Genomic DNA, 278,214 nt, shown 5'->3' with positions numbered 1-278,214 from the left:
ATATCTGAAGTGACCACAGACACCAGAGACAGCTTCTGCATGGCGAGCTCCCTGGGGAACCTGGATGAGTAGGAGATGGTTCTGCTTTGGGAGAACGAATTTAGAGAAGGCAGTGAGAGTATTAGTCTGCTCAGGCTGCGGGGACAAAATGCTACACATTGGGTGGCTGAAATAATAGAAATTTATTTCCTCAAAGTTCTGGAGGCTGGAAATTCACAATCAAGGTGTTGGCAGATTTGGTTTCTCCTGAGGCTTCTCTCCTTGGCTTGCAGTTCAATTGCTCAGTCATGTCCGACTCTTTGTGAACCCATGAATTGCAGCACGCCAGGCCTCCCTGTCCATCACCAACTCCTGGAGTTCACTCAGACTCACGTCCATCGAGTCCGTGATGCCATCCAACCATCTCATCCTTGGTCGTCCCCTTCTCCTCCTGCCCCCAATCCCTCCCAGCATCAGAGTCTTTTCCAATGAGTCAACTCTTCACATGAGGTGGCCAAAGTACTGGAGTTTCAGCTTTAGCATCATTCCTTCCAAAGAAATCCAGGGTTGATCTCCTTCAGAATGGACTGGTTGGATCTCCTTGCAGTCCAAGGGACTCTCAAGAGTCTTCTCCAACACCACAGTTCAAAAGCATCAATCCTTCGGCACTCAGCCTTCTTCACAGTCCAACTCTCACATCCATACATGACCACTGGAAAAACCATAGCCTTGACTAGACAGACCTTAGTCGGCAAAGTAATGTCTCTGCTTTTGAATATGCTATCTAGGTTGCTCATAACTTTCCTTCCAAGGAGTAAGTGTCTTTTAATTTCATGGCTGCAATCACCATCTGCAGTGATTTTGGAGTCCAAAAAAAATAAAGTCTGACACTGTTTCCACTGTTTCCCCAACTATTTCCCATGAAGTGATGGGACTGGATGCCACGATCTTTGTTTTCTGAATGTTGAGCTTTAAGCCAACTTTTTCACTCTCCTCTTTCACTTTCATCAAGAAGCTTTTTAGTTCCTCTTCACTTTCTGCCATAAGGGTGGTGTCATCTGCATATCTGAGGTTATTGATATTTCTCCCAGCAATCTTGATTCCAGCTTATGTTTCTTCCAGTCCAGCATTTCTCATGATGTACTCTGCATATAAATTTAATAAGCAGGATGACAATATACAGCCTTGACGTACTCCTTTTCCTATTTGGAACCAGTCTGTTGTTCCATGTCCAGTTCTAACTGTTCCTTCCTGACTTGCATACAGATTTCTCAAGAGGCAGGTTAGGTGGTCTGGTATTCCCATCTCTTGAAGAATTTTCCACAGTTTCTTGTGATCTACACAGTCAAAGGCTTTGGCATATGACTAGCAGAAATAGATGTTTTTCTGGAACTCTCTTGCTTTTTCCATGATCCAGTGGATGTTGGCAATTTGATCTCTGCTCCCTCTGCCTTTTCTAAAACCAGCTCGAACATCAGGAAGTTCACGGTTCACATATTGCTGAAGCCTGGCTTGGAGAATTTTGAGCATTACTTTACTAGCATGTGAGATGAGTGCAATTGTGCGGTAGTTTGAGCATTCTTTGGCATTGCCTTTCTTTGGGATTGGAATGAAAACGGACCTTTTCCAGTCGTGTGGCCACTGCTGAGTTTTCCAAATTTGCTGGCATATTGAGTGCAGCACTTTCACAGCATCATCTTTCAGGATTTGAAATGCTCAACTGGAATTCTATCACCTCCACTAGCTTTGTTCATAGTGATGCTTTCTAAGGCCCACTTTACTTCACATTCCAGGATGTCTGGCTCTAGATGAGTGATCACACCATCGTGATTATCTGGGTCATGAAGATCTTTCTTGTACAGTTGTTCTGTGTATTCTTGCCACCTCTTCTTTCATCTTTGCATGAAATGTTCCCTTGGTGTCTCTAATTTTCTCGAAGAGATCTCTAGTCTTTCCCATTCTGTCCTTTTCCTCTATTTCTTTGCATCGATCACTGAAGAAGTCTTTCTTATCTCTCGGGCAGCTGCGACCAGCACCCTAAGCATGGGCGAGAGGAGCTACCCCACCTCCGAAGTCAGGGGCAGAAGCCAGGAAGACCCTATGCCTGAAGGACGGCGGCCAAGAGGAGTTACCCATGTCCGAGATCAGGGACAGCGGCCAAGAGTGCCAGGCTGCGACGGTGCAGGAATGGCTGAGAGGAGCTACCCCATGCCCAGGGCCAGAGGCAGCAACCAGGAGAAGCAAACCCATGCCCGAAGCCAGGGGCAGTGGCTGGGAAGAGCAACCCCACGTCCAAGGAGCCGTAGCTGCGCAGGCGCAGGAGGGCCTAGAGAAGCTATCCCACGTTGAAGGTCAGGAAGGGTGGCGGTGAGGTGATACCATTCATCCAAGGTAAGGAGCAGAGGCTGCGCTTTGCTGGAGCAACTGTGAAGAGATACCCCACGCCCAAGGTAAGAGAAACCACAGTAAGATGGTAGGTGTTGCAAGAGGGCATCAGAGGGCAGACACACTGAAACCATACTCACAGAAAACTAGTCAATCTAATCACACTAGGACCACAGCCTTGTCTAACTCAATGAAACTAAGCCATGCCCGCAGGGCAACCCAAGACGGGTGGGTCATGGTGGAGAGGTCTGACAGAATGTGATCCACTGGAGAAGGGAATGGCAAACCACTTCAGTATTCTTGCCTTGAGAACCCCATGAACAGTATGAAAAGGCAAAATGATAGGATACTGAAAGAGGAACTCCCCAGGTCAGTAGGTGCCCAATATGCTACTAGAGATCAGTGGAGAAATAATTCCAGAAAGAATGAAGGGATGGAGCCAGAGCAAAAACAATACCCAGCTGTGGATGTGATTGGTGAGAGAAGCAAGGTCCGATGCTGTAAAGAGCAATATTGCATAGGAACCTGGAATGTCAGGTCCATGAATCAAGGCAAGTTGGAAGTGGTCAAACAAGAGATGGCAAGAGTGAACACTGACATTCTAGGAATCAGCGAACTAAAATGGACTGGAATGGGTGAATTTAACTCAGATGACCATTATATCTACTACTGCGGGCAGGAATCCCTCAGAAGAAATGGAGTAGCCATCATGCTCAACAAAAGAGTCCGAAATGCAGTACTTGGATGCAATCTCAAAAACGACAGAATGATCTCTGTTCGTCTCCAAGGCAAACCATTCAATATCACAGTAATCCAAGTCTATGCCCCAACCAGTAATACTGAAGAAGCTGAAGTTGAACGGTTCTATGAAGACCTACAAGACCTTTTAGAACTAACACCCAAAAAAGATGTCCTTTTCATTATAGGGGACTGGAATGTAAAAGTAGGAAGTCAAGAAACACCTGAGGTAACAGGCAAATTTGGCCTTGAATGCGGAATGAAGCAGGGCAAAGACTAATAGAGTTTTGCCAAGAAAATGCACTGGTCATAGCAAACACCCTCTTCCAACAACACAAGATAAGACTCTACACATGGACATCACCAGATGGTCAACACCAAAATCAGACTGATTATATTCTTTGCAGCCAAAGATGGAGAAGCTCTATACAGTCAACAAACACAAGACCAGGAGCAGACTGTGGCTCAGATCATGAACTCCTTATTACCAAATTCAGAGTTAAATTGAAGAAAATAGGGAAAACCGCTAGACCTTTCAGGTATGACCTAAATCATATCCCTTATGATTATACAGTGGAAGTGAGAAATAGATCTAAGGGCCTAGATCTAATAGATAGAGTGCCTGATGAACTATGGAATGAGGTTCATGTCATTGTACAAGAGACAGGGATCAAGACCATCCTCATGGAGAAGAAATGCAAAAAAAGCAAAATGGCTTGCAGATGTCTGCCTAATTACCTCTTCTTGTAAGGACACCAGTCAGACTGGATTACAGCCCACCTAAACAGCCTCATTTTATCTTAATCATTTCTTTAAAGGCCCTATCTCCAAATACAGTCAAATTCCAAGGTGCAGTGGTTAGGGCCTCAAGCTATAAATTTGGGGGTAGGTAAAATCAAAAGCAGAGACATTACTTTGCTGACTAAGGTCCGTCTAGTCAAGGCTATGGTTTTTCCAGTGGTCATGTATGGATGTGAGAGTTGGACTGTGAAGAAGGCTGAGCGCCGAAGAATTGATGCTTTTGAACTGTGGTGTTGGAGAAGACTCTTGAGAGTCCCTTGGACTGCAAGGAGATGCAACCAGTCCATTCTGAAGGAGGTCAAACCTGGGATTTCTTTGGAAGGAATGATGCTAAAGCTGAAGCTCCAGCACTTTGGCCACCTCATGTGAAGAGTTGACTCATTGGAAAAGACTCTGATGCTGGGAGGGATTGGGGGCAGGAGGAGAAGGGGACGACCAAGGATGAGATGGTTGGATGGCATCACGGACTCGATGGATGTGAGTCTGAGTGAACTCTGGGAGATGGTGATGGACAGGGAGGCCTGGCGTGCTGCGATTCATGGGGTCGCAGAGTCGGACACGACTGAGTGACTGACTGCCCTGAACTGAACTGAAAATCTTTCCTGGAGAAAGAAGTGGCAACCCACTCCAGTATTCTTGCCTGAGAAATCCCATGGACAGAGGAGCCTGGCAGGCTGAAGTCTACGGGTTTGCGAAGAGTCAGACACAACTAAGCAACTAACACACACAAAATCTTTCTTCTCATCTTTCTCCTTCCCTTTTCCTCTTCTCTCTCTCTCCAGCAGGTAAAACTGAATTTCCATGAGATCAATATACACACCATCAACATGAGATATTTCAGGTACTTGATCTATGCTGAGTTGATGGCAGGTACAATAAATATGTCAATTTCAGAGGATACTGAGCTCATAGAAAGCTGAGAAGCTCCACTGGTAGGCAACGGGGGGTAGGGTGGAGCTTCTGAGACCACCTTTGGACACATACCTGGAAAAGGAGTAGATATCTTAGAGCATGCAGGCCACACAGAAGCATGAATCCTGAAGTCGGTGAGATGTGCCCAGAGGTATGCTGAGCAGCGAGAGCGGGTGAAGGTAGCAGAGGGTTCACACCATGGAGGCAAGAGAGCAAGCAGGCTGAAAATGAAGTCAGATCCAGTCAGAGCTTAGAGGAGCAAGAACGCTAGAACAATGGATGTGGGCTCTCCCCTGTACATGCTACAAAACCATCCAAAACTGTAGAGTCTAGGAATGGCACAGTGAGGGAGGGAAGAGGCCTGCTTAATGCAAGAGATTAATCCAAAAGATAGCATAAAGTTGCAAACAGCCAGAGACTTAGGGGTGACATAAGACTTCCCGCAATACTCTGCTCAAAGTCAAGGTCAAAAAGGCTTGTTATGATCTCAGTCTGAATACCCTCCCCCAAAATATCAGAACCATCACATGACTCACCAGCTTCAAGCCACTAATCAAAGTACAAAGACCAACCTCATGCCAACAAAAATCAATTTCTGTTGTGCCCTTTGCTTTACAAATGATCTAGATTTTCCGAGTGCCGTGGATGTGATAAGGTAAATTTTCCAATAAGATTATTTCATGCAAGAAACAGTCTCCTTTTCAATAAATAGTTTTAAACCATTCTCCCTGGTTTCTGAATTACACTACACTCTGAAGATATATAAGTATCAGGTAGCAGTTTTATTTCCTGTGAGTGGGGAGCTTTGGTTTAATAAGGAGGAGAGAGGCGGGGTGATAGACTGTTGGAGAGGAAGCGAATCTATTAGAGCATCTCGGCCATCTCGCTGGGCCTGCCCGAGATTGCTCCCAGCTGCACTGGCATATTCACTGCGGCTCGGGCTAGTCCAGTTTTAAATGATTTAAGGGTAATATATTAAAGGCTCATGACCAGCTATAAAGAGGTGCTTCTTCCTGAGACACTAGCAAAGGCTTGGCTGTAATTTTAGATGGATGCTCATCCCACCAGAGGTCAGGGGGCACCTAGCTGTCCTTCAGGCTGTAACACATCAGAGCCACAGAGGTCACATCCATTTGGACTGTGGTCGCCATTCAAGAAAGAGTCCCAATGCCATGTGCATTTATCAAAACTCAAAAGCAACCTTGAGCTGTATGCATTCTTATTGTCCAAGGCACTCAGTACAGGTAGGTTTCAAAAGGAACAGACAGACATCACAGAAAGGTGCCAAGCAAATTATGGAACTGATAATATAACTGAAACCAAAAACTTACTAAAGGGTTTTAATCATAGATTTTTAGTAAAAAAAAGAAAAGAAAAGAAAGAAATCAGTGAGCTTGAACATAGGTAAACTGAAATTATCTAGTCTGAGGAGTAGGGGAAAAAGAATGAAGAAAAATGAACAGAGCCTAACAGATCTGTGGAAAACATAAGTGTAACAACATACACAGTCAAAACAGCATATTTTGGACACAGAAATGGAACTATGAATCAGTGGAAGAGAACAGACAGCTCTGAAATAACCCCACACACCTATAGTCAATCAGTCTCCAACAAAGGGGGCAAGAAAACACAATGGAGAAAAGACAAATCTCTTTAGCAAATGGTGTTGGAAAACTGCACAGTCACATGAAAAGCAATAAAATTAGAACACACCCTCTCACCATACACAGAAATAAAATAGCTAAAGACTTAAATATAAGACATGACATCATAAAACTCCTAGAAGAGATCATCGGCAAAACATTCTCTGATATAAATCAGAGCAATGTTCTCTTAGGTCAGTCTCCCAAGGCAAAAGGAAATAAAAGCAAAAAGAAACAAATACGGCCTAATCAAACTTAAAGGCTTCTGCACAGCAAACAAAACCATAAATGAAACAAAAAGACAACCTATGGCATGGGAGAAAATATTTGCAAATGATGAGACCAACAAGAGCTTAATCTCCAAACTATACAAACAGCTCAATTAAAAAAAAAAAAAACAATTAAAAAAAAAAAAGGACAGATGGCCAATAGGCACATAAAAAGATGCTCAACATTGCTAACTATTAGAGAAATGAAAATCAAAACTAAAATGAAGTACCACCACACACAAGTCAGAATCAGTTCAGTCGCTCAGTCATATCCAACTCTTTGTGACCTCATGGACCGCAGCACACCAGGCCTCCCTGTCTATCACCAACTCCTGGAGTTTACCCAAACTCATGCCCATTGAATCAGTAATGCCATCCAACCATCTCATCCTCTGCCATCCCCTTCTCCTCCTGCCCTCAATCTTTTCCAGCATCAGGGTATTTTCAAATGAGTCAGCTCTTCGCATCAGGTGGCCAAAGTATTGGAGTTTCAGCTTCAGCATCAGTCCTTCCAATGAACACTCAGGACTGATCTCTTTTAGGATGGACTGGTTGGATCTCCTTGCAGTCCAAAGGACCCTCAAGGGTCTTCTCCAACACCACAGTTCAAAAGCATTAATTCTTCAGCACTCAGCTTTCTTTACATAGTCCAACTCTCACATCCATACATGACCACTGGAAAAACCATAGCCTTGACTAGATGGACCTTTGTTGGAAAAGTAATGTCTCTGCTTTTTAATATGCTACCTAGTTTGGTCATAACTTTCCTTCCAAGGAGTAAGCATCTTTTAATTTCATGGCTGCAGTCACCATCTACAATGATTTTGGAGACCCCAAAAATAAAGTCTGTCACTGTTTCCACTGTTTCCCCATCTATTTGCCATGAAGTGATGGGACCAGACGCCATGATCTTAGTTTTCTGAATGTTGAGCTTTAGGCCCACTTTTTCACTCTCCTCTTTCATTTTCATCAAGAGGCTCTTCAGTTCTTCTTCACTTTCTGCCAAAAGGTGGCATTATCTGCATATCTGAGGTTATTGATATTTCTCCTGGCAATCTTGATTCCAGCTTGTGCTTCCTCCAGCCCAGTGTTTCTCATGATGTACTCTGCATAGAAGTTAAATAAGCAGGGTGACAATACACAGCCGTGACGTACTCCTTTTCCTATTTGGAACCAGTCTGTTGTTCCATGTCCAGTTCTAACTGTTGCTTCCTGACCTGCATACAGATTTCTCAAGAGGCAGGTCAGGTGGTTTGGTATTCCCATCTCTCTAAGAATTTTCCACAGTTTGTTGTGATCCACACAGTCAAAGGCTTTGTTACAGTCAATAAAGCAGAAATAGATGTTTTTCTGGAACTCTCTTGCTTTTTTGATGATCCAATAAATGTTGGCAATTTGATCTCTGGTTCCTCTGCCTTTTCTAAAACCAAGTCAGAATGGCCATCATCAAAAAAGTCTACAAATAATAAATGCTAGAAAGGATGTGGAGAAAAGGGAACCCTCCTACACTATTGGTGGGAATGTAAATTGATAAAGCTACTGTGAAGAACAATATGGAGGTTCCTTAAAAAAACTAAAAATTGAGCTACCATATGATACAACAAGCTCACTCCTGGGCATACACCTGGAAAAGATGAAAATTCTAATTCAAAAAGATACACGCACAACAACGTTCACAGCAGCACTACTTACAATACCGAAGTCATGGACGCAACCTAAGTGTTCATCAACAGATGAATGAATAAAGAAGACTGCCACATATATACATATATACATACACATTGGACTACTACACAGCAATGAAAATGAATGAGATAATTCCATTTGCAGCAACATGAATGACCTAGAGATTACCACATAAGCTAGGTCAGAAAGAGAAAGTCAAATACCATATGAAATTACCTATATGTGAAATCTAAAATACAACACAAATGAACATATCTACAAAAGAGAAATATATTCAGATGTAGAGAATAGATTTGTGGTTGCCAAGGGGGAACAGGGTTGGGAAGAGAAGGACTGGAAGTTTGAGATTAGCAAATGCAAACTATTATATATATTGTAGAATGGATAAATGAGGTCCTACTGTATAATACAGGGGACTATATTCAATACTTTGTGATAAATCACAAAAGAATACATATATATATATATTTAACTGAATCACTTTGCTATACAGAAGAAATTAACACAACATTGTAAATCAACTATATACTTCAATATATTTTTTAAATCATGCTGGGATAACTAGATATCCAAAGGCAAAAGAATGAGGTTGGGCCTCTGCCTCACATCATATACAAATATTATCAAAATGTATCAACAACTAAAATACTTAGAAGAAAATTTAGGGATAAATCTTAAAGACCCTGAATTTAGAACTAGATTCCTATATATGACAGTGAAAGCATGAACAAAAAAAGAAAAAATAGATTGGACTTCAAAATTTTACAACTCTGTGCCTCAAAGTACATCATCAGGAAAGTGAAAAGACAACCTACAGAACAGGAAAGAGTATTTGTAGATTACTTATCCAATAGCTTTCAAAGACAAACTTTTCAATTTAAAAGTGGGCAAAAGGCTTGAGTAGACATTTCTCTAAGAATATATAGAAATGAGCAGCAACAAACACATGAAGGGATGATCAACATCATTAGTCATTAAGCAATTATAAACAAAACCCACAATGAGATACTACTTCACACCCGCTAGGATAATTTAAAAAAAAAAAAAAACACCACACATACACACAAAATCACAAGTGTTGGTAAAGATATGGAAAAACTGGAACCCTTGTACATTGCTGGTAGGAATATAAAACACTCAGCTGCTGTGGAAAACAGTTTGGTGGTTACTCAAAAAGTTAATTAGAGCTACAATGTAAATAAGTAACTCCCTTCAAATTTGGATATGGATATTTGATATATATCCAAAATAATTGAAAACAAGTGCTGAAACAAATGTATGTATACCCATGTTCATAACAGCACCATTTCACAATGCCCAAAAGGTAGAACCCCAAATGTTCTTTACTGGATGAACGCATAAAAAATCGTGACATATGTAGACAATGAAATACTATTGAGCCGTATGGAGGAATGAAGTACTGATACATGCTACAACCGGGATGAACCCAGGGAACATTATACTGAGCCAAAGAAGCCAGACACAAACTATTACATCTTGTATGATTCCATTTATATGAAATACCCAGAATAGTTAAATCCAAAGAAATAGGAGGCAGATTCTTTGTTGTCAGGGGCTGGAGGGGACAGGGAAATGGAGGTTAACTGCCTTTTGGAGGTGATAAAAATATCGTAGAACTACAAAGAGGTGATAAAGGCACAACTTTGTAAATGTACTAAATTCCACTGAATCCTTCACTTTAAGATGGTTTGTTTTTATCTCATGTACGTTTCACCTCAGTTAAAAAGAAAAAGTAAACCAGATAAATCAATTTTTGAATTTTTAATAGTTTATTAAAAAACAAAGCTACTGGAAGGTAGAAATCGAATCTCACTCACCTTTATGTGCCCTCACCCCCTTGATATTTAGCACTATCTGCTGCATGAAGCGGAGAAGGCAATGGCACCCCACTCCAGTACTCTTGCCTGGAAAATCTCACGGATGGAGGAGCCTGATGGGCTGCAGTCCATGGGGTCACTAAGAGTCGGACACGACTGAGCGGCTTCACTTTCACTTTTCACTTTCATGCACTGGAGAAGGAAATGGCAACCCACTCCAATGTTCTTGCCTGGAGAATCCCAGGGATGGCAGAACCTGGTGGGCTGCCATCTGTGGGGTCGCACAGAGTCGGACACGACTGAAGTGACTTAGCAACAGCAGCAGCAGCAGCCTCATGAAGACAAGATGCAGTGTTTGCCTGAATGAATAAATAATCTGAAGAAAAGCTATACGTAAACTCAGGAGACTTAGAAATTCCCTAATATCTTCCTGACTTTCTTCATTTATTTAAGTGTTTCCTTAGATTTTCTTTTTCCAACCACAAAAGCAATACTCACTGGTTTCTACAAGTCAACCACCAAGGTATGCAAAGCCTTTCCACCACCTGCTCACCCCACACTTCAACACTGTGGCCTCCGCACTCTCACAAACACCGGGTATTAATAGACTAACAGTCTGGCGTGTATTTTACACTTACAAGTTTTCTTGCTTAATCAAATATCCCCGGAATGATGTGTGCAACTCATCTCTCAGTCACCATCTTGGTATTAGTACTCTGAGAGTGAATTATTCCTGTGCTCGTTCATTCATCCATCTCCTCCCCCGGATGCCGGGGACCAAGAGAGAATGATTAGGAGTCATCTTGCCAGGTCAAAGGTATGAATTTCAACAGCTCCATGCACTGCCTAATTACAGAAAGGAGGAGTCTGATTGGAAACTTTAAATGAGAACACTTAGGTAGTTGAGACATTTGGCAACACCCATTTTCCCTCCCCTAATATATGCTATTCGTTACTTTATAACCATCCCTGCCTATCAGCAGAGACTGTCTGCCTCCCAACATAAATTTTACCCAGGATTATTTTGACTTAATTTTTAATTCACAGGTAGCATTCCATCACCTCCAAACGTTTACTTATTTACAATCAACCCTCTCTATCTTCAGGTTTTGCATCTGCTGACTAAACCAACAACTGCTCTAAAGTATTTGGCGGGAAAAACGTCCAGAAAGTTCCAAAGAGCAAAGCTTTAATTTGCCATAACCTGGTAACTATGCACATTTTAAATGGTCTAAAATACACTGGAGGATGTGCATAGGTTATATGCAAACACTACACTATTTTATACAAGGGATTTGAGCATCCATGGATTTTGATATCTACCAGGGTCCTAGAATCAATCCCCAAGGATATCAAAGCATAGCTGTATTTACTTATTTTTCTTAGTGTCTGCCCCTTCTGCTTCCAGCATGTTACCTCCACAGGGCAGAAATTTTAGCCTGCTCTATTCATTGACATAAGTCCAGCATCTAGAATACTGCCTGGTTCATAATAGGTGATCATATGAGAATATATCGTATATAAAGTTCTACAAGATCTCCCCTTTTAGGACCTCTTGTAAAGGTCACCTCCCTCTAGAAAAAGTTAGGGGTATAAATTTGGTATATTTCCTTTTGTCTCCTCTCCTTCGTGGTTCTCCAGGAAGATTACAGCTAAATAAGCGAAAGTTGTTCCATCCCTGGGTCGGGAATATCCCCCGGAGAAGGGAATGGCAACCCACTCCAGTTTTCTTGCCTGGAGAATTCCATGGACAGAGGAGCCTGGTAAGCTACAGTCCATGGGGTCACAAAGAGTCAGACACAACTGAGCAACTAACATACAGACACACACAAGGGAAGAGTTGGGAGTTGACCAGTTGACAAGGTTCTAGACTGCCTGGAGCTACCAGTTTCTCACCTCTCTGTGTCCCCAGTGAAGTTTAGAAACAACAGTTCCTTCTTGTGAATCATCCCAAGAGAACTGATAAGCCCCTCTACATAATCTCACTGAGTCTTTAGCCCAACCTTTGGGAGAGTCAGAGGAGGTATCGCCATGTCTCAGAAAGGCATCTGGGAGGCTTCTGAGTGACACAAGGGAACTGACATCAGAATCCCCAGCTCCAACCGCTCAGGACTATTGCCAGAGCCACACAGAAGCACGCCCTCTCCCTCATGAGGTCATGTTTAAAATTCGAATTCAGTGTCCTATTTTTCTACCAGAGCAAGCAGTGGTCCCTATTTGGGGACCAACAGAGTACGAAACAGAGGCTCAAGGTTTTTTCAAGAAGTATTGGTTGGCCAGCATTTTGTTGACTGTCTTTCAGTTTGGGTTTGTCTGGTGTTTTCTCATGATCAGACTGAGGCTATGCATTTTTGACAAAAATGCACAAGTGGTATTTTTGTACAGACAAGAAGATGTGCCCTGAGCACAACACTCTTTGACAGTGTCAAGGTCTTAAGAGGCAAGGAAAGACTAAGGAATTGTTAGGGAGTACAGAAAATGAACATTCAGAAGACGAAGATCATGGCATCTGGTCCCATCACTTCATGGCAAATACATGGGGAAACAGTGGAAACTGCCAGACTATTTTTTGGGGCTCCAAAATCACTGCAGGTGGTGATTGCAGCCATGAAATTAAAAGACACTTACTCCTTGGAAGGAAAGTTATGACGAACCTAGATAGCATATTGAAAGGCAGAGACATTACCTTGCCAACAAAGGTCCATCTAGTCAAGGCTATAGTTTTTCCAGTGGTCATGTATGGATGTGAGAGTTGGACTGTGAAGAAAGCTGAGAGCCAAAGAACTGATGCTTTTGAACTGTGATGTTGGAGAAGACTCTTGAGAGTCCCTTGGACTGCAAGGAGATCCAACCAGTCCATTCTGAAGGAGATCAGCCCTGGGATTTCTTTGGAAGGAATGATGCTAAAGCTGAAACTCCAGTACTTTGGCCACCTCATGTGAAGAGTTGACTCACTGGAAAAGACTGATGCTGAGAGGGATTGGGGGCAGGAGGAGAAGGGGACGACAGAGGATGAGATGGCTGGATGGCATCACCTACTCGATGGATATGAGTCTGAGTGAACTCCGGGAGTTGGTGATGGACAGGGAGGCCTGGTGTGCTGTGATTCATGGGGTCACAAAGAGTCGGACACAACTGAGCGACTGAATTGAACTGAACAGAAAATGAAAAGGAAAACAACCAAATGCAATGTGGGGTCCTAGATAGGACTCTGGAACCCAAGAAGGATATCAGCAGAGATTGTTCTGTGCTAAGGTTAATGTCTTAGTCTCAATCATTGCACTGAGGTTATGGAAGTCATTAATGTCAGGGCATTTTCGGAAACTGGTACATGGAGACACTGTGTGTGTGTACTAAGTTGCTTCAGTCATGTCTGACTCTTTATGACCCCATGAACTGCAGCCTGTCAGGCTCCTCCATCCATGGGATTCTCCAGGCAAGAATTCTGGAGTGGGCTGCCATTTCCTTCTCCATGGACACACTGTACCATTTTGCAACCTCTTCTGTAAGCGTAAAATTCAATACAAAATATTTAAAAAGATGTTTACCTGTTCCTTATTCTCCTCACCTCTATTTATCTGGAAAGAGAGAGAGGGAAAGACACATCTTTCAAGCTCCTTTAGAGTCACAAAGGTAGGAACATCCAAGCCCAACCCAAAGGAAACCTGGATGGCTGCCAATAGCTTCTGGGCTCGGAGGTGGATGACCAGTGGAGGGCGGGCTCTTGCTGAAATTCCAAGATATTCCATCTTGGATGTGTGTGTGCAAGTCGCTTCAGTCATGTCTGACTCTGTGCAACCCTGTGGACTATAGCCCCCAGGCTCCTGTCCATGGGATTCTCCAGGCAAGGATACTGGAATGGGTTGCTGTGCCCTCCTCCAGGGGATCTTCCTGACCCAGGGATGGAATCTGTCTTTTATGTCTCCTGCATTGGCAGGCAGGTTCTTTACCACTAGCCCGTAGTTCTTTACCACCTGGGAAGCCCATAGTTTGCTGAAATTTTTGTTCCCATAGACTTAACTATGTCCTGACACAGAACCTGGAGGACTAGTCTCATTGGTCAAACCCTTATCCCACTTGGGAGGGCCTTACTCTCCCGCTAATCTGCCTAACCACCCACTTATCCTTTCTGTATGCTGGGGCCTCCACATGCAGGGGTAAGCATCTCAGAGGATTTATTCCCCCTTCCATGTCCTGACTCCAACTCTGACCCAACTTGTGCTTAACAATTTTTTCCATCACTTTAGATGGCAGTGGTGTGTTCCAAGTTGTGTGTGTATGAGTGTGTGCATGTGTATATGTGTGCATACACACACTCTAAAACACATGATTTTTCCACTTAAACTGTATAAATTTCACACCATCAAGCCATACTCAATATTTTTGTAGTATTAGTGAAGTTGAAATCTTGTCATTATCAATTGCAGATAGCAAAAAATAAAGGACTTCCCCCAAATCCCATCTATAAGCATCTCATTCATTCAGTAGATATGTATTGGAAACTCGAGCATCACACACTGTGGAACAATAAGGAGTGACTCGCTTCCAGTCTTCCTTCTACAACACAGAGTAAGTGAACCTTCTTTGAAGGGCCTGAACCCCCTCCCGTGACTCACTGGGAGGCCTTGCTTCTTCTCCATCCACGAGATGAGTATCCAGCCACAGAAGTGCAGAAAGCAAAGGTTAGGATCAACGTGACAGACACTGGAAAGGAATGGAAAAAGTCAGTCCATCAGAAATGGAAGTACCTAAAAGGAAAGGATCGTGGAGACCATCCTCTGCTCTCATTTCTAAGTACCAAGGCCAGCTTCTAACAAGAGCATTCGGTCTTACACAAAGGAGGCCTTTTTCACCAACTGTCAACCTATTCAGACAAATGGGTTATAACCACAACCTGCTATAACCAAACTAACACGGACGAAAAGTGTTAGTTGCTCAGTCCGGCTCAGCTCTTCGTAACCCATGGACTGTAGCCTGCCAGGCTCCTCTGCCCATGGGATTCACCAGGCAAGAATACTGGAGTGGGTTGGCATTCACTTCTCCAAGGGATCATCCTGACCCAGGGATCAAACTCCAGTTTCCTGCACTGCAGGCAGATTCTTTACTGTCTGAGGCACTAGGGAAGCCCCTGGACTAACATAGACTGAATGTCTTCTAAACAACAGAAATGTCTCTCACAGTTTTGGAGGCTGGAAGTCTGGTGTCAGGGTGCTGACATGGTCAGGTTCTATATCTGCCGAGGGCCTCCTTCCTGATACATAAACAGCCATCTTCCCCATGTAACCTCACTTGGCAGAGGGCGTAGGGGAGATGTCTCAGGCCTCTCCTATCAGGCCACAAATCCCATTCATCAGGGCTCTGCCCTCATGACCTAATCACCTCCTAAAGGCCCCACCCCCTAATACCATCACCTTGGGGTTAGGATTGCAACATAAAAATTTTGAAACAATCAGACCATGGTATTGACCCACCTCAATCCCCATTTCCTCTTCTAATAGATTAGGTCCTGGGCTCATCCTTACAGGTGGAAATGAAAAATAGGAAATGATTTGGGCCCAGCCTGACATGAACTTGACTGTTGAGGTTCCAGGCTGCTGTAGGGGAGTGGAGTAAGGAATACATCAGCCTTGGGAACAGACCCCAGGACCCAGAGAAAGTTTTCAGACCCTGTCTCTCTTTATGGATATAATGAGATAACCATGGTGTTTTTGAGATTACTGACCACAGTCCTGAGCCCCGGCTTCTCCTGGGGTCCACCCCACCCCAGCGGCAGGCTGCTGGGGAGGCTGTGCCGGAGAGGTACTGAGTCAGCAGTGCTCAGAGCCGCCTCCCCTGAATGCTCAGAGCAGCTGCTTTTCATTTAGTCCCTTAAATGTCTCTCAGCGTGAGTGAGAGGAGCCAGCTATCTTGTTGCCCGACACGTCAGGAGAGGCGGCCATCCCACATCTGCTCAGCCCTTATTTTTAATTGCTTAATAATAGTGAGTGGGCTTCCCTCCTCCCCCCACCAGGCAAAGCAGCGTGGGGGGCTTTGACATTCAGGGCCTGGCGTGTGGGCAGCAAACGCAGATGAGGCTGGGAAAATGTCAGCCTCCTACAGCTTCTCTCCCAATTAATCACAGCACCATATGACAGGGCATACCTCCGAGGAGGAACACTGGGCTGGCAGTGGGGAGAGCTCGCTCCAGCCCCAGCCTGGCTACCAAATTAGCCCTGTGACGTAGCTTGAGCAGCTCACCCTCTGGGAGCCTCGAGTTTCCACTCATTTGAAACTTTTTATTTAAAAGGAATGGGGATTGGAGGAAAGGATCTTTAAGGCAAAGGTCTCACAGGCGAGTGATTAAGAGCTTGTGATTCAGACCACCTGGGTCCACTTCCGGCTTCCACCACCTGTTGATGGTGGGATTCCAAGTCAGAGATCTGAGTTATCTGGGTCACAATTCCCCCAACTATTGATACAGAGATGAGCATCACAACAGGACCAGGCAGCAAGATGGCTGGAAGGACTTAGAATGAAGCATAGCATGGGGTGTGCACGTCATAAAAGTTGGTTGCTATTATTGTTCCAATTCTAGTCAACTAAGTCAAGTTCCAAGGGAGCTTCAACTAAGTCAAGTCAACTAAGTAAAGTTCCAAGGGAAGTATTTTCAAAGATGAATAACACATGGAATTTGCCCCCAGATACTCAGCCTCATGGGGAAGACAAGCATATGCATAAAACAGCAAGATGGAGGAGGTAGGCTGCCTGTAACAGAAAAGGTAGCACCATGTGCCGAGGATGGGCTGACCTGCACTGGGGGCTCAAGTAGCATGGCTGAGCCAGTTAAGTGGGCTCAACACAACCCACACAGCTATCCAAATGACATTGTTCCCATCAACCTCAGAGGGACGCAATCTCAGAGGAGTTATAAAATTTGCCTGAGATCACACTGCTTCTAAGTGTCCAAGATGGGGGATTCAAAGTCAAGCCTTAGGTCATTTCCCTTCAATTCTGCACCACTGGGGAACTGGTGGGAACTGGCAGATGCTTCACACAGGAAGTAGCATTAGAGAAGACTAAGCCCCCACATTCGTTATTACAGAAAGGCAGGATTTCTGGGACATGTCCCAAGAATGTTTCTTAGCTATAAAGGTAAGTTCTTTTTAACTTTTCTGAGCCCCAGTTTCTTCACTTTCTGAATAACAATAGTGCCTACCACAGAGCTCATGGGAGGAATTAAGTGAGTTTACACATGCAAAGCTCTTAATAGTTCTGTCACACGGAAAGCACTTGTGTGTGTTAGTCACTTAGTCGTGTCCGACTCTTTGCAACCCCATGGACTGTAGCTCGCCAGGTTCCTCTGTCGTTGGAATTCTCAAGAGAAGAATACTGGAGTGGGTTGCCATTCCCTTCTCCAGGGGATCTTCCCAACCCAGGGATCAAACCTGAGTTTCCTGCATTGCGGGAAGATTCTTAACCGTCTGAGCCCCCAGGGAAGCCAATGTGTCATCATCATTGTCATCATCTGTCCTCGGTGCCCCTTGAGCTGACAGGACCACCCTTGATAAGAAGGGAACCTCTGTTTTCACAAGGGCTCTCTCAAGACCCTTTCCTAGCAGGTGCCTAAAGTGGGTAATCAGTCACTTGTTCCTGAGGTTAAGAATCTGTCCTATGCCTGGGGTCTTCCTGAAAACAGAAAAGCCACCGAGAACGACTCACACATGCAACTCATGCTCTGAGAAAGCAGTCCATGGTTTAGGAAGGATGGGTGACTAGGAAACTGAGGCAGGGGCGGACAACAGAAGGGCTGCTACAGATGGGGACCACCAGAAATTAGAGGGGGTAGAGCTAACCGCCATCTCCTTCCCAACCCCAAGGGCTCCCTTTCTAATCTGCTAGGAGGCTGCACCCCCTCCCCACCCCCAGCCTCTGGCATGGATGGTATACGAGCTGGCCCTCATTAGCATGTGCCGCCAGAGCACAGGGGGTGAGTAATGGCTCCCCCAGAACAGAGGCGTGCTTGATGTCGGCTTGTCAGCCCCACCATCCTTCACAGAGACCTGGGGCCAAGATTCACATCCTCTGTCAGAGGCTCATCTAACACCCTGAGCTGGCCTCCACGGGGGTCCAAATTTGTATACCTTCTCCTTGAGAACAGCAGGCAATTTCTCAGGGGCTGGACATAGGGAAACTGCAGCAATGCTCGATTTTCCCTTGGGACTATCTTAGGGGCTGCAGTCAGGATAAAGTAAGAAGATGGAGAAAGGAGGGAAAGACCTGGAAGAAGTGCATGAACCACAGCCTTTAACCCTTGGAGCACCTGCCCGCCCTCCCCCAGCCACATCTCAGGTTTTCCAGGGAATGTCACTTGGAATAATTGTATATTATTCAGTTATCAATTCAAGACACTAGTCTGTTACAATAAGCAGTTGTTCGCCAAGAGAAAAGGATGCCAAAATCTGATTCCTAAGAGAAGGAACATCCTCAGATCAAGATGAAGCAGTCTCGCTATTTTAGTTGGAAGCCTTATTTTGCCTCTCTATTCTGTCCCTCACTTGGGTTGCCATGTCTTTAATTTGCTAAGTCCCTTTGATGTCCTGGGCAGAGGGCTGGGGGTCGGGAGACACGTACAGCTGACTGTGGCCAAGTCTCTGCTCTAGGAGCTCTGTGACCGGAGCCTGCAACTCTAAGCCTGCCAAGGACACAGACTAGGTCTGGGAGTGGCTCACTCTGCCCTGTAGCTTCACAGTGCCTGGCACACAGTATAGCCTCAATGGCACTTTTCAATACTCAATTTTAGTAGCATCTTTCCCACAAAAAATCACATAGAAGTCAACAGGAATGAAGTCTTATATTTTTTTCTCTCATCTAATTCATTCCAAGGGAAGAGCATTTTCCTCATTTACCGGTAAGATTCAACAGTAAAGATGCTACAAAAATTGACACCACACCACGCATTCTGTGTGAAAGTGATGGAAAGAATTCTGGGCTGGAGGCCACAAATTAATGCTGGCTTTGCCCAGAGGACCTGTGAAGGTCCCTGTGGTAACTGGGAACCCCCTGAACCACTCTGAGCCTGTTGCGTGTAGGGCCGGCTCTTCTGCCTGACCTCTAAGACTAGGACGCAGAGGGGGCCCAAAGATGCTTTAAAATGGTGGCTCTCAGCTGGGGTCTACAGGTTCTGCTCTTAAAACCTAAAGCTGAGAAATCAAAATGATGACCCCAGACATGGGGATTTGGTCACACAAGGTATTAAAGATACCCAAATTTCCAACATTGAAAAATTGAGAGATTTTACATTTTAAACTGGATTTCCAGCTGCTCTTGAAAATAGGAATTCTGACAACACCAGACCAGAAGCTCAGCATGAAAGCCGTCTTTTGCAGCTGAAGAATGGCTCCGGCCTTTAGACTGGGCCTGTGCTCTGCAGGGCATCCCAGTTCACACTGCAATCAGCTTTCCTGTTTTAAGCCAACCAGCCCTCTCCCCTCCAGACCCTGCAGCCGTCTGAATGGGTTAATAAGCCTAAGCAGGTTCACTTGTGGCTTATGACCGCACGTGCCCAACACCATCTAGGAATTCACACTTACAGGCACAAGTGGACTCCCAAGAATCCAGAGGAAAGGGAATTCAGAATGTTGGGGGAGGGGGATGGTGAAGGAAAGGTGGGAGACATGTGTGGTCCTACTTGGGGCCCATGTGTAACCGTTCTGGCCAGACTGGGGGCCTGTGCAGGGGGAGCTGGTGGGATGCAAGGCTGGAAATGGCAAGTTGAGCCAGTACTGTTGGAACAAAGAACCTGAATGCCAAGTACTATTATTCTCCGCCTTTCATGCCAAGAACTCCAGATACAACACAGAGTTTAGGGACTAAGGCTGCCAAGCTCGCCCTGCACACACTTCCACCCCCACCTTCATGATGAGAGTCGAGGTAGGAGTCTTGGCCTCGGGAAACACATGGCTAAGTACAAAGTTTTGAAAACCACCCTCCACCTTCACAAACTCCGCACTCTAGGCTTCCTCCACCAGCCACAAGCATCTCACCCAGACCCAGCGGCAGCAGTGGGCCAACTTCTAGGTTGAATCCTACAAAGCACCTCAGGGGAAAGAGAGAAGAGAAAAAACCTCCTTTCAGCTTCATTAGAGCTCTTGCTTAACTGAGTTAAAAATAAAACTAATTGCTTTTGCTATTCTAAAGTGAAAAATCAGTTTTTAAAGGATCAAGATTCTCTCCCTGACTGGAGAAATCATTGAATTAGGACTAGATGGGCTGCCAATGAATTATGAATGTAGTAATCAAGTCTTCTTGGAAGGCCAAAGTCTTGGTTACAAATGGGCACTAAAATTAGAAATATGCTGAAGCTGCCTAAAGCAGACACCCTTTTGTCTTTTTTTTTTTTTTAAGAGAGAAGAGACACAAACTGTTCCTCCTCAGGTATCTGGCTTGTTCTCAAGCAATGCCTCGTTCTCACCTTTGAAGGAAACATCTACACAGAAGAGTATAGGAATGCCATCCCCACCCCACCCCGAAAAGCCCCCCCATCTCCCCTAATGGTAGTTGTGAAAATGCTTCCCGTTCTCCTCATTCATGTATGATCTGGAATCCCACAAATTAAAAGCATTTTAGGACAGTGAGCAGACTCTTCAAATCCAAGAGAGTAGGGATCAGTCGTCTACATCTTAGTGGGTTAACACTGATTCAGTCTTTCATCAGAATAGTTGGCCGACAGGATTGGGAGATGGAGGAGACAGGGTGTGTGTGTCTGGAGGAAAGGGAGACGAGAAGGACTGCACTCAAGGGTGGGGTTCAAGGGAGGATGAGGATGACTAGGGCAGCCTTCTACCTCCCAGCCCTCAACCAGGAAGGAGAAGAGGTCCCCGCAGAAAGCTCAGAGGACAAGAAAAGCCAACCTGGAGCCAATAACAACAATAAGAGCAACATTCCCTCAAGAAAGTATGGCACCTGAGAAGGTGCTACCTTACCTCATTTTGTTGAGGATGGGTCCATTTTAAGCAAAAAAAGGTGGCTGGGAGGCATTACCTTTCCTCAAAGCCTTGACCTTTGGCGTGGCCTCTGGAGACAGGGTCAGTTCTAACCACAAGGCTCCCTGAACTGGAGCTGCTTCCATGAGCTTACTGGTCCCAGCCCTGGAGTGGTGAGTTAGGGGAGGGAGGTCAGGGCTCTGCTTCTCCTGGACCTCAGGATTGAAAGTGAGCCCAGCTCCTCAATCTCTTGCCACTTGCTGAGCAGGAACATATGGGCTTAATCAGTGGTTCTCAGCCCCAATTGCACATTAGATTCACCTGGGAGATGTTTCAATGTTGATGCCCAGGTCTTATCCCAGACCAGTTAAATGTAGTATCTAGGAGTGGCTCCAGGCATCTCTACTTGTTACAGCTTTCTCATGATTCTGTTACTAATATGCAGTCTCCGCTGAGAACCAGACTTGTTTTTATAATCATCTTTTAAAATTGAAGTATAGTTAATTTACAGTGTTGTGTTAGTTTCTGATATACAGCAAAGCAGTTCAGATATAGATAGACATGTATATTCTTTCTCAGATTCTTTCCCATTATAGGTTATTATAAGATATTGAATATAGTTCCCTGGGCTATACAGTAGGTCCTTGCTATCTGTTTTATATATATTAATGTGTCCATGTTAATTCCAAACTTGTGCCTATGTTAATTCCAGACTCCTAATTTATCTCTCTCCCTTCCTTCATCCCCTTTGTTAACAGTAAGTGTGTTTTCTGTCAGTGAGCCTACTTCTGTTTTGCAAATAAGTTCATTTGTATCATTTTTTTCTATCCCACTTAGACATGGAATCATATATTTGTCTTTCTCTGTCTAGCTTACTTAGTATAATAATTTCTAAGTCATACAAGCTGCTGCAAATGACATTCTTTCTTTTCTGTGGCTGAATAATATTCTATTGTATATATACCACATCTTCCTTATTCATTCCTGTGTTGATGGTTGCTTCCATGTCTTGGTTATTGCAAATAGAGCTGCTATGAACACTGGGGTGCATGTATCTTTTTTAATTAGAGTTTTGTCGAGGTATATGCCGAGGAGTGGAATTGCTGGATCATGTGGTAACTCTATTTTTAATTTTTAAAGGAAAATCTATACTGTTTTCCATGGAGATTGCACCAATTTACAATCCCACCAACAGTGTAAGAAGGGAGAACCATTGACTTCATCATTCCCATCCATCACCTCTTCTCCATCTTCCTGCCCCTCTTCTCACTTCCCAAACCCAGACTGTGGGGCTTCTCTAGCATGAGAGCCTCTGAAGGTAGCAAAGTCTTCATCTGCCAGAGTAGACTGGATTCTGGAGCATCTCTGTGTAGCACTCAGCTTCCCCACACATCCCAAATCTTTCCATTAGAAGACACCTTTAAGGCACATCTTAGCTAGGGTAGCAGGTAGGTTTCATCCTCCAGCCAGCTCTGTTGGGCCAGAAGTGAATCTTTAGGGCACTATATTGAGAAAATCCTTCTCAAGAGGACATTCCCAAGTTCAGTGGGAAAGAACACTGTCTTTAACTTCAATATCAGCTAAGGATACAGGAAAGGAATATGGGGTTACAGAAGCCTTAGTATCTGTCAAGCCTAAAAAAGTTCCTTTTCTGGATTATAGGTAAAAAGAGACCCAGAGAAAGGAAGCCCCCATTATAAAATGCCCCCATTAACCACTTCAATACATCAACAAGTTCACTTAAAAGGTACTGTCTGTGTCTAACACTATAGAAACTTGCTGCTCAAATCAGGGTCTATAGACCATTGGGTTCAGCATCTGACAAGCTGGGAACTTGTTAGAAATGCAGAATCCTGGTATCCACACAAGACTAACTGGATTCAAATCTGCATTTTAACAAGTTCTCTGGGGCTTCAGCTTCACAATGAATTTTTTTAAGTACTGTTAGGGAGTAGAGAAGATGGGAATAACAGTGGGCTCTGCCCCAGTCCAGATGAGGAATGCCAAAAAAAAAAGTCAAAAAAAGAACAATGCTAAGTCTTGTAAGAGAACAAAAAAGTGCTGTTGAGCCTACAGAAGGGAGAGATCTACATAACCACAAAAGCACAGAAGATTTCAGACAGAAGAGAGGCTTTGGGCTGAGCGACACAAGATGGATGGAGTTTGGATAAGCAGCTAGGGTCCTATCACTCTTGGGCAGCTCTCCCCTCACTTTTTTTTGAAACTTTTTATTTCATATCGGAGTATAGTTGATTAACGGTGTTGCATTAGTTTCAGACAAATAGCAAAGTAAATCAGTTATCCATGTACATGTATCTCTTCTTCAAATTCTTTTCCCATTTAGGTTGTTACCTAACACTGAGCAGAGTTCCCCGTGCTATATAGTAGCTCACCATGGGGAACCCTGTCCTCTCACCCTCTCCTTTTCCAAATCTCCAGATGTAGATCAACTGTTTCTGGTGGGAGCCTTCTCTTCTCAACAGACTTGGAAGCTTCTTGAAGCCAGAGATGGATCTTTCCCGTGCGCGATCTCCTGCATACATTCACACAGACCAGGCTCATAACGAACACTCCAACACTTAAAAAAAAAAAAAAAAATTTGACTGAATGAAAAAGGAAGGACTGAAGCCAGGTCTGTAACAACACAGACCCCAGCTCCATAATGGAGGTCCATAACCACCTCCCCAGATTGACCCAGTGAGACTAGGCTGGTGCCCCAAATTATCAGACTCAGTTCAGTTCAGTCATTCAGTCGGGTCCAACTCTTTGCAACCCCATGAATCGCAGCACGCCAGGCCTCCCTGTCCATCACCAACTCCTGGAGTTCACTCAGACTCACGTCCATCGAGTCCATGATGCCATCCAGCCATCTCATGCTCTATCGTCCCCTTCTCCTCCTGCCCCCAATCTCTCCCAGCATCAAAGTCTTTTCCAATGAGTCAACTCTTCACATGAGGTGGCCAAAGTACTGGAGCTTCAGCTTTAGCATCATTCCTTCCAAAGAAATCCCAGGGTTGATCTCCTTCGGAATGGACTGGTTGGATCTCCTTACAGTCCAAGGAACTCTCAAGAGTCTTCTCCAACACCACAGCTCAAAGGCATCAGTCCTTCAGTGCTCAGCCTTCTTCACAGTCCAACTCTCACATCCATACATGACCACAGGAAAAACCATAGCCTTGACTAGATGGATCTTAGTCGGCAAAGTAATGTCTCTGCTTTTGAATATACTATCTAGGTTGGTCATAACTTTTCTTCCAAGGAGTAAGCATCTTTTAATTTCATGGCTGCAGTCACCATCTGAAGTGATTTTGGAGCCCAAAAAAATAAAGTCTGACACTGTTTCCACTGTTTCCCCATCTATTTCCCATGAAGTGATGGGACCGGATGCCATGATCTTCGTTTTCTAAATATTGAGTTTTAAGCCAACTTTTTCACTCTTCTCTTTCACTTTCATCAAGAGGCGTTTTAGCTCCTCTCCACTTTCTGCCATAAGGGTGGTGTCATCTGCATATCTGAGGTTATTGATATTTCTCCCAGCAATCTTGATTCCAGCTTGTGTTTCTTCCAGTCCAGCATTTCTCATGATGTACTCTGCATATAAATTTAATAAGCAGGGTGACAATATACAGCCTTGACGTACTCCTTTTCCTATTAGGAACCAGTCTGTTGTTCCATGTCCAGTTCTAACTGTTGCTTCCTGACCTGCATACAGATTTCTCAAGAGACAGGTTAGGTGGTCTGGTATTCCCATCTCTTTCAGAATTTTCCACAGTTGATTGTGATCCACACAGTCAAAGGCTTTGGCATAGTCAATAAAGCAGAAATAGATGTTTTTCTGGAACTCTCTTGCTTTTCCCATGATCCAGCGGATGTTGGCAATTTGATCTCTGCTTCCTCTGCCTTTTCTAAAACCAGCTTGAACATCTGGAAGTTCACAGTTCATGTATTGCTGAAGCCTGGCTTGGAGAATTTTGAGCATTACTTTACTAGCATGTGAGATGAGTGCAATTGTGCAGTCATTTGAGCATTCTTTGGCATTGCCTTTCTTTGGGATTGGAATGAAAACGGACCTTTTCCAGTCCTGTGGCCACTGCTGAGTTTTCCAAATTTGCTGGCATATTGAGTGCAGCACTTTCACAGCATCATCTTTCAGGATTTGAAACAGCTCAACTGGAATTCCATCACCTCCACTAGCTTTGTTCGTAGTGATGCTTTCTAAGGCCCACTTGACTTCACATTCCAAGATGTCTGGCTCTAGATGAGTGATCACATCTTCATGATTATCTGGGTCGTGAAGATCTTTTTTGTACAGTTCTTCTGTGTATTCTTGCCACCTCTTCCTAATATCTTCTGCTTCTGTTAGGTCCATACCATTTCTGTCCTTTATCGAGCCCATCTTTGCATGAAATGTCCCCTTGGTATCTCCAATTTTCTTGAAGAGATCTCTAGTCTTTCCCATTCTGTTGTTTTCCTCCATTTCTTTGCATTGATTGCTGAAGAAGGCTTTCTTATCTCTTCTTGCTATTCTTTGAACTCTGCATTCAGATGCTTTTATCTTTCCTTTTCTCCTTTGCTTTTCGCCTCTCTTTTCACAGCTGTTTGTAAGGCCTCCCCAACAGCCATTTTGCTTTTTTGCATTTCTTTTCCATGGGGATGGTCTTGATCCCTGTCTCCTGCACAATGTCACGAACCTCTGTCCATAGTTCATCAGGCACTCTATCTATCAGATCTAGGCCCTTAAATCTATTTCTCACTTCCACTGTATAATCATAAGGGATTGATTTAGGTCATACCTGAATGGTCTAGCGGTTTTCCCTATTTTCTTCAATTTGAGTCTGAATTTGGTAATTAGGAGTTCATGATCTGAGCCACAGTCAGCTCCTGGTCTTGTTTTTGTTGACTGTATAGAGCTTCTCCATCTTTGGCTGCACAGAATACAATCAATCTGATTTTGGTGTTCACCATCAGGTGATGTCCATGTGTAGAGTCTTCTCTTGTGTTGTTGGAAGAGGGTGTTTGCTATGACCAGTGCATTTTCTTGGCAAAACTCTATTAGTCTTTGCCCTGCTTCATTCTGCATTCCAAGGCCAAATTTGCCTGTTACTCCAGGTGTTTCTTGACTTCCTACTTTTGCATTCCAGTCCCCTATAATGAAAAGGACATCTTTTTTGGGTGTCAGTTCTAAAAGGTCTTGTAGGTCTTCATAAAACCGTTCAACTTCAGTTTCTTCAGCATTACTGGTTGGGGCATAGACTTGGATAACTGTGATATTGAATGCTTTGCCTTGGAGATGAACAGAGATCATTCTGTCATTTTTGAGACTGCATCCAAGTACTGCATTTCAGACTCTTGTTGACCATGATGGCTACTCCATTTCTTCTGAGGGATTCCTGCCTGCAGTAGTAGATATAATGGTCATCTGAGTTAAATTCACCCATTCCAGTCCATTTTAGTTCGCTGATTCCTAGAATGTCGACGTTCACCCTTGCCATCTCTTGTTTGACCACTTCCAATTTGCCTTGATTTATGGACCTGACATTCCAGGTTCCTATGCAATATTGCTCTTTACAGCATCGGATCTTGCTTCTATCACCAGTCACATCCACAACTGGGTATTGTTTTTGCTCTGGCTCCATCCCTTCATTCTTTCTGGAGTTATTTCTCCACTGATCTTCAGTAGCATATTGGGCACCTAATGACCTGGGGGGGGAGAAAGTAATGGCACCCCACTCCAGTACTCTTGCCTGGAAAATCACATGGATGGAGGAGCCTGGTAGGCTGCAGTCCATGGGGTCGCTAAGAGTCGGACACAACTGAGTGACTTCACTTTCACTTTTCACTTTCATGCATTGGAGAAGGAAATGGCAGCCCACTCCAGTGTTCTTGCCTGGAGAATCCCAGGGACAGGGGAGCCTGGTGGGCTGCCATCTATGGGGTCGCACAGAGTTGGACACGACTGAAGCGACTTAGCAGCAGCAGCAGCAGCAATGACCTGGGGAGTTCCTCTTTCGGTATCCTATCATTTTGCCTTTCCATACTGTTCACGGGGTTCTCAAGGCAAGAACACTGAAGTGGCTTGCCATTCCCTTCTCCAGTGGATCACATTCTGTCAGATCTCTCCTCCATGACCCGCCCGTCTTGGGTTGCCCCGCAGGTATGACTTGGTTTCATTGAATTAGACAAGGCTGTGGTCCTAGTGTGATTAGATTGACTAGTTTTCTGTGAGTATGGTTTCAGTGTGTCTGCCCTCTGATGTCCTCTTGCAACACCTACCATCTTACTGTGGTTTCTCTTACCTTGGGCGTGGGGTATCTCTTCACAGCTGCTCCAGCAAAGCGCAGCCACAGCTCCTTACCTTGGATGAAGGGTATCTCCTTACCGCTGCCGTTCCTGACCTTCAACGTGGGATAGCTCCTCTAGGTCCTCCTGTTTCTGCTCAGCCAGCTCTCCTCAGGTTGACTAGGACTTTAGAAAACTTACTGTAGAAAGGTCTGGTTTGGCTGTGAATAGGTTGGGGCCCCTTTATTCTGGAAGAAAATTCTGTGGTCCCAACATTCAATGCTGAACCACAGAGGGAGAGAAGCAGAAAATAAAGCTTAAAGACATGGGGTGGGACCCCTGCCTGAAGCTTTATGGAGCAGGGCTAACACTCTGCAGGGTTGGTTTCCATAATCAAGATGTTCCCTCTCATATAGCACCCTCCAAAAGCCCTGGCCAGCCAACCCACAGACCCTATCCACCTCCAGCCCATCCAACAAAGTTAATATACTCTGCAGAAAGTAAAGAGATGTGCAATATAAAGTGTTATATCATCCTGTATGATGAGAAGACCTCAAATAGAGCTTTAGAGTCATGGATATTTTCCATATATTTATTATTTCACAGTCCTGCTTTTGTAAACTCTACAAAAAATAAAAAATAGAGAATGCAGGCTCTGGGGTGATACTACCTGTGTTTAGATCCTAACTCTGGCACTTTTCAGCTATTTAATTAAATAACTAAAGCAAGCTATTTAACTTCTCTATACTGTAAGATCCTTATCAATAAAAGGGAGATAGTAATAATAACGCCTATACCACAAGGGTGTCTTGGGATTAAAAGAGCTAATGCATAAGTGAGTTCTTGGTGAAAAAGTAAAAGTGTCAATCGCTCAGTCATGTCCAGCTACTTGAGACCCCCATAGACTGTAGCCCACCAGGCTCCTCTGTCCATGGAATTCTCCAGACAAAAATACTGGAATGGGTTGCCATTCCCTTCTCCAGGGGATCTTTTGACCCAGGGATTGAACCTGGGTCTCCTGCATTGCAGGCAACATCTAAGCCACCAGTACACACTACATATTCAATAAAAGTTAGTGATTAGTTTCTGCCTTTGGCTCCTGCCCTGCCCCTTCCTTCTAGATGCATCTCATTAGACATGTCTCCCCTGTGCCCACTCTATGAACATGACCCCTGCATGCCCAGATTGTCCCACGGACATCATCTAGGCCTGGCCTAAGGTAGCACCTCATGTTTCAAAGAAAGCAATACCCTCTGACACTTCTTTACACCGATTATTCCCTTAGGGTTCAGTTCAGCTCAATTCAGTTGCTCAGTCGTGTCTGACTCTTTGTGACCCCAGGGACCTCGGCAAGCCAGGCCTCCCTGTCCATCACTAACTCCTGGATTTACTCAAACTCATGTCCATTGAGTCAGTGATGCCATCCAACCATCTCATCCTCTGTCGTTCCCCTCTCCTCCCACCTTCAATCTTTCCCAGCATCAGGGTCTTTTCAAATGAGTCAGTTCTTTGCATCAGGTAGTCAAAGTATTGGAGTTTCAGCTTCAACATCAGTCCTTTCAATGACTATTCAGGATTGATCTCCTTTAGGATAGACTGGTTGGATCTCCTTGCAGTCCAAGGGACTTTCAAGAGTCTTCTCCAACACCACAGTTCAAAAGCATCCATTCTTCAGCACACAGCTTTCTTTATAGTCCAACTTTCACATCCATTCATGACTACTGGAAAAACCATAGCTTTAACTGGATGGACCTTTGTTGGCAAAGTAATGTCTCTGCTTTTTAATATGTTGTCTAGGTTGGTCATAGCTTTTCTTCCAAGGAGCAAGCGTCATTTAATTTCATGGCTGCAGTCATCATCTGCAGTGATTTTGGAGACCCCAAAAATAAAGTCTGTCACTGTTTCCACTGTTTCCCCATCTATTTCCCATGAAGTGATGGGACCAGATGCCATGATCTTCGTTTTCTAAATATTGAGTTTTAAACCAACCTTTTCACTTTCCTCTTTCACTTTCATCAAGAGTCTCTTTAGTTCTTCTTTGCTTTCTGCCATAAGGGTGGTGTCATCTGCATATCTGAGGTTATTGATATTTCTCCCAGCAATCTTGATTCCAGCTTGTGCTTCATCCAGCCCAACGTTTCTCATGATGTACTCTGCATATAAGTTAAATAAGCAGGCTGACAATATACAGCCTTGACATACTCCTTTCCCAATTTGGAACCAGTCCCTTGTTCCATGTCCAGTTCTAACTGTTGCTTCCTGACCTGCATACAGATTTCTCAAGAGGCAGGTTAGGTGGTCTGGTATTCCCATCTCTTTCAGAATTTTCCCACAGTTTGTTGTGATCCATACAGTCAAATGCTTTGGCATAGTCAATAAAGAAGAAATAGATGCTTTTCTGGAACTCTCTTGCTTTTTTGATGATCCAGCAGATGTTGGCAATTTGATCTCTGGTTCCTCTGCCTTTTCTAAAACCAGCTTGAACATCTGGAAGTTCATGGTTCACACATTGTTGAAGCCTGGCTCGGGGAATTTTGAGCATTACTTTACTAGCATGTGAATGAGTGCAGTTATGTGGTAGTTTGAGCATTCTTTGGCATTGCCTTTCTTTGGGATTGGAATGAAAACTGACCTTTTCCAGTCCTGTGGCCACTGGTGAGTCTGTGGTCTGTTAGGGTATATTCTCAATAAACTTGAAAGTATTTGATAATCTAATTTAATCTATAAAGAAAGAATGCATTTTAAAATCAGAATAAAATATACTGGATAACTAATAAGGACCTACTGTATAGCACAGGGAATTCTTCTCAATGCTCTGTGTAATGACCTATAAAGGAAAAGGATCTAAAAAGAGAGTGATCTATGTATATGTATAACTGACTTACTTTGCTATACAGCAAAAACTAATGCAACATTGTAAATCAATTATATTCAGATAAAAATTTTTTTTTAAAAATCAGAAAGACCTCAGTTTGAATTCCAGTTACTCCACTTACTTTCAAATATGAATCCTTGGACAAGTTTCTTAAACTGCATGACATTCAGTCTCCCCACTTAAAATGGGTTATAGCTTTTACCTCCTAGGAATATTATTAAGATTAAGTGAACCACTGAGCATCAAGTACATGGAACACAATAGACAGTCAATGGAAGCCAATTGTATAATGACTTTTCAGTTTTCTTTTAAGGATTTTCAATCTCCTCCAAGCAAAAGTCAGCATGTTTTGCTACCGTGACTTTCAAATCATTTTAAGGAGCAAAATACTCCCATTAAAATAAATCAAACAGATAAAATTGGTCCCATCACTCCTTTCCCTCCGGAAGGGTCTCCTGAGACACTGTCTCTGAACCCTTAGAAAACTACTTGCATAAGATGAATTGGAAGTCTTAAATTCTAATATCTGTTATGCCACTAACTCCCAGGAAGACCTTGGACAAGTTACTTCTGCTCTCAGAGCCTCAGCTCTCTCACTATTAAAATGGAGAGCTTAGGTATGTGATCACTAAAGACGCTCTCACTTCTTTAAAACTCAAGGAAAATTCTGGTTACTGGATCTGCTGATTGGTTTTCCTGTCTTCTCCCCACACCTACCTCAATCTGTTATGCTGAGTAACTGTTAGCACTCTCTGAGACAGCTGTAGCCCCATCACTAGGGTACAACTGGCTTTATTAAAGGAAGCAATATAATCATGTGTTGCCTTGCTCCACACCTGGGCACTTGCATGTGGCAGAATATCACAGGCAACTATCAAAAGAAGAATTAGTCAAGGGTCCTGGGAGTGAGGCTATGGCTTTGGCTAGATGGTGAACGAAGCAAAAATGGCATGCTTACCTTAGTCCAAAGACTCTGAACTATCTTTCAAAATGGAAAGTCAGGAGCTGAGTTCCACGGGACTTTAAAGACCACATTGTTTCTCTTCAAAATATCCTTAACCTCCCAACTATCTATTATAAAAGAAGATGAACATTTACAAATTACCTGGAGACTTTCATTAGTGTCTGGAGAGTATATTACCTAGAGGGCAAGTTGTCCAATGTTGAGCGAATGGCAAGAAGTTGAGCATGAGAAGGCAAATTCTCACAGGGATGGCAGACAAGGGGTGCCGGGAGCCAGCGTGAGGAACTCCGCCCATGGCAAAGGTCATGAGGAACGAGGCTTGGCATATGCAAAGGCGTGATCAAGCCTCAGGAAACCCCCTGTTCTAACCCCAAAACCAGAGTCTGTTTTACGCTCTCACCTACACCTCTGACTTTACGGGGGGCTCCCCCCCATAACCATTTCTCTCGGAGAAGGAGTTAACGTGCAGCTCCAAGGCGATAAAAATTCCTAGGCGTGACAAGAGTGTTTCAGCTTACGGACTGCTCTGAAGGTTATCTAGCCCGCCTGTATAGGTTCGTCCGGCCACATGTGATTGTTTACAGCCTCCAAATCTGAGAGGCACGAGATGTTTTAGACTTACTAAAGGCAAATTCTTTTGGGGAGTTAGAAATTATTAGTATAATGGGTTGGTTAGGAATTATATTGGTGAAGGGTTTTTCATTTGTTGTGTGCTAATCCCCTGCTCTGGGTGTGACAAGGATGTCTCAGGTCAAACCTCTCTGCTGACAGACTAGCTTGTGTGACAGGATTATCCATACTGCTGCCACATGATTGTTTACTACCTCTCAACCATAAACAGCACAGAGAGCTTTGGAGCATTTTGAGAGTCTTAATTAGCATAGGGCTTTTTCTTCTTGTTGAGTCAATGATTGCCGCCAGGCCTCCATATCCTTAGGCACCTGGGAATCTATTAATCAATGTATTTGGAATATAGAAAAGGAAATATAGTAGTTTTTGATATTAGCAATACTAGACTTTTTGAGTTAATGGATTTTCTCTTTTGTAATAGATCACTGTGCTTTGTTATAAATCACTGTGTCCTTGTTATGTAAAAATGTAACTTTATCATATCTTAAGACTAAATAGATCTTAAGGGGAACATTGGTGAAAGGATTTTCACTTGTTGGGCTGATGTTTGCTGCTAAATCTCCATGTTCCCTACCCTTATAATGAATATAACTAGCATATAGGAAGAAATAAGTATTAACTTTTAAGCATATAGGAGAAATAAGTATTAACCTTTAAGATTAATCATGTTAACCTTGGGTTAAATAAATTCCTTTCTTGATTGTAACTCACTACACCCTCACCCTATAGGAATGTAACTTTATTTGGAGGGTGGTGCCTGGTTTAAGAAAAAACACCCTTGGAAGAAATAAGTTTTTTGGTTATCAGAAAGAAAGGATCATAAAATGTCAGCAGGTCTCACTCATGGCCAGAAGATGATGTACCTTTTTTATACATTTATGTGAAGCACCTGATTTTGATAAAGGTCAGGACTGCTGACTCCCGCGTGACTCTATATTCATCCCTATGTGTAACAAAAGGTATATAAGCAAACCCAAAAACAAAGAAATCGGATCAGTTTCCGGAAAGACTGATTCCCCCATGTCGCTTCTTTCTTGCTCCCGTTTTTCTGGCTGAATTCCCATCTGGAGCATGGATGCTATTCCACGTAATCCAAGTTATTCAGCCTCTTTTTCTCCACTAATCTTCCTACTACACTATCCATTTCTAATCTCTCTATATCTGTGATTAAATATGTATTTTTCCAAAGACGCCGACTCCGTCCCCACCTTCTAATCACCCTGGATCCACCGGGGCTGGACCCCGGCCAAGGGGAAAGAAAGTAATGGAGGGCCTGGCCCCAAACTTAATGAGTTCGAATCAAGCGTAGATCTGGGCAAGATGAATGCCAGAATAAAGCCAAAAATCTTATCATTTCCTCAAAGGCTGTCTGTCCAGATCTGCATGCAAAGCAGAATGAGGCTTAATGAGAAGTTGAAAATAAGGCTGTAATTGTGAAAATACAGATAAATCATGGTGCGTAAAAAGAGTCCTGAAACACTTTCAGGTCTTGCCTTTAGCATATACAAAACAGAGTATACCTCTCAAAAATGGTAGTAGAATCAAGTGGAAAAAAAGCATATATACGTATATTAGAGTCCTATGAAGCAATGATTGTCATTGTTTTTCAGTAACTCAGTCATGTCTGGCCCTTTGCAACCCCGTAGACTGCAGCACGCTAGGCTCCTCTGTCCTTCACTATCTCCCAGAGTTTGCTCAAATTCATGTCCATTGAGTTAGTGATGTTATCTAACCATCTCATCCTCTGCTGCTCCCGTCTCCTTTTGCCGTCTATCTTTCCCAGCATCAGGGTCTTTTCCAATGAGTTGGCTCTTCGCATCAGGTGGCCAAAGTATTAGAGCTTCAGCTTCAGCTTTAGTCCTTCCAATGAGTATCCAGGGTTGATTTCCTTTAGGATTGACTGGTTTGATCTCTCTGCAGTTCAAGGGACTCTCAAGAGTCTTCTCCAGCACCAAAATTTGAAAGCATCAATTCTTTGGCACTCAGCCTTCTTTATGGTTCAACTCTCACATCTGTACATGACTACTGGAAAAACCATAGCTTTGACTATATGGACCTTTATTGAAACAGTTATATGTTTAACAAACATAAGATGCTATTTATTAAGGTATTGGACCCAAGCAGTGCTTGTGATCAGCATCAGGGACAGAGGACAGCTGAGTTAACTGCCTTTCAGATCTTTCTCAAGCTCCTAGGCACATCCAGGATTGGCCTTACCCTTGAAATAAATCTTAAGATTCATTTATCAGGATAGGCCCAAACTGCCTAAAATGCTTACTCAACATATGAGTCATGAAATATATATGCAACATTTCCTCATAAATGAGTAGCTCAGCAGGTGAGCTTACCTAATGGATGGCAGAGTTAATTCCTCAGTGCCCCCTTGAAGCTGAGGCAGAAGCCTTGGAACACATCAACAGAAGATGACCTAGAGCAGAGGTCAGCAAAATTCTGTGAGGGTCAGACAGTAAATATTCTAAGCTTTTCAGGCCATACAGTTTCTGTTGCAACTGCTCAGCTCTGTCGTGGTAATGCAAAGGCATGCTCAGTTGCTCAGTCACATCTGACTCTTTGTGACCCCATGGACTGTAGCCCGCCAGGTTCCTCTAACGGGATTCTCCAGGCAAGGATACTGGAGTGGGTTACCATTTCCTTCACCAGGGGATCTTCCCAACCCAGGGATCAAACCCACATTTCTTGCCTTGGTAGGCAGATTTTTTACCACTGAGCCACCTGGAAAGCCCATAATGCAAAAGCATCCATAGTCAATTTCTAAACAAATGAGTGTGACCATGTTCTAATAAAATTTTATTTACAAGAAAAGATAATGGGATAGATTTTTCCCATAGGCTGTGGTTTACTGACCTCTGATCTAGAGAGCCAGTCTGAATCATTTTAGGCAGGACTGGGTAATGCTTTACCATTATGCACCCAACTTTGTTGGATATAAGGGATATTTGAGACATGTGAATCATCCTTTCATTATCCTGAACCTCAACTTTGGCCCTTATTTCAGATAACCCTTTGGGAGACCTTGAGTAGTCCTAGCTAGAGAATGTAGAAAAGATCAAGAGAAGGCAAAAGGAAAAGAAAACAGTTGAACAGTTATGAAAAGTTAATAGAGAACTACGGACATATGGGGTCTTAGAGCTGGCCTTGCAAGAGACATAACACTTCAATTGATGGACATATTTCCATAGAAAACAGCAAGATTGGACCACTGAGAACTGAATGAGAGAGGGAAACCATGACTGCGGTAGAAGCAGCTTGAATCAAATACAAGGAGAGGCTCGGCATCAATCAGGCACTTGCTTTAAGCTAGGACCAGCCCTGGGAGTTTTGCAAATGTGACTGTGTTTAGTCCTCATCATTCCTCTCCAGTAGAATATTACTTGTACTGAAACATGAGAGGTCTCGGGGCAGAGAAATGATGTCACTTGCCCTGGGACCTGCAGCTGATGAGTGTGGACACCAAGATGACAACTGAGAATAATTCAAGATCAGAGCCCACACTTGCCCTTCCTCCACTTCCCATTTGCCTTAGATTCCAAAGCCTGAGTCACTTAGGGGGATCAAGGGCTGGTTCCTGTGAGGCTCCAAGTCCAGAGGGTGGACCCTTTCCTCTTCAACATCTTCACATTTCAACCGGGCCATCCTCGCCAGTCTTGGCTCTCTCCAGAGCCTTCTATGCAGCTACCCAAATGGGGGATGACTGAGAACCACTCTCCCCTCCTGAAGACCTTATGTGCAGGTAATTCTGTGACCTTCGTTAAGTCCCCTGGAGAGGGCAAGGCTCAGCAAAAGTGGACACAAAAAGGGGAATGGACCTGGGGGCAGAGGAGACTGTCTGAGGCCCTGGGGGCTCCCAGACTTACTCCCCACTGCCCTCCCTGCTCAAACAGGGCCTGAATGACAGTTGCAAATTTCATATGAAATCCATCCCTCAGTGCTGCCAAGTGTAAGGCGGGTGGGGGGAATGTTTTAAAGTCAAGCTATAATACGCTTGCAATAAAAGTTTACCAGCTTTCATATAGGCTCCCAATAATGAAGGGAGATATTTCAGCAGCTCGGAGAGTGCCAGCAGAGGAAAAGCAATTCCCAGCACCACTTCTTCAAGGTGAGAATCTGCCTCCCATATGGTTCATAACTGGGAGTTTCTCCCATTTAAAGGGGATAGTATCAAGTTGTGTGTCTCTTTCCTCCTCACTGGGGTTTGTAATGATTCCTCAAATCTTTTGAATGAAGAGTCTTAAAGCACTAAGCTTGCCCTGGAGATGAACAGTGAATAGTTATACCCCAAACCTTGGAAGAGTCCAAAGTTACAACAACAGAGAGGTAAAGGGATGAGGAATTACAGAGTGTTCAAGGAGTTCAGAGCTGGGGGCAGGGTTCTGACGGGAAACTTGTGTCCTCAAGTTATGAGCTCTGGGAAATGAATGGAGGCCAGATCAAAATGTGGCTGCCCTAGACAAGCACCTTAGGGGGGCCATGTCCCCATGAGGGGGCCAGAAACTTAAGAGAAAGTATAGAGAAGACTCTCCCGGGGTGCCTGGGGGAGGGACCCAACTGGGGAGCCAGAGAGAATGCTTGGCCACCTGGAAGCACAGGAGACGCCTTCAGAGATTCGGGAGAGGGGAGAGAAAGGAGGCGACGGCCAAGATAAGGGAATGGCACTTGAGGGAGGCAGGCACAAAGGCAAACGACCCTGGCGTGGGACCAGAAGGAGGGGAGCCTGCTCTTCCCAGCTGCCCTCCTACTCTGCCCAGAGAGTAGGGCCTCCTTCTCCCTCTGCAGGAAGCTTATGGCAACCTGGACCAAGAGGCCCTTGGGGTCTGACACAGAACCGCAGAGCCCCATGCTGTTCACTGGCTAACAGGCATCACGTCAAATCTTATTAACAGAAACATGCCCTATTTCAAACTCATGATCGTGCAGACACAGACAAGACTCGAACTGACATGCGAGATTTCAATAAGAAGAGTGTGTTCCACAAATCAAGAGTGTGAAAGAATTCTGGGCGAGGGAGATAATTAACCTATTTGGAGAAAAGCAACCAGATTTCAAGAACCTGGAATGGTACGAGCGCCTCTCTCTGTATCTCTCATGCACAATAGCTGTCTCCCTACTTCAGAGGGCCAGCAGACTCTCTGCCACATAACACTTCTGTCGGCCACTAATCGGTGGTGGTGGTGGTGGTGTTTAGTCGCTAAGTTGTATCCAACTCTTTCGTGACCCCATGGACTGTAGCCCCAGGTTCTTCTGTCCATGGGATTTTCCAGGTGAGAATACTGGAGTAGGTTGTCATTTCCCTCTCCAAGGCGTCTTTCTGACCCAGGGATTGAATTTGCGTCTCTTGCACCGGCAGGTGGATTCCTTACCACTGAGTCACCAGGGAAGACCCAATTGGTGTTGCCACCTGTGCTTACAATAGTGCTAGTGACTGTCTCCCTCTTTAAAGGCCAGCTCACATCACCCCTCTCCTGCTCCCGCGTGAGACCCTCAAGGACTTCTCAGTCCAACAACGTTCTCTAAAGTGTCCAGAGTCTAAGTCACCTAGGTGCCATTTATGGGTACTCTTGAAATATAAGTTCTGCCACATGCCCAGAAGTTACAGCCCTAACTAGACCAGGAGTATTAATACTTAGAGACCAAAAGACAATCTTTACAGTAATTTGACTTCATAGGTCACCAAAAATTCTGTGTTGGTTAATTGAAAGGGAAGTGTGATTTCCTCAAAAAAATCTTTATATAAGGATACCATGACATGCTAAGTCGCTTCAGTCGTGTCCGACCCTGTGTGACCCCATAGACGGCAGCCCACCAGGCTTCCCCATCCCTGGGATTCTCCAGGAAAGAACACTGGAGTGGGCTGCCATTTCCTCCTCCAATGCATGAAAGTTAAAAGTGAAAGTGAAGTTGTTCAGTCATGTCCGACTCTTCGTGACCCCACGGAGTGCAGCCTACAAGGCTCCTCTGTCCATGGGATTTTCCAGGCAAGAGTACTGTCAGTTCAGTTCAGTTCAGTCGCTCAGTCATGTCTGACTCTTTGAGACCCCATGAATTGCAGCATGCCAAGCCTCTCTGTCCATCACCAACTCCCGGAGTTCACTCAGACTCGCGTCCATCGAGGCAGTGGTGCCATCCAGCCATCTTATCCTCTGTCATCCCCTTCTCCTCAGGCCCCCAATCCCTCCCAGCATCAAAGTCTTTTCCAACGAGTCAACTCTTCACAAGAGTACTGTAGGAAGCAATTAAAAACAATGAGTTGGAGCCATGTATATTGATGGACCTAGGGTGATATTATACTTTCAGTGGAAAAAACTGTTGTAGGTTATGCACATCCTCTGATTTTTGAAGGAAAAAAATTCATATTTTATAAACATTTAAATATATTTTGAGTGAGCACAGAGAAAAGGAAGGAAGAACAGGCACCAAACTGCTAATGTTTGTTGTGGGGGGTGGGGGTGGGGGAGGGAGTCGGCTTTTCCTTTGCCGGTCTCTGTGTCCTTTGGCTGCAACAAACATGCATTACTTTTTACTCTGAGGGGCGTCTCTAAGTGTTACAAATAGAGCGAAGTCCAGCTATGTCAGACTTTGCTCTAATCCAGACAACAGCATCTCTTTCCCATGAGGCTTAAGGCCAAGCTTGGCACTAGGAAGGGCCTGGCAGATTATCTGTCTCCTGCCATCCCATGTGGCATCCATGCACAGACTCCCTGGGCATCTTAAACAGTGCCGTCCCTGCCCACTTCTCCTTGAAGGAACCATGGGTGGCTTTGTTCCTTCTGTCCCAGGGAGCCCCGCCTGAAACAGCAGATAGCACTTGAAGACTAGACAGTGCCCCCAGGAGACTGGCATCCAGGTACAGTGAATAAGACTCCCTTTCTAGCTGGGTTCAGCCAACAGAAGGATCAAGTCAGCAGAGGGTGGGAGGAGAGAGGGGTCAGGCCCCTCATAGCCCAGCCCCAGGCTGGTAATAGCTGTGTTCCTCTTCTGGAAAGCCACTGTTCTGCTGGGCGCCCCATCTTCAGCCTTCTTGGAGTGTGTAAGTGCTCCATGTCTTGGTTGGGGGCGAGTGTGGTAAGTTTCTTGCTGTTACTAATCCAGAGGTATTTCGCATCCTTGAATGGTTCCCTCAAACATGCCTACACTTGTGAACAGTCCCTTTATTAAACTCTCATCCCCCACCCCGTGAAGGTACCATCTGTTTCATGCCAGGACCCTGAGCTGCTTCCCTGGTTCTGCCACTGGCAAAGGGCTCCAGGGAGCTCCAGCAGACAGCAGGGCTGTATCAAGTATCACCCATGTTGGAAAAGCCCCGGATGCTGGGAAAGACTCAGGGCAGGAGAAGAAGGGGGTGACAGAGGATGGGGTGGTTGGATGGCATCATCAACTCAACGGACACGAGTCTGAGCAAACGCTGAGAGAGAGCAAAGGACAGGGAAGCCAGGCGTGCTGCAGTCCGTGGGGTCTCAAAGAGTCGGACACGACTGAGTGACTGAACAACAACAAGCATTTTGAGAAGCCACTCCAAGCCAGAGACAGGCACAGTCTGGAAACACCTCTCTCAGGCAGGCTGTCCAGGGGGGTACAGTAACGGGCACAGCTGAGCATCCTGGGTCTCTTATGCTCTAGCCATGGAGACGTGGTCCATAAGGCCAGCTCACCTCCTTGATGGTCATTTGAAAGAGGAATCAAGCAAGCTAAGAGAAATGCCTCTGTGTAGGCTAGACACAATCAGAGGGTGCCATGGTGCCAGCTGCTATAACCTGTAGCTCCCATGGCAAAACTATGCTCCTGTGACTCTCATCCAGGGGGTGTCAATCAAGCAAGGAACAGGGAGAGAACAGATGCAAACAAGCCAACTGAAAATATACCTGTTGCTGACTTCGTTAAGTGTGCAGGAACATTCTCAGTCCCTGGGGCAATGACGGGACCTCAGGATCTCACGGGGCACAAGTGAAATGGCAGCTAAAGTAAAATTCAATATGAAAACAACAACAGGAATGACAAATATAGATATCTGATACCAAAACAATCTGTTCATATTCAAATCCTAATTTGACCTACCACTAACACCTAATTATTAATCAAGCTGAGCAAGGGTGAGCTGTTACCTCTGTCCCAGTTCTCTCAGGCAGGCTGTCCAGCCTGAACCAGGCATTAGGGGGTACAGTAACAGGCACAGCTGAGCATCCTGGGTCTCTTATGCACTAGCCATGGAGACGTGGTCCATAAGGCCAGCTCACCTCCTTGATGGTCATTTGAAGAGAGGAATCAAGCAAGCTAAGAGAAATGCCTCTGTGCAGGCTAGACACAATCAGAGGGTGCCGTAGAGCCCAGTCATGTCCGTCTCTTTGCGACCCCGTGGACTGCAGACCACCAGGCTTCCCTGTCCATCACCAACTCCCGGATCTTGCTCAAACTCATGTCCATCGAGTTGGTGATGCCATCCAACCATCTCACCCTCTGTCATCCCCTTCTCTTCCTGCCTTCAATCTTTCCCAGCATCAGGGTCTTTTCCAATGAGAAAGACCCTGATGTAAGCATTCCTGTGGCTAAGAAAATGGAATGCTCAGACTGGCCAGGGCTGGGTCTTCGCATCAGGTGGCCAAAATATTCTTAAAGAAAGAATCTCAGGCTCATTTCTAGACAGAGCAGGAAGTTACAACCAAGTGGGGCCTGAAGGCCAGGCACAGATGGCGACAGGCAAGCCAACAACTCCTCTGCCATCACCCACCACCCACCTACCCACCCACCCACTTTATTGGCAGCAAGAAAGCAAAGACAGTCTAAACCCAAGTATAGAACAGCCAGGAAAACAAAGAACTGGTTCTCCTATCCATAAAGGCCCATGTTCTACCTTTAGTCTAGTGAGGACACTGGTTGAATGTTACGGAAGTCAAGATTAAACAGGCTTAATGAGAAAAGGGGACTGACTGACTGACCCATGTAACTGAAGTCCAGGGATGGGTCAGGCATGACTGATCTAGGTCCCCAGGAATCTCCAACTCTCTGCCTCTCAGATCTGCTTTCCTTGGTGGGACTTGCTTCTCACCATTCATGCGTGGTTCCCAGCAGCTCCAGGCTGATACCTGCTATTAGGCAACTCCAGAGGAAAGTACATGAAAGTTCCCAGAGGAGTCTTAGATCTGAGTCTCAGTGTATGACCTGTGCCACTTGCCCATCTGGAACCATTCCTGTGGCTAAGAAAAGGGAATGCTCAGACTGGCCAGGCCTGGGTCTTGCGCTCGTCCCTGGGTCTTGGAAGTAGAGCAGTCTGGCACAGAGTAGGCATTCAAAAAATACATGCTGAAAGGAAGAAGGCATGAATGAAAGAATCAGTGACTGGCCCAGCAGTGTGAAATTTCACAGTACATTGCGGGACAGTGAGTTGGCTACTGTAGGTGAAAGAATGTAATGGGAAAGTCAAGGATAAGTAGATAGGATCTGATGTGATAGCCATGGGCAAGGTACTCTGCCAAGCAGAGTACAAGCCACAGGACACATGGAGAAGCCCAGATGAACTGTGTGCCTCTGGAGCTTACAACCTGCCAGGGGTCATGTTCCAATGATCTATCTATTATAACAAGGAAAATATGCTGGGGCCTACAGGAGCAGGGGGATGTCTTCCCACCTGGGGAGGGAGGAGGGCTTCAGAGACCTTTCAGTGGAGGCATCTATTTTTTATTTGGAGTTGGTGAGTGGGCTAGTTTAGGCAAGTGGAAAAGAATGAATGTTTTAAGTAGGAAGGCTGATCAAGAATTATGGGGGCTGGGATTTAGGACAGGCCTGTGAGAAAGAGCACCTAGGAAGGGGCTATAAATGGGTTCAGGAGGCCCCAAGCAAAGGCTGAGTCTTCTGGCCAGAGGTTTAGAGCTTTACATTTTGGCCTTGGGGCACTGCAGCGGCTTCTTGAGCCAGTTTATCTCAGTCACCTTAGAAATAGCATCTATCTGCTCTCAGGGCATCTCAACTCAAATTCATGGTCTTAAGGAATTGACAGGATCTCTCGTTCCAGTGGGCTGCTGCTACAGGGGTGGGTGATTCTTCTCTGAGAGGCAGCATCTTCAGGCTGCAAATCGCCTCCCTGACTTTCAACCATTTCCAGCAGCAACGGCGTAGCTCATCTTAAAGAGCCACATTTCCTGGCATGAGTGATAAACTCAACTTTAAACTGATTATTGAAATCTACAAGCTGTTAATCCAGTGGCTGCAGCAAAGCCCCATTCTCTCCACTGTTTAATCTTCACTTACAATGACAGGATTCATGCGCTCTTTCAGCGATTCCCTGCAGTCCCTGCCATGCCTTCTCCAGACCTCTTCCACAGTCACTCCACACAGCAAATACACTCACATAATCTCCTCTCTTCAGCTCCCTCTTCTCATCTCCTATCTCTCTATCTCTGTCCCTGAATGAGGCATATCTGGAAATTTTCACATATTTGTCCCTGTGAGGCAAATCAAAGGGAAGAAAATCTGTGCAGATGGAATTAATGGATTCATAAGGATCTTTGCTCACCCTGCAGAGGAATGGTCCAGTAGGCTCAGATGTCCACTTGGTTTGATGAGCCATCTTAGCTGGCGGTCTGGATTGGGTCCCTCCACAGGTTACCCGGGAACATCACTGAAGTGAGTGTTACTCCCCTCCCCAATAAGCAGCTTTACTGCAGGGCTGAAGCTCACAGGTGCAGGGCTGGCACTCATTCGGCCAAGTCAGAGCTGCCCTCTGTCCCCCACACCAGACAAACCACAAGCACAGGGGCCCTTGTGTGATTTTCTAGAGCAGGGGCTCCAGAAAGGACCTAAGGAGGTTATTGCCTTCCTCGTATCCATCCTGCTGCCTAAGGCTTTGCCCTCTGGGGACAATACCAAATGGCCAAGACCAGTGTTACTACGTATATGGCACTTTCTTCTTCTTCTTCTCAGAAAAGAAATCCACACGGAATGGAATGAAGAGAACTGACATAGACAGGGAAACTGATCCCCGGGCACAGGGCTTCTTCGGGCAGTGGGGAGACGGGGGGCCCCCTGCTTATCTTCCTTTGTCAAATTTGGTTCATCTATTCCCTTCAGCACTAGGTTCTCTCCACTCAGATTGGTCCCCAGGATGAATTCTCAGTTAGGTTCAAAACATGTCACTAGGTGGTATCTGCTTACATCCAGCCAGCCATCAATCAACAGCTCGCGGAGCACTGCAGACTAATGACACCCAGAGCCCTGTGCTTGACCCTGGGCAAGATGCGTGGGCCGGGGGTGGGGGTACCATGACATGGAAGAAGTATTTCTTTCACTGAGAGCTTCTAACTCATTAGACAGACAGATGCAATCCCCACAAACCTCCCAGATGCAATTAAATTACAACCAAGGGCATGTGCCAGCTGTCTTAAGGAAGGCTCCCAGACACTGACATGTGACACTTCTACTTACGTCTCATCCACCCAATATGAATGCATCTGCCTTGAGTGGGGTCAGCCGGGCTGAAGCAGGCGGGTAGAGGTGAGGGGTTCAAGAGGGCTTCATGAGACACTCAGAGAAGGCAAATGTGTGCACGTGCTTGAGTGTGTGTGCATGTGCCTCTTCAGACTGGCCTTCGCCAGCCGTCTCAAGCCACAACCCTTCTCCCCCTTCCCTCAGCACTCTCTGCCTCCCCCTCCCCTTGCCTCCTCTTCTGCCCACCCACAACACACTCAAGAACCAAAGGCCTTTCCAGCCCCAGAGATAAGTAATTTATTGTGATTAAAGGTATGCCCCTTACCTAGGGCATCTGCCTCTGCATTTGAAAAGGGGCGATCAACGCTGAACCCCTAGGACTAGGTCTCTAACGGGAAGCACTCAATGATGGGGAGATGGGTTTTCTAACAGCTGTTATAAACCTCCTGTAACTCACACCCAGTGCTGGGTAAATCACATCCATTATCTCATTCAACCCTCATAACAATTCTGCAAAAGACATATTCCCAGCCTCACTTCTCAGAAAGGGAAACGGGGCGTGGAGGCAGGAACAGGGCTTGCCCGAGGTCATCCCGAGGTGGAGCAGCTCTGCCCCTTTTCAATACCCTGTACCTGGATGGGGACAAAATATTACAGGGAGGCTGGGGACAGGTGGGAAGACATGCTCCTCAGAGCTCCACCAGGCGCAGGCTCACAGAACCACTCCCTGGACCTGGCTGACCCCACATCTATCAGATCCTTCTAGAGCCTGCCTCTCAACCCTACTCCCTCTGTGGCCACCCGATGCAAACAGCCAACTCATTGGAGAAGACCCTGATGCTGGGAAAGACTGAGGGCAAAAAGAGAAGAAGATGGCAGAGGATGAGATGGCTGGATGGCATCACCGACTCACTGGACATGAATTTGAGCAAACTCCAGGAGATAGTGAAGGACAGGGAAGCCTGGCATGCTGCAGTCCATGGGGTCACAAAGAGTTGGACACGACTGAGCGACTGAACACTTTCTAGAGCCTGCCTTTCAACTCCACTCCCTCTTTTCCTCGTACCCTGCCCTCCCCTCTCCATCTCCCTCCCTTTCCTCCCTTTCACTTTGGGAGTAATCAACAAGGGGGGGATTATCCACCCTTGCATTCATACCTCCCCACATGAGCCGCTGGCTTGGGGCCATCCCTAAGCAGTTTTTAAGAAAGAAATCTAAGCTGAATCGAGTGTACCTCCTTGCCTCAGATTTTAGAAATGGAGTCATTTCTCTGGAAAATAATGATAATGAAAAATGGCCTCCAATTATTCAAAGCCTATTTCCATGAATAATTCAGACACAAAGGAGTGCCGTTACCTGCTTGCCACAGCACCCCTCCTCCAACCTCACCCCTTCCTCACTCTTGGGGTGCTTTTTAATTCTACTCCAAAGACTGTAACTCTCTGCACACTGAAGTGCTCAGAAATTTGGTCACCTGGAAATGAGTGCATGTGTGCTGAGTTGCTTCAGTCATGTCTGACTCTTTACAACCCTGTAGATTATAACCTGCCAGGCTCCTCTGTCCATGGGATTCTCCAGGCAAGAAAACTTGAGTGGGTTGCCATGTCCTTCTCCAGGGGATCTTCCCGACCCATGGTTTAAACCCATGTCTCCCATCCAAGTACTAACCAGGCCCAGCCCTGCTTAGCTTCCGAGATCAGACAAGATCCAGCGTGTTCAGGGTGGTATGGCCAAAGATGAACCTCTTACACCTCCTGCATTAGCAGATGGGTTCTTTACCACTAGCGTCACCTGGGAAGCCTCATCCTTATTTTAACTGGAAATACCAGTTAAAATAACCACCAGTCTGATCGTGTGCTAAGCATGTTGTGTGCATTCCCTCATGGAATTCCCTCTGAATCTGGTTCTATCTACTTATTACAGATGAAGAAGCAGAGACTTATAAAGTGAAAGAAATTAGCCCAAAGTCATATAACTAGAAAGTGATGGAGGAAGGGGTCAAGCCGAGGAGATGCCAGAGCCTACACCCCCACCAGCACTCCGATGCTGAGCACAGATGGCCAGCTATGGGGTGAGGGGCAGGGATAGAAGAGGGGTGGGAAGTGGTTCCTAGGCTGCAGTCCTGACCACCTCTCTCCTTGTACCCACTCTCAACTCCAAAGCAGAGCTCTTTTTCAGCTCGTTCCAGTTCTTTAGGATTTGCACTGAATCGTTCCTCTTCCTGGGACGTTTCTGGACTCAGTTTATAGCATTGGCTTCCTGCAAGATTCATTTGGTGAACAGAAATCTGGGAAAACTTTTCGAGCCCTCTGGCACCCGAGGGCAGGCTTTGCCTTATCTGGAGTCCAGCTCCTCAGAGGAAACTTTATGAAGTTTTATGTATAATTGGAAGCAGACGCTCCCTCATCTTGTCACCATAGCAACCTATGTCCCATGATAACTGAGAGATGGGAGGCACAAGCGTGCAAACCGGACTTATAGCTTCCTGGTCTAAAATGCTTGTACCTGGATCTGTTCTGGTTCTTTAATTTCTCCCTGGAGGCAGGGCACGTGGTACCTTCTCCACATGCAGCACAGAGAAGGGGCCCAAGTTGGCTAAGACTCTGCCAGCAGACAAAGCCTAGATACCCAACAGTGGGAGAGGAAAGAAGGCACATTTCTTCCTGTCCACCCCAGTCATGAGTGGGCTCTGGTCAGCTCCATGGCAGAGCCAGCCAGGGGACTCCAGTATCCATCCCTCTTTCTTCCTTAGAAACAGAATTCTAACATTTATTCCCACAAACTGTCTCTAGGAATAAAGCCTATATGCCCTGCTCTCCCCAGGAAGCTGGGTTCTGACCGTATGTAATGGAGCAGAAATATGTGAAAAACTTAGAGGAAACCTTCCTTTTCTTTCCTTCTTCCCATTTGCTGCTCATACGCAGATGTGATGGCAGTAAAGGACCAAAGTCGCTGCCACATGGGCAGGAAAGTCCCTGACCTCGTCGCCCTCTTGCTCTCCTCCCACCTGCTGGCCCTTCACACTGGCCAGACCCACCTGGGGAATGGAGGACTCCAGCTGAGTGGTCCTTGGTGGTCAGCCTCTGGGACTCAAGTAAGGAACCTCCAATCAAGGACACACGATGTCAGAAGACCCTTCACCCATTTCCCCCTTAGGCAGAATCCAAGGAGCTCATACATTCCTGCTGGAACCCCCACTCTTTAAACCCACCTCAGCATTCCCTGCCAAAAACGTCTGAGCCTGAAACCAGTTTGTATACAGACCATTATTTGTACATGCTAAATTTTTGTCGTTGCTCTTGTTTTCATTTTTTCATTGTGATAAAATACAGATTACATAAAATTTGCCATTTTAATTCGTTTTAAGTGCATCGTTCAGGAGCATTAAGTACCTTGACATGGTTGTACAACCACACCACTATCTATCACTAGAACTTGGTCATCACTCTAAACTGAACTCCATACCCATTAAACAATAACCCTTCCCTCTAGCTGCTGGTAACCACTATGCTACTTTCTGCTTCAATGAGCTTGATGGCTCTGCTGCTGCTGCTGCTGCTAAGTTGCTTCAGTCGTGTCCAACTCTGTGTGACCCCATAGACGGCAGCCCACTAGGCTCCTCTGTCCCTGGGATTCTCCAGGCAACAATATTGGAGTGGGTTGCCATTTCCTTCTCCAATGCATGAGAGTGAAAAGTGAAAGTGAAGTCACTCAGCCGTGTCTGACCCTCAGTGATTCCATGGACTGCAGTCTACCAGGCTCCTCTGTCCATGGGATTTTCCAGGCAAGAGTACTGGGGTGGGGTGCCATTGCCTTCTCCTTGATGAGTCTAGATACTTCATAAGTGGAATCATACAATATTTGTCCTTTTGTGACTGGCTTATTTCACTTAGCATAATGTCCTCAAGGTTCATACATCTGGTAGATGTATCAGAATTTCCTTCTTTTTAGAGACATATTTCATTGCATCTATAACCATATCTTGTTTATGCATTCATTCATAGATGGACACAGGTTGTTCCCACATTTTGACTACTGTGAATAATCTTGCTATGAACGTGGGTGTATAATACCTGTCTGATTTCCTGCTTTTGATGGTTTTGGATGTATACCCAGCAGTGGGATTCTGGGGCACACGATAATTCTGCGTTCCATTTTTTTGAGCAACCACCATATTGCTTTTCCACTATGACTGCACCATTTCGTGTCTGTATCACTGCTGATTGTTCTTCGTGGCATTTTGTGCGCCTGTCTGTGGTTTCTTCACCCAGACAAGCAGCACCTTCCGTATAAGAACCCCACCTTCTCTTGCCTATAGTTGGGACAGCAGCAACTACTTATGGGAGACCTCAGATAGAAAGACACTGCAAGACACCAAACTCAACCTAGAAAGAAAAACAGCCAAGAAAATAAGTGCAGAGACATGGACTGTAACACAGAAACAACGTGCTATCCCACAGATTATTTAAGGAAGTCTTCCCAATAAAGATAGTATTTGAGTTGGAATATGAAAGGTGAAAATGGTGCCTATAGCCGGCACTGAGAAAGGAAACTCTGGGTGAGCGAAGCAGTGAGAGAAAAGACACAGCAGTGTGAAAACTTCCGGGAGACCAGAGGGCACCCAGGGAGGCCAGTACCCAGAAGAACGGCTGTGCATTAGAAGCGGATGAGAAGCACGGCCATCACGATGCTCCAGAAGAGGAGACTGCACAGTGTGGAAACCCTGAAGTCACAGCCAAGCATGGAAACCCAATTAGGCTCCCTCACCTCCTGTGTCCCATCATCCCTTCTGCCGCTAGTAATGCAGTGAGCTGGCTGGGAAACCCCATGACAGAATCATGGAAAAGTCCAATTTTCTAAAAAGCACCGAAGTCAGACTTTATTGGAGATCCACACACTCTCACGTGCGCACACGCATTATCTTATGCTGCAGAGATGCTCACGGAAGTCAGGGATGGGAAACAACACCAATTGTAACTCTGGGGGAAATGTGCTGCTCTTCAAAGAGGCTCAGTTTCTTTCTTCCTCCCACAAAAGCTGTCATCATTCAGGTCTTAATAGCAACAGACTCAGTAAAGAGAGGAAGATGTTTGGGAAAATTTTTACACCTCCTCCACCTCCATTCAGTCTTACATTTGGGGAACAACCAACCACTTCAAGTCACTTCAATGTTTCATTCTTTCTAAAAGATTAAAAACAACTCACCTCAAAGCCTTCCATGTTTCTCAATCGATATTTTAGGTTAGCAGTTGTGTTAAACAACTGTTGCTGAGGAATGAACCACCCGCCCCCACCCCCCCGCCCTGCCACACCAGATCCCATGGGCACCAACAATAGGCACTTATGTGTCACTCAGCAGGTTGGCTGGGCAGGCTGCTTCACATGTTTCTCACTCTTATCCTGGGGCTGGGGTGAGTCGAGCGCTGGTCACAGCATAAGAGTGCAAGTCAGTTGCACCAGCACATCCCAAGGCTCTGCTTGCATGATTCCCCCTAGTATCCTTTTGGCCAAAGCAAGTCCAATGGCCAAGCCCAACACTGAAGAGCAGGGACATGTAATCCACCTTTGTGAGAGGGACTGCAAAGTGATACCACATGGGGAATAGATACAGAGAGGGCTAATCCCTTCCCCATAAGTAAAGTATCTGCTATTCACCAAGCCCCACATTTGCTGAGTTTCTACCATATGCAAGGCACCATGGAATACCAAGTTGAATTCCATTCAGCCTTCCCTCCAGAAATTTACAACCTAACAAAAAAAAGAGGTAAGTCCATAAAGAGGTTAACACTGAAATATGAAGCAAAGAACTTGGGGTGGCAGTGACATATTCTGTCTGTGAAAGTCAAGAAATACTTTGCAGGAGAGGGAATATCTTAGGTACAATAATGATTCTGATGGATTTTAAAAAAGGACTCTTAGCTCTCCAGTCAAGAACAAGAAATCCAAGATCAAAGACAATGCCTAATGTGTTCTTTTATACTGTAAACTGCTTTCATAGTACTGGATACTAAGGGTACAGGGGATGTTGGGTTCCCAACTTGATCAGGCTGAAGAGAATTCTAGAAGTCACCTAAACTAAGACCTGTATCTGGACCCCAGAACTCTACTAAGCCCTGGGGACCCAAAGATGAACAAGACACAGTTCCCTGCCTTAAAGATCAGGCAGTCTTTAAGACTCTCAGAATAGATAAGAGATGTTTGCACACGTGTGCAGGTGTGTGGCTTATGATTGTGGGAAATTAACAGAACCAGTTTGCAACACCAAAACCACATGAAACAAGGACAGCACTAATGTGACAGCTTCAAGGACAACAGAAATTTGCTGAGAGGCTTCAGGTCAAGGTCTACACTCTGTACTTTTCCCTGGGAAAGGATCTGAATTCTCTGTCTGTAGGTGCCTGGTGTGAAATTTCTTGTGAAGCCCCTGAGCTACAAAGAGTTTGAGTGAAACCTGATTGTCTTCCCAAAACTTGGAAATTAGGAGCGAGATTACCTCTTCAGATCCATCTGTTCTCAGTTACTTTGGGGAAACCAAGGCAGCATAGTAGACCCTTCTCTTGCTGATGATCCAAACTAACAAATGCTCAAGGTCATCTAGAGGTTAATGCAGCCAGGAATTCTCACTGTGAATTCTAAGGATAGTGATGAGTAAGTCTGTAAGCACCCTGAAATGACCAATAAAATGTGTGCTTTCATGATTACACTTTTGGAGTAAGAAGTCATAGCTTTCATCAATCTATATCCTCAGTACAATTATCCTCAGTAGAATCCTCAGTACAACTTCAAAAAAAAAGTCTAAAAAGTTGACCCACTCCTTCATTTATTCAACAAACACTGATGCTGACAATTCAGAGAGCAAGTACCCAGCCCAGGGAATACAAGCAAGATACAATGCCATGCCAGCCTTCAGGGAGGACAATGCATACATCCTCTTGCTCTTTCAAGAAACTTATTAGACAGGTCAGCAAAACTTGAAACCCTTTCAAAATATGGGCCCATCTGGTCACCCAACTTATTCCTTGGGATTCCTCAAATCCTGTCCCCTCACCCACACTACTCTGTCCCTGTCTCCCTCCCTGCCAGCTTGGAACAGATATTTAAGAAGCACCTCCTTTGTGCCCAGCTCTGGGGCTGCGTCTTTTTTTAATTGCTGGAACCATACATTGGACTGAGCCAATTTGAGGCAATTCATCTCTATTGCAAAAGAAAACAAAAAATCTAGGATGTCTCCTCTCCTCTCCTCCCCTCTGCCTGCCACCTTGCCCTGCCCCAGTCAGGGAAAGCTTTATTTTCTCCTTGAAGAAGCCATAATGAAGACTCCCCTATGTTTACGGTTTACGGAAGAAGAACATTAGAGAATTGCTATGGTTACAGGCCCCATTCTGCCTCCGTTTGAGGACCAGAGGGAGCTGGAGGAAAGCACCGAGCTGCAGCTCCTGGTGCCGCTCAGCCTGGAATCATCATCAAAAAAAAATGTTTACATCAGAGGAGAAATTGCTCCTCGAGTAGCAAAGGGAAAACGCCAGGCTTGATGAGATTGTTACACAGAATCTTGGCTAGGTTGTTTCTCCCTTGCTCCCCCTTCCCCCTGCCCCATTATTATTTAAGGTTGTATTAAATCAGGCAAAAGGAGCAGACGACAAAATGCAACTTAGTGTCAGCTGCTCTGGCAGGACGCCCAGGCTGGGGCTGGCCCCATAGCGTGTCCTCTTCATCTTCAGCCGCAGCAGCGGAGGCTGCCAGCATCAGCATCTCTCTGCAGACCCTGCAGGAGAACCAGACCAGAGCTTCCTGCCCCCAACCCACCCAACTCACCCGCCTCGGGGCACAGACCATCCTGATTCTGAAACAGAACCTGGGTAGGCTAGAACTAGGCAGCCAGCATCCTAACACAGCTCTGTTCGTCATCCTAACACAGCTCTGTGTGTCCTTGGGCAGGTGTCTTTGAGTCTCTGAACTATGATTTCCCTTCCTTTCAAATAGGGCTTAGGTAACTGTGGTGTTGGAGAAGACTCTTGAGAGTCCCTTGGACTGCAAGGAGATCCAACCAGCCCATTCTGAAGGAGATCAGCCCTGGGATTTCTTTGGAGGTTATGATGCTGAAGCTGAAACTCCAGTACTTTGGCCACCTCATGCGAAAAGTTGACTCATTGGAAAAGAGTCTGATGCTGGGAGGGATTGGGGGCAGGAGGAGAAGGGGACGACTGAGGATGAGATGGCTGGATGGCATCACTGACTCGATGGACATGCGTCTGAGTGAACTCCGGGAGTCGGTGATGGACGGGGAGGCCTGGCGTGCTGCAATTCATGGGGTCGCAAAGAGTCGGACATGACTGAGCGACTGAACTTAACTGAACTGCCCCATCCTGAAAGCAAGGCAGTGGAATGATGCTCTTAAGGGTCAGGTCCTCTCATGCCTTAGCTCTCTCACCTGAGGAACGGGAATGATGGCAGCACTCAGCCCTTGGAGTTGTGAGGATAAACACTGCCTCACTCAGAGGCGGGTGTAGCTATGAGGAGGCGCCATCAATGGGCCCCTCACCCCTATGGCTACAGCACACAGCGCATTGTTCTAGGCGCCTCTGTTCTTTCAAAAAGTCCATAGATTGATGCATTTCTGCAATAAAGGGTGTTGTTTGGGTTCCAGATAGCAGGAGAGACTGTTGACATTATAACAGAATGATTTTACACTCCTCTTTCTTCCTTCCTCTTCCTCACCTCAAGCCCTCCCCGACAAAGGAACACAGGGTTGGGATTACCGTGTGGCATTCATGAGGGCTTATCCTGAGGGGAACTGTGGGGGAGGCTGGGCTGGGGTAGGAGGTATGAGTGGCCCCTGGGGTTGGGGGAAGTCTTCTCTGGTATCAACCTGAGGCTGGGAAGCCTAGATTTCTTCAGTCCCAGCTCCTGAAGGCAGAGCTGTCTTGGAAAGGGGTTCTTGAAGAGGGAAAGCAGGAGCTGAGAGGTCCCAGTGGGGGAAGCCACAGCTGAAGGTGAGGAAACCAGATCTCGTTTGTTAATAACAAGGGACTGACTCATGAGCGTGCGCTGTCTGTGCTAAGCGAGTACCAAGCCTGCCTTGTCTCACTGTGGCCACAGGCCCACGCCCTCTGAGGCACACGCTGTGCTCTCCCCAATGTGCACGTGAAGAGACTGCACATCATAGCCTCCTGCCTGAGCTCATACAGCTCACACAGAGCCCAGCCCGGCTTTGACCCTGGAATGGTCTGGGTCCCTCCACCCAGTAGGGAAAGAGCTGGGGGCGGCGTACCAGTGCTGTGGGTATCAAACTCAAACCCTCTGCTGTTTTCCATCACTATTCAGTTCTCTTCATCTTGTTGACACCCCTGAGAACTTGGGAAGGCATTACTTGAAAATCTAGCCTTGCCTCAACTGTGCAGATGCCTGGAAGGAGAATTTGAGAGCCACAAGGTAGCTTCATGCCTATGAAGCCAGGAGTCTCACCTTTACACGGAGTTGCTTCACCCACAGGTGGCCCTGGAAGACCCAGACTTCAGTTCTTCCAACAGGAGGGACTCGTTCACACAGGCCTGTGAGTATATCAGTTGGTTTAACTAATCAGCTGAAGTAGAACTGTGCCACCCGGGAAGGTGTGCAGAGGAAGCTGCCAGGAGCTGTCCTAAGTACTTGACAGGCATTCTAGCACTTCATCCTCACAGCTATCTGATGAGATAATACTGAACTTGCCCCCCTTGTATGGATGGAGAAGGAGCCTCAGCATGGTTCAGTACCCTCTCCAAGTTCCTGAAGCGGAAAGTAACAGAACTCAGAGCTGCCCAGATCCAGACTCCAAATCTCATTCTCTGTGCCTAACGGGAGTCTGCCCCCACCTTACAAGGCAGAAAGTGAAGAGAACTGTCATAAAAGCACAAGACAGACCTGTCTAACCCCAGATCTAGTGGCTCTTGGGCATTAAGGCAAGTTCCCTGTCTTCAGGGAAGTCTGGCCTCATTGGAGGGACAGGACAGCTACCAAAACCAGCTGAGGAGCTCAGGGAGAAGGCCCACAGTGAGGGGTGAAGGCAAGTGTCTATGACTATAGAAGAGAGATCCCTGAGAGCTTCTGGGAGGAGGTGAGCTGAGATGAGAGACTCTTCAGAGCAGAAGGGAGCCAACCCAAGCAAAGACAGAAATGGGGACATGTATGGAAGAGTGGAAAAACCAGTAGGCCCTGAGTGGTGAGCTAGAGAAAGCCCCTGCAGGGGGCAGTAAGGAGTGGTAGGAAGTCTCAGAGTTAGTGTGTGACAGACTTCAGGGTCAAGAGTTACCAGGTGTGCTGAGCCTTTGACTCCCCACTTGTCCCAAGGAAGGGCTCTGGGAAGTGGGACAAAGTGACTTAGACAGGGAAGCTCAAGTCATACCCCACCCATCCCCAGCCCCCCTCTCAGAAGGAAAAGCAATTTTCCATCTTAATGTATCCGAGTCCCAAACCTGCTGACCTGTGAAAAACCCTTCCAAGTGATTTATTTGCCTCCTCTTGCTAAGACAACTGCCTCATTATTTTAAGTCACGAACACGGCAGAAGTACATGCTCCCTTCAGGGTCAGACTGGGCTTCTCATGGGAACCCAAGAAAGCCCAGGGAGGCCTTGCTTGGCAGGGCTGCTACAGCACTTTGGGGCCACAGGGAAGTCCTCAGAGACCCCAGTTCACAAGGGATTTGCCCCAGGAGGTGTCAGACCAAGAGAAGGTCTGGGCTCATGCAACAACCAGCGAAACAACCTCAGGAAGTCTCAGCTCATGTAAGGATGAAAGCAGGGCACCATGTCATGACAGACACCCTAGAGGCGCTCTCATGGAGTCTGCAGTGGGCTCAGCTGGAATTGAAGACAGTCTTTAAACAGTCACTGCTTATTCTCAGCAACAGAGATAACAACACCCCAAATACCCCCACCTCACCCCCATTTCCTCCTTTGCTGGAAAAGGATGAGTGTTATAGACGGGTCACTGAATATTTTCACATACCAACTGCACCTTCTGTTTTCAGAGTGGACGTGCTCTCTTCTCAATTACAGGGACAGTTTCTTCTGTAATTACAAGAATGGGACTGTCTTTAATCTTCTTGTGGATCCCTTCTGGGATCTGGCACTAGACTGGCACAGGGTGAAAACTCAAACAAGAGGTGTTTAACCGGCTCATCGTAGAGGCAGAAGGGGCCTGTGGGTGAGAAAACTCAACCTGCTGGACTGGCCAGGTAAAGACTGTCTCCCTGTGTGCTGAAATCATGGCCTGCCCATTGCCCGCACATACAGAGGAAGGATGGATGGAGGGAGGGATGGGTGGATACAGATAGAATTACCCAATCCTGAGATTTCTCTGGCCCCGTAGTCCCTTCAAACTAACCCTGAATCTTGACTTTCCTTCCTCCTCCACAAGCTCAGTTATTCCAGCCAAGCTGAACCCAAAGGCTGGAGGGGCAGGTTGATTAGTTTTCTCGCTTGCTTGTGTTATGTGGTTTAGTCACTAAGTCGTGTCCAACTCTTGAGACCCTATGGACTGTAGCCCGCCAGGCTCCTCTGTCCATAGGATTTTCCAGGCAAAATCACTAGAGTGGGTTGCCATTTCCTTCTCCAGGGGATCTTCCTGACCCAGGGATCAGACCCAGATCTCCTGCGCTGTAGGCAGATTCTTTACTGGCTGAGATACCAAAGTAAATAATGTAAAAACAACTAGCGCCACATCCCAAACATCAGGAGGCCACAGCCGTCAGCCTCCTAATTAATGCCATTGCCTGCAGGCCCTCAGCAACTTGTCCCTCTGAGCTTTCCCCCACAGGTCATGCCAAGCCCAGTGTAGCCTGCTTTGAGCCCCAACCAGTGACCTCCTGTCCTGCCCACCCTAGAGACACACACATTTCTAACAAGTTCAATGTCAAGCAATCCATTGCCATCACGTTCTCCAAAATGTGGTTACCAATGCCATATCAGAAAATAGGCTGTGTCTTTGAGGAAATGCCAGGATGGTCCCTCTAGTGCAGGGGTCCCCAACCCCCAGGCCACAGATCAGTACCAGTCTGTGGCCTGTTAGGAACAGGGCCACATGGCAGGAGGTGAGTGGCAGGCAAGTAAGCAAAATTTCATCATTATTTCCAGCTGTTCCCCATCACTTGCACCCCCTGGGCCCATGAAAAATTGTCTTCCATGAAATCTGTCCCTGGTGCCATAAAGGTTGGGGACCACCGGTCTAGAGTTTCCTTCCCAAACCTTAAGTCTACCCCACCCAAGTTTCATCCCTGATTCCGTAGCCCTCATCAGTCAACCCTCCTCCAACATCCACATCCTTCTGTCCACTATGTGAGAAGGAGAAACTTTCTTTCCGGCAGCCTCATATTTCAATCTCAGTCCATCAGAAAACGGTATCTTGTGTTAGTTTCTCCCCAAAGGACATTCTACAAAACATCTGTCCAGTTCTCCTTGAAACGGTCAAGGTCATCAGAACAACGAAAGTCTGAGAAACTGTCACAACCAAGAAGTGCCAAAGCAGACATGAGGACTAAATGAGGCACCTTGGATAGAATCCTGAATCAGAAAAAGGACGTTAGGCAAGAAACTAAGGAAATCTGAATAAAGTATGCACTTCGGTTAATAATAAATATTGTTTCATTGCATAGGGCAAACATACTGTACTAATGTAAGACTTCAATAATAGGTCCAACTGGGTGTGGAGTATTACTATCTTTGGAATTTTTCTGTAAGTCTAAAAGTGTTCTAAGAATTAAAAGTGTTTTTTTAAAAAGCTAATAGAAATACTTGGGTCCCAAACCCCATCCCACCCCTGAAACAGCAGCACATACCTCTCGCAGGGCAGAACACGTTCAGATATGTTGTGTGCTGCCATGCAGTGAATGTCCTCAGCAAGTTCAAGTTCCTTAAGGAAAGGACCAAGTCTTCTCTTTCTCTTGCTGCATGGATAGACTTGTAACCCAGAGCCAAGCACATTGTTGTTGTTGATCAAAAACCCAGTCGTGTCTGACTCTTTGCAACCCCGTGGACTGCAGCACTCCAGGCCTCCCTGTCCCTCACCACCTCCTGAAGTTTCGGTGATGGTGCTTAATAAACTACCCGATAATTGTTTAAAATATCTCACTACCTCAGAAAGCTTTGGAGGTAAGAGGCGATGGTGAATGCTGCCCAGTTTTGCATTTAACTATAATAAGTACTTTCCACAAAGAAATCAAATGACTCTGATCAGTTTCAATGAGGCAGATCACTGCAAATTCACAATTAGCTGACCCACACAAATGAGACGCTCGTCATACTTATTACTCAGTGCATCGTGTTCCTAATATGCCAGGTGTTGTTAAATGACTTCATTTAATCCTCACAACAATTCTAAGTAGCAGGTAGGTATAATTGTTAAAATCCCCAATTTATAGATGAGGAGACTGGAGTTCAGTAAGATTGTAGGTCAAAGGCATATGCTAGTAACGGGGAGTTTGATTTTAATCCTGGCAGATTAGTCTGACGCCGAATCTACTCCAGGCAAATGCATTCTCCTTGTGTTAACTATCTACAGGTCTATGTTACTGATTTCAACCTGTTTCTCAACAAGGTCTGTGGGTTCCATGTTCAAAAGACTGCAGATTCTCAGTAAGTAGGTCAAAATAAACAGGCGTGTCTAAAAGTCTGTCTCCAGACTAACAGAGACAGGGCTGCCCACAGCTTTCAGAAGTGCAGCCTCTCCCCAACAGATGGCCTGTCTTCCATCTGCCAGGACACTAGGTTTGGGTCCTGACTCTGCCATCTGGTGACTCTGGCCCCCCTCCACCTACCCACCCAACAGCACCCTCAGTTTCCCCCCTGCACAGTGAGAGGGTTGGACTAATCCATCTCTGGGGTCCTTTCCAGCTGGAGCACTCCAGGGCTCTTTAGACACATAAATGGAGCCCCCAAGGAAAAATACTACCTGGGTCAGAACCTGCGATGGGGGTACATGTGGATAGGTGTCTGAGGAGGGAGCCCAGCCTTCATCTTTTCACTCCCAATAACCCCAGCTAAAATCCTCAAAGCCTCACTTCCATCATCGCTGAGACTCCAGGGCCCAGATCTAAGCCCTGGCCTGGGGCTGATTTCAGGTCCCCCACAATCACCTGGAACAGGGACAGTCTAGTGTAGGAATTTCTTTGAATAAAACAGATGAGAACAGATGTCTTGAAGATCCTCCCTCAAGGACCCCTTGCTTGGGCCTCCACCCGTTTCTGCCAGTGAGCACCTTCATTGTAGGGCTTAGAAATACAGGTAGCAGGTGCCAGCTGGAGCAGTACTTGATCCCTTCTTGACATCTCCTGCAGACCCCTGCCCAGAGCCTCCTGTAGCTGCAGCTGGTGGTGGCTTTCCCACCAAGAAATGGAGTCAAGATAACCAGGCTCCCCATACAGACAGGCCAAGGGCTCTGCTTGCCTTCTAGCTGCATTTAATGCCTCTAGAAAAAGCCCAGGAAGGGACAGCCATACCTTGCCCTTCCCACAGACTCCTGAAACTTAAAAATAGTTTTAAAGGAATGTGGGCATGTAACTAGAACATCAGGCTTGAGTTCAGGAGACTTCTAGACTCCAGCCCCAGCTTAGACACTAACAAGATGTGGAGCTTTGGGCTTGTCAATCATCTTCACTGGGACTCAATTTCCTCATAGATTGAATTAGTTTTAATTCTACAATTAACTATATAATTAATTGTATCCATATCCAAAGTGCATACCCTGTAATGATGATTCAAGAACTCAGTTAGGTAGTAGACAACAGCCCTTTCTACTTAAAGAGAGCTGAACTTCATGCTAAATCCAGTCTCTTACTTTAATTGAAAACTAAGCATTTGGGGCATAACAAATTACTGCCACCTTACCTACTACAAGCAGTATCTGTTTGTTTGTTTTAGTTCTGCAGGTCTGAAGGCCGGGCCCAGGTGGCCAGGTTTCTCTGCTCTGAGAAACGCAGGTTGCAGTCGAGGTGTCAGCCATAACGCATTCCTTTCTGGTGTCTCTGAGAACAAATTCACTGTCAAATAGCTCCTTGAAGTTGCAGGACTCAAGTTAGGTTATTTTGCTGGCTATCAGTTACAGGCTGTTCTCGGCCCCCAGAGGTTGCCTTCATTCCTTGTCACATGGCTCCCTCCATCTTTAAGCCAACAGTGGAAAAACTCTCGTGTTTGAACCTCCTACCTCACATTTCAAATCTCTGATGTCTCCAGTCTCTGACTTCAAGATCCAAATTTAATGGGCTTGTGTGCTTCAGGCCGAGCCTGCACCTGATCATCTCCCTACCTTAAACTCAACTGATTTGAGACCTTCCTAACATTTGCAAAGTCACCTCACAGGCATAGCGAGATTAGTTCTTGAATAACTGGGGAAAAGCACCTATAGCCTAAGGGCCAGGAATCTTAGAATTCTTCCTACACAGAGTTTCTGACTATTCCAAATAAAGCTGCTATGAATATTGTTCAACCAACCAACAATGACAAAACCAAGCATTTTACATACATCCAAACCAGGTGGACCTGGGATAGATTCATTCTCATGTCCTAAACCTCAGTCACAGACACAGGCAATGAGGCTGAACCACCTGTCACACTGTTGAACCAACAGGCAGAAAAGGGGGCTCAAGCATGGGTGGGCTGGGGCGATTGAGCCAGGGAAGGGGACTGATCCAAAGGGAGATTGGGTGGCTGCTCCACCATGGCACTAGAGAAATTATGTCTGGAACTCCAGACAATCACTAGGCACCTTGGGCACTCTTCCGCTCTCCCAGTCAATAATCCTGGCTAATGGATTATTAATGGTTAAAGGCAGCAATCTAATAGACTTAGATCTCACGGGAATGAAGCTCACCCACCAGGAGAACCCCACACAATAGGAGCCTACCCTGCCAGCATCAGGCCTTTCTGAATTTCTTTCTTTTTCTGAGGGAAGAATCCACCCCTGGCAATCTCACCCAGATGCTCTTTTTCGTTTTGTTTTTAAATCACAGGGACATTGTACTACACAGACTTTTGAGCCTGAACCACAAAATCTCCAGGTTGGCAGCCACTTCAAAAATAATTCAGTTCAGCGGTGTCTAGAGCAGTCAAATTCATAAGGACAGAAAGCGCCATGGTGGTTGTCAGGAGCTGGGGGAGAACGGATGGGTTTTGTGAGATGAAGAGAGCTCTGGAAATTGGTTGTACAACAATGTGGATAAATTTAATGCCTCTGAACTTTAAAAAAGGCTAAAATGGTAAATTTTATGTTATGCGATTTTTTTTAAATTATGATCAAGTTTTAAAAATTTAATTAAAAATAACTCAAAAAATTTTTTGAAATGTAGTTCAAGCCCAGATGAACCCTATTCTACAGCATTCTTTCTAAGAGGACCAGTCCATAAACACCACTGACACCCCACCAGGTGTGCTGCGTTGCTGTTCCGTCTCTCAGTCATGTCCAGCTCTTTGCAACCCCATGGACTGCAGCACACCAGGCTTCCCTGTCCTTCACTGTCTCTCAGAGTTTGCTCAAACTCCTGTCCATTGAGTCAGTGATGCCATCCAATCATTTCATCTGTCGTCCCCTCCTCCTCTTGCCTTTCCCGGCATCAGGGTCTTTTCCAATGAGTTGGCTCTTCGCATCTGGTGGCCGAAGTATTGGAGCTTCAGCTTCACTGTCAGTCCTTCCAAAATGTGCTGTGAACCAGGGGAGGCGAAGACTGGGCAGGAAGCAGGGGAGTGGGTCTTGCCCCCCATAACTGTGCACTGGGGAAACAGTAGGGGCTCATATATTAAACACACTCACATAGACTCTGGGCCAGTCCTCAGCCCTCTCCTGCTCTGTCCTCTGTAACAGAAGACTTGGGGTAACTCCTGTGTCAATTGGCTTCCGACTGGGTTGCCCAATGGGAAACATTAGTAGGAGACTGAAGGGTGGGAGGAAGAAGACAGAACTTGATCCTCCAGCCTGATCGGGGGGTGTGTGTGGTGGGGGGTGAGGGTAACTACATCCTGTGGTTGCTAATCTCTGAGTTGCCTCACCATCCCTTTCAGCTTGAGGCTTTTCCATCACATTACACTGTCCAGTGTTGTAAAAATTCACAGAGTCTGTTTTCCTTGTTGGACCCTGTCTCCTGACACCGGCTCCCCTGGTTATGTCAGCATCTCAGGCCTAGGAGGCAAAGCATCTCTGGTCCATTGCTCCTTGTGCAGTTCATCAGTGGACCTGTGCTCCAGGAGAGGGACCAACAGACCCCAGGTGGCTAAGGAAGGAACTCAAGAGCCCTGTGGTCTCAGGACTTGAACTGACAGTCTAAGAGCTCCCCACCTATAGCTCAGGCTCTGCCACTGCTGTGGGACCTACCATCGCCCCTATGACCAGACGTACTCCAGGACCACTGAGAGCTGAGAGCAGTGGTGTGCTTAGTGGAAGAGGAGTCTGGAGCAGCTCAGGAAGCCAACCACCCTGCCGCTGACTCCCCTCAGGGGGGCATGTAAACCCTCGCCAGGCATTCAAGGTGGTCTGTAGAGCAGCACACGGTGGGGCAGGAGTCATTCCCTTCTAATCAAGAGTGATCTTGTTCATAGACCTGCACGTCCACAACAAAAGCCACATGTGGCTTTTTCTCATTTCAATGAATGAAGATTAAATAAAGTTGAAAATGGTTCTTCAGTTGCACAAGGCATATATTTCAAGTGCTCACCTTGTGGCCAGTGGCTGCATACTGGACACCAGGGATGCAGGACATTTCCATCCATGGGCAGTGCTATTGGTAGACAAAGCTGCCTTTGTCAACAGAGACAGGAATGGAACTCACATAATACAAATTAACCAATTACAAGTTAGCCACCGAACACTCTCAGCTATGTGTTTGACCAAAGGATGATGGCATTTTTATGCAGAAATGGCTTTTTAGCTAGACTAGCTGGGGCTCAGGCAGAGTGAAAAAGGCAGAGAGATTATTTTCTAATGCTTCTTCCAAAAATGCATGCATTAAGAGTTGATGGGATTCATGTAAGTACCAAAACCACTAGAGCAAAGAGACTTTTAGAAATGAAAAAGAGAGAGATTTACTTAAATGGGAAAGCAAAGAAACAACATGTTTTCTCTTTACTTGGCTCTTTTAAAAGAAAAGGAACAAAAGAGCTGCCACTAAAATGTATTTAACTACAGCGCAAGCTTAGCAGGCCAGGAGATGCTGGCAGAGGGCGAAGGAGATATGATATTTAACCTGTCTGTTCTGACAAGAAAATTAAAGACAATTGAGCACAGCATTAAGCCTGGAGAAACAGAGAAAGTTCTTTGGCATCATACCTTCTCTCACTGCAACTCCAAGCTAGAAGGAAATGGTTCTATTTCCAGCTCATCCAAAATCCACATGCTGCAAAGCCAAATAAATAAATAAAATTGTTAAAAAGATTATAAAAAACAGAAAATTAACATGTGATACAGTATTATTCAAATTCATTGTTTTATTACTATTCATTGGAATGACTGATGCTGAAGCTGAAGCTCCAATACTTTTTGGCCACCTGATGCAAACAGCCAACTCATCGGAAAAGGTCCTGATGTTAGAAAAGACTGAAGGCAGGAGGAGAAGGGAACGATAGAGGATGAGGTTGTTGGATGGCATCACTGACTCGATGGACATTAGTTTGAGCAAACTCTGGGAGACGGTGAAAGACAAGAAAACCTGGCATGCTGCAGTACATGGGGTCACAAAGAGTCAGACACGACTGAGCTACTGAACAACAATAGTAATAACTAAAGTACAGATTTTGCTCAAATTTCATAAAATCTTATACATGTCAGTTATTTGTTTTCATACCTTATTCAAGATTCCACATTGTATTTAGCTGCACTGAGCAGCTTCAGCTGCGTGCAACAAATTCTGGTAGATTCTCTGTCCGTTTTCATTCCATTAAAAATATTTACCTTGTTATGGCTTCTTAGATACACCCATCATTTAACAGTGGACATTTAATTTCCAAATACATGGGGCTTTTAAAGTATCTTTGATATTAATTTCTTATTTATTCTCTGCAGTCACCCTCTGTGTTTTTTCAGTCTTCTAACTTTACTGAGGCTTTCAATGGCTAAGTCAAAGATCTCTCTTGGTAAACATCACATTGCACCTGAAAATATGTGGGCTATTTTCAACCATCTTTTGATACTGATTACTAACATAATTCCATGGTGATAAGAGAACAGATTCTGTATGATTTCAGTACCTTTAGACCATGAAGTGCTTGCACCTCGTTTTATGTCCCTGGATTTGTTCCATTGTCTCCTAGTTTGTAGTCTATGGGAACTTGAATAGAATTTGCATCCTACTGTGTCTATGGGGTCGCACAGAGTCGGACACGACTGAAGCGACGCAGCAGCAGCAGCAGTAGTTATGTGAAAATTCTATGAATCTCAATTATATGAATTGTTAAAAATAAAAGAATGAGATCAATCTATAAATACTGACTTGGAAGGATGTCCATACTATCAAGATAAGAAAAAAGAAAACAAGTTACAAATTCTACACACTAACTAGTGTGGGAAGGGCGGGAGGTGTCCAAGAGGCCAGAAGGATAGAGGGAGTCATTTATAAATCCTTAGAAAATAGACATTTTCCCTACAAGCCAAAAGCATCAGAAGGCTACAGGGATGTTGACCTAATCTGGAGAGAAAAGGCCTCCTTCCCAACTCGTGAAAGTGGATCTCACAATTTCCTGGGCTCTACCTCCTGGTTCAGTAGACCCTGGGATGGGGCCCAGGAACTTTCTCAGGTGGTGCTGATGCTGCCCTTGGGTGCTACCCTGTAAGAACTACTTCTCTAGATAGAAGTGCCACACAGGGCAGCTCAAGAGAGGGTCGTGTTCCTCACTGTCCACTCAGGGCTGTCTAAATGAGCAGAATGAGATGCATTGGCTGGGTTCCCTCTATCTTTATTAAATGTATTAAGATGAATGAGGTGGAATTAGTCAAGCAGACCAAAGAGTTCAAAACTAGAAGGAGGATTCATTGATTTGTTCTTATTTAGTGTGTGCCATATGCCAGACATTGCTTGGTGCTGAGAGTGACGCAAAGCACTGAATAGTTAGAGAGACGTCCCCCTCCAGGTGGTTTATCAGAAGAAATATGTTACACACGATTCTCTTGCATAATGAGTAGGACTGATGAAATGAGGGAAGCACTGCCACAATGTTGTGGGTTTCAGACAAGAATCACCTGGCTTTGTGTCTCTGCTCTGCTCACCACACCACCTTTGTCAGATGAGTAAGGGACCACACAGCCTCTGGTGGAGTGCCACATTCGGAGATGGAAATTCTTTCCCCATTATTTGATGAGTTCAAACAAGAGTGTCTCTTCCCAGGTTAGGAGTTTTTTTTTTAATGTTACATTAAAATATTATTCATCTTGATTACTGAGATTTCGGTGCCCTTCCTGCTTAAATTTCGCACCCAAGGTACAAACCTGACTCTCCTTACTCTAATCCTGGCCCTGGTTGTAAGACTGGCACCGGGATGCTTATCTTCCCTCTGAGGCTCAGAAATGTAGAGTGATTTGCCCAAGATCACACAGTAAGTGCAAAACCATCACTCAAACACAGGACTTTTGACTCCCACATCTATGACTCTTTCTACCAAGTCCCATTTTCCCAGACTCACACCCTCTGGAACCCCTGTTTTCCCACCACTCAGATTCCTTCAGGCAGGTTGTCAGAGCCTATTCCCCACCATGAGAGCCTCCCACCATGCATGCACTGCCCTCTGTCTGCCAACACCCTCGGTCCACACCAGACAGCCTTTCTTTCGCCTGCTGGGTGTCCAGTCGGAAAATGACAATTCACCTATCGAATCAGAATGAACAACTCGTCAAACCAAGAAAAGGTCATCATCAACATTAATTTAACATTTACTGTGGACCAGGCACTCTACCCACATCATTTCATTCAATCTTTACGTCAAATCTTTGGAGCGAGGTACTCCTAGCCTTTCCATTTCAAGAAATGCCCAGTACAGAAAGCTATGTCTGTCCAAAGTCACAAAGGCAGTGAAGAGAAGAGACAGGATTCCAACCTGGACAGTCTGCTCCCAGAGGCTGTATCCTGCCCTGCTGCACCACCCATCAGAGGAGACAGGAAGGTCCTATGGTCCAGCAGATCCCCACAGTGTTTCTATTCACTTCTCTCAGCCAGTGACTGATTGTACACCTACTATGTGTGGGTGCCAAATGAGATTTAAAGGTTATGAGGTTCCAGCCCAGCAGGATTTTCAGGCACCAGAGAGCCTGGTCCTTCGTGGATAACACCCAGATCATTTTTCTTTCAAAGAAAAAAATAATGACAAATTTTTAGCAAGAAAAAAGATGCCAGAAGGTAATTGCTTTGCAAATTACTGTAAGTTATAAACGAATCAATGATTTTTCTCCGAAGTTGGAATCAACGGTAATTAGCAATATGCAAATCCCACCCCAAGCCCTTTGCTGCCCACAAAGAAGCGGGAGGCACCCTTAGCAGCCATTGACATTTTCGTTGCAAGGAGCCCCAGGGGACGCTCACCAAATGGGATTTGCAGGCTGAGGAATGAAGCAGGGTGGTCAGCGTCAGAGGAAGCCCGTCCCTGCTGGAGGTGGGGGACAAGGTGCTCTTCAGAACACTCCAGCAGCAGCCCTGCCTCTGCGCCCAGCTCGACCTGAGTGAGGACAGCGAAGGAAGAGCTGCTTCAGGCGCGAATTTCCTTCCACACCGCACAGTGAGATGGGAGGAGAGCAGGAAAATGGTCAGGGTTTAATTTCTAAATGAAACCAAAATGTCCGCTACCTGAAGGAAGAAGTCAGCTTGGGATGTGAAGAATGGAGCACTGGATGGGGACTCTGAAAACCTGGGTACCACTCCAAGCTGGCCTTGAGCCCTTGAGTTAGTCACCTTGCCTCTTAGGTACTCAAGTCTTCATTCATAGATGGAGTGGATTACACGAAGTAATCTCCAGTGCATGAAGTTCTTGGACTCCTTCCCAGGACCAACTGAACCAGGAGGTAGAGCCCAGGAAATTGCTAGTGAGACCCACTTTCATGAGTAGGGAAGGAGGCCTTTTCTTTACAGATTAGGACAAAGCCCCTGTAGCCTTCTAACACTTTTTGTTCCCACCAACAAGAGCTCTTGATATGCCAAGAGTAAAGGATGGGCCACCAGACCATCTCAAAGATGTGCACCAAGCACCCCAGTACCCATATGAGCAGGTTCATCTCAAGAAATTTGGGGAAGGCTTCTTGGAGAAGGTCACATTTGAGCTGGAGCTCAAAGAATGATTCTGTATGTCATTTCCAAGCAATTCACTTGTAACTCCATCTGTGGTCATGGAAGTTTAAAGCAGTGCTTCTTGAGCCTTTATGAACATGTGAATCATTGGCGAGGGGAGCTATCTATATAATGTGCAGTCCTAGGGTCTATCTCTCACAGATTCTGATCAATCCGTCTGAAATTGGGACTGAGAATTTGCATTTTAACAAGCTCACCAGGGATTCTGGGGCAGCTGGTCTGTGGATCATAGAGAAAAAACTGGTTCAATCCTTTCTGATTCTACCTGTACTATTACAAAACAAAAGAAAGAAAAAGCCCTAAGAGCTGTTTTCAGACACCTGTCAAGACACTTGACATTTGAAAACGATTCCCGAACCTTCCACAGAGGTCTCCCCTCCCAAGAAGCAAAGCAACAGCTGCTGCCACAAGACTGGTGCCTCCGAAAGAACGCAAAGAACTTCTTCAGAGCTGATGCCCCATATTCCATTCATCCCCTGCCAATGGCCAGCGGCTCAGCTTCTGTTCTAGAAGCACTCAGGAAGCCAGCTGGGAGGCTGTCCCCAGGCTGTTTCCTCAGTCCTATTCTCCTGGTCCCTCCCGGCTGACTCATGACCGGCTCCATGACTGTGAAGCACCTCATTTTCCTCCCTCCAGTTCCTTCCATCCATTTTGCCATCCCTGTCAATAAAGGGGGTCTTCACACAGCTCCATTTGGGGAGCAAAAGGTGAGGAGGCCACTTTTGTGGTAGAGAAAGTCATACTGTACTGACCAGAATGCTCATCCCTCAGAACTTTGCCTCAGTCCAAAGCTCACTTCTCCAGAGAGGGCTGCCCCCACCAGCCCGCCTACCACCCCCGTGTGCACCTCATCCATGTGACGCCCCCCACCATCTCATCTAGGTCTCTGGGATAGCCCTTTAAATGACAGTTCCCAGGCCACCAGGCTTCCAGGTACCTGTACCTTCTACAGTCATAGTCCCTGGAATCTAGGCTGGTCCTGTGACTTGTTTTAACCAAAGAATGTGGCAGAGGTGATGCTGTGCCTTAAGAGGGCCTGACAGCTTCTGCTTTTGTGCTCGTGGAAGGCTGGAGCCCCTGTGTAAGAAATCCAGGCCTCTTCCTAGATATCCTAGATGGAGAAGCCACAGGCAGAAGGAGATGTCCTGAAGCCACATGGTGAGCGGACAAGCGGGCAGCTGATCTAGCTAATGCCAGACGTGGCCAACCTATCAACCAAGTGCAGTCACACACAGGGACTATCAGTAAGCTACGCAAAAGAGCCGCCCTGATGAGTTCAGTCCTGATAGGGCTTCCCTAGTAGCTCAGACAGTAAAGAATCTGCCTGCAATGCAAAAGACCCAGGTCTGATCCTTGGGTTGGGAAGATCCCCTAGAAAAGCGAATAGCTAGCTACCCACTCCAGTATTCTGGCCTGGAGAATTCCATGGACAGAGGACCCTGATGGGCTATAGTCCATGGGGTCTCAAAGAGTCAGACATGACTGAGCAACTAACATGTTCACCTTGAATAAGCATTGCTCTAAACCAGAGTCTTAGGATGGTGCATCACACAGCAATAGACACATGATACCATATCTTTCTGTCTCGCTATCTTCATACTATCTATCACAAATAAACAAGGAAGTCTCTGCCTCTAGAAGGCAAGTTCCCTGAGGGGAGGATCCATCTGCGTGCTGTGTCCCTACCCGGTAGAACCTTACCCAGCCTAGAGCAGAAGCCCCTGAGTATTGGTGGGTGAGTTCATCCCTGCTCATCTGAACCTCAGGTTGGACCAGGAGAAAACGGAAGACAATAATCCAACACCCCGCAGCCTTGCTGCCAGACCCAGAGTCAGAAAGACACGTTGATTTTCCATTAGCAAACTTCATGCTAATCAAAGCAAACTTTAAAGTAATAAGAAAAACAGCTATTGAGGACTTTATGCTTGTTCAGAGGCATCCCAAACAGCTGGCTTACAAGCTGTGAGTGCAGCAGTTCCCTGGGGTCATAGGAAGCAGCAGCCCAGACCAAATGGCACCAATCTTTGCAGGTCCAGAGCCAACAGCTGGCCTCCTGTGCCCCCCTCACCCTGCCCTGAGTGATGACACTTCCCCGCCTCCTGCAGAGCACAGCCAGCTGCTGACGCCAAAGGAAGCCAAGGTTTCCCTCTGGAGCGGGCCAGCCGGCTAAATGCAGGACAAGGGAAATTGTATGCAAAGATGCTTCCTGGCTGCTTTTTGCACAGACAGCCCCCTGACACCAAGCCTTTTACTCCCATCTGCAAACTCTGCCCTCTTTGTCCTTTGTATTTGCAAAGGCCTGTGATCCTTTCTCTCTAGGTAGCAGTTGCTTGCTAGAAATGCAAGGAGCTGTAAGAGTACCCTTCCAAGGACCTCCAGAGTCTCCAGATCTGCTGGCATTGGGATTTTTGAGGGGATATAGTCAACCCTCTTATCTTTAGCCTTGCTAAGTTTCCTTGTTTTTTCTTGTGTGGAGGTTCTCTCTATGTTCTTGTGAGGGTTCAATTAGACAATGCATTTAAATCAGCAGAGCCTAGGTGACTCTCTTGCTGCTGGCCAGGGACCCCACTCTGAGAACCAGTGACTGAACAGAGTAGATACATAAGTATGAACATCTGTATCCATATGCGTATACTCAAGGAGCTCTGATTTTTCTAGAATTATCCCAAATTTTATTCAATAGAAATACCTAAGTCCTCTTAAGTTATCCCATACTACAGCTCTCCAGGGGCTGTGAAGAAGACAGCCTTGCAGCAAAGTGGTTGTAAAGGAGAGAGAGGAGAGGATAAATATTTCACAGCCTCAGAAGTTGACGTTCCTTATGTGTGCAGAAAGAAACCAAGGAGTGTCTAGAGAGAAGAGAGAAAAATCATAACCCTGGATCCCTTGCCCAGGAAGGGATTACTCACTAGTCAAGGAGGCGTGTTAGGTGGAAGGGGGCCCTTGGGGCGGTGGCGGGGGTGGTGTCAGTGGATGGACCAGGCTCCACTGAACATCCTCAGACTTTAAGATCCACAGGCCTCCTATATCAGAATCACAGGAACTCAGGTTCACAGATCTCCCTCTAGACCTGCAGGGTCAGAATCTATGAAGGGGAGCTCTAGGATTCTATTTAAATACCCTCCCAAGTCAGCTTTCTCTATACTTGAGATATTTCCTCAGGTATCTCAAATCCAATAAAAAATTGCAAAAGGATGGGGAAGGGGTAAACCAACAGTTAGCATGTCAAGGGTACAGAGTTTCAGCTGGGGAAAGTGAAAAAATTCTGGAGATGTATGATGGTAATGGCTACATAACAATGTGAATGTACTTAAAGTCACAGAACTGTACACTTCAGTTTAGTTCAGTTCAGTCACTCAGTCGTGTCTGACTCTGCGACCCCATGAATCGCAGCACACCAGGCCTCCCTGTCCATCACCAACTCCTGGAGTTCACTCAGACTCACATCCATCGAGTCTGTGATGCCATCCAGCCATCTCATCCTCTGTCATCCCCTTCTCCTCAGGCCCCCAATCCCTCCCAGCATCAGACTCTTTTCCAATGAGTCAACTCTTCACATGAGGTGACCAAAGTACTGGAGTTTCAGCTTCAGCATCATTCCTTCCAAAGAAATCACAGGGCTGATCTCCTTCAGAATGGACTGGTTGGATCTCCTTGCAGTCCAAGGGACTCTCAAGAGTCTTCTCCAACACCACAGTTCAAAAGCATCAATCCTTTGGTGCTCAGCTTTCTTCACAGTCCAACTCTCACATCCATACATGACCACAGGAAAAATCATAGCCTTGACTAGACGGACCTTTGTTGGCAGAGTAATGTCTCTGCTTTTGAATATGCTATCTAGGTTGGTCATAACTTTTCTTCCAAGGAGTAAGTGTCTTTTAATTTCATGGCTGCAGTCACCATCTGCAGTAATTTTGGAGCCCAGAAAAATAAAATCTGACACTGTTTCCACTGTTTCCCCATCTATTTCCCATGAAGTGATGGGACCAGATGCCATGATCTTTGTTTTCTGAATGTTGAGCTTTAAACCAACTTTTTCACTCTCCTCTTTCACTTTCATCAAGAGGCTTTTTAGTTCCTCTTCACTTTCTGCCATGAGGGTGGTGTCATCTGCATATCTGAGGTGATTGATATTTCTCCCGGCAATCTTGATTCCAGCTTGTGCTTCTTCCAGCCCAGCATTTCTCATGATGTACTCTGCATATAAGTTAAATAAGTAGGGTGACAATATGTAGCCTTGACATACTCCTTTTCCTATTTGGAACCAGTCTGTTGTTCCATGTCCAGTTCTAACTGTTGCTTCCTGACCTGCATATAGGCTTCTCAAGAGGCAGGTCAAGTGCTCTGGTATTCCCATCTTTCAGAATTTTCCACAGTTTGTTGTGATCCACACAGTCAAAGGCTTTGGCATAGTCAATAAAGCAGAAATAGATGTTTTTCTGGAACTCTCTTGCTTTTTCAATGATCCAGCAGATGTTGGCAATTTGATCTCTGGTTCCTCTACCTTTTCTAAAACCAGCTTGAACATCTGGAAGTTCACGGTTCACATATTGCTGAAGCCTGACTTGGAGAATTTTGAGTATTACTTTACTAGCATGTGAGATGAGTTGCAATTGTGTGGTACAATGGTTAAAATCGTAAATTGGTGTCAGGTTAATTTTGCCACAATAAAAATTAAAACCTACTAAGGAGCTTTAAAAAATGAAGGAGATAAGCTTCATTACACATGGCCTTGACTAAGCTGTCATAACGTATTGGATGAAGTTCAGAGGCAAAAGAAATCATGCTTTGAGGTATCCCTGCCCAGCTGAGTGCCTGGTCTCATTCTATCAATAGACACTTCTGAATGAAGCCAAAGTATCTTCAGGTTAAATAGGAGGCAATATTCCTGGTGAATATACAGCTCCCTTTGCTCCTCTTCTGGAGTCCCCAGGCAATATTCAGATCTATGATAGGGGCTTCCTCAAGCACTGCTCCCCACCCACCCCAGGAGGCAATGTCCCTTGCAGATGCATGAAGCTGGAGAGGCCCTCTGCCGTAAATATCCACATCAGCACTCCATGACAGGTCTCGAACCCACAGCAAATCCGTATTGCCTAGCCTCAGTGCCTGGCCAGTACAGAAAGTTCTAAACCTGCAAGAGTGAGGATGAAAACACCCCCCTAGAGGATCGCAAATTCGAGGAGGCCCGGCCTGGATAGTAAGTTGTCCACTCCCTCCACCATCTTCCCCACCTCACACACCTGTTTATAATGAAACATAAGAAAGACCTAGGAAATTGCTGTCACTGTGCTCAGGAACGAAAGAAGCATTATTTGCTTATGTTTTCCAAGTTCATCACAGGGATCTGTCAAGTCCTGCTTTAATCTCGCCTCCTCAGCAAAATTGTGGCTGAATTCTCCAAACTGTACTCATCTCCCCCTCTTCTTCTTCTAAATGAACCAGAATCAAGGATGTGGCATTTATTATACATGGCCTTGTGTCTTTTCCTGGTGTAAATAGCTTGAGAGGGTGCAAAACGTATGAGGTTTGTAGCCAGAGAGATTTAGGCTTGAGGCTATTCCTGCCACTCCCTGAGTGTCTAACTTTGATGCTGAGCCTCAGAATCTGCATCTGTGCTTAGAATTTAGGGAGTTCAGTCCAGATAAAGAACTAAGAAGGTGAAATAATAGCTGTAAGAGTGCCCAGCACTGCAGAGTACACAACAGAAACTCTCTGAATACCATTAAGCTTCCAGAAAGTGAGGAAAACACAGTCTCCTCTCTTTCCCCAGAGTCATGGTTCTCAACCCTGTCTGCATATCAGCAGAGTCTGGTGGGTAACCTTGGATGCTCAGAGACCCTGGGATGGAGCAAGCATCTATTCTTTTAGAGCTCCGCTAGTCACTTCCCTAGAGCAAACAGCTCACTACTGAGTTCAACAAGTGTTCAAGAAGGACTTAATCAATTGATTGATATGCAGTGTGAGTGATCAATATGATTGACAAGAAGGGACTATTCCTAGCAGCCATTGTTACTGTTAAGTTCCATTTTAACAGTGAGAATGCCCCACAGAATATTAGACATCTTCAGATGAGCATTAACTGAGCTGCCAAACACTTGCTTTTAAGGCCAAGGATCCCAACAATATTTTTATTAATTATTCACATTTGACAGCAGTGTCTCTTCACTTACAGAGACACCTGATTAGGAAAATAACCATCTACTCTGAGACATACTTTGTTTTCTGCAGCAGTGAAACATAAAGGGGTCATGGAGGGACTTTGGGAGGAAGAGCTGAGAAGCCCAGTGGTATATAAACAGAAAGCTGGATAGTTACTGAACTGACCCCAGAGTCATGTAATTAGAGCACAGGGGTGGAAATCTCATTAACTACAAAAATCATTAGTGGAGAAAGAAAAGAGAGGGAAGAGTAAAGATAGAGGTATTGAGCTGCCAAGAGGGGGCTGCTCAGAAGGAGGCAGGCACTGCCCCCGGAGTCAGTTCTGGGGGGTCTATGCAGGAGTTTGAGAAACATGACAGAAGACCCAAGAGCTGGCCGGCCCCAGTCCACCGGGGTCTCCATGAGAGTAGGCAAGAGGCTGAAAATCCTCAGAGCATTTAAATGGCCACCATCTCTGTCTTCCAAAACCTAGGCTCAGGGTTAAGTGACAGCCCCCCTGCAGGCACAGAGGTGGGCAGAGGTGACCCTGATCATGCATGGATGTAAACAGTCCTCTGTGATCTGAGAGTAGCCGATGGGGGAGCTGAGAATGAAGTCAAGGGCCCAAGTGAGCCCAGTCCTCTGCTGGCTAACCCTACCTGATACCTGCTCCCCAAACCCCAGCTCCCTCCTGGACACACCAAGCCTGATCCTCCCTTTGACCCAGGTAGATGGGTGCTAATTCATACCATGTCCCAAGACCTCAGGAGGAATTTGTTCCCTTTGACTACATTCATTCTGTTCACATATGCTGTTAGTCGGTGAACAGGGATGGACAGACACAGAGGACAATGTGTGATGAAGGAATGAATGGTAAATATTCATAACAGCAATAGTAACTAGCATTTATTAAACCCATGTCATATCCAACTGCTTATGATCCTATGGACTGTAGCCCACCAGGCTCCTCTGTCCATGAAATTCTCCAGGCAAGAATACTGGAGTGAGTCACCAATTTCTTCTCCAAGGGGTCTTACCAACCCAGGGATCAAATCTGCGTCTCTTACATCTCCTACATTGGGAGGTGGGTTCTTTACAACTAGCGCCACCTGGGAAGCCCTGTAATATGCCAGACACTGTGTTAAATGAATTATATTATCATTGTTTTCTTAAACAACCCATGAAGAAGATATTGGGTGGGCCCAAAAGTTCATCCAGGTTTTTCCATAGCAGCTTACAGAAAAACTTTAATGAAGTTTTTGGCCAACTCAATACTACATTCCAGTTTTACACATCAGGAGCCGGAAGTTCAGATTTCATAGCCAAGCCACATGGCCAGGAATCGGTGGAGATGAAATTTAAGTCCACATCTGCCCGCCCCAGCATTTGAAGAGCTCAAAGCCTAACTGAGCAGAGCAACTGTACTTCTGAAAGAATCAGAACCTTGCAAACATCTAGCTTTGGAGTAGAGGAGGGAGAGAACAGGGGAGAAGAGACCAGGGTGCTCAGCAGTAGGGCGAGGCAGGGACCTGAGAGCCTGGTGGCTTCCTGTTCAGAAGAACCCATCCATATGGGCCAGCAGGGTTTTTACCATTTGACTTTTACTGCCGTTAGATGTGCAGTGTGTACTCTTCTCCAATGTCTTATCACAGTCTGACTCACACAACAGTCCTCTCTACAGCTCCTGTGGACATTCAGACTGGGGCTCCCAGGAAAAGATCATGGGCCTCTAAAGGAAAGCACCCTCCATGGTGAAGTTATAGTACAACATTCTGCTGTAGTCAGGTGGATGCATGGCAGAAACCGTACATCGACATGAATTTATTTATGTTATTTAACTTATATGCAGAGTACATCAAGTGAAATGCCAGGCTGGATGAAGCACAAGCTGGAATCATAACCTCAGATATGCAGATGACACCACCCTTATGGCAGAAAGCAAAGAAGAACTAAAGAGCCTCCTGAGGAAAGTGAAAGAGGAGAGTGAAAAAGTTGGCTTAAAACTCAACATTCAGAAAACAAAGATCATGGCATCTGGTCCCATCGCTTCATGGCAAATAGATGGGGAAACAATGGAAACAGTGACAGACTTTATTTTGGGGGGCTCCAAAATCACTGCAGATGGTGACTGCAGCCATGAAATTAAAAGACACATGCTCCTTGGAAGAAAAACTACTACAAACCTAGATAGCATATTAAAAAGCAGAGACATTACTTTGCCAACAAAGGTCCGTCTAGTCAAAGCTATGGTTTTTCCCATAGTCATGTATGGATGTGAGAGTTGGACCATAAAGAAAGCTAAGCGCCGAAGAATTGATGCTTTTGAACTGTGGTGTTGGAGAAGACTCTTGAGAGTTCCTTGGACTGAAAGGAGATTAAACTAGTCAATCCTAAGCAAAGTCAGTCCTGAATATTCATTGGAAGGACTGATAATGAAGCTGAAGCTCCAATACTTGGGCCACCTGATGGGAAGAACTGACTCATTGGAAAAGACCTTGATGCTGGGAAAGATTGAAGGCAGAAGGAGAAGGGGACAACAGAGAATGAGACGGTTGGATGGTATAAGTGACTTGATAGAATGAGTTTGAGCAAGCTCTGGGAGTTGGTGATGGACAGGGAAGCCTGGTGTGCTGTAGTTCATGGGGTCGCAAAGGGTCAGACATGGCTGAGTGACTGAACTGAACTGATGGCAGAAACCAACACAATATTGTAAAGCAATTATCCTTCAATTAAAAATAAATTTAAAAATAAAATAATTGTTCACATCCATAAATAAAAGTAAAATAAAACAGTGAAAAAATTTTTAAAAATAAAATAAATAAAAGTACAAAGGGGCTACTTTTTCTTAATCTGTTTGAACATACGTGTATGTGAGCACATGTGCCCATATATGTGCATGTGTAAAATTTTGCTGAAACATGAAACCCAAGCATAGGGTGTGCATAGATTTTCCATTCTCCCTCAAAGCAGACAGGCATATAAATTTTAGGATGCGGTAGCCTCAGGTTACCTCGATAAGAACAGTGGTCATAATTTATCAGTATCCTCTGTGCCCTCTAGAGAGGAAAAACCCGTCACATGGCCATTGCCAGGGATTTAAATTCCTTTGTAGAATTTTCTCAAGAATTCTTCCGAACACCTACCCACATACTTCCTTGAATAAGAGAAAGGAATAGAATTGCATGTAAAACCAAAGGAAATGCATACACACCACGGCCTGTCTCATCTGGGATGCCTATCGGAGAGCGGCAAGCAGCCAGGCGGCGTCCGTCTGGTGTGGGGAAATGGGTTTAGAAGAACATGCATTCTCTGGACCATTCTCAACTCAGACCAGACTTCCGTCAGAACTGACAACCTCCACAAGTAGGTCAGCACCTGAGCTTCAGGCAAAGACAGTATAAAATGTAGGAAGAGACATAGGTCAGCTTTATATCCTATGACCTGGTCTCCTTAAGACTTCAAAACACCAGCAACCCCAGGATATACCAAAATCCCACACCCCAAACCAAAGTCCTGTCTTGTCTGGTTTGCTATTAACCTGAGCCAGTGAATTCCTTAAATTAACATCATAGGTCATTTAAACGGTATAAAGTTCTGCCATTTGGCAGAGGAACTGGGGGAGTAAACGGAATAAAACCGTGCTCATTGACAGGAAACTTGAAGCCAAAATGGGTCTGCTGGAGACTCCGGCTTTCAGGGAACATCAGTATATTTGCACTGGCTCTCACAGATTGTTCTGGAAAACCTCTCTCCTCCATGATGAACTAGGTTATGCTTTTATTCTCAGACTAGATCTTCTAAATCCATGTTCACTAAAGCCGCATTTAGATAAGTCTTCCTGAACCTGGGGAACCAAGCCCTTCACCGTATCTTCTCACAGAGTGTGCTACATAACTGCTCACAGGGGAGATTTTTAAACTACAGAGTTGAAGCACGCAGTAGCTGCAATTATATGTGTGTGTACATGTATGTTGGAATACACACACAAATATGTATGTATATATACATATATGGGGCCTTCTTGGTAGCTCAGCTGGTATAGAATCCACCGAAATGCAGGAGACTCCGGTTCGATTCCTGGGTCAGGAAGATCCCCGGGAGAAGGGATAGGCTACCCACTCCAGTATTCTTGGGTTTCCCTGGTAGCTCAGATGGTAAAGAATCTGCCTGCAACGTGGGAGACCTGGGTTCCACCCTTAGGTGGAAAGACCCCCTGGAGGAGAGAATGGCAACCCACTCCAGTATTCTTGCCTGGAGAAACCCCATGGACAGAGGAGCCTGGAGGACTACAATCCATGGGGTCGCAATGAGTTGGACATGACTGACAGACTAAGAACAGCACAGCACATATAGACATGTATATACAGCAAATAGCTCTACACACACACACACACACAGCAAATAGCTACTTAGAATATATATTTGCTTAGGTGCATAGATAGAGTGGTAAAGAACCCACCTGCCAGTGCAGGAAACATAAGAGATACAGGTTCAATCCCTGGGTTGGGAAGATCCCTGGAGAAAGAAATGACAACCCACTCCAGTATTCTTGCCTGGAGAATCCCATGAAGAGAGGAGCCTGGCAGGCTACCGTCCAAGGGGTCACAAAAGAGTTGGACACAACTGAGGATACACACACCGCATAAAAGACTGAGAAAGCTTCCTGGCAGCAAATTTCCTAAAGGAAAAGGGAGATAAGAAAAATAACCCCATATCAAATCCTCAAGATGAGAGCTGAGGCCTAATTCTGCTGATAATGTAGAATCTGTCTCTGGACCCTGTCCTTGCCTAACCCTTGTGTTGTATCCTTTGGGCCTATTAGCTAATTTATACCTGGAAAAGGTCAGTTTTCATTCCAATCCCAAAGAAAGGCAATGCCAAAGAATGTTCAACTACTGCACAATTGCACTCATCTCACACGCTAGTAAAGTAATGCTCAAAATTCTCCAAGCCAGGCTTCAACAGTACGTGAACCGTGAACTTCCAGATGTTCAAGCTGGTTTTATAAAAGGCAGAGGAACCAGAGATCAAATTGCCAACATCTTTTGGATTATCGAAAAAGCAAGAGGGTTCCAGAAAAACATCTATTTCTCCTTTATTGACTATGCCAAAGCCTTTGTTGTGTGTGGATCACAACAAACTGTGGAAAATTCTTAAAAAGATGGGAATACCAGACCACCTGACCTGCCTCTTGAGAAATCTATATGCAGGTCAAGAAGAAACAGTTAGAACAGGACACGGAATAACAGATTGGTTCCAAATCGGAAAAGGAGTACGTCAAGGCTGTATATTGTCACCCTGCTTATTTAACTTATATGCAGAGTACATCATGAGAAATGCTGGGCTGTATGAAGCACAAGCTGGAATCAAGGTTACCGGGAGAAATATCAATAACCTCAGATATGCAGATGATCCCCTTATGGCAGAAAGCAAAGAAAGAACTAAAGAGTCTCTTGAGGAAAGTGAAAGAGGAGCATGAAAAAGTTGGCTTAAAACTCAACATTCAGAAAACTAAGATCATGGCATCTGGTCTCATCACTTTATGGCAAATAGACGGAGAAACAACAGAAACAGTGACAGACTTTAAATTTGGGAGGTACAAAATCACTGCAGATGGAGACTGCAGCCATAAAATTAAAAGATGCTTACTCCTCAGAAGAAAAGTTATGACCAACCTAGAGAGCATATTAAAAAGCAGAGACATTACTTTGCCAACAAAAGTCCATCCAGTCAAAGCTATGTTTTTTTCAGTAGTCATGTATGGATGTGAGATTTGGACCATAAAGAAAGCTGAGAGCCAAAGAATGGATGCTTTTGAACTGTGGTGTTGGAGAAGACTCTTGAGAGTCCCTTGGACCACAAGGGGGTCCAACCAGTCCATCCTAAAGGAGATCAGTCCTGAATGTTCATTGGAAGGACTGATGTTGAAGCTGAAACTCCAATACTTCGGCCACCTGATGCGAAGGGCTGACTCATTTGAAAAGACCCTGATGCTGGGAAAGATTGAAGGCAGGAGGAAAAGGAGACGACAGAGGATGAGATGGTTGGATGGCATCACCGACTCAATGGACATGAGTTTGAGTAAACTCTGGGAGTTGGCAATGGACAGGAAGGCCTGGCGTGCTGCAGTCCATGGGGTCACAAAGAGTTGGAGACAACTGAGTGACTGAACTGAACTGATCTGCTAACATTACAAGCATCACTACATACACTGAATTCTGCATGCATTATCTTATTCAGCCTTTAAATAGTCCCAAGTCAGGTGCTGTGTGCCCAGTCACTCAGTCACACCTGACTCTTTTGTGACCCTATGGACTGTAGCCTGTAGGCTCCTCTGTCCATGCAATTTCCCAGGGAAGAATACAGGAGTGGGTTGCCATTTCCTCCTCCAGGAGATCCTCCAGACCCAAGGACTGAACCCAGGTGTCCCGCACTGCAGGCAGGTTTTCTGCTATCTGAGCCACCAGGTCTTGTTCTATTTCTGTTTCACACACGGAGGTGTTGAAGCTCAAAGAAGGAAAGAAATGTTTCTAGTAAGGACGGCTTCTGAACTGGAGAGTCAGGTTTTAAACTCCAGTCAGTCTGAACCCATTGCCCAGATTCTAACCTCACGCTATCCTGATTCCCTGGGAAGAGAGGACCTTAAATAAACATTGAAATGCTTGATGTCTGACCACTCTTTAAGCAGCGCCTGTGGGCAGGATGGTTTTGGGGAAGCACAGAGTGGAGACAGCAATTCCCTCCAGCTGTGCCCGCACCGCCAGGCAGGAGCACCTCCAAAGTTCCCTGCAGCCTTAGTGACACCGCAGGGGTGGGGACATGTGTTCGCAGAGGGACACAGAGGTGCTCCATGGGGAATGGGGCAGAGGTGGGGAGCAGGGTCAGCGCCCTGTGGACGTGGTGACATCCAGCAGAGACAAACACACACAGTTGGCCCAGAGGCAGCAGCGCGCAGCAGCAGCCTGCAGCAGCTGACCAACTCCCCGGTGAGCTCTCACAGGACACCCCCTGCACACACCAGGAACACCTGAGGGGCTTTAGGCAAGGATGGGGTTCTGCACTAGCAGGGGAGGGTGAGAGCTAGGAAAGCACAGAGGATTACTGATGACCTGACCCACTTTAAACCTTAGGCTACAATGGCCTGAGGAAACTCACATTAAATGCATGTGAAGAGAAAGAACCATCTGATATCCATCCTGACCTTTTTTTTTGAATGCTCATGACTTCTTTGAAACCAAAAGCCCAAGTTAGATGGCAAAAAAAGAATAATAATAAAATTTGCTGTTCGATGCAGGATACAGGATGCTTGGGGCTGATGCACGGGGATGATCCGGAGGGATGATGTGGGGTGGGAGGTGGGAGGGGGGTTCATGTTTGGGAGCTCATGTACACCCATGGCGGATTCATGTCAATGTATGCCAAAACCAATACAGTATTGTAAATATAAAAATTTACAGTATTCTAAAAAGTAAAAATAAAAATTTAAATTAAAAAAAAATTTTTTAAGTTAAATTTGCATCAAAATGAGGGTAATAGTTTCAGTTATCCAGTGCCAGCTTCACCCTAAATTATCCTCCATGTTGATGAGACTCATTGACTTCAAGTCTTTCCAAAAGTGCCAGTCAGCCCTGACTGTCCAGGGAAATATCTACTGGCTCCATGAGCAGAACTCACACCCCATAGCCCTCAAGCCATGGGAGTATATTCCCACATCCAGCAACACATACGTTCACAGGCACCCATGCAAAAGACCCACCGGTAGATGCAGAGTTGACAAGACCAGCCTAAGGGCTCGGCCGTGCCTGTCCTCAGCAGATGCCTTGTGGAAAAGTGCTGGCCTGTCTATGCCCTGTGGCTTCAGTCATCAGGAGGGGAAGGCTAATTAGTCAGTCTGAGCTCCACAGAGGAAATGCTGACAGACTCAATAAGCAGCCAGTGTTAGGCTCCAGGGGGAGTGGGAGACTGGCCATGTGAAGGAGCAGAGGGCAGCAGGTCCCCGGGCAGGAGTCGGGCAAGAGGGCTCTCTCCAAAGAGCCCTTAACCTGCTGATCTCTTCAGCCTGAATTCCAAAGGTTGTTTTCAAGCAACATTACAGAAGCCTTACCAAGCACCAGGCACTGTGCCTGTGCAGCCTCAGACACCCATGCCTTTGGAAGGGGAGTGGGTGGTGGGGACGGGCAGCTGATGGCAAACGTCACAGGGCTTTGCAGGGTGTGCACAACACACCATCATCCTGGAATGTCAGCTCTCTGTCTAAAGAAGTGTGGGGCAGAGAGGCTCAGTGGATAGCAAAAAAGGCATGAATAGACTAGAATACAGTGCAAACCCTGCAGAAATGTTTAAAATAAAGAGAAGATTTTAAAATTAGAGCTATACTCCCAGACCCTCCTGGGGTGAGTTGTCAGCGAGGGTATGTCAGTGGACTCGGCCCTCATAAAGCAACTCTGAAGGTTAGATTCCAGAATTTCTTCCTCAAATTAAAAAACAATAGCTGTGTGATCTTAACTATATACAAATGGATACTTAGTTGTGAAAATACACAAATGAGACCTAGAAAGACACATCAAACAGTAAACTGTGATTACAAATGACTTCATGTTTTGCTTCTTGTGGTTTTTTTTGTTTCCTATTATGCACATGATAACTTTTAAGAAATTTTTAAAATTCTAAATATTTTAAAAACCTTTAAAAACAATACTAATAATGGCTTAACGCCTTGCCCAAGCTCACCCAGCTCATGACTGAGCTAAAAGTATAAACTAAGTGTGTCTGATTCCACCATTCCATTCAAGAAGACAGCTGGGAGAACACAAGTCACTGTTCATACTAGTAGGAGAAAACAGGCTCCTTAGTTATTCCTTGGTTTTCCCAGGGAGCACCAAGGGAACCCAGGCAGGCAGAGAGAGATGGTGTCCAGAAAAAGACAGTGGACAGACTCAGAGAGGAGCAGGTCTAAACAGGATGGGGACATCTGTACAGCCAACCACAGAGCTTAAGGAAACCCTGAAACAAACAAAAATTGTCTGTTCCCCTAATGATCAGGTGTGATGGACACTGGGTTACACAAAGAATTAAAAGTTTCTTTTTCATTTCCTTCAATATATTTTTCTTAAGAAGTGTCGTGACTCAGGACATCATAGAAGCCTACTGATTGTGAAAAACTGATTTAGTTTTTTTTTTTTTTTCATTGATATCTTTGGTCATTCTGTTTATTTTTTTTTTATTAAATTTTTATTTTTACTTTATTTTACTTTACAATACTGTATTGGTTTTGCCATACATTGATGTGAATCCATCACAGGTGTACATGCGATCCCAAACATGAACCCCCCCTCCCGCCTCCCTCCCCACAACATCCCTCTGGGTCATCCCCGTGCACCAGCCCCAAGCATGCTGTATCCTTTTAATAAATATATTTGTACACTTTCTGAACCTTGTTGGAAACATTAAATTATAGTGGTTTCCAAGTATTTTTGAAGATGAAAATTCACAAAGCTTGGGTGAGCTTTTATTTCATTTGCATATCCTTATTTCCTTGCACGTCTTCCACATTGAAAGATATACTGCAGGCAAGGAAAGTCAGGTCTGGAACCTGCCCTAGGGAGAGTCTCACAGGGCACAGGGAACCTGGGGCAGACATGGGAGATGGCCCCCTGGAGGCTGCGCCACCTTCCTGCCTGGACAGCCCTGCCTAAAGGTTATAACTGAGCAGAAGAGCAGAAATTCACCCATCCAACAGACAATTAACTAGCCAGGCAACTGTTCTAGGCACCGGGAACACAACAGTGAACAGAACTGCCAGACACTTTCTGGAATAACCGAACTGATGCAAATTCAGACTCTTGGGTGAGTAAAATAAGCTGCAAGGATATATATTGTACAACGTAAGGAATATAGACAGCATCTTATAGCAACAGTAGAGCATAACCTTTAAAATGTGAATCGCTATAGTGTGCTCCTGTAACTTATAATAATATACATCAACTATACTTAATTTTTTTTAAATAAGTGAGAATTAAAAGGTACTTAGATTAGTGCCTGAAAGATAGAAGCAGTCTGTAAATACTAGCTTTTATTAAGAACAATAACACAAATAAGAAGATATAGAACTTATGGTTCACTGAATGGTATTTTCTAAGTGTTCAATATACGAAAGCTAGTTGCCTTTTCTCTGGCCTCCTCTCTTGGGCTCCAAACAGGTGACGGAAGGGGGCTAGGAACACACTGAATGTTAGTGAATATATGCATCAAAGTGACTTTACTACAAACTGAAGAAACCAATGATGTTGAACTCCCTTTGGTTCTTGCACCAGCTGTCCCTGAGAAGAGCTGAATGATGCCTGCATCCATTATCCAGGCACCTGAGGCCACATGCAGGGGTTTCATTAGCATTTCACTTTGTTCATCACCCTTGATAACCCAGATCATGGCCTTGATTTCCCCCTGGATGGGGCAGTAGGAGTCCCTCTCCTTACAGGATAAAAATAAACAAATAAAGTAGGGAGGAAAGCAGGGTAGGGGTGAGGAAGATGCTGTAAATTGTGTCCACTGGGTTCAGAGAAAATCAGTTCTGGACGTTGTTCACAAATAGAAATGGGACCGGCTCCACCAAAGGTCGATGTTAAGTAAAACGTAAAAGTAAAAAGTTCACAGCTCCTTGCTAACTGTCCTCACTCAGCCCCCAGTGCTGACCTTCAGCTGGGAGGAGGGGGCTCATCCTTACAAAGATGCAACACAAGAAAGCGAGTTGATGAGCTGTGGGGAACAGATGCCTTGATTTCCTCCCTGGGCTCCTCAATGCTACTTTCAGCTTAATTAGCCAACTGTGCTCTCCTCACACCTGGATGGGACTCTGGATGGGAATCTGGAGGGCTGAGCAAACACCCCCTCAGCTCCTAAAAAATGGCTCCTAAAAGGTGGCTCCATCCCTTCCCCACCTTCCAGGCTCTGTCTGAGCCGCAGGAATCTGCCTCCCAGCCACACCTCTCCCAGCATGCTTCTGCCAACGTCTGGAGACTTACTTCACCAAGTGTTCTTCTATCTATAACTAACATCTATCCTCACAATAGGGCCCGCTTCAAAGGGTTCTTGTGATAATTAATGGAAGTCACAGACTTTGGATACTCAGCAAGAGACTGGCCTGTGGTGAGGACTCTTCCTACTATTCATCTCATTTTCCTTTCTCAGTAAGAAATTAGAAACCCCAACATATTTCTGACTAGTAAGACAAACCAATTAGAAGATACCAACTTGTAAATCCCTATTTAGATAGTCTTCTTATAATACCTAGAAGTTTAGGAAAACCAGACCCTTGGAAGTTCATTGGTTTACACAAGGAAATCAATATAATCAAGGAAAATTAAAGCAAATTCAGATTTTTTTAAAGACCAGTGATGTTCTCCTCCCTGACTGTATTTTATAATCACTCAGCCAACATTTTTGAAAAAAGAATTCCCCAAGCTTATCCCTGAGATTCTTATGAATTAGTCAATGACAGTGTCCCTAATATTTCTTGTATTAAGACATTTATTTTTTAGAGCACTTTAAGGTTCTTGGCAGAATTGAAGGGAAGGTACAGATTCCCCACGGACCCCCTGAACCCACGCATGCGTAGCTCCTCTCAAGATGAACAGCTCCTGCTAGAGAGGTGTATCATTTGTTACAAAGGATGAACCTATATTGACACATCATAATCACCCAAAGTCCATAGTTTACACTATGGTCCATTCATAGTATTGTATATTCAATGGGTTTGGACAAATGTAGGATGACAAGTATCCACCATTATGATATCATAGAGTATTTTCACTGCCTGAAAAATTCTCTGTGTTCCACCTACGCACTCCTCCTATGTTCCTCCTGGCAGCCACTGAACTTTTTATAGTCTCCATAATTTTGCCTTTTCCAGAATGTCCTACACTTGGAATCATATAGGATGTAGCCTTTCCAGGTTGATCTCTTTCACTTAGTAACATGCTTGATAGCTGATTTCTGGATGTCCCACAGTATATTTATTCATTTACCTACAAAAGGTCATCTTGGTTGCTTGAAAGTTGGGCAATTATGAATAAAGATGCTATAAACAACTGTATGCAGAATTCTGTGTGAACGTAAATTTTTACCTCCTTTGGGTAAAATACCAAAAAGCATAGTTGTTGGATAATGTGCTAACAGTAAGTTCAGTTTTATAAGAAACTGTCAAACTGTCATCTAAAGTTGCTATATGATTTCACATTCCCACTATCAAAGAATGAGAATTCCTGTTGCTCTACATCCTTGCCAGCATTTGGTATTGTCAAATGTAAATTTTTGCCGTACTAATAGGTGTAGAGTGGTATTTCTTAGTTGTTTTATTTTGTATTTCTCTGATGACGTGCAGTGTGATATCTTTTCATAAGTTTATTTGCCATCTGTATATATCTTTTGGGTAAGGTGTCTGTTAAGATCTTTGAATTGCTTTAAAACCAGTTTATTTCTTTTCTTATTACTGAGTTTTAAGAGTTCTTTGCATATTTCAGATAAAGGTCCTTGGTCAGAGGAGTCTTTTGAAACTATTTTTTCCCACATGATCACAATGTATAATTCTTTTTAGACATTGTTGGATTCTCTTGGCTAATGTTTCATTGAAGGCATTTGCATCTATATTCATGAGAAATAATGGTCTGTAGTTTTCTTTTCCTGTAATGTCTTTGTCTAGCTTAGTAGTTAGGGCGATCACCATCTCACAGATTCAGGTATGACCTAAATCAAATCCCTTATGATTATACCGTGGAAGTGACAAATGGATTCAAGGATTAGATGTGATGGACAGAGTGCCTGAAGAACTATGGATGGAGGTTCGTAACACTGTACAGGAGGCAGTGATCAAAATCATTCCCAAGAAAAAGAAATGCAAAAAGGCAAAATGGTTGACTGAGGGGGCTTCACAAATAGCTGAGATAGAAAGAGAAACAAATGGCAAAAGAGAAAAGATATACCCACCTGAATGCAGAGATACAAAGAATAACAAGGAGAGAAAAGAAAGCTTTCCTAAGTGAACAATGCAAAGAAATAGAGGAAAACAATAGAATGGAAATGACTAGAGATATCTTCAAGAAAATCAGAGATACCAAGGGAATATTTCATGCAAAGATGGGCACAATAAAGGACAGAAATGGTATGGACCTAACAGAAGCAGAAGATATTAAGAAGAGGTGGCAAGAATACACAGAAGAACTATACAAAAAAGGTCATAATGACCTGATAACCACAATGGTGTGATCAGTCACCTCAAGCCTGACATCCTGCACTGAGAAGTCAAGTGGGCCTTAGGAAGCATCACTATGAACAAAGCTAGTGGAGGTGATGGAATTCCAGCTGAGCTATTTCAAATCCTGAAAGATGATGCTGTTAAAGTGCTGCACTCAGCATGCCAGCAAATTTTAAAAACTCAGCAGTGGCCATAGGACTGCAAAAGGTCAGTTTTCATTCCAATCCCAAAGAACGGAGCAGGCGATGGCACCCCCACTCTAGTACTCTTGCCTGGAAAATCCCATGGATAGAGGAGCCTGGTGGGCTGCAGTCCATGGGGTCGCGAAGAGTTGGACACGACTGAGCGACTTCACTTTCACTAAAGGCAATGCCAAAGAATGTTCAAACTACCACACAATTGCACTCATTTCACAAGCTAGCAAGGTCATGTTCAAAATCTTCCAACAGTACTTGAAACAAGAATTTCCAGATGTTCAAGTTATATTTAGAAAAGGCAGATGAACTAGAGATCAAATTGCCAACATCTATCAGATCATAGATAAAGCAAGAGAATTCCAGAAAAACATCTATTTCTGCCTCATTTGCTACACTAATGCCTTTGACTGTGTGAATGACAACAAACTGGGGAAAATTCTTAAAGAGATGGGAATACCAGACCACCTGACCTGGTCCTTGAGAAACGTGTGCAGGTCAAGAAGCAACATTTAGAACCAGACATGGAACAACATACTGGTTCCAAATTGGAAAAGGAGTACGTCTAGGCTGTATATGTCACCTTGCTTATTTAACTTCTGTGCAGAGTACATGTGAAATGTGTGTGAAATGCTGGGCTGGATGAACCACAAGCTGGAATCAAGATTGCCAGGAGAAATATCAATAACTTCAGATTACTGCAGATGTGCAGATGACACCCTTATGGCAAAAAGCGAAGAACTAAAGAGTCTCTTGATGAAAGTGAAAGAGGAGAGTGAAAACACTGGCTTAAAACTCAGTATTCCAAAAACTAAGATCATGACATCTGGTCCCATCACTTCATGGCAAATAGATGGGGAAACAATGGAAACAGTGACAGACTTTATTTTCTTGGGCTCCAAAATCACTGTGAATGGTGACTGTAGCCATGAAATTAAAAGACACTCGCTCCTTGTAAGAAAAGCTATGACAGTGTATTAAACCTATACAGTGTATTAAAAAGCAGAGACATTACTTGGTCAACAAAGGTCCATATAGTCAAAGCTATTCTTTTTCTGGTAGTCATGTATAGATGTGAGAGTTGGACCATAAAGGAAGCTGAATGCCACAGAATTGGTGCTTTTGAACCGTGGTGTTGGAGAACTCTTGAGAGTCCCTTGGACAGCAAGAAGATCAAAACAGTCAATCCTAAAATAAATCAACCCTGAATATTCATTGGAAGGACTGATGCTAAAACTGAAGCTCCAATACTCTGGCCACCTGATGCAAAAAGCTGACTCACTGGAAAAGACCCTGATGCTGGGAAAGACTGAAGGCAATAGGAGAAGGGGATGACAGGACAAGTTGGTTGGATGGCATCACCGACTCAATGGACATGAGTTTGAACAAACTCTGGGAGATAGTGAAGGACAGGGAAGCCTGGTGTGCTGCAGTCCATGGGTCGCAAAGAGTCGGACACAACTGAGCGATTGAACAACACCTCCCAGAATGAGTTGGAAGTGTCACCTCTGCTTCTCCTCTGACAGAGACTGTAGAGAAGCGGCATAATTCCATCCTTCAGTGAACCCATCTGAGCCCAGAGCTGCTGTTTTGGAAGGTTATTAATTATTGGTTCAAGTAATTCAATAGATGCAAGCCTGTTCAGATTGTCTATTTCTTCCTGTGTGAATTTTGGTAAATTGTACCTCCCTTGGAATTCGTTCATTTTATCTAAGTTATCAAATTTGGGGACACTGAATTGTCTATAGTATTGCTTTGCTATCCTTTTTAATGTCCTGGGATGTACAGTAATATTCCCTTTTTCATTTCTGATGTTGGTAATTTCTGTCCTCTTTTTTTCTTTGTTAGCCTGACTAGAGGTTTATCAATTTTATTGATTGTTTCAAAGAACCAGCTTTTGGTTTCATTGATTTTCTGCATTGATTTCCTGTTTTCCATTCCATTGACTTCTGCTCTAATTCTTATTCTTTCTTCTGCTTACTTTGGATTTAATTTTCTCTGCTTTTTCCAGTTTCTTAGAAATTCATGGGTTTCCTAGAATCACAAAGCTGATAGATTTTACTTTTTTGTCTTTTCTAATACATGCACTCAATTCTGTAAGTATCTCTCTAGGTACCTCTTTCATTGAATTTCACAAATTTTGTTAGGGCTGTGTTCTCATTTTCATTTGGCTGAAAAGATTTTTAAGTTTCTCTTTAGACTTCTACTATGACCCTGTGTTACTTAGAAGTTGTTATTTAGTCTCCACGTACTTCTGTTTATCTTTCTGTTATTGATTTCTAGTTTAAAGCCAGTGTGGTCTGAAAGCAGACATTATATGGTTTTTATTCTTTTAAATGTGTCAAGGTTTGTTTTATGGCCCAGAATATGGTCTGTCTGGTGAATGTTCTGTGTGAACTTGAAAAGAATCTGTATTCTGCTGTTGTTGGATGAAGTAGTATATATGTTTCCTCTCCAGCTGATTGAAAGTGCTGTTGAGATCAACTCTGTCCTTACTGGTTTTCTGCCTACTGGATCTGTCCATTTCTTATAGAGAAGTGTTGAAGTCTCTAGCTTTGATAGTGGAGTCATCTATTTCTCTTTACAATACTATTGGGTTAGGCCTCATGTGGGTTGATAACAGTTGTTAAGGAACAACAGTTGTTAAGGAATGCTATTTCTTTTTTGGAGAATCAACTTTTTAATTATTATATAATGTCCTTCTTCATCCCGACTAAGTTTCCTTAGTTTGAAATCTGCTCTGAGATTAAAATAACTACTCTTGCTTTCTTTAGCTTAGTGTTAGCCAGGTCTGTTTTTCTCCATCCATTTATTTTTAATATACATGTGTTTTTATATTAGTAGATTTTTTCAACAAGGACCTACTGTATAGCTCAGGGAATTCTACTCAATATTATGTGGCAACCTGGAATGGAGGGGCATTTGGGGGAGAATGGATACATGTATACGTATGGCTGAGTCCCTTTGCAGACCATCTGAAACTATCACAACATTGTTAACTGGCTATACTCCAACACAAAATTAAAAGTTTAATAAAGGAAAAGAAAGTAGGTTTCTTACAGACAACATGCAATTCACCTTTTTTGATCCACTCTGATGATCTCTGTCTTTTAATTGGTGCATTTAGACTATTGTCATTCAAAGTGATGATTGATACAATTGGATTAATATCTATCATATTTGCTACTGTTTTCTATTTGATACCCTAGTTCTTTGATTCTATCTCTCTTCTAGTCTTTTTTTTTTTTAATTTTGTGGGTTTTTTTTTTTTTTGCAAAGCATCTTATTTGATTTCATTTTCTCTTTTTTATTAACAAATTGGTTATACTCACTTGCATTTTTGAAAACCTACAGCAATCATTTTCTGCCAACTTCTTTTCTCCTATTTCAGGTTGTCTGTCTCTTCTTCCACTAAGTCCATTCCATGAAAGCCACTTTCTGCTCATGTCAGGCCATGCTGTGATCAGTTATTCAGTTAAATAACTGTATTTTGCACTTGGATTGAGGTGTGAATCTGGCCTTCAGGAGCTGATGATCACAGTCACCATTTACTGAGTATTTATTTTGTGATAATCACTGTCCCAGGTTCTCTTAATTACTTCAAGACAGAGGCATTACTATTTCAGCTTCATATAACCCTCATTCTACATTGTCAGCATCATTTTTTTTCCAGAAGAAATTAGGAGAGTCCAAGGTCAGAACTGGGATCTAAACTCTGATGTCCCCACTTCTTGGCAGGTTAGAAGCCTGGCTTTCTCCTTCCTCCAAAGTTCATTTTTTGACCCATGGAAGAAGGATCATTTATCCTCAGCACCAGCAAGAACACATTGTGATTTTTAATTAAATTACTTTTTTTTTTAATTTTAAAAATTTAAAGCAGAGGCATTTGGGGACAAGCATTGAAAAGGATGACCTCACCCCTTCTGGGCATTCTGATCTAATCTTAGCTGTAATGATAGTACAGCTAATGATAATACAGTAAAGTCATCAGGGGCACCAAGCATTCGGGGGCACCCTGCCCACAGCTGATTCAGTCCAAAATGACCATTTTGACCAAATGATGGCCTCTGATCGGCCACTGCTGGGAATTTGAAATGAAAAAGCTGAGATTCAGCCACAAATGGGAGCAGATCAGTAGAGGGGTTTAGCTGGATCACACTCATGGAGAAGCAAAAATGCAAGGTCAGGGAACTCTACTGCTGCTCTGGTCCGGGGGGTAGCCTGGTTCCCACCTGTCCTGTGGCCTAACTGACCTGATTTTACTTGGATTCCAGCAGGCCCATTGCCTTAGAATATTTTTCCCCTTAGTTAACTCCAGGGGACTTCCATTCCTAGCAAATATATGAGCTCTAAGATAAATTGATGTTACCTTAAAAAAAAAAAAAGAAATGTACCACCTTCATGAAAATACAAGATAGTCTCTATTGAGCTTCAGCTCATGCACTGACTATCACAAACAACCAGGCACCTGGGGGTGGAGCTCCCACCATGCACTTGACCCCATGCCAGGGCTTGGAGTGAAGGAGGGACAGGGTCTGCGGGGTGGCAGGCTTTTCCTAGTCATCACAGAGGCAGAAGACAGGAGTGAGGGCACAGAGCCTGGAGGGATCTGTGCCCCAGGGGTTCTTATGCCCAGAGGGGACAGGAAAGAAGGAAATGGAGCAAGTTTTGTTCCATGTTTGCTCCTCACTTGCTGCCAGCTCTCTGGCCGCCAGAGACGGGCTGGGCTGTCTCTCGGGCTGAGCACTTCTCTGAGAGCTGGGAGAGAGAATAAAGCTGCAGCCAAACTCGCTAACACCCTTGCCAAGCCAATAAACCACAGTCCGTGGGAAAGGTTAGCTCACCCAAGGACAGTTATCACTAATGAAAAACTGTACAAGATACGAAAAGACCTTTTTTAAAGGAGCCTTAGGCCCCGTGGACATCTGCAGCGTCTGGTCTAGCATCACATGCTTAGCTCCTCTCCCAGCCAAATCCTAACCCTCCATCGGCCCCTGATTCTGTAAGAATACAGAGAACATGGGTCCCGTGTCATATCGTGAAGTCCTTAAAACGAGAAGAGGGTGGGACAGTTTTGTCCTCCAGAGTCTGTTTCTCCCTCAATAGGCAAAGAGAATTGGTCTGGGTGGGATGCGGGGTGGGGCGGCGGGTAGTGTGTGAATTCCTCCTCCTCCAGGTCAACCTCCCTGGACTCCCATTTCTCCTCCTGTGAGGTGGGAAGACTGGAGGAGACAGACGCAGAGGTTCCCTGCGGCACTAACTCAGCATCGCATAGAGTCAGCAAGTATCTTGTTCAGCTGCGGAAACTGCTAGACAATGACCCCAGGGGCCTCCATCCTTGTTCAGAGTGAGTCCTGCCCTCCACGTCCTGTTAGAGACAGGCTGAGCTGAACACTCCCAGCTACTGGAGCCCCAGCACTTAACAAGAGGTAAGCCAGAAGCTTTTGTTTCCTGCTCTGATGGTTCACACACAACCCAAAGATGCATAGCAGATGGGTGTCAGAGAAAAGGGAGTCCCTGGTTAGACCTGGGAAAGCAGTAAAAACATGAAGTAGAAGAAAAACCAAAAATTAAGAGCAGGAGGGACAGGGGGAAATAAAAGGAGAAGAGAGAGAGGTGCCTTGTTAAAGAGCTGCATGATTCTGGACTAAAAAATATAAAATAAAATCCTAGGGGATAAGAGCACTAAAAAGGGTCATCAATTCACGTTGACTTATTCCGGAGCCACCAAACTTCATGAGGCATCTATAGCCCTGGCTCCCCCTGCGCCCCCAACCCCATCATCCAACAATGTGCTCTGTCTGCCTGCAGCTCTCCTTCCCCCGTCTCCTCCAAACCCTAGCTGCTTCCGAATAAGCCCTTGGTTCTGTTCTGTAAGCCGTTTTCTTAGATTGCATCTAACATAAAATGTTCCACTCGAATAATTGTGTTTTCATTTCACCGACCAAGAGAAAAAGATTTGAGATGCTTTGAAAAAGCAGTCAAGCCCAGGCAGCTTTAATAGGCTGGCAGGAAGAATAATAAGTGTACTTTAAGACAGATTTTAAACAAAGTAGAAGCTCCAGAGAGACCGAGAAAATGACAGAGGGGGAGAGAGAGTAACCACAGAGGAGCAGGTTTCAGAGCATCCCTCTCAAACTCTGGTACCTCACTTGAAATCCAAGACAGGATCTCGGAAAATGAGCTCCAACAACCAAAACCTCCTGTGTCAACAATGTCCATCCAGCAGCCCTGGCATGGATACTACGGCTACAGCTGGCAACTTAGATGGACAACTGATGACCAGCCCTCCGCCATGTGCTAGCTGGCCCATGGGTGACATATGGGGCCACCTATGTGTGCTTCCTCCAGACCAGGCAGGAAGTCCTTGGCCTTTCAGGGAATCTCACTAGGGCTCCCACCCATTCAGTTGCTGCATGCCACAAGGTCTCCTGGTGACGAGACACCAGGGCATCCTAAACCCAACCAAAGTTTCAACTGTATTATTTTGTTTAATTTATTTTTTTATTGATGGATTTATTAATTGCTTTACAGAATTTTGTTGTTTTCTGTCAAACGTCAACATGAATCAGCCATCAGTTCAGTTCAGTTCAGTCACTCAGTCGTGTCCGACTCTTTGCGACCCAATGAATCGCAGCACGCCAGGCCTCCCTGTCCATCACCATCTCCCGGAGTTCACTCAGACTCACGTCCATTGAGTCTGCGATGCCATCCAGCCATCTCATCCTGGGTCATCCCCTTCTCCTCCTGCCCCCAATCTCTCCCAGCATCAGAGTCTTTTCCAATGAGTCAACTCTTCGCATGAGGTGTCCAAAGTACTGGAGCTTCAGCTTTAGCATCATTCCTTCCAAAGAAATCCCAGGGTTGATCTCCTTCACCCTCCCTTTGAACTTCCCTCCCATCTCCCTTCCCATCCCAACCCCCTAGGTTGATGCAGAGCCCCTGTTTAAGTTTCCTGAGCCCCCTGTTTGAGTTTCCTGAGCCCATTGGCAAATGCCCATTGGCTATCTATTTTACATATGGTAATGTAAGTTTCCATCTTACTCTTTCCATACATCTCACCCTCTCCTCCCCTCTCCCCATGCCCATAAGTCTATTCTCTATGTCTGTTTCTCCATTGCTGCCCTGTAAATAAATTCTTCAGAACCATTTTTCTAGATTGTGTATAAGTGCATTAGAATATGATATTTATCTTTCTCTTTCTGACTCCCTTCACTCTGTGTAATAGGTTCTAGGTTCATCCACCTCATCAGAACTGACTCAAATGCATTCCTTTTATGGCTGAGTAATATCCCATTGTGTATATGTACCACAACTTCTTTCAAACATTCATCTGTCTATGGGCATCTAGGTTTCTTCCATGTTCTAGCTATTGTAAATAGTGCTGCAATGAACAGTGGGGTACATGTGTCTTTTTCAACCCTGGTTTCCTCAGGGTATATGCCTAGGAGTGGGATTGCTGGGTCATATGGTGGTTTTATTCCTAGTTTTTTAAGGAATCTCTATGCCATTTTTCATAGTGGCTGTATCAGTTTACATTCCCACCAACAGTGCACGAGCACTCCCTTTTCTCTGCTGCTGCTGCTGCTGCTGCTAAGTCGCTTCAGTCGTGTCCGACTCTGTGCGACCCCATAGACAGCAGCCCACCAGGCTCCCCCGTCCCTGGGATTCTCCAGGCAAGAACACTGGAGTGGGCTGCCGTTTCCTTCTCCAATGCATGAAAGTGAAAAGTGAAAGTGAAGTCGCTCAGTCGTGTCCGACTCTTAGCGACCCCATGGACTGCAGCCTACCAGGCTCCTCTGACCATGGGATTTTCCAGGCAAGAGTACTGGAGTGGGTTGCCATTCCCTTTTCTCTATAAATACTTTAATCTTGAGTTGGGAACTTTCTTGGAGTGGGCGTGAAGTGGGAGGGAGCAGTCCTCACCATTGGGAATGAAAGACCTCTTCACCCATCACTATAGAAACTGCCTCCTAACCGGCTTTCTGTCTGCAAACTTGGCCCCCATCACCAGTCTGCTCTCCTAGCGGCAGCCAGATAGTCATCTGAGAAACTTGAACCTGGTACTCTCAGGGGAGGATCTTGTCTGCTGAAAACACTATAGTGACTTACTATATTTCAGAATAAGAATGAAATCCTTAACACGACCTAAGGGGGTGACTATATACTCTGTTATCTGAACCATTTGGAGTAAGGGGAGACCCTGTTCCAAATTTTCTGCAGAAACTGAAGCAAACAAGAACTGTCTCCAGAAAACTAAGGTATATGGTCATCATCCATCCAGGACCTGCGTGTTCTGGCCCCAGTCACTCTCCTTTAGAGTAAGCTACCTTCCTGCTGGCCCTGCATCCTAGCCATGCCGACCTTCTTGCACTCTCTCATGCTCTTTCCTACCACAGAACATTTGCATGTGCTGAGCCTTCCACCTAGAATCCCTTTGGCCATCCCCTTTAACCAAGTAGCTTCAACTCATCACCCATATCTCAGTTTAAACAATTCTTGGAAGCGAGGCTTTCCCTGATCTCCTCCGTCAGCTCTCAGCCAGCTGGGATCAGATCCTTGTGTTATATGTTCCTGAAGATCATCTATCTCCCCTTGTGCTTGTTTGCTCATTTGCTTAATAAACTGATTTGCTTCATCAGACTCCATGAGGGCAGGGATTAGATGTTTCCAACTCACGTTATGCACTTTGAAGCCAGCACAGTGCCTGGAACAGAGTAGGTACTCAACAACTCCATGATGAATTAACAAGGAGGGGCTCAAATTCTTTCTAGAACATGCAGGGGAACTCACTTTGTGCCCAGCCCCCAAGCTCTGGATCAACTTCACATCGGGTCCTCATGTGCCCTCACCCTGCCTGTCCCAGAACACCCAGTCCCCTCCTTACTCCTCCATCCCCCCTGGTCTCACACAGTCTGGCCCTCCAGATGGAGCAACGGATTGTGTCCTGTTTTGGAATATTCTTGAATAGTGTTGTGAGTTGCAGCTGTGTCTCCCAACCAGTGTACGCTAAGAGCGCAATCTTCGTGATGAAGGGAATCTATGAGTTTGGAGCCACCTCTCCACCTGAGTGGCTCTCAGTCTTTTCACTAGGCTTTCGCTCAGTGTTTAAGAGCACATATCAGAAGACGAACTACCTGGGTTCCAGTCCTGGTTCCACCATTCATTAGCCGGGGACCTTGACAAATTGCTCTACCTTTTTGTGTCCCCTTCTGTGAAATGGGGATGATCATTTTGCCACCCTTATAGAGGATTGAAGAGGACGAGATGAGTTTTTGTGTGTAAAGTTTTTAGCAAAGGTGGCGTTCTAAATGACGTGTGGCAATGTGTAATAAGCAATGCTATTATGACCAGAAACCCCTTGGCAGTGATTCTGAGGGTGGGGATAAAATCACAATGAGACTTCAAGTTATTTAAGCACACATACCACGGGAGATGCCTCTCCCAACCTCCCCAGCGCCCCATCTCGGAAAACACTGCCCTGGTGACTGAAGCCTGGAAAGTGCAGAGGCCCCTCCAGTGTCACCCCTGACTTTGCCCCCATAGCCCCGGGCTCAGAGGAGTCGCCGCCTCCCTCCCGGGGCAGGCCGGTCTTATCAGACGCACCTCTAGTCCATCATCCGTTCCAGGGACATTCTGCACGGCTCTGAAACCTGCGGAAGCCCCTGAAGGGGAGCACCAAGTCCTTCCTGTCCACTACGATAAGCCCAGTGCCCAGCATGGTCCAGACATGTAGGGGGTTCCCGATCAATATTTTTTGACTGACTGACCACTTTTTGCCAGGCACAGATTCTAGGCAAAAGGCAACAGTGACTAACAGAGGCACAGCCTCTGCCCCATGGGGTTTATGATCTAGCTGAAAAGATACAGGTATTAAGAGGCCATTACATTACAGTATGCTAAGATAGGGGTGGAAGTTCAGGGTACTTTGAGAGCATGGAGGAGAAGCCACTAAACTAGACTCAGGGAGCCAGGGAAGGCTGCCTGGAGGAAGAGGCATTTTAACACTTAACCCTTGGATTTGAAGGATGAGAAAGTCATCCAAGAGAAGCTGAGGTAGGGGAAGGTTCCTACAGGCAAACGGAACAGCATCGTGAAGTCGCAAGGCAAGAGGAATGAAATATCCAAGGAACTGAAAGGCATCTGGGACAACTGGATGGTTGAAGACAAGGAAGAGAGTGTTTGAGGGAGTTTGGTGAAGGGGCCAGACTGCTTTACACAGCCTAGAAGCCATGCTAAGACACGTGGCTTTATCCTAAAGCAGCAGAAAGCATTCCTCAGATATTTATAAAACAGCTTCTGTGTATAAAGCCCAGATGAAGGGGACTTCCCTGGTGGTCCAGTAGCTAAGACTCTACGCTCCCAGTGCAAGGGCCCTGGCTTTGATCCCTGATTAGGGAACTAGATCCCACATGCTGCAGCTAAGATCAAAGATCTCACTTGGGGGAGGAGGTAGGAGGGAGGTTCAAGAGAGAGGGGACACCCAGAGTAATGGAAATAAAAGCAAAAATAAACAAATGGGACCTAATTAAACTTAAAAGCTTCTGCACAATGAAGGAAACTATAAGCAAGGTGAAAAGACAGCCTTTAGAATGAGAGAAAATAATAGCAAATGAAGCAACTGGTAAAGAATTAATCTCAAAAATATGCAAGCAACTCCTGCAGCTCAATTCCAGAAAAATAAGTGACCCAATCAAAAAATGGGCCAAAGAAATAAACAGACATTTCTCCAAAGAAGACATACAGATGGCTAACAAACACTTGAAAAGATTCTCAACATCACTCATTATCAGAGAAATGCAAATCAAAACCACAATGAGGTACCATCTCACGCAGGTCAGAATGGCTGCAATCGAAAAGTCTACAAGCAATGAATGCTGGAAAGGGTGTGGAGAAAAGGGAACCCTCTTACACTGTTGTTGGGAATGTAAACTAGTATAGCCACTATGGAGAACAGTGTGGAGATTCCTTAAAAAACTGGAACTAGAACTGCTATACGACCCAGCAATCCCACTGCTAGGCATATACATCGAGGAAACCAGAATTGAAAGAGACACGTGTAACCCAATGTTCATCGCAGCACTGTTTATAATAGCCAGGACTTGGAAGCAACCTAGATGTCCATCGGCAGATGAATGGATAAGAAAGCTGTAGTACATATACAAAATGGAATATTACTCAGCTATTAAAAAGAATGCATTTGAATCAGTTCTAATGAGGTGGATGAAACTGGAACCTACTATACAGAGAGAAGTAAGTCAGAAAGAAAACACTAATACAGTATACTAACACATATATATGGAATTTAGAAAGATGGTAATGATGACCCTGTATGCAAGACAGCAAAAGAGACACAGATGTAAAGAACAGACTTTTGGACTCGGTGGGAGAAGGCGAGGATGGGATGATTTGAGAGAATAGCATTGAAACATGTATAATATCATATGTGAAACAGATCGCCAGTCCAGGTTCGATGCATGAGACAGGGTGCTCAGGGCTGGTGCACTGGGATGACCCTGAGGGATGGGATGGGGAGGGAGGTGGGAGGGAGGGTCAGGACGGGGAATATATGTACAGTCATGGCTGATTCATGTGAATGTATGGCAAAAACCACCACAATATTGTAAAGTAATTAGCCTCCAATTAAAATAAATTTAAAAGAGAGACGGGACATACTTATACTTTTGGCTGATTCACGTTGTTGTATGGCAGAAGCCAACACAACATTGTAAAGCAATTATCCTCCAATTAAAAATAAATTTAAAAGATCCCACATGTTGCAGCTAAGATCTGGCACAGCAAAATAATAAATAAAACAAAATAAAATTTTTTAAAAAGCCGTCACGGCACTGGTGATCCAGAAGGGAAACGAGTCAGACGCAATACTTGCCCTCATGGACTTTACAGTTTCATGCAGAGAACAGACATGAATCCAATAATAACTGAACAAATAAATGTATCGTCATCAAGGGTGATGAGCCATCCAGAACAGCCTGCCCAGATCTTTCTGAGATGATGGATACATGTGGACACAGCACAGATGCTTACGGCTGGCATGCACTTAGAATGTGACTAATGTGACTGAAGAATCAAATGTTTAATTGTATTTAACTTTTATTATCTTAAATGCAAATTTAAATAGCCACAGGAGACTAGTACCTACTGCACTGGACAACATAGAAAAGAATAGACTCGGTTCTGAGAGCAGATAACAGAGGAACCTGGTCTCACTGGCAGGATCAGGGTAGGAGTCCCAAGAAAGAGACAAGAGTTAGGATCTCAATTATGAGGTGGCAAGATACTGTCCACTGGCTTATCCTCAAACTCCTAATATAGAGTGGGAAGAACACTAAAACTAGAACACAAGAGACTTGAGTTATAACCCTGGTTCAGGGACTTAAAAGCCAGGTATCACGTTACTTAAGCCCCTGATTTACTCAGGGCCTCAGTCTGCTCATCTGTCAAGTGGGACTCTCTGTTCTACCTAATCTGCAGAACTGTTCTAGGGATCAAACAAAACCAGGTGTACAAAAAACACTGAAAACTGTAAATACTATTTGAACATAGGATATGATTTTAATATCTCTTTCAGCCATTGCAAAAGAAATACACACACATTGTAAAAAACCTGGAAACTGTAGAAAGATTTAGAGGTCAAGAAAATCTGTAAATAACATATTTCAGCTGTCTCTTCAGTCGTTTTTTATTTTTATTTTTTGGCGTCTTTGTGCGTATATGTAGTTTTTTAAAATAAACACAGGGGCATACCTACATGCTGTTGTGTAGTCTGCTTTCTCCCCCTCGAGATACAGCATGAATTTCCCCCCAGATCATTAGGTAGTTTTCTGTGCTTCTTAGTCACTTAGTCCTGTCCGACTCTTTGAGATTCCATGGACTATAGTCCACCAGACTCCTCTGTCCATGGAGTCCTCCAGACAAGAATACTGGAGTGGGTTGCCACTCCCTTCACCAGGGGATCTTACCAGCCCAGGAACTGAACCTGAGTCCCTCACACTGCAGGCAGAATCTTTACCATCCGAGCCACCAGGGAAGCCCAGATCACTTTCTATGTGGTTTTTTATGTCTGCAAAGCGTTTCGTAAGCTGTTGTCTTCTTACCTTCAGAGCTCATTACTTCCTGCATCAGCAGGTTGACAGTGAGTGGGGGGCAGTCCCCAAGTGCTTCCTGCACTGTGCAGCTGGCTCTGGGCCCAAGGACACATTTAAACACCACAGCACCGGTTCATGAAATTTGTTGCCTTGATGCCCCCGAACCAACCAAATTACAAACAAGGAAGCCTCTCAAGCTCAGCTGATCCCACCCAGAGCTGTGCTCTCACTTCTCTGAGCCCTGGAATCAAGCCAAGCTTAGACAGCCAGATTCACTGGTAATTTCACATCAGCGCTTGGCATCCAGCACTGTGTGGGTAGAACGTCCCGGGGGTGATCATCAGGTTCCCTGGCCAGGCCACCCCAACACTGAGCTATTTGGGGAATAGCTTCCTTTTTTTATCACTGATGAGCTTCACTGGGCTTTAATGTGTTCAAAGTTCAGGTGGCCCTGGACCCCCTGGGCGGCACTCCTGCTGAATTGGTTTTCAGGCTGTGCCACTTTAAACATGATTCGAGAAAAATTACCGGAGCCTCCACTTCATCTGTCTCTGGAAATGGTCTTTGTGCTCAGATCATTTGCCAGCGACACTCCATCTCCACAATTACCTCTGCTATTTTATCTTTATCTGTCTGGAACACTGAAGGGGGAGCAGCAGATAACGCTGTTATTTAAGTGGCCCGTTCAGCTTAAACACTTTTGCACCTCAGAGTCCAAAACACCCCAACGCTGCCCTGGCCTCTCCAGGGGCCCCAGCCCCTGCGCTGTCTTTAGGTTCTGAACATGATGAAGGAGGGCCATCCATGACACAGTTTCATCATAGCAAGACTACATCCTTAGGAATGCAGGGACAAGCCTGAGCTCTGGCCACAACCAGAACCACCTCTTCACACGCCTTTGGATCCCCAGGAAGCCCTATGCTGGAAAGGTCAAGGAGAGCAAAGGCCAGCCAGGATGTTAGTCTACCTGGCCCCTACCCAGGGATCTTTTTACACACCTCCTTTATATACACACTGTACACACCATGAGGAAGAAAGATGCCACCGCGTGCCTCCTGCCTTCAGGGAGACAAAATATCAAAAGATAATGAACAAAACCAGGCAGTACATGCCAGGTTAATAATAACAGCCAGAGATACTGAGCTCTTACTACATGCCAGGCATTCCGCTAAGCACTTCATCACATTGTCTTATTTACTCCTCGAAACTATCCTATGAGGTGGACATGATGAGCCTCATTTTTCAGACAAAGACACTGAGCTATGGTGAGATTAAACAATTTGCCCCACATCACACAAGCAGAGCTTGCAGCCAGAGCTTTCTGCTTTATTAGCAAGACATTGCTGCTTCGAAAGGAGGATTTAATTGGTGGAAGAGAGTGGGGCCCAACCTCACTTTCTAATAAAGCCAGTCCATTGGTGGGTATGAGGGTCAGAACCAGAATCTGATCCAAAGAATGTAGGGCAGCCCCTGCGGGTGGTAGACACAGCTCCCTCAGGCTCTGCTCCTCCTCCAGAGACATGTGCGGTCCTGGCATTACCTTCTCTGCCCTGCCTTGAGAGGGAGGCACTCTCTTTCCTTCCTTCTTTCCTTCTTTCTATTTCTTTCTCCCTTTCTCCCTGTTCTTCCACTCAAGAACAGGGCCAAAACCAGAGGAACACTGGCCACATGGGCCTTGGGAGAGCTTAGGTCATTGTTCAGAGGACCTTGAAGTAGATATGCCCTGATACATCACAGGAGTTCAAGGTAAAGAAGGGAGCAAGAAGAGCCTAGAACAGCACAGGACAAGCCACCGCGGACCTTAGCCTCATGATGAAGGAGTCGAGGATGAAATAGGAAATGAAGACGTAATAGCAATGGCTGGAGAACTGAGACGGAAGAGGACGGAAGTGAATACCGGGCGTGTTAACAGGAAGTTTACCATTGGAGGCAAGTGGGGCCCAACTGCACAGGGACCTCCCGGCGACAACACACAGCAAACAGGAGCTGCCCCACTCTAGGGGCTAGGGGATTGGGGTCTTAGCCCATCAACACCTTCACAGGAACAGTTAAGGGCTGCTTCCATAGGAGATGACTCCCAGCCTGCCAGCCCACCCCACCTGCTCAGGCTAAGCAAGTTCCTCCTACCGGAGAGGGAGCCCAGGCAGACAGTCGCAGGGGCCTGCAGAAGAGAGCCCCGGCCGGGCGGGCCTGGGCCAGGTGAGCAGCACCAACAAGGTCAGAGCCCGAGGAAGCAGTAACTGGGAGGGGAGGAACGTAAGGGCGCAGTGCAAGTCCTAAAGCTGAAAGGGCACAGAGGACTGTGAGCTTCCGGTGAAGCTGCGCCAACAACCAGGTGACACTGGCTCAGGCAGGGTGGGGGTTTCTAGGGTCCAGGGTGGGCTGATGGGAAGGCAGCCCAGGGGCAAGTCACTCGGCTCTCTGCCCTACATGCACCCAGTCTGCAGCCCCTTCGGGGTCCTAGGGACGAGCTGACAGACGAGCCTGGGCCCAGACCCCAGGACACAGAAGGGCATCTTCTAGCTTCCCTCCCTCCCACACTCTGCTCAGCAGTGTGGGGCTGCAGGGCAGGACTCCCTGACCCCTTGACTCCTGACCTGGGGGCTGGATGCTTTTCCTGAGACGCTGCCTCCTCTGTTGCAGCCCAGACCTACTGCCTGACCCTGTGACGGTGGCCCCAGAACTGTCACTCTACAAATAACGGCGGTCAGGGTGTGACAGGTGCAGAGGCCAACATGAGATTCTGAGACAGACGTTTGTGATTTCACGTTCGGGAAAACCCAGACCTTCAAACACAAGTGCCATTTCAGTTTTCTCACTCCCATTCTTCTTTAACCTCAGGCTGAGGAAGGAATAAACCCTCTTTGATTTGTCGACTGAATTCTTTAAAGAGCCAGCTTGTCCTTTTTTTAATTTATATTTTTTCCTTTTGCTTGGGGTGGACACTAGGGGCACAAAATGGGAACGTGGTACCTTGGTCAGATGGCTTGAAATGCCAAAAGTTACTATAGGGAATATCAGGCTACCAATCCATCTTTCCTGCTAATCCAAAAGTCAAATAAGTCCATGGAGGGCTTTTTTTTCTAGAATTTCAGGCTCCCTGAGGACTAATTTCTCTGAAAGCTGCATTAAACTAATAGCACCATAAAAGGCCCATTGTGAGATGTAATTGGTTTGCAGGACTTTCCTATAAAAATAATAAAAGACTGCCAAAGGCAGTTTCCAAAGGTCAATTATCTTTGTGTTGCTTGAGTTGAATGGAGGTCAGTCCCAGAATTCCATTTTATAGGCGTATTAATCAAAACCAGACTGCCCTACCCATCTGACCCCATCAGCTGTCCGAGGAGTCGTGGGCTCTCCACCTTATGCTCATCTCCTAAAGGACACTGGGCTCCTTTTTTCCCAGAAGGATACAAGCCCATTGCCACAGAGAATGCAGAGCTGGGAGCTGAAGTTTTCAAGGCAGAATGAAAGGAAGAAAAGTTACACCCTGAGCACACATACACACACAAAAGAGAGAGAGAGTCAGGCCGTGTGTTTAGAGATTATATGAGACAGGGTCCCTGTCCCCAAGTTGCTAGAGATGTAGTTATGACTTCTGGCTTTTTTTGATCAAAACCAACTCAGACAGTAAAGAATCTGCCTGCAATGCAGGAGACCTGGGTTCCATCCCTGGGTTGGGAAGATCCCCTCAAGGAGGGCATGGCAACCCACTCCAGTATTCTTGCCTGGGGAATCCCCATGGACAGAGGTGCCTGGCGGGCTACAGTCCATGGGGTCGCAAGGAGCTGGATATGACTGAGTGACTAAGCATGGCACAATTTAAAGTAGCTTAAGGAAAAGTGACCCCATGGACTATAGCCAGGCTCCTCCATCCATGGGATTTTCCAGGAAAGAGTACTGGAGTGAGTTGCCATTTCCTTCTCCAGGGGATCCTCCTGACCCAGGAATCAAACCCGGGTTTCCCACATTGTAGGCAGACGCTTTACCGTCTGAGCCACCAGGGAAGTCCCAAGGAAAAGTGAAAAGTTCAGTTGGCTAACATAACTGGGAATTTTAAGGATGGCTGGATCCAAGGGCTTGAATGATGTCAACTCGTTGATGAGAGGGTGTTCTCACCTGCCCGTGTGTGTGTGTGTGTGTGTGTGTGTGTGTGTGTGTGTCTGTGTGAGTGTGTGTCCCTCTTCCTCCCCGTTAACTTCTCCTGCCCCCTCTTCCTCTCTTCCCAGGTCTATCTCTGCACTGCTGGCTCCAGCTCTCAGACAAGCTCTCTGCCACATGGCCAGCAAGATCAGGCTGCCCTTGTCCCCAGCTGAGCTATCTCAGTATAAAGAAATATTTTGACAATATGTTCATACATCAATTCCAGGAAAAAAAACTCTGATTATCACTGTTTGGATCACCTGCCCACTCCCTGGACCAATTGTTATATCCAAGGGGTTGCAATAAATTTGCTCAGACTGGGTCATCTGGGGCAATAATATCTGGGGAAAGAGGGAATATATACAGCATCTTTAATAATTAACTGTATCACGTTGAATAGGAGGAGAGGAGTTTCCCCCAAGGACAGGATGCTGGCAAACAAAACTCTGCCACCCAAAGAAAGTTATCCAAATTCAAAATTCACTCTACTGGTTAAATTAAGGTGTCTTCACTCCAAATAATCCATTCATCTATCCATCTCTCATTTTTCCACCCACCCACCCATCCATCCCCCCATTCATTCATCCAGCCACACATTCATCTGTTAAGGAAACATTGACAGGAACTGACCACCTAGGCCAGACGCAATGATAGCCACTTGTGTGAGTTGTCTCGCAATAAGAAGTCCTGGTAAGTAACATGGGGCTGCCGCCAAAAACTAACCAGGGGAATCCAGGAGGGGCCAAAAGGAGGGAAGAGACATTGGTGCATATGTCCTACCAACCTCCCTGAACCCTTCTCAGTGGAATCCATCTTGACTGAGAGATTCAATCACCACCAGGAAGAACCCTGAGTCACACCAAATACAGGCCAAGATGACTGCCAGAGACAATCTGGAAACTAAACCCATTACCGTAAAACCTGAGACTGTGAACCACAGGGCCAAGCAGTTCTCCCCGGTTCCCTTACCCTGCTGCTTTCTGCCCAGGCACCCCTTCCCAGTAAAGTCTCTTGCTTTGTCAGCATGTAGGTCTCCTCAGACAATTCATTTCTTAGTGTTAGACAAAAGCCCACTCTCAGGCCCTGGAGGGAGTCCCCTTTCCTGAAACACATCCATCCATTCATCCACCCACCCATCCATCTATCCATCCACGTATCTGGCAAAAGAGTTGGTTTTACAGGAACAAGATCTTCCCCTTCTTGTCCCTGCTCAAAATAAAATCTGAAAACAATTCCTCTTGCAGGACCTTAAGTCTCTAAAAGAATGAATTATCCCCAAGCCTTAGAGTCTGTAAGTCTCAAAAAGGAGAAATAAAAAAGTATGGAAGGTTATGCATCAAAATATTAAAAACGGTTATCTCCAAATGGTGTGTGTGGCTCCTTTTTTTTTTTTTTTTGTATCATGTTTTCTAATCTTCCTGTAATAAAAACATATTATTAGCATAATTTAAAAAAGAAAAAGAAATCATGTTGAAAACCTCTCAGTCTCATTACTCGGATTCTACACTCACCAAGCAACACTCTGGGGACTTAGACTGGTTTCCCAAGTCAACTTTGCTACTAAAGAGAGACCAGGCTGACCAACTCACTGAAAGACAATAGCTATGTCTTTTGATAAAAATAATGTTGCTCAACCATGCTAGTCTAGCAAGTCTTTTCAGAGTCTTGGACTACTCATGGGGTGCTGACCCAACAGCCAGTTTCTTCTTAGCAAAACCTGAAGGCAGCACCCAAGGCCTTGGAGGATAAAAGTGTCTTTGCCTTCTCACAATAGCCCTGCGGTGGCTGGCCACCTTAGCAGCCAGCCACAGGGCCATTACTCATTAGCAGCTAAGTAAAAGCCAGTGCATTTTCTATCATCGACATGACAGAGTAGTCTCTGGATGCAATCAGTGATTGTCCACCCTGAGCATGAAAGGGATGTGACCTTCCTGGGAACAGCAGTAGAAATGTTCCAGCTGGGGCCAGGGGCTGCATAAAGAGTTATTTCTATGTTAAGAATAAAAGTGGAAATTATTAGGCCTTTGAAATAGCTTAAACTTAGATCGTAATATTTCGAACAGGATCAAAGTGTCTCGGTATGGCACAGGACTTTTCATGGAGTCCTTTGTCACACAGGTATGGAAATACACATGGTAGTCAGTCAAAAGTATTTGAAACTTTTATATCTAGACTTATGTTGGAGGAGGTAGGATTACTGGTCAGATAAGGAATGCAAGTTTTAAGGGATGTTGGTGCTTCTTAGATAGGAAACCGTTAAATGATTGACCACCAAGTTTCATAATATTCACATGGACCCTGAATCTGATATATTTTCCAAGGAAAACAGCTATCACTCAGAAATAAGCTAACATTTCCTATTCATCTCCTGCAATTTATATCTGTTATTTCAAGTAGTCCCTTTACAACAACCCTGCACATATTAGAAAGTAGGAAATCAATGACTAAAACTAGTAACTGGAGGAACCGGACTTGAACCCAAGCCTGCCTTGACTCCATCCTATATCCCTTCCATGAACTCTGTGCGTCCTCTGTCAAGCCCCAAATATGTTTGCATGTAGCATGCACATTTCCAGGCATCGCACATGTGATAAGCTTGTGCAGTGCTCAGGAGCCACGTTTTCTGCATCAACTCTGTTAATACGCAGGCAATGGAAAGGGATGCCAAGCAAGAAAAAGTCAAATGAAAAAGGAGAATAGAAGGTAGAGTTAACTCCGAAAGAGTAAAATCAATTTACAAAATCCTTCCACCGCAGAGAGAGCAGCGGCTGAGCAGTGGGTTCAGGATGAATCTGGCCATTTCTGGTTTAAATACAACCTCTTCAGAGGAAATTTCCTGAGGTGTCAGGTAGGCATAATTCTAAAATGCAGTGCTAAACATCAGTAGGGAAATAAACCCTGAGGTTATAAATCCCATAAGGAAACAGTAAAAATGCCTCTGACTAGATAACAGCATGACACACCAATGTTCCAGAAAGACAAACATAAACATAAGTCGCTGCCTTCTTTAAAAAAAGAAGTGGTAACAAATTGACTCTCACTATTTCCCGAGTCCTTCCTATTAGTGCTCAGAAAGTTACAGGGCCCCGGGGCCTGTTCTCAGACGGAGATTTTCTGGGAGGGGTGCTGGCCAGACTCGGTTTATTTCTTCTAATTCTCAGACTGGGAAAAGTACAAATCTCTCTTTAGAGGTTTATAGAAAACAGAACTGGCTTATTGAGAGTGTGGCGTTTGTGTTGTTCTTTACAATAACAAGAGGATTTGGACACACACTTGGTTTATGAAGTATAAATCCTGTTTAGATCTATAGAAGTTAAAAAGACATGTGATGGTTCTTTGGAGAAGAAAGCAGTGCCGATGTCAAATTGTACTGAGCGGTGTTCCCTACTATTGTGAGATATTCATGAAGCTCCAGGTCTTCAGCAAGGAGAGCTGAGACTAGGAAACTCATTTCAAATCATATCTCAGGTACGTGTCTGAACCAAAATAAGATAAAAGTCATTAATTTTTTTTTTCTATTAAGCCAGCCAGCACAAGTGGAATAGTTCTCTCCTTTTCTTATTTGATCCTGAAGTCTGGTAAATACAAGAGTCAAGATTCCTGTTCTAAATCTTCAAAGAACTGCACAAAATTGTTCTTTTCCTTCTTCCCTAGGAAAAACAACAAGGTGTGAACAAAACTGTCATTCCACATGTTAATTAAAACAGGGAGATATAATTAGCTGCTACAAGCATGTATTTCTCATTGCAAACATTACTGATGCCAAGGAGATTAATGTCTCTATCACTGTTAGGCTAACAGCCCACCTGATGGATAGGTGTGTTCTACCTGTCTTGATTTGGTAACACAATGTCCCAAATAAATTTCTGAATGATTTCCCCAGGCTTTTTCACAGATGAAGAGAGTCACAGAGGCTAAGGACATTCTCAGGCAAATCTTCACATCTGTGATCATTAACGTCCTTAGACCAAACCACTTAACTTCCTGCTGCTGCTGGTGCTAAGTCGCTTCAGTCGTGTTCGACTCTGTGCGACCCCATAGACGGCAGCCCACCAGGCTCCCCCGTCCCTGGAATTCTCCAGGCAAGAACACTGGACTGGGTTGCCATTTCCTTCTCCTGAAATAACGTAAATGGGGGTAATGCTAGAAAGGCAGCCCACATTGACCCTGAAACTCAGGGCAAAACTGGAACAATCTCAGATTGTAACAAACTACACAGCTAGTACTCAAGGATATAACCATCTAAACTAAAAACCCCACTGCCTTCGGTCTGTATTTGACCCCATAACAAAATGTTGAAACTCTAGCAGATTTTGTTTGGACGAGGTTATACAAATTACTTGGGCTTTCTAGATGGCCCTAGTATTAAAGAGCTCATCTGCCAATGCAGGAGACATAAGAGACTCAGGTTCCATCCCTGGGTTGGGAAGATCCCCTGGAGGAGGAAATGGTGACCCACTCCAGTATTCTTGCCTGGAGAATCCCATGGACAGAAGAGCTGGTAGGCTACAGTCCATGGGGTCACACAGAGTCGGACACGACTGAGTGACTCACACTTCTACTTTCAATATTGGAGCTGGGAGGGCTTCTTCCAATGTGTCTGCCGGAGCTTTCTTCAGTGAACACATTCTCTGATAGCCTAATACATGATCTTCCCAGCTCTGCTTCAACACTTCAGATGTAAACAGTCACCATATTTGAGGTCAAGAGGGTCATATTTGAGGCAACCTGTTGCATTGACAGACTGCAAACATGTATAGGCCATTCTGTCTTCCGTTTGATGGAGGTTGTCTAACTTGTCATTGTTTGTGGTCGTGCGCTCAGGGACTCCACAAAATACATCAACTCCCCTTATAACTTAGCAACCCCTCACCTAGCTAGAGACAGCAGTATCATCCCTCCCAGCAAGAGTGTTGGGCTCAAAAAACTACAAAAGTCACAGTAGGTAGGCTATGTGGGACTCTGGGAAGACAGAGAGCAGCTCATCCAAACGGACGAGCAATGACTTGGCACCATGCCAATTTGTCATAACTAAATGAAGATCCAGTGCTGCCGGAGTTCCCAAATTTCCAAGTGAAGCATGAAATCTGGGTTTGTATTTCAAATTTCCCAGTTTCTGAAAGTTGACAACCAAATCAGAAAATAATTTTAAACATCACGTAGGCCAAATGAAACACATCTGCCAGCCAGATTGAAATCACAAGAACACAAGCTGGAATTCACTTCTCTAAAACCTTTTCTTCTGGGAGCCAGAGGCATGGTAGTTTAGATGACAATGGCAAACACTGTTTAGGGGTCTCTTTTTATTTGTATTGCCCTATACACTGGCCTGCAGAAATGGTTAAGTGTCTTGCTGAGAGCATATATTTGCATTTACCTGGAGGCTTTCTTTTTTAAATAATTTTAACCGAACTAATTCCTCATTCAAAACCCTGCTTGTGTGATCGGTTGCTTCCAATTCTTTGTGACAAGAATGGACCCAGACTCATGTCCACTGAGTCGGTGATATCTTCCTTGGTAAAATTTAATTACTACCATCCCTTCTCGGATTGAGTTTGCACCGGACTAGAATTAGTGATTCACTTTCAAAAAACAGAGTATGGAAAGGGAAAAATGTCACTTGACAGTGGAGAAACCTGGCAGACACTACCTTGCTGCTGCTGCTGCTGCTAAGTTGCTTCAGTTGTGTCTGACTCTGTGTGACCCCATAGATGGTAGCCCACCAGGCTCCCCCGTCCCTGGGATTCTCCAAGCAAGAACACTGGAGTGGGTTGCCATTTCTTTCTCCAGTGCATGAAAGTGAGAAGTGAAAGTGAAGTCGATCAGTTGTGTCCGACTCTTAGCGACCTATGGACTGCAACCCACCAGGCTCCTCAGTCCATGGGATTTTCCAGGCAAGAGTACTGGAGAGGGGTGCCATTGCCTTCTCCGAACACTACCTTAACCAAATGATTAGGGTGAATGTCATCGGTGATGTTACATACCTGCCATGTTCCTCTTGACATGAAGGGATTAGAAGGGCACTTCCCCTCTGTGGTATTCTCCACCCACCCACCCACCCCTAAAAAAAACTATAACCTCAATCCAATCATGAGGAAAATATTAGAAAAGTTCATATTAGAGGCATATCTACAAACTATTGTTTAAAGGAAGAGGAAGTAACTGGTTGGGTCAAATGTTGTTGAGAGATTGTATAAGATTAGGACCAGGAGGTTTCTACTGACTTGACTATTTCCACAGGGGTGGCTGAAAACTGAAGCTAGATTGGAAAGGGTAGAAAACTGGGTGGGACCAAGGATGGATAATGGGTTCAAGAAGATTTTCTGGAAAAAATACTGGGATATGAGTGGAAGGAGGATGTGAAATCAAGGAAGATGGTTGTTGGTTTCTAATGGGCCATGCTGGCAAATGTCTATAAGTGAATGAGGATGATCCTGTAGAGTAGGACTGACCAATGATGCAAAAGTTCAGTTCAGTTCAGTCGCTCAGTCGTGTCCGACTCCTTGGGACCCCATGGACCGCAGCACGCAGGCCTCCCTGTCCATCACCAACTCCTGGAGGTCACCCAAACCCATCTCCATCGAGTCAGTGATGCCATCCAACCATCTCATCCTCTGTCATCCCCTTCTCCTCCTGCCCTCAAGCTTTCCCAGCATCAGGGTCTTTTCCAATGTGTCTGCTCTTCGCATTAGGTGGCCAAAGTATTGGAGTTTCAGCTTCAACATCAGTCCTTCCAATGAACACCCACAACTGATCTCCTGTAGGATAGACTGGTTGGATCTCCTTGCAGTCCAAGGGACTCTCAAGAGTCTTCTCCAATACCACAGTTCAAAAGCATCAATTCTTTGGCGCTCAGCTTTCTTTATAGTCCAACTCTCACATCCATACACGACCACTGGAAAAACCATAGCCTTGGCTAGATGGACCTTTATTGGCAAAGTAATGTCTCTGCTTTTTAATATGCTATCTAGGTTGGTCATAACTTTCCTTCCAAGGAGTAAGCATCTCTGCAAAAGAGAGCTAATAAAACTTGCTGAAATAGCATGTTCTTGAGAAAGTGAGGAGATAAGACCCAGAATACAAGAAAAGAGGCTGACCTTCTAAAGAAGTGGGGACACTTTTCACCTCTTAATGGAAGGAAGTAAAGATAAACAAAGCTCTAAGTAAATTTCTAGATTGGCTGGTGGAGAGAGTATGGCTTCTACATCCTCAATTAGGTATGAAACAAGCCATGAGTTAAAATCGAAGGTAAGGGAAGAGGAAGCTGGTTTAAAAAAAAAGGAGCATACTCATGCTAGGAGTATTGCCAGTCCATTGTAGGTCATATGGAAGGAAAGGACGAAAAGAGATAAGTAATAACAAAGCAGTGGAGTCTAGGTTTTGAAGGGCTCAGTGATATAGGAAAACTGTGCATCAGTTATTCTGGAGCATATTTTTGGAAAAACAGGAAAAAGAATATTTAAAATCAAGACTTCAAGACTATAAATAATTGGAATAATTCATAGTAAGTGGAATAATTGGATGGTGACTTGAGGCAGAAGAGAGGAAAAGTTATTGGATGTGAGGATCTCAAGGAACTGAGAGTGCAGCACATTGCGTGGCTCATCCACACAGTTGTTGACGTCACCAGAAGCAATGAGAGAAATAGGCGTGAAAAAACCACAATGAGCCACTATCCAAGGCATGTATGTGCAGACTCAGAGGAGAGTGCCTAAGATGTGGGTGCGTAGATGAATGAACTTCAAAGGGCTGATGGAAGATACTGCAGGATGGTCCAACTTCATATACACTACTAGTCTGAAGGAGAAAAGAATAGAAATTAGAGTAGAAAGGCAGAGCAAAGATGACGCCTCCCCGCATCCTCAACCTGAAGTGGCGTATGGAGTACATGAGCTGTAAGAAGAAAAAGTCTCTACTCAAGAGAGATGCAAAGAAATGAGCCAAGGCTCCCTTAGGGCAAGGAGAGGAGGAAGGGGAAATCTACTCAGAATAAAAGGTTGAGAATGTTGGAAGTTGCTGACCAAAGGTCAGAGTTCAGAGGGCACAATGAGGATGAGGAGGGAGAGAAGGCTGGGTCAGTTTGGATAGTATGAGAATGGGATGGCCATGAGCTGGTGCTTCCATCAGGAGGAGAAGGGGCTTCCTTGGTGGCTCAGTGGTAAAGAATCCGCCTGCCAATGCAGGAGACATGGGCCTCAAGCTCTGGTCTGGGCAGATCCCATATGCCTTGCATCACAACTGCTGCCTGTGCTCTGGAGGCCAGGAGCCACAACTACTGAGCTCACGTGCTGCAAATACTGAAGCCTGTGAGCCCTAGAGCCCATGCTCGGCAACAAGAGAGGCCGCCACCATGCAACGAACAGGAGCCACTGCTCATCACAACTAGAGAAACGCCCGTGCAGCAGTAAAGACCCAGCACAGACAAAAATACACTTAAAAATTTTAATGGAGAAAAATCTCAACGTCCTGAGGAAGGGTATGATCAGACTAGGCAAAAAGGCATATCAGTTCAAGTCCTGCCTCTGAAATTCAACCTCCAGGACCCCAGAGGCTGTCTCCTCTCTCGCTGGTGAGGCCAAGTGTGTCTGAAGACAGACTTCTTTCAAGGAGGTGATACTGTATGTAAAGCAGTCATTCTCAAGCCTGGTTGTGCAGCAGAACCACATGGGAGCTTTAATAAATCCCGATGCCCCCATTGCACCTGGGCCAATAAAATCAGAGTCTCTAGAGGAGGGACCAGACATCAGCATTTTTGAAAGTTCCCCCAAATGATTCCAATAGCAACCAGGTTTGAGAATGTGGATTCCCCTCCCAAAGATTCTGAGGTGTGACCTAGGCATTAGGGTCATTGAAAACTTTGCGATGATAGCTATTACTGTGATTGTTATATTGTCCTTATTCAGTTCCCTTACACCATCACAATGAGAAGGAGGAAAAGGAATTATCTTAATTTAAATAGAAAAAACAAGGTTATTCTAGAACTAGAGGAAAGAATCCCTGGCATTCTGTCTCAGATTAACTGTAAGAAAAACTAATTGCTTATGTGAAAGAGATGAAATTGACACAATATACTTTAATAGGTGTTCGATTTTATAACACTCATTTAAACAGCAAAACAGAAGGCTTCACAATCTGAGGATTCTTGACTATATTCATTCAGACAACAGTTAAATAGTTTTCATAATGTTTATTACCCATTCAATTCACCACTTGGAACAATATTTTAAAATTTTCCAGACTATTACTGGGAGCAAGCAGATGATTTTTAGATAATAGTAATTAAAACTGACATTGATTAAATAAAAAAAATAAAAAGCTGACACTGACTGAGTACTTACAATGTGCCAGGCACTGTGCAAATATCACAAATGGTCTCCTGTAACCCTCATAACAACTCTATGAGATAGATATTGTTATTATCCCCAATTTGTAAATGAGAGTCCAAAGTCTGGAGAGGCTACTTAACTAGCCTGATCTCAAAGAGCTATAACTGGGAGGTTATGGACTCAAATTAAAAAGTCCATGTGGTCCCAAAACCTGTATGCTCTTAACCACTATGTAATCCTGTCTACCTACAAGATTCCATAAGCCATAAAAGGGAATTGAATTGTGGGCAGAGATGGAATTAGCCTTTGAGAAAAAGTAGAGACATTCTCTCTTACTTGATAGAATAAAAAAGGAAAAGGGTAGCCAGGAGAAAAAAATGTAAAGGAACTTGAAAGTGAAGAAGAAAAAAATGCAAAAATTCTAAAATTTATAAGGACATTGCTACATTTTCTAAGTGTTTAGTAGAAAAAATCATATACTGTATAAACTCAAACATACATACTAATGACTAAATACTCTTTCAATTATCATTGTATCATTAGACAAGAAATCTTAATGAAAATAATCACTTTGTCAAAGAGCTTAGGCACTGGAAGCCTTTTGTTCATTTTTAAATTGTTATATTTATTATAATCATAATGTGTGCATTAATATCTTTGAAAATATAAATATTAGGAGGAATAAGAGAGAGAAAGAAGGGAGGGAAGGAGGAAACAGTCTTTCTTCCAGTGAAAAGCCAGTTAATATATGGAGAAGGAATGATAAAATAAGAAAATCACCATTTAGCAAAATATTATAACTGCGATAGATTCAGGAAAGAATCATCAATAGTGCTAAAACTAATGGGTAAAATTTAAAGGAGGAAAGAATATTGACATAGTCCCAAATTATTTACCTATTTTATACATATATATATATATATATATATATATATATTAGTTGCAATGGGTTGGAGAGTAAATTTGCAGTGGAGAAACACAGTGATACCACCGTCAGCAAAACATTAAACTTAACATAATCAGAAGGGAAATGACTGTCCCCTGATGTGGTGCAATGAGAAGAACTCAGCATAACTTCTGTGATATTCTGCCAAAATTGTATACCTAAATTATGGGATAATATACAAAATATGAATAAAGTCTCTAAACTAGAAAATATTATTCACAGTGTTAATTTTTCTATGATTGATTTTATTGGAGTTATGTGACAGAGTTCCTTGTTTTTAGGAAATACATTCTGAAGCATTTGGGAGTAAAGAGGCATCTCTCTTAAATGCATTCAGAAAAAAAATAAATAAATGAATAAAGCTAAAGTAGTAAAATGATAGCAGTTGGTTAATCTGGGTGAAACACATCAATGAACACTTTGTACAATTCTTGCAGCTTTTCTGTAAGTCTAAAAGCAAATTTTATTTGAAAAAAAAATTTTGAATAAGACTCTAAGGTAATTCACAAGCAATTTAAATATCTACCAAAACAAAGTTGCATACTCTTTAAACCAACAATCTAGACACTCAACAGTGTAATAATCACAATATCTAACATCCAATATAAAATTACCAGATTTGCAAAGATGCAGGAAAATGTGACCCAAACCAGAAGAAAATTCAGTAGAAATAGCCCTAAATTCCATAGACAATGTAATTAGAAGACAGGGATTTAAAAACAGCTATGGTAAAAATAAAAATAGCTAATGTATCTAAAGAATGCATGAACATAAAGAGGAGAGAGATGAAAGATAAAAAAGTAACCAAATGAAACTTCTAAAGCTGAAAAAATCTGAAATAAGAAATTTACTGAATGAGGTTTCAGTTCAGTTCAGTCACTCAGTTGTGTCCAACTCTTTGAGACCCCATGGACTGCAGCACTCCAGGCCTCCCTGTCCATCACCAACTTCCAGAGTTTACTCAAACTCATGCCCATTGAGTCGGTGATGCCATCCAACCATCTCATCCTCTGTCGTCCCTTCTCCTCCCGCCTTCAGTCTTTCCCAGCATCAGGGTCTTTTCAAATAAATCAGCTCTTCGCATCAGGTGGCCAAAGTATTGGAGTTTCAGCTTCAACATCAGTCCTTCCAACGAATATTCAGGACTGATCTCCTTTAGAATGGACTGGTTGGATCTCCTTTCAGTCCAAGGGACTCTCAAGAGTCTTCTCCAACACCACAGTTCAAAAGCATCCATTCTTCGGAGCTCAGCTTTCTTTATAGTCCAACTCTCACATCCATACATGACTACTAGAAAAACCATAGCTTTGACTAGATGGACCTTTATTGGCAAAACAATGTCTCTGCTTTTTAATATGCTGTCTAGGTTGGTTGTAGCTTTTCTTCCAAGGAGCAAGCATCTTTTAATTTCATGGCTGCAATCACCATCTGTTTCCACTGTTTCCCCATCTATTTCCCATGAAGTGATGGGACCAGATGCCATGGTCTTAGTTTTCTGAATGTTGAGCTTTAAACCAACTTTTCATTCTCCTCTTTCACTTTCATCAAGAAGCTCTTTAGTTAGTCTTCACTTTCTGCCATAAAGGTGGTGTCATCTGCGTATCTGAGGTTACTGATATTTCTCCCAGCAATCTTGATTCCAGCTTGTGTTTCTCCAGCCCAGAGTTTCTCATGATGTACTCTCTGCATATAAATTAAATAAGCAGGGTGACAATATACAGCCTTGACATAGTCCTTCCCCTATTTGGAAACAGTTGTTGTTCCATGTCCAGTTCTGACTGTTGCTTCCTGACCTGCATACAGATTTCTCAAGAGGCAGGTCAGCTGGTCTGGTGTTCCCATCTTTTTAAGAATTTTCCACAGTTTGTTGTTATCCACACAGTCAAAGGCTTTGGCATAGTCAATAAAGCAGAAATAGATGTTTTTCTGGAACTCTTGTGCTTTTTCGATGATCCAATGGATGTTGGCAATTTGATCTCTGGTTCCTCTGCCTTTTCCAAAACCAGCTTGAGCATCTGGAAGTTCACGGTTCACGCTTGGAGAATTTTGAGCATTACTTTACTAGAGTGTGAGATGAGTGCAATTAAGATACACTATATCAGTTGAATAAAGATAAGGATATTTACAGACTCATAACTAGAAATATGTACCAGAAAACATATAACAATAAACAAAGGGAGAAGTTGGTAAAAGAGTATAAGCTTTCAGTTATAAGGGGAATAAGGTCCAAGAATTCAAGAATAACATGGTGACTATAGTTGCACTGTATTATGTAATTGAAATTCGCTGACAGTAAAACTTAAATGTTCTCACTACTCCTCCCAAATAAAGGTAAATACGTGAGATGATGAATAAGTTAATTAATTCAAAGGGGGGGGGGGGCGCTCTTTTACAATGAATATGTATACCAAACCATCCTGTCATACACTTTAAATATCTTACCATTTGTCAATTATACCTCAACAAAGCTAAAAAGAAACAGTGCAAAAGCAGACAGGTGAAGAGGAATGGATGAGACAAGTAGAAAACAAATGGAAATATGGTAGACCTAAACTAAACAATATTGATAACTGCTCTAAATGTAATTGGTCTAATCCCTCCAATTAAAAGGGCTAGATTGCCCTGCATACTGAACTTAAATGGGAACATAAGCAATAGCCCACCAGATGCTGTCTATTAGTATGGTGGGGATATTTCAATATAAGGATGTGTACAAGCTAAGTCACTTCAGTTGCGTCCAACTTTTCTCAACCCTATGGACTGTAGCCCGCCAGACTCCTCTGTCCATGGGATTCTCCAGGCAAAAACCTGGAGTGGGTTGCCATGCTCTCCTCCAGGGGAACTTCCCAACCCAGGGATAGAACCCGCATCTCTTATAGGAGTCTCTTGGATGGGCAAGCGGGTTTTTCACCAGTAGCACCACCTGGCAAGCCCAATATAAGGATACCAATAGCTTGCATATAATAGGATGTGAAAAACTATAATATAAAAACACCAATAATAATAAAACTAGAATGAATATATTAATATTAGACAAAGTAAACTTTGAGATACTCAGTATTACCAGGAATAAAAAGAGAAGACTTTTACAATAATAACAGGGTCAATTTACCAAGAAGATAAAATCCTAAATGTCTAATTTCAAAGCTTCAAAATAACAAGCATCAAAAAACTGACAACAGTGAAAGGCTAAACAGACAAAGCCACAGTCACCTTTAAGCTTTCTCGCTCCATTCTCGGCAATCAATAGAATAAGTAGAAAGAAAATCAGTAACAATTTAGAAGACAGGACTTGAACAACACTAGCAAGCTAACTTGACCCAATTGACAGTTACACAACATTCCACCCTACAAAAGCAAAATATACATTATTTTCAAGGGCATATAAAACTATTATCAAGATAGTCAATACTCCAGGGCAATGAAACAAATTGCAATCATTTTGGAATGGTTCAAAGCATACAGGACATGTTCTCTGATGATAACAGAATTAAATTAAAAATCAGTAACAGAAAGATACCTGAAGAAGCACCTAGGTGTTTGTGAAATTAAAAAATATGATTCTAAATAGTTCATGAGTCAGAGAAACAGTCACACAGGAAAGCAGAAACTAATCAGACTGAATAATAATGAAAACAGAACATATTAAAACATGGGCTGCATTGTAAGCAGAGCTTAGACAGAAATATATAGCTCTAATGCTAGATTTTAAATAAGGAAAGAGCTAAAACCAATTACCTTAAGAAGCTATAAAAGAATGAGAAAATAAGATAAAATCAAACCATCAAAGTAGAAGAAAGAAAATACTGTTAGAACAGAAATCAATTAAATAAAAAAATGGACAATAAAGAAAACTAAAACAAAAAGCAAGTTCTTCGAAAATATCAATAAAAGTTTGTTGATAAATTCCTAGATAGACTCTCATAAAGAAAAAAAGGAGAGATTTAAATTGCCAATATCTAGAATAAAAGAAGGAATATTTGTTCACATCCTAGCAACATTAAGGGTAGTAAAAGAATATTTTAAACAACTTTAAGTCAATAAAGTTAACAACCTATGTGAAATACACAAGCTCCTTGAAAGATACAATTTATCAAAAGCAACCAAGATGAAACAAAAAATCCAAATAACACTGTGCTGTGCTGAGTCACTTAGCGCTGTCTGCAACCCTATGGGCTCTAGCCCACCAGCCTCTTCCGTTCATGGGGATTCTCCAGGTAAGAATACTGGAGTGGGTTGCCATACCCTCTTCCAGGGATCTTCCCAACCCAGGGGTCAAACCCAGGTCTCCCACATTGCAGGCAGATTCTTTACCATCTTAGCCACCAGGGAAGCCCAAGAAGACTGGAGTGGGTAGCCTATCCCGTCTCCAGGGGATTTTCCCGACTCAGGAATTGAACCGTGGTCTCCTGCATTGCAGGCGGATTCTTTACCAGCTGAGCCACCAGGAAAGTCCCCAAATAACCCTATATATATTTAAAACCTTCCCACAAGAAAAATTGTGATTTCAGAGAACTTTAATGGAAAATTATATCAAGTATAATATTTAGGGAAGAAATAATACCATTCCTACACAAAGTATTTGAGGAAACAGTGGAGAAAGATCACTTCCCAATTTAGTTTGTGAGGCAAAGAAAACTTTGAAATCAAAACCAGACAGAGATAGTATAAGAAAATTACAGACCAATAACCCCGATGAACATAGCTATAAAAATCATTAACAAAATGTTATAAAATCTAATTCAACAACATATAAAGATGATGATACGTATAAAAATGACCAAGTGGGGTTTACACAAAGAATGCAAGTTGGCTTAACATTTGAAAGTCAAAGTAATTCACCATGTTAAGAAAATAAATGAGAAAAAAAGTATGATTAACACAATACATACAGAAAAAGCATTGATGAAATTCAGTATCCATGCATGATTAAAAACTTAGCTAACAAGCAATAGAGGGGATATTCCTCAACCTAAGAAAAGGCATCTATGAAAATCCTACAGCTAATATCACAATTCATGATGAAAGACTCAAACCTTCCTCCTAACATCAAGAACAAAGCAGAGATGCTGCTCACACCACTATAATCTAACAATTACTTGAAGTCCTAGCCATGCAAGTATGGTGGTTATGAACAAAGAAACAAATAATAAAAAGCATACTGATTGGAAACAGAGAAGAACTGTCTTTATTTTAGAAAACATGTTTACATCTATAGAAAATACTAAGTATTTCCAAAAAGTTGTAAAACAAATTAATTTAGCACTGTCCTCAGATACAAAAGGAATATACAAAAGTCAGTTGTATTTCCACATACTGATAACAAATGGAAAATAAGATTTAAAACATTACTTACAATAACATCAGAAATGGAAAAATACTTAAGCATAAATTTAACAAAACATGTGCAATTTCTGTACACTGAAGACTACAAAATGCTGCTGAGAAGAAAAGTTTAATCTAAATAAATGGGGATATGAGCCATGTTCGTGAATTGAAAATTTAAATAAGTGGGGACATGTGCCATGTTTGTGGATTGAAAGCCTCAATATTGTCAGAATGATCTCCCCAGACTGATCTCTAGATTCAATGCAATCTCAACCAAATTCCCAGCAGGTTCTTCTGTAGAAACTGCTAAGCTGATTCTAAGCTGTATATAGATATAGATAAATCCAAAAACAGTTAACAGATATCTATAGAAGAAAAAAGTTGAAGATCCTATACTGTTAAATTTCAAGACTTAAACCTACTGTCACCAAAATAGATACATATCGCACTATACAATAGAACAAAGTTCACATATAGAACTATTCAAATAAAGTCAACTGATTTTCTATTAATACAAATATGCCAAGGTAATTCAATGGAAAATGACACTTTTCAGCAAATGGTGCTGAACAACTGGATATCCATATGGAACAAAAATGAACCACTACTCTAACCTCACACCACACATAAAATTAACTCTAAATGGACCATAAATATAACATAAAAACTAAAACTGTAATAAAACTTCTAGACAAAAACATATAAAAATCATTCCTACCTTAGAGTCAGCAAAAATTACTTAGGACAAGAAAAGTACAAACTACATACGAAAAATCAGGATAAATTACACCTCAATAAAATACAAAAGGTCTGCTCTTCAAAATACACTATTAAGAAATGAAAAGGTATGCCACAGACTAAGTGAAAATATTTGCAATACATATATCTTATAAACATTTTGTATCCAGAAGATACAAAGAACTTTTACAACCTAATAAAAAGATTTTTTAAATGGTCAAAAGATTTGAAGACTCTTCACATACGAATGACCAAAACCACATGGAATAAAGTGCTTAACATTATTCGTCATTGGAAAATACTAATACAAATATTAAACACAATGAAATATCACTATATATCCAATAGAATGGCTTACATAAATACTGAAAATTCTTAATATCGACAAAGATTGGAATAATTGGAATTTACACACATTGTTGGTAGGAATGTAAAATGGCCCAGTCAGTTAGGGAAAGAGTTTGGCAGTTTCTTATTAGGCTAAATGCATGTGTACCCTTGAAAGACTGCAGGCAGGAGGAGAAGAGGGCGACAGAGGATGAGATGGTTGGATGGCATCACTTTATTAATGGACATGAGTTTGAGCAAACTGTGGGAGATAGTGAAGGACAGGGAAGCCTGGAAGGCTGTAATCATGAGGTCACAAAGAGTCAGACACAACTGAGCAACTGAACAATAACATCCCTTGAATTGATCCAGTATTTCCATTCCTTCTTCTTTACTAAGGGAAATGATAATATCTGTTCACATAAACACTTGAACATGAACATTCATGGAGACTTTATTCATAATAGCTAAACATTGGAAATAACCCGAATCCTCATCAACCGGTAAATCAATAGACAAATTGTGTTGTTGATATAATGGAATATTACTCAGCAATAAATATGAATTACTGACAGAAACAACGTGGGTGAGTCTCTCTCTCTCACACACACACAAACATTAAAGTACATGAAAAAAGGCAGGTGCAAAAGAGTGCCTACTGTACGATTCCATTTATATGAAATCTAAGAAAGACATAACTAGTATATGATGAAAAAACAGATCCATCATTGCTTAGGCTGTATGGGGCTAGGAATATTGACTGCCAAGGGACATAAGGGCATTCTTGGGGGGAAGGGCATCGATAATTGTGATACTTGTTACTTGGGCATATGCATTTCTCAAAACTTACCAAACTGTACACTTAAAATAGTGCTTTCACTATATGTATCTCAATTACATCTCTGATTTTTAAAAACAAAATATATCTGTATATACTTATTTTAAATGTCCAGAAAGACACATTCAAAATTCTAAAATAATAGTATTTCAAAGGTAACGTTCAAAACATTTAATACTTGAGAATTACAAGCACCAACCAGTCAGAACAGATGACGGGAAGAACAACGGGTACAATCAGTCTAGATGAATGAGACGTGTATTAGCCCAGGAAAACAATAGTCATCAATAGATGGTGTGATTATTGATGCCCTGTTTCTTCTTTTGCTTATTCTCTAATTTTCTATTCTGTATTTTAATCAGGTACTTTCAAGTCAAGGGAGGAAATCTATTTTTAATTATAAAAAAGAAAAATGGTATACCTGTTGATATCACATTTCATACTGTTATAAAATTCTAATGGGTCTCAAAACCTTAATGGAACTTTTAAATAATAGATATGAGAAATGGTATACTAAAACAGCATTGAATTAGGAGTTAAAAGTGGATAATGCCATAAAAATATTTCCTATCTACTACAAAGAAAATAGTGAGATATATTTTTAACTATTTTACCATTTTAATATTCTAAAATGCCCTCCCTTTGCTCCTATTAAACTAGGTCTCCATACAATTATGCGAGAGAATGTGCTGTGCTTAGCTGCTCAGTTGCGTCTGACTCTTTGCAACCCCATAGACTGTAGCCCACCGGGTTCCTCTGTCCAAGGGGATTCTCCAGGCAAGAATACTGGAGTGGGTTGCCATGCCCTCCTCCAGGGGATCTTCCCAACCCAGGGTTCGAACCCAGGTCTTCCGCATTGCAGGCAGATTCTTTACTGTCCAAGCCACCAAGGAAGCCCAAGAATACTGGAGTGAGTAGCCTATCTCTTCTCCAGGGGATCTTCCCGACCCAGGAATCAAACCGGGGTCTCCTGCATTGCAGGCGGATTCTTTACCAGCTGAGCTACCAGGGAAGCCCGTGAGAGAGAATATCTTTCCTCAAATTATCTAGGCTCTACAATGCCATTCTGCTCTAAAGTCGTGACATAGTATTTTCTGATGGGTATCTTGGCCTAGGTCAAACTTCAGAATCAGGTTGAGCAAACCAGGAAACCAAACAATAGTTATCAACCCTGGATAAATTTTTATAGCAAAATTATAGCCCATCACAAGGAGAGTTCCTGCCGTCTCCTCCTAGCATGGCCACTTCCATCTCTATGGCTTATCACAGCAACAAACCTTTGCTCTGAGCAATTTCTTCAGAGGTTAGCACAATAAAATCCTGGCTATAAGAGCAGTTGCTGAGAAGCTATGATCAGCAAATAATGACCAGGGAGTCCCCTTTATCATGTCTCTCTCCATCAACAGAGAAACCATACCAGCTCCCCATCAGCCCAGTGGAGAGTCAGTGACGGGTTTAGCTACAGGACTCCTTTCTGAAATGCTCAAAACCCCAGGATAAACATGATGCTACTGTATAATCTCCTAATGTTGCTTTACAGTGCAGCTCAAATTTGTGATTTTAAAAGCACCTTAGCCCACTGAGAGTTCACAGTTATCTTTAATGATCTGCAAATCTTAGTGTTTTTAATAGCTCATTTTCATACTGTGGCTACAGTGGCAACACCTGTACCTAAATAGTTATTGCTTAGAATACCCTGGGCTGTCAGGACGGACAGTAAATGAGAGGCAACAGCAGTATCTCCCACCTTTTGCTCGCCTTAATTTACTCGTCCTCCTCTTGAACATAAGCACAGTGAGCTTACAGAGCTGCTATGCCAGCTCCAAGAGCCTGTGTGATCTCGGCTGATGGGAGCAAGATCAGAGGTCATCAGCAGAGGCTGACCACCCTTCTCCATACATGGATAGAAACAGAAGATGGCAGCAAGAGGCCACCAGGGTCTTTCCTTCTGGAAGTTCTGACTTCTGAAAGTGAAGGATCTGTCCCCAGATCAAAACTACAAGGAAAATAAACGGATGTTTTCATGAAGTCCCCAATACGGCATTTCTGCAAGATACTAAACTATAAATTACATGAGCAAATATAACTTCCTCCAGACATTTTAATGCCATTCACCCTCTAAACAAAGAATCATCTTTATAACTGATATAATAAAGTATTATGTAATAACTGTTATTCTCAAATTTCAAAACTTAAGATATTTCTTATGTAAGAATAATGGTAGATACTTACTGAACAATTACTATGTGCCTGACATTGCTCCAAGCATTAACTCATTTCATCTTCAACTCTGTTGTTAAAATGAGCCAGGATTTGAACCTGGCTTCTGTCTCCAGAGTCTCTGCCACACTGCGATAGAACAAGGATCACAGACCGCATGACCATAGAGAAAGTGAAAGTCGCAGTTGTGTCCGACTCTCTGCGACCCCATGGATTATATATACAGGTCATGGAATTCACCAGGCCAGAATACTGGAGTGGGTAGCTATTCCCTTCTCCAGGGGATCTTCCCAATCTAAGGATCGAACCCAGGTCTCCTGCATTGCAGGTGGATTCTTTATCAGCTGAGCCACAAGGGAAGCCCCATCCCTAGAGAAGTGAACCTAATATAAAGCCACCCAAGGGCTCAGAAGGAAGTTGGTTACGGCTATACTTCAAAATGTCCCTGAATAGCTGGAAAACCCTCCAGTGCTGTACATGTCATAACCGCCTTGCCTCACCTTACCTGCAAAAGTCTTCTGTCTAAACAGAATACAGCAAATCCCCTACACATGAACAAGTTCTCTTCTGAGAGCACATATGTAAGTCCAATTTGTCCATAAGTCCAACAAAGTTAGCCTAGGTAGCCAACTAACACAATCGGCTATGTGATACTGTACTGTAGTAGGTTTATAGTACTTTTCACACAAATAATACATAAAAAACAAACACCAAAAATAAAGAAAACATTTTTAATCTTACAGTACAGTACCTTGATAAGTATAGTAGTACAGTATAACAGCTGGCATACAGGGGCTGGCATCAAGTGAACAGGCAAGAAGAGTTACTAACTGGAGATGGGAGATGGTAAAGCTGAAGGATTGTCAGCAATAGGAGATAGAGGACAAGCCGCAATTTCACTCATGTCTGATGCTGATGGAACACATGCTCACATCTTTGAAAGTTCACAACTTGAGGATGTGTACACAGGGGACTTAGCATACGGTTGGTTGGCTCTGAGGGAAGACAGCATCTGTGATTTTCAAAAATAGAAATGCCCCCATTGTGATTCTATAGGTTTAAGGTTTTCTAAGCAAATTCTCTCGTGTATGTAACCATCCTCATGCTCCCACGTGGTATACGAATTGCTGATGATCACAGCTCATCACAGGATCACCAGCTACCCTGGAGGTTGGTTTCCATCTGCAGATCTCAATTGGGACCATGTAGGAGAAGCAGCAGAGGATGCTGCTGCCTGACTCAGTTCCCTAGCACTTAACCGCTTCTGCTCCCAACAGTCAGCAACTGTTACCTCTTTGTCTAAGATCTGCTTTGCCTACCAGCAGGGAAGACCAAAAGAACCCCTCCAGAGCAGTCCTTGGTCAGTGACTGGAAGCCTGAGGGTATAAATATCCCAGCTCCCTCACCCTGATGGGACCAACTCTGAGATGTGATTACATTATTTTCAGAGGCCCCTGCAAGGTCCAGCGAAAGTCTGCAACTGCAGAACTTGACTTCGTGCCTTAGCCTGGTGTTCCACGTCCCCACTCTTAGGGTGTTTCCTGGGATCACTGCTGAATCAATCACTTTCATAGCCATCATTGCCTTGGATCTGCTTCTGGTGGTGAACCAAGAGGGACAGAAGAACATGATTTTAGATCCCTCTAAACTCCCACCTCTCTGGATAATCTAAACAAATATCTTGGGATCCTTAAGTCTCCTGCTCCTCATGATGAATGAAATGAAATTATCCACTTATACTATCCTTGCTTATCCATGAGCTACTTACCCCTCAAACATTTTTTAAAAAATTACAGAGGTCAAGGTATTGTGAGAAAGATGGCCAGGATGTCCCACACCACTGAACACTCTAAACAGGGGAACTTTGAACTGACACCCACCTAACTGTGGTTTCAAAATAAAGAAAATAACAATGGATTTAGTTACTCAGAATGCTGGCCTACAGCCTGGAAACCAAACAGATCTCTGGCCCTTCTAACTCTGCTCTCTAAATGTGAGGTCTAGAAAGGACAGATCTTCAGAGGATACCAGCCCAAACCCCTCATTTTACAGTCTTGGTCCTCTGAGTCACATCTTTGTGTTAAACATTTCTCATAGTAGTTTTAAACTTTACATATTCTACCAAAACAAAGATTGAGATCTCTACAAGGGTTCTTTTTATTTTTTATGATGAAGTGTTTATTAGTATGTCTTTTTGGAATAGGTTTTCATACGCCAGGCCTGAAAAGAAATTCCACATAGAAATTACTCTCAAAACACTTTTTAAATAGTTTAGAGTATGTCCACCTTTCTCATTGCTCATCAATGACTCGTTAATGAGGAATAATTAAAATAGATTCTTATTAATAACAATACACTGCATTTCAAAAAAAAAAAAAAAACATTTTTAAATGTAAAATCTATGCACCAGTGTCTGTGCAGAGAAATTAGGGTCCAAAGTTTCGTCCATACAGAGTATCTAGCTGTGGTGCGTTGCAAAATAAATCAGTGTGGTAGTAACAAAAGATCTGCGTCATGCAATGGTTGAATTGATATAATCCAACCTGATTGAATAGATTTAATTACACTCTATTAATACCCACGTGGATTAAATAGAAAGTCATCACTCTTCTATGTACAGGACTATAACAGTTCTGCTTTCCTTTCCATCCTGGAATCTGAGGACTGATTTCCCTAAATGTCTGTGATCCAAGAGATTTCAAAGAGATTCCTCCAAAATGTTTCAGAGTGAATTCCAATGAGTTGTTCAGAAGGACCCAGCCAGCAGCTTCAAGTTATGACTTCGCCTTGGATGACTTGCTGAGGGGAAATCCACCCCCAGTAAAACGAGGGCCACTTGGTTTGGCCATTGAGAAGGTGTCCTCCATGCTTATTCTGTCCTTGTTTCTGTAAGAGAGGAGGTGAGAATTAACTTTCTTACCATCTTTTTCCTCTTCTAAGTTTGGTGTTAAGTTTTTAGGGTGAGTTAACCACTAAAAACTGCTTTGATCAAACCTTCCAGTTTGAGACAAGGTGGTAGTTTAAATGTAATTAGGTGTTACTGATAACACATAGAATTAGGGAAAGACACAATTAAACATGCCTTCCTAATGTTAATCTAAATACAGACAGAAGGCCTCATTATAGCTCAAGCGCTGGGGCCTAGAGGCTCCTGACTTGTAATCATCTTCCTATTTTACAAAGCATTTGTTTAGTTCCAAAGATCAGTCAGAGGAATCTTTCTCTTGGCTCAATTATAATGACTAATTCATCATTTATCAACTTTCATATTCCAAAGTTTCAGTGGAAACTTATAAATCTTTATCATACACACACACATACATGCACAGGGCATTTTCATCAAACTTGGACATTAATAAAATACAAGTTTTCCTATAACTTTAGATGAGCAGCAGTTATTATTAGAAACAGTTTAAAACTAGGGAAAAGCTGGGAAATATAAATAAGATAGTACTTTTGGCAATAGATAAAGGAAGAAAGTCCCTAAAATCTACAATATATCTTCTATATAGCTCTTCTTTAAATGACCCCACACACACACACACACATATTCAAGTTTCCTGCAGAAGTATCTTAAATTTATATAGATTACCTATTATATAATTAGGGTCTTATAGAAAACATCTTTGGAGTCCCTTTTCAAAATAAAAATTGAGCAAACTACTAAGATTAAAACCAATTAGATTTGACTACTAGAAATGAGTTACTTCAGAGAAGAGAATTCTACTTTTTGCAAAATCATCTGACTTGTACTGCTGACTCCACGCCAGCCTGGGGTATAGAGTAGGGGAGTCAAGGATAGGTGGGTGGGGTATATAGGTCAGGATTGGAGCATGAAAAAATGGTATTTGAGAAAAATGAAAAAAAAAAAAGCAAAAAGGTAAAAATGATATGAGTTGCTATTTTATAAAGAGTATGTGTGAGGAGAATATCCACAGAGATTATTCTAAATTATTCCATTTGGAAAGAATCTGTAGAGGATTGGTTCATCAATTCAGCTGTCTCTTAGCAGAATTGATTTCATTATTATAAAAACCATCCTCCATAAATAGTACAAAACTTTAGCCTTGAGTGGATCCAGCAAAGGAGATGCCTTCAAGTACTCTGACAACTTGTCTACCTCCTGACTGTTGTTAGATGCAAGCAAGGCCCCCCTCCTCCTGCCCTCTCTTGCCTCAAATAACCTAAATTTTCCTCTCCAAAGGAACTAAAGCTTAATGCTTCTGGCCTGATCTAAGCCGACTAACGGGAATAATGTCTCCTTTACATGATCTTTTTAATGTATTTATAGACCATCCTAATGACTCCCTTCAGCCTTCTTCCTTTCAGTCTAAACCGTCTCAGCACTTTTGTTCTTGCCTGTTCATATTTCCCTTCAGCTCCTTAATCTTTTTCTTTTTCCTGCTGCTCTCCTCCTAAGAACACATATTTTCTGTCTCCCTCCAGTTTATGGATCCCAACTAAATGGAATCACCACTGATGCCCTCTGGAGAGGTCAGTCACAAGGAATAAGTATCAAGGCAAAACCAGAGAGTCAAGACCAGGGTACTAGAACTTTCCATGATGGTAGAAAAACTCTGTACCTTGCCTGCCAGATAGAGCATCCACTAGCCACATACAGCTACTAAGTAGGTGAAATGTGACTAGTGCAGTTAAGGAACTGAATTTCTAATTTGATTTAATTGTAACTCACTTTAACTTAAATAGCCACAAGTGGCATACTGCCTGGGGCAGTACAGTGCTAATGGATGGGCCACTGGGAGGGGCTGAGCTATCAGACTTTGTTTTTGCAGGCTCCAAAATCACTGCCGATGGTGACTGCAGCCATGAAAGTAAAAGATGCTTGCTCCTTGGAAGAAAAACTGTGACCAACCTAGACAGCATATTAAAAAGCAGAGACATTACTTTGCCAACAAAGGTTCATCTAGTCAAAGCTATGTCATGTATGCCAACAAAGGTTCATCTAGTCAAAGCTATGTCATGTCAGTAGTCATGTACGGATATGAGAGTTGGACTATAAAGAAAGCTGAGCACCAAAGAATTGATGCTTTTGAACAGTGGTATTGGAAAAGATTCTGAGAGTCCCTTGGACTGCAAGGAGACTCAACCAGTCCATCCTAAAGGAAATCAGTCTTGAATATTCATTGGAAGGACTTATATTGAAGCTGAAACTCCAATACTTTGGCCACCTGATGAGAAGAACTGACTCCTTGGAAAAGACCCTGATGCTGGGAAAGATTGAAGGCAGGAGGAAAAGGGGATGACAGAGGATTAGATTGTTGGATGGCATCACCAACTTGATGGACATGAGTTTGAGCAAGCTCTGGGAGGTGGTGATGGACAGGGAAGCCTGGCATGCTGCAGTCCATGGGGTCACAAAGAGTTGGACACGACTGTGGGACTGAACTGAACCAAGCTATCAGAGGGGCATCCTTCTGTCAGTCAGTATGTTCTCTTTGTCCAGAAAACTGTGTGTGTGTGTGTGTGTGTGTGTGTGTGGTGGGAGGATCGAAAGCCCAAAGGAAACTAGGAACTGTCATCTAAATGTGGAATGAGGGGATATTCTGATTTACAAAAAGGGTAGATTTTTACTGGCGAATGAATTTGCATCTTCTGCTGCTAAGTCACTTCAGTCGTGTCCGACTCTGTGCGACCCCATAGACAGCAGCCCGCCAGGCTCCCCATTCCTGGGATTCTCCAGGCAAGAACACTGGAGTGGGTTGCCATTTCCTTCTCCAATGCATGAAAGTGAAGTCGCTCAGTCGTGTCCAACTCTTAGCAACCCCATGGACTGCAGCCCACCAGGCTTCTCCGTCCATGAGATTTTCCAGGCAAGAGTACTTGAGTGGGGTGCCATTGGAATTTGCATCTAGCTACTTTAAATAGCTATTTGCCACTAATGAATCATAGGGGATGCATTCAGACCCTCTTTCACCCTGTCCTTGAAACTTCCATGTGGATGACACACCAAGCTTGACTTTCAACTCCCAGTGTGAGCTTCTGCAGAATGAACTCTATGACTTGGGCAATGCCATACAGCCAAGGTTCAAACCTACAGATTCAACTGGGTCCCCTCATTCAGCCCAGGATTAGGAAAACAATACCAAAGTGAAGAGAACATTTGTTCTTGGGCATATCAGTTCAGTTCAGTTCAGTTGCTCAGTCGTGTCCGACTCTGCGACCCCATGAATCGCAGCACCCCTGTCCATCACCATCTCCCGGAGTTCACTCAGACTCACGTCCATCGAGTCAGTGATACCATCCAGCCACCTCATCCTCTGTCGTTCCCCTTCTCCTTAGGCCCTTAATCCCTTCCAGCATCAGAGTCTTTTTCAATGAGTCAACTCTTCACATGAGGTGACCAAAGTACTGGAGTTTCAGCTTCAGCATCATTCCTTCCAAAGAAATCACAGGGCTGATCTCCTTCAGAATGGACTGGTTGGTTCTCCTTGCAGTCCAAGGGACTCTCAAGAGTCTTCTCCAACACCACAGTTCAAAAGCATCAATTCTTTGCCGCTCAGCTTTCTTCACAGTCCAACTCTTACATCCATACATGACCACTGGAAAAACCATAGCCTTGATTAGATGGACTTTTGTTGGCAGAGTAATGTCTCTGCTTTTGAATATGCTATCTAGGTTGGTCATAACTTTTCTTCCAAGGAGTAAGCGTCTTTTAATTTCATGGCTGCAGTCACCATCTGCAGTGATTTTGGAGCCCCAAAAATAAAGTCTGACACTGTTTCCACTGTTTCCCCATCTATTTCCCATGGAGTGATAGGACCGGATGCCATGATCTCCGTTTTCTGAATGTTGAGCTTTAAGCCAACTTTTTCACTCTCCTCTTTCACTTTCATCAAGAGGCTTTTTAGTTCCTCTTCACTTTCTGCCATAAGGGTGGTGTCATCTGCATATCTGAGGTTATTGATATTTCTCCCAGCAATCTTGATTCCAGCTTGTGATTCTTCCAGCCCAGCATTTCTCATGCTGTACTCTGCATAATAAGTTAAATAAGCAGGGTGACAATATACAGCCTTGAAGTACTCCTTTTCCTATTTGGAACCAGTCTGTTGTTCCATGTCCAGTTCTAACTGTTGCTTTCTGACCTGCATATAGGTTTCTCAAGAGGCAGGTCAGGTGGTCTGGTATTCCCAGCTCTCTCAGAATTTTCCACAGTTGATTGTGATCCACACAGTCAAAGGCTTTGGCATAGTCAATAAAGCAGAAATAGATGTTTTTCTGAAACTCTCTTGCTTTTTTGATGATCCAGCAGATGTTAGCAGTTTGATTTCTGGTTGCTCTGCCTTTTCTAAAACCAGCTTGAACATCTGGAAGTTCATGGTTCACATATTGCTGAAGCCTGGCTTGAAGAATTTTGAGCATTACTTTAGTAGCATGTGAGATGAGTGCAATTGTGTGGCAGGTTGAGCATTCTTTGGCATTGCCTTTCTTTGGGATTGGAATGAAACTGACCTTTTCCAGTTCTGTGGGCACTGCTGAGTTTTCCAAATTTGCTGGCACATTGATTGCAGCACTTTCACAGCATCATCTTTCAGGATTTGAAATAGTGCCACTGGAATGCCATCACCTCGTTCGTAGTGATGCTCTCTAAGGTCCACTTGACTTCACATTCCAGGATGTCTGGCTCTAGGTGAGTGATCACATCATCGTGATTATCTGGGTCATGAAGATCTTTTTGTATAGTTTTTCTGTGTATTCTTGCCACCTCTTCTTAAAATCTTCTGCCTCTCTTAGGTCCATACCATTTCTGTCCTTTATCGAGCCCATCTTTGCATGAAATGTTCCTTTGGTGTCTCTAGTTTTCTTGAAGAGATCTCTAGTCTTTCCCATTCTGTTGTTTTCCTCTATTTCTTTGCATCGATCACTAAGGAAGGCTTTCTTATCTCTTCTTGCTATTTTTTGGAACTCTGCATTCAGATGCTTGTATCTTCCCTTTTCTCCTTTGCTTTTCACTTCTCTTCTTTTCACAGATATTTGTAAGGCCTCCTCAGACAGCCATTTTGCTTTTTTACATTTCTTTTCCATGGGGATGGTCTTGATCCTTGTCTCCTGCACAATGTCACAAACCTCAGTCCATATCAGGCACTCTATCTATCAGATCTAGTCCCTTAAATCTATTTCTCACTTCCACTGTATAATCATAAGGGATTTGATTTAGGTCATACCTGAATGGTCTAGTGGTTTTCCCTACTTTTTTCAATTTAAGTCTGAATTTGGCAATAAGGAATTCATGATCTGAGCCACAGTCAGCTTCTGGTCTTGTTTTTGCTGACTGTATAGAGCTTCTCCATCTTTGGCTCCAAAGAGTATAATCAGATTTCGGTGTTGACCATCTGGTGATGTCCATGTGTAGAGTGTTCTTTTGTGTTGTTGGAAGAGGGTGTTTGCTATGACCAGTGCATTTTCTTGGCAAAACTCTATTAGTCTTTGCCCTGCTTCATTCCATACTCCAAGGCCAAATTTGCCTGTTACCTCAGGTGTTTCTTGACTTCCTACTTTGCATTCCAGTCCCCTATAATGAAAAGGACATCTTTTGTGGTGTTAGTTCTACAAGGTCTTGTAGGTCTTCATAGAACCATTCAACTTCAGCTTCTTCAGCGTTACTTGTTGGGGCATGGACTTGGATTACTGTAATACTGAATGGTTTGCCTTGGGCATATAGCCATCCTGAAACCCAAAGTGTTCACCTGACACGTGCAATATCATCTCCTAGAAGAAAGGCGTCCCACGCTGATACCCTACATCAGATATAGAAGTCAGGCACTAGACAGAGAAATGGTTCAGAAACGGCTTATCTAAAACACAGGTGAAAATAATGTGTTTGTGAACTGCTCATAATTACAGTGGTCCAGCTATGTTATTAGAAAGCACAGCTTTAGCAAACCCAGACCTCTTAAGAAAATTACCTGTGGTTTTAAATGTGAGTGTGCTTCAGCCCATGCCACGTTGACTGTGAACCTCCTTTGCAGGCACAGTCCTGGCATGATCAGCCCCAAACCATGAGAACAATGTGGGGGAAATATCACACTGGGTTTCCTCTGCTCCACAGGAGGTCCACCAGAGAGCTGATACTAATGGATCCCTGTTAGGGTCCTAAGGAGGGGTCAAGTCAGACAAGACACTCATCTTTCTCTGACCACAACCCACTGAGTGACCCTGCAGAAAGTCATTTGCTCACCCCTGACTTAGTTTATCCCAGTGAGGTCTGTGGCTCTGTAGCTGTCCATAATTATTTTCCTCATCAGCAGTTACAAGGCACAACAAAACTAGAACATTTGACTAATTCTTACTTCTGAATGTATTCTTTACGTTTCTGAGCAAGGTATTTCTTCTTTAAATTCAGCAGTTCATTGGTAAGTTTTTCAATCTCGTACTTGTATTCTTGGCTCTGTGATTCATACATATTCAATTCTGAAGACAAAACCTAGTATGACAAATAAAGCAGCATTAACAGAAGATACATGGTGAGACAATATCCTTTTCTGAAAAATCTTTTTAATCTGCTGCCACTTACCTTGCTGAGGCTAGAAATACAAAACCATGCCCAGATTTAATGGTTAATCTGCACACTTCTACCAGTTCAAGGTCTGTATCTGGGTAAAAATCTGATGAACGTTCTGAAGACTCATAATCCAATGACCAATTTAATGAAACCTCATTCCCCTGCTTAAAAGGAGAGCTATCAGGCACATCCAAACAGGCTCACATATGAATGGTGTAATGCACTCAAGAATATTGAGAGTCAAAAGAGAAAAACTCCCAGACATATACCATAAAATTGCTTCTTAAAGCCTTTTTAAAAATGTTCAGAAAAGTCATTACTAAGCAGTGTGATTCATCTGAGGATTTTTGTAAAACCTATTCAGAATCATCCTGCCACCAACATTAAGTAGGCATTCAATTTATGTGTTTTCCAAGGTTGTTGTTCTGCTGAATGTCAATCACCTCTTTACTGCACCCTTTGGGACTATTCACAGGTTCTCTCTTTATCAGAGCACTGGGATATTTACCTCTAAGATGCAGAGTGCTATGACATATGCATGGGAGAGGGTACTACATGTGAGGGGCTGTGTTAGGAAGCCTAATTACGTGCCTCTTGCTCTGTTGTGTTCAGTAGATGCTACTGGTTTCAGGCTGGACAAAAAAGGAAGACATTTACGCATCGAAACAGATGTGTAAAGGATGCTAAAGTGAGGGGTGCCCCCAACAAAAATCAAGGGGGAAAAAGGGAGGCTATCATTTTAAGGGACAGGCAATAGATGCAATTGTTTTTCCTCTAGCTTTCTATTTTTTAAAATTTACATAAAAGGCGACCTTTATCTTTTGAGTGTTCATCTGCTTCTGAACAGGTGTCTTAGCTGGCACTAGTGGTAAAGAACCCACCTGCCAATGCTAGGAGATGTAAGAGACACGGGTCAGGAAGATCCCCTGAAGAAGGGCATGGCAACCTGGCCCAGGATTCTTGCCTGGAGAATCCCATGGACAGAGGAGCCTAGCAGACTCTGGTGCATAGGGTTAAAAAGAGTCAGACACAACTGAAGCAACTTCACAAACTCATACACACTGCTTCTGAATTCCTTCCTCTTAACTGTTGTGATTCTATCTATCTATCCTATCTGACTAAGGATTCTGACCATGTTATCATAAGCTAGAGAAAATGATTTTCATGTTGGAAGAAAATTTGCCTTAATAGTTAAACTGTTGAAGCTGAAACTCCAATACTGTGGCCACCTGATGTGAAGAGCTGACTCATTTGAGAAGACCCTGATGCTGGGAAAGATTGAGGGCAGGAGGAGAAGGGGACGACAGAGGATGAGATGGTTAGATGGCATCACCGACTCAATGGGCATGGGTTTGGGTAGATTCTGGCAGTTGGTGATGGATAGGGAGGCCTGGCATGCTGCAGTTCATGGGGTTGCAAAGACTTGGACATGACTGAGCGACTGAACTGAACTGAACTTAGGAACAAAGATCTTGCTTCCAAATAATGAATGTGGAATTTCTTAACAGAGTCCAGATCATGAGGACAACTTGATGGGCAGGCTTGGTACTATGCACTGCTGAATCTTCCACTAGGGGTCACATGTCATTCAGAGAAAAACATCTGTATACCCTGAGATAAAGGGTTAAAGTGACAAAATCCTCCTATGAACCACTGAATGCAGCCCATTGCTAAGAGTGCCTTTCTGACAGTAATGTAAAGAGAGACATGTGCTTTTCTCATCTACACCCAACTTCTGAGAAAATAAGTTTTTATTTTGCTTGTTATATTCAATTGTTTAAATGGATGAAAATAATCAAAAGATTACGCCTCTTGCAAAACTCAAATTATGTCTCAGGATACTCATGTAAAACGAATGCTTAGAGTGGTGAGTTGAAAATTAATGCTTATACACTTCTGTTTCATCTGCCTTTTTAAAGTAAAAGGACGTGATTTTACAACACTCGCTTTGTGAAAGGATTAGTACCATATTAGTCTCACAGCACCTATTTTACCCCAGGCAGAAAGGCAATGACTATTACCATCGTTGCACAGGTAAATGCCAGAATTCAGCTAGCATATGCTACAGTCTGTGCCTGTGTGTATATAAGGCTTCCCTAGCATGCCAAGAATATCTAAGTACTTTTTTAGGAGGTAAAGCTGAAAATAGAGTGGGAACACACAGTTTTTGAGAAAACTTTAAAATGTGTAATTGTAACACATTCCATCGCCCCAGCTAAGGTTCTTGTGTCACTTAGAAGAGAACTTATGCTAACAGAATCCTAAAATGATTTGATTTCCCCTTCATGACTACTTATTTAGATAGTCCTGAAGTAAGGCCCTTGGGGACAGGGGAGGGGCCTGTGCTTAGTGCACATTTATTTCAGGTGGAAAAATAGTAAAAACCTGCTCTGACACAGTGGTCTGCTTTAGTGGGCCATAGTGTTAAAATATTTCTTCTGTTCTTCCCCACCATCCAAATCCTCCAAATCGTGTTGAGATAATCCACACAAACCCTATTCCCCAAATTTCCATTCCATTGCCATCATCCTCTCTCTAACTGTTTCTCCACTTGCTCGTCTACCTGTTTTGTGGGGGTCTATTAGTCTAGGAGCAGAGGGGTACCTTTGAGGCTTGCCTGGGACTGGAGTGCTAAAAAAGCTGATTTCAATAGACTGCAGCCTTTGAGAGACTGGCTCCTCGGGCCACGGCGGTAGACTTGTCCAGGGGTGCTCCCCAGAGTGTGGCCATCCTTCAGCTAGGAAGGCGCAGAGGCTACCACTTACTTTAAGCTGCTTGGTCTTCTCCCGCAGCGTGTGGCGATAGATCTGCAGCTGCTCCGCAGCCTCGGGCCCAGGCTGCCGAGCCAGGATGTGCTTTAGCTCCACATACAGTTTCTCCTTTTCCTGGTGGAGAGCATAACCAGAGATGGAGATAAACAGTCCCATCAAGACAAAGACAATGACTTTAATAGCATGTTCGGGATGCTTTGGGATCATCCTAAGGTCCTTCTCAGCTCCACACTGATTACACTCACTCGTAGACTCATCCCGTCAAGCATCAAGCCATAGAAGGTCTTGGCCCTGCCCATCAGCTGGTCGGCAGCAGCCTCGCGATCCCCAGGCTGTGCAGCCAACCACATGGAAAGCCTGCCCTCCAGGGGACTGGCAATCACCGCATGAGGAGTGCCCTCATAGCCAGCCTGGCCAGGGACCACCCTCATCTACCAGCATGCTCACAGCAGTCAGCCCTGTGAGGGCACACAGGAGGACAGGAGGACACGTAGGCCACACGGGTGTACCATTGGAGCATACAGCTCTGGTGACCAGAGGGGAATGTGTTGTTTCAAAGGAGATCTCCTACATAAGGCAATTTTCCCAAGACTGGAAAAGGTAACCAATGTACCTAACACATAGAAACAAACACAGAACTGAGAAAAAGGAGAAGACAGAGGAATATGTTCCAAATAGAAGAACAAGACATAACCTCAGAAACATGACTAAAGGAAGTGGAGCAATCTATTCAGCAAAGGGCTCAAGGTAATAATCATAAAGATGCTCACTGAACTTGATAGAAGAATGGATGAATGCAGTAAAAATTTCAACAAAGCATTAGAGACTATAAAGAACCAAACACAGATGAAGAATACAATGTTGCTGCTTCCACTGCTGCTGCTAAGTCGTTTCTGTCCTGTCCAACTCTGTGCGACCCCATAGATGGCAGCCCACCAGGCTCCTCTGTCCCTGGGATCCTCCAGGCAAGAATACTGGAGTGGGTTGCCATTTCCTTCTCCAAAGCATGAAAGTGAAACTGGGATGAAAAGAAACAAACAAACAAAAAAAAAAACACTATAAGGAATCAACAGCAGATTAGATGATACAAAGGAATGATAAACTGGAAGACAGAGTAGTAGAAATTACCAAAGCTAAAAAGAAAAAAATGAATTTTTTTAAAAACTGAGTACTAGTTTAAGAGAACTTTGGTATAACAACAAGAGTAATAACACTTGCCTTATAAGGGTCCCAAGAAGGAGAAGTGAGAAAGAGGCAGAGAAAATATTTGAAGAAATAATAGCTGAAAACTTCCCAACCTGGAACAGAAAACAGCCAGCCAGGTCCAGGAAGCACAGGGAGGAGTATCAAACAGAATCGATCTTAACAGGACCACAGCGAGATACACTATAAGTAAAATGGCAAAAAATAAAGATAATAGGAGTATATTAAAAGCAACAAGAAAAAAGCAACTAGTTATATACATGGGGACTTCCATAAGATTATCAGCTGACTTTTCAGAAGAAACTTTGCATGCCAAAAGGGAGTGTCACAATATATTCACAGTGATGAAAGGATAAAACTTACAATCAAGAATTACCTACCCAGAAAGGTTATCATTTAGAGTAGAAGGAGAGAGGATGATAAACCCATATTTGTATGGTCAATTAAACTATGACAAAGGAGGCAAGGATATACAATGGGGAAAAGACATCCTCTTCAATAAATGGTGCTGGAAAAACTGCACAGGGCGCATGCAAAAGAATCAAACTAAACTAGTTTTTCACACCATATACAAAAGTAAACTCGAAATGGATTAAAGACTTAGATGCAAGACTTAAAGCCATGAAAATTCCTGGAAGAAAACAGGCAGTAACCTCTTTGACATCAGTCTTTACAAACATTTTTTTTTTTTGGATCTATCTCCTCAGGCAAGGGATACAAAAATAAACAAACACAACTACATCAAACTAAAACGTTTTTGCACAGAAAAGTAAACTATCAACAAATGTGAAAAGGCAGTCTACTCAATGGGAAAAGATATTTGCAAATGATAAAGCTAACAAGGGGTTAATCTCCAAAATATACGAAGAACTCATACAACTCAACATCAAAAAATAAAAAACTAAGTGACTCAGCTAAAAAACAGTGGACCTGAATAAACATTTTTCCAAAGATGACATACAGATGGCCAACAGACACATGAAAAGATACTCAACATCACAAACCATTAAGTGAAAGGAAGAAAGTGAAGTCGCTCAGTCGTGTCCGACTCTTTGCGACCCCATGGACTGTAGCCCACCAGGCTTCTCCGTCCATGGGATTCTCCAGGCAAGAATACTGGAGTGGGTTGCCATTTCCTTCTCTGGGGGATCTTCCACACCCAGGGATTGAACCCAGGTCTCCCACACTGCAGGCAGACGCTTTAACCTCTGAGCCAAAACCACGATGAGATACCAACTCAGAATGGCTATCATCAGAAAAGACAATAAATAAAAAGTGTTGGTGAGGATGTGGAGAAAAGGGAGTATTTGTGCACTGTTAGTGGGACTATAAATTGGTGCAGCCAATTTGTAAATTAGAAAAGAGTGTGGAGGTTCCACAAAAAATTAAAAATAGAACTACCAGATGATTCAGCAATTTCATTTCTGAGTATTTACCTTAAGAAAACAAAAACGCTAATTTGAAAAGATATATGCATACCAACTTTCATTGCTGCATTATTTGTAATAGGCAAGCTTTGGGAGCAACCCAAGTGTCCACTGACAGATAAATGGATAAAGAAGACGCATTATATGTATCCAAAGTGTTATTACTAGCCATAAAAAAAATAAAATCTTGCAATTTACAACAACATGGATAGACCTAGAGGGCATTATGCTATGTGAAATGAGTCAGACAGAGAAAGACAAATACCATATGATCTCATTTAAAGGTAGAATCTGAAAAACAAAACAAGCAAAACAAAACATAGATAAAAAGAACAACTGGGTAGTTGCCAGCGGGGAGGGGGCTAGAGGGATCCTTAGCTGAAGAGAATTAAGAGTTAGGAGCCACCAGTTATAAAACAAATAAGCCATGGGTATATAATATACAGGACAAGGAAACTAGTTAATAATATTGTAACAACTTTGTGTGAGGACAGATCGTTACTAGACTTGGTGTCACGATCACTTCATAATATATGCAAATGTCAAATCACTATGTAGTACACCTGAAATACACATAATATGGTATATCAACCATATTTCAATTTTTGAAAATTGTGCATATCCCAACCCTGATCAAGGACCCAGGATGTGCGCAGCATTTGGATAAGAATAATAAGACAAATGAGCAAGAAAATATCTCTCTCTACCTAAACTTATGATCACATGACTGAGAGACAACGATGACAGAAAATTTTGACAAAGTATTATGGCCAATAAAAGCAGGGAGTGACTAACTCTTATTTGGAGGAGTTGGGGGAAATTTCATAAAAATGTCATTTGAACTCTCCCTTGAGGAATGAGTAGGATTTTTCCCCAAGTGGAGAGAGAAAAGAAGAGCTTTTTATGCCAAGGTTCAGTGATAGAACAGGGGAAAGGTAGTCCAAGGTACTTGGATGCAATTTCAAAAATGACAGAATATTCTCTCTTCATTCCCAAGGAAAACCATTCAATATCACAGGAATCCAAGTCTATGCCCTGACCAGTAATGCTGAAGAAGCTGAAGTTGAAGGGTTCTATGAAGACCAACAAGACTTTCTAGAACTAACACCCAAAAAAGATGTCCTTTTCATTATAGGGGACTGGAATGCAAAAGTAGGAAGTCAAGAAACACCTGAGGTAACAGGCAAATTTGGCCTTGGAGTATGGAATGAAGCAAGGCAAAGGCTAATACAGTTTAGCCAAGAGAATACACTGATCATAGCAAACACCCTCTTCCAACAACACAAAAGAACACTCTACACATGGACATCATCAGATGGTCAATACCGAAATCAGATTGATTATGTTCTTTGCAGCCAAAGATGGAGAAGCTCTATACAGTCAGCAAAAACAAGACCGGGAGCTGACTGTAGCTCATATCATGAACTCTTTATTGTCAAATTCAGACTAAAATTGAAGAAAGTAAGGAAAAGCATTAAACCATTCAGGTATGACCTAAATCGAATTGCTTATGATTATACAGTGGAAGTGAGAAATAGATTCAAGGGATTAGATCTGATAGACAGAGTGCCTGAATAACCAAAGACAGAGGTTCATGACATTGTACAGGAGGCAGTGATCAAGACCATCCCCAAGAAAAAGAAATGCAAAAAGACAAAATGGTTGTCTGAGGCAGCCTTTCAAACAGCTATGAAAAGAAGAGAAGCAAAAGGCAAAGGAGAAAAGGAAAAATATACCCATTTGAATGTAGAGTTCCAAAGAATAGCAAGGAGAAATAAGAAAGGCTTCCTCAGTGATCAATGCAAAGAAATAGAGGAAAACAACAGAATGAGAAAGACTAGACATCTCTTCAGGAAAATTAGAGATACCAAGGGAATATTTCATGCAAAGATGAGTACATAAAGGACAGAAATGGTCTGGACCTAACAGAAGCAAAAGATATTAGAAGACGTGGCAAGAACACAGAGCTATACAAAAAAGATCTTCACAACCCAGACAATCACGACGGTAGCCAGCGCACTAAGCACGGCCAAGAGGAGCTACCCCACGTCCGAGGTCAGGGGCAGCGGCCTAGAGTGTCAGGCTGCGACGGCGCAGAAACGGCCGAGAGGAGCTACCCCGCGTCCAAGGCCAGGGATGGCGGCCGGGAGGAGCTACCCGGCGTCCAAGGAGCGGTGGAGGAGCCATCCCATGTTGAAGGTCAGGAAGGGCGGCGGTGAGGAGACATCCCCCCTCCAAGGTAAGGAGCAGTGGCTGCGCTTTGCTGGAGCAGCTGTGAAGAGATACCCCACGTCTAAGGTAAGAGAAACCCAAGTAAGATGGTAGGTATTGCAAGAGGGCATCAGAGGGCAGACACACTGAAACCATACTCACAGAAAACTAGTCAATCTAATCAGACTAGAACCACAGCCTTGTCTAACTTAATGAAACTAAGCCATGCCCGTGGGGCAACCCAAAACAGGCGGGTCATGTTGGAGAGGTCTGACAGAATGCGGTCCAATGGAGAAAGGCAAACCACTGCAGTATTCTTGCCTTGAGAACGCCATGAACAGTATGAAAAGGCAAAATGATAGGATACTGAAAAAGGAATTCCCCAGGTCAGTAGGTGCCCAATATGCTACTGGAGATCAGTGGAGAAATAACTCCAGAAAGAATGAAGAGATGGAGCCAAAGAAAAAGCAATACCCACTTGTGGATGTGACTGGTGATAGAAGCAAGGTCCGATGCTGTAATGAGCAATATTGCATAGGAACCTGGAATGTCAGGTCCTTGAATCAAGGCAAATTGGAAGTGGTCAAACAAGAGATGGCAAGAGTGAACGTCGACATTCTAGGAATCAGCGAACTAAAATGGACTGGAATGGGTGAATTTAACTCAGATGACCATTGTATCTACTACTGCGGGCAGGAATCCCTTAGAAGAAATAGAGTGGCCATCACGGTCAACAAAAGAGTCCGAAATGCAGTACTTGGATGCAATCTCAAAAATGACAGAATGATCTCTGTTCGTTTCCAAGGCAAAGCATTCAATATCACAGTAATCCAAGTCTATGCCCCAACCAGTAATGCTGAAGAAGCTGAAGTTGAACGGTTCTATGAAGACCTACAAGACCTTGTAGAACTAACACCCAAAAAAGATGTCCTTTTCATTATAGGGGGCTGGAATGCAAAAGTAGGAAGTCAAGAAACACCGGAGGTAACAGACAAATTTGGCCTTGGAATGCGGAATGAAGCAGGGCAAAGACTAATAGAGTTTTGCCAAGAAAATGCACTGGTCATAGCAAACACCCTCTTCCAACAACACAGGAGAAGACTCTACACATGGATATCACCAGATGGTCAACATCAAAATCAGACTGATTATATTCTTTGCAGCCAAAGATGGAGAAGCTCTATACAGTCAGCAAAAACAAGACCAGGAGCTGACTGTGGCTCAGATCATGAATTCCTTATTGCCAAATTCAGACTTAAATTGAAGAAAGTAGGGAAAACCGCTAGACCATTCAGGTATGACCTAAATCAAATCCCTTTTGATTATACAGTGGAAGTGAGAAATAGATTTAAGGGCCTAGATCTGATAGAGTGCCTGATGAACTATGGACGGAGGTTTGTGACATTGTACAGGAGACAAGGATCAAGACCATCCCCATGGAAAAGAAATGCAAAAAAGCAAAATGGCTGTCTGGGGAGGCCTTACAAATAGCTGTGAAAAGAAGTGGGGAGAAAAGGAAAGTTATACCCATTTGAATGCAGAGTTCCAAAGAATAGCAGGGAGAGATAATAAAGCCTTCTTCAGCGATCAATGCAAAGAAACAGAGGAAAACAACAGAATGGGAAAGACTAGAGATCTCTTCAAGAAAATTAGAGATACCAAGGGAACATTTCATGCAAAGATGGGCTCGATAAAGGACAGAAATGGTATGGACCTAACAGAAGCAGAAGATATTAAGGAGAGGTAGCAAGAATACACAGAAGAACTGTACAAAAAAGATCTTCACAATCCGGATAATGACAATGGTGTGATCACTCATCTAGAGCCAGACATCCTGGAATGTGAAGTCAAGTGGGCCTTAGAAAGCATCACTACGAACAAAGCTAGTGGAGGTGATGGCATTCCAGTTGAGCTATTTAAAATCCTGAAAGATGATGCTGTGAAAGTGCTGCACTCAATATGCCAGCAAATTTCGAAAACTCAGCAGTGGCCACAGGACTGGAAAAGGTCAGTTTTCATTCCAATCCCAAAGAAAGGCAATGCCAAAGAATGCTCAAACTGCCGCATAATTGCACTCATCTCACATGCTAGTAAAGTAATGGTCAAAATTCTCCAAGCCAGGCTTTAGCAATATGTGAACCATGAACTTCCAGATGTCCAAGCTGGTTTTAAAAAAGGCAGAGGAACCAGAGATCAAATTGCCAACATCCACTGGATCATCAAAAAAGCAAGAGAGTTCCAGAAAAACATATATTTCTGCCTTATTGACTATGCCAAAGCCTTTGACTGTGTGGATCACAATAAACTGTGGAAAATTCTGAGAGAGCTGGGAATACCAGACCACCTAACCTGCCTCTTGAGAAATCTGTATGCAGGCCAGGAAGCAACAGTTAGAACTGGACATGGAACAACAGACTGGTTCCAAATAGGCAAAAGAGTACATCAAGGCTGTATATTGTCACCCTGCTTATTTAACTTATATGCAGAGTACATCATGAGAAAAGCTGAACTGGAAGAATCACAAGCTGGAATCAAGATTGCCAGGAGAAATATCAATAACCTCAGATATGCAGATGACACCACCCTTATGGCAGAAAGTGAAGAGGAACTAAAAAGGCTCTTGATGAAAGTGAAAGAGGAGAGTGAAAAAGTTGGCTTAAAGCTCAACATTCAGAAAACAAAGATCATGGCATCCGGTCTCATCACTTCATGGGAAATAGATGGGGAAACAGTGGAAACAGTGTCAGACTTTATTTTTGGGGCTCCAAAATCACTGCAGATGGTGATTGCAGCCATGAAATTAAAAGACGCTTGCTCCTTGGAAGAAAAGCTATGACCAACCTAGACAGAATAGTAAAAAGCAGAGACATTACTTTGCCAACAAAGGTCTGTCTAGTCAAAGCTATGGTTTTTCCTGTGGTCATGTAGAGATGTGACAGTTGGACTATAAAGAAAGCTGAAAACCAAAGAATTAATGCTTTTGAACTGTGGTGTTGGAGAAGACTCCTGAGAATCCCTTGGACTGCAAGGGGATCCAACCAGTCCATCCTAAAGGAAATCAGTCCTGAATATTCATTGCAAGGACCGATGTTGAAGTTGAAACCCCAGTACTTTGGCCACCTGATGTGAAGAACTGACTCATTTGAAAAGACCCTGATTCTGGGAAAGATTGGAGGTGAGAGGAGAAGGGGACACAGAGGATGATATGGTTGGATGGCATCACTGACCCTATGGACATGAGTCTGAGTAAACTCTGGGAGTTGGTGATGGACAGAGAGGCCTGGCATGCTGCAGCCCATGGGGTCACAAAGAGTCGGACATGACTGAGGGACTGAACTGCCCTGAAGTCCAATTCAGCAGGTGCACTGGGAAGGTGAGGGGAGAAGAGAGACCAAAGGCTGGGGGTGTAGCTTGGCAGTGTGGTTTGGGACCACATCCTTAGGCAACTGGGAGCCCAGGATGAGCCATATCTGGGTTTGTTTTCAGAGGAATAACTCCAGCAGGAAATCAGAGAACAGAATAAGCCCCAGTACAAGCAGAAGATGAAGAAAACTGGACCCAAGATCGCTAGAACAGGGAAGTGGGTAGATGTGAAGAGAGTTCTGAGGTAGGACCAGGGGGATTTGGTGAATGACCAGACAAGTGAGGAAAGAAGGAACAGGAGCCAAGAGGACCTCGGAGTCTTTAACACAGACACTTCGGAGTCTGGAGGGTGTTTGCAGTAGAGGCAAAGAGACTGGGACAGGGGAGGATAGGGAGAGAGGGCAGGGAACTGTTACCTCATTCTCTGCTGACCTTCAGTGGGTCCCTGAAATGTTAAGGTTGAAGCCCTGTGGGAATATCTAGAAGAGGAGTTGAAAGTAAGTTCTCAGACTTGAGAATTGTGGAGCATGTTGGATCTAGAGACGGGTCTTGTCCAGAGTCATGAAGGTGGATCCATCAACTGGGATGGCTTACAGGAAGGGCCAGGGCAACCAGAGTTTTGGGAAAACTAGCATAGAAGGGGTGGGTAAGTGAGAGAGACCCCGAGAAAGAGAATGAGGGAGAGTAAAATAGATGTCTAAAAAGGCAGGAATGCTTTGAATGGTTAGTGATATCAAAGAGAAGATACAAAGACAAGAAACAGAACAGAAGACTGAACACGGCCGCTGGGGTGGGCTGTGAGGACCAGGCAACCGTGGTCAGAAAGGCAGGAGTAACACACGGGGGGCAAACGTTACAGAGGCTGAAGACCAAGTCAGACGTTACAGAAAGTGAGTCTTTTAAGAAATATGACAGAGGAAGAAAAGAAATCTGGAACTGGCTTGAGGGAGTAGTAGAAATCCAGGAAAACTAGGATATGCAAATTTGTAGAACTAAAGGAAAAGACTTCCTAGGATTCCAAAGCAAATCAGAATTCTATGACTTAATTAAACCAATAAACAATACAGAATTCCCACTTGTGCTCTGAAGTTTAATTGCTTGTAACCTGTTTTCAAATCCTTGAACTAAGGATATTACATTGGAGCAAAGATTTATTTCTAAGGCATCTCAATTCTGGATTCCCATTTCTCTAAACTGCACTCATGTGAACAAACATTGATAAAGACTGGTGTGTCTGCTCATTTGTCTCTGTACTTACCACTCACTTCCTTAAGGTAATTAATTATGTTTAAGGAAAAAAATATAAGTAATAGCCATCTCATTAAATGAAACATTCAGTCAAATGGAAACTAATTTTTACCTAGAGCTAAGTAATCTTACATTGTCATCAAATGACTGGTTAGAGAATTTTCTTTTACCTATTATTTAGATGACATTTATTTTCTCTGGCCAAAAAACATTATTTGATGACAATGTAAGATTTGTTTTAATTTTTCCTTTTCCTGGCCAAATTATAGAAAAGTTATTACAAATAACATGACTCTACCTTCACAAGACTGTATTCAACTTAAAAATTAGTCAGACGGCAATAAGCTTCTAGAGAAACAAATATCAAAATAATACTTACCATTTAAGAAACAATTCCGTAAGTGACATGGAAACCCAAAAGCCAGCACAAAAAAGAAAACTTGGACAAATAGAATTACAAAGTGGCAATTTTCCTTTGCTGTACAACACCTCCTATCACACCTCACAATATAACCTTCCCAGTAAATGGATGCAGTCAGCAATGAGAAAGATATCAGGAGGTGAGTTTATTTTCTATAGCCACTTAACACCTGCTCTGCTGAAAAAATAACTCGTCTGACAAGACTTCAAAATTCAATTTGGAGAGGGTAATAAATATGTGGGGAAACCCATGAAACTGTTTTGCCCATTTCTTTAATCTCACTGTTCTCTATACCCAGAGTACAGGAAGACTTGAAAAGTAAAGAATCTCCCAGTGGTGAGGGGGAGCAATCTGGTTTGGGGTATAATAATGTCTTAAACAGAAAAAGGTCATCTTATTCCAAAAACCCTCAAACGTTTCACAGGCATAATTCTTTTCAATTGTTCCTGGTAGGGAAGGAGGAATGAGTCACAGAAAAGCCTTCAAGAAGCAAATATCTTTTCCTCACCTCACAGGTGAGAATCACGAGGTCAACAGGAATGAGTGGTATGTGTGATTCCTTCGACAAGTCAAAAACCTCGTCGTAATATACTGAAGGATGACTGTTCCCGTGCAACACCTCCTCTGGGGCTTGAAGACGTGTTACAGCCCTGAACATAACCAACCAGGGTCAGATTGAGTTACAGAATTCCTAAAGGCTACATGATTACACGGATGTGAATTTGAGGAAGCTCCAGGAGATAGGGAAGGACAGGGAAAACTGGGGTACTACAGTCCATGAAGTTGAGAAGAGTTGGACACAACTTAGCAACTGAACAACAACAACACAATAACACCAACAGGAGAATGGAGCCAGGTTCAAAGCCAGGTGGGAGGGAATTAGAGGTCAGGGTATGACTCGGCTCCCCCTTCTGTTGACCCAGCCCATCTGGACAGGCCTTGCCATGTCCTCTAACAGGACATGCAATCTTCATACACAGAGTGGATGATGTTGCCACTTGTCCTGTCTTCTGTAACTTCCTGGGGCTTTATTGTGGCTGTAAAATGAAATGAAATGGGTTTATTCTAAAGGATAACTGAGTGACTGAGTAGTGAGGGTTCACAAGTGTGGGGAAGAAATGAAGAAACGGAGTGAATTATCATGAAAATTGCCTGAGTATTCAAAGTCAAAAAAGTGCTGAGAGTGAAATAACCCAGCACAAGGGATGCACGTGCAGTCATGGTAGGTGGAAAGAATACCAAACGATACTTTAGGATGAAGACAGTAAAAGTGGGAATGGAGCTGAGTGGTGGAAATGGGAAGAGGGAATGGAGCTGAGTGGTGGAAATGAGCTGCCAGGCTTCAACGTGCGTGAACTTGGGTCTATGCTTACAACAGAAAACCTAGCTTTTGATAAAACCAACGTGAAGCCTGGTCAGCATTAACATTCTAGCCGTGTGTATCATGCAGATTTGCATTTGGGGAGAACGTGCTAGTAATTTAGATAAACATGGAGTGTTTGATGGATTGAAGGTCTTAAGTACTATTGTTTTCCAATTTATTTCTCTCCTAACCCTCTACAAGGGCCAACCAAGCTCTTCAAACATTGTGCAATGGTGTGTATAATAACCCCATTTAGAGACAAAGCATGCAATTCTATTATATAGAGAATCTATCTTATGCAACAGAGACTCATTAGCTGTCCAATGTATATTGTCTCCAAAAGCCAGCAGTGGAAGAACCAGCTGCCTTGTAATACATATCCTGTCCTTCCTCATTAAGCCACATCCATTTCTTTTTAAACCAAGTCAATTAATTTGTCACTGGGTTAGAAGCACCATATGCCAATGGAACATCATAAGAAGATCATAACTAGTTTATTATTTCCCCACCAACAAAATATCACATCTTTGGGTTGGCACTTCTTTATTTATTCAGAGTCTGTGCTTAATGCACATCAATATTACTTTGTAGCATGTTTCACACTTTAAATTATTTTATGAACAGTTATATTGGGGGGGGGGGAAAGCTCAGCTATTAATACCAAGAGACTAGCCCTCTCTTCGGCTGAGCATAACATTAACCATCCTACTTCCATCCTTGAAACGATGCTCTCTTCCTAGACGTCCCAGCCTCTCAGGTGGACAGACTGTAAGATATGTTTATGGATTCTTTTGCTGCAAGAATCACCGCCAAGTGATTCTGGATACCAGCACGGCTCATTGTCAATATTGGCTGAGTAAGAAATTAACTACAGGATTAGCTTCAAATAATGATGTCATTACATGGTGACAGTCTGAACCCCATATTGGAAACTCCAGATATGGAACCACTCAGACTTCAGGTGTTTGTATTTCATCTAATAATAAATTAAAAGTCTATGTTCTGAACAGTCTAGGCAAATAAGGGTCAATGCCATTCTGGCTATAATTCAGAGGAATAAATTGAGTTGTTCACAGCACTCCTTTCCCCACCGAGCTACGGTTTTATATGCACTGTCTGTTTCTTTCCCATGTCTTCTGCTTTGCCTCTTCAGCTGAAAACAGAAGTTAGTTCACATTCAGTGTGCAACTTAATGCTCTTCTTCCTCAGCTCACCTACTTGGGGCAACAACTAAGAGGAACTAATGTATTCTGTTTTAATCTGAACCTGAGCTTAGCAAATGCCGGTGCCTTGATTCTGTTCACCCTGGATTCATCAGTTTGCTTGGGCGAGCGTTGGGAATAATTACTGCACCCTTGGACTAACTCACTCGTGCACAACAAGCAACTCCTTTCCTGATCCAAATGCACACACTTATCTACGTCCGCCAGGGCGAAAACCACCCACTCAGATGTTTAGATGTCACACATTCCAAGGAAGAGACACCTATCTTGCCTTCACTCTTGCTCCCTCAATGGCTTCCAGACAAAGTTGATTTTTTTTTTAATCCCATAACCACTACTTCCGAGAAAGCCTACTTCACAGAGTATACAGAAAATCTCATTTCCAAAATGTCAACAGATGCCATTTGTGTTACTTCAATATTTAATCTTTATGAGTCCATTCTTTCTTTCCAATTGAGTTATGAGGCTTTAAGGTCAGAACCACAACCGACTGTTCTAAAGCTCCCTCTCAACCCTACTACTAATCTAAACACATTCGAGTTACTCAGTAATTTTGTTGCTTGCAATTTATATTGTCAGCAAACTATGCCCATCATATTTTAGTAGGACACATCAATAGAGGTAAGATATATTTATGTTGAGAACTTTTACTTGAATTAGGCCATTGGGTACCATCTTCCTGTTAACAGAGCTTGTATATAATTCAATACTGTGAGCCAATACTGTAAGTTTCATAGATTTGAGCTAAACTTTTCGTTGTGTATATTGTATGTAATTGAGGAAATCACTTGATCTTTTAGTTAAATGTTTATAGTGGTTTCCTGATAGTGCAAGTTGTTTCAAATACTTTTTTTAATTCTTAAGGCTTACAAATACATTCACTTAATTCTGAAAAATTGGCTTGTATGTGCACGTGCACACTGATACATGTAAGAATGGAAATGCAAGCATAATTCTTAACTGCAGTCCTCAACTAAATAATGTGCTGACATTTTTAGCAACCTCCTTAAACACAGAAATTCTAATTGCACACATCACTCTTTTCCATAATTAAAAATGCAATACACTTTTGCCTCTTTGCTTGGCTTCAGTCCTTTTCTATCTTCCCGCCCCCATCCACAATTTTTAACAAAAGACTAAAGCCAGATTTAAATTTTTAAACAAAATTGCTTCCCTCTCTCTATAAATGCACTCCAGAACACTGCCTAATTTATCTAGGAATGCCTGTTTTCATTAGTAGGAAAATAAATTAGAAGCTTTGTAAACATATTACATTTCTATCTAGCATTTGAAAAGGAGAAAATAATGGCTGATACCTTGGGGCTTTCTTGTTTATTAGGTTTATAACAAAAATGTCAGCTAAACTGAACTCTGGACCTATCTTGTTTATGATGTCATGAAGTAGTAAAGCTCCCTGGAGAGGATAGGAGATGCTAGATTTGGGGATGAAATAGAATTACACAGCTGACTTCCTTATGAGCATGGAACCACTTGGTTACACAGTGGTTCTTGGCTTCAGATGTAGATGATTAAGTGTTTTATGAGGCATGGGAGAAATTTGCATGCACTAACCTTCACCATTTTTGTAACAATAGAAAACACTTTCTATTGCTTTCTGATATAAGCAATGCAGACTTTCTTTTTTCTTCTTCTTTAACACAAACTTTCTTGAGAGACCTTTTCACAAGGGATTTTGTTTCCAAATGCAAGTATATGTTTAAGAAGACCTGTACAAAGCATATAATTGTCTAGAGCAGCCTTAACTTTATTTCCACGACTATTGGCTTGTTATACCTTTGTACCTTACCTAGCAATGTATGTGAAGAATTAGCACATGTTACATAATGACAGTGTTGTCTTTTCTTAAAGCTTGTAATGAAACAGGTATAGATAAATTCAAGCCAAATAAGTTTTTATTTAGTACCACTACCACTACATGTGATTAGTACTAATCACATGCATAAGATTATGCCAGTGTCATACATACAAAGACAAGTAAGGTCAAAAACTTCAAGGAGCTTACTATTCAGTTGAGGAAAAACAAATAATAAGCCACAAAGCAAGACAGTAATGCCAGGCCTACAGAGAGGTGGTAGGCGTGGTGTGTAGTTTGCGAGTAGGTTCAAAGGCAGAGATAAGATTCATTTGGTGGACCACAGAGAGGGACATATCAATAGTTCAGATTGGTCTTGGTCATAGTATTAGAAGCAGCAATATTTGTATTCATGAATTAGAGAAGGGCCTCACTATCAAAGGACAAATTTAATAGCTAAAGCCACTTGAAGTCTATCCACTTGAAATGTGAGCATTTTTCATAGAAAATAGTAAAGAAGAAAATTCAAATGAGATTTTTCTCCTTGAAAAACTCATCTAAAACTCATAAAAAGAAGTTTATCTTGTCTTATTTAATATTTTATATTTTAATTGTAATGATATACTACTTACTAGAACAAAAATCAATATAAATGATTGGATTTTTTAACATAACTAACATTTTTATAGCACAATTTGATTTAACTTCATATATCTAGCTTCTGCAATATACCATTTTCTTAAATTTTTATTATTTAACAACCATACAAAAGAATATCAATACCATATATAACTACAAATCATAATAACAAACTGAATGCTCAGGACTAATCAATCCCCAACTTTATGAAATAGAACATCATTAGTACCTAAATCAGTATATTCCTTTTTCTGTCCCATTCCTGTGACTGCACTGCTATTACCGTCAGTCAAGGTAAGCACCATTCTGAATCTCATTTTTATCCTTCCCTAGATTTTTTTCATAGAGTTTTATCATATACCTATTATTTTAATTTTGTTTTGCTTTGAGTTATATAAAAACATATCCAAGTCTACCCAGTTTCCTTTGACTTGCTTGTTTTATTCATCATGATGGTTCTAAGATTTGTTGATGTCATCAGATGTTTCTGTTCATGTAGTTCACCTGATGTTCTATTGAATGAGAATTCTACAATTTACTCCTCTTGGTGGGCATTCAGGCTGTTTCTAAGGTTTTCGTTTTAACCAACAATGTAGCTAGGAACATTCTCGTGCATATTCCCTAGCTCAGAAGTACAAGTGCTTCCAGAACATAGAACTAAAAGTGGAATTGCTGCATCTTCAAGACACACGAATGTTCAATTTTGTAAGACCATGTAAAATAATTTTCCAAAGCGTTGTGTCAAAATCCCCACTGATCTACATCCGTGCCATTACTTGATGTCATCAGGCATTCCTCAGCACAGTACTCAACGAAGCCATGCCCACACTCCTGGTCCACTGGGATTATAAAATAATCTATATTGCATTAAGCTGTGAAATAGGTGGTGATTTATAACAGAGCAATAGATAAACCTCTTTTATCCCTCTAGAAATTGCAAAATTGTATCTCAACGTAGTTGTGTATTTCATTTCTCTGCTTAGAAAATAAAGTTGAACATTTTTTTCATGTTTATTCATCATTCGTGTTTCCTCTTCTGAGAAATGCCTGTTCACATACATAATTTTCCTGTTTTTCTACTAAGTTGTCTTTCTCTTATTGACTTATGATTTTTAATATATTTTATATATAAAGATATACAGAGCTTGTGACTTGCTTTCTTTGACTTCTTTGAAGGAGCAGGCATTCTTAATTTTAATGTACTTAGTAAGATTTACCCATAATTTATTTCATGGTTAATGCTTTTTCTATCTTGGTTAAGTGCTCAAACCACTTACTTTTAAAAGATTTCCCTTAGCAGAAATATTCAAAGCCCTCATTAATTCCTCCCAAATCCCATTAATCCTTTGATACAAAACATTCTTTTGAGGTACCTATACTTTACTTGTTAAATTTTCTTTTTCTATCAGATGCTGATTCATCCTTTGTATGTGATAGCATCATTTTTCCTAGTAGCTCTTGCATTGACTTCATGAGACTTGACATCTTTTATAAAGTTTACAGTTTTACTTAACAACTGCTTTACATCGTATTTGCACTTTCTGTTGGGTACTAATAACATTGGACAATTCTACTGAAAAAGAGAGACGAGTGATGTCAAGATGGGTAGGAGTTAGTCACGTGATGCTGGTTAGGAGGTCTGAGTAATAACAGTCATATAAATTGCAAACTCATTAGTGAACATATTTACATTATGACAACATTCACTTTCCTGCACAATCTCACAATTTGGGAGAATCAGACAAAGAAAATTGGAAAAGCTATCGTAAGCCATAGCAGCAGCTCCCATTTATAGAACAGGTATTATGGATGTGCCAGGCATGATGCTAAGCTCAATATGTACGTTATTTCAATAACTCATCAAAACAAACCTGAGAACTGATTGTTATTATTCCTGTTTGCTAGATGAGAAAGTTGAGGCTCAAAAGCATCAGTGCCTTTGCAAAATGAAACAACTAGAAAGTGGCAGAACCAAGATCTGAACCTATATGAAACAGAATATTTCAAAGACTGAGATATATCCATTTTGCTCTTAAGTAATACATGTACTGCTTCTTACAGCAAGTGGAGAGTAAAAGAAGAGAAAAACATAAACAAAGGTATAAAGGTAAAGAGCAGGAACATGAAAGCCTGCAAACTTACTAGAGTAAAAAGAAGGATTGATGGGTCTTGAGTGACAGGCAGATGACTATATTTTCAACATAACAGGCAGAAATGATTCAGGGTTTCTTGGTGGGCAATATTAATATATTATTACTATAGTATTCATTATAATATTATTATATATATGTATGGCTCAAATTATTTACAAGATAAATATATATATATATAATAAAACATTTTAAAGACTGAGATTAAACTATGTATAAGTATATATGTATAAATTCTAATATTTTCTTCCAAAATTTAGTAGATTTTCTCAAGTGCTCCACTTTGAAGAACACAGGTCTAAGATAATAAAAATGAGGACCTAAGTCAAGGTGATGCCTAGGGGCAAAAATATAAGGTTAGGAACAGACGCAAGAGCATCTGAAGATGGAATTTACTGACATAGTAGGAGGAGAATGGAGGAATTAGACATGACTTTGGTATTTTAAGCCTCTTCATAGCTGGAAAAACTGCCACACCATGAAAATGTGCATGCAAGCCATGGGAAGAGCTGGATTCAGGAAGATGATGAGCTCAGTTTTAAAAATTGAATCAATAGGACATCCCCTTGACCAACAAGTATTAAGTAATATGAATCCAAAATGCAGCAAAGTCTAGATTAGCCTCTGGGACTATATCTATATAAAGGTGAAAATCAAAGCCTTGGTTAAGAACAAGATCCTCAGAGGAGAAGGCAGTAAAAACAATATTCACAGATATGCCTCAGAGAATGGTGACCATCTAGGGAAGCAGAAAAGAGGAAAAGGAGCCAAGAAAGAAGAGAGAGGGAACAGTCAGCAAAGGAGGAGAATCAGCAAACTTGTGAGCCCTGACATAACAGAAGAAGAAAGTGTAGAAAGTGTTTGATAGCATTAAATATGGTTGAAGTCAACAGGGACAAGTGATGAAACCACTGGAATTGTTTACTCATCTATTTAAACATAAATTCCAAGAGCTAAGACATGGAAGCAACCTAAATGTTCACTAACAGATGAATGGATAAAGATGTGGTATTTACACACACACAGACACATACACACACACACACACACAATGGAATATTACTCAGCCACAAAAAGGAATAAAATAATGTTATGCCATTTTCAGCAACATAGATAGACCTAGAGATCATAATACTTAAGTGAAGTAAATCAGAGAAAAACAAATATCATATGATATTGCTTATAATCTAAAAAAATAATACAAATGAATTTATATACAAATAGAAACAGACCTGTAGGCATAGAAAACAAACTTATGGTTACCAAAGGGGAAAGGAGGAAGAAGGTAAAATAGGAGTTTGATATTAACATATACAACTGTACACAAAATAAATGTCCAACAAGGACCTACTGCATAGCACAGAGAACTATATTCAATATTTTATAATTACCTATAAGGGAAAATAATCTGGAAAAAAATATATATATATATATAATTTCCCAAGCACTCAAGGGTTTCATCGGCAAAGGCCACCTGTCTGGGTCCATATGTTTCTTTCGCCTGGATCTCTCTCTCTCTCTGGGATCCTTGCATCTTAGTGATTTGTTCAGGTGACTGAATTAGGTTGCCTGAACCTTTGGTTTCTAAAGACAGTGTTCAGTTCAGTCGCTCAGTCATGTCCGATTCTTTGCAACCCCATGAATCGCAGCACACCAGGCCTCCCTGTCCATCACCAACTCCCAGAGTCCACCAAAACCCATGTCCATTGAGTCAGTGATGCCATCCAACCATCTCATCCTCTGTCATCCCCTTCTCCTCCTGCCCTCAATCTTTCCCAGCATCAGAATCTTTTCCAAAGTGTCAACTCTTCGCATCAGGTGGCCAAAGTATTGTAGTTTCAGCTTCAGCATCAGTCCTTCCAATGAATATTCAGGACTGATCTCCTTTAGAGTGGACTGGTTGGATCTTCTTGCAGGGGCATGCTTTAATCAAGCACATATCTAGGGCCTCCTAATCTCTTCTCCTTAAAGCCTGGGGCTGAAGGGTCAGGCCAGACAATGAAAGTCAAGCTTCCTCTCACCAAAGTGCCACTGAGGTAGGAAATAAAAAGGAAATCCTAGAACCATAAAAAAAATTAATTAGGCCTATCATATAAACAATCCCTTGGGGATTAATAGGAAAAGACAGGATGCTTCCAATTATTCACAAAATAGTTACTATAATACTAGCTAACACTTACTGAGCATGTTTCACAAGCTTTGAAAAATACAGACACTATGCATGTAATCCTCATACACAAGCTCCATTTCACAGATGAGGAAACTGATGCTCAGCAAGGCTAAGTAACTTGCACAAGCACACCTATGAATTACAGAGTCAGGATTCTAACCCAGGCCAGTGTGACTCCAAGCCTGGACCAACACACTCCTGGCTTCTTTCCAATCCACTGCCAAACAACCTCCCTCCACTACTCTTAGCCACCAGCCAAACCAGAGGAAGTGAGGGATCAGGGGAGAATAGAGCAGCTGTATATAGAGCTGCATAAAGCACCCTACACAACCAAGTCATTAAAGCATGCTATGTGTACAGTGAAAAGTAGCTCAGGGATATCTTGCTAACACGGAAAATTCTTCAGAAAGTACATAGTTCTGAGTAAGCCAGCTCAATATCAAAATAAGAAATACTCTAATGGAATTACATACTCGAGTTTGAAATAACTCCAAGTAACTTAGATTTTGTGATTAAATCCTAAACAGCTTCCAAGCAAAAATAGAACCATGACATCACAGGATGGGCTCAGAGCATGGAGGGCTCTGTCTGCTCCCCTTCATGTTCCCTGTGAGCCTTCTTCCCCAACCTCTAGGTACATAACCATGCTAAGTCATTGTCACTCCCTAATCCTCCAGATTCTTTTAAGCCTTCATGCCTTTGTTCTGGCCACTCCTGTCTCCAGAAAGTCTAGTCCCACCTCAGTCCCTGGTCAAACACCTTATCCTTTAAGACTCTGCTCAAAGTAACTTCCTTAGGAGGACTTTCTAATTTCCTCTAATTAACTGCATCTTCAGTGTTATCACAGTGTTCTTGGGTATTTTAGCCTTGGATTGATTTAGCCATATTCTTCAGTTCATGCTACATTATTCATCACTGGTCCATCTTTAACTTTATATATGGTATAAATAACACTGAAATATCTATATACACTACATCTTCAGTACAACATTTTATACAACTGACTTATTTTCCCTGAATTAATTTCTAAAAAAGTAGAAATTCTAAGTCTGACATACTACCAAATTCTCTTCTAGAACATTTACATCAATTCAAGCTCCACCCACAGTATACAGAAATACCTATTACCCCTACATTCTCAGTTCAGTTCAGTTCAGTTCAGTCGCTCAGTCATGTCCGAATCTTTGCGACCCCATGAATTGCAACAGGCCAGGCCTCCCTGTCCATCACCAACTCCCGGAGTTCACTCAAACTCATGTCCATCGAGTTGGTGATGCCACCCAGCCATCTCATCCTCGGTCATCCCCTTCTCCTCCTGCCCCCAATCCCTCCCAGCATCAGGGTCTTTTCCAATGAGTCAACTCTTCGCATGAGGTGGCCAAAGTACTGGAGTTTCAGCTTTAGCATCATTCCTTCCAAAGAACACCCAGGATCAATCTCCTTTAGAATGGACTGGTTGGATCTCCTTTCAGTCCAAGGGACTCTCAAGAGTCTTCTCCAAAACCACAGTTCAAAAGCATCAATTCTTCGGCGCTCAGCTTTCTTCACAGTCCAACTCTCACATCCATACATGTACTGGAAAAACCATAGCCTTGACTAGACGGACCTTTGTTGGCAAAGTAATGTCTCTGCTTTTGAATATGCTATCTAGGTTGGTCATAACTTTTCTTCCATGGAGTGTCTTTTAATTTCATGGCTCCAATCACCATCTGCAGTGATTTTGGAGCCCCAAAAAATAAAGTCTGACACAGTTTCCACTGTTTCCCCATCTATTTCCCATGAAGTGATGGGACCAGATGCCATGATCTTCGTTTTCTGAATGTTGAGCTTTAAGCCAACTTTTTCACATTCTCAGTAGCACTAAGTATATTCAACTTTTTATCATCTTTGCTCATGTGATAGGAAGAAAGGATAGCTATTCTTTTTTTTAATTTTCACTCTTTTGATTACTAATGTTAATCATATTGTTATATGTTTATTAACTTTTCATATTTTTTCCATTGTGAATTGCTTACTTATGATCTCTATTAAATTATTCACTGAGGTGATCACCTTTTCCCAATCGATTTACAAAAGTTCATTACATACTAAAGATATCGATGCATTTTCTGCCATATTTGCTGCAAATTTTTTTTCTTTTTTTTTGTCTTTTCATTTTTAAAGTGTTTTCTGCTATATTGATGTTTCACACTTTTCAGGTAGAGAAAACTATCACTTTTCTTTTGTGATTTCTTCCTTTGGTATTACACTAGAAAGTTCTTCCCCAACCTCTAGGTACATAACCTAGAGGGATGCTCATCTATGTGTACCAGGAGACTTGTATAAGAAAGCTCACTGAAATACATTCACAGTAGTGAACATTTGGGGGGAAAACTAAATGTGCCTTGTAAAAAAAATAAACACTGTAGAATATAAATATAGTAGATAAATAACAGTGAAATATACAACAGAATTACCTGGAGCATCTATGTGATTCATCATGGATATTTCTCAAAATACATGTTGAATGGGGAGGAAAGAAACAAAAATGAATAATAATACATGTCCTCTATTACCGTGTGTATATATGAAAGCAATTCTCAATGTTGGTTTGCAGATGCATCAATTTGTAGTAAAAGCATAAAAACATACTGAAGGAATAAACATCAAATTCATGATAGTTGTTGCCTCTAGGAAAGGCAGGGGAAAAAATGGAACTTTGAAAGGGTACAAAGGGGCATTCACTTCATGTGAAAAATCTACTCTATCTTCTAATCAAAAACAAATGTGCACCCCGGTCTCACCACAACCACCCTAAAAACCCCAACCAAGTTTCCTGCCACTGCTCTCTCACAAGCCATTTTTGGATGTGCTTGACAGCCACTCTGATCTCCCCCAAAAGCCTCATCGTGTGAGTAATAAACTTTTTATAATATGTTTGTATTAGGTTTATTAGGTATATTATATTATGTTAGGTTTATTATAATATAATAAACCTTTTATAATAACCCTTTCAAAAAATGTGACAAAACATTAATAGTTACCATTCTGGATGGGTAGTGAGTTATTTTCTTCTCTTACACTCTATTTTTCTGCATTAACATTTTTTCTCCAAATGAAAAAAGGGAGAGTATATCCCACCTACCAAGAATATATAGAAATTCACTTTTATTTTATTCTACATTTGCAATATTTCTTAAAATTTATGATATAAAATAGAACTCTAAACTAACGAATGAATGAATAAGTGAACCAACAAAAGCAAGTGAAAGAGTAAATGAATGAAAAGAATGAATGAGTGGCTAATTCATCTAAATGACTACATTATTCTCTCTCCCAAATTCAGATTATGTAAACATACTCAGTGAATCAGAAAGAATTTAGCAGCCATGCTGACATTCGAGTAACTGTGGCCATAAACCAGGTTGATGCCAATCCATACAGTAGCCACTTGCCATATGCGGCTTATCAAGCACTTGAAATGTGGGTTGTCTGAATTGCTATGTGTTGTAAAAATGCGAAATACATACTAAGATACTCTGAACTTAGTAGCCCCAAAATGTAAAATAACATATTAATAACAAAACTCATTTCATGCTAAAATGATATCTTGAATCAATTGGGTTGAAAGATGTATACTATTAAAATTAATTTCACCTGATTCTTTTTACCCTGTTATTGAAACTACTAGACAATTTACAGTTACAGATAAGGCTTACATTACATTTTTACTGGACAGCAATGAAATAGAAAAACAATGTTGTTTTAGATCTAAAATTGCAGAAGAAAAAACCATGTTCACTTTTCACATATGCCTAATCTGAATGCAAACCATCCACCTCTTTACACAAATAATGACATGAAACTAGATGAAAAAATATGAGGTCATTTTGCTGCACAGCCGACAACTCGGAAAATTAGGCCTTACGCAAATTGTTCTATGAAGCACTTAATAAAATTTTAAGGAAGTGGAAAATCTTTTATTAAGTTCTATAATACAAAGTAGATTCATTTCCAAAAGAAGATCATAACGTGAGAATGTAACATGGAAAACAGCAGCTGGAATGAAACGGCATTTTGTTGCCAGTCTTCCCATGTTTCTGTTGCCCCATGTGCTGAGTGCTGAGTGCTGAGTCCTGAGTCCTGAGTCCTGAGTCGCTCAGTCATGTCCAACTCTTTGCGGCCCCACGGACTGTCGCCCGCCAGGATCCTCCATCCATGGGGATTCTCCAGGCAAGAATACTGGAGTGGGTTACCATGCCCTCCTCCAGGGGATCTTCCCAGGTCTCCCTATTGCAGGCGGATTCTTTACCATCTGAGCCACCAGGAAAGCCCAAATGTAGTAAATACAGTTGTCCCATGGATCATCACTATATGAATTCATGGTATTTCAGTGGTCCTGGGGTTACTCTCTTTTTAATGTGGTCTATTTTTGACTGGAAAGTGATGGTGCTAATGAGGCCCTCTTAAGACCCGTGAGGTCCAGTCACAGAGCAGTACCATGGCCAAGAAAGTTACTAGTAATAAACAGTCATTTCAGACTAACTTCACAACTTCCTTGGTATCAGCTACTGCAAAGGGGATATATTATCTACATCAGTTCTTAAAATCCCCCTTCCCTCATAATCTGCAGCTATTCTCACATCCTTGACCCAACAATTCCTAGAAAAGCTTCATTCTTGTGCTGTCGGTTCTTCCCTCCTTCACTGAGATTATATGTGTCTCAAAAGCCAGGAGGAAACCAGTCAGACAAGGACAGATCCTTTCTTCCAAGTGCAGAGAAGGGGCTGACAGTGAGAGGGCAAAGCAGAACCCTCTCAAGCAGGCAGAAAACAGGAAAGGTTGTGAAAAAAAAAAAATTAAGTTTATACTTGATATGCTGTCCAAACCAGCCAAAGCTAGGCTAAGGGTCAACACAGGTGTGTGCTGTGCACTTAGTCGCTCAGCGATGTCTGACTCTCTGCGATCCTATGGACTGTAACCCACCAGACTCCTCTGTCTGCGGGATTCTCCAGGCAAGAACACTGGAGTGAGTTGCCATGCCCTCCTCCAGGGGATCTTCTCAACCCGGGGATCGAATCCAGGTCTCCCGTATTGCAGGAGGATTCTTTACCATCTCAGCCACCAGGGAACACAAGTAGCTAAACACATTAAAAGTCCACATTTTATAAAATAGAAGCAAGGCATGGTATAAAAATGAACCTTGTAGCCATCTTTTACTTAGACCTTGTAGAAATGGAAGGATTTCACAAGTCAGAGAGCATCTGTAATAGTCTGTATTAAAGAGAAATTGCACATATTCTCCAAATATGTGCCATTGGGAGACACAATAATTTTCAGAAATGACACTAAGGGATGCTTCAATAACAAGGAAAATTTCATAAACAAATTCAGGAAATAGAGTCTGATATACCACTATAGGCACTGGTGTTTTGTTTTTTGTTTTTTGTGGGGTTTTTTTTGCTTTGCTTTTATCCAGTTGGAATAGTATACCTGAAATTCCACAGCCAGTTTAATATGAATGTCATTACTCCAAGAGCAGGCTTTAAAATGCCCCAATTCCACATTCCCCTCTCTGAATGCAGGCTCCTCACTTATTATTTCTTTCACTCCTTCACTCTCTACCCTCCTGGGGACCTACTGTCACTCAACCTTCCTGCTCCACACTGCCCATTAGCCTCTTCCTGGCTGTATTGTCCTGCTTCCCCTACCTCTAACCAGAGTCAAATACTTGCCAATGCCCTCTGCACGCTTAATTCCCTGCTCCCTGATCTGCACACCCACTGTGCATACACCCAGTCTGACCTCTGCCCAACAGTCGGGTTTCTCAGCTCCCACGCTACCCAGTGCTGCCGGAGCCCACTACAGAATGAATGTACCCAGAGGACCATTACTAAGTCAAGCTGTGCATGGTGACTTGCTTCCTTCCTCTGCTTAGCAATTCTCACTTTCATTCTTGTGAACACCCAGATGTCACCTCCCCAGCAGCCTCTCCGGACCCCAGGACTCCAGTTTTACCTTAGTCACACTCTCTCTCAGCAGATGACTTGATCTGAACAGACAGAGGTGTCTTAAGAGACCCCAGTCTTCATCACAAGACATCAGTGCTAATAAATGTTCTCTTCCTTCCTGCCCATGACAAATGAAGAGCTGGATGCCTTCATCCTCTCCCCCAGTATGTGTGTATAAATAAATGCATGTAGAATCCACCCAGGGCTTCCCTGGGGGCTCAGATGGTAAAGAATCTGCCTGCAATGCAGGAGACCCAGGTTTGATCCCTGTGTCAGCAAGATCCCCTGGAGGAGGGCATGGCAACCCACTCCAGTATTCTTGCCTAGAGAATTCCAGAGACAGAGGAGCCTGGCAGACTATAGTTCATGGGGTCGCAAAGAGTCAGACATGACTGAACGACTAACGTCACACTAAATACACCCATGCACAAAAACCACACATATTACACACACACACCCAGCACACACACACACATACATCTTGCCTTCCTTGAATCTTCTCCTCTCCTTCTTCTGGGCTTACTCTCTGCTCTCATGGCCTGACATGCAAATGAATCTCACCCCCTCTCTCTGAAATGTTTACCAGTGATTGAAAGAGCATGTCATTCCATTATACTTGGAGAAGCAACAAAAAAGGTCAGAAGTGTTGCATGGTTTATTCTGTGTTTCTAAGCTCTTTGAATCTTTTATAGCAGTTTATATTAATGTTTTTAAATTTTTCATAACAATTTATATGCATATTTTTTAAAAATTTCCCCAAATCCTTCATAACTTAATGTTTTACACAAGAAACCCAAGTCTATTTCCTCCATTCTCACATCTCTTCCCTTCTGAGCCCCTGGTGGCCAGGCTTCCATGCCCAGCGACCTCCAGAACTGGACTCTTAAAGGGCACCAGTGGCCAACTACCTTGTGGCCACATCCTTCCCTCTGTCCTACTCTTAAAAACACCAACAATGATGACCTACTCCCTCTTTGAAACTCTTTCCTCCCTTGGCCTCTACAAGACAAGCTCTGAGTTCCATTATAAAACCAGATACATTTCACTGAAAGATCCTGCAAATGATCAAATGAGTTTTCCCTTTCCTTCTCCTAAAATCAAAGGAAGTGAGAGGAGCTGCAGAATGGGAGCCTCTACATGCATGTATGTGTGTTTGCTTATGAAACATCATCCTCTAAACTGCACACTACACACTCTCACACTATCTTCTCCACTGGCTCCACTTCAGGGGAGACAAAAGGTGATAAGGCCACATCAAAGTGTCCATAACCCTCAGCATTGCCAAGGGAACTTCTTGTCAGTTGTCCTCTACATACATCGTCCTTCCAGGGCCACAGGGTGGAGCTCTCCTTTCCTGAGCTACTTTGCTCAGCTTCCCGCCACTCCACCTCTCTCCTGTGAGGAAGAGGCAAAGATAATGTTTTCCTTGAACAAGATTTTGAGAAATGAAGAGGGGTTCCGTGTATGGACAAGGCAAGATTGGACATGCTCCATGGGGACTTTCACTTTCCAAGACAGAAAGTCTGCATGTAGAAAACTACAATTAGATAAGCGCTTTGGGTGCACATTAGCAACCAGTGAGGGTGAACATTCAATGAGGTCGTGTAGGTGGGAGAATTTTGCAAACTAACTTGCTGAGCAAATGTTAGATTTTCTCGCATCATCTATCTCAGAGTTGTTGGAGACAAAATGAGACAATATATGGAAAATGGCTTTGTCAACTGGAAAAAAACATTTATAATTTATATTATCTGATGTTTTGCCTCTAGGTGGATTAAGAGTCAGACCATGGCAATATTGAAGAAAATTAAAATACCTGCTAATTTCTTTTAAATCCACATTCATGGAGCAGTTTATAAACTGAGAATTCTAACTAATTTCCATCTTCTCACCTCTTTTCAAATGAATGATTGCAATAAGCTTCAAATTCTATTAACAACAGAGTCAAGTTCCTGGTGACTCTAAATTACTAGACTTTGGATTTGAGGCCTAAAAGTCAACTTTTATGCCCAGGCCACAATAACAAGGCCAGCCCATTTTCTCTTGTGACTATTTCCTTCATTTCAATTGCCTTTGGCATCATAACATTGTGATTCTATTGCAGTAGCCTCCTGGCCATTCACTCTATCTTTAGCCTCTATGATTTATAATCCATCCTTCCTACGCAAAGAGTCGGACACGACTGAGCGACTGAACTGAACTGAACTGAACTTCCAACGGATGCTCAAAAAATCAACACTGTTTTTCCTATTCCAACTATTTTTTTAAATAACTGATATCATAAATGAAGTGGTGAGTCAAGAAATTAAAACAAATTGAATAATTATTGAAAAGGAAGAAGAAAATCATCACTTCTTAGAAGAAGACCTAAAAACCCTAAAAATTTTACTGAGAAGCTATGTAGTACCGTAGGTTGGATACAAATAAGCATGCAAAAATCAACAGCTTCCCAACATGCCAGAAGTAACCAACTGGAACACATAATGGGGGAAAGATTTTTTCATCCTAGCTGCCAATGCCCACCAGAGACACAGTCAGGAAGAGTGAAAGTGGGAGGAAAGAATTATTGGAGTCTCTCCTTCTTCTGTGATGGTTACTATCTGCAGCCTTTTTATGACACAGAGCTTCTTTCCTGTTTTGCTTTGTATTGTTTTCATCCTCTGTTTAAGATTTAAAGAGACTCATGGTTCAAGTTTCAGCCTGGGCAGCTCTGGGTTTGGGTGGGGACATGGGGGAGATCACGGGAGAGTAAGAGCAGGATGGATGGGATGTGGCCAACAGGCCCCAAGGCCATAACCAGCTGCACCAATCTGGGAGTTATCACTGACAGGGATGGAAAACTGAAACCCACCTCTAACTCCTCTCCTCTGTACTGCACAGACACTCGATTGCCAAGTCCTATAAACTGATCCTTTTAAAGAGTTCATGGATTTACTCCTTTCTCCCCAGCCCTAGTCCTGTCCCTTGCCAACATCCTCAGTAATTTGGGCCCAGATTATAATCATCTCTTAGGGGCTCCTTCAGCTACAGTCCCTAATCCATGTCCCTTTCTGTTTTTCTTTCTCATCACTTTACTGTGTCACACTCTTGACTGGTTAATATCCTACAGAATGTATGCCTGAAAGGCCAACCAATCTGGGCTAGAATACGAGGTTCATCTCTCATTCCAGACTGAATGGATTTGAGCCCCAAGTCTTCCTCTGGTTAGCTCTGTGACCTTGATCATATTACTTGATCACTCTGAGCTGTCAGTTTCCTCATTTGTAAAATTGGCCTAATGTATATGTGATAAAAATTATTGTGAGTGTTACAAATAATACATAAAATATAGGCTCCATCTAGGGACTGGACACACAATAATTCAACAGGCATTCAAAACCCATAACTTCTGCCATGAGAGTTGTGGTCATTATCACAATTAGAGTCTACAGTTGTCTGCTGGAGCAAGTTTAATGCCTATGCTTGTGTTTAAGACCATATAATTTGCCCTCACCCAACTTATACAAGGCACTCCCCAACACAAAACAACCAGCTCTGGGTCCATGCTACTCAGCCCCATCTCCAGAACCCAAACATCCTCACCCCTATCCCAGAACTTTGACTCTTCATCTTCTTTCAGCCTAATGTGCCCTTTTCACATGTTTCCAAATATGCCTACAAGGACTCTTTCCATCACCTGCCTGCCTTGTGATTCCACAGTGCCTCTTTCACCCCACCACCACCATCACCATCACACACAGTTAGCTCTTACCACCCTGTGTGTCCAGCTCTGTCCTGAGCAGTTTGAATGAGTTCTCTCATTTCATCCTCACAACAGCCCTAAAAACCAAGGACTATTATTCTCGTCACTTTACAGCTGGAGTCACTGGGGCTCTGAGAGGGTGAGTTGCTTGCCCAAGGTCACAAAGTCAGCCACTGGCAAAATCAGAACTCAAAACCTAGGTCTGAACTCTCAACTGCTACCCCAACCTTTTCTCAACACATATTTTTAGGCAATGGCTGGATGAGTCACCTTAATATGTCAGAATCCAACCCAGTCCCATCTTCTTTATCCTTGAGGAAGCTAGTTCCTATTACTTTCCCCTGCTCTTGCCTCTTTGGCACTTACAGTGGTTTTAAAGAACACACACCATACTGTACACTGTCCTATACCATGTCTGCACTGGATAATTGGGCACTCACTGTGGCTGGGATATATTATAATGTGATTGTGCACAACTGGGTATCCTTCACTAAGTGCCACCGTGAAGGACACACACTGTTCGTAGAGATCAGTCTCATTTCTTCCCAGATATACCTCAGGAATCTTCTCCAATAGAATACAAATTTCTTGCAGGTAAGAACAACATCTATATTTCTTTGTGTCTCACAAACTTCTACAGATATTAGAAATACCCTCAAAACACGTTTTGGCTCGTAGTTGGTCTAAGCAGGCTTTCTTAACTAGGGGGCTGGGGGAGGGACTGCAGGTCCCTGGAGGTATGCAGGACAAAAGGAGAAAGAGGGAATGAATGATCTTCTGTTATCTTCTCAGAAGAGAGAGCACAGCTGGGTCCCTAAACACACTGAGGAAAATGTTTCCAGTTGTCAGAAGCCTGAAGCAAACTGGGTTTGATGACGTCAATATAATGCTTATTATACTACATATTTGGCATCAATTCCAGAGAAGACTGTGAGTCAGGAACTCAGAAAAAGTCTCCTGGGCATACAGGCAGCTCCTGGTCTCTCTCTTCCACATTAAATACACTCAGGGTAGGGAACACACATTTTTAAATGCATGAAACATGAGCCAGACTTGACACCCATCTATCAGAGCTGCTTTAAGGATAATAAAATCAGTGCTGCCATAATAAGGAGGGGGAACTTGATGACCCACTGGAGATTTCTTCCAATCTAAATGATTCTATAAATTCCCCTAAAATCATAAAAAAGCAGATTAAGGATTCATGTAGGCGTTTGGACTATAAATACAAATTAATTTCTGCTCCAGTTGCAGTTTTTTTTCTCATCTTTGCAAGAAGCACCTCTATCTCTGAGATATTTCTGGGTGAAACACCAATATAACAGCTAAAGATAGATAGGACTCCCCCAGGTTCTCGCTGGTGACTATTTTCTTCTAATTTCACAAATAAATCTGCATCTTGAAATGCACTGAATTGAATCTTGCTGCTGTCCAGAAACATTTATCACTGGAAATCTGTTTTGTTTGGGGAGTAAGATATAATTATGTACAGATTCAATAAGAACTTAAATGTTCCATTGAGAAATTCTTTATTGAAAATGTTTTGTTTTAACTCTAAGTAATCTGTTTCCATTTTCAGTTACTAGCCATATTACTGCAATTCTTTCTGAATTTTTTAAAAACATTTCCTTATCAGAGCTCAATAACTAGAAATCAGAAGAAACATTTTGAACATTTGAACTATGAACATTTTTAAAAGATTGACATCAATTTATATGTTTTTGGTTCACATACTTGCTCTTATTCAATATGAAGTTAGAGACCAAAATAGAAATGAACAAACGGATTACAGATAATGTTTCCAAATGCATAGGGATAAATGCATATCCCTGAGGAAACGTGCTCCATTATGACATCACAGCTGTTTCTCCTATAAAAAGAACTATGTCCTGCAGCAAACTATAATTTCCCAAATAAAGGGAATAAAAGATTAAAGAAAAGAAAAACATGTCAGCAATGGATTTCTCAAATCCAAGGATAGCAACCAGATGCCAAGCATATTAAAATACCATATCTGACAAAGGATTTAAAAAAAGAAATCTTGTACCACTTGAATGCTTAAATACAAAGTATTTCCCCTTTAAATATACCAAAGAAAGGAGACTGTGGTATATTGTTTCAAGAATGGCTGCATGTCTCATGATCTTAGTCCTCTCCCACATTTACTCTGGGCTTGGTCCTGTGACTAGCTTTGGTCGATGGAACACTAGCAAGCACGACATAAATGGAGGCTCAAAAAGCACTTGCATGTTGGGGCTCATCTTTTCTTGCTGCTCTTGGTAACCCTGAAATTGTTATCAGTTTATTCAAGAGAATAACCCTAGACTAGCCTAGTGGACACATGTGGTCTGTCACTTCCACCACCCCAGCCAGCTGCCAGCATCATACATGTGAATTATGCCATCTAAGTTAACCAGCTCCTAGCAACCTGCTGGAGAAGGCAATGGCACCCCACTCCAGTACTCTTGCCTGGCAAATCCCATGGACAGAGGAGCCTGGTGGGTTGCCGTCCATGGGGTCGTGAAGAGTTGGACACAACTGAGCGACTTCACTTTCACGTTTCACTTTATGCATTGGAGAAGGAAATGGCAACCCACTCCAGTGTTCTTGCCTGGAGAATCCCAGGGGTGGCAGAACCTGTTGGGCTGCCATCTATGGGGTCGCACAGAGTCAGACACGACTGAAGCGACTTAGCAGCAGCAGCAGCAGCAGCAGCAGCAGCAGCAACCTGCCAGCTGACTGTAGAAACACAAGTGAGTCCTGGCAAGCCAAACAGAAGAACTGGCTGGCTGAGCCCCGCCTAAATTGCTAACTGAAGAAATCAAAATCTAACAAATGGCTTTATTTTCCAAAGTGAGTTTGCCTATGAAATATTGAGTTGTATTAAGCCATTTATAAGCTAGTAGTTTGGAAATCCTTCTAAAATCTACATCCCATGTACAATCTATGATATCTAGCAGATATCTCATTCACTGCAAGTATGAGGCTATGTGCTTGATGTGCTTGATGATAAAAATGGCCTTGATTAATCTATATAAAAACTTCATATGAAAGGTATTATTATAACCTACACTTTACAAATCAAGAACTGAGGCTTAGAAAGTAAATTGGTTGGGGTTACATGGTATTATGAGTAAGCTTGGACTAACACATTTGATTTGCTCAAGAGTCTGAGCTCTTAATCACTGTTTTTCTGTCTGATATCACCTATACCATCTGCTATGAAAGGCTTCTCTTGTCCATTGGGCTGGAGAATTGCTGGGGCTGTGATATTCTCTTGAATCTTAAGTCATCAGGCAGAGCAGACACAATGAAGCCTAGCCACCCAATTGAAGATACAGTGAGATGGATGGTGGACATGGTGGTCTTGCTCTGGTCTGCTGACCTCTGACACAGAAGCTGGAAGAGCAAGAGAGCTTCAGCAGGGGGCAGGAGCTACCTAACATATGACAACCTGGCCCATCAGCAACAAGTGGTCCAAGTCTCAGGCTATGACCAATAAGATGAATAATGCCCCCCTTTCCAGTCTTAGGGGATGAGTGTGAGGAAGAAAAGGAGTCTTGGCAGGAGTTGGAGAAATGGGTGGGAAGTTGGGCAGAAGTCCCTTTCTTCCGTGAGTGTAGAAGGCATTCCCATGAGGAGAGGGAAGAGCCTCAATATACACCACAGACTTACTGTCTGTCCGTTCTTTGCTAATGAAATCTCTGGAATCAGGCTTGCTTTGCTCTGGATTTGTAACGTTTTTTAAATGCCTCAACCCTAACTCAATACTGAGATGAAACAGGGGTGAGGAGAAAGAAGTCGATCAAGACAGCCCCTTTCGAAAACTACTTGTTTCAAATTACATAACATGAACAAAACCCTTCCTAACCCAATCAAAGGTCTAGCCCACCAGTCAGCTGTGTATTTCCTTGGGCTGGCTGAAATCACAAGTGTTTAAGGTACTTATGGTTGAAGGTATAAATTGGTTTTTAACCTCCATCTGCCTAATGGAGTCTACCAGAGCCAATCTCTTTTTAAGAAACTCCTAAAGCTTGCAGGACTCTAATGCTAGAGGAAGTTATTGCTGGCACATTTATAGAGAACCAGTGAGAGGGAATATGAAAAGGGCCACGATAATTGGGAACATTAAGTATATCTAGGCGAGTGTGAAGAGACACAGGGTGAGAAACTTATTTACCTTAAATGAAGCTGAACACAATTTTCAGAAAAGACCAAAACATCTGCGTATTAAAATCCTGCTCCCATAAAGGAGACCAATGGGTCCTAGACAACCAGCACGATTGCCCTTTCTCTGAGGGCTGCCAATAATGGCAGAGGCATTTTCTGAGGACCCATAAAGCTCTCTGACAGTTAGTTTCTTGACCTGTTAAATTGGGTCATTACAAAGTTTAAGAGATAGAGAAGTAGTTTCTATTTTAGATTTCTTGGATCTGAATAAGTCCCCTCCCCAGATCTTGAAGGCATCATTTTGCATCTGCTTTTGCTAAGTTTTGACATGAAAAAGAGAAAGACTAATCGGTAATGTAGTGTCTGCTCTTTGTCTGGAATTGTTCTAAATGTTTTACATATATGAACATAATCTCCCCAGCAATGCTGTGAGCTAGGCATGACTATCCTCACTTAACAAATGCAGAAACTGAATTAGTGTTTCTGAGCTGGTGGCAGGCTTGTGGGTAAAGAATTTGCCTGCAGTGCAGGAGACACAGGAGACACGGGCTTGATCCCTGGGTCGGGAAGATGCCCTGGAGGAGGAAATGGCAACCCACTCCAGTATTCTTGCCTGGAAAATCCCATAGACAGAGGAACCTGGTGGGCTGCAGTCCATGGGGTCACAAAGAGTAGGACACAACTGAGTAACTAAGCACACTCGCTCGAGCTGGTGGCACAGCCAAGCTTCAAACTCCAGTCATCAGCTCCAGGACCCACATGCCGACAACCGGGAAACTCTCAGGAGCTCTTACCAATCGCTTCATAAAGGAAAGGAATGCACAAAAATAAGTAAATACAAAGACTCTCATTTCAGAAAATAACATCTTACATCTCCAAAGGCAAGAAAGAAGGACAAGGGAAAAACAGGGGTCCCCAAAACTGAAAAATAAAACTGACTTCATGCTAGACATTGTGCTAATTGACATATATTAAAAAGCAGAGACATTACTCGGTTAACAAAGCTCTGTCTAGTCAAAGCTATGGTTTTTCCAGTAGTCATGTATGGATGTGAGAGTTGGACTGTAAAGAAAGCTGAACACCGAAGAATTAATATTTTTGAACTGTGGTGTTGGAGAAGGCTCTTGAGAGTCACTTGGACAGCGAGGCAATCCAACCAGTCCATCCTAAAGGAAATCAGTCCTGAATATTCATTGGAAGGACTGATGCTGAAGCTGAAGCTCCAATACTTTGGCTACCTGGTGCGAAGAACTGACTCTCTGGAAAAGATCCTGATGCTGGGAAAGGTTGAAGGCAGGAGAAGAAGGGGATGACAGAGGGTGAGATGGTTGGATGGCATCACCAACTCAATGGACATGAGTTTGAGAAGGCTCCGGGAGTTGGTGATGGACAGGGAAGCCTGGTGTGCTGCAGTCCATGGGGTCACAAAGAGTCAGAGACAACTGAGCCACAGAACTGAACTGTGCTCATTGCTTTACAGACCAAGGAATGTTTGGAAACATACAGATTTTCCCAATCCTCAGAGGAACATTTGGGAATGACTGAGACAGATATATGGAAGGCACTCTGATAACGTGCCCACCAGACACTAATGGTTGCTGTGGTGCTCTGAATGGTTTCTGTGGTACCACCCTCTCCAAGCGCTCGCACTGAGGTTGTCTCAGACAAACCAAGTGGACAGAGGTATATGGGGCCCGGCAGGCCGCCCACATGGATGTGTGCACAGCATTAGCCTCCTGTGTTCTGAACAATCTATCTCCGATTGCTCTTTCTGTGTTCCCTGACGTGGAGCAGCATATGCCAGACAGCAGGAATTCCCCGGGAAGTTCCAAGAAGAGGTGCTGGGGAAGCAGCAGCCCCCCAAGGAGCGCACTGGGAAAGAAGCCCCTGCCACCATTCCCAACATGTTAGATATTCTCTGGTGAGGGTGGGAGGCTCTGCAGGAGGTATCTCTCCCTCACTTCATTCATCTTCCCTTTGATGTTAGACCAGAGCAGAGGCCTGCAGATGGGCTTCTAGTCCGTAGCTTCAGCTCACACTGTGCCTTTCAGTGCATCCATCTCTCCAGGCCGGGAGTACCTTCAACAACTTCGGCTCTGTTTGGGAAAGGTGCTCACTTAGCTATCCACTAACAGAGTAGGCAAGAATCATGGCTAGTGTCCGTCACACCTCCGGCGACTGGGACATGATGTCAGAATTCACCTTCCACATCTTAAGGCAGCTCATTAATAACTGAATGATTCCTTTGGAATCGGGGAGAGGGAGCAGTCACAGAAATGGGATGGTTAGTGGCTTTAGGAGGAGGTGTCATAGAACAGTGTTGAGAGGCTCGGTTCTGGATTCCAGTGATGGAAGTTTCTAGGAGGAGGCAGGAAATCCTTTCCGTCAAGGGCTGGGGAGTGACTCCTGTGGACTTTGTGGACCACGTAGTCTGTGTCACAACCACTCTGCTCTGCTGTGATAGCATCAAGGGAGTCGTGGACAAGAGATGAGTGATGAGCGTGGCTCTGTGTCAAGAGAGCTGGATTTGTGGACACTGAAACTTTAATTTCACATCATTTTTACATGTCACACAATAGTCCAACAGGCATTCCACCCGATATTGCCGGGGCAACCTTCAACCAGTTGGGGATGGAAGAGAATGGACAGTGCCGGCCTCTCTTCCTCTGACGGGACGGTTCTGCAGCAGTTCCAGTGAGATTCCTCAGAGGAACACCAGTATCACCAGAACTTGGATGTCCACAGCAGTGACCAGCTCTCTCCCTCCTGCACTGGCTCTTCCTCCTTCCCTCCCTCACACTCTGCTCCCTCCCTCCAGCTTCCTGCGACCACCCCCCAAACCACCAGAACCCCAGCCCTCATCTCGGTCTCCGATTAGGGGAGCCCAAACTGTGACCTTCAGCCACTCTAGAGCCTTGTTCAGAGTGGCACTGAGTCCTGTGCAGAATCACAGGACTTGTCACACTGCCCTGTGGTTACAGAACCAGGAGGGTTGTAAAGACCAGGACTACATCTGTCTCATTTACCCTGGTACCCCAGGGCCCTGGCATGTTATCTGAGCAGATGCCTGCCATCCATCTGCTGCCCATGCATCGAGAGGGGCAGGGAGCAGCCCTTGGCTTCTTTGATTCAGAAAAACACTTTTCCGTTTCAGAAAAGCTTGTAAAATGAAATTAAGGTAGAGTCATTAGCAGCAGGGGAAACCACATCTTAAAAAGACACCTTCTGTTAAGCCCACCTACAGCTGCCCCCACAAAACACACCCTGCCTTCTCCATCTCTGGGCTCACCTTCTCCAAGGATTCCAGCCTCACTCACTTCTGACCATCACTGCACAACCCGCAGCCTCCCCCATCTCCTCTCTCCCCGGCTCCTCTTTCCCTTGATTCTCACGCTGTGTACTTCTGTCAAGAAATCATAACAACGGACTAGATCAAAGAAATTGAAACAAGTAAAGCTGCTCGTGCTGCTGGTGCGCCTTTAACTCTCTTTCTCCCCCAGGTCTTGAAGCTAGAGGCTGCAAACTGCCTCCTATGGGTCAAGGGTGGTTGGTTAACATATTTCTGGGAGGCCTGGGTAATGTTCTTAAAGTCGCCAATATTTTAAACTCAGTACAGTGAACATAAAAATCCGTATATCTAAGTATTCTTGAAAAAAATTAAAGATTTGATGACTTGGGCCTGCAGTCAGCTGGGGTGAGGTTAGCTGCTTGCTGGAGAGGGGACCCACAGCCCCCTGGGTGCTGCAGTCCCCACTACTCCCTTCTGACTCTCATTCTCAGGCCTCTTGTCAGTTGCCACTTATGATCATGATACACAAAGTTCACCTTGCTCTTTCTTGTTACCTGTCTGGCCCTGAAGGTGAGGGTCTCTGAGCTAAACACTTGGACAAAACGAGTCCCAGCTGCTATACATGTTCCTTGTGTTTCTAAGTGCCTCTGGCAAGGGATCAGAGCCTCCTACTCCAAGGCTGGCAGGACTTATGCCATTATTTCGAATCCCTTCTTGATGTGAGGATGATGATGTAATGATACCCCAGTAACAGACAGCAGTTACTCGTGGCACATACACCCACCTAATCCTGCAGATGCTTTAAAAAAGAAAGAAAGAAAGAAATCATTACTACCGAGGGGTCTGGAGATGAGAAACAAATGGAGCGCAAACAGAAAGGAGAGGGCAGCAGAAGGCCTGTCTCAGCGAGGCCTGCATTGCCCTCACTTCCTTGAATGGGAGGGTGGCCTGGTGGGAAAAGAAAAAACAATCCTTCCCATCCATGCTTTAGATTCCAGTTCTGGCAAGAATACAGACTTCTTACAGATGCCGTAAAGCCAAGTTCAAGAACCATGTCCACGTTCACCCTGAACAAAGGGAGAAATCTGAGCGCACCGCATGAATTAGCCTGCCTCAGCACGCAAAAGCCGTTCTCATCAAGTTTATTGATTCATAAACCACAGTATATCCCAGGCTCCTGCAAAGTCAGAAGTTAATAACAAAAATGCAAAGGCAACAGGAAGAATAATTCCCGTAACCTCTCGTAGCTCAAAGACAGAACTCAAATGACTGTGCCACACGCTACTTACTAAAGAACCACTATTCTCGCAGTATCTAATCAGTCACTAAACAAATATGTGTGAGGGATGAAATAATCATTACAACAGATACAGGAACTGCTTTGCAAAGTTTATGGTCAAGCATGAAAGTCATTAAGCACACAGTTACAATTATCTCATTCGTTACAAGTGTGACAGTGGTAAGAAAGCAGAGTCAAGTGCCAAGAAACCTAACCGAGAGATCTAGCAGGGACTCCTGAGGAATGAGCATTCAAGCTCGGAGCTGGGCCTCCCAGGTGGCACTAGTGGTAAAGAACTTGCCTGCCAGTGCAGGAGACATGAGACGTGGGTTTGATCCCTGGGGTGGGATGATCCCCTGGAGCAGGGCATCACAACCCACTCCATGGCAACCCACTCCAGTATTCTTGCCTTGAGAATCCCATGGATAGAGGAGCCTGGAAGATGATGGTCCACAGGGTTGCAAAGAGTCAGACATGACTGAAGCAACATAGCACACACACACATGCTAAAAGGTGAATAGGAGTTGCCCAGGCAAAGAGCCTGTCCATCTTTATTGAGCACCTATTATGTTCCTGGTACTATATCAGACACTGGGGTTAGAAAGATGACTAAACAATTGCCTTTCCTCAAAGAACTCACAGTCTACTGGGGGCAAATAGACCTCCTTTACGTCTGCTGCCAGGACAGGGACTGATAGGATAGGGGCTCTTCAGCACCCTGGAACAAATTAAAGTCATTTAAAAACTGTTCTGATACTCAGAAGAATTCAACCAAAAATCTTCCTAATTGCAAAATGTTCTGTTGTGTATTCAGAGAACCTCTCTAATAATTTAATAAAACAGAAGAAATTGAGAAACTGTCAAACCCTGTGGAGCACCTGGGGTTTCACCAAGATAACAAGGCTTGTTTTCTACAGATGCTCAAGCTCTGGAAAAAAATTCACAGCAGGCCCAGGGCAGCCCAACCATCCAAAAAAAAAAAAAGTGAAATGAGGAACTGGACAGAGGGGAGTGAGGCAGGCTATTAAACTTTGGAGACCTGGAAAAAATGCTTTTTGGTTAATAATATTAATAATCATCACCATAATGATAATGGTAACTAAACTCCCTGATCACACTGTATGAGTATTTACACTCAGTTCTGTGGGTGGGTCTCAGTTTGTGGATGAGAAAACTAGGGCTTAGAATAAATGAGAAATTTCTGTTTACGGCATTATGGCATACTAAATAATGCAAAAACTAAACTCCACTAAGCATTAGACTTGCTCAAAAAAAACAACACATCCTTTCAATCACAAAATGGCAGCTGCAAGCAGTTTGATCTTCAAGTGTCAAAATCAAAGGGTGAACTGCACATTAGAAGAGTAAATAGATACTGCAGCTCTCCCTGTGGGGCGCTGACTGGGACAAGTGGCCAGACTTACTGAGCAAGGGGCTTGGATTTGAATGGCCATAAGAGGATAAAGGCAGAGCGTCGCAGAACTGATGCTTTTGAGCTGTGGTGTTGGAGAAGACTCTTGAGGGTCCCTTGGACTGCAAGGAGATCCAACCAGTCCATTCTGAAGGAGATTAGCCCTGGGATTTCTTTGGAAGGAATGATACTAAAGCTGAAACTTCAGTACTTTGGCCACCTCATGCGAAGAGTTGACTCATTGGAAAAGACCCTGATGCTGGGAGGGATTGAGGGCAGGAGGAGAAGGGGACGACAGAGGATGAGATGGCTGGATGGCATCACCGACTCAATGGACATGAGTTTGGGTGAACTCTGGGAGTTGGTGATGGACAGGGAGGCCTGGCGTGCTGTGATTCATGGGGTCGCAAAGAGTCGGACACGACTGAGCGACTGAACTAAACTGAACTGAACTGAAGAGGATAGACGATGAGGTGCTGAGCCTGCATGAAGTGGGCAGCTCTACTCCACGGAGACTCCTCCACTTACAGTTAGGGACTTAAAAGAGTTACACCCTCAGCGAAAAGAGACAACAGGAAGAAATTCATCCACTAGGACAGGAAGACCACAATGAAATCTAACTATCTCTCCCAGGTTATGGGTGGGAAAAAATGGCTACCCTAAGAATTTGTATCCATGGGTCTTCAATCATAAGAGTTCAGAGTTCTAATATATATATTAACTAGGTTACCCAAAGTGAGAATCTAATATAAAAAATTATCCCAAGTAAGTGATGTTTCCCAGGGCACCTGACAGAAACAAATGAAAGGACACCCCCTTAACCTGGACCATTCCCAAGTTCTATAAATAAAGTCTTTCCGAAAATGAGTTCATAATCCAAAATCCAACACAAAAGGAAAAAGTCCACCATGAACACCATGAATGAAAGTCATCATTCACAGTAAACAATAGGTAAGAAAATCCCATGGACAGAGGAGCCTGGCAGGCTATAGTCCATAGGCTCACAAAGAGCCGGGCACGACTGAAGTGACACGGGGTGCATGCAGCTTAAAGGCATATATTGGAAATTTAAATTTGTACAGAATTCCAATTACCATAGAAGAAATAGTAGATGTTTTAAATAGTGGATATTTTCTGCCATCCACAGAAATAGGGGATATTTTAAGACTTACTCTCAAAGAAGAAACTATTTAGGACTGAATGAAAATGAAAATGCCACTTTTCAAAACCTGTGGGAAGAAACTAAAGTTTTTAAAGGACATTTTGCAGCTGTCAATGCTTATTTATATTAGAAACATAGGCTGCACATTAATGAGCTGAGCACCAACCTTTACAAGGTAGAAAAAGAACAGAATGAATCCAAAGTACGTAGATGGAAGTTAAAAAGTTAGAGTAGTCATTGAAGTATGAAACAAGCTGCCAATAGAGAGGTCTGGCAAAACACAAAATTTGGTTCCTTTTGAAACTGATAAAGTGATAAAAACGGGAGAGGCCGGGTAATGAAGTGACAGGAAGCATGGGCACTGGAGCTGATGGCCTTGATTGAGTCCCTACTCTATCACTTACCAGCTACGTGGCCTCAGTCATGTGACTTGTGGCTGGCACCGGTGCAGCCACAGGACAAACCTCGGATCATGGGCTCTGGTGCCCATGCACTAACTCATTATCCTTACAATAGCACCTCTGAGTCATGTATTCAGGCAGGAGTATCTTCCTCCCATAATGAAACTGGGCATTAGTATCTCCATTTAATCAATCCTAAAGGAAATCCACCCTGAATATACATTGGAAGGACTGTTGGGGAAGCCGAAGCTCCAATAATTTGGCTGCCTGATGGGAAGAACCGACTCATTTGTAAGGACTCTGATGCTGGGAAATATTAAAGGCAAAAGGAGAAGAGGGTGGCAGAGGATGAGATGGCTGAATAGCATCACTGACTCGGTGGACATGAATTTGAGCAGTAGTAGAGGTCAGAGGAGCCTGGCATGATGCAGTCCATGGGGTCAGGCACAACTTAGCAACTGAACTACAGCAAACAAATGGAGAAGCCAAAATTGGGGGAATATAAGTAATTCTCCTGAAGTCGTGAAATATAAACTGTTAGAACTGATCCAAGACCAGATTTTTCTGACTCCAAAGTCTGTCCTCTTAACTACCTGTGCTCTCTGTAGAAGGAGGAAGATCCCTGTTGGCTGCTCACTGTGCACTCAGCTTCAGGGAGAATGTCTTTTCTAATGCAAAATGTAAAATAAGAGGGCCAAGTACCCATTGTTCATATAGAGAACCTCCTACTTTTAGTAAGGATAACCCAGCGGTTAAGATTATGGGCTTTGGAATGATAAATAATAATTGGCAATTTTTATGTCAAGCATAATGTTAAACTCTTTCAATCCTCCTTTCAACATCCCTTTTATTTTTTTACATTTGGCCAATTTTATTTCATTGATCCTCCATCTCCACATCCACGTCTCCCATCGCTTCTCCCTTTCCTTCATTTCTTTACTGGAAAATTCTAGAATACACTCTGGACTATGTATCATTTCATTTGTAAATACTTCAGTACATCTCTCATATGAAAAAGGCTTTTTTTTTTTTTTTACAAAACATAACCATAATACTCTTATTACACCTTATATAATCAACACTAATTTCTTAATATCATCTAACACATATCCCACATTCAGATTTCATTGACTACAGAGAAAACAGTGAGCAGAGACACACACCTTGCATGAGGCCAGCCTAACAGAGGGCCCAGGGAATGGAGGGAGCTACTGTGGCTGCTATGTGGTGAATGGTGACCCAGGACATTGAAGTGCCACCCTTTCCCCACATGAGGCGGGATGAGAGAGATGAAACCTGAGAGGATGACTGAGGGCAGGTAAAGTGAAGGGAGATAAATGAATTCTGTTGACACAGTTCCGTGCTAGGTTCTGTGCTGCCCACAGAGTGAAGCCATGCTCTTTCCCACATTGGATTACTCAGTGTTACAGGGAGCTGTTGAAGTTCAATGGTTAAACTCCTGGGAACAAGTAGCCTTATATCCTAGAATTATCTACCAAGTGCTGCTTAATTTTATTACAGGGGAGAACCACAGACTTCCCCCATACTGGGCTGCCCCGGGAATCAGAGTTAGGGTCTGGGAGCAAAGCTCAGGAGCTTTCTTCTCACTTCTGGGGGGTCAGGACCAGGAGCATCGTTGTGAATGTACAAGATGGCAAGGCACAATGTCAGGGAGGGGGTTCCTGAGCCATCAGTCTTTCTATGTGTGATTTAACTCAGTAAAAGTTTATTTCTCATTCCTACAAAGTCCATTATAGAGTTGGGGTCTCTCCAGAACAGGTTTCCCTCCCCAATATAAGGGGCTTGACATTCCAGATTGTTCTGAGCTTGCGGCTCCTCTCTCTGTGTGTACTTAGGAGGCAGGAAAAGATAGCACTAGAGTCCTGTATCAACAAATAAATGCTTCAGCTAGGAAGTGAGATACCTGCTCACAACCCGCTGCTCAAAACTATTAATATTTCAGGATTCTGTCTAACTGCAAGAAGCAAAAAAGTCTAACCACTCTCTTCTTATTCTTCACTAGGATACAAGCTCCATGGTGCTGTGCATTTTGTCACCTTGTCCAGTACAATATCCTTAGATAGAAGAGCACCTGGGCATGTTATTAAACTGAATGAAGGAATGTAATGCCAGCAAGAAACACACCCTTATATCTTGGGAGAAGAGACAGAGTCCCAGGGGTGTAAGGCTGAGGGCATTGGGTCAGATCTATGCAAACTGGAGCTGCAGAGCTGGCTGCGCTTAAGGAATAATACTAGTTGGTGCCGTTCATCTTAGGAAAGAAAATGAAATCCTGCTGAGAGCACCAGACCAACACCTCAGGTGGCTTTAGACCATAAAACACTGAAGCTGAGGCCCAAAGCAACTGAGCAAACCACCAGCACGAGTGCTCAATTCCTGGAAGGAGCTGCAACGACCACAAATGCATCTCTGAGACATCAGTCTTACATACCCTTAATGTCCCAATAGCATCCTTATTTCAGGTTCTAGTATTGTCCCATAATACAGATCAAGAACTTCAGGTGCACAGAAGTTAATTACACACAGCTACACATTTGCAGAAGCAGGATTACAAGCCAGGCCACTTAACACTAGAGCTTGTATTCTTTACCCATAATCAAACTCCTGGGGTCCAACTTTCTCATTCACTGACTGGGAATGGCAAACCCCACCATCTCCCCAGAACTGTGCAGAGGAATGGAGGATGAGGGGATAAAGCCACCAGCACAGTATCTGGCACAATGATGATAACGATGATAGTAGTGACAACTGGTACTTCCAAAGATAGAGATACACAGAGATGTTACCACTGTTGATTGCTTCAGAATAACTTACTACATAAAATCTTCAAGAAGATACCTTTTCTTCCATTTCACTCTCACAAACCTTTAAGAGGACATTTGTGCTCTATGTGAAGGCTAGTTTTCAAAATCAAAGTCATGGCATTTCACATTATATGAAGATATGAAGAAAAGCGTTTAAAAGAATCTAACAAAACTACAGAGAAGTTGGGGGGAGGGGAGCTCACATTACTCAATGCAGTAGATGTAGCTCTGAACTTAATTTTCTAGAATTCTTGAAATATTAGTGATGGCAGCATAAAAGACCAATTAATCAGGTTGTTTGTTCTCTGTGTGTGAGTCCCTGTTGCCATCTACAGTTAAAAATGGGGCATGCAACGCTGCCAAATATCTAGCTCTAAAAACATAGTACTGGACATGATGGTTTTAAAGAAATAGGCTTGTTCGATGAGCACAGAAAATGGAAATGGTACCTGGAGGAGCAGCTCTTTTTCAACCACCTCTTCCGTCTTGCTGATGAGACGCTTCTGCAGTGTATGTATTTTCTGTATCAGCTCAAAGGTACTGGGGTCACTGGCCTATTCAAGGGGGAAAAAATAAAGCAGCTGAGATTACCAGGTTCAGAGCACTGAGGTCCCTACAGAATTACTGTTCTATTAAAATCTATTGCAAAGTTATAGATCCAATATAGACAAGAATCAGAAACAAGACAAAACAAAACAAAATGCATTGCACAACAGATGAGACAGTCATCAAAACAGACTGATGTTTGGCTAGTATCGTCTCTGTTGTCCCTAGTGAGCCCATAAGTGGAAAGTGAGTATGTTTATTCCACCAGGGGAAATAATAACAGCAGCAATGATGGCAGCTCCTGGGCCTAATACCTGATTCTTTGCACCATCTGAACACTATGTTAAGTGCTTTTCACACATTATCAAATTTTAATCTCTTGATAGTCCTGTTAGACAGTATTACCTTCCCCTTTTACAGATAGAGCAACTGAGGCTCAGAGGAGGTCATCTACCCATGCTGATAAAGGTCAGAGCTGGATTCAAGCCCAGATATGTCTGGTTCTAAAGCCCGGGCTTCTTAATTACTATGCTCTGAGGTTTTCCCTACCATCATTTGTTTACACTGGAATGAGACAGGGTTCTCTAACTCACTTGGTCTCAGGGCTCTCCTTTCATAATTATCAACAAGAAGATTCTTTACAACCTATGATGGGGCAAGTTCCCAGGATGTGGAAGTCTGCTAATTATTAGCAGCAGGACACAACCATGGCATTTAGCTTTCAAATGGCATTATCAATCCGTAAAGCTCTGATGCACCTTCAATAACTATCTGTGTACAATTCAAACAAGATCTACTGTTATACATTGATAATTTGTCCTCTAGACATTGAGCCAAAGGTTCACTTTCAACTATACTGACATTTGGAATTAATTTAGCAGCTAAATATTTTCAACTGCCTCCCAGAGTCTCTGTTTTCCAATTTTTATAATAGAAATTGACATGGAATTGGAAACTTCAAAAGATCTGCTCGAAAACACATGGAATAAACTAATGTGGCAGTAAATGAATTTACAGTTTTCATCTCTCTTCCCCAGACACATTCATGTTATTGTTAGTTTAGTAAACTACTCCACTCTTGGCATTTGAAGAGGAATAAATGAGGGTCCAAAAGGCAGGAGATATTCCACTATGACTTTGCTTAAGAAATACTAAGCAGTGCCAACTAATATCCATATTTTGGAAGTAGATTTGGCATACACATTCACTTGGCAAGACGGGACACAGTTAAAATTCAGGCCTCATGTTTACATAACAATTTATAATGCATTATCCTTAATGCTTTCTTCATTTACAGGAAAAAATAAAAATAAAAACAAAAACCTACTTGGCTGATTTTCTCCTTTTCCTTGCTGTTTCCTATATCACATACACCTATTCTCCCAATACTCCAGCTGTTAACTTAGTCAAAGCCCCTTCTTGCACCCACATTACTGGGTACTATTAGAGGAGATGGGCATCTTTTTATTGAATAAGCAAAGCTTCTCTATTACTGTTATCTGCTGGTGGAAATGAATCTCAGGAGGTCATAAAATAAAATAAGAGGTTTATTATACATTATCTTCCAAAGGGACTTTGGCTGTGTCCCCAGATCCTAAAAGAAGGAGTCTGACGAACACAATACTAGTTCTTTGAAAAGAGGGCAAGTTTAAAAGCCACGCTTACTTTTGGGAAATAAAAGGATGCAAAGGCTTTTAAAAACAAAACCCATCTGGAACAATCTAATTTACATTTGATCCAGTCTTTTACGTTTTGGGTGACAATGACACAGATTAAATAAAACTGTGCTTGTTACTGTGCTTTAGGTAAGAAGACAAGTAGGGTAGAGAGAGATTTGGGGGGTGGGAGGAAGGCTCTCCCGGATGTTACCTCAAGCTTCCTCCATCTGTGCACATTCATGGGGTTCTCCAGTTCCTCCTCCAAGGCTCGGCATCTCGTCCTCTCCTTCAGGAACTCTCTTTGTGTGTGAAAAAGCTCCTGCCTAAATAGGTCAAACTTTCTTTAGCAAACAAATTCTCTGCCCAGTATTTGAGTATCCTTTCTTTACATGGTTTCACGCATGCTACATCTTATAGAAAAAGATGGATTAGGGAGACTTCGGGAACACTGAGACCAGCTGCCTCAGGCAAGACACAGGTGATACCAATTCTTGCAGAAGGCAAACTTCAGCTTTAGCTTTAGGGGGGAAAAAAAGTATCAGGAACTGATTCTTGATACCCAGGGAATTTTAGAAGTGTATGGAAAGAACAGGGAAAGGGTAAATCATGAGGATTTCAATATATGGTTCCATGTTTCTAAATGTCTTCTACAGTAGCAGCGAGAGAACAAGCTATGTTCTGCCATGAGGTACCGCCCTGCGATGCAAGCGACCGAGGCTCAGGTGAAACCTGACATCCATTAAGACCGTGTATCACCACCCTGGCAACATACTGGAATCACCCGGGGAACTATGACACCATGCCTTTACCTGGACCAGCCCCCAAAGGAGTTCTGCTTTAATTGGTCTAGCATGAGGCCTGGGTTTCATAGATTCTTAAAGTTCTGCTGGTAATTCTATTGGAGAAGGAAATGGCAACCCACTCCAATGTTCTTGCCTGGAGAATCCCAGGGACAGGGGAGCCTGGTGGGCTGCCATCTATGGGGTCTCACAGAGTCAGACATGACTGAAGCGACTTAGCAGCAGCAGCTGGTAATTCTAATGTGCAGCCAGTACTGAAAAATACTGAATGAGGAGTGATCATTTATCTCATGTTCCACAACTACACAGGTGACTGAAAAAGTCCCGAAGAGCTAGCTCTGGCTCAAACACACTTCTCAAATCTCTAGTTAATAGGTAACCAGAGTCTACAACCATCCACTGGCTGCCAGTCTATTGAACGAGAAGTTTTGTTGGGAGGCGGAGCAGAGGCAAGCACTCAGGTTGACACGGGCAAGAAGGATATTATTATCAGTCCTCGTCTGCTGCGAGTGTGCAGATTACTAATACCAAGCCATCGCTTTTACTTAATTGCTTCATTTAAACCAATAATACAACTTCCCCTCATTAGCAAGACAAACCATTAGAATTAACTGCATGATGCTCACTCAACAGGGAGCTCAGAACAAGCTGCTCAAAATTAAAAGCATATTTTTAACACTACTATTTTCTAGAGTGTCATCCGCAGAGAGGGGCAAGGGTATTGGGAACTATGATTGATGGTTTCTTTTGCACCAGACTCTGTGCTAGGCACGTTACATTTTCGTGTTTAATTTTAACAAATTTAAAGCTCAAATAAGTTGTGATTTGCCCAAGATCACACAGCTTGTAGGTGGCAAGTCTGAGATTGGAATTCATGCCCACTTGCCTCCAATATCTTTATTAAGTTTATTAAGTTCCTTTATAAGGAATTCCTAGGTGGCTCAGGGGTAAAAGAATCCGCCTGCCAAAGCAGGAGAAGCAGAAAACTAGGGTTCTATCTCTGGGTTGGAAAGATCCCCTGGAGGAGGAAATGGCAACCCACTTTAGTATTCTTGCCTGGAAAATCCCATGGACAGAAAAGCCTGGCGGTTTACAGTCCATGGGGTTGCAAAGAGTCGAACACAACTGAGTGACTGAACATGCACCTCTCACTATAAAGATAAAATCAACAAACTGAGAGTGGGTAGAATTTGGTGCTTTGCATATGTAATAAAAATAACACATGGCTGGCAAGTTTGTGTTAATCACTCAGTCATGTCCAACTCTTTGGGACCCCATGGACAGTAGTAGCTCACCAGGCTCTCCTGTCCGTGGAATTCTCCAGGCAAGAATACTGGAGTGGGTTGCCATTCGTTTCTCCAGGAGATCTTCCAGACCCAGGGATCGAACCCAGGTTTCTTGCATTGCAGGCAGATTCTTTACCAACTAAGCTGCCAGGCAAGTTTAGTTATGGTCCTGGAGATCATTCGACAGTGTCTTAAGAGTAAATCCAATTGCTTCCAAAATGTCAATGGTGGTATCTCTGGATAGGAGACTTCTGAGTGATTTTCTAATCCCTTCTTTACATTGTTTCTGCACGCCCCATATTTTCTACAATGAATTTGTATTACTTTCATCGTCTGAAATATGAACAACTCTTTAAAAAAGAGAGTATTGATCTATCCTTGATGGTGGCAACTTCCCTTGCTATTCCCGAACATATTCACCGCATCTAAATATCAAAACTATCTAATTCAATTAATTTAAGAAGCAGATCCAGACTGTGTCCTTGTCCCAAGGTGGCCAAGGATACTGTTCATCTACAAGTCTGTGGAGGATAAGATAGTTACTGAGAAAACACCAGACCTATTATTTGGTTTCCTGCAATTGCCCATATAAAACATGGTGATGTTTTCCCAAAGGGAAAATAGAGCTTGTATAATGTAAGATTTAAAGCAAAAAGAAGGTGCACTAAGCTCAAGTGAAAGCCGCGGAAGATAAATCAAGAGTGAGATGTAAAATTTGGCTGCCTTCTAAGGAAACAGAGTTTTCAAATAGTGATAAAATTAAAATTTCCCCCTCTTTTCATTCTGTGTGTAATTCCAAGAAAACGATGTGCAAATGTTACCAGGATTCAATTTAAATATTGATGTTCCATCTCTTGCATACTGCCTTATTAAAGAAATTCTAAAGAGCTCATTGGGGGGATTTTTTTCTGAATTGTAACTACTTTGTGGTTATGATTTAACTGAAATTTCTTTCACCAAATCCAGAATAAAGTTTTTAAAAAACACTTTTGCACTTGCTCATGTTCCCCTGAAAGGAAATGAATTCATTTTTTTGTGACATAGAACGGACACAATGTAGATTATGGGTTATGGAAAAGTTGTTCTCATTATTTGCTAATCATTTCAACAAAAAAAATTATTTTATGCAACCAGAAAAAGACTTTCAGTGGCCGGGACTACCCTGATGGTCCAGTGGTTAAAACTCAGGGACCAATGCAGGGGACCCAGGTTTGATCGCTGGTCAAGGAACTAGATCCCACGTGCTGTAACTAAGACCTGGCAAAGCCAAATAAGTATCTTTTTTAAAAAAAGACCTTCAGTGACCAATAGGAGGAACATAAGGTCCTTAGGAGGTCCCCACAGGCTGCTATGTGCTCACCTCCGAGGGGGTCTTCCATTACCTGAGTTCATCGACATTGGCCACACTCCTGGCAAGAATCCCTTTCTCCCGGCGAAGCTTCTTGATCTCAAGTTTGAGAATTCTCATGTCCTCCAACCTCTGGTTATACTGGCTCTCGCCTTTATTCAGCACAGACTGCTGGATCTTGATCTTCTCATAGAGCAAAGCCAACTCATCATTGCGCCGAACTAGCTGCGACCCAAGGATATCTCTCTCGCTGATGACCTAGAAAGGTAGGGCAGGGCATGGCCACTGGGGGACAAAAACGTCCCACGTTTCATTACAGCAGCAGCATTCAGAGAATCAATGAACGCCCATCCAATGCCCACATGTGCTAGGCACTCAGGAGGTGAGGCACTGAAAATAGCCTGCTAGACAGCCAATACTGGACTCCTCCCATAAGAGTACAACAAATTATATTAATAATAATAATAATAGTCCATGGCCCATGGGTTTTTGCCAACAAGTTATTGTATGTGTTTAAATCTGAACGTCTTTAGGGTGGGCAAGCTCTTGCCAAGTTCTACCACTCCTTACTGTCTTGTACCACACGCTTCCCTGGTGGCACAGATGGTCAAGAATCTGCCTGTGATGCAGGAGACCTGGGTTCGACTCCTGGGTCAGGAAGATCCCCTAGAGAAGTGACTGACTACCCACTCTAGTACTCTTGCCTGGAGAATTCCATGGGGAGAGCTCTGGCAGGCTACTGTCCATGGAGTCACAAAGAGTTGGACATGACTGAGTGACTAATACTTTCACTTTCACTGTCTTGCACAAGCCAATATCTCTTTTTTTTTAACCTGCTAGATCTCTGAAAGCATTTAAGTTTCTAACCCAAAATTATGTAATTATTCATTGTAATTATATGCAACAATGATATTATGCTAGAATGTAAACCCCCTGAGGGCAGGGTAACTTATTTTCTTGTTGGTCAGTTTATCTCCAGAGCCTAAAGGACTGGGTGACGCATAGGAAGTGCTTGTAAATAGGAGCAGAATTAGCTCAATTCAGTTCAGTCGCTCAGTCATGTCTGACTCTTTGCGACCCCGTGAATCGCAGCACACCAGGCCTCCCTGTCCATCACCAACTCAGAATAAATGAATGGATATCTCATAATTAATCAACAGGAAATGGGCCTTTGGGGCTGTTCTGAGAGACTCAATGGAAGTGCTCAGAAAAGAATGAGGTTTTGTGAGGAGCTGAATCAAACAATTGTGTCTGCTGATAGAGTCTGCAGGCCTGGGGAGGTGTGGTCTTTTCCTACCTGGTCCAATTCCTTCTTCTGTCTCAGCCTCTCCCCATCAGCCTCTGCTATAATTCGCAGGAGTTTTCTCTCCTCGGCTTCCTGCTTTTCAATGAAGTGTTTGGTCTCCAGGGCTTGTTGTCTTAGCTTCTGCAGCTCGGCCTGACAATGAGTGAAAGACACAGACCGATTTCACTCTGTAACAGCACAAACCAGGTCAACAGGGCCCAGATTTAGATGGATAGTGCGCTTCTTACACTTCCCTGTGATGTCTCGTTTAGCATGGTTTGATCATCCTCACAAGCAAAGAAAGCTTAACACACACACACACACACACACACAAGGCCTGTAAAGAAACAACAACACATATTACGGTGATCATGTTTATTCTATGAGTTGTGCCCTTGAGGGATTTCCACCATTTTTCTATATCAGTATAGCAGGACCCTCATAGGTATTCAACAGCAGTTCTCTTACCAGCTAAACATGAGGAGAATCCACAGATAGTACAGAGAAGGATGTGGGGGGTGAGCGTGGTGGGGGAGGGACTGGGCGGAGGTATATCTGTATGTATCAGCTCCTATAACAATCCTAATATCATCAGCATATCAACTGCAGAAACAAAGTCTATTATAAGCAAAATGTAAATTTTAAAGATAACAACCAAATGACTGTCTTATAAAACATCCTGATGGAATAAAAGAGATGCTATAGTATAAAAAGATATATAGATCCTACTCCTAAGACGATTCCAATCTAGATGAGAAGATGAGATATACAAGTATTATGCAAATATTAACAAATCCAGACAATAATGTTTCAGGATTTTTTTGTCACACAGACAGTGAATTGATGCCACAGGAGGTCAGAGGACTGCAGCACTTAGGAAGGCTTCCTGGAAGAACTCAGATCTTGAGGTTCTTGAGGCTACATGGAAATTCCTAAGAGAAGCAAGGAAAGGATGCTTTGACTGGTAAGTTTCAGAAGGAAAATTCCTCTCATCACAGGACACATTTGCTCCAAATCCGTAAGTATATTTGTGGCTTACAACACCTCTGGCATGATATTAAGTATTGTGCCTAGCTACTCTTGTCCCAATTTCACAAATGCAATTAGAGACAAAGAAGAGCAAATCAACCTGCTCAAGGTCATGCAGCTAATAAGAAGCAAAGCTGAGATTCCAACCTAGAGTTTTTCATTCCAGAGTTTCTGTTCCCTTTGCTATCACCATACAATAGTTCCAAGTCAAATACAGAAGATGAGTAAGACGTGAGGGATTTACCACCCACTGGAGATGACAAATATAACCAACCACCCTACAGTGTGGAAATGCTCTCTACTGTGAAGAAGAACATGGGAGTACAGGACAGAGTTCCTATTTCTTCCTGGGGATTAGACAGAAAAACAAGTCTGGGCATTGGAAGTTGACAGTTATTTCTAAAAGGGAGATGTATGTGCTGGGGGAGAGTAGTCAGTGGTCGGACTCACGTGAACAGAGGCATGCAAACTATAAAGCACCTGGTGTGTTTGCCAGATGGCAAAACATCCAATGTGGCTGAGTTGGAGTACTAGGTAGGGAACAGCAGGAAGAAAGCCTGGTAAAACAGCTGAGACAACCTGAGAAGGGCCTTGTACGCCATGGGCTGTGGAGAGTATGCACTTGGGACCCAGAGAGTTAATCATATTACAGGAAAAAAGAATACAGCTTCGAGGTTCCATGCCCATATGAGGACAGGTGTATCACAGCCAGATCAGCACAAGAAGGAAAGACGAAGGAAGAGCTCTGCTTTCACCCACACCTGAAATCACAAGGGAGAGGACAAGACAATATTAAGCCTCCAACTTTTCAATGGCCTGCAGGTCAACATGTGAAAATGGAAAACTAGTAACTTTTTCCTTCAAGGAAGAATTGGGTTCCCCTACCTCCATCCACCCAGAAATGTCACAAAAGGGATGACAGAAAACCAAATATTTGCAAGTGAGTGCCTATGAACCAACCCAACTCTAGTTGCCACCTGCCTCTAATCCATGAAGACCAACAGTCTTTAATACAATAGCTCAAATTTATCCGAACAGTACAAGATGCCACACACCTAGCAATAGATCTGTAATGTCACAAACTAAACGCAGCTAGCGACCATAAAACACAGGCTTTCCTTTATGACATTTTGTTTGCTCATTCATGAAATATATGTTGGTCCAGGGATAAGCAAAGGGAAACACTTAGTGAGAAAAGATCTGGTCTGGCTTTGTATTTACCACTTTGGGGGACTGCCTGTTAGGAAAGAGAGTCAAGAACCAGCCTTTCTATTTCTATAATCATTTAAGGTGACGGCAAAGACAGCAATAAAATACCTGTTTGGCTCATGCTTTCTTTAATAAAACTTTTATTTTCCCAGATGTGCAACATTCACTTCCCTGTTCCTAAGTGCCAAGAGCTGATCAGAATCCATCAGCAGAACAAAATGAAACCACTGTTATATTAAAATGCAATCAATGGTGTGTAAAAGTATCTGTCTGAAATGTAAAACCATTCGTGTGTTTGGCATTGCTTGGTGCTTTTTTTCCTAATATATCAAAATTCTGAGTGGTCTCCTTATGTCATAAATTTATGGGCTGTAAACAAGATGTGGCACTAGACGTTGGCAGCAAATGTTAATGTCAACAAAATACCTTAGCTCTAATGCATCTAGCAGTTGTAAATCTGAGCTGCCTCATCCAGGAAAGATGGTAACAACTTCTGTGCACCCAAAAGCTCATCAAGCAACATTCTAGATGGGACCTGAGGCATAAAGTTGTAATACGATGGCAGGACATGCTCTTCGGTTATTACCTCTACAATTATACAGTTTTGTAATAGGTGTTCATGGCGTATATATCACCCAGTCTGGCTGCGGGCATAAATCATATCTCAAGAACCATACTTGGGAACTTCTCTGGTTGTCCAGTGGTTAAGAATCAGCCGGCCAACACAGGGGACACAGGTTTGATCCCTGGTCTGGGAAGATTCTACATGCTGCAGGGCAACTAAGCCTGTGGGCAGCAACTGTTGAGGATGTGTTCTAGAGCCCGGGAGCCCATAGCTACGGAAGCCCGCGCACCCCAGAGCCTATGTTCAATAAGAGAAGGCACTGCAGTAAGAAGCCTTTGCACCACAATGAAGAGTAGCCCCGCACACAGCAACTAGAGGGTAGCCCCTGCTCGCCACAGCTAGACAAAGCCCTGTGCGGCAAGAAGACCCAGTGCAGCCAAAAATAAATAAATAATTTTTTTTTTTTTAAGAAGCATACTTGAGGGAGTTTGACACCTTCATACGGGATCCCAACATTCACTGGGTTTCACAGAAACCAGCTGTTTATATCCTGCAAAATAAATAGGACCATCTGAAGTCTTTTAACCATGAGAATAATCAGGCTTTCTCTCTCTCTCCCTCCCTCTCCCTCCAACAGTTCCCATCCATATTGCTCTAGAGAGTCCACTGAGTACAAGGATATGGTGCCCTGAAGCCAGTTGCTAATGCGATGCTGAGCTCTGGACACAGAGAATTTGCTGCTGAATTATTCACCAAGAATCAAAGTGCTGTCAGATTGATGTGGGATGATGGGGTGGTGATGAACAGAATCGAGAGCTTGTTAGGACTGGAAGGCAGACACTCCACATGAGATGGCCTCTTTAGTGCTGATGAAACAAGACGGGGACAGAATGGGCAGATGAACACAGATGCAGCTACGTCTACAAGGAACTATTGACATCCTGTCATAACCATCATGTGCTGATAATGTCTAGAATCCTGAGGAGTCTGTAGCGCCTGGCAGCAACTGAAAAAGAAACATGGAAGAAGCAAGACTCTTCTATCTGGGCGGGGGGGTGGCGGGGGGGGCAGTGATGAATGAGGATGGGGATGATCTCTTGTAGACAATTGTTTGTCGTGGGCTTGGAGAAGCAATAAATTGGGTTGTCCTGTCAAAAAGCATCTCATGGTCTACCAAACAGGCTAGGGCTTGCCCTTCTGGGAGAGATTATGTACCAACATAGCTTTGTATAACTCACTATAATAAGCTACATGTCTCTCATGGAGCAAAGTTACTAAAAAAAAAAAACAATCTGCCCTTTCCTCCAGGGTTTTGGTTTGCAAAGCTCAGATGCATGAAATTCAGAGACCTCTGTAAATGTGATTCATCTTTGAGGCTAAAAAAGTTAAGAGGCTGAAACTCAACATTTGAGCTGTCATATTTTTCTAAAGGATGTCAAATGGGCTTAATGATAGGCCAAAATTATCCAGTCAAAGCACCATTGCAAGTCACCGTTGGATAACCTCAAATAATAAATCAAGGAGGCAGCCTTTTTTTTCTGTTCCTAATTCTTGCCTTAATGGGAAAAGCTGAGGAAAAGGCATCCTAGTTTCACAGTAAGTCCAAAGCAATCATCTTCCTGTAATCGATGACACCAAGCTATCCAGACCTAGGATTCACCATTTGGAGCAGACTTACTAGAACAGAAGCCCTTTAATCATCTCCCTTAGTCACCAGCTGCCAACTCTGCTGGCACAGGACCAAAGAGACAGAAACTTTATTTTATTATGATTAAAATAATATAAAGTTTATGATTTAAACTTTATTATAAACTTTATTCCTTTATTTTATTGTGATCCTTCTTTGCAGCTATATGTATAGATGTCTAATGATGGAGGGTGTAACTGAAACATATTAACCAAAGTCCAACTAAGGAATCAGGAATAATCCCTTTTTGCATAGGACATTGCTTATTCTAAAGCAGGACTTTGTCTTCCTTGGATCCCATTATGCAGCAATAATTAATCTTTTGAAAAGAGCATTCCTTGGAAAGTAAGAGATGAGGATCAATGTCATCCTCTGCAAAGGTAGAGATGATGTACCAAATCCAGTTACACTGAAGCCTTGCTAACATGGGTCCATGAGGTCTATGAGTGAAGCAGTGTTTGCAATAAGACTCTTCTGATTCAGCCAATGATAAATAAGCACCATCCTACCATAGACTTCCAGGGTGGAATAAACAACCTCCTATAAAACTATTAATATGCTTTCAAACAAGGAGAATAAGGGCAAAGATGCAAGGTATGTTCAAATTTTAGAATATATTGTTATGTTTCTTTATATGTAAATAAATTTTAGTACAAAATTTTCTGTATTTTTCTATCATGAGCTGGAGTGAGGAGATGAAAGTCTTAGGTAAATATATCAATTACCATATCTTTATTGTAAAGGCACTTTCACTACATTTTAATTTCTTTCCATCCTCATGTGCCTTAACTTAACTTAATGTAGTAGTTCTATTTCCATGAAGACCTATCATTAAGTTGACAAAACCTATTGTTAAACTGAGAGTGCGAATTTCAGTCTACAGCATCATAGAATCAAGAAAATTTGACATTAAATCTGTCCAATGCTACATATTCATTTTCAAGGTAGAACTATCTTTGAAGATAATCATGTGCAGAAATTTAGTCTTTCACTGGCTATAGAAGTTTCTGCAAATGGCTCATAAACATACACATTAAAAAAAAAAGTGGCACTATTCTCTTAGAAGTTTCTTTTTTAATTCTTTGGGCAAATGGATTAGAAGGGAAATTTACTGGATTGGCTAGAAAATTCATTTAGATTTAATGAATATGTATAGTAAAATGTATTTAACTCAAAGTTTTGATATGGTATAATTATTTGGCATATATTTAGGGGGCGAGTCTTTATGTTATATTAGTAGACCTAGAATGTTCTAAATTTGTAGATTTAAAAGGATATATCTCAGCAATATGTGTAGACAAAGGTGGTTCCCTAGAGGAGTGGCTGCAAAGTTCTTAGACTCACAGAAGTAAGGTGATCCATGAACCCAGTTGAGAACCAAACAAGTAAGGACAAAGTCTGACACCTGGTAGACAATGATGTCGCAGGCAGAAACACCACGTGCACATGAAGTAAATAAGTATCAGGGCAGCAGCACAAAAGATCTGCCCGCTTTGTCTCATAGAAGCCCCAGGGAGGAGTTTGGGAGGGTTGAGTGCAAACAAAGGGCTGGACTTGAGTTGTAAAGGCAAAGAGGTCGTAGTGAGCCTGGAAGTTCCAGGACTTCCTGGGCACTGCTGACCTGCTAGGTTCTCTTCCACTGATGCCATGATAACCAGCACAGGTAATCTAGGCGCTCAGCATCTCCAGCGGCCCCTTCCCGTTCTAGCGGGCAGCACTCCCTGTAGGGAAGGAAGACTGACCTCGAGGTGGTGGAGTTCATCCTCCTGGGGCTTCGGTTGTTCTCCCCGCCCCCGGCCCCGCCCCGGCCCCGCCCCCGGCCATCCTCACTGAGCACAGAGCCTGGCCCCAGTGGGTCTAACGGATTGACAACGGGCCCACCGCCTTTATTATGAGGTCTGTACCTTCAGCGTTTCCTTCTCCTTTTCTATGCGCTGCTGCTCCAGATGTAGTTTCACAAGTGCCGACTCCTTAGCTGAGATTTCTTCTTTCAGTTGATCTACCTGGTGGGTCATAATCTTTAATTTTCTCTTCATTTCCGTTATTTCATCCTAACAAAATGAAAGGAGATATGTTTGAAAGTGAATTAAATAGACATCATCCACTATGGAAGCTCAATGCATAGTCAGGAGCTTTAAGGGAGATTCATTTAAAACAATTATTTCCTGATCGATTACAACTGGGTATCTTTGTATCTTGTGCCCATAGACCTCAAAGTATTTCATAGCATTAACTCTCCAAATATTTTCATGCGATAAATGTAAAAATACATAATGAATTTGCCATACACATACACACATGCACACACTTTACTCCTCACTGTATAAGAGACAAATTGGAATCACAACAAACATTTTTAACTAAAAAATTACAAAGCAAAACTCTGCACTTAAATGACAGGAGTATGCTGCTCCCCTCTGAGTCACGATAGCTATTAGCAGTTTTAACAACGACAAACAGGAGAATGGCAATTCTACATAATAATTAAAACCAGAGCCTCGATCTTCACATCTGATCAAGTTGTGTCATTTCCATTTCAAACAATCTGACAGTTCTGCCTAAACTGATCTTTTCTTTCAGGTGAATTCCCCAATTTCTTCTTTCAAAATCTATTGTAAATTCTGCTATTAGAATAACAGAAACTGCTTTAAACCCAGCATGGGAAGGGAGCAAAATGTAAAGACATAAATATATTCTTTACCTGAGCCTCAACCAGATTTTTACTATACAGATTCCTATCTGATCTCACAGCTTCATACAGGTTCTGTTGCTGTTTTAATTTAGTCTCTGATTCAGCGATTTTTTTCCTATAGTCAAAAATCTGCATTTCACGGACTTTTATGTCTTCCATGTTCATGAGGACCTGGAGGAGAAAGAAGTAATAAAGATGGTTAAATAGCCCATCTGCGGTTATTGGTTCAGGACAAACAGATTTTGCATCTGAGGGTAGCGAGCAGAAATGCCAGCAATCAGAAAATCTGACTGTGGCTATAATCATTGCGGTACAACACAGAAGTTCAGCCCAGCTGATTAGGGGCAAACATACTTTATCTACAGCACCATTCTGCTCAAGCATTAAGGCTTAGCACAGTTATTCTGTGATCACAAAACAGAAAAGAAAATAAAGAAATTCGTTCAATTCTGAAAACCTCTCTTGCCCATCCCAACCCCCAAAAAAGGAATAAAAAAATAAGCACAAGCTTAAACAGATCTTAACACAAAGCACTGGCAGAAGGCAATGGCATCCCACTCCAGTACTCTTGCCTAGAAACTCCCATGGACGGAGGAGCCTGGTAGGCTGCAGTCCATGGGGTCACTGAGTCAGACACGACTGAGCAACTTCACTTTCATTTTTCACTTTCATGCATTGGAGAAGGAAATGGCAACCCACTCCAGTGTTCTTGCCTGGAGAATCCCAGGGATGGCGGAGCCCAATGGGCTGCCGTCTGTGGGGTCGCACAGAGTCGGACACGACTGAAGCGACTTAGCAGCAGCAGCAGCAGCAGCAGCAACACAAAGCACTAGGAAGGGTAAGAGATAGATTAGCTGTTTGGCCACAGTCATGGCTTTATAAGGTTAACCACAAGAAAGAAAAGTGACCTCTGACATTGATAGCAATCATAACGCTATCTTTACCAATGTCAAACTCACTCCCATCAGGGAAACCCAAAAGACTTCATAAAAACACGTGTTCTACTGTGTGCAAAACACTTTTAGGCAAGAGGAGATGCAGAAGTAGCTGCCTCTTTTTTGCAAGTATGGAAAACCGAGGCCCAAAATTCCACCGTGAGCCAATGCTTCTCGACAAGGAATCCACACAGTAGAAATGACATCATCATGACTCTTAGCTTCAATGACCACGGAAATTGATTTTCTAAGGACAAACTTCTTCTAAAATTCCTTCAGAAAAAAAATTTTGTAAGGAAAACTGGTTGAATGAAGAGAGCTTATACTTTAACAACAGCTAGAACAAACCAGGAGAAAATTCTTAAGAATATTTCACTGCATTTCAGTGGAATTCTCTTAATTAATGACTGCAGTTGAAGGAAATAAACAGAGAAACATGACAGAGAAAGAAGGAGAGGGGTGCACTTGAAGTAACAGGGCCAGGGAAGCTTCCTCAAAAGAAGAGATTTACCTAGAACCTAAAGGTCAAAAAGGACATCTTTGTCATGGTAATATATGATTCAGGTTTTGGATACCTGTGAGCATCATGTTCCCAATCCCCAGTCATTGCAGCAGCGAATACTTTTACTCTTCTTGTAGAATTAGTATTCCAGAAAATATATTCTAAGAAACCCTCTTCTAATGCTTCCCCAACAGAGTTAATGATGGCTGGTGTTTAATATATTTCCCCTTATCTATTTAAATAGTGAAAGAAGTGTTAGTCACTCAGTCATGTCCAGCTCTTTGCGACCGCATGGACTAGAGCCCACCAGGCTCCTCTGTCCATGGAATTATCCAGGCAATGTTACTGGAATGGGTTGCCATTCTCTTCTCCAGGGGAATCTTCCCAATGCAGAGATTGAACCCAAGTCTCCTGCATTGCAGGCAGATTCTTTACCATTTGAGCCACCAGTGAAATCCAATATCTTTCAAAGTTTTCTTAGATTTATATTTAAGGAAGGATGGAATCAAATTTTAATAAATGTCTTTTTAGCATATATTATTTTGTCCTACACTATCAGTTCTATTGATCTGATGTACTTAGTAACAAATGTCTTCTTTTACAAGTATTCTGATTTTATTTCTTTATTCATAGTCCCATATGCCGTAATTCTAAATAAGTGCATAAATGGGAAATAAACATTTATTTTCTCCTTCTTAGCTTCCCTGGTGGCTCAGAGGGTAAAGCATCTGCCTGCAATGCAGGAGACCTGGGTTCGATCCCTGGGTTGGGAAGATCCCCTGGAGAAGGAAATGGCAACCCACTCCAGTACTTATGCAGTCCCTGGGGTCACAGAGTCAAATATGACTAAGTGACTTCACTTCTCTTTCTATTCACTTGAACCTTCTTCTCCCTTCCACCCACATCAGTCCCTCATTGACACAGAAAGAAACCAGGTTAACGATCCATCATGTGTTCTTCCATATTTTTCTTTGAATTCTGCATATTCTATTTAGGTCTACTAATGTCATTATCATAATAATAGCTAATATTTCTCAGGTACTTTCTATATACCAAGGATTTTACAGGTATTAACTCATTTAATCTTCACAAAAATCCTCATAGATGTGCATTATCATATCCCAATTTTACAAATAAGGAAACTGAAATCAGAAGAAGTAATGTAGTTCACAGCTAGCCAACTAGTGAATATACAGGTTCAGGGGTTTGTTTTCCTTTTGCTTTCTGAATTTGGTCATTATTTTTCAGCAAAGTGGGATCCTCTTATATATTTTTATGCACCTTGCTTTTTATACTTTGTGGGAATTCTCTTTAAAAGGGACTTAATGCCCTATAGTGCAGGTGAACCCCTTCCCTCTGACGGGCATTCACTTGGCTTCCATTTTTTTGCCAGTCTGAATCATGCTACAATGAACATTTTATACATGTGTTCTTATGCACTTGTTCTTTTACTTCTATTGGGATGGATTCCCAGAAGAGGAGTATGTGGCTCAAAAGACATAAATATTTTTAACTGTAATAGATACTGCTAGATTGCTTTCAAAAATGGCTGTAACATTTTACATTTCATACCACCAGCAATAGCTTTCTTAACAGAAAACGATCCTTGTGGTTTCAGGATAAACCCTCTTTGGTCATACTGGATGATTCTTTTAATGTACTGTTGAATTTGGTTTGCTAGAATTTCATTTAGGATGCTACATACATATTCATAAGTGACCTAAGTCTATAGTTTTTTCCTTTTTGGTTCTATTTTAATAACAAGATTTCTGCTAGTTTCATAAAGTGAGCTGAGTACCCTTTTGTTAATTCATTCAACCACTCGCTTACTTATTCATTCACTCATTGAACATGCATTGAGGACCCATCTACGGCAGCTCTATAAAAGCACCAGTGATGTAAAGAAAAATAAGAGGCATTCCCTACCCTCAAATTCACTTCTAGTGAGTGACTCCACTGTAAAATGATAATCAAGGAATGGATACAACCAATAATCTGAGATATGCACAGGGTGTTATGAGAGAATTAAACACTGGGAGAGTAATAGGGTGGCCATACACAGCTTATCTAAGAAGTTAATATTTGGTATTTACATAATTTGTGAGAACTACCTCTTCCTTCTTGTTCCTAGGTCATCCCACCCAAGGACTCATTCATCCCCAAGCTCTCTCCAAGGCCTGGAGCTTTTGTTCATTATCACAGCAGAAGGCAAGGGTTAGGCCAGTAAAGTAATGCCAATCAATATTACCCCCAAGACCAACACAACACTGTAAAGCAATTATCCTCCAATAAAGAGTAAATTAATAAAAAAGAAAAATAAATGAAATACAGAAATTCCAACAGAAAAAAAATACCCCCAAGAATACATAATACATTTTTCTAAATTCATACACAGAAAAAAAATTTTTACATAGCCTGGGAATTATCTGATTCTTAAAAGTTTGAAGGAACTTAATTCTAAAATAATTAGGCCCCCAATGACAACACTGGAGCTAATTCTCTCTCAGACGTTTTGGTGGCTTCCATGGTTATTAATCTTTCTATGGTTTCTACTTCTCCTTGAGTGAAGCCTTTATGTGTGTACATATTTTCAAGAAAAATATCTGTTTCAACCAATCTTTTACATTTATGCAACCAGAGTTGCACAAAGTCCTTTTTTATATTCATGCATTCATTTATTTGGCTGCACCGGGTCTTAGTTGCAGCACGTGGATCCTCCGTGCTCAAGGCAGCATGTGGGTTCTTCAGTTGTAGCGTGCAAGATCTTTTATTTGCAGCATGTGGAATCCAGTTCCTTGAAGTGAAGTGAAGTCGCTCAGTCGTGTCCAACTCTTGGTGACCCCATGGACTGTAGCCCACCAGGTTCCTCCATCCACGGAATTTTCTAGGCAAGAGTACTGGAGTGGGTTGCCATTTTCTTCTCCAGGGGATCTTCCCAACCCAGGGATCAAACCTAGGTCTCCAGCATTGCAGGCAGATACTTTATCCTCTGAGCCACCAGGGAATCCCTAGTTCCTTGACTAGGGATCAAACCTAGGCCCCCTGCATTGGGAGCATGGAGTCTTAGCCACTGGACACCAGGGAAGTCCTTGTACAAAGTATTTTATATTATTTTGCTGTTTTATTTTTATTAATTTCCATCACCCACTTTGTGTGGAAAGAAAATGGCCCAAAGTAAGAATATATAAAGACTCAGGGATGAATGGCTTGCATTGTTGGTTAGGGGGCTTGAAGGAACAAAATTAGAAAACTTGAGAAGAGGAGGTCTGCAGAAGAGGCATGTGGGTAGATCTGAAATGAAAAGACATTTCACTCCTTCTTCCATCATCTCTTTGATCTATCCCTTGAAGATGAGTAGCAGGTGGCCTTTTAAGGTACCACCACTAGCAACTAAAATGTTTAAGTTAGGAACAAATGGGAAACCTAAATAAGGTATCCATTCCTGGATCTGTTACTTGTTTGATTTTTTTAAAGAAAGAAACTATCTTAGCCCCAAATGTAGCCTTTCTATGGACATGACCACCTTCCTTGAGGTCAGTGAAATGAATAGATTGAAAATACTTTGAACAGCATCATCAGCATTCAGACTATCAAGCAGCACATCAGAGAAAAGAAAAAAATTGCTTGTTCAATCACTTAGAGAAGTATTACAGAAAGAATAATCCTTTGCACAGACAGAATAATGCTCCAGAGAAAAGATGTAACCAAGGGCATTTCTTTCTGGGGCACCCAGATAGCCAGGTTCATCTTTTTGCAAACAACAGTACACAAAGTCTAACTTGTTTCCAGATTCTTGAAGCTGGGAGTAATAGGAACCCGTCATGATACCAAAAAGATCAAAGGTTATTTCGTTTAAATGACAGCAAAATGTTTTAAAGTATAGAAACAAAGGGAAAAGACAATTCACAAAGCAATTTAGTTCCAAGTGTTAGGACTCAATTTTTTTGAAGGAAATCATTCAAACCAATGTCACATAGAGGTTCAAGTCCTGAAAATTCATAAAATGTGCAGAGTATTGGGTAGACACAAAACCCTTCATCAGCAAAATGTTCCCAGTTTAAAAGGATATATAAGAGAATGCAGAATGCCAGCTATGGGTCTGGAGCTTAATTAATTGATTATACTTTAGATACCTCAAACCAACTCTGAGATAAATCACATCCAAAGATAGAGAGTTTTATTACAGCCAGAGGGTTGGAGAGCCTAGCATGTGGAGGCCTACTTCAGAGGAGACCAGAAAATGCTTACAGTGCACTGTGAGGGCACAGTCTCAGCTTATAACCTACTGCCTTTTCTTTTCCTGTTAAAACAACCTGCCAATAGAAATAATAGTGAGATAAAAATCAATAACGTGTGCAGGAAATCTGCAGCCATAGTCAAAACATCATATGTACTAAGGCAGGAAGAGAAAGTAGGTCATTGAATTTGGAATCTTTTAACTTGCAATTGATGAAATATCAGTACAATAAACTTTTAAAGTAAGTTTTTCTGACTTGGTGTCAATGGTTTGAATGATGACAATGCCTTTACTTCCATAATAAAACTGGAAAACTCACTCTCAAAAAAAAAAATTGTTGTGCCCAGTCATGTGAAATTTTAAGTCTTCTCTATTTGTCTTGCTTTCTTATTTTATCCTCTATCTCAAATTCAGGGAGGCATATCTATGTTTCTATCTGTTTTTAATAACATGTTATCCAAAAATGAAGGCTATAATATCTGCCTAGGAGGGCTATAATGAGGATAAAAGTGAGAAAAATTATATTTATGTCATAATATAAGTACCAGGCATATCGTAATTTAATCATTTAATAAATGTTAATAGACTATCATGGTATAACATTATGTGATATTATATGATATCAGCACTTAAAAAATCAATTCGGTTTTTTTCCATGGATCACTCTGTTCTCCTCCAGGAAAAGAGTGATCCATAGTACACTTATTTCATTATAACATGAAAACCTTATGATTTGTGTATGTCCCCTTGAAGGCACTCTCCAGAGTTCTACCCTATTAAAGATGCTCTGTATTAAAAACTTCAAATTAATATTGAAAAAACAGAAACTTCATTTTATCATGAAGCACCTATTCAGTGAATGATATTTCTTTGATCAGCTTCTGCTATCCTCACTTACTTCTAAATCCTTGAAAGCACATCATTATTCATTTCTTGGAACCTCTGTCTACAAGAGCTTTGCTTGACATTGTTATAAGGCAAATAAGCAGGGAGCTAAGAAACTTGTTGGTAAGAATTCATTGTGAAAAATGCTTTTCAGTTTATAAGAAGCCTGGGAGGAGATAGCTAGAAGTTTAATATTTAGAATGAAAAAGAAGGGGGTCCTAAAATGAGCCAAATGCATAATGTGCAGAATGTTCCCCAGTTTTAATCATTAACTAGGAAAGATCTTACCTAAAATTTATAAAAGTCTAGAAAAGAGTAAATATGGTGGACCATAACTTATAATTGGGCTTCTCTAGTAGCTCGGTCGGTAAAGAATCTGCCTGCAGTGCAGGAGACCCGGGTTCGATCCCTGGGTCAGGAAGATCCCCCGGAGAAGAAAATGGCAACCCTCTCAAGTATTCTTGCCTGGAAAATCCCATGGACAGAGGAGCCTGGTGGGCTACCGTCCATAGGGTCACAAGAATTGGACATGACTTAGCAACTAAACCACCACAACTTATAATGCCACTCTTGGTGCCTCTCAATTTAGCTGAATAATAAAATTTATACTGCACCAGAGGAAAAACCATGAAGATAAAAAGTGCTGAATATACACTGTGTAAAATATCTAGTGGGGAGCTGCTGTATAGCCCAAGGAGCTCAGCTCAGTGATGACCTACAGGGATGGGATGGGGTAAGAGGAGGCTGAAGAAGGAGGGGATATATATACACATATAGCTGACTCACTTTGCTGTGCAGCGAAACTAATACAACACAGCAAAGCAATTATACTCCAATAATAAAAGAAAAAAAGCCCAACTATAAAGAATAAGTGCTGAAACACTATAGTAGCTTGTCATGGCTCCATGAATATTTACTCCCACCACCTCTATGGGAGGAGTCTACTTGCCCTTGCTGTTGAGGCTGGGCCTGGACATGTGACTTGCCATAGCTGATGGGATGTCAGAGAACATTAGGCAAGTAGAGACTCATGAACTGTGCTTGCGTGGTTGGGTCTGTCCTTTGCATTCCTTCCATTCTCCATGAGAACAGTGTGCATGTCCTGGAGGATGAGAAGCACACAGAGCAAATCTGGACCCAACCCGCAGCCCCAGGCCAAGCCCAGCAAGCTCAGCCCAGATCAGCTGACCCTTGTCAACTGCAGGTGTGAGAGTGAGAAATAAGTGCTTGTTTTTGCATGCTGGTGAGACTTGGTGGTTGTTTATTATGCAGTAATATCATGGCACATGTTGACTGAGATAAACGCATAGGAAAGGCTTGGGATTCTGAGCCATCCAATTCTGGCACAAAAAGGAATCTTCTTTCTCATTTGCAAATGCCAAGTTAAATTAATAAAATGTAATGTAGGGCTTTCAGCAGCTTAGATTTCACCTTTTTTTCCTTCTAAATAAAAAGAATCAGAAAGCAAATGTTGACACTGTTTTTGCAGCCCAGAAGAAAGAGGAGATCCGGCCAGAAGTCACTCACAGCTAAAATTGCCAATAATTCAGATAACATTGTCCGTCATGTCAGCCTATTTCAGAAGAATTTAAAGGTGAGCAGACCCATAAGTTTAAGGAAGTTTAGGCACTCAGTCATGTCCACTTTGTGACCTCATGGGATAACAGATTACTGAAGAAGAATTTAATATAGATACCTAAAAATAAGTCTTTGACTAGTTGATTCAGTGGTCTAATTATGCTTTCCATTCACCCTTTCAAAATACATTTGAATACCTATTTAATAAATAAGTAACATAAAGAGCTCAAGAAGACTTGCCCTCAAGGAACTTGTAAATGGCATGAGGCACACTCGTAATACCATCAGATTTCTTCACCTGACAGAGAGGGGAACCAAGTACAGATGGATTAGAAAACATTTTAAATAAAGCTCCTGTAGGGTTTTATTGGTCCTTGACTGAAAGGCAAGGTTTTTTAGTATTTTTTCTTTGGAGCAAGATACTAAAGTAATATATATTCATTTCAGAAAATTTGAAGAACACAAAAAGCACAAAAGAGGTAAATTAAAAACGATCTGTATCCCTACTATTCAGAAATACCTAGTTTTCACATGTTGATCCATTACCTTCTACTCTTCTTCCTGTTAAAAAAAGGAACTAGACTTCAGCTTTTTCCTCTTGCCTAACTCTCAGACAGTACTTTTCTTTACCTTTGTGGGTTAAACAACATACAGACACAGGACTTCCTCCCAGAGCAAGTCTATGAGATTTCTCTTGTCACTGATTTTGCCAGAAACATGCTCAATCTGCATGTACAGTTCCTTCTTCATCTCCAGAAAATATTTTCTGTTACTTCTTTGATTTGGGGCTCAGTTCCTCCATCATAGACCAGCAACCTATAGGATGCTTTTTATTCCCTATCCTTATCTCTTATCCTCTCTTTGATCATTTTTGTCTTTTGTTTCCACCTATATTCTAAGAGTATGAAGAAAACCTTGGAAGAAAAGCTTTGACCAACCTAGACAACATATTAAAAAGCAGAGACATTACTTGGCTGACACAGGTCTGTCTAGTCAAAGCTATGGTTTGCCCAGTGGTCATGTATGGATGTGAGAGTTAGACCATAAAGAAAGCTGAGCACTGAAGAACTGATGCTTTTGAACTGTGATGTTGGAGAAGACTCTTGAGAGTCCCTTGGACTGCATGGAGATCCAACCAGTCCATCCTAAAGGAGATCAGTCCTGAATGTTCATTGGAAGGACTGATGCTAAAGCTGAAGCTCCAGTACTTGGGCCACCTCATGCGAAGAACTAACTCATTGGAAAAGACCCTGATGCTGGGAAAGACTGAAGGCAGGAGGAGAAGGGGACAACAGAGGATGAGATGGTTGGATGGTATTATCAACTCGATGGACATGAGTTTGAGCAAGCTCCAGGAGTCAGTGATGGACAGTAAAGCCTGGCGTGCTGCAGTCCATGGGGTCACAAAGAGTAGGAAACAACTGAGTGACTGAACTGAACTGAACATTCTAAGGGAACTACTCAAGTTTGCACTCCACTTCACTGATTCCATTTTACACATCAGTTCTGTTCTTTACTAACTTACTAACTTCAGTGTGGATTTTAAATCTACCATTGCTTGCTTTGAGTTGGTTTGAGGTCTGTAGGTGTTTTAGTCTCTTCACAACTGTTCCTTATTTTATCCATCACTTCCTTTCTTTATCTTTGTTTTGTCTTAGAAGTAATGTCATCTTGGACTTATAACCCAGATGATAGTCCTCTGTCCTACCGGGGTCACACTGTTCTTAACCACAACAGCAGAACATCTATAATCTTCATTTTGTGGGCTAGGAAGCCCAGCATGACCAACCTAGAAGCTCCAAGAATTCTTAGAGGAATTATATTTCTCCTATTCACTGTGGCTTTGATTTCCTATTTCAATAGAATTCCAGATTCTCGACTGGCACTTTTCTCTGGCACATATGGTTCCTTTTCTAGGTGTGTTATCTCACATCCCACATCCCTCATCACCCCGTCCCTGCCCCCACAAAGCACAATCCAGCCACAGGGTTGATGCAGACTGTCATTGAAGGTTGCAGGTTCAGAGCACAGTAAAGAACTTAAACTTGACCATCGGAGGTCCCATGCTTAGCACTTCCTCGGTCATTCCTGCCCTGGGAACTGGTCCTGTCTCCCAAAAGAGCCCAGCCTACTCTCTCATCTTCTCCTATCTCCCCCCATTTCCTGCTCACCACTGCCCCTCTCCTTCCCAACTGCAAGCAAGTTCAAGGGACTGTGAATTGTGGGCCAGGTGGATTTTCCTCAGTTCACCTCTACTGGCTTTAAAATTCTCATCCAATCTCTTTTCTTCTATTTTAGCATGGCCTTATGTCAACCTTAGTGTTTGATGCCATTAAAACTTTTCATCTCTGTTACTGACATTTAACAAGAAGTTGAAAATAGCTACATTCAAATGCCACTTTGAACAAAAATTCTGGGCTGTTTATCTACAAATTAATTATTTACTTGCTTATTTATGAAATATTTCATAGCATTTACTATGTGCCAGAGATCATCCTAAATACTTTACCGACATTACCTCATTTAATTTTCACTACCCACCCCATAATATAATGACCCCAATCCTTTTTGTCTGCACACAGATAAAATTTAGGTCAAACCATATAAATAATTTTGCATTTTGTTCTTATCAGGTTCATATTGTGACCATATTCCCCATTTAAAAAATATTTTTCAAACACGTGATTTTAATGGCACATGGCAAATTTGCACACTTTATTTTGAAGAAATTCTTTTATAAAAATCTTTGCATTCTTATTCTTCATATACTCAGTTTTTACAAAAGAAATTGTGGGGTCAAAAGGATAAACTTGGAACAACCCACTTTAGAAGGAAATGAAAATATCAGTTTCATGACATCTTCCCCCAGTCCCTGGTATTATTCCTCAATTTCCTATAAATAGGATACATGAAAGGGAGCTTTCTGTTTGTGGGAATGAGGTACTTGTGTGTGTGTGTGTGTGTGTGTGTGTGTGTGACAGTAAAGAAAGAAATACGAGAAGGTGTCAAAAAGATATATATGTTTTTAATAAGCAGTCCAGAGGTGACACAAGTTGCTAGATACACACTGTCAGGAGTTAAGTAAGAGAGAAAAATTATAGTTGATAAACAATATTTTAAGAACTTGTGCTTAAATTATTTAGGTGAGACATTATGCAACCTTGTGCAGTTAAACATCAGAAACTGTGAAAAACAGTTACCAGCAAAACTTGGTACCAGTATCTCTCCTTCATAAGGAAAGAGAGAAACACACGATCCTATATTAAAATCAGTGACAGCAATCTTTTTTTTAATCACTCATCATCTATCTATTTGTTCAACCCAGTTTTGGTACCTACTATTTACAAGCATTTACTATGTGCTGGAAATGAAGAGAAGATAAAGTCCTTGCTCCCAAGAGCTCACTACAAACAAAGGTATAAGTAAAAAAGTACACTAGAAGATGGTAAGAGTTCTTCCAGAGATATCAACAAACTCATTAAGTAGGAAGTGACCAGCTCTGCTCTGCCTAAGGAGTTAAAATAGGTTTGACCCTAGACATGAGCATTTGATTTGGGTACTGAAGCATGAATAAGAATTTTTCATTCAGAGAAGGGGGAGGAAAGGGCTTTCCAGATAAAACAAAGAGCTTAGCCTCTGTTGCATAAGTCAGAATATATGAATTGCTGTGTCTTGCATGGGTTCAGTTCAGTTCAGTTCAGTCGCTCAGTCGTGTCCGACTCTTTGCGACCCCATGAATCGCAGCACACCAGGCCTCCCTCTCCATCACCAACTCCCGGAGTTCACTCAGATTCACATCCATCGAGTCAGTGATGCCATCCAGTCATCTCATCCTCTGTTGTCCCCTTCTCCTCCTGCCCCCAATCCCTCCCAGCATCAGAGTCTTTTCCAGTGAGTCAACTCTTCTCATGAGGTGGCCAAAGTACTGGAGTTTCAGCTTTAGCATCATTCCTTCCAAAGAAATCCCAGGGCATGGGTTATAGGTATGTAACAAAAAACACTGATTCACTCTATCCATAGGTAGGCCAGGTGGGACGTGGGCAGCTACCATCCCTGGGTGAGCCCCTCCAGCCCTGCACAGGCTCATCCCCCTCATTCCCACATATTGTAGACATGCTATTTTCTACAATGCTGTGATGCGAAGAATGTTAGGAAGCACTGCTCCAGGTTGCTGAGAGATGACTGAGGTTTGTAAGGCTGGGAATAATAATAAGATTTCACTGGAATTCTTAACAACTCTGACAGTGTGATGGCAGCCAGGAGTGGCGGGAGACTGACTGCCAGGAAGGAAGAAGTAGGAGGCTACAACAGATTATACGTTCAGAGATAGTTCTGTCTCACCAGGTAAGGCCCCTCCCTTAGTAGGATCACACTGCTGCCCGAGGATATCAGGCTTGATCACGTAACTCCCTTTGATCAATGAAATATGAGTGGACTGACCCTTTACCCTTCCTTTGCCAGCAGAAGCTCTGAGAGCATATCAAAGGTTCACCATTGCACAGTTTTCCCTCTATAAGAGGCCAACACATTCCAACAGAGTCCATCTGCAATGAAGAGGACATGAAGCAGAGCTGTGGCTGACCCTCAAAGGTCATTAATGTGAACAAAACATAGATCTCTGTTGCTATAAACGACTGAGACCTGAGGGTTATTTGCTACAACTTAATCCGACGGATACAGAGGCTAACAAGCTTAGTCACACTAGAACATGAGTGCCTGAACTGACAACTAGTCCTCTCAGAGTCAGTAAATCAATCAGTGGAGCTTCTTACATGATCAAGTTGCAAGAGGAATATGCTGTTTTACAATGGCTTCCAACCAGGGGTATGAGGATCACAGGGCATCTTTTACAAGGAGGACATGTCCCGCCAGGGATGGATTGATCACATGCATTTGTGTTCCTCCAAACTTACGTTCTGCAAATATCTAATCAGCATTTGTTTACTCTAAATGGGCAGTAGCTGATTTGCTAGCAGAGCTTATTGCCCGCTATTTTAAATCTACATGTGAATCACAAGCTGCAATCTGAATAATCTGTCTTTGCAACAATGTGTGGCAATCAGAAATAACGCACTGATGCTCGACCCTTTCCATGGAGGAGTAGCTTACCTTTTGGGTGAGGTCACTGGCTTCATTGATGTACCGATCTCGCTCCTTTTCCAGTTGAAAAATGATCTTTCTCTGCTTCTGAGCTTCATCTTTGTAGTTTTGGATTTCTTCCTCCAGATTCCTCTTGGCTTGTTCGTGGAGCTTTACCAGGTCTATCTGTTTCTGGGTTGCACTGACCGCCTTAAGCATATTCTGAAAATAAGGACAGCACCGAAAAATGTTTGTGGGTTTTTGGTTAAATTTACTTGTTGCCTAAATCCTAAAATAATCAGGTGCATTGTTTGGGAGATGAATAAAAATAATCATATTTTCTACAGATTACTAAGAGCTTGTTATGTTAATTTTGCACAGAGCATTATAGACACACTTAAAAAGGCACTAAGAGACAACATCCCTAGGAAGCGGGCCTATATTGTTCCCATATTAGGGGTAGGAAACTGAGGATGAGAAGATAAGCTACTTGCCTACAAGTTCATGGCCTTCCCCAGTGGCTCAGTGGTAAAGAATCTGCCTGCAGTACAGGAGGAGCGGGAGACACAGGTTCGATCCCTGGGTTGGGCACATCCCCTGGAGGAGGGCATGTTAACCCATTCTAGTATTCTTTCCTGGAGAATCCCATGAACAGAGGAGCCTGGTAGGCTACCGTCCATAGGCTCACAAAGAGACAGACATGACTGAGCGCACGCACAAGTTCACACAACAGGGGAGGGACCGAGCTAGGATTTGAATCCCGAGCTGGCTGACCCCAAAGCCAATCTCTATTCCAACTCTAGCCTTTCACTTGTGAAGTTAGAACAGCTGAATCTAATCATGTATCACAGGCTTTGACTACAAAATAAAATAAAAACCTTCGTATTAAAAGTACAGATAGCCAGAATTAACATATGATCCAACAACATCACTTCTAGTATCTACTCAAAAGAACTGAAACAGCTGTTCAAACAAAAACGTGTACCTGACATTCACAGCAGCACTATTTATAAAAGCCAAAAGGGGAAAACAACCCAAGTGTTCATCAACTGGATGAATAAATAAACAAAATGTGCTATATCTATACAGTGGAGTACTACTCATCCATAAAAAGGAATGAAGCAGACATGACGAGATGGTTGAAGCTTGAAAATATTATCCTGAGTGAAAGATGTCAGACATAAGAAGTCACATATGGTATGACTCCAGTTATATAAATATCCAGAATGGTCAAATCCACAGAAACAGAAAGCAGATGAGTAACTTCCAAGGATGGGAGGAGGGGAAAGTGGGGTGTGACTGCCTGACAGGTACAGGGTTTCCTTTTGGGTGATGAAAATGTTCTGGAACTAGATTCATGATGTTCTACACAACATTGTGAATGTACAGAATGTCACTAATGGCAAGTTTTGTTTTCTGTGTATTTTACTACATTAAAAAAGAATTAACCTGGTTTTTAAAAAAAACCACACAGATGCTCACATCCCAACTCCAGATATTCCGTGGATCTGGGATGGGACTCTGGCACCTACATTTTTTGAGGGGTGGGGGAAGCTGCCCTGGTGATTTCTGATGCTACTACAATGGAAGTGCCTTGGTCTGGCTGCGCAAGAAGTCAGGTTGTTCCTCGGGAACACAGAATTAATACAGAGCAACTCTGCAGCCATGCTCATGATGGACCACAGCATGTCTGCTTCTAGAGCCACAGCTGAATGGACCCAGCGACTTGTGAAATAGAGCCTCTAGATTTTTGTAACTCAGCAGAAGATGTAAACTCAGGAGCTGTTTATTGGCGATAGCTTTTTTCTGCCATTTGGACAGGGAAACAGAGAGAGAGAGATGATTTTACTGAAAGACAGAAATGAAGCTATGATTCAGCTGGAAGTCTAGTGGTGGAGGGAGAGGGCTTTCTGTGCGTCCCAAAAGTGAAAGGCCAGGTTTTCATCGTTCCTGAGGCCCAGATGTATCCTTAGTTTCTATGTTGCTGTTTAGTTGCTAAGTCGTGTATGACTCTTTGTGAACTCATAGACTGTAGCCTGCCAGGTTCCTCTATCCACGGGATATTCCAGGCAAGAATTCTGGAAAAGGTTGCCATTTCCTTCTCCAGGGGATCTTCCCAACCCAGTGATCAAACCCATATATTCTACACTGGCAGGCAGGTTCCTTACCACTGAGCCACCTGGAAAGCCCCCTGGGTTCCACAAGGCACTTCGTAATCCCTTCCGAAATCTCTAACCAATACAGACCTGCAGTCAGGACTGAAAACCACTGGAATATAAATTGGTTTAAAAAAGAAAAAAGGACACGAAACCTTGGTTGGATGACGACATAGAAAAATGGAAAAGGTCAACTTTACTTTCAAGTACTGAATTAAACATTTGCTCTATGAAAGATAAAGTCCCTTCAACATGACACTGAGAGAACCAAATATATGAACATTGCTGCCTGTCAGAACTATGTCACTCATTCATTCAATGAAGGTGGCATTCCAAGTCAGTGAGGAAAGGATGTATTATCAACAAAGGTTGACTGCACACCTGCAGAGGAGCAGGCGCTCTGTCAGGCACTAGGATGCAATGGCTGGGAGAGACAAAAAAAGTTTAAAAAGTACCTGCCCTCAAGACGAAGCTGATGTAGTCAAATTAAACAAATAGGTGTAAAATTAAAATGTTAGGTGTCCTATTGTGGCAGAAAATCCAAAGGTGGTTTACCAGAACATACAAAATATAAATGGATTAAATGTTGTATATGTTACAAAAAAGTTTTTAAAAAATCTAACTCCAACAATAGTATTTATATTATTATTTTTATTATATTATTTATGTTATTTATAAACTTATGGGATAAAGACACAGTTCTAGGATTATGCAAAAAAAAAAAAATTCATGACTTTCTGAAGGAGTGCTCAGCATGTAAAGATACTTAATCTTCTACTCTTTCCTAAGATTCCCTAAATAGTCTGCTCTAAGCTACAGGATAATCTACTTTGTTAACATTTATTCATTTCTGGGAAACCTAAAGAAATATTAAAATAATAAATATTAAAGTAATAAAAAATTGAAATGAATGAATATAGGCTGTATCTACTTTGATAAGATGAAGCTCTCCTGACCAAAAGCCAGCAAGCTGTCTGCTGTGGAAGCAGCCTCCCCACTCTACGCCTGGCACATTGCTCATGCTTCGTTCTCCCTGGAGGGAATTATTGAGCAGGAACACGTAGCCTAGACCTGTGAATGTAGTTAATCTCCTCAGAGTGACTGTCAATGGAGGTAATCCTCTGGAAGGGGATAAGAGAGGGAAGGGGGGTGGGGGCGGGGGCGGTAAGCTTCAAGCTCCCTCCAGCCTCTCCCTCAGCTTTGGACCATATTGGGCTCAAAGATTAGGAGGTATAAGCACCAGAAGCAGAAACCAAGCCCTCCAACACTCTGGAAAAGATGGAGGAAAGGTTAGAGACTCTTGGTATGGCCAACCAGCCATCCTTTAAACACCTAAAAGTTAATTAGAACTCACTTGTATTTTCTGGATTGGCACAAAATTGCAAATTATAGATATTAAGATCAGAAATCTTGGTCAACTGCTGAGATGCCAAATAAGACACCAGCAATAGGAACAGAAACCACAAGACTCTCCACAATCCCCTGCTAGTTTATACGATAATTTTGCAAAGTGCCTTTGTGCTCACAGGTGATACTGTGGTTTCAGTTCACAGCCAGTGAACGTGGATATGGACAGCTGCATAGAGGACAATTGAGCACTATTATTAGTTCTAATCTACTTTTGTCTGGCTCAGAGTTTTCTTTCCCCTGCAACCGGTTATAGGCAGATATTATAGCACTAAAGAAAGACATTTATTCACCAGTGTTACTGTAACAAACGCACCTTATTCAATATGTCCCTTTCTCTCAGAAGCTCATCCATTGCTTTCTTATCAAGTTCTGCTTGTTTCTTTGAGGCCTCCACCTCTAAATCATCAGAGAGAAAAACAATAATAAATATAAAGAGAGCCTGCCAAGAAAGAATCTGCCAAAGTGACATGAAAACTGCTTTATATATTTATCTGTAGCTATAAAACTGCTTTCTGTTGAGTGGTACGTGATCTTCATTATAACTCAGTGAGGTAAGTCTTCCCATCCCACTAAAGAGATGGAAACTGAGGCTTAGAGACCCATACACCCAGGGTCTGCACCCAAGAGGTGACAGGGCTAAGGTTGGGAGTTTGGTCTTTCTGACTCCAAAAAGTCCTAGTTGTTTAGTCCTTTTAAGTTGTGTCTGACTCTTTTGTGACCCCATGGACTGTAGCCCTCCAGGCTCCTCCAGACATAGGATTTCCCAGGCAAGAATACTGGAATAGTTTGCTACTTCCTTCTCCAGGGGATCTTCCTGACCCAGGGATCAAATCCATGTCTCCTTCACTGGCAGGCAGATTCTTTATCACTTTGATGCTAGGGAAGCCCCAAAAGTCCTTGCTCTCCTGATATATTTTTTATTATACAAGTAATTAGAAACACAGGAAGTAATTGGAAAATAAACAATTCCAAAAAATAAACTAAAGGGAAAATTTTTTTAAAAAATCAGAATCTAGGAGGGGACATATGTATACCTGTGGCTGATTCACGTCAATATTTGGCAGAAACCAACACGACACAATACTGTAAAGCAATTATCCTTCAAATAAAATAAACAAATTTATTTTAAAAAATCAGAATCTACTTAAGATTTTGATGTGTCTCTTTCCTGACATTTTCCTATGCAAATACATGTGTGTATATAAATATATTTATACACCGTATACACCAAGATGGAGCCATAACACACATACAGTCTTGTAACTTGCTTTTATAACTAACCAGTATAAATAAATACCTCTCTATAATATAAATGTGTATCTACATCAGCACTTTTAAAGACTTCATATTTCACTGCATAAAAATGTTTATTAAGCCAATCCTTATCTTAACATTTAAATTGCTTCTTTTTATTTTTTGTTTTGTAATTATAAGCAATAATCTTATGAAAGTTCCTGCTCATTTGGTCATCTAGGAAAGGAAGTCCTTGAATCAAAAGTGATTTTCTTTTTAAAGACCTTTTCCTCCAGCTTCTTGATGAAAGTGAAAGAGGAGAGCAAAAAAGTCGGCTTAAAGCTCAACATTAAGAAAACGAAGATCATGGCATCCAGTCCCATTACTTCATGGGAAATAGATGGGGAAACAGTGGAAACAGTGTCAGACTTTATTTTTGGGGGCTCCAAAATCACTGCACATGGTGATTGCAGCCATCAAATTAAAAGACGCTTACTCCTTGGAAGAAAAATTATGACCAACCTAGATAGTATATTCAAAAGCAGAGAGACATTACTTTGCTGACTAAGGTCCGTCTAGTCAAGGCTATGGTTTTTCCTGTAGTCATGTATGGATGTGAGAGTTGGACTGTGAAGAAGGCTGAGCGCCGAAGAATTGGTGCTTTTGAACTGTGGTGCTGGAGAAGACTCTTGAGAGTCCCTTGGACTGCAAGGAGATCTAACCAGTCCATTCTCAAGGAGATCAACCCTGGGATTTCTTTGGAAGGAATGATGCTAAAGCTGAAGCTCCACCTCAAGAGTTGACTCACTGGAAAAGACTCTGATGCTGGGAGGGACTGGGGGCAGGAGGAGAAGGGGACGACAGAGGATGTGATGGCTGGATGGCATCACGGACTCGATGGACGTGAGTCTGAGTGAACTCCGGGAGATGGTGATGGACAGGGAGGCCTGGCGTGCTGCTATCATGGGGTCGCAGAGAGTTGGACACGACTGAGCAACTGAACTGAACTGAACTGAACTTTCTCCAGCTGCCGAATTTCTCTCCAAAAATTAATAGCAGTTTAAATCCACACCCAAACTAGAACTGTTATTACCATTCTCCTTGATCTTTGACAACCTGATAGCTATTCCTAAACCAGTATGTCTATATTTAATTCACGTATCTTTGATTGGTAGTGAGGTCGACTACTTTCTCATGTTTCATGATCAATTATTTGTTTTCTGTTTTTCAAATTGCCCACACTAGCCCTCTGCCCATTTTTCTCATGAATTATTTACCTTTCTGTGAATTTGAAAGAGCACCTTATATATATTAATAATGACGATGCTAACTCTTTGGCAATATTTTAGTCAATTTGTCTTCTTATACAGAGCCTTTGGGGGCTTCTCTGGTGGCTCTGTGGTAAAGAATCTACCGCCAGTGCAGGAGACACGGGTTCAATCCCTGGGTCGAGAGGATCCCTTGGAGAAGGAAATGGCAACCCACTCCAGTATTCTTGCCTGAGAAGTCCCATGGACAGAGGAGCCTCGCAGGCTACAATCCATGGAGTCACAAAAGAGTCGAGCACGACTTAGCAACTAAACAGCAACAGAGTCTTTGGTCGCTAAAAAACAACAACAACAACAAATAGTTTTAATTTCTTTAAATCTCTCCATCTTGGCTTTACTGTTCCTACATTTGACCTTAAGTTTTTTCCCAAACAGTAGTTTATTGTCATACTATCATTTTCTTAATAATCCATACTGCACACTGGTATGAAACAACACCTTTATCTCAGGTGATAATCACGGGTCTTTTTGTAGCCTTTCCAATCCTTTCCATTGATCTGTTTATTCACACATTTTCACTAAACTATTTGATTACTAAAGCTTTATAATACATTTAAACACCCGGTAAAGGCTAATGCTCCCTTCTCACTCTTCTTTTCCAGAATTTTATGGCTATTGTCACCTGTTTATTCTTCTGGAGGAACCCTAGAATCAGTTTTGAAGTCCCAAGCAACATAATTCTCTGAAATTTTTATTGGAAATATTAAGTGTACAGATTAATTTGGACAGATTTATATCTATACCATATTGAGTTTTCTCATCCAGGAACTTGGTGTATTGGTCCATTTTTCAAGTCTTCCTTTATACCCCTCAAAAGAATTCTGTAGTGTTTTATATATGTAGGTCTTACAGATATTTTGGTAACTTTATTCATAGATATTTTATTACTTTAGTTGCTACTGTGAAAGGGGGGTCTTCCATCATACATTGTAACTGATTCTTTGTAGGAAAGAAAGCCATTGATATCTATATTTTTCTTTTATAACCTGCCACCTTGTTGAACTCCTATTAGTTCTAGCAATTTTTCAGTTCGCTTCTTGGATTTTGTGGCAGGGAATCATAACCTATGGGGGCCTCATGCTCCTAACCATTATGTGCAATGCCACCGTCTGATAGGGCACATCAAAAGGAAGTGCTCCCTAAGAAGAAATAACGATGCTAACGAGATCTACAAAATAACCAGAAGAGAGAGCACGATGACTTCTTTAAACATGATTTAAGAATGAAGAATTGGGGTCAATACTTCATGGAGAAATTTTTTCTGCAGGCAGCTTAAAACTATTGCCTGCAAAAAATACAGAAATGTTAATATGGGAATGCTTTTGAAATTCACTAAGCCAATCACAAAATGTGCTCTGCCAGTTTTACCCTTGTGTGTGTGTATCTGTCATTGAAGATACTAGATTCTAAACTCATGCTGCACTGTAAGCATCCTGAGGGCAGGAAGCTCCAGGCACCCAATGCCTGACATAATGCCTGCACACAGTCTGGACTCAGTGTATTGAATGAGTGCATAAATGGAGAAATGATCAATATCAACTGCACCTGTGCCTCAGTAAAAGAGTGTTTCCGATGTCTAAGAAGGAAATATATTGGCACTTCTCAAAGACTTTAGTGACAAATATTTCCAATAATCTTATCTAGACATCTAGATTTTACTTAACTTTTAGGGAGGCAATGTACATGTTTATGCTTCTGGGTATGTCATCTCAGTCAGTGAGTTACGGCTGAGTTCAGTGAGGTGTTCCTGCCTCACATTTTCTGGTGCAGTCAGAAGTCAAATCCCAATCCTTCTGTCTCCAAGTCTCTGAGCTGTTTCTACCACATCATATCTAACTAGTATATACCATCTTTTAAATTATATTCTTTTTCAGGAGGGGATAGCATTCTCTTATTACTTTTATAAGCAGTAATATATCTGGATAATAATAGATGACATTTAGTAAGCACTTACTACGTGCTAGGCACTGTCCTTTCGATAGTAGCCATTTCATCCCCAAAAGCTAAATGAGGAGGAGGTGGGATCTGAACTGAGGCACACCTGACTTCAGAGTCTGCATCCTTAACGATGTTTCTATACTACCTGGCCTCCTGTGGCACTTAAATTTTCCTTCCACAGGTCAAAGTGATAGTTGGGTAGAATAGGGATTTGCCATATGGTAAGAGGAAAGGAGTTGAAAGCCATTTATTTTCGTCTTGCTGATTCTGGGTTCACTATTGTCTCATATACTGCCCATGGGGAATATTCACGTTTCATTTTTCCTGCATATTCTGTGAAAAGGAAAACTGAAGGAAGGATCATGCAGAACCCAGACTTAAGAGTATACGTGTGTACTAAGTCACTTCAGTAGTGTCTGACTCTTTGTGACCCTATGGACCATAGCCAGCCAGGGTCGTCTGTCCACGGGATGTTGCCGTTTGCTCGTGCAGGGGATCTTCCCAACCCAGGGATCAAACCAGTGCCTCTTATGTCTCCTGCTGTTACTTACTTCATTGACAAATACTGAGCAATACTTTGGGCTCAGTATAATCCGTTGAGGAGTTTTTAAGGTAAGAGAGTTCAAAGTATACAAAATGATGTCTCCTCCATATTATCTACTTACTAGTTTCAATGTTGCCTCACTGAATTCATTTCGCATGGTTTGTGCTTACATGCGTGGAGTTGTCACAAGACATAAGTCACCAATGAAATTGCTCATAATCTAATAAAAACAAAACACAGAGTGATTCTTGGTTTACCTCTCTCTAGTCCCAAGATCTGATTTTTCAGGGTTTCCTTGTGCTGTTCCACTTCTGCCTTTTGATCTTCAATCTGGTGCAGTTTCTTATGGATTTGTTCTCTGATTTTGTTGAGCTTCCCAATGTCAAGGCGCATCTGATGGACTTCTTCCTCTTTGGCCTGTAATTAGTGAGAGAGGATTACCAGGGATACTTGGTCAGTAAAGGATCGGTGACTGGATGATGGTAAACTCAGAATCAATAGAAGAACATTCTTTCTAGGTCAGTGCAGAATTATTTTGTGGAATTAAATCAAAACACACACTGTGTAGTTTTTGAGAAAAATTGAAAAACTCTAGCCTCTGAATAAAATATATGGTTAAATGAGCTAAAAACAATGAAAAAGACACCTGATGTCTCAAGATACCATTGAATCGTTGAATCAAATAATATAAGAATGCAGAGCTGTATGCATCATAAATGTGTGAAATTTGTGTACAAATGTTGTATTGATTACCAGCTTTCAGACTCACAAAGTGATCTCTCTTGTAGGTTATTAACATGCTGTAAAATATTGGTCTTTTGGATCCACATTGCCACTGTGGAACAAATACATACAATAGAAAAGTCACTATCCCCTTCCTCAGAGTACATTAGTCTTGCTGTTGTTCAGTAGCTCAGTCATGTCTGACACTTTGCAACCTCATGGACTGCAGCATCCCAGGCTTCCCTGTCCTTCACTGTTTCCCAGAGTTTGCTCAAACTCATGTCCTTTGAGTCAGTGATGCCATCCAACCATCTCATCCTCTGTCGTCCCTTTCTCCTGCCTTCAATCTTTCCCAGCATCAGGGTATTTTCCAATGAGTCAGCTCTTCACATCAGGTGAATACTTGGTGAAGTATTGGAGCTTCAGCATCAGTATCAGTCCTTCCAATGAGTATTCAGGGTTGATTTTCTTTAAGATTGACTAGTTTGATCTCCTTGCTCTGCAAAGAACTCTGAAATCATCACACTCTGAAAGCATCAATTCTTCAGCACTCAGCCTTTTTTACTGCCCAGCTCTTACATCCTTACATGACTGCTGGAAAAACCATAGCTTTGACTAGATGGACCTTTGTTAGCAAAGTAATGTCTCTGCTTTTTAATACACTGTCTAGGTCTGTCATAGCTTTTCTTCCAAGGAGCAAGCATCTTTTAATTTCATGGCTGCAGTCACCATCTGCAGTGATTTTGGAGCCCAAGAAAATAGTCTGTCACTGTTTCCATTGTTTCCCCATCTATTGCCATGAAGTGATGGGACTGGATGCCATGATCTCCATTTTTTCAAATGTTGAGTTTTAAGCCAGCTTTTTCACTCTCCTCTTTAACCTTCCTCAAGAGGCTCTTTAGTTCATCTTTGCTTTCTGCCATAAGGGTGGTGTCATCTGCATATCTGAGGTTATTGATATTTCTCCCGGCAATCTTGATTCCAGCTTGTGCTTCATTCTGCCTGGCATTTTGTATGATGTACTCTGCATATAGGTTAAATAAGCAGGGTGACAATATACAGCCTTGACGTAATCCTTTTCCAGTTGGAACCAGTCCATTGTTCCATGTCTGGTTCTAACTGTTGTTTCTTGACCTGCATACAGATTTCTCAGGAAGCAGGTAAGATGTCTTTAAGGATTTTCCACAGTTTGTTGTGATCCATATAGTCAAAGGCTTTAGCATAATCAATGAAACAGAAGTAGATGTTTTTCTGGAGTTCTTGTGCTTTTTCTATGATTCAATGGATTTTGGCAATTTGATTCAGAAGATCATCATATCTACTACTGTAGGCAAAAATCCCTTAGAAGAAATGGAGTAGCCCTCATAGTCAACAAAAGAGTCCAAAATGCAGTACTTGAGTGCAGTCTCAAAAATGACAGGATGATCTCAGTTCCTTTCCAAAGCAAACCATTCAACATCACAGGAATCCAAGCCTATGCCCTAACCACTAATGCCGAAGAAGCTGAAGTTGAACAATTATATGAAGACCTACAAGACCTTCTAGAACTAACACCAATAAAAAGATGTCCTTTTCATCATAGGGGACTGGAATGCAAAAGTAGGAAGTCAAGAGATACCTGGAGTAACAGGCAAGTTTGGCCTTGGAGTACAGAATGAAGCAGGGCAAAGGCTAACAGTTTTGCCAAGAGAATACACTGGTCATAGCAAACACTCTCTTCCAACAACACAAGAGAAGACTCTACACATGGACATCACCAGATGGTAAATACCAAAATCAAATTGATTATATTCTTTGTAGCCAAAGATAGAGAAGCTCTATGCAGTCAGCAAAAACAAGACCAGGAGCTGACTGTGGCTCAGCTCATGAACTCCTTATTGCAAATTCAGACTTAAATGGAAGAAAGTAGGGAAAACCACTAGGCCATTCAGGTATGATCTAAATCAAATCCCTTATGATTGTACAGTGGAAGTGACAAATAGATTCAAAGAATTAGACCTGATAGACAGAGTGCCTGTAGAACTATGGACAGAGGTTTGTAATGCAGCACAGGAGGCGGAGATCAAGACCATCCCCCAGAAAAAGAAATGCAAAAAGGCAAAATGGTTGTCTGAGGAGCCTTACAAATAGCTGTGAAAAGAAGAGAAATGAAAGGCAAAGGAGAAAAGGAAAGATACACCCTGAATACAGAATTCCAAAGAACAGTAAGGCGGATAAGAAAGTCTTTTTAAGTGAACAATTTCAAAGAAATAGAGAAAAATGATGCAATGGGTAAGACTAGAGATCGCTTCAAGAAAATTAGAGATACCAAGGGAATATTTCATGCAAAGATGGACACAATAAAGGACAGGAATGGTGTGGACCTATCAGAAGCAGAAGATATTAAGAAGAGGTGGCAAGAATACACAGAAGAACTACGCAAAAAAGATCTTCACAACCAAGATAATCACGATGGTATGATCACTCACCCAGAACCAGACAGCCTAGAGTATAAAGGCAAGCGGTCCTTAGGAAGTGTCACTACGAACAAAGCTAGTGGAGACAATGGAATTCCAGTTGAGCTATTTAAAATCCTAAAAGATGATGCTGTAAAAGTACTGCACTCAATATGCCAGCAAATTTGGAAAACTCAGCAGTGGCCACTGAACTGGAAAACATCAGTTTCCATTCCAATCCCAAAGAGGGGCAATGCCAAAGAATGTTCAAACTACTGCACAATTGCACTCATTTCACATGCTAGTAAAGTAATGCCCAAAATCCTTCAAGCTAGGCTTCAACAGTATGTGAATTAAGAACTTCCAAATGTACAAGCTGGATTTAGAAAAGGCAGAGAAACCAGAGATCAAATTGTCAACATCTGTTGGCTCATAAAAAACCAAGAGAATTCCAGAAAAACATCTACTTCTGCAGAGTACGTTAGTCTATGACTGTCCCTATGGACAGGAGGACAGGGTGGCATTAATGAGCAAGTCTACACGGTATCAAAAGGTATCAAAATGGCAATTCTAGCAAAGTAAAGCACCACATTTTTGTCTCTGGACTTCAAGCTTTATGAATTTTTTTTTAAATTTGCCATTCTTAGAAACTAGTTGATTTTCTGCAAATAAAGAGTAGCAATTATCCCCAGTTTTGACAATGAAGAGACTGCACTTAGCTGGACATGTTATGCTCAGAGCACTGCTAGAAACAGAATCCCAGAAGTTTACGATCTGATAACAAAATACTCCATCTTTCAAGGTGCCCCATGCACGTTACCAAAGGAGAGAATTATTGATTTAAGTATTTTTACTTTAATTTCGCCTTAGGGGCTAATACATTATTTTGCCTTCAGTAGTCATTTCATTTCTGCTTTAACTTGGAGCATTCTCATAAAGAACAGTGAGTCAAGCCTTTCTGGACTGCTTAAATGTTCCTCAGCCTCAGATCCTGTGGGGTCCAAATTAGTTCATCTAAGATGCCTTTCAATTAAAAAATGAAATGTTCTAATTCAGTAGTTATTAATCTAAACCTCATAGTGATACTTCAGAAAATTGTCTGTAAATTTCTAAGACTGCATGCAAAATAATATATAAGATGTACAAATATTAGTAAGTGTGTGTATGTATGTATGTGTGTATGCATGCACACACATGTTTTTATCAGATTCCCAACAGGGGCTGTGACACAAAAACTGTTACAATTTACTACTTGAATCAATGTATTTTTGTGATTAGTCACTGCCCAGTATTCTAACAATACTAGAATAAGTTTTATGGATTTTTCAGAACTGCTGATAAACATAAAGCCACTCTGCTAAGCATATAGGCAGACAATATGTATCCAAGTATAAAATGGTTATCCAAACTTGATTTGCAAGCACTCTTCAATGAAGGGAGACCATTCTTGAAATTCACACTGGGCAGAAGTGAAAATCATGATTCTGCAGCCCTAAGAGTAGACACCAAACAGTACCAGTCCATCCTCCACCCCTCCCATTCCATACAAGCAGTGAAATATAATCTGACTTCTTTGTCACTCACATGTGTAAATGGTTTCTAGCTCTGATCAGCTGGTTACTTGCAAGGCTGAACTACAGAGATGAACATCTGAGCTCGCTTTGGAAAATATCTGCATAATCATATGACCAAGAATCAGCTTTAAGAATGGACGCTATTATAATAAACTGCTTCTGGGCACAAAGCAATCACTGTAGGTTTACACCTGCCTCTGATGGACCAACGCTAATGCAGGTTCTGCAACCAAGGGCTCCCAACAGCATCGATCAACCTGTGTTTATACTACTAGGGAATGGAAAAGGGCGCGCCAAAGGAGCAGATATGTCATTCGGTGTTTACTTTGAGCTCCAACGCCTTCTGCTGGTTTTCTTGGGATAGCTGCTCACAAACCAAGCTGTGCTGTTCATTCTCTTGCTGAAGTTTAGCATTTCTCATCTGAAACTGCTCCAGCTCCTTTGCGGCTCTCTCATTGAGTATCTGAAAGATGCAGAACAAGCTGGTTAATGCTTTTACAGGGGATGTGTACCCACACAGGAGGCCAGGCAGACTTCCTGGGACAGGCAAGGCAACCACCCATTTTTTCATCTTTGCAGAAATGGTTCTCACTCCCCAGTGAAAGCACAAATGCACTCAGATATGATGACTGTTAAATGGCTGAGGGAAATGATGCCTTCTAATGAATAACACAGACAGCATAAATTTTTTTTTTTTTTTTCTGGGAGCCTTGGGAAGCCTTGTTCACAGGTGGTGGATAAATATTTTAATGCCTGTTTGCCATTTGGCAGGCTTCGCAAACGCAACAATTGCTATAATCATTGCAAATGAGCTAGAGATTCAAGCAGGCTTTATCGGCTATGGGGCTCAGAAGCTACATCTTCAGAAGCAAATCCTGCATTAACATGCCTATGATACTTTTGTGAACAGAACCTTTCACTAAACACCAACACAAGAGACAATTCTCCTTAATCCAACTTAAGTCAAAACTGTAGAACAGTAGTGGAATGATTTATAACTGCCTGACTTCAGAATCAGTTTGATTTTCCTCTTCCTTACTTTGACTATCCTAAGAAGATATGGTTTCATAAATACATATTTATAAACACACATATTTTGAGAGGTCATTTCTATTGGGAAAATACTGGAGAGATGAAGGGATATCAAAAAGGTTAAAGAGGGGAAAAGGGGGGAAGATAGTTTAGAAAACACTTATTCCAATAACTTCCATTCAAGCAAAATTTAAACACAGAAATAATCTATCCAACTTCCCATCAGTAGGACTAACTAAGCTTTTCCATGGGTCCTGACTATTGTTTTATGAAGACCAAAAACCTCTCAAAGAAAAGTTTTCATGCTCAAAGAGAGCCTCATGTTTTTCTCATGTATGTGCACATCATATATTATTTACTTTATTTCTGGCTTTACTTTATTTCTGGCTTTATGTAAAATTAATATAGCAACTGACAAATGAATGTGCTCTAATATCTAATTTTTTAAGTAGAAAAATGCTGGATGGCTTGAAAAATAGTTTGGAAACTTCTGAAAAGAACATACTTTCAAGAAATGACTGTTTTCAATTACATGAATTCGTTCTTTAAGAAATTAGAAAAGATAGATTAGTATTTGTGTTCCCTTAAACTGTTACTAGAGAGGAAATGTTAGAAAAGTATATTTAGAACGTATAAAGACTGTGCGTGGTTTTCCAAACTTGAAACTTAAAAATAAGCATGTTAAAAATAAATCATGTTATATTTACAGGCTGGAATGCTCTGTCCAATAGAACTTTCTGCAAGGAACTAAATGTTCTCTGTTCTGCGTATCTACTAGTCCCATGTTACTATGAGCACTTGAAATGGTGCGACTGAGGAACCGAATTTTTTATTTGATTTGATTTTAAATAATTTACATGTAAATAGCCGTACGTGGTTAGCTACCACATTAGACAGTGTGGTTCTATAACTGTGGCAATAACATAAATGAATCTCACAAACACGATATGAGGAGAAAGACACTAGACACCAAAGAGTCCTTCCTGTATGATTTCCTTTCTGTAACGTGCAGAAGCAGGCGAAACTAACGTCTGCTCGGAACTCGGAAGAGAGCTGACCTTTGTGGGAGAGAGTGACTGGGAGGGGGCACAAAACGAGCAGGCTCCTGCAGTGCTGTTTCTCCCAGGCTGGATACAGGTGACCAAGATGTGTTCAAGGTCAGCAAATTCATCAAGCTGTACACCTGTGACTTACACAGTTTTCTATGTGTTATGTTATACATCAATAAAATGGTGAAAAGAGATTAACCTGTTGGAGTATCGGGGAGGAGGAGAGGGCATGGGACAGGGGAGGACATCTCTACCATCAGAGTCATTCAAAGACCAAACACAGTGCTACGTGTGTGTTACCAACACCCATCAACACCCATAGTGAAGGGATTTGCTGCTTTCCAGAGGAAGTTCAAGCATCACCTTTGGCCAGGCCCCACGGCGCAGCCCTGCCCAGCCCACCTTCTGCTCTTTCAGCTGCTGCTCCAGCCTCTGAAGTTCCTCCTTGCTCTTCTGCACATACTGCTGCAGCGCCTTGATTTCCGTCTGCCTGCTGTCCATGTCCGTCTGAATCTGCCTGAGCTCCTTCTCTAGTTTTTCTTTCTTCCGGGTCTCCCGTGAAGCTTCATTCTGACGTTGCTGGATTTCTTGTTGGAACTACGGGCATAGAAAGGACAGGTGGGAAAGAGATGAGCCCCTCTCTAGGACGAGTGGCAACAAGCTGAGCTTCTCCCTCTCTCGGATATTTTCAGGGCAGTGATATTTTAGTAGCGTTTCTCCTGTAGGAGAGTCATCTTTGAACCCCAATGTTCAAACTTTTCCTGAATATTCCGCATTGTTTTTCAGAGCCTCGGCACCAAATGCATACCCTGATGGTGAGAACAAATCCACAAAGAAAGGTATAAAGTCCAGTTAAATATGGAAGCCCAGAGTTCTAGGGAGGTCAAACATGGAAAGAATTCATCCAACTCTCCATCGACAGAAACAAAATAAAATGCAGCCAGCTACCCTAAATATGAAAATGTGTTTTCCATGAGTCCTGGATATTGCTAAACACAGTACTGTATAGTTTTATCATGATGGTCAAGTTCTATGAAAAGTCATTATCTTATCTCACGCTCCAAGGAGTCTCCTGTTATTCTCCTAAAGCTCGCACTTGTGTACTATCTATTTGACCTCTGGCTTTATAGCAAAGTGTACGGAAGGATTCAGCTAGGTGGCTTCCTCACCAAGGAGAAAGGCCAGGGGAACTGCTTCCACCATCCCCAGAGGCAGGGCATCTTGGCTGTCACAGAGGACACCTTCTTGGGCCAGAAATGTAAGCAGTGCCCTGTCTTGGTGACTTCTCAGGCAAAGACTGTTGAGAAGAATGACTCAAGTAAAACTGCTCTTGCAAAAACAAACCAGAGAAACAAGCAGAACCACGGATGCTTCATCTGGGGAACAGGGCGGTAAATCAGAGAGAGGAACAAGACGGGAAGGGAGACTGGAGAAGGATGAAATCTCCTTCTGGAAGGTGATGTTTCTTCGTCTTTCTCTCCGTGTCCAGAACAGACCTGGCTGATGGCCTGCTCTGCCTCTTCCCTGGACCGCTCCATTTCTTGCTGCTGTTCAACGGTCTGAGCTAAGCACTCTCGTAATTTCACCACTTCTGACAACAGCTGGTCTCGCTCCTTTGTCACTTCTTCTTTGAACTTCAGCAAATCCCGGATACTATGAAAGAAGAACATGGGAGTCATACTTAACAGCCACAGCCATCTGTTCAGAGATCCTGTTTATCATCCTCTGAACTCATTTTCATGGGAAAGACTTCCGGTCAAGGATCAACACGATTCAAGTGTGAAAGAGAAATCTTTATCTCTGACATGGGAACTATTTGTGAGTTGTTAACTGGAAAAAGAAGACGTTCCAGTAATAATATGAATATGATCCCTTTTCTTGTTTTTAAGCAATTACAGTCTGTGTGTGTGTGCTATAGGCATTTTTACAGAAATCAAGATTAGGCACCAAACTGATAACCAGTTATCTCTGAGGAATGAAGTTTAAAGTGGAAGAGTTGACAGGCTGATTTTCACTTCTGACTTCCCATATTCCTGTTGTATTTGAATTTGTTACAATAAAACTATAGTTAACAAGAGCTATTGTTAGCTCTTGTAATTAACCCTAAGGAGATGTCAATTTAGGAAATTATTTGCTTAATATATTCACTGGAGAGCTATAACCACAGCTATAAAGTCTAAAATGAAGCAACAGCTTAAGCAAACAATACACATTGTCAGTTTTGTATTCATTCACTCATGAGATTCATTTCTCCCAAAGGGACATACCATATAAAACGTTCCCAAGAACAAAATTTGGAGAATGATTAGTGATGCCAGTTTTGGGAGGGTGCGTGCATGCCTGCTTGGTCACTTGAGTTGTGTCCAACCCTGTGCAGCGCTATGGACTGCAGCCTGCCAGGTTCCTCTGTCCACGGGATTCTCCAGGTAAGAATACTGGAGTGGGCTGCCATGCCCTCCTCCAGGGGATCTTCCCGACTCAGAGACTGAACCAGCATCTCTTATGTCTCCTGCACTGGCAGGCAGGTTCTTTACCACCTGGGAAGCCTTTAGGGAGGGTATGCGGTAATATTTGTTGATATAAATTGTAAACCAGTTACCTCAGCATTTCAAAAACAATTACATATGGTTTGGCATGACTTTCCTCAGAATTAGCATTTTGAAAGTAGAAAAACTGTGTCTGATAAGACCACTACAGCAGAATTCATCTAGAACAAGGCAGCTACTTTAGAGCTAAGGAACCAGAGACCTTGCATTTAAGATGCTTGTAGCTGACAGTCATCAAATGACTATTGGAAGCACAGTGATTGGATAATATGTATTGACCATCCTTTGGTATGATTGTTTAATAAGGAACCCTCAAAATCGCAAACGCTTCTCCAAAAAGACGACCTGGAATTCTAAGATTACTGCAAAGATAGACCGCTACATCTAAGTACACTGTGGAAGATAAAATGCAAGCTGGATTCTTTCATCAGCTCTGCTACTCACCATGTTCTAATTCTCATAAAAACTCCTCCTAACGAAATCAGCTCCCTCATGCTGCTCTTCAATAGCTACTCTGGTTGTATGACTTCTTTAACAAGAAAACAGAGTCATTATGAACACCACATCTTCTGTTTATTTTTCCTATTCCCTCCTGCATTTAGAACTATCCATCAACACTGGATAAATGTATCTAGAAAGCATAGGAAACCTAAACAGCAGGTAAACATTGTCAAGGATGCCTAAGGAAGTGCATGTTCATTCCTGGTTCATTAATTAATGCAAGGTTTTGCATGCCCTGCAGAGTGCTAGGTTCATAGAGGAAAGGTCAAGATAGCTTTCTTCCTTCAAGGAGTTTACAGCTTAATGGGCAGAGAAGTGCAAATCATTTAAGTACAGCATGATAAGTGCCATCTTTGAGGGAAACATTGGGTCCTATGACAGGGTTCCCACCTGGCTTGAGTGGTAAAGAATCTGCCTGCCAATAAAGGAGCCACAGGAGACATGGGTTCAATTCCCGGATCGGGAAAATCCCCTGGAGGAAGAAATGGCAGCCCACTCTAGTATTCTTGCCGGGATAAACCCATGGACAGAGGAACCTGACAGGCTACAGTCCATGGAGTCACAGAGAGTCAGACACGACTGGGCACACAAGCCTGAACTATTGGGTCCTATGGAAAACAGGGAACACAATGACTCCTCTGCCTGATCATTAGGTCTGGGGCTAGGGACGAGGCTGGAATAGAGAAGCTGATGCTGATAAAGTTAAGATGGTGTTTAAGATGGGTCTTGAAGAATGAACAGTTGTTTACTGTGTGGAAAAGGGAAGAAAAGAGATCCGTGGCATGGAAAACAGTATGGCCAAATGCACAGAGACATGGGCAAGCATGGTGCGGCTGGATGTGAGTCTAGCAAGGCTGACTGGGGCAGATCTATGAAGGGCTTTGTATGTTCAAGACTTTGGTCTTTATCCTCTGGAAATGGGTAGTTGTCGAGAGTGCAATGTGTTGGCGATGGAAGCATACAGTAGTACATGTTTGAGAAGCATAAGGCTAGTATGAAAGATGGTAAAGAGGGGAGATGTCTCCTTGAAGGCAGAGAGAACAGTTAGGAGTCTGCTGCCAAATCCTGCAGAGAATGGGGGACCCAGTGGTGATGGAGAGGAGGGGAAGAATGAAGTGATGCTTAGAAGTCAACAAGAGTCAACTGAGTCAACAAGATAAAACTTTAAGGGACAGAGGGGTAACAGGTGTCAAGAGCAAACTATTTTCTGGCCTAGAACCTGAGGAAGTAGGAAGGATAGTGATATGGCTAGTCATGGGTCAAAGGACGTTTGGGAGGCGCTGAAAACCTGAGTAGAAAGTCAGCCATTTCCATTCCATACAAGTTTCACAGAAATAAACTTAAAATCTTTACTCATTTTCAAACTGTATCGCTGACTTTATAGAGCCAGAAGTTTGATATAACCACAAATTAGTCCTGAGGGGACTTCCCTGGTGGTCCAGTGGCTAAGACTCTGCACTCCCAATGCAGGGGGTCCAGGTTTGATCCCTGGTCAGCAAACCAGTTCCCACATGCCAAAGAGTTCACATGTTGCAACCAAGACCCAGAGCAGCCAAATAAGTAAATAAATGTTTAAAAAAAAAAGAATATCTTTATTTTAAAAAGAAAAAACTGAAGTTCTTGGGTGTGGAAAAAGGGAGTATTAAAAAGAAAAACAGTAATAGACAAGAAATTATCTCTGGGAACCCAACAAGGGAGTGTCTCATATTCACAAAGAACCAGCAAGCCCCAGGCTGTCTGTTGAAGAAGGAGGCCTCTGCAAAAGTAAAATGACCTACTTGCTATCTTGGTCCATGGACAGTCCAGACCCTTGCTCGACTAGTTTGGTTAGGTTCACTATTTCCTCTTTCAGGGCAAGAATCGTCTCCTTTGCCTTCTGCTCTTTATCATAGGCTGAATCCACCATCTTCCAGGCCTTTTCAATTTCCTAGATGAGCCATCGGATATGAGTGAGAAAAACCAAACTAGGTTCCAGATGCAACATAAATTGAATAAATAGAATAATAAAACAAGTACAATATAGAAGTTATTTATAGGGACAGAAGATTATACCTTATACACTACGTATTAAATGTATATTGACTTACTGCATTGTTTGGCATGAGTTAGTCAATATGAAGAGCTGTTTTAAAGATGGAAACTGGCAAAGGATATTTCCTCTTGTGTAGGTGAATGTAGTTACAGGGTTCACATACTGCAAGAGTCGCTAGAATTAGTAGGATTATTTCTAATAAAGATGTTAAGTTATGTTTACAAAATCTAAAACGAAAGTTTATGTGCTTTCCAAGTCCAGATATTTTATAGAAAAAAAAGAAAAAAAGGAATGGTCTTGGATCCAAGTCCTAAATGTGAAGCTCTTCATAGATTCCATATTAAAAATATGTTTTGCCCTCAGGCCCTAAGCGAGCTCTTGGATGGCAATGTGAACTTTAGAGCCATCCATAGAAATGAGAACTTGACTGTCACCTAATTGTACACAACAGCCTTGATAATTCCCATTTCCAGAAACCCAAGCCTAGGCCTTCTCATTGAATGCTTATAGGGGAAAAGCAATACTATTCTGAATGCAATGTGGAATACTAACAGAAATACTTAAAAGAGAATCACAGGCTTTATAGTACATGGATGAAGGATAGTAAATGTTGCAACAGACTTGAGTTTTGCCCTGCCACTTAATTGTCTTGCAAAATTTCATCAAGTGGAATGTGAGCCCTTTTACGCAAATAAGAATCTACATGTTTAAGGTGAAAATATTTTACTTTTATGTGACAAGGAATAAAATGAGTGGAAGTATTTAATTAAATAAATCCATCCCTTACATTAGAAAGAGATAATTCTTGGGTAACTGCAGCACATAATTTAGTGATTCAAAACAAAATGTCAGTTCATGGGATATTTCTTTCTGTAGCAACCATATGTACTATTTTCAGCAAAACAAAAGAAAGATATTTAAATGAAAATATGATTATATGAAGCTCTGTCTGAAGCAATTTCACCAATTATATTTTAGTCAATTCATGACTTTAAATTTCAGTTTGTTAATTTACAATAAAAAGTGGGAGGGAGTTCTCATCATAAAACGATTTAAAGCCTTCTTATATTGGTATCCCTGCAAAGATTAAAAGAAAATAACAACAGAGAGAGAGACACTGAAAAAATTGGGGTATGTTTAACTGTATGATATCAAGGGAATTATCTAAACATTTTGTGATTATTTTTCAGCACTAGGGTTTCAATTATAAAATAAAATATCTTAACCTCTTATCACCCGACAATCTACAAGGAACGTTTGTGTTTCACCTTCAAAACAATGTAACATACTTAAGGATGAAAAAATAAAGTGTAAAATAAAGCCATACTTCCTCAATAACCACTCCTCCAGACTGAACCCCTATTCTTCCATTATGAGAAACTGGGACAATCATTGCAGAAGCAAAAGGGTGATAAGAGAAAAGATCATAAAAACTACCATCTGAAAATTCTCAAAGTAAACTCTCCCAAAATATTGGAAAAAGTAGGAATATGAAAATATCTTTAACAAGCTATCATCATAAAGTATTTAAATACTTATCTTTCTTCAAACAAGAGATACTGAGATTCCTAATATCACACTTACTTATGGCCAAATGTTTTTGCTAACCCAGTATTTCCTAGAACCAAGTCAGTAAGGTTCTACATTATTTTCTACATAGTGAAATTCACTCAAGCAAATTATTTTCTTTGAAAATGAAATTTTTCATTATTTTTCATAAAATTTCACAAAATCTTCAAAATTTCCATTATTCCCTAGGCTTAATGAATACATAAATCATGTAAATTTTTACTTAGTAACTTTTAATACAGTCCAGAGCTGCCAATATAATGAAAGGATGATGTTTTAAAGATGGGATGCATTTATGGCAGCTCGCCATGGTTCCTTTTCTAGAAGATGACTGACCTTCTTCAGGGATGCGATGGTGGTCTGATCATCCTGAGAGAGCTTCAGGGCAGTGGCGACCTTCGCGGAATTAACCACGATCTCTGCGTTCAGCTCTCTGCACTTGGCCATCAGACGCTTTTCATTGTCATAAGACTTTCTCATGACAGCATGAAGCTTCTCATATTCAACCCTAAATTTCTCCAAACTTTTGTCCCCTGAAAGTTCACTGAGAACCTCCTGAAAATCCCTTTCGATTTCTTCATATGCAGTTTCCTCCAGCACTAGCTTTTCACTCTTTTCCTGTTCAAAAAGTCAAAAATGAGAATGAAGATTGCAATATTTACCTCATCACTATTCAGGAATGACTATTACTATCCGTGAATAAGACCTTCGTACAAGCGAAATAAAAGCTACTGATAAATAGGCGATGTATATGAAGGTCTGCATATACATGGGCTTCTCTGGGGGATCAGTGGTAAAGAATCCACCTTCCAATGCAGGAGACTCAGGAGACACTGGTTTTTTCCCTGGGTAGGAAAGATACCCTGGCGGAGGTTATGGAAACCCACTCTAGTATTCTTGCCTGGAGAATCCCATGGATGGAGGGGCCTGGCAGGTTACAGTCCATAGAGGGGCAGAGTTGGACACGACTGAATGAGCATAAACATTCTGCATATATGTATACATAGGCATAAGGATAATAATATTTCCTAATATTTCCTCCCACATAGTGCTAAGGATTAGATTAGATGGGATAATTCACGTTAAACACTTAGCCAAGTGCCTGGTAAACAGTAGGTACTCAATAAATTTTGAGAGCTGTTATGATTATTCCAAGCCTGCTTCTTACCATCCCCAGGACTGCAGAGGGAAGCCACAGCATGCTGAGGTCAGACATAACATAGATACCATGAAATCACGTTTACAATGAAACCTGTCCAGAATGTAAAGTATTCTATTTTAAAATATTCCATCATTTTTACCCCTTTAAAAATTAGCCTAGTTCATCTCCACAAGAATTTTGAAATGCCCCGTGGGCAATGGTCATGGGCTTTCTCCACATTTGCTTTCCACGATTAGCTGGGCAGCAAATTATTTAAAATAAAAGCATATAGATGTAATTCAAGCAAGTCTGACTTAGATGAGAACCAAGATTTAGTTATATAAGAATTCGTATGTCCCTAGCGTTGTGGGCAGAATTGTGTACCCTAGAGAAAGGACACGACTGAGGCAACTTAGCAGCAGCAGCAGAGAAAGGTATGATGAAGTTCTAACCCCCAGTAACTGTGACTGTGACTTTATTTGGAAACAGAGTCATTGCATATACAATTAAGTTAAAGTCATATGGAGTAGGGTGGGTCCTAATACCATATGTCTGCTGCTGCTGCTGCTAAGTCACTTCAGTCGTGTCCAACTCTGTGCGACCCCATAGACGGCAGCCCACCAGGCTCCCCCGTCCCTGGGATTCTCCAGGCAAGAACACTGGAGTGGGCTGCCATTTCCTTCTCCAATGCATGAAAGTGAGAAGTGAAAGGGAAGTTGCTCAGTTGTGTCCAACTCTTGGTGACCCCATGGACTGCAGCCCACCAGGCTCCTCTGTCCATGGGATTTTCCAGGCAAGAGAACTGGAGTGGGGTGCCATCACCATATGACTAGTGTCCTTATAATAAGGGAGGAGTTTTTATAATTATGTGGGGTAATCGATGTTAACTAAATTTATTGTGATAATGACTTCAAACTGTATACATAAATCAAGGGGGGCTCTCTGGTGGCACAGAGGGTAAAGAATCTGTCTACAATGTGGGAGACCCAGATTCAGTACCTGGGTCAGGAAAATTCCCTGGAGAAGGGAATAACAACCCACTCCGGTATTCTTGGACTTCCCTGGTAGCTCAGCGGTAAAGAATCCACCAGTAATGCAGGAGCTGCAGGAGACACGGGTTCGATCTCTGGATTGGGAAGTTCCCTTGGAGGAGGGCAAGGCAACTCACTCTAGTATTGTTTCCTGGAGAATTCCATGGAGAGAAGAGCCTGGTGGGCTACAGTCCACGGGGTCAAAAGGAGTCGGACACGACTGAAGTGACTTAGCACACACACACATATATCAAATCATTATGTTATACACCTGAAACTAATACAATGCTTCATGTCAATCATATCTCAGTGAAAAAAGTAGGGGAGGCATTTGAACACAGACACACACACACACAAGAACCCATGTGACAGACGGAGGCAGAGATTAGACTGATACACCTGCACGCCAAGGAAAACTCAGGATGGCTGGCCACCACCACAAGCCAGGAAAAGGCAAGGAGGTATTTTATTCATAGTCTCAGAGGAGCATGGCTCTGCAGACATCTTGATTTCAGACTTCTTAGTCTCCAGAACTGTGAAATAATAAATTTCCGCTGTAAGCTACCCAGTTTGTGGTACTATGTTACAGATGCCCTAGCCAGTGAATACACCTATTTCTTACTACAAATGGCATGAAAGTGAAGTGAAAGTGAAAAGTGAAGTTGCTCAGTCGTGTCCGACTCTTTGCAACCCCGTGGACTGTAGCCTACCAGGCTTCTCCATCCATGGTATTCTCCAGGCAAGAATACTGGAGTGGGTTACCATTTCCTTCTCCAGGGGACCTTCCCGACCCAGGGATCGAACCCAGGTCTCCCGCATTGGAGGCAGATGCTTTACCCTCTGAGCCACCAGGGAAGCCCTACAAACGGCATAATAATAATAAAAAAGAATGAGTATTGTTAATGTATTTATTCAGAAAATATTGATTGAATATCTTCGGTATATAAGTTGGAATGAAGAGGCTGGAGGAGATACCAAAGTAAGGAATAAACAGCCTTCCCATAGGAAATGTGTACATTAAGAGCTGATGCAGTATGTATGCAGAAAATAGAAGCATGGAGTTTGATACCTGCCATAAAATAGATTCAAAATTCTATGAGGACCTATAGGAAGAGGGAATTACTTCCGGCAGCAAGAATTAAAGCCAGTTTCATAAAGGAAGTGGCATTTGAGCAGGTATAAAAGAGAGATTGGAGTTTTCGCAGGTAGACGTGGAGAGAAAGGGCATTCCTGGCCCATGGCAAAACTTGATCAAAGACTCAGGGCCAAGCAGGTATCCGTGATTTGAAATTGGTTAAGAGGTTCAAATTAGCTAAAGAAGTATGATGTGGAGAGGGACGGAGACTAGACAGGGAGATAGGGACAGACTGGACACCTTGAATAGCATTCTAAGGAATATAGAGCAAATTATTCTGGAAGCCACAGGTAACCACTTAACCTTTTGAGCAAAGAACTGATAAGTTTTGAAAGGTCTTATTTATGTTTGTAACATTATGCTTTGATATCTCCACTAAAACAGGCTTTAAAATCAAAACTATTGCTAACACTGTTGACGGGAATGTAAATTGCTACAATCACTATGGAGAACAGTATGGGGGCTTCTTAAAAAAACTACAAATAGAGCTACCATATGACCCAGCAATCCTACTCCTGGGCATACATCTGGAGAAAACCATAATTCATTCAAATAGATACATGCATCCCAATGTTCATTGCAGCACTGTTAACAATAGCTAGGACATGGAAGCAACCTAAATGTCCATCAACAGAGAAATGGATAAAGAAGATGTGGTACAAGGTGGGATGGGGGAAGGGAGACTCGGGCGGGAGGGAGATTCAGGAGGGAGGGGATATATGTATACATACATACAGCTATTTCACTTTATTGTACAGCAGAAACTAACACTGCAAGACAATTAAACACCAATACTAAAAATTCTAAAAAGATGTGGTACATATATATGATGAAATATGACTCATATTACTAGGCATAAAAAGGAATGAAATAATGCCGTTTGCAGCAACATGGATGTACCTAGAGACTGTTGTACAGAGTGAAGTAAGTCAGACAGAGAAAGACAAATATCATATGTTATCTCTTGTACGTGGAATCTTTAAAAAAAAAGGTACAAATGAACCTATTTATAAAACAGAAATAGAATCACTGATGTTGAAAACAAACTTATGGTTATCAGGGGGAAAAGATGCAGGAGAAGGATAAACTGGGAGATTAGGATTGACATATACATATTACCGTATATAAAATAGATAATAGCCCTCTGTTGTACAGCACAGGGGACTGTACTCAAGACACAATGTAATGACATACATGGGAAAAGAGTCTTAAAAATAGTGGTTATATGTATATGTAGACCTGATTCACTCTGCTGTACACCCAAAAATAACACAACATTGTAAATCAACTATATTCCAATAATTTTTTAAAGAAAAACTTCTATTGCTAGTCAAATAAATTAACTGACACAATCTCGAATCCCAATAATAAAGTAAAAGTCAAATTCTCCCTGCAGACTTTGGGTAAGTTGTCTAGTTTACCTTCTGCCCTGACAAACCCGTCTTTTCCAACATAGAGAAAGTCGACATGCTACTGGTCTTCAAAAACACCTGTACTGTTGATCACGCTTCTAAATATGACATGCAAGCAAAACAGAGTCTATATCTTAAACCAGATATGGAGTCACAAGCATGTTTATAGAACATTTTGTATAACATTAGTATTAATACTAACATTAAACTCAACAGAGGTTTTCTTCCTGACTAAAAAGCAGATTATTGCAAGGATCATAATACAGCAATTCCACAAAGAAGGAAAACTCGTATTAAGGAATGGTGCTGCTGCTGCTGCTGCTGCTAAGTCGCTTCAGTCGTGTCCGACTCTGTGCGACTCCATAGCTGGCAGCCCACCAGGCTCCTCCATCCCTGGGATTCTCCAGGCAAGAATACTGGAGTGGGTTGCCATTTTCTTCTCCAAGGAATGGTGCTGCTGCTGCTCAATGCTTTCCCCTTGTTGATGCTAAACATGAACACACAACAAACATTTATCCCAGCAATGTTCTTGGTCCCCTCCATGTAAATGGTATTTACCGGACATGGAACAACAGACTGGTTCCAAATTGGGAAAGGAATATGTCAAGGCTGTATATCGTCACCCTGCTTATTTAACTTATATGCAGAGTACATCATGCGAAATGCTGGACTGGATGAAGCACAAGCTAGAATCAAGATTGCCGAGAGAAATATCAATAACCTCAGATATGCAGATGACACCACAGTTATGGCAGAAAGTGAAGATGAACTAAAGAGCCTCTTGATAAAGGTTAAAGAGGAAAGTGAAAAAGCTGGCTTAAATCTCAACATTCAAAAAACAAAGATCATGGCATCCAGTCCCATCACCTCATGGCAAATAGATGGAGAAACAATGGAAACAGTGACAGACTTTATTGTTTTGAGCTCCAAAAGTCACTGTAGATGGTGACTGCAGCCATGAAATTAAAAGATGCTTGCTCCTTGGAAGAAAGGCTATGACCAAGCTAGACAGCACATTAAAAACAGAGACATTATTTTGCCAGCAAAGGTCCATCTAGTCAAAGCTATGGTTTTTCCAGTAGTTTTTCCAGCTGAGCACCAAAGAATTGATGCTTTTGAACTGTGGTGTTGAAGAAGACTCTTTTTTTTTTTGCCTATGTTTTATTCTAGAACTTTTATGGTGTCCTAAGAGTCCCTTGGACTGCAAGGAGATCAAACCAGTCAGTCCTAAAGGAAATCAACCTTGAATATTCATTGGAAGGACTGATGTTGAAGCTGAAATTTCAATACTTTGGCCACCTGATGCGAAGAACTGACTCATTTGAAAAGACCCTGATGCTAGGAAAGACTGAAGGCAGGAGGAGAAGAGGACGACAGAGAATGAGATGGTTGGATGTTATCACCGACTCGATAGACATGAGTTTGAGCAAGCTCTGGGAATTGGTGATGGATAGGGGAAGCCTGGCAAGCTGCAGTCCATGGGGTCACAAAGAGTCGGACACAACTGAGCAACTAAACTGAAATGGTATTAACATCAACACTTGATCACCAGCCTAAAGACTTGTTCACAAGAAAAGTTTTCTCTGTGCACCTAGCACTTAGCATAGGCATGGAAAAATACCAAAGAAAAAAAATTGTAAAGAAACTTTTATGAACAAAAGAAATTTGTTTCTATTGTCATCTTAAACTATATTGCAATGCAAAGCAAAGCAAAAATAATCTTTTAGCTGTGACCAATAACCAGTTGGTATCTACACTGTTATAGCATATAATAGTATCTACTTCAGAAGCAGGATTTCAACATGAACTGATCAGAAAGGAGCTGTGATGCTCCTTCTTACAACACCGATTTGGGTGCGTACTATTAGCCAGGCACTGTTCTAGGTGCTGAGAGTAGTGGGGAAAAGGGAAAAGAAAAAGAGAGCTGCAGTGAAAAATGAGGCTGCATGGAAATGAAGACTTATGAAAGCAAACAGTGAAGTTGCTCAGTTGTGTCCGACTCTTTGCGACCCTGTGGACTGTAGCCTACCAGGCTCCTCTGTCCATGGGATTTTCCAGGCAAGGGTACTGGAGTGGGTTGCCATTTCCTTTTCCAGGGTATGAAAGCAAAGGTGAGGACAATTTGACTGAGGTCAAATGAAAAGAAAAATAGATGAAAAAAATGACAGTAGATTATGAAAGGGAAGAGAGACAGGAAAATAATTATAGTAGTGATATCTGGGGCTTACATAGGGAAAATGAAGAAGAATAAAATAAACCAAGAGCACTAGTTGGTGGGAGGGAAGGAAATAAAGGAAAAATTAAAGAACTAGAAGAAACAGGAGGAGGAAATGGGAAGAAAAGAGGTATGAATGAGTGTGGGTACTGAAGGTAAGAAATTTGGCCTTGGATGGACAACAAACACATGAAAAAATGCTCGACATCACTCATTTTCAGAGAAATGCAAATCTAAACTACAGTGAGGTATCACCTCACACCAGTCAGAATGGCCATCATCAAAAAATCTACAAATAACAAATGCTGGAGAAGATGTGGAGAAAAAGGAACCCTCTCACACTGTTAGTAGGAATGTAAATTGATAGAGCTACTGTGGAGAACAGTATAGAAATTCCTTAAAAAAACTAGGAATAAAACTATCATATGACCCAGCAATCCCATGACTGGGCATATACCCTGGAAAACCATAACTCAAAAAGATCCATGTTCCCTTATGTTCATTGCAGCACTATTTACAATAGCTAGGACATGGAAGCAACCTAGATGTCCATTGACAGATGAATAAAGAAGCTGTGGTACACATATACAATGGAATATTACTCAACCACAAAAAGGAGCAAATTTGAGTCAGTTGAACTGAGGTAGATGAACATAGAGCCTGTTATACAGAGTAAAGTAAGTCAGAAAGAGAAAAACAAGTATTGTATATTAATGCATAAACATGGAATCTAGAAAAATGGTATGTAGAGAATGGACTTATAGACACAGCAGGGGAAAAGGAGAGGGTGGGACAAATTGAGAGCATATCAATGTCATGTATACACTACCATGTGTAAAACAGGCAGCTAGTGGGAAGTTGTTGTTAACACAGGGAGCTCAGCCCAGTGCTGTGTGACAGCCTATAGGGGTGTGATAGGGGGTAGGAGGGAGGAAGGCTCTAGACGGAGGGGATATATGTGTACTTATGATTGATTCACATTGTTGTATAACAGAAAGCAACACAATACTGTAAAGCAATTATCCTCCAATTAAAAGTAAAATTTTTTAAAAAAGAAAGACATTTGGCAGGATGGATGAGAGTGATGGAGACTAGAGAGGGAAACAGATGGAGAGTATGAGAGGGATTGTATGATAAGGAGAGAGAGTTGTTGACCGCATGAAGATGGAATTTGCAAGGGTAGACTAGGTGTGGAGGAGGTGGAATGATGAGGGGATGTGAAAGGTGTAAAGGAGACCAAGGAAGGGATTAGAACAGGGATATGATGGTAGTGAGAGAAGCTGGGACCAGGCCTGGCTTCGTGGGTGTGTGAACTATTCAGTTGCAGGAGCCTGCTTGCTAAGATGTGCTCCACCCTTGGTTTACTGTTCTGCTCAAACCTGTTAATTTTTTTTAACATGAGACTCTGCATTTTCATTTTTCCTTGAACCCCATAAACTATGTAACTGATCCTGCTGGAACTGACCACGTGATGAGAGAGACTGCGGAGGTCTCTGATGGAGTGATGAAGGATTTGAATTAGGGCCATAATGGATGAGGACTGGGACTGGCAAGTGAGGACAGGGATCTGAGCCTGTCCAGGTTATAAATGAGGGTGCTAAGGGACAGGTCGATGGACAGGGGAGCCGGGTGTGCTGCAGTCCACAGGGCCATAAAGAGGCCCACACGACTTAGCTGCTGAACAACAACAATGGACAGGCAAGGGATGACTAAAGAAATAACCTCACATCAGTGAGGCTGAAGTTGGAGTGTGTTACAAAGTGGGGGAGTGAAAGGAGGGCCTAAGACATCAACACAGTGGTCAGGGACAGCCCAGGGCAGTTAGTGATGGGCTGAAATGAGTAATGAGCTGATAGGGAATTGTGGTGTGATGTGGTCAGTAAATAAGGGTGACACTGGATATTCATGAAGCCTTCTTCCAGGTTTCCCCATTTAGCAAGACATCAATATTTCTGTGTGTGTCTCTCTTGTGGTTTCACCTTCCGACTCAAAATCTAGGAGTGGGGGCCTGTCATGTGTGTGTGTGAGGGGGGAGACTTGTGAAAGTCCTACCGCACTTTGCACCGTGCAGAGTTTAACAGGGTGGGGTGGGGCCGGCGGGGGGGTGTCCACCCAATGGTAGGAGGGGCAAGAAAGAATGGACCCAGTGCCAACGGGAACCGGAGGAGGGGGGCAGTAGGGAGTGAGGTTGTGGGAGAGGATAGGATGCTGACTGAGGGACTATTCGGAATCGGTGGATGTGACACGGGCTAGCAGAAGAGAGACCACGGGGAGGGGTCGAAGGAGAGGCGACAGAGAAGGGGGCGCTGACTTCTGACCTCGGCCATCCTGGCGCGCTCTGCGGGTGGCCTCAGAGGCAGCTGTGGAGATCGCGGAAACTGGGCCGCCGGCTGAGAAGGGGGGCCGAAACCCGGCGCTCCGCGCGTCCCCCGGTCTCCTGGCAACCGCCTGGCCCTCTGGGGGCGCTAGCGAAGGTTCGAAAGGGGTGGAGCCTCCGAGGCGGGCACCCGGGCTGTGCTCCTCAGAGTCGCGGGTGCATCCTGAATGGGGCGGGACCAGGGCAATGAGCCGCGGTGTCTCTGAGCGGCTGGGAGGAGTCCCGGGGTGTGAGGAAGTGAGCAACACCCAAGACCAAGGAGACTCGGGTTCAGACCCGGGATTAGACCCGGGAGCCGGCAATGGAGAACCAACGACTGACGCTTAGAAGATGTGGATCAGAGGGTTTGAATGAAGGAAAGCCCGGCAGTCTCCCTCTGCCTTCTGTCACAAAGTGACTCGGTCGCGGGAGCAGGAAGTATTCTCGGTTCGCGGCAATTCCAGCCCTTGTGAAGCAGCTACTGTGCGCAAGACATAGGGTGGCGGGGGTGGGGGGAAGAGAACTAAGGTAGAGGAAACACAGACCCTGCCCCCAAAGGCTGTAGTCACTAGTGGTGAAGAAAATAGGGTGCAAAGGCCGAGGCACCCTGAAAAAATACGTGGAGCCACGTCCTGAAAAATCTGCCTTGGTATCTGATTTCTCTCCTCCTCCCTGTCCCTCCTCCTCCACTCCTTTAGACTTCAGGTGCAGGGTTGGAGTAATTAAACTCTTTAATTAAAGACCTCTATCTTGTTTCCTTTTTTCTCATTTTCCCCACACCTCAATTTCAGCCTCCATAGGAATTCATGCTACTGTGCTTGGGTATATGGGCTTCCCCTGTGGCTCCCACCTGCAATCCAGGAGACCTAGGAGATGCTGGTTGGATCCCTGGGTGGGAAAGATCCCCTGGGTACGACCATGGCAACCCACTCCAGTATTTTTGCCTGGAGAATCCCATGGACAGAGGAGCCCAGCGGGCTACAGTCCATAGGGTCACAAAGAGTCGGGACAAGACTGAAGTGACTGAGCCTGCACGCACATGCCTGGGTATATATTTTTGAAAAAAAGTAGAGTATTTTCATTGGTGCATGTTTTTAATTGTAACAATGGTATTGGACTTTAAGGATCATCCTATTTTGTAGTTTTCACTCAGCAATCTTTTAAAGGTTCTGTCTCTGCTTTGTCGGAGAAGGCAATGGCAGCCCACTCCAGTACTCTTGCCTGGAAAATCCCGTGGACGGAGGAGCCTGGTGGGCTGCAGTCCATGGGGTCGCTAAAAGTCGGACACAACTGAGCAACTCTGTTTTGTAGGTGTTGCAATCCAAGTTCATTGCTTCTTATTGTGGCACTGCTTTCTGTGTTGGACATCCTTATCTTTTACCTTCAGCCCCCCAGTGCTGGATACCAAGGCTGGCTCCACTCCAATATCATAAACAGTGCAGCAATGGTCATCCTTGTCAGTGGTCTTTAATGGACCTATGAACAAACTCCTCTGAAATATATGCCTAGGAGTGAAATTGTTAAAACCAAAGGGGATGCATGAGGCCATCATATTCAACTTGTCCTGCACAGACACATCCAGCCAGCCAGCCAGTGGGGGCTGAAAAACAGACCCCCATCCTCTTGCCCATGTCATGTGCTTTGCTTGGGGGAAAATATGTCCTTTTCTTCCCACCAAAGTTTTGTTCCTTAGTCAAGCCACGAACCTACAGGCTGTGATTATCCAGAGGGTATGCCCTCTTCAAATTCATACTGTGGTGGACAGTATTTTCCAATGGCACAAAAGTGCCTAGTAGCCTGGTGGAAGCCCTGGGTACTTGACTTCATGAGTACTGCTAGATGGCACACCAGAACTGCTGCCCTACACCACACTCCAGGGTGCCCCCTACTCCCATCCTTACCAGCATGCAGTGGTTTATTTATTCATAAATAGTCATATAGTGTTTACAAAGGGTCAGATACTATTCTCAGGGCCTTACAAATACTGATTCATCTAATTAGCCAGTTTCCTAATTTGTGTCAGTATCATGGAATTCATGTCAGCACATTGTTTTAATTTGCATTTCTCTATGAGTGAAATTGAGCAGTTCTTGGTACATTTATAAGCCACTTGGGGTCCCCTTCTGTGAATTGTCTATTTATAGCCCTTGCCTATTTTTCTATTGCTCTTTTTGATTTGCAAGAGGTCTTTGTAACATCTAGACATTAATCTACTTTCAAAGACTGGCCATGTTGCTTGTGATATCCTTTGTAGAAGAATATTTAATTTTATAGCTCTTCATCCTCTGTATGCTTTTTAGTATAATTTAATAAATCCTTCTCAATCCCAAGGTTATAAACATATTCTCTATCATCCTCTTCTATTAGCTTACTAATTTTACTTTTACATGTCTAGTTCAATCCATCTGGAGCCTTTCCTTTCTCCAGGGGATTTTGCCAACCCAGGGATCGAACCCAGGTCTCCTACATTGCAGGAGGATTCTTTACCAGCTGAGGAAAATCCAAGAATACTGGAGCGGGTAGCCTATCCCTTCTCCAGTGGACCTTCCCAACCCAGGATCAAACCAGGGTCTCCTGCATTGCAGGTGAATTCTTTTACCAGCTGAGCTATCAGGGAAGCCCAATTAGCTTAATAATTTTCCTTTTACACATTTAGTTCTTTAATCCATCCGTATATGGTGTGAGATAAGGATCCAGTTTTATTTTTCTCAATGGAGTGAGTCCTTTTTTCAACATCTTCCCCAAATATAGATGAGTCTGTTCTAAACTCTCTGGTTTATTCCTGTGTCAGCACCACAAGGTTTTATTACTACGATTTTGTAGCCAGTCATCATAGTTAAAGGACAGAACACGCCTCGCTGCTCTGTCAAAATTGCATTGCCTATTCATGAATCATTATTGCCCCATATAAGTTTTCAGGATATTTTTCAAGTTCCTCATGACAAGTGTTAATTGGAACTTCATTGAATTTATGAATTAATTTGAGGGAAATTAACATTTGTACAATGATATCTCATTCATGAACAGAGACTGTGTATCTGGTGGACGCATAGAACAAACTATGGCTGAGCCATAATGTGCAGGGAAATAGTGAAAGAGGTGGCACATGAAGCTAGAGAAGCAGGTTGAACCAAACTTTAAGCCAAGTTAATAGAAATGAGGTGGAGATGGAGAGTAAATATGACTCAGGCTGCTTTGTGTTTACAGAAAACTTGATGACAACACTGGGCCCAGCTCATGGGACCACCGTAACCCAGAGAAACTCCATAATAACACTGTTAAAGGTCCACAGCCATAAAGAAAGACCTAGAGGGCCCTGGCCTCCTGTATCTTGTACTGGTATCACTTGCAGAGCGATGTGTCTTCCCACTGCCTGGGAACTGCCTATGGGACAGTCTCACAAGCAGATGGCCTGCCAAGGTTGCAGCAGTTCAGTGCAGAAAACACTTTGTTTAAGCAACTACTACAGAACATCAGTTCCCAAGGCTGGCCATAGGAGCCACGGCAGTGAGTCAGACAAAGTTACTGCCCTTTGGCTTTGGGGGGAAGAAAGAAAGAAAAATCTACAATTAATTCTAACATGATGTGATGGTGTCATTTGCAACAGACTCTGTCAACAGCAAGCACTGTGAGTGCTCAGGGAATCTAGACACTGATACCTGAGAGTATTATTTATCGTGTGGGGACAGAAAGACAGAACACAGACACTCCAGGAACCCCTGGAGGTGGACAGGAACATGACATCTTTAATTCGCAGGAAAGAGATGCAGGAGGACATCAAAAAGGATGGATGAGTGAATGAGAGGATGGGTGGCTTGACAAATCAATTTATGCTGATTAAAAAAAAAAATGCTTTGTGTCCCAATTTTCCAGATTACAGTCGAAGACTACTCACTACCAGGCTCCCCTTTGTTGCTGTAGTTAAAAGGAGCACTAGGTGGCATCATACTACCAAAAGTCCTCACCTTCTAGAGCCTTTGGGAGAAACTCTCGCCAAACTGGGTCAAGCCCCTCATTGACACAAGAGTGCTTGTCAATCTCAGTTCTCATTACACCCACTTAATTTGTTTACTGAGCACCTACTATATCCCTTCACACCATGGAGACTATGAAGGAATCAAGTCTCCCCTCCCTAAAGGAGCAGAAGGGGAAGCAAAACACGCAGTGCCCCCTTCCTCCAAAGAAATCAGTCCAAGACGCGATGCAGTAAGTATTGAGATGAGGGTGTCAGGACAGAACATCCTGTGTAATCTGGTCCTGTGAGCCGTCTGCTGCCTTCTCCCACCGCTCACTTCCTGCAATGGCTTCCTTTGATTCCCGTATATGTCATGCTCCTCCCTGCTACCAGTATGGAATAATCGCCCTTCCCTCTTCAACCTGGCTGACTGCCGCCCATCCTTCCTTCAGATCTAACTAACTTAGAGGACATTCCTGACCTGCCACACTACCTTTTCAAGTACCTCCTTTTCTGCTTCTTGGACCATCCCATAATGGTAATTAATTATGGATTCATGGACACAGTTGTTTCATATCTGTCCTTGTTGTTGAACCCAAGTTCATGTCCCCAGTGCACAGTGAGGCCAAACAAACTGAAATATCAGAGTCTCCTTATTTAATGGGCAGACTGCACTCAGAAAGCCAGAACTCCCTGATGATCTGGGGGGCGGGGGCAGGCTACAAAGTGTGTGACCTTTTTTTGATTGGTTGGTGATGAGGTAACAAAGGTGGTATTCCAGGAATCTCAGTCATCAACCTTCAGGTTCCAAACAGTCCCGGATTCCTCCTGTCTGTGTTTAGACAGAAGTTGCCATCCCCCACCCAGGTGGATGCCCTAGAAGAGATCAGTTCAGTTCAGTTCAGTCGCTCAGTCGTGTCCGACTCTTTGCGACCCCATGAATCGCAGCATGCCAGGCCTCCCTGTCCATCACCAACTCCCGGAGTTCACTCAAACTCACGTCCATCGAGTCAGTGATGCCATCCAGCCATCTCATCCTCTGTCGGCCCCTTCTCCTCCTGCCCCCAATCCCTCCCAGCATCAGGGTCTTTTCCAATGAGTCAACTATTCGCATGAGGTGACCCAAGTATTGGAGTTTCAGCTTCAGCATAAGTCCTTCCAATGAACATCCAGAACTGATCTCCTTTAGGATGGACTGCTTGGATCTCCTTGCAGTCCAAGGGACTCTCAAGAGGAGATACATTATATTATTATGTATACCATTTGAGGAGGAACTAGGACCCTGCTTTATGGCTGTGATATTGTTTCTCTTTTGTTTCTGCATTCCCTCCACTCCCCAATTAGTAACTGTTTGAATCTGCCCTTTGGTACTCAGGGAGGGTCTAGGAGTCCTAAGCCTTTTTCCTACAATTAAGACAGGAGTGATAGACTTTTGTACCCAGGAGGGTCCTGCTCAGTTTCATCTTTTCTACCAGGCTGTCAAACAACAAGAGAACAGTATCTCTTTCTTGTTCAGCCTGTCTCTATTGGTGTCATGGGCTAAACTGGATCTCCTTAAAATTCATATGTTGAATCCCTAAGCCCCAGTACCTCGGAATGTGACTGTATTTGAGAAATGCGGTCTTTGAAGAGGTGAATAAAGTTTAAAATGAGGCCATTAGGGTGGGCCCTAATGGCCAAATCTGACTTCTGCTCTTATAAGAAAAGAAAGTCTGGGCACACAAAGAGACACAGATGAAAGATACAGCAAGAAAGCGACCATCTGAAAGCCAAGCAGAAGGTCATAGGAGAAACCAAACCCTCAGACACCTTGATCTGGGATGTCCCGCCTCTAGAACTGTGAGCAAATGTCTATTGTTTAAGCCACCCAGTCTGTGGTTCTTTATTATGGCAGCCCCAGTAAACTAATACAAATGGCCATCACACCTCTCAATACCTAACTACTAAGTGAATGACTATTGAATGAGTTCTGAAATAAGGAAGACCTGTGAAGGATGGATGGTATTAGTAAGGAAAGGTACTTGGTAGATGTGGTTCTTAAACTTGACTGTAAGTGATAAACGGAGACATGGAAAAGAGAAAGAATCCCAAGTGTGGAAAATAGCACCCAGCAGACACCAAGGTAAAAATGCAAAAATCCTGCTCCAGGAAGGGTGGGGTCCATATCAGGGGCTCATGGACATTAATGTTGATATAAAGGTCAGGGTGAATGTGGAGCCTTTGGAAGACTACCAGAGTCATAGCTATAAACTGAAGGACCAGGGACAGCAAAGGATGTACCCATTTGCTCTGCTAAGTAATTTAAATGTATGATCATGATCTGTAATACATAAGCAAAGCTCCTTGTTTAAACCTGGATATCGTTGTTGAGTTACTCAGTTGTGTCCAACTCTTTATGACCCCATGGACTGCAGCCCTCCAGGCTCTTCTGTCCTCCATCGTCTCCTGGGGTTTGCTCAAATTCCTGTCCATTGAGTTGGTAATACTATCTAATCATCTCATCTTCTGCCACCCCCTTCTCCTTTTGCCTTCAGTCTTTGCCAGCATCAGGGTCTTTTCCAGTGAGTCAGCTCTTCTCATCAAGTGGCCAAAGTATTGGAGCTTCAGCTTCAGCATCAGACCTTCCAATGTATATTTAGGGTTGATTTCCTTTAGGATTGACAGGTTTGATCTCCTTATAGCCCAAGGGATTCTCAAGAGTCTTCTCTAGCACTAAAATTTGAAAGCATCAATTCTTTGGCACTCAGCCTTCTTTATGGTCCAACTCTCACATATGTACATGACTATGGGAAAACATAGCTTTGAAACCTGGATATAGCGCCTCTTGGTTAACTTCCTTAGGACTTGCTGTGTGCTGTGACTCAGTAATAAAAGCAGCATTTTCTGTACACAGTGCTCACCTCTTCAACAGCATTCCATGAGGCTATGAAGTGAAACTCCAGAAAAGCAGAGAGAAACATGGTTATGCACCTCCATATGGAAATTCCAGCCTGCAATACAAAATGACTGTGTCCTAAAAGAAACCTACTCCTCCAATGGATCAGAGAGCTCCAAGAAGCAATTTGAGGGGAGTCTGTGAAGCCTAGAATTCCCATCCAGAAATGTTCCTCCCACCTCCCCGCTCCACCTCTGGCCATAGCTGAAAGGGTCAGGAGTGGAGACTTAACCCACGTGACCCATTATCTTTCCTGGGAATTTATAATTAGGACCAAAAGTTGCAAGTCGCTCATTATGGAGCCTGGAACTGAGTACATGCCACCCAAAAGAGGCAGAGAAGGCAGGCTGCAAAGAGGGAAGAATAAATGAACAAGAAGGGGATTCCACAGGCTCAAGAGAGGAAGGAAGAATTGGGGGAGGGGCTCCCTTGGTTGTTGATGCAGTTTCAGATGCTGGGTGCAGTCCCTGAGGGGGCCCAGCACACCTGCTCTCTTGGTTTCTGCCAGATATTTTGCATCCTCCTAACAAATTCATCTTATTTGTTTAAGCAGCAAGTTTCCACTATTTATCTCCCCACGCCAACCCCACCAAAAGAAAAAGACAAAGTAGGACCAACACAGGTCCTATTTGCACAGGCATTGTGAGGTCGCTGGATTTAATGTCCATGAAATCTAAACACTGCATTTGGGGCTGCAAACAACATGGGAAAAACTGCTCCAGTCATCAGAGCTAACACTTTTCCTCCAGGCTTCTGGGAAGATTAAAAGCCCACGTGTTACAGAAAATTGTTATCATTTATCAGATGACCCCATGCTCACCTTAAATGACAAAACAGAGTCTCAGCTGGCTAGTACTCTCCGAAACTGTTTAGGCCATATTTTATTCCTTTAATCTGCTTCTTTTCCACACTGCTACAGACCTAACTTAACAGAACATTTGCTGAGCATTTGACATCGATTCCCAAAGGGTCTTCATACAAATGCCTCTCTTGATACCCTAGGAGGCAGCAAAGCTCAGGCAGATTTATTAGGAAGCTTGAAAGGTCGGGCACAAGGTGGAAGCAGTGTGCAATCTCCACTGCCTGGGATCATTTTTACAAGGAGACTGTGTCACAACCCAGTCATCTTAACTGCCCCTCTCCCACCGGGTCAAATTCCTTCTGGATGTGACTGGATAGGTAAGCTAGCTCACTCAGGGGGTGCTCCTTGCCCAAGAGGCCAGGCCAAGGTTGCAGTTTGATGTCCTACCTAAAACTAGTGAAGATTTACACAGACCAACCAGCTAACCTAACCGACTTGCTGAAAAAGACTGAATCGATCCACACAACCTGTTCCCACTACAAATAAACAAATACACTAAATGAATGAAGAAGTAAATAAGTAAACAGAATTTTTTAAAGCACCTTAAGAGAGAAAACTTAGGCCAAAAAAAAAAAAAATCAAGGCACAAATCCCTTTGATGATGGGCCAGTGCTCTTGTTTTCTACTATCCCCTGAAAACATCGTATTTTCAAATACATCAAGTCTTAACGTGTGCTGATGCCTCGTCTAGAATATCCTATGTCTCCTTTGTCTAGTGAGTTTTTTCAAGAGTCAGTTCTGTGCCACCTCCCCAAGGAAGTCTTCCGCTGTTTGGCACACCTTCTCTGTATTACTAGAAAATCTGAGCATCTCTCTATCAATGCACTGTATTGTAATCATGTGTTTATGTTTGGAAAGACCAGTCTTTTCTTTAATACATTTACGGTGCTGACCCATAAGAGACATTCAAAACAGAAAGTTTGTTAAAAGAAGGAAAAATGGAAAGAAGGATGGAAGGGAGAGAGGGAGAGAGGAAGGAAGAAAGGAAAAATAGAATCAGCTTATGCACTCAGGCACACAGCAATCTCTCTTGGGAGTGACTGCTGCTACTGCTAAGTCGCTTCAGTCGTGTCCGACTCTGTGCGACCCCATAGACAGCAGCCCACCAGGCTCCCCCGTCCCTGGGATTCTCCAGGCAAGAACACTGGAGTGGGTTGCCATTTCCTTCTCCAATGCATGGAAGTGAAAAGTGAAAGAGAAGTCGCTCAGTCGTGTCCGACTCTTGGCAACCCCATGGACTGCAGCCTACCAGGCTCCTCCATCCATGGGATTTTCCAGGCAAGAGTACTGGAGTGGGGTGCCATTGCCTTCTCCGTGATTAGTGACTAGCTAAAAGCTATTGGAACATAAACATTTAAGATTCTAAGGTAATTAAATAAAATCATCTCCAAGTATACACTAGGCCCTCAAATAGAAATATTAAGTATCTCATTTCTCTTCCCATCTTTGATGCAAGTGTCAAAGAACCAAGGCTTTTCTTTTTATCCACAGGGTTCGATGCACAGTAGGCACTCAACAAAAGTTACAATTTGCTTCTCTTAGTGAAGATAAGCATCTGTAAAGTGAAACTCTTTGCTATCTTAAAGGAATAAGTTCTTTCCACCCTGTAGATAGGTTGCTTTATTTCCAATATCTGCTGCCAAATCTACCTAACAGTTTCACTAACAAAAAATGCCTGCTGAGCATCTACTGTGAGCAGGTGTTCTCTGAGGCAGTGCACGGGAGGCAAAAAACCTCCACACCTCCCCCTCCAATGCTACCAAAGGAACTTGAAACACAGCATAAGCTAAATAGGACAATGCAAATATCCAGGATGGTAGAGACCAGCCTAGATACCATTGTGTTCTAGAATCTAGCACCATAATCTGCAAGCTAGTTCTATAAAGAACCAGATTAAGAAATATTTTGGCCTTCACCAGGCCACACATTTTCTGTAGCAGCTATTTTCACTCTGCCATAAGCACAGAAGCAGCCACAGACAATATATAAATGAATGGGCTTGGTTGTGATCCAAGAAAACCTTATTTACAGAAACAGGTGGCACTCTGGAGTTGGCCTGACAGCCAGAGTTTGCCACTCCTGATTTAGCACAACGCCTGGCATATAGTAGGTGTCCACATATTGAATGAACGAATGAATGAGGAAATGAAGATTTTTCTAAGGAGAGCAATGAATACCTCCTGACCAGAAATATGCTTGACAGAAATTATCTGACAGTCTTTCCCACTCCAAGTGGTGTGTGTGGATGGAAACTTAACAAGTAAAACTACTAACAGCTTTAGAAATGTGAACCAGAAGATCAGTTTAAAGAGGTATTTTTTCCAAACCATGGGTCATCACTCTTGAGTAATTTGTAGCCTGCTTTTTTTTTTTTTTTTTTTTTCAAAAAAGGATAAGGGATGTAGGGAGAAAAAGAAAAGGGAATACACCAGAGTCTATTACATGTAGTAAGCATAAGGATTGTTTCTAAGGTAACTGTCTTTCACTTGTAAAGTACTTGTATCTGAGAGTATTCACATTCTGGGGTAGAATGTATTTTCAAAAAAGATTGGGAAAATGTTCTATTATAATCTCATTCTATTATAATCCCATTCTTGGGGAAATTCAGAGTATTTGTACATTTGAAGGGGACTTACTTCTTCATAGCAAAGTAGTTGAAGGCAAGATTCTGGAGCAAATTTCCTGGTTCAAATCCTGACTCTCACTTGTTAGCTGTGTGATCTTGGATAAGTTAATTAGCTTCTCTGGGCCTCAGTTTCTTTACCTGTGAAATGGGAATGCAAATGATACCTATTGTTGTTGTTTAGTTGCTAAGTCATATCTGACTCTTTTGTGACACTATGGACTATAGCCCAACCAGGCTTCTCTGTCCATGGGATTTCCCAGGCAAGGATACTGGAGTGGGTTGCCATTTCCTTCTCCATGGGATCTTCTCAACCCAGGGATCAAACCTGAGTCCCCTGTGTTGCAGGTGGATTCTTTACCGCTGAACCACCAAGGCTTTCCAACAATACCTATTACAGTTATTATGAGAATTAAACAAGTTATCATATGTGAAGTGTTTAGAGCAACATCTAACACAGAGTATAAATTTTAGCTATTATTATGTGGCCTTCCCAGGTGGCCCTAGTGGTAAAGAACCTGCCTGCCAATGCAGGAGACATAAGAGACGTGGGTTCGATCACTGGGTTGGGAAGATCCCCTGGAGGAGGAAAATGGCAACCTCCTCCAGTATTCTTACCTGGAGAATCCCATGGACTGAAGCGCCTGGAGAGCTACAGTGCATAGCGTCGCAAAGAGTCAGACACAACTGAAGCGACTTATCACGTATACACGCGTGCTGTCACTAACCAATAATGTGACCTTGAGTACATGACCTAAATTCTCTTGGTTTCATTTTTGTTGGTAAAAAGATCTCCAAAGGCCTTGCTGGCAGCAACATTCCAAGAAGGGATGGGAAGTGGTTTTCCAACAGAAACCTTGAGGAAAGCAAATGTAAATCATCTGTCCTGTACAACGACACCTTTGAGGTCTCAGCAAAGCAGTCTGTTTCAAAGAAAAAACCCTATAAGCCAATTTGTTATTATCTCTCAAAACTGCATGCACAGGTGAATTCAGGATGGTGAGAGACTGACCAAATCAAGGGAAAGCTCTTCTTTCCATCCATCAGACCCTGCATGACTAGCATTGGCTTCCTGTCTCTTCCACTGTCAAGTATTTTATTCCATACACTGGGATAGCCACAGCTGGGGGTGAACAGGAAATCTGTCCCCATGTTTGTTTGGCTTTTTTGTTTCCAACATTCCTGACTGTCAAGCATAGTGTGAGGCTGCCCTGCAGTTGTTCTGGGGTTGATCACAAGTCACCTTTCACTGTGGAATTTGAAGCCCCATTTAGCACCAAAGATCATGAAAAAAAAAAAAAAATCCATTTGCTTTCACACACACAAAAGAAGTCAACAGAAAAACAGGTGAAGTTATTACTGATTACTCACAAACAAAATGGTCAATAATAATGTTCTGTTTAGCACCATCTATAATTAAAGAAATGCACAGCAAGACATTGAGATATTTTTTACCTACAAAAGAGGCAAACGTCAAAAAATAGTCAATGCAGAAAAAGATGTAGGGACACAAACATTCTCACACTTTTATGAGAGTCTAAATTGGTGAAACTTCTTTGGAGGACAATTTTGCAATAAATAGCAAAACAGTAAATATTCATAACCTTCGACCAGCCCCGAAACTAGGAAGGTATTGAACAAAAGCAGCCTATATACAGACTTCTCCTTTGAGAAAAATAAAGCCTTATTTGTTTAATTTCTTGTCTTAGACACACATAAAATTATAGTCAGGTAATCTATTCCTTGTAACCTAACACATCCCTAATTGACAAATCTAAAAAAGTGCAGGGGGGTGGTGAGAGGACGTTCTCATCTTGCGCTAATTTTAACATTTCCCATTAAGCATAATATTGGCTTTGGAGAATTTCACTCTCTGCTTTTATCATACCACAGAAATGTTTATCTGCATTTGGATGATGATTTTTTTCTAATGGCTTTTCAGATCTTAGTGATGGTCTTTCAGTTTTCATTTTTGATCTATTTGTGATATAATATTCTTTTGATGTGCTACGGAATTCTGTGTTAATATTTTATTTAGAATTTATAAAACAGTATACACAAGTAAAATTAGTATGTTACTTTTCTTTATTTTCCCCTTTTTAATGAGTTATTTTCATTGGATTTTTGCTGGATATATTACCATTGACTTAAGGAAAAAAAAATTCTGCCCACTGAGGGTTTTTAAAATGTAAATGACTAAAATTTATTTCTAAATATTATATTCATACTTTCTCAAATCTGCCCTATTTTTTCATAGTGGTATGTTCTATTCTGTCTTTGTAATTATGTTGAACATAACTATTTTAGTCTTTTTCAAGTTGTTCTACTGCCTCAAGTTCTTAAAGAGCTAATTCTCCTGTTTATCACCGATCCAGTCCCTCATGTGGTTCATTTCCTAGTTGAGTTTATAATTTCTTATTATAAACTCATCTCCAATGGGAGTTTTTCATCTGTCAGAGATCAAGAAAAAAAATTGTGTTTTGCATTTGCTTCTGACAGGATTGGGGGGATTCATCACTTTGGAATCAGCTTCTATATTCTTTCTGGACTCCAGGGTTCTCTCAACACATCGGTAATATTGGGACCTCACAACTAATCATGGCAAAGGCAGGCTAGTGGTTTCAGTCTCTATAGCACATATTTTAAAATTTATCCAGAGGCCCCAGACAAACCACAAACTTCTTTGGCGTGGTCCTGGATGAGTGAGAGACTTTTTTCTCCTAAGATCCTTCCCAGGGTGTCAGCTCTAGGCAGGAGTCTCAAGTCCAGATCTCTGATTTTCTAGAACCCAAGGTTTGTGTGGGTACCAACCCCAGTCCTTAGCCATTTGTGCTTATATTCATGTCAAATAACCCTATTTGCCTTTGAGTTCCTTCTTCCTGTCTCACACCTAGTAATTCCCCTTTCTTTTTTTCAATTGTTGATTTTTGACCCAGCATTTCTGTATTCAGCAGAGGTTCCCTGAATTCTTGGCCCCTCACATTCCCAGAAGATGAATCTTTGCACATTCCTGTCTTTTTAAAATATGTATTTTTAAAACTTTACTTACTTGGCTGTGCCAGGTCTTAGTTGCAGCATGCAGGAATCTTCATTGCGACATGCAGGATCTTCTTTTTTTTAACCTGTAGGATCTTTTTTTTTTTAAACTTGGGCTTTCCTGGTAGCTCAGTGGTAAAGAATCTGCCAGCCAATGCAGGAGACATGGGTTTGATCCTTGGGGTTGGGAAGATCTCCTAGGGAAATGGCAACCCACCCCGTTCTTGCCTGGGAAATCCCTTGGACTGAGGGGCCTAGCAGCAGTCCATGAGGGTAGCAAAAGAGTTGGACCAATTTAGCAACTAAACAACAACTCAGGATCTTTAGCCGTGGCATGCCAACTATTAGCTGTGGCATGTGGGATCTAGTTCCCTGAGGAGGGATCCAACCAGGGCCCCCTGCACCAGGAGCTTGGAGCCTTAGCCACTGGACCACCAGGGAAATCCCTGTACTTTCCTGTCTTTTAAAAAACCTTTCTAGAATAAGCACAAGGTGCTATGGAAACTACATGGGGAGAGTGTCTAACCCAGGCTTGGTGGTTCAAGGAAGACTTCCTAGAGAAGAAATCACCTATTCAGAGACCTTAAGACTAAGCACACATTCAGTTCAGTTCGGTCGCACAGTTGTGTCCGACTCTTTGCGACCCCATGAATTGCAGCACGCCAGACCTCCCTGTCCATCACCAACTCCCGGACATCAGCCATGCAAAAAAAAAAAAAAGTGTGTGTACATCGGGGATGATAGGTCGGAGGAAAAGGTGGCAGGCGTGAAGGTTGCAGACAGAAGATAAGAGTCCATGTGAACATCCAAGGGGGAAAAACAAACCTCAGATCACATTCAGAGAAGCACAAGTTCCAAGAACTACAAGAATTTTGGTGTGGAAAATGGAATGAGATATGTGCTTGGTAAGATAAGTATTAAGAGAGGCCAGTTCATGAACGACTCATGTGCACAGATAGGAAAGTGGACTTAATGCTGAGAACAGAGTGGTGCTGAACGTGACCATGAGGTCGCGGAGAGTGAAATCAACAGGTCTGAAAGAAAAACAAATGTAATAGATTTGTTGCCCCTATCAGTAAATAGAAACCACCATTAGAAAACGCTGAAACAACTTTGCATATAGCACAATCCCAGAGGGCATTCAAGCACTGTTCTTGGCATTCTACCGTACATAATATAACCCTGATTTCTACCCCAAGGATTACAAGGCAGGGTAGTGCTGCTCAGTCCAGGGTCCCCACCTCCCAGGAATTTCCCCCCCTACTTGGGGGATGGGTGGTTGAATACCTCACCCAACCAACTGGCAGACATTTTCAAAATCACCACCCATTCAGGAAGGTTTCCGCAGATCATCCCATTCCTCACCTCTCCCCAACAGCTCTCCAAAACTCTACTATAACTGTCTCTGATACAAGGAAAGAACTGTGAACAGCAGCAGAAGCTTGAAAACAAGAGTGACCTGGGCCAAGGGCCAGGGGGTCTATTTTTAGAACTTGTTCTCATTGCCTGTTTATCTTTCAGACTCAGCCTAATGTCTTCCAGGCGACTGTGAAAGCTATTTGGCTGGCTTGCGGAGGAGAGGAAGAAGGTGATCTAAAACCAAACAGCAGTGGCAATGGTGATAATCATTCAGACAGTGTGTTCTCATAATTTCCCCCAATGTACCCTCAGTGGCCTTTCATTCCTGCAAAGCCACTTACCTAGGATTTATTCAAGCCCTTCCCAGCCACTTCTAATGGCTGTGGAATTTGGGCAAGTCACAAAGTGAAGACAATTATGGATTTCATAACCCATCAAGTCTGACCAGGGTACTTACAGTCCGTCCTGGCCTCAGTTCCTCCTAAAATAGTGGTCTAACATCCCATCTGTAAACACGCTTTGGACACTAAAGCGCCCTCTACAGATGAAAGTATTTAGTAATGAAGCTCCTTTGTGCCTACTCAGGAAAAGGCAAAAATGCATTCAATTATCACAGAATTTGGTGAGCTATTTTAATCCACTTGGAAGTCGAAAAGAAGGACCAGCGTTGTGCTCGACGTATATTTCCTTTCAAAGGACAAAATAAGTGGCCCCTGGAATTTCACCGCTTGTAAAACGCGCCGCGGAAAACCCTGTGTAGGCGTGCAGGGACTTAACTCCTTCCTTTCCGCCCGCCCAGAAGGACTTTTAAGGGCGTCCTCTCCTGACTCCCTGTCCATTCGCTCCAGTTTAAATCCAGCAGCCAGATTCCGTCTTGCCCGATCACCCGCCAGTTCTTCTGGCCCCTATGGAGTTTCTGGGGTGGTCGATGGGCTGATTTCCGCGGCGGACCCTGGGTCAGCCGCCCCCTAACCCTCACGGTCCACCTTAAGGAGCCTCCGCGGCAGGGAGGAGAGGCGGGTGTTTTGTTCTTATAAGGAGGAAAAGTTTCTTTGACATCTAGGAAATGAGTAACTCTGAAGTCCTCTAGAGCCCGGCGGATGGGGGCCAGAAGGCGGGAGCCGGCCGAGGTATCGCCGCCCCCGCCCCTCTAATTGTCGGGCGGGAAGCTCAGCCGCAGCGGCGGCCAGCCAGCGGATTCCGGGGCCCCCGAGACCCGCGAGCGCAGCCGGGACTCGCGCGATCCCTCCCGCCTCCGGGAGCGGGAACCGAAGCCGAAGGTAAGTACTGGGCCCGCGGCCGCGAGGCTCTGCGTCCTCCCGGAGCATCTCGTGGCCTGGAAGGGAAAAGAGGGACCAGGCGGAGCTGCGCCGGAGATGGAGGCGGATTGGAGCGGCGCGCCTGCTCTGCCCCCCGGGTTGGGACTGACTTGAGGGACTGGGATACGGCGCCCGAGCACAGGCGCGGGTTGGGGGGAGGCTGTCCTCTCCCTCTTCGCGCCGTGCGGGGTCCTGCATCCCAGCCTCTCCTCTCTGGCTTCTCCCCGGCCGCGGAGACCCCAGTGAGCGCTGCCCGTTGCAGCCCGGCGCGGCGGCAGCGCCTCCTCCCGGCCCACCGAACCGCGATGCCGGAAGCGGGACCACGTTGTTGTTCCTACCGCCCCGAAGATCCGTTACTTTGGACCGTGTGAGCAGAGCTCTGGAGCTGAAAGAGTAGTCGAGTCGCCCTGCTTCTTAGCCAGCGCCCTTCCATCCTTCCTTCCCCCTCCTGGAAGGAGAAAGGAGGTATGAAGTCTTTGTTTTCTAGTTTAACGTAGTGAAGCCATGAGGTTGCTGGCGGCAGGATAAAGCCCCCGCCGCTTCCTCTTTCTGGGCTATTAGTGGAGGAGACCCCACGCCGTGCAGAACTTTCTCTTGGGGCTGCTGCTAGTCTCCATCTGCTCTCTAGTAGCATCCCAGACCCTTTTCCAGAGTTTCCAACTTCCTGGCTGCGATTTGGAGGAACTCGGATGCCCCAGGACTGGGCTTCCCATCCAAAACGCTCCTTTTCTTTAAAAACAAAAGTGCTGTGTCCCAGGAAGGGCAAGTATTTTACTGAACCCCTCAGGGACCACACTTTGCCTTTTGCTCCTCTGAAAGCTGTGAGAACCATCCCTCCTTACACTCCCCCTGCTCCCCAAAACTAGAAGAGTACCAAGTACTGGTGGATCCTGGACCCTGTCCTTTTGAATCTAAATCAGTTCAGAGTCCTGTTTTGGTAGAGAGGAGGGAGTGGGGAGGTTCTTCCTTTGGATTTGACCCAGGGTTCTTCCCTTTCATAAACTAGTTCTACTGCTGAGTGGCTGCCAGGTAAAGCAAACCTGTGCAGGGTGCAGTCCCAGGTCCAAGCCAGCCTTGCAAAAAGGCCTGGTGCACATGCAGAATTGCTGCCATCCACCCCTCCTTTATAGCATATTGGGCTGTGCTTTTGAGTCCTCTCTCCAGCCTACAAGCCTGAAGTGGCTTTCACTGTTTGCTGATTCCCTATGTGCTGCTGCGGCTCCAGGCTGTCCTGCTCTCACATTTTCCACTTGTGGGTAACCGTAAAGTGGTTAGGCTGACTCTCCAATGGAAAGAGTTTTGTGCAAGTGCCATCCTCCAGCTCCGTAATTTTCAAAGATGCAGTTTCAGGCTCCAACTTTCGGGTGGCAAGGATTTGAACTTTTAACCTCATGCCATCAGCCCAGAAGCTGTCACCAAGAATGCCTCCCAGCCCCTGCACCACACATGAGAAGAACAAAGATGAGAGTTTGTGGGTGAACTTTTTATCTGAGGGCAGAAAATGGAGGAACTTCTGGTAGAGGCTTCTAGCAAAATTGCCCACCTGAGAAGGTATTGTCTGGGAGGAACCTGGTCTTGTGTTTTTTTTCTTTCTTGGACCCCCTTGGGATCAATAAAGGGAAGAAGATGGAGGATTCTGTCTGGAGGAGAAGTATCTCTGGGTGGAGGGCTGGAGTGCACAGCCCTGTTCTCACCTGTCCACAGGGGAGAGGTGGAATGCCTGAGAGTTGGGAAGGTGTTTCTTGTCAGGGAGAAGGGAATGACTGGCAGTATTTCCTCCAGAGATGAGAAACCTAGGGGAAGGTGGCTCTGGCCTTCAGGAATTTCCAACTTTGTCACTCGAGAGAAAGAGGAGACTTGCTCTGTCTGGCCTCAGAGATTCACAGGGTGGGAGAAGCAGGAGATGGATTTTACTGACTCAGAAATCAGGAGGAACTTGCTGACAACTGGGGCACCTCAGTAGTTAAGGCGCTGCCGTCACTGTCAGGAGACAGGTGGCCATCGACAATTATGAAGGAGAGTGTTCCTCCAGAGTCCAAGACTCTGTGGCTCCATGTTTGGGGTGCAGAGTCCCCTCAATTGGAGGGCAGCCCTGGGGGGCCCTTGGGGAAAGCTTTACCCCACGAGCCTGCTAAGGGAGGGGTAAGTGCTCCAGATGTGCTGGACAGCTGAGGAGCAGGACCTTACTTGTGGCTGGGACTAATCTTGTCTTGCTAGGGAAAGAGATGTAGCCAAGAGAGGGCCAAGAGCTGACAATAGTAACCTCCAAGACTGCTGCTAGCCTGTTCCATCATCTGCATGAATTAGAATAAGGTACTTCCTCTTAACAAGAAGATGGCACCTTGGTATCATTTAAAAAACAGAGACCTCATCTGGGTGGACAGAGCCAAGGCACATAGCTGTGCAAGCTGGCATGTGAGCTTGATTCATCCTTTCCACTCTCCCAGCCAGGTGTTCTTGAGCAGTATACCACCCATACAACCGTACACAGCAGCCTGATAACCAATTATTGAGGGCTTAGCATTTGCCTTTTTTTTTTCACCAAAATCACTTGGCCTGTATTAACTCATTTAATCTTCTCAGTAGCCCGGTGACATAGGTATTGGTATCCCCATTCTATAGTTGAGGAAACTCAGTCACAGAGAAGTATAGTGTTCAGAAGCCTGAAAGTCACTGAGCATTCACAGAACAAGAAGCAGGTGAAGTTTCAAAAGCTAGTTTGGTTGAGGCCCCTCGTGAGAAAGAGATAAGAGCGATTGCTCTATCAGAGGAAGGAAACCCACTGTCAGCTCAGATGGAGGAAGATGGAAAACTTACCTGGCAGCTGAAGTAAAGGAAAGAGAGGCAGGGCTGGCCCAAGCTTCAGATGTCTTTCCTTTTTAATCACTGGGCAGTGTGACATCACACATCCAGTCTAGGGCCTGTCCTGAGGATGATGAGTAAGTGCTGCCTGGGTGTGGTGCAGAGGAAAGGGGCCATGCAGGGTCCCTGACCTGGGCAGAGAATGCCTGAGGGAATGGAGGATGGAAGAAGTATCTGAACACGCTGTCCTGACACCTGCAAGCTCTACAGCCCCTATCCCCGGCCAGTGCTGCTCATCTGCCCTTCCCAAGCTCATCCAGAAAGACTTTCCAAAACCGCATTTCACAGCGCTGTGTGTATGATCACTTATTTTTCACCCTAAGCATTATTACAGCACTTAATTAGCTGGAAAGGAGCATTTTACTATCTACTGTCTACGCTGCTGCTGCTGCTGCTAAGTCGCTTCAGTCGTGTCCAGCTCTGTGCAACCCCATAGATGCCCATGAGGCTCCCCCGTCCCTGGGACTCTCCAGGCAAGAACACTGGAGTGGGTGGCCATTTCCTTCTCCAATGCATGAAAGTGAAAAGTGAAAGGGAAGTCGCTCAGTCGTGTCCAACTTTTAGCGACCCCATGGACTGCAGCCTACCAGGCTCCTCTATCCATGGGATTTTCCAGGCAAGAGTACTGGAATGAGGTGCCATTGCCTTCTCTCTCCATCTACTGTCTATAGACAGTATTTTAAACAATATAGACTTCTCAGCTAATGGGAAATTCATCGTGGCCTTGGAAAGGGTCGACTGGTACCTAGCCGATTTCCCATGTCATGTGACCTTTCCCAGATTCTGGCTCTTAGCTGCACACATTCAGAAACTCTGTCTCCACAATTTTCAGAACAGTCTGGACTTGAGCTACTGAGTCATCTACAGAGAGCTCTTGTACACTACAAAGTGTACAAATAAAATTGCTAGCGTATTTGCAAGAAGACTTTGTAACCGTTGTAGAGCCAGTGATACTGGCTTCTTGAGTCCTGGGCAAGCCACATGGGAAACTAAAAACCAGAAGGCAGCTTGTGCTTGGCAAAGCTGGATTCAGGTCAGGGGAGGCAGAGGGCAGGGGCAGCAGTGGTCCAATAGCATGGACTCTGTTCACTTCTGTGGCCCCATCACCAGTTGAGAGATGCCTGCCAGGTAGACCAGCAGTCCTATATGTTATGTGTATCTCTTTAGCCAGTCCCTCAAGGGCAGTGTTTGCCAGTAGGACGTCCCCCTGTCCTCTTTCATAATTTAGCATTTTTTATTTTATTTACTTATTTCAGTTAGTGCTTTCTAAGCAGTAGCTCCCAGCTACATTAAGTTGTATTTGCACAAGTTAAATAACTACTATAAAATTTCAGGGTTGTAGGTTCAGGCCACAGGGGTAAATGCAAACCAAGGAGATGGTCAGGTGGCCTGGATGGGTCAACAAGAAGTCAAGTATAGAGCAAAGAAACATGGTCCTTAGTCAACACAGATACTCAACGAACTGGAAGGGCCAGGACTGACCACTTACTGCAGCCCCGGTGTGAACATGAGGGTGATACAGTCCTAAGTCCTTGCTTTGGCTGTCTGAACCACCTGGCCTGCCCAGCTGGCCTCTAGATTTAAAGGGTTCTCCCTGGTCTCTGTCCAGGCTCCCTCATGGCTCTTCTTTAGAAAGCCACAAGCCTCCAGGTGCCCCAGAGCCAAGGAGGTATGACTCACATCGACCTTGACTTAGGGCAGGCTTGGGTTGAGTCCTGGCTCCAGAGCTCAGGAGTTGGGCAAGTGCTTTGACTGTTCCAAGCCTCGGCTCTGTCATTAGTAAAATGTGGACAACCCCTCACAGGGCCTGCTTATAAGCCACTGTGATGGTGCCTGGTGCAGACCGGTCTCTGGCTGGTATGAGCACTGAAAGACAATGGAGGTCAATGGAGGATCAGCATTCTCTGCTAGATTGGGACCTCACTTCCCCACTGCTTCCTCCTCTTAGCTCTGGGCAAAGGGCAAGGCCACAGAGACCCAGACTCTCCCAGATGGTGAAAAGGAGATTGGTACCCTGGTGTGGGGTTCATTCAGAGCTGAGGGTAAAGCTACCCATCCAGACCTTTCCACCAACACTACGAGAGGGAAAGCTGGGTTTGAGGCATGGCCTGAACAGGCACCCAGAGGGGAGAGAGGGTGAGGTTTTTCTGGGACAGGAAGAGGATTGTTTGGTTGTGCCCACCAGGTGTACAGGGTCCACCTGGGCAGTTTGGAACCTGGGATGTCTTCCTGTAGGAAGCTCAAGCCCCTTCATCCACGTGGCCCACCCCGTGACATCAGCAGAATGGAAGCACCTCACCAGTGACATCACTGTTGCCCAAGGCAACAGACACCTTCACCTTAAGTTATACTGGGAGGAACAAGAACCACCCAACTGTAAAACACAAGTTGAAGGGAAGGAGCGCTGCAAGTGCTTCATCCACAGGTGTGTTCCTCGGGATGGGCTAGGGGAAGAGGGCAAGGCTGCAAGTCCGAGGTCTGGGCTATGAGCCTTTTGGTGGAGGGTCTTTGGGCCTTGGGTTTGCTCCAGCCCCGAAGTACTGACAGCTGCCTTCTTGTCTGGGTCTCTGAGCTGCAACTCAGACCAAGAAGGATGCCTCCTGAGGGGCTTCTTGTGGCTTCCATGGCTCTGAGCCTCCCTCCTACAACCTGAATCAGTCCACAAAGGGAGTATGGTGAGAGAACACAGGAGTAGCGATGGGGAGGTCAGAAAAGGGGCTTTCCCTTCTTCTTCACCTCCTCCCACTAAAGGAAAGTAAGAAACATGGCCTCCTTCCTGGGGAGGCTGACCTAAGAGAGAACCTTCATTCACTGATGGAACAAGTATGCTCTTACTGTGCACCTACAAAGTGCCCAACACTGTGCTGGGGCTTCAGTAGCCTCACGGGACCTTGTGATCAGATGCACACAGAGGAAGATTGTGCAGAATCCACTGCCCCAGGGGTGGCTACCAACTGGAAATAGAAACAAGGTCTCTGAGGCTGCCTCTCACCCAGCTCTGGCATGCCCCATGGAATTCTAAGTGGGTTACATGAGACCTGTGGAATCCTTTCCTCCCCAGCAGTTTATGTAGGAATCTGAGGGTGTCTGAGATATACTGGAGATTTGGTGAGTGGTGTTAGCGAGGACAGCCGTGGGTGTCCATGGTGTCCTGCCTAAGGACAGAATCTGACAAAGTCTGAGCGTCAATGGTGAGAGGACAACAGGCAGACCACCAACCCCAGATCCTCTCTTGCTCTGTGATATTGCCACACAGGACTCAGTTTCTCTGTCTGTTTAATGGGGACAGTAACAACCAGAAGCAGATAATATTCAGTGCACTTGAAATCCTCTGATGGAACTCCTAAGAAAAAAATTCAAAGCCCACAGTGTTTAACAGACTCACTGCCAGGTGAATAGCACAGCAGGACCCTTGCTGTGCCCAGGAGGAGGGGCTCCCCTTTGTAGCTCTCCTGGGCTTCCTCCCTCCAGGTCACTTCCCTGCACTGAAGATGCAGGAGGGTCTCCTACTCCTGCCTCAAACCTCAGGGAGGGCGTTGTCCTCATAATTGCCCAGCTGGTTGATGCAAAACCACGTGCTCATAACAAACAGTTCTCCTGGGAGCTTGTTTCAATAGCCTTCTTAGTAGCAGTCTGGGGACCCGCCTGGAGTTCCTGAAAAGGTCCTTTGTTTGCTGACTTTGTTTCAGAGTCACTGAGGAGGTAGGCATGCCTGGGCCGGAGGGGAAGAGAGCGGGGATGCCTGGGCTCCACCCTTGTGTGCCTTCTCTGAATGCCCCCATGCATCCATTCCTCTTCCTCCTAATGCCTCACCCCTAAACACACTGCCCAGGGTCTCAAGAGACCTCACTCCTCTTTCCCCATGCACTGCAGAGGAGGCTTCCCCATCCTTTGAACTGAAAAGCCATCTCAGATATCCAGGGTCACACACCCAGAATCTCTGGATGGAAGGAGCATCATAGCTTCATTAAGTCTGACTCCTTGCATCATGCCCACATTTCACCTAAATTGTCACCTGTTTTTCCAGAAGAGCCTGGTAGGCTACAGTCCATGGGGTCGCAAAGAGTTAGACACGATGGAGCACACTGAGCAAGAGAGTTTCCCTAAATTGTACAGGGAAGGAAAGCCCATAGGCGCATGTCTGATGTTTCACAGGTCACTGAGCAGCACGGTATGACGGAAGGACCAGGGGCTTGAAAGCTGGGCAGTCCTGGGTTCAAATCCCAGCTCCGCGATGTTGGTGTGGGTGGCCGCCCCTCTCTGTGCCTCCTTTTGAGGTTTGTTGTGAGGATGATATAGCAAAGTAAAGTGTTTTGCATCATGCTTGAATCTCAGTAAGTGGAGCTCGTCGGTCGCTGTGTACTAAGCCCTCCCCTGGGTGTCAGGGCCCTGCAGCTTGTCTGGCGTCCTCCAGGAAGACCAAGCTGCTTTTCACTCTACCAAGGATTGCTCTTCTGCTTCTTCCCTTGCCTGATTCGCATCTCACCCTGTCATCCTCCATTTGTCTTCCTTTTCTCCAAGGCTCTCCAGCGAGGAGGTGGGTGTCAAGGGGAGAGATAGCTGAGGGTCAGATAACTTGTGTCGGAGTTCATTCCTGGGACGTCATTGTGGTCGGTGGTGGTGGTTAGCCAGCCTGCAGTTAGCAGAAGGCTGTACAGACCTAAAGTGGCTGTGGTCTGTCCCTAGGGGTGTGCTCACATTTCCCAAGGCACTGACCACTGTTAGGGCTTTACTTTGCTTTTCAGATGGCAGGGTGCCTCGCAGGGGGGGAAAAAATTTAGAATTTACTTTATCCAGGATGCCCCGCTCCACTCCCATTTCAAATTCCTCCTTCAGGGAATACAGGCAGTGAGGTTCTTTTCCTAGTCCTGACTTCATTCATTCATTCAGCAAGCATCCATGCAGCACCTTTAATCAGAGACCAGCATTGGTTTCTCCTAGGTGCTCAGAAATGGTGGAGCAGCTCTCATTGTTGCTGCCAGATGGGCAGGCAGGGAGCTGTGAATTTCCCAGGTGCCAAACTTCCTGCTCTCCCTTGGTGGCAGCCCCTGGGGCCTTTACAAGAAAGCAGGAGGTAGAGGTGACAACTTTCCCCTGACCCCAGGCTTCTGGGGATGCTGCAGGCATGTAGGCCATCTTACCTCTGCCCAGAGGAGTCCCTAAGATGCAGCCAGCAGGATTTAACAAATCAAAACGGAGACCTGGCCTCCTCACCAATACCAATGCCAGTAACAATGTCCTTTACGGAGCATGACGTGTGGCTGCCATGCCATGAAGTAGGTGCAATTGTGATAGCAAGTGGGAGAGCCAGGATTCAAATCCAGGCCTCTGATTCCAGAGTCTGGCCCTTCTCCAGGAAGCCTCTACAAAATATTAAGCCCTTCTGAGCTGAAGAGCTTTGGGCTATTTCTTTCTGGGTGGCCTTGGGGTGGCAGGATGTCCGGTGAGCTTGGCAGTGGCAGTGGCAGTTTGCAGCGCATCCCAGCCAGACCCGTGTGTATCTGAATTGGTTCTGGGACACCTACTGTGTGCCAGGTGTAGCCTGGGGTAGAAGCTAGGACAGAGCGTGGGCATCCTCACAACAATGTCATCATTCCAACCCTGTGGCTGGAAAACCTTGTGGTTGCAGATGGTGGTTTTGTGTAACTCACAGGGAGGGTGACTGTGTTCCTGGGTGATTCTGCGGGTCGTTCTTCTCACAGTTCCTAGGTCCCCCTGGAGGAGTAGGACTGGTCTGGTCTGACTGGTGTGGCCCTGGTGAGGGAGGTCCCTGCAGTGGAGAGCCCAGCCAAGAGGGCCAACCGCAGCTCTTATGTTTTTTACAGCTGGGTAGGCCTCCTTCTTGCCTTTGAGTCTCTTGCTGTTCCCCGTTATTAAGATGAAAGGGGTCTTTAGATCTTTGCAGTCACGAAGCAGCGTGACTCTGTGTGTGTTTGTGTGTGTGGTGTGTGTGTCTGTGTGTCTGTGTATGTGTGTGTCTGTGTGTGTGGCCCAGAGCGCTTCCTTTCCTCCCCACCTCTCTCCCCCTCTCTCAGCCCAGCTGGGGCCCAGACATTGTGTCAGGTACGCCCAAGCCTCAGGGGACCAGGGTGGGAAAACAGCCTGGGCTTTCACTGTGGTGGGGGCCAGTACCCCCTTAAGCCTGAACAGAGTAAGAGGCAGTGGGGAGAGGGAAGAGGCGGGGAGAGGGGGAACTGGCTGTTCTGTGGCCGCAGAAAAGCCCCCGGGGCCCATCTCTTGTGCCCAGAGAGGCCCCGGGTGTCTCCCTGAGCTGGGCTCTTTGTTCCAACCCAGGAAAGGTGGCTGCTGGGCACCGACAATCTACTTAATCCCTCCATCCCCTGCTCAGCTCTGAGAGGGGCCTGTGGGTGGGTGGGAGGGGCTTCCCTTCCCTTCCCTTTGTTGTCCTTTGTATTTACTCTCAGCTTCCTGCTCCACCCCCTTGAGTCCCTCCCCTAAGCCTGTGTGTTTGCTGTGGTCTGGAGCCTACTTCCCACCACCTGCTGCAGACCGCCCTCGGTGTCCCAAAAGCAGGGTCTGCCCTGAGCATTTGCTGCTGTGCTTGGAGGCCTGGGGTGTAGAAAACACAGGATGCAGGGAGAGACAGCGGACAGTCTGGGGAGCCCTGGTGTGGCCACCCTACAGTGAGTGTTCATGTTCCCTCCGGGTAGCTACTGTTGGGAGTGAGATGGGGCCCAGGGGCAGAGGAGACTTCCCAGAAACAGCAGTTTAAGCCAAGCCAATGTCTGACAGTCAGAAGGACTGCTTCGCTGTGGGACACGGTTAGTACTGCACTTCTGTTGTTAAAACGCACCCTGTAACTTCAAGTTTAGAAACCTGGTGTGGGAATTGGGTTTCAAGGGAAGCCCTTGGGTACACACCCGCTGTAGGAAATGCATGGAGGGTGTTTATAGACGCCTCTGGAAAGCTAATGTCTCCATGTGCAGGGTGTAAGCCAGTGGGTCCCCAGGGTCACCATGTCCTTGGCACAGTGAGCAGGCGGCCTTGCATATGGTCTCTGCCAGGAGCTCTGCAGAATGTCAAGGCACACAGGCCCACCTTGACCCCAGAGGAGCCCAACCACGGAGGGCAGTGGGATACGACCAGAGCTCAGGCCAGCAGCCCCTTGTGATGAAGCAGCAGCCTGGGTCCCCTGGGGAGACAGCAGGGTCCAGAACCGCAGGCCTGGCACAGGCCTCTGGCTCCTCTGCTCTCTTCCTATTGTGTGACCTTGAGCAATTGGTCAACCTCTCGTTGCCTTGGACTCCTGCCTGGGAAATGGGGCTGCTGCACAGGCAGATGAGCCAAGAGCAAAGTCTTGAGGAGCAGGGCTCTGTTGGGTCCCTACTTGGGTCACATTTCTGGAGACACCGTCTACACTAGTGCCAGATGCCTGCCTGCACTTGAGAGGTTTAGTAAATAGGCTGTCTGTTCCCCATGTTCGTCCATCCCCTTCAAGAAAAGGATTTGTCTCGAGTTGGGGGAAGAGATGATCCAGAAGACTTTGGGAAGTGGTTTCTGAAATGGGCTGACCGTGAAGACCATACGATGGGGTTAGGTGTGGACGTTGTAGGAAATGGTGGGAAAGTAATTCTAGGAGGTGTTCAGAGAACAGTAGATAATTTGAAGTGGCCCTCAGGGGAGGGAAGGGAACAAAGGGCGTCCCCTGACTGAACTAGAGCTCAGATCTGTGTCTCATGGACTCAGGATCTCCCTGAAGTGGGGCAGGGAGACCTCCAGGGCCTGGGCTACCTGAGGTGGCTGGAATTAGGGGAGAGCTCAGAGGAGCTGATTCCAAAGGACCACACCCGGCCAGGAGGGAGAGCCCTATAGTGTGGCATCCTCTGCTTGGAACCCCAGGTGACGGCTGGTTTGCTGCTGGCGACCAGCAGAAATGGGAAGCTGGGTGGCCAAGCTGGGATGCGCTGTGAGACTGCACTGGCCACCTAAGGGCTGTTGTAACTGAAGATCACAAATGTGGTGGCTTGAAACAACAGAATTCTGCTCTCTCTCAGCTGTGGAGGCCAAAAGTCTGAAATCAAGGTACTCCGAGGACCACACTCCCTCCAAATGCCCTAAGGAAGAATCCTCTCTTGCCTCTTCCAGCTTCCCATGGCTCCAGACCTTTATGGGCTATGGTGCATCACTCCAACCTCTGCCTCCATCTTCCATCACCTTCTCCTCCTTGTCTGTTTTCTCCTTTTCTGTCTCTTTAGAAGGACAGTTGTCTTTGCATTCAGGGTGATCGGGAAGTGTCTCACCTCGAGATGCTCAATTAAATTACACGTGTAAAGACCCTTTGTGCAAAGACAGCCCCATTCATAGGGTCTGGGTATGAGCACATGGACTTGTCCTGTTGAGGTGTGCCATTCAACAGCAGTAACTTATATTCCAGGAGCCTTGGGAAGGATGAATGAGAGAGGAGGGTGTAGGCCCCAACTCAGGACTGCCAGGGGAGCCCTTCCTTGTCTCTGTGACTGCAGCCTCCTTGTTATCCCTTAGCCTCTGAGACCCCAGGCCTTGGTCTGTCTGTCTGTCTCTCCATCCCAAGAATTTTACTGTGATTTTCCATGATGCCCTGTGGTTCAGGGCCTTGGTGGCAGGGAATTCAGGCAGCACGGCTGGACAGAAGGAGGCCCTGTCCTTCTTGGGAGACTGACGGCTTCCCTGCCTTGTCCATCCCTTGCCGCTGAGGGACGTGCATGGGATGCGGTGGAGGAGCAGGAACAGGAGGGATGTGGGCTGTCCCATCCATCTGGGCAGAGTCCAGGCCACTGTCCTTGCTGCACCCGGGCTGGCCAGCTGCTTGACCCCAGTCCAGAGGATGGGGTTGGCATCCTGGTGGCATTGTGGAGGCACCTCCCTCTTCTGAGAGTGGGCCTGGTGGAAACTCCACACTCTGGTGGACGTGAGCGGGCTCCCTCGAGGAGTGTGGCCAGTGTGGCCACAGCAGAGCTCCCATCAGTGGAAAGGCTGCTCCCCACACGCGTACAGTTCCCATGGGCCCATCGGTAGGTAGTCCACCTCCCCGGGTCAGGGGGGTGGGGGCTCTGCTCTCTCCCTTGTTCTGCCCTGCTTTCCCACCCCTACCAGGGCCAGGGCCAGTCTTAACCCTGGCGTTTCCCTGGGTTAGGAAGGGGTGGTGAGGGTGCAGCTCTCAGTCCTGGGAACCACAGGCCTTGGGCTGTAATCTGAGTGCTGCTCAGTGCCCGCACATAAGGCCACACGGTCACTCTCTTTCCTTCTCGTCCCTGGAGAGGCTGTGGGGAAGGCGCATGCAAGCCCCAGGCACCGGCTGGTTAGGATTAACTGAGAGTGGCTGCTGAGGCCAACTGGAAAACACTGGAACGGGGTCAGCACTGGACTAGGAGTGAAAAGTTGAGCGGGAGTGAGCAGTGGCGGGAGGCATTTCAGGGAGCCCGGATGCAAAGGCGCTAGCTAGCAGGTGGCGGTGTGGCTGAGGGGGGAAGAGTGAGGAGAGTCCTGGGGTCACAGGCAGCCTTGAGTGGAGTGCTGGGTGGGGAGTGGGGGGCAGCAGCGGGCAGGGAGAGGAGGCATGTGAGGGGTGACAGACTCAGGGTGGCCCGCTGATACAGTTTATTTGGCTCACATGGATTTCAAAGAATTTTTGAAAGAGTGGACAGCAGAGTAAAATTGAGATGTTGGTCAAAAGCAGATTTCTGGCTTCTCTTGGAGGAAACAGCAAAGATCATGCCATTTTGGGTGCATAGAACATGCAGTGTGGTGGCTTCCCCAGAGAAGGCCTGAGTGGCCCAGTTGTCCAGCACCTGCCCTGAGCCAGCTACATAGGGAAGTGTCCCCTCCCCACTCCATCCCTACATCAACACCACTCCTGCGCCCAGGAAGGCGAAAAAGAGATAAAGGAAGGAGCCCAGTGGCCACAAAAGTGGCAAGTCTGAGGAAGTGCCAGGCTGAGGCCAAGAAGGAGGTCCTCCCCGCAGTGGGAGGAGCTAAAGGTGATGCAGTGGAAGGTGGCGGTGCTGCAAAGACACTGAAAAGAGGAAGCCCTGGCGGCCCAAAACTGCACCCTTTCTACCCACTTTCTCAACTAATTTTGGTCCTCTTCCTTCCTCTTTCCCCCGCCCCTCCCTCTCTGCCCAGGCCTCAGGCTGGCCAGCACCCAGTTCCCACCCCTAGAGTTCACCCTCTCCCTGAAGTTCCCCTCCCCCGTCCGCTTGCAGGGTGCAGGTGAAGAGACCCCAGCCTGAAATGCACTGGTGGAGGCTGTCTGCCTTGCCCGGGCAGGACCTCTCTCCTCTCCAGCAGAGGAGTCCCGTCCTGAGAGGCGGCAGCCAGTGCCTGCAGTGTTGCCCTTTATGGCACCGTCTGTGCTGGGTCTGTCTGTCCCCTGGCCCAGAGTGAGGGGGCGAGGAAGGGATGTGTGGAGACCCATCACTCACAAGGCAGGCCATTCCTCCCAAGTAGGTGATAAGCCAACTCCCACTGACATGTTGGGCGCCTGCAGGTGTCCAGCCCTGAGTGTGGTGCCTGGAGGAGGTAGGGGTGGGGATGGAGACGATGTTCAGCTTCGAGCCCTTGCTGGCACTGCAGGTAGAAAGGCAGGGACAAAGCATAAACCCACACAGTAAAGAGCAGGGATGTGGCCTGACCCACGGGGTTTGGAAAAGGGCAGGCTCCCCGGAGGAGGGACCCCTGAGCCGGCCCTGAATGGTGGGTGCTATTGAACAGCAGGGAAGCTGGTCAGACACCAGCATGGGATGTGGCCTCTGCCAAGAGAGAAGAGTGGAATCGGGCATGAGACAGACAGACCGTACGTCACCAGGACTCAGACAGCCTGCTCCAGGGGCCCAAACTGCAAACGAAGACTCGGGGTCAAACTTGCACTCTGCATTCCACCTCTCTTTACTTATAGTCCTGTTTCTCCAAGGCCTAGGAAGCTTGGGGTCAGCCAACCTGATGATTTTGGTGGTTGCCACTGGCAGGGAAGCCAGGGAGGTGTCACCAGGCGGGGGAGGTTTCCTATCAGCCCCTGGGGGGATGGAAGGAGTAAAGCAGAGAGAGGAAGACAGGCTTCATCACAGACTGCAGTCCAGGAAATCTTAGAGGCCACCCAGTGAAGCTGGAGAAGGAAATGGCAACCCACTCCAGTGTTCTTGCCTGGAGAATCCCAGGGACGGGGGCGCCTGGTGGGCTGCCATCTGTGAGGTCGCACAGAGTCGGACACGACTGAAGCGACTTAGTAGTAGTAGCAGTGAAGCTCCCTGACCACCAGTCTCTTCACAAGATAGGGATGCCACAACCACCTATCTGGTGTTCTGGAAATTAAATGACAAAACACACGCAGAGTAATTAGCTTCCTGTTAGCTGTTAATGAAAACATCACCTTTCACTAATCCTCTTCTGCTTGTGAGGGGCCACAGTCTGCCTGGACCACTTCCACCTTCACCCACTCTCCCAGTCAGGTGTGTCTCCTCATTATGCCTCAATTTCCCCATCTGTAAAATGGGGCTTAGATGAGTTCCACTCTAAATTCTGACTTTCTTAAATTTGTGGATTTATTTCCCCCTAACAACATGTATCTCGTTGGCTAGGACTGTGAAACTCCAGCACAAGGCCAGGGACACAGGAGGGGTTCAGCCCAGACTTTGGACAGTTTGGGTCTCCTTTAGCCACTTCTTTCTTGGGAGGCCCAGAATCTAAGCAACAGGAAAGGGACTCCAGTAACCCCACAGGACCTGGGCTGTCAGTCGTCCCCCTGCCATCAGCCCACCTCCCTATTCCATTCTGTAAGGACACACAGGTTCTCCTTTCAGCTCTGAAGATGACGCCAGGGCCTGAGCTACATCTGCCGTGGTAGTTAGCAGAGCTAATTGCATCTGAGAGGCTAGGCGTGAGGCAAACCCTTGGCGAGTGCCAGGATCTGGGCTGCAGGGACACTGTGGAGTCTCACCCTCCTCCTCCCTAGAAGCCTGCCTGGCTTGGGAAGGGGTGGGTCTCAGACTGGAGTGGGCATTAGAACTACCTAGAGGTGCTGGCCCCACCCCTGGAATTTCTGATCAGCAGGTCTGGAGCTGCACCTGAAAATTTGCTTTTCTAACACATCTCCAAGTGATGTTAGGGATGCTGAGCCACAACCACATTGGAACCACTGTCCTAGAGAGGCGGAGAGGCTGGCTGCTGGGCTGCTAAGAAAGGCACCCCCACTGCTGAGGCCACAGTCAGCCAGCCCCAGGTGAGGGCAGGTGGGTGACAGAGCCAGAAGGGTGTTGATGAACACATTTTTAGGGCTGGACACAGGCTCCTGCTGTTCTCGATTTGTTGTTGGAATTCTGCCTCGAAGGAAAGGGGCGTGGTGGATATGAAACCAGGTCGATGGGCGCAGAGAAGATTTACAGATAAAGAAGTTCCCACAAAGAACAGCAGTGAAACTCCCTCTGAATGTTGTAGCCTGTTGTTCATTCTGTCTGCCTCTTGTGTGGATTGTAGTGTTTTCACTACTGAGGATCACGCCATTCTCATCTTTGTGGGCCCTGTAACACCCAAACATATTCCTTGCACACTATTAAGTTTGGGAAGATCCCCTGGAGGAGGGCATGGCACCATACTCCAGTATTCCTGCCTGGAGAATTCCAGCACTTTTACTTCACTAGGATGTGCTGAGCACTGCTCACAGCAACCCCTGTAACCTTCTAAGTGGTGGGTGTCACCCCTGTTTCACGGGTGGGTTAACCAAAGCCCAAGATGAGAAGTAATTTTCTAGCCACACAACTAGAAAAGGCACAGCTAGGCTGAGAAAGCCTGCTCTGACTGCTTCCACCAAAGCCCAAGTTCCTTCCACTGTGTTATGTTTGTGCGTGAGCGCTAAGTTGCTTCAGTCGTGTCCAACTCTTTGCGACCCTGTGGACTGCAGCCCTCCAGGCTCCTCTGTCCATTGAATTCTCCAGACAAGAATACTGGAGACAATTACCATGCCCTCCTCCAGGGGATCTTCCTGACCCAGCGATCGAACCCGGGTCTCCTGCATTTCAGGCAGATTCTTTACCATCTATCTGAGCCACCAGGGAAGCCCCACATCCTAGTGAGGATTTGATAAAATGAAGTGTATCACTATTTTCTTTGGGCGTGTGGCATGCAGAACCTTAGTTCCCTGACCAGGGATGGAGCCTGTGCCCCTGCATTGAGAGTGCAGAGTCTGAACCACTAGATCGCTAGGGAAGTCCCACTATTAACCAACTCTTAGTGGCATTTATTGGATTAAGCTGTGGTGGGGGTGCCTCGGGGGCCTGGAGGATGTGGAAGTGAGGGACCCACAGAAGGAAGGGGAGGTCTTAGATTTCTCCCCCAGGGTCTGGGGCTTCCAGCCAGGCTCAGAGTAAGGGTTTGAGTAAACCATTGGTCTGGGCTGACCACACGCAGCGCTCCGCCCCAGCCCCGGTGACCCTGGACGTTTGCCAGGCTAAGTTTAGCCGTGACCTGCATGGGCTGCCACGCTCTGTGGGCAGGGGTGGGGGTGGAGAGGAACTCAGCAGGTTTCCTGCCTGCTTCCTGGCAAGCAGACCCACAAAAGCCCTCCAGGTGACCCAGGTTTATATTCAAAACTGAACCCAGCTGGACTACATGTATGGGGCAGCCTTGCAGAGGTAAGAGATTTGGGCCAAGGCAGAGGTGAAATACTTAAATCTGGGGGAGAGGGACCCTTTGGTGAGGAGTGTGTGTGTGTGTGTGCGCACGCGTGTGTGCATGCATATATCCACAGTTTTGTGAGAGGCTCTAGCTGCTGTCCTGCCCCTGTGGTCTCCAAAAGTCCCAACATCCAGATTCTCTCCCTCATTCTTCTTACCCCCGAGGACCCTGGGGCAGAGTTCTTCGGACTTGGCTTGGGGAGGGGAAGTAATGGAGGCTTCTAACCCAGCCCCACTTCGTGCAGACTCAGCAGCTCCGCCCTGTTCCCCATCATTTAGGCGCCGCGGGCAAAGCCAGCCTGCACAAAGGGTATCAGGAGCCAGACAACAACTGGGATCCCATCCCATCCCCAGGAGGGCGGAGGTGGTTTAAACTAGAAGTGAGTCAGAGGGAACTCCACCTCCAGGAGGATCCAAGGCTTCACTGCCCCACCCCACCCCCCCACCCTGTTACTGGGGGGAAGGGTGGATGGAGTGGTTTACCGAGGAACAGCAGGCTTAGGGGAGCATTTTGTGCTTTCAGAGCACTTTTGAGCATGTGTTCCTCCACACCCCTGGGACTTGGGTAGGGTTGGTGTGCTTGACTGGTGAGATAATAAGCCCCTAGAGGCCAAGGAGGAAGGAGCTGGTGTTGTAATGTGCTTACCCCATGCTGGGCACTGTGCTCAGCACCTGAGTTGGATGGTCTTGCTTAACTTCCCCTCTCTATGAAGGAGGGCCTGCTGTTAGCTCCATCTCACAGGTAAAGCAGTGGAGCCCTAGAGAAGCCAAGTGACTCACCCACCACCCCTCGGCAAGGGACAGAGTCACGGTTCAAACCTGGGCCTGTCTCTACAGCCCAGGGTCCTTTGTGCTTCCTGCTCCTTTTGAGTCTTGTTCATAACCTCACTATTGCTAGTGATCTGTGGCTGCCGGCATCCCCTGTAGGGGCATTTGTTTGGCCCACTGCATCTGCAGACCCCTGCAGGCAGGTTCATCTATTATTCCCATCCCATCACAGCTAACCTTTTATATGAAAATTAGCTCAGGGGCAAGCATTTTGGACTTCTCTAGTAGCTCAGATGTTAAACATCCACCTGCAATGCAGGAGACCTGGGTTCGATCCCTGGGTTGGGAAGATCCCTTGGAGAAGGAAATGGCAACCCACTCCTATATCCTTGCCTGGAAAATTCCATGGACAGAGGAGCCTGGCAGGCTGTAGTCCATGGGGTCGCAAAGAGTTGGACACAACTGAGTGACTAACACAAAAGCATTTTGCTGAGTGCTTTCTGTGCATTATTTCCTTTACAACAGCAGGTATTATTATTCCCATTTTACAGATGAAAAGACGGAGATTCTGAAAAGTTAAATGGTTTGTCCAAGGTCACATATCTAGTAGTGCACATGCTGGGGCTAACCCAGTCTGTCCCCTCCAGAGTCCATCCTCTTAGCCTCTCATCACAGTGCTGATTGATCTAGTTGATTCGGAGTTTTGAAACTTGCCTGCCCTAGTTTAGCACATCATCTTGCAGCAGGCATGAGGACATACACAGGGAGCCCCGTGGAAGCTGTTGGAGAGAGAAGAGGAGGACTTCCCAGTTATAGAACTTAGCGATGGCACCCCACTCCCAGGCTGGTGGCATCCTACCCTGGAAACTGACCTCAAGAATCAGGTGTTGCCAAGACTTGGGCTGTGACTTGTCAGGGCCTGCTTGTGCCCAAGTGTGGCAGTCTGTAGTACAGGCCCTTTAGGGCCTCAAAACGCCCTAATTACCTCCTGACTGACTGCTGCCTGGCTTTCTACCATTATGTATGTTGTATGTGTTAGTCGCCTGGTCGTGTCTCACTCTTTGCAACCCCATGGACTGTAGCCGGCCAAGCTTCTCTGTCCATGGGTTTTCCCAGGCAAGAGTACTGGAGTGGGTTGTCATTTCTATTACTAGTACTGCTGCTGCTGCTAAGTCACTTCAGTCGTGTCCAACTCTGTGCGACCCCATAGACGGCAGCCCACCAGGCTCCCCCATCCCTGGGATTCTCCCGGCAAGAACACTGGAGTAGGTTGCTATTTCCTTTTCCAATGCATGAAAGTGAAAAGTGAAAGTGAAGTCACTGAGTCATGTCCAACTCTCAGCGACCCCATGGACTGCAGCCCACCAGGCTCCTCCATCCATGGGATTTTCCAGGCAAGAGTACTGGAGTGGGGTGCCACACCCCTTTATCCTAAAGTTCTGATCCATGTTTATCAGCCAGCCTTACAGTTTTATCCTGGACCACCCTGGTCAAATTTTCCACCGATGTTTCTCTAATGTGGAAACCAGAGCTGGCCTGTTCATGCAATTATCCTGCACGCTGCTCCTTGTCTTAGGGCAGAGAAACTGGCTGGCTGCCCCCTGCACTTTTTCCTCACCCTACCTCCCTCCCAGCCCAACTTCCTCCACTTTCTCCTGTCCTCCATTGACTTCTCAAGTGGAAATGCGTAAGCGTCTCAGTTCACCTCTTAGGCCTGAACGTAACTACACTGAATTCTGCTGCCGCTGGACCTCCCCACCCCCAACACTTTTGGTTCCTGCTAATGAAGAGGGGTCATCTCTGAGCTGCAGGTTTTGCCCAAGTGTGAAAACTCAGGCTATCTACATCCTGGCACTGCCAGGTAGAACCTGCAGAGGTGTTGTTGTTCAGTCACACAGTCGTGTCCAACTCTTTAAGACCCCATGGACTGTAGTATGGCAGCCCTCCCTGTTCCTCATCATCTCCTGGAGTTTGCCCAAGTTCATATTCATTGCACTGGTGATGCCATCCAGAGGTGTTCTTAACCTGCTGATAGATACCTGCTTCTTGGTACCATTAGGGTAAGAACCAGAACATGTGACTTTCAGGGTGCAAATTCAAGGTCAGGGAATGGGGCTCCTATCAGGTCTGTTGGCATGCATTGGGGCAGAGGTGGGGGCTCTTAGTTCTCCAGCAATGACCTCCTTTGTCCATTTGCTTTCCTAGCTGAGGTCCCCAACAGGAAGTGGGTGGGGCAAATGCCAAAAAGGCCAATTGTTACTTCCCAAGATTCCAGCCAGGGGAAAGAGAGGGTAAATATAAGGGTTACTATGTGAGATAGTCCTTCGAAGACTTTAATGTGGATGGTATTAAAATGCAGATTCTGGTTCCGTGGGTCTGGGGTGGGGCCAAGATTCTGCATTTCTAACAAACTCCCAGGGGATGTTGCAGCTGCACAGTCTGAATAGCAAGTATTATAAGGGGTTAGTCCTTATCCCAAAGTCACTTGAGACCTAAAAATCCCGGAGGAATGTCACGTCTCCTTTCACAATTAAGAAGCCAGGTTAGAAGTTCAGATGACTAGTGAGAGGAAAGTCAATGACTTAGTTACTCTGGTTGTTCCCTAGATCGTCCGGGAAAAGATTCAGGATCAGCCGGGAGAACAGTGTCTGAATTTGGGGTGGGGTCTTCCAATCAGAAGGAGAGGTTCTCATTGGGGGTATATAAGGGCTCAAGACTGTTTCAGCCGCTGCTCAGTAAACATGCTGTGCACCGTGCTGTGTAGGTAGTTTGCATGAACAGTGACTTCATTAATATGATGGCCTTCTGGGTGCTCTGGCTCTCCTTTTGTACAGTAAGGAAAGTGAGGCTCAGAGGGGTGAGTTAACATGCCCAAGGTCACATAGCTAATTCAGTGAGTGACAGGGCTGGCTTTGGAACCCAGCCCTTCTGTTCTTAACCACTGCTGCTGCTGCTAAGTCACTTCAGTCGTGTCCGACTCTGTGCAACCCCATAGACAGCAGCCCACCAAGCTCCCCCATCCCTGGGATTCTCCAGGCAAGAACACTGGAGTGGGTTTCAATTCCCTTCTCCAATTCATGAAAGTGAAAAGTGAAAGTGAAGTCACTCAGTCGTGTCCAACCCTCAGCAACCCCATGGACTGCAGCCTACCAGGCTCCTCCGTCCATGGGATTTTCCAGGCAAGAGTACTGGAGTGGGGTGCCATTGCCTTCTCTGCCTAACCACTAGGCTATACTATACTGAGGAATCAGCCATTCACTGAGGGGGAACAAAGGATGTCTTATACCCTATTATTTTGATTCAAGTGTTAGAAAAGAAACTGACGTAAACAAAAAGAGAATATATTGAGAATTCCCTGGTTACCTAGTGGTAAGGATTCTGGGCTTTCACTGCCAGGCCCAGTTTCAATTCCTATTGACCTCAGGGAACTGAGATCCTGCAAGCTATGCGGTGCAGCCAAAATAGGAATGTATTGATTTATATGACTACAAAGTCCAGAGGTAATGGCTTCAGGCACTGCTGGGTCCATGTCGGCACCTCTCTCTGGCAGATCTCCCTTTGAGGTAGCTAGAGAGCCAATACCAGGTGTAACCCCTCAGGGTTGCCTGAGCAACCTTAGGCAACAGGGTGAGCCTTTCTCCCCATTGGTCCCAACAAATCCTACCTCTGTCTCCCATTGGCCAGAGCAGGTCATAAACTCATCCAGAAACAACCACTGCCAGGGTGAGGAGGAGTGTGAAGTAGTCAGGCCGGGGTTATATCCTCACCCCTTGACTGGGGGTGGGTTCATCCCCTCATCCCCTCCCAAATCATGAGGACTAGGAGTAGAAAAGATTTGGTTCCCAGGGGAAGTGGGTGCTGCTACCAGAAAGAGGACTGTTTGGGCAGACAGAAACAGGTCCACCACTGTGGTGGTTTAGCCAGGATGCTGGTGTGGGACTTCAGGGTTCTTGTTCCCAACAAGGCTGGGCTGTGGGTTGGGTGGGGCGGAGGTCAGTGGGAGGGAACGACAAGGGAGTGGGCGGTGTTGAGGAAAGCTAGGTGTGACCAGTCCTGTCTCTCTCTCTGTTCCCAGGAAAGCTGCCGCCATGGCCCTGGGGCTTTTCCGGGTGTGCCTAGTGGTGGTGACGGCCATCATCAACCACCCGCTGCTGTTCCCGCGAGAGAACGCCACGGTCCCCGAAAACGAGGAGGAGATCATCCGTCAGATGCAGGCGCACCAGGAGAAGCTGCAGCTGGAGCAGCTGCGCCTAGAGGAGGAGTTGGCGCGGCTGGCGGCCGACAAGGAGGCCGAGAAGGAGGCATTGGAGCAGGTGGCAGAGGAGGGCCAGCAGCAGAATGAGAGCCGCACCGCCTGGGACCTGTGGAGCACTCTCTGCATGATCCTCTTCCTGGTGATCGAGGTGTGGCGGCAAGACCACCAGGACGCGCCCTCGCCCGAGTGCCTGGGCTCGGATGAGGACGAGCTGCCCAACCTGGAGGGCGCCCCGCTCCGGGGCCTCACCCTGCCCAACAGGGCCACGCTCGACCACTTCTACGAGCGCTGCATCCGGGGAGCCACAGCTGACGCCGCCCGCACCCGGGAGTTTGTGGAAGGCTTCGTGGATGACTTGCTGGAAGCCCTGAGGAGCCTGTGCAGCCGGGACTCGGACATGGAGGTGGAGGACTTCATCGGCGTGGACAGCATGTACGAGAACTGGCAGGTGAACAAGCCTCTGCGGTGCGACCTCTTCGTACCCTTCATGCCCCCGGAGCCCTACCACTTCCACCCAGAGCTCTGGTGCTCTAGCCGCTCTGCGCCTTTGGATCGCCAGGGCTATGGCCAGATCAAGGTGGTCCGGGCCGACGAGGACACGCTGGGCTGTATCTGCGGCAAGACCAAGCTTGGAGAAGACATGCTGTGTCTCCTCCATGGCAGGAACCACATGGTGCACCACGGCAGCAAGGCAGCAGACCCGCTGTGCGCCCCCAGCTCCCCGTACCTGGACACCATGCGCGTCATGAAGTGGTTCCAGACCGCCCTCACCAGAGCCTGGCACCGCATCGAGCACAAGTATGAGTTCGACCTGGCCTTTGGCCAGCTGGACACCCCGGGGTCCCTCAAGATCAGGTTCCGCTCGGGGAAGTTCATGCCCTTCAACCTAATTCCCGTGATCCAGTGTGACGACTCCGATCTGTACTTCGTCTCCCACCTTGCCCGGGAGCCTGGCGGGGGTACCCGGGCATCCAGCACCGATTGGCTTCTGTCCTTCGCTGTCTATGAGCGCCACTTCCTCAGGGTAACCTCGAAGGCGCTGCCCGAGGGCGCCTGCCACCTCAGCTGCTTGCAGATCGCCTCCTTCCTGCTCTCCAAGCAGAGCCGCCTGACCGGCCCCAGCGGGTTGGGCAACTACCACCTGAAGACCGCCCTTCTGCACCTCTTGCTCGCCCGGCGGCCTGCCGACTGGAAAGCCGAGCAGCTCGACGCTCGTCTCCACGAGCTGCTCTGCTTCCTGGAGAAGAGCCTGCTGGAGAAGAAGCTCCAGCACTTTTTCATCGGCAACCGCAAGGTGCCAGAGGCCATGGGGCTCCCTGAGGCCGTGCGCAGGGCGGAGCCTCTCAACCTCTTCCGGCCCTTCGTCCTACAGCGAAGTCTCTACCGGAAGACAGTGGACTCCTTCTATGAGATGCTCAAGAATGCCCCAGCGCTCATTAGCGAGTACTCCCTCCATATTCCCTCAGACCATGCCAGCCTGCCCCCGAAAACTGTCATCTTGTAGAGCATCCACAACCCAGAGGGCCAGGACACAGGGCATCCTTTGCATTCACACCCCTGGGGGCATCTGCAGGCTCTGTCCTGGGAAGACGGCAGGCTTTATGGGGTGCCATGGCTCAGCCCGCCGGGGAAGCCAGACCCTATAGCACAGAGGAAATGGAATTCCAAGCCAAAGCTGGTTTGCGTTCATGCCGTTGAGACTTGCCAGTTGAAGCTATTGTCTGGGTTTAGGGACTGATCCTTTGCAGCTGACTTTTGGATCACTACCAATGACAAAGATGATGATAGAATTCTATGGATTCTGAGTTACGGGACAATTCAAACAGCGATTTGGGTGTGATTCTTTTTATATCCCAGGTCCAGTCTTTACTTGAATATCAACAAAGGATCTATAGGAAGTCAACAGGAACCCAAGTTAAGACCCTGCACCCCGATTTTGCGGTAACCCTCGGCCGCAGGCATCTGCAGCCAAACAGTGGGCATCAGTATGGGTATTTGCAGCATTCAATCCATAGCCTGCACTATAGGGATCCCCACTGTGGCTGCCATTTTTATACTGTTTGGAGAAAAGACTTCGATTCGCAGCCCAGGTGGCTAACGTCTCTGTTGTACAGAAGTGGGTACCTGGCAGACAGAAGTTGAAGTTGGCCGTTGTTTCAGCTCCACATCTCACTCAGGACTCAGGGTGCACCCATTTCTCTCTGCCCCTTCCCCTTGGATGCTGCGTTTTGAACCCTGTAGGGGCCACATACCATGTGGGTACAAGCTCAGTGGCTCCTCACCCTCATTTATCTCCACAGCTGGTCTCTCCAGCCACCAGTATGTTGGGAGGTGGAGGCACTGAAGATGGAAGATGAGAGAGAAAGAAGGGCACTCACAGAGTGACTGGGGCAAAGGACAGAGCCTGGTACCTGGGGTGCTGGGGTCTGACCTTCAGAGAAGATGCCCAGTTCAGAGAAGATCATAGAGATGAAGGATGCCATCACCCTGGGTTTCTCTCAGGGTTCTATTCTTAGGGCAAAGGGTGCCTGGAAGCAAGATCTGTTGTGGAATCCCAGCTCCCCATGCAGACCCCCACATTCCCTTGGTTGTTCATTCCAGTGGGGTTCTCTCACTGCACAGAACCCCCCTTTCTGGATGGGTTTTGCTGGCCACACAGATGACCAGCACCCGCAGAGCCTGACAGAGGCTTGGCTGATGGGACACACGAAGACAGACTAGAGGCGCAGCCCACAGAGCTCAGAGAGGGCGCCTTGGCCCTACTGGGCCGCTGCCCCCAGGCAGGCACAGAGCCTGAGGTCGGCGTTGGCCTCCGCCTCCAGGCCTGGCTCAGGGGGCTCGAAGCCACTCCCTCCTCCGTTTGTGGCTTCGCTAGCCCTCTGGGAGCTCCTGTCTTGGCATCGCTTCAGTCACCCTGCAGAGGGCCAGGCAGGAAGCAAGGATGAGTGCTCCTTCCCCAGCACTCTCCCTCCAGGGCTGAAGCTGCCCATACCTCCCAGACTCATGCCTGATTCCTTAGGGGTGTCGGGCTTACCATGAACGAAGAAAAGATCCTGTCTCTGCCCCAGGAGTGCTCTCAGCTAGCCTTGGAAATTTCCAGAAGATGGACAGTTTGCCTGACAGGGTTAATTCACAGTGGTTGGCTCAGCTGTGATGAAGCATTACAGACTGTAGGAAGCTGTAGGAAGCTTTCCATGTGAGCTGGGGTTAGAGTGAGCAGCGCCTGGGCTTGCCCCTCCCCAGGCCCACATGGTCTCCAGCAATAACCCTAAGCACCCATTCTGTGGGGATTCATTTCCAGAGTTGGGGTGAATTTCCTTATTTATTGTCACCCATGCCTTTTCTTTCTGATCTTCATCCTCATCTGATGTACTTTGAAGAGACCCCAGTGACCAAGAACCAGTCTCCTTAAGCCAAGATCAAGCCTCAGTCTCCCCCAGCTTCCCCTTTGCTTCCAGAAGAAAATTCACCGAAAAATTACCTTCTGGCCTCTTGTTTATACAGAGACAACAACTCAGTGGGGAAATAGGGATCTTGTATGCACCAAAGCTGCTTCTGAAGCAGGAAGCAGCGGGACTCTTGGTGTTTCATGCTGCCTTATTTATATTAAAGGAAGAATTAAATTCTTGCAAGGAGTAGAAACTGGTCACAGTATTTGTTTTTAACTTCAGGAAATCTGTGAGCTTCCCAGGGCAGAGCTGGGGAGAGGGTGGATTTCCTATTGACAAGAGGAAGCTTTCACTCCCTTTTTTATTCTTATGCTTTTGGAAAACTTTTAAAAATTGCAAAATAGAGTATTTCTGGCCCATCTCTGAGGCAGCCTGCAGAGTTTCAGAAAGGGCCTTTGAAAGCCAGCTATAGGGTGGATT

At 43.8% G+C, this 278,214-nt stretch overlaps 2 protein-coding genes across 8 annotated transcripts; one reads left to right on the top strand and one right to left on the bottom strand.

Moving 5' to 3' along the window:
• Window positions 1-125,009: 125,009 nt before the first annotated feature.
• On the bottom strand, window positions 125,010-232,193 carry CFAP58 (cilia and flagella associated protein 58). The gene is made up of 18 exons (XM_052661227.1): window positions 232,146-232,193; window positions 227,754-228,035; window positions 225,595-225,743; window positions 222,266-222,422; window positions 221,172-221,366; window positions 219,014-219,151; window positions 214,214-214,373; window positions 209,227-209,309; window positions 205,378-205,569; window positions 192,141-192,302; window positions 191,344-191,490; window positions 184,962-185,102; window positions 183,699-183,922; window positions 180,442-180,553; window positions 178,476-178,580; window positions 134,521-134,640; window positions 131,544-131,677; window positions 125,010-125,121 (listed from the first exon to the last, which is right to left on the bottom strand). Exons 1-18 carry the CDS (start codon window positions 232,191-232,193, stop codon window positions 125,010-125,012), a joined length of 2,661 nt encoding a protein of 886 aa, XP_052517187.1.
• Window positions 232,194-252,564: 20,371 nt separating this feature from the next.
• Window positions 252,565-277,974, top strand: ITPRIP (inositol 1,4,5-trisphosphate receptor interacting protein). Of its 7 annotated transcripts, none has more exons than XM_052660884.1 (4): window positions 252,565-252,757; window positions 253,059-253,261; window positions 257,894-258,083; window positions 274,166-277,974. In XM_052660884.1, the coding sequence occupies exon 4, from the start codon at window positions 274,179-274,181 to the stop codon at window positions 275,847-275,849; it is 1,671 nt and encodes a 556-aa protein (XP_052516844.1). In that variant the 5' UTR covers window positions 252,565-252,757; window positions 253,059-253,261; window positions 257,894-258,083; window positions 274,166-274,178; the 3' UTR covers window positions 275,850-277,974. The 7 variants fall into 7 exon arrangements, with proteins under 7 accessions (XP_052516844.1, XP_052516841.1, XP_052516845.1 ...); XM_052660881.1 differs by lacking the exon at window positions 257,894-258,083 and adding an exon at window positions 254,198-254,347; XM_052660886.1 differs by lacking the exon at window positions 252,565-252,757 and having other exon boundaries at window positions 253,234-253,261; window positions 257,844-258,083.
• Window positions 277,975-278,214: the final 240 nt, after the last annotated feature.

The sequence above is a fragment of the Budorcas taxicolor genome, chromosome 23 (genome assembly GCF_023091745.1).
Source record: "Budorcas taxicolor isolate Tak-1 chromosome 23, Takin1.1, whole genome shotgun sequence".
NCBI classification, from domain to species: Eukaryota; Metazoa; Chordata; class Mammalia; order Artiodactyla; family Bovidae; genus Budorcas; species Budorcas taxicolor.
This window is presented reverse-complemented; position numbering and strand designations above follow the sequence as displayed.

Bases quoted from the DNA above. Each gene is read 5' to 3' on its own strand.
- CFAP58 (XM_052661227.1), bottom strand. From the start codon at position 232,193: ATGTCGACTTTCTCTATGTTGGAAAAGACGGGTTTGTCAGGGCAGAAG. The intron at 219,152-221,171 runs GTGGGCTGGGCA...TGCATCTTTCAG, and splicing joins AGCAGCTGAAAGAGCAGAAG to ATACTCAATGAGAGAGCCGC. The intron at 185,103-191,343 runs GTACAGACCTCA...ACTCATTGTCAG, and splicing joins AGGAGAAGGAAACGCTGAAG to GCCGAGCTGCAGAAGCTAAG.
- ITPRIP (XM_052660881.1), top strand. From the start codon at position 254,298: ATGGAGGAACTTCTGGTAGAGGCTTCTAGCAAAATTGCCCACCTGAGA. The intron at 254,348-274,165 runs GTATTGTCTGGG...CTCTGTTCCCAG, and splicing joins AAAATTGCCCACCTGAGAAG to GAAAGCTGCCGCCATGGCCC.